Genomic DNA, 288,358 nt, shown 5'->3' with positions numbered 1-288,358 from the left:
AGACACACTACACACACAGAGACACACTACACACTACACACACACACTACACACGTAGACAGACACACTACACACACTACACACGTAGACAGACACACTACACACACAGACAGACTACACACACACACCAACACAGACACACACACAGACACACGCACATACACACACACACTACACACATAGAGAGACACACTACATGCACAGACACACTACACCCTATACACACACAGAGACACACAGACACATTACGCACACAGAGACACACTGCACACAAACAGACACACGCACTACACACATAGACAGACACACTACACACACAGAGACACACTACACACACACAGACACACTACACATGTAGACAGACACACTACACACACAGACACACACACTACACACATAGACAGACAGACTACACACACAGACTACACACGTAGACAGACACACTACATGCACAGACACACTACACGCACACAGACACAATCACACACACATACACACACACACACACTACACACGTAGACAGACACACTACACACTACACACACAGAGACACCCTACACACTACACACACAGACACAGACACACTACACACATAGACAGACACACTACACACTACACACACAGACACACTACACACACAGACACACACACTACACACATAGACAGACACACTACACACACAGACACACTACACACACAGACACAGACACACTACACACATAGGCACACACACACTACACACATAGACAGACACACTACACACAACACACACAGACACACTACACACTACACACACAGACACAGACACACTACACACATGGACAGACACACTACACACATACACACTACACACACTAGACACGTAGACAGACACACTACACACACAGAGACACACTACACACTACACAGACAGACACAGACACACTACACACATAGACAGACACACTGCACACTACACACACAGAGACACACTACACACACAGACACACACACTACACACATAGACCGACACACTACACACAGACACACTACACACTACACACACAGAGACACACAACACACACAGTCACACACTACACACATAGACAGACACACTACACACACACACTACACACGTAGACAGACACACAACACACACAGACACACTACACACACACAGAGACACAGACACACACACAGACACACGCACATACACACACACACTACACACGTAGAGAGACACACTACACACTACACACACAGACACACTAAACACTACACACATAGATAGACACACTACACACACAGAGACACACTACACACACTACACACATAGACAGACACACTACACACAGACACACTACACACTACACACACACTACACACATAGACAGACACACTACACACAGACACACTACACACTTCACACACACTACACACATAGACAGACACACTACATACAGACAGACTACACACACAGAGAAACACTACACACACAGACTCACACACTACACACATGGACAGACACACTACACACACAGGGACACTCTACACACTACACACACACACACACACACTACACACGTAAACAGGCACACTACACACACTCTACACACACTGAGACACAGACACACACACACGGACACACACACACAGACACACTACACCCTACTCACACACAGAGACACACTGCACACTACACACACACAGACACACACACTACACACATAGACAGACACCCTACACACACAGGAACACTACACACCACACACACACAGACACACTACACACTACACACATAGACAGACACACTACACACAGACACATTACACACACACAGACACACACACTACACACATAGACAGACACACTGCACACTACACACACAGAGACACACTACACACACAGACACACACACTACACACATAGACAGACAGACTACACACAGACACACTACACACTACACACACACACAGACACACACACTACACACATAGACAGACACACTACACACACAGACACACTACACACTACACACACAGACACACTACACATTACCCACATAGACAGACACACTACACACAGACACACTACACACTACACACACAGAGACACACAACACACACAGACACACACTACACACACACACACTACACACTTAGACAGACACACAACACACACAGACACACTACACACACACAGAGACACAGACACACACACAGACACACACACTACACACATAGACAGACACACTACACACAGACACACTACAGACTACACACACACTACACACATAGACAGACACACTACACACAGACACACTACACACTTCACACACACTACACGCATAGACAGACACACTACACACACAGACACACTACACACCACACACACACACAGACACACTACACACTACACACACAGACACACTACACACTACACACATAGACAGACACACTACACACAGACACACTACACACACAGAGACACACTACACACACAGACTCACACACTACACACATGGACAGACACACTACACACACAGGGACACTCTACACACTACACACACAGACACAGACACACACACACACACACACACTACACACGTAGACAGGCACACTACACACACACTACACACACTGAGACACAGACACACACACAGACACACACACAGACACACACACTACACAGATAGACAGACAGCCTACACACACAGGAACACTACACACCACACACACACAGACACACTACACACTACACACATAGACAGACACACTACACACGTAGAGAGACACACTACACACTACACACACACAGACACACTACACACTACACACATAGATAGACACACTACACACACAGAGACACACTACACACACAGACACACACACTACACACATAGACAGACACACTACACACAGACACTCTACAGACTACACACACACTACACACATAGACAGACACACTACACACAGACACACTACACACTTCACACACACTACACGCATAGACAGACACACTACAGACACAGACACACTACACACCACACACACACACAGACACACTACACACTACACACATAGACAGACACACTACACACAGACACACTACACACACAGAGACACACTACACACACAGACTCACACACTACACACATGGACAGACACACTACACACACAGGGACACTCTACACACTACACACACACACACACACACACTACACACGTAGACAGGCACACTACACACACACTACACACACTGAGACACAGACTCACACACAGACACACACACACAGACACACACACTACACAGATAGACAGACACCCTACACACACAGGAACACTACACACCACACACACACAGACACACTACACACTACACACATAGACAGACACACTACACACAGACACTTTACACACACACAGACACACACACTACACACATAGACAGACACACTACACACACAGACACACTACACACCACACACACACACAGACACACAACACACTACACACATAGACAGACATACTACACACAAACACACTACACACGCACAGACACACTACACACACAGAGACACACTACACACACAGACTCACACACTACACACATAGACAGACACACTACACACACAGGGACACTCTACACACTACACCCACAGACTACACACTTAGACAGACACACTACACACACACACAGACACAGACACACACACACATACACACACACACTACACACATAGACAGACACTACACGCACAGACACACTACACCCTACTCACACACAGAGACACACTACACACTACACACACACAGAAACACACACTACACACACCGACACACTAAACACCACACACACAGAGACACACTAAACACTACACACACAGACACACTACACACTACACACATAGACAGACACACTACACACAGACACACTACACACAAAGAGACACACTACACACACACAGACACACTACATACTACACACACACACTACACACGTAGACAGACACACTACACACACTACACACATAGACAGACACACTACACACACAGAGACACACTACACACTACACACACACACTACACACGTAGACAGACACACTACACACACTACACACGTAGACAGACACACTACACACACAGACAGACTACACACACACACCAACACAGACACACACACAGACACACGCACATACACACACACACTACACACATAGAGAGACACACTACATGCACAGACACACTACACCCTATACACACACAGAGACACACAGACACATTACGCACACAGAGACACACTGCACACAAACAGACACACGCACTACACACATAGACAGACACACTACACACACAGAGACACACTACACACACACAGACACACTACACATGTAGACAGACACACTACACACACAGACACACACACTACACACATAGACAGACAGACTACACACACAGACTACACACGTAGACAGACACACTACATGCACAGACACACTACACGCACACAGACACAATCACACACACATACACACACACACACACTACACACGTAGACAGACACACTACACACTACACACACAGAGACACCCTACACACTACACACACAGACACAGACACACTACACACATAGACAGACACACTACACACTACACACACAGACACACTACACACACAGACACACACACTACACACATAGACAGACACACTACACACACAGACACAGACACACTACACACATAGACAGACACACTACACACTACACACAGAGAGACACACTACACACACAGACACACACACTACACACATAGACAGACACACTACACACACAGACACAGACACACTACACACATAGACAGACACACTACACACAGACACACTACACACTACACACACAGACACACACACTACACACATAGACATACACACTACACACACAGACACACTACACACTACACACAGACAGACACACTACACACAGTCACACTACTGACTACACACCGAGACAGACTACACACACAGACACACACACTACACACATAGACAGACACACTACACACACACACTACAGACGTAGACAGACACACTACACGCACAGACACACTACATGCACACAGACACAGACACAGACACATACACACACACACTACACACGTAGACAGACACACTACACACTACACACAGAGACACACTACACACTACACACACAGACACAGACACACTACACACATAGACAGACACACTACACACTACACACACAGAGACACACTACACACACAGACACACACACTACACACATAGACAGACACACTACACACACAGACACAGACACACTACACACATAGACAGACACACTACACACAGACACACTACACACACACAGACACACACACTACACACATAGACAGACATACTATACACAGACACACTACACACACAGTCTCACACACTACACACATAGACAGACACACTACACACACAGAGACACTCTACACACACACACTACACATGTAGACAGACAGACTACACACACAGACACACTACACACTACACACATAGACAGACACACTACACACAGACACACTACAGACTACACACCGAGACACACTACACACACAGACACACACACTACACACATAGACAGACACACTACACACACACACTACACACGTAGACAGACACACTACATGCACAGACACACTAAACGCACACAGACACAGACACACACACATACACACACACACTACACATGTAGACAGACACACTACACACAGACACACTACACACTACACACACAGACACACACACTACACACATAGACAGACACACTACACACACAGACACACTACACACTACACACATAGACAGACACACTACACACAGACACACTACAGACTACACACCGAGACACACTACACACACAGACTCACACACTACACACATAGACAGACACATTAAACACACACACTACACACGTAGACAGACACACTACACACTACACACACAGAGACACACTACACACACAGACACAGACACACTACACTCATAGACAGACACACTACACACTACACACACAGAGACACACTACACACACAGACACACACACTACACACATAGACAGACACACTACACACACAGACACAGACACACTACACACATAGACAGACACACTACACACAGACACACTACACACACACACAGACACACACACTACACACATAGACAGACACACTATACACAGACACACTACACACACAGTCTCACACACTACACACATAGATAGACACACTACACACAGAGACACTCTACACACTACACACACACACTACACACATAGACAGACACACTACACACACAGACACACTACACCCTACACACACAGAGACACACTACTCACTACACACACAGACACAGACACACTACACACTACACACACAGAGACACACTACACACACAGAGACACTCTACACACACAGACACACTACACACACTGACACAGACAGACTACACATATAGACAGACACACTACATACAGACAGACTACACACACAGAGAAACACTACACACACAGACTCACACACTACACACATGGACAGACACACTACACACACAGGGACACTCTACACACTACACACACACACACACACACTACACACGTAAACAGGCACACTACACACACTCTACACACACTGAGACACAGACACACACACACGGACACACACACACAGACACACTACACCCTACTCACACACAGAGACACACTGCACACTACACACACACAGACACACACACTACACACATAGACAGACACCCTACACACACAGGAACACTACACACCACACACACACAGACACACTACACACTACACACATAGACAGACACACTACACACAGACACATTACACACACACAGACACACACACTACACACATAGACAGACACACTGCACACTACACACACAGAGACACACTACACACACAGACACACACACTACACACATAGACAGACAGACTACACACAGACACACTACACACTACACACACACACAGACACACACACTACACACATAGACAGACACACTACACACACAGACACACTACACACTACACACACAGACACACTACACATTACCCACATAGACAGACACACTACACACAGACACACTACACACTACACACACAGAGACACACAACACACACAGACACACACTACACACACACACACTACACACTTAGACAGACACACAACACACACAGACACACTACACACACACAGAGACACAGACACACACACAGACACACACACTACACACATAGACAGACACACTACACACAGACACACTACAGACTACACACACACTACACACATAGACAGACACACTACACACAGACACACTACACACTTCACACACACTACACGCATAGACAGACACACTACACACACAGACACACTACACACCACACACACACACAGACACACTACACACTACACACACAGACACACTACACACTACACACATAGACAGACACACTACACACAGACACACTACACACACAGAGACACACTACACACACAGACTCACACACTACACACATGGACAGACACACTACACACACAGGGACACTCTACACACTACACACACAGACACAGACACACACACACACACACACTACACACGTAGACAGGCACACTACACACACACTACACACACTGAGACACAGACACACACACAGACACACACACAGACACACACACTACACAGATAGACAGACAGCCTACACACACAGGAACACTACACACCACACACACACAGACACACTACACACTACACACATAGACAGACACACTACACACGTAGAGAGACACACTACACACTACACACACACAGACACACTACACACTACACACATAGATAGACACACTACACACACAGAGACACACTACACACACAGACACACACACTACACACATAGACAGACACACTACACACAGACACTCTACAGACTACACACACACTACACACATAGACAGACACACTACACACAGACACACTACACACTTCACACACACTACACGCATAGACAGACACACTACAGACACAGACACACTACACACCACACACACACACAGACACACTACACACTACACACATAGACAGACACACTACACACAGACACACTACACACACAGAGACACACTACACACACAGACTCACACACTACACACATGGACAGACACACTACACACACAGGGACACTCTACACACTACACACACACACACACACACACTACACACGTAGACAGGCACACTACACACACACTACACACACTGAGACACAGACTCACACACAGACACACACACACAGACACACACACTACACAGATAGACAGACACCCTACACACACAGGAACACTACACACCACACACACACAGACACACTACACACTACACACATAGACAGACACACTACACACAGACACTTTACACACACACAGACACACACACTACACACATAGACAGACACACTACACACACAGACACACTACACACCACACACACACACAGACACACAACACACTACACACATAGACAGACATACTACACACAAACACACTACACACGCACAGACACACTACACACACAGAGACACACTACACACACAGACTCACACACTACACACATAGACAGACACACTACACACACAGGGACACTCTACACACTACACCCACAGACTACACACTTAGACAGACACACTACACACACACACAGACACAGACACACACACACATACACACACACACTACACACATAGACAGACACTACACGCACAGACACACTACACCCTACTCACACACAGAGACACACTACACACTACACACACACAGAAACACACACTACACACACCGACACACTAAACACCACACACACAGAGACACACTAAACACTACACACACAGACACACTACACACTACACACATAGACAGACACACTACACACAGACACACTACACACAAAGAGACACACTACACACACACAGACACACTACATACTACACACACACACTACACACGTAGACAGACACACTACACACACTACACACATAGACAGACACACTACACACACAGAGACACACTACACACTACACACACACACTACACACGTAGACAGACACACTACACACACTACACACGTAGACAGACACACTACACACACAGACAGACTACACACACACACCAACACAGACACACACACAGACACACGCACATACACACACACACTACACACATAGAGAGACACACTACATGCACAGACACACTACACCCTATACACACACAGAGACACACAGACACATTACGCACACAGAGACACACTGCACACAAACAGACACACGCACTACACACATAGACAGACACACTACACACACAGAGACACACTACACACACACAGACACACTACACATGTAGACAGACACACTACACACACAGACACACACACTACACACATAGACAGACAGACTACACACACAGACTACACACGTAGACAGACACACTACATGCACAGACACACTACACGCACACAGACACAATCACACACACATACACACACACACACTACACACGTAGACAGACACACTACACACTACACACATAGACAGACACACTACACACTACACACACAGACACACTACACACACAGACACACACACTACACACATAGACAGACACACTACACACACAGACACAGACACACTACACACATAGACAGACACACTACACACTACACACAGAGAGACACACTACACACACAGACACACACACTACACACATAGACAGACACACTACACACACAGACACAGACACACTACACACATAGACAGACACACTACACACAGACACACTACACACTACACACACAGACACACACACTACACACATAGACATACACACTACACACACAGACACACTACACACTACACACAGACAGACACACTACACACAGTCACACTACTGACTACACACCGAGACAGACTACACACACAGACACACACACTACACACATAGACAGACACACTACACACACACACTACAGACGTAGACAGACACACTACACGCACAGACACACTACATGCACACAGACACAGACACAGACACATACACACACACACTACACACGTAGACAGACACACTACACACTACACACAGAGACACACTACACACTACACACACAGACACAGACACACTACACACATAGACAGACACACTACACACTACACACACAGAGACACACTACACACACAGACACACACACTACACACATAGACAGACACACTACACACACAGACACAGACACACTACACACATAGACAGACACACTACACACAGACACACTACACACACACAGACACACACACTACACACATAGACAGACATACTATACACAGACACACTACACACACAGTCTCACACACACACACATAGACAGACACACACTACACACAGAGAGAGACACACTACACACTACACACACAGACACAGACACACTATAAACACAGAGAGACACACTACACACACAGACATAGACACACTACACACATAGGCACACACACTACACACAGACACAGTACACACACAGAGACACACTACACACTACACACGACACACACAGACACAGACACACTACACACATAGACAGACACACTACACACTACACACACAGAGACACACTACACACACAGACACACACACTACACACATAGACAGACACACTACACACACAGACACAGACACAGACACACTACACACATAGACAGACACACTACACACTACACACACAGACACACAACACACCACACACACACACACACAGACACTCTACACACTACACACACAGACACACTACACACTACACACATAGACAGACACACTACACACAGACACACTACACACACACAGACACACACACTACACAGACACAGACACACACACACACACACTACACACAGACACACTACACACACAGAGACACAGACACACACAAACAGACACACACACTCCACACACAGAGACACACTACACACTACACACACAGACACAGACACACTACACAGAGAGAGAGACACACTACACACATAGACAGACACACTACACACTACACACACAGACACACTACACACTACACACACAGACACAGACATACTACACACATAGACAGACACACTACACACAGACACACTACACTCACAGAGACACACTACACACACATTACACACGTAGACAGACACACTACACACACAGACACAGACACACTACACACATAGACAGACAGACTACACACAGACACACTACACTCACAGAGACACACTACACAAGCACACACTACACACATAGACAGACACACTACACACTACACACACAGACACACTACACACTACACACACAGACACAGACACACTACACACACACAGACACTACACCCAGACACACTACACACACAGAGACACAGACACACACAAACAGACACACACACTCCACACACAGAGACACACTACACACTACACACACAGACACAGACATACTACACACATAGACAGACATACTACACACAGACACACAACACTCACAGAGACACACTACACACACATTACACACGTAGACAGACACACTACACACACAGACACAGACACACTATACACATAGACAGACAGACTACACACAGACACACTACACTCACAGAGACACACTACACAAGCACACACTACACACGTAGACAGACACTCTACACACTACACACACAGACACACTACACACTACACAGAGAGAGAGAGACACACTACACACTACACACACAGACACAGACACACTATAAACACAGAGAGACATACTACACACACAGACATAGACACACTACACACATAGGCACACACACTACACACAGACACTGTACACACACAGAGACACACTACACACTACACACGACACACACAGACACAGACACACTACACACATAGACAGACACACTACACACTACACACACAGAGACACAATACACACACAGACACACACTACACACATAGACAGACACACTACACAAACAGACACAGACACAGACACACTACACACATAGACAGACACACTACACACTACACACACACAGCCACACACACTACTCACAGACAGACACACTACACACACAGACACACTACACACCACACACACACACACACGCACACACTACACACACAGACACACTACACACTACACACACTACACACAAAGACACACTACACACACACACACACAGACACAAACAGACACACACACTACACACAGACACACTACACACACAGAGACACAGACACACACACACACAGACACACACACACTACACACACAGAGACACACTACACTCTACACACACAGACACAGACACACTACACACACAGAGACACACTACACACTACACACACAGACACAGACACACTACACACATAGGCACACACACTACACACACAGAGACACACTACACACACAATACACACTACACACACAGAAACACACTACACACTACACACACAGACAAAGACACACTACACACATAGACAGACACACTACACACTACACACACAGACACACACACTACACACATAGACAGACACACTACACACACAAACAAAGACACACTATACACTACACACAGACACACTACACACACACACAGACACAGACACACTATAAACACAGAGAGACACACTACACACACAGACATAGACACACTACACACATAGGCACACACACTACACACAGACACAGTACACACACAGAGACACACTACACACTACACACACAGACACAGACACACTATAAACACAGAGAGACACACTACACACAGAGACATAGACACACTACACACATAGGCACACACACTACACACAGACACAGTACACACACAGAGACACACTACACACTACACACGACACACACAGACACAGACACACTACACACATAGACAGACACACTACACACTATACACACAGAGACACACTACACACACAGACACACACACTACACACATAGACAGACACACTACACACACAGACACAGACACAGACACACTACACACTACACACACACAGACACACACACTACACACAGACAGACACACTACACACACAGACACACTACACACCACACACACACACACACACACAGACACACTAGACACTACACACACAGACACACTACACACTACACACACTACACACATAGACACACTACACACACACAAACAGACACAGACAGACACACACACTACACACATACACACTACACACACAGAGACACAGACACACACACACACTGACACACACATGCTACACACACAGAGACACACTACACTCTACACACACAGACACAGACACACTACACACACAGAGACACACTACACACTACACACACAGACACAGACACACAACACACATAGGCACACACACTACACACACAGAGACACACTACACACACAATACACACTACACACACAGAGACACACTACACACTACACACACAGACAAAGACACACTACACACATAGACAGACACACTACACACTACACACAGACACACACACTACACACATAGACAGACACACTACACACACAGACACAGACAAAGACACACTACACACATAGACAGACACACTACACACAGACACACTACACACACAGACACTCACACTACATAGACAAAGACAGACACACACACTACACACAGACACACTACACACACACACACAGACACAGACACACACACACTACACACAGAGAGAGACACACTACACACTACACACACAGACACAGGCACACTATAAACACAGAGAGACACACTACACACACAGACATAGACACACTACACACATAGGCACACACACTACACACAGACACAGTACACACACAGAGACACACTACACACTACACACGACACACACAGACACAGACACACTACACACATAGACAGACACACTACACACTACACACACAGAGACACACTACACACACAGACACACACACTACACACATAGACAGACACACTACACACACAGACACAGACACAAACACACTACACACATAGACAGACACACTACACACTACACACACAGACACACACACTACACACAGACAGACACACTACACACACAGACACACTACACACACACACACACACACACACACAATACACACTACACACACAGAGACACACTACACACTACACACACAGACAAAGACACACTACACACATAGACAGACACACTACACACTACACACACAGACACACACACTACACACATAGACAGACACACTACACACACAGACACAGACAAAGACACACTACACACATAGACAGACTAACTACACACAGCCACACTACACACACAGACACTCACACTACATAGACACAGACAGACACACACACTACACACAGACACACTACACACACACACTCAGACACAGACACACACACTACACACAGAGAGAGACACACTACACACTACACACACAGACACAGACACACTATAAACACAGAGAGACACACTACACACACAGACATAGACACACTACACACATAGGCACACACACTACACACAGACACAGTACACACACAGAGACACACTACACACTGCACACGACACACACAGACACAGACACTGCACACACACTCTCCCGTACAGGTCTCACTGTTATCGTTAGATACAACAGACAACATCAATCAATCAATCATATAAAGCTCTCCCTCTCACACACACACACGCTCCCTTATACACACTTCCTCAGCCTCACGCACGAATATATATTGACACGAGCACCAACACGGATCTGTGAACAGTAACAGTCACAGCTGAGACTCGTTCACAAAAGGATTCGCATATTCGGAGAGACACACTGAGCCAAATGCATCTACCTTTCGTCGCATACACAAATGAACGCAGAATGGATACAAACCTCCAGATATTCAGAGTACAAACACACACACCACAGAACCAGAGTCAGTCTCTCTCACACACATATATAACCCAAGACAGTCTCTCTCCATCAAGCGTGCACACACACACACACACAGACAGTCACACACACACACACGCACACACACTACACACTACACACACTACACACATAGACATACTACACACACACACACACAGACACAGACAGACACACACACTACACACAGACACACTACACACAAAGAGACACAGACACGCACACACACAGACACAGACACACACTACACACATAGACAGACAGACTAAACACAGACACACTACACACTACACACACAGAGACACACTACACACACAGACACACACACTACACACACAGACACACTACACACTACACACATAGACAGACACACTACACACCACACACACACACAGACACACTACACACTACACACACAGACACACTACACACTACACACATAGACAGACACACTACACACAGACACACTACACACACAGAGACACACTACACACACAGACTCACACACTACACACATAGACAGACACACTACACACACATACACACTACACACACATAGACAGACACACTACACACAGACACGCTACACACTACACACACAGACACAGACACACTACACACATAGACAGACACACTACACACTACACACACAGAGACACACTACACACACAGACACACACACTACACACATAGACAGACACACTACACACACAGACACAGACACACTACACACATAGACAGACAAACTACACACACAGACACACACCCTGCACACATAGACAGACACACTACACACACAGACACAGACACACTACACACATAGACAGAGAAACTACACACACACACACACACACACACACACACTGCACACACACTCTCCCGTACAGGTCTCACTGTTATCGTTAGATACAATGGACATCAATCAATCAATCATATAAAGCTCTCCCTCTCACACACACACACGCTCCCTTTACACACGCTTCCTCAGCCTCACGCACGAATATATATTGACACGAGCACCAACACAGATCTGCGAACAGTAACAGACACACCTGGGACTCGTTCTTGTTTAAGCACACAAAAGGATACGCATATTCGGAGAGGCACACTGAGCCAAATGCATCCACCTTTCGTCGCACACACAAATGCATGCAGAATGGATACAAACCTCCAGATATTCAGAGTACACACACACACACCACAGAACCAGAGTCAGTCTCTCTCACTCACATATATAACACAAGACAGTCTATCTCCATCAAGCGAGCAAACACACACACACACACACACACACACACACACACACACACACACACACACACACACACACACACACACACAGACACAGACACAGACACACACACACACACACACACACACACACACACACACTACACACACAGACACACTAAGACTACAAACACTACACACATAGACACACACAAACAGACAGACACACACACACACTACACACACAGACACACTACACACTACACACACTACACACATAGACACACTACACACACACACAGACACAGACAGACACACACACTACACACAGACACACTACACACACAGAGACACAGACACACACACACAGACACACTACACACACAGAGACACACTGCACACTACACACCACACACACACACAGACACACTACACACTACACACACAGACACACTACACACTACACACATAGACAGACACACTACACACAGACACACTACACACACAGTGACACACTACACACTACACACACACACTACACACGTAGACAGACACACTACACACATAGACAGACACACTACACACACTGAGACACACTACACACTACACACACAGACTACACACGTAGACAGACACACTACACACCGACACACACTTATACACACACAAACTACACACATAGACAGACACACTACACACACAGAGACACACTACACACTACACACACACACACTACACATGTAGACAGACACACTACACACAGACACACAAACATACACACACACAGTACACACATAGTCAGACACACTACACACTACTCACACAGACACAGACACACTACACACATAGACAGACACACTACACACTGCACACACGGAGACACACTACACACACAGACACACACACTACACACATAGACAGACACACTACACACACAGACACACTACACACCACACACACACACACACACACAGACACACTACACACTACACACACAGACACACTACACACCACACACATAGACAGACACACTACACGCAGACACACTACACACACAGACACACACACTACACAGACACAGACAGACAGACACACACACACACTACACACAGACACACTACACACACACAGAGACACAGACACACACAAACAGACACACACAGAGACACACTACACACTACACAAACAGACACACACACATACACACACACTACACACATAGACAGACACACTACACACATAGACAGACACACTACACAGACAGAGACACACTACACACTACACACACACACTACACACGTAGACAGACACGCTACACACAGACACACACACACATACACACACACACTACACACATAGACAGACACACTACACACATAGACAGACACACTACACACTACACAAACAGACACAGACAGACCACACACATAGACAGACACACTACACACACAGAGACACACCACACACTACACACACACACTACACACGTAGACAGACACACTACACACAGACACACACACATACACGCACACACTACACACATAGTTAGACACACTACATGCACAGACACACTACACCCTACACACACACAGACACACTACACACAGACACAGACAGACTACACACATAGACAGACACACTACACACACATACACGGACACACTACACACATAGGCACACACACTACACACATAGACAGACACACTACACACTACACACACAGACACACTAGACACTACTCACACAGACACAGACACACTACACTCATAGACAGACACACTACACACAGACACACTACACACGTAGACAGACACACTACACACACGCAGACACACTACACACATAGACAGTCACACTACACACTACACACACAGAGACACACTACACACACAGACACTCTCCCGTACAGGTTTCACTGTCATCGTTAGATACAACGGACAACATCAATCAATCAATCATATAAAGCTCTCCCTTTCACACACACACAGACGCTCCCTTATACACACTTCCTTAGCCTCACGCATGAATATATATTGACACGAGCACCAACACGGATCTGCGAACAGTAACAGACACACCATGGACTCGTTCTTGTTTAAGCACACAAAAGGATACGCATATTCGGAGAGACACACTGAGCCAAACGCATCGACCTTTCGTCGCACACACAAATGCACGCAGAATGGATACAAACCTCCAGATATTCAGAGTACACACACACACACACACACACCACAGAACCAGAGTCAGGCTCTCTCACACACATATATAACCCAAGACAGTCTCCATCAAGCGTGCCCACACACACACACACAAACACACTACACACAGACACACACACTACAAACATAGATACTCTACACACACACACACACTACACCCAGACAGACACACTACACACACAGACACACTACACACTAAACTCATAGACATACAACACACACACACACACTCACACACACAGAGACACAGACAGACACACACACTACACACACACACACTACACACACAGAGACACATGACACACTACACACACAGACACAGACACACTACACACACAGAGAGACAGACTACACACTACACACACAGACACAGACTCACACACAAAGGCACACACACTACACACATAGACATACACACTACACACTACACACAGACACACTACAGACTACACACACAGACACAGACACACTACACACATAGACAGACACACTACACACAGACACACTACACACTACACACACAGACACACACACTACACACATAGACAGACACACTACACACACAGACACACTACACACCACACACACACACACACACACACAGACACACTACACACTACACACACAGACACACTACACACCACACACATAGACAGACACACTACACACAGACACACTACACACACAGACACACACACTACACAGACACAGACAGACAGACACACACACACACACACACTACACACAGACACACTACACACACACACAGACACAGACACACACAATACACACACAGAGACACACTACACACACAGACACACACACATACACACACACTACACACATAGACAGACACACTACACACATAGACAGACACACTACACAGACAGAGACACACTACACACTCCACACACACACTACACACGTAGACAGACACGCTACACACAGACACACACACACATACACACACACACTACACACATAGACAGACACACTACACACTACACAAACAGACACAGACAGACCACACACATAGACAGACACACTACACACACAGAGACACACCACACACTACACACACACTACACACGTAGACAGACACACTACACACAGACACACACACATACACGCACACACTACACACATAGTTAGACACACTACATGCACAGACACACTACACCCTACACACACACAGACACACTACACACAGACACAGTCAGACTACACACATAGACAGACACACTACACACTACACACACATACACGGACACACTACACACATAGGCACACACACTACACACATAGACAGACACACTACACACTACACACAGACACACTACACACGGAGACAGACACACTACACACACACAGACACACCACACACTACACACACACTACACACGTAGACAGACACACTACACACAGACACACACACATACACGCACACACTACACACATAGTTAGACACACTACATGCACAGACACACTACACCCTACACACACACAGACACACTACACACAGACACAGACAGACTACACACATAGACAGACACACTACACACTACACACACATACACGGACACACTACACACATAGGCACACACACTACACACATAGACAGACACACTACACACTACACACAGACACACTACACACGGAGACAGACACACTACACACACACAGACACACTACACACATAGACAGACACACTACACACTACACACACAGAGACACACTACACACACAGACACTCTCCCGTACAGGTTTCACTGTCATCGTTAGATACAACGGACAACATCAATCAATCAATCATATAAAGCGCTCCCTCTCACACACACACAGACGCTCCCTTATACACACTTCCTCAGCCTCACGCACGAATACATATTGACACGAGCACCAACACCGATCTGCGAACAGTAACAGACACACCTGAGACTCGTTCTTGTTTAAGCACACAAAAGGATTTGCATATTCGGAGAGACACACTGAGCCAAACGCATCCACCTTACGTCACACACACAAATGCACGCAGAATGGATACAAACCTCCAGATATTCAGAGTATACACACACACACACACACACACACACACACACTCACACACACACACCACAGAACCAGAGTCAGGCTCTCTCACACACATATATAACCCAAGACAGTCTCCATCAAGCGTGCACACACACACACACACACTACACAAAGACAGACACACTACACACACAGACAATCTACACACTAAACACATAGACACACTACACACACACACACAGACACAGACAGACACAGACACTACACACAGACACACTACACACACACAGAGACACAGACACACACACACACAGACACACACGCACTACACACACAGAGACACACTACACACTACACACAGACACAGACACACTACACACATAGGCATACACTACACACATAGACATACACACTACACACTACACACACAGACACAATACACACTACACACACAGACACAGACACACTACACACATAGACAGACACACTACACACACAGAGACACACTACACACACACTACACACTACACACACAGACACACTACACACTACACACACAGACACAGACCCACTACACACATAGACAGACACACTACACACTGCACACACAGACACACTACGCACCACACACACACAGACACACTACACACTACACACACAGAAACACTACACACTACACACATAGACAGACACACTACACACAGACACACTACAGACACAGAGACACACTACACACTACACACACAGACTAAACACGTAGACAGACACACTACACACATAGACAGACACACTACACACACACAGACACACTACACACTAAACACACAGACTACACACGTAGACAGGCACATTACACACCACACACACTTATACACACACACACTACACACATAGACAGACACACTACACACACAGAGACACACTACACACTACACACACACTACACACGTAGACAGACACACTACACACAGACACACACACATACACACACACACTACACACATAGTCAGACACACTACATGCAGAAACACTACACCCTACACACACAGACACAATACACACATAGACAGACACACTACACACATAGACAGACACACTACACACTACACACACAGACACAGACACACTACACACATAGATAGACACACTACACACAGACACACTACACATACAGACACAGACACACTACACACATAGACAGACACACTACCGACTATACACACGGAGACACACTACACACACAGACACAGACACACTACACACATAGGCACACACTCTACACACATAGACAGACACACTACACACACAGACACACTACACACTACTCACACAGACACAGACACACTACACACATAGACAGACACACTACACACAGACACACTACACGCAGACACACTACACACATAGACAGACACACTACACACTACACACACAGAGACACACTATACACACAGACACTCTCCCGTACAGGTTTCACTGTCATCGTTAGATACAACAGACAACATCAATCAATCAATCATATAAAGCTCTCCCTCTCACACACACCCAGACGCTCCCTTATACACACTTCCTTAGCCTCACGCATGAATATATATTGACACGAGCACCAACACGGATCTGCGAACAGCAACAGACACACCTGGGACTCGTTCTTGTTTAAGCACACAAAAGGATACGCATATTCGGAGAGACATACTGAGCCAAACGCATCCACCTTTCGTCGCACACAAAAATGCACGCAGAATGGATACAAACCTCCAGATATTCAGAGTACACACACACACACACACACACACACACACACACACACCACACACTACACACAGACAGACACACTACACACACAGATACACTACACACACAGACACACTACACACTAAACACATAGACACACTACACACACACACACACACACACACACAGACACAGACAGACACACACAGTACACACAGACACACTACACACACACAGAGACACAGACACACACACACTACACACACAGAGACACACGACACACTACACACATAGACACAGACACACTACACCCACAGAGAGACACACTACACACACAGACACAGACACACTACACACATAGGCACACACACTACACACATAGACATACACACTACACACTACACACAGACACACTACACACTACACACACAGACACAGACACACTACACACATAGACAGACACACTACACACAGACACACTACACACTACACACACAGACACACACACTACACACATAGACAGACACACTACACACACAGACACACTACACACCACAGACACACACACACAGACACACTACACACTACACACACAGACACAATACACACTACACACATAGACAGACACACTACACACAGACACACTACACACACACACAGACACACACACTACACAGACACAGACAGACAGACACATACAATACACACACAGAGACACACTACACACTACACACACACACTACACACTACACACACAGACACAGACATACTACACACATAGACAGACACACTACACACCGACACACTACACACTACACACACAGACACAGACACACTACACACATAGACAGACACACTACACACAGACACACTACACTCACAGAGACACACTACACACACACACTACACACGTAGACAGACACACTACACACTACACACACAGACACACTACACACTACACACACAAACACTACACACTACACACATAGACAGACACACTACACACAGACACACTACACACACAGAGACACACTACACACACAGACTCACACACTACACACATAGACAGACACACTACACACAGGGACACTCTACACACTACACACACAGACTACACACGTAGACAGGCACACTACACACAGACACACTACACACACTGAGACAGAGACACACACACAGACACACACACTACACACATAGACAGACACTACACGCACAGACACACTACACCCTACTCACACACAGAGACACACTACACACTACACAGATACAGACACACACACTACACACACAGACAGACACACTACACACACAGGCACACTACACACCACACACACACACAGACACACTACACACTACACACATAGACAGACACACTACACACAGACACACTACACACACAGAGACACTCACTACACACATAGACAGACACACTACACACACAGACACACTACACACCACACACACACACACAGACACACTACACACTACACACATAGAAAGACATACTACACACAGACTCACTACACACACACAGACACACTACACACACAGTGACACACTACACACACAGACTCACACACTGCACACATAGACAGGCACACTACACACACAGGGACACTCTACACACTACACCCACAGACTACACACTTAGACAGACACACTACACACATAGACACACTACACACACACAGACAGCCACACATACACACACACACTACACACATAGACAGACACTACACGCACAGACACACTACACCCTACTCACACACAGAGACACACTACACACTACACACACACAGACACACGCACTACACACATAGACAGACACACTACACACATAGACAGACACACTACACACTACACACATAGACAGACACACTACACACACAGAGACACACTACACACTACACACACACTACACACGTAGACAGACACACTACAAACACACACCAACACAGACACACACACAGACACACGCACATGCACACACACTACACACATAGAGAGACACACTACATGCACAGACAAACTACACCCTACACACACACAGACACACTACACACACAGACACACTACACCGTATACACACACAGAGACTCACAGACACATTACGCACACAGAGACACACTGCGCACAAACAGACACACGCACTACACACATAGACAGACACACTGCACACACAGAGACACACTACACACACACAGACACACTACACATGTAGACAGACACACTACACACACAGACACACACACTACACACATAGACAGACACACTACACACACAGACACAGACACATACACACTACACACATAGACAGACACACTACACACAGACACACTACACACACAGACACACAGACTACACACATAGACAGACACACTACACACACAGACACACTACACACTACACACATAGACAGACACACTACACACACACTACACACATAGACAGACACACTACATGCACAGACACACTACACGCACAGACACACTACACACAGAGACACAGACCCTCTACACACATAGACAGACACACTACACACAGACACACTACACACAGTGGACACGTAGACAGACACACTACACACAAAGGGACACACTACACACTACACAGACAGACACAGACACACTACACACATAGACAGACACACTACACACTACACACACAGAGACACACTACACACACAGACACACACACTACACACATAGACAGACAAACTACACACAGACACACTACACACTACACACACAGACACTACACACATAGACAGACACACTGCACACACAGAGACACACTACACACACACAGACACACTACACATGTAGACAGACACACTACACACACAGACACACACACTACACACATAGACAGACACACTACACACACAGACACAGACACATACACACTACACACATAGACAGACACACTACACACAGACACACTACACACACAGACACACAGACTACACACATAGACAGACACACTACACACACAGACACACTACACACTACACACATAGACAGACACACTACACACACACTACACACATAGACAGACACACTACATGCACAGACACACTACACGCACAGACACACTACACACACAGACACAGACACTCTACACACATAGACAGACACACTACACACAGACACACTACACACAGTGGACACGTAGACAGACACACTACACACAAAGGGACACACTACACACTACACAGACAGACACAGACACACTACACACATAGACAGACACACTACACACTACACACACAGAGACACACTACACACACAGACACACACACTACACACATAGACAGACAAACTACACACAGACACACTACACACTACACACACAGACACTACACACATAGACAGACACACTACACACAGACACAATACACACACAGAGACACACTACACACACAGACTCACACACTACACACATAGACAGACACACTACACACAGGGACACTCTACACACTACACACACTGACTACACACGTAGACAGGCACACTACACACACAGACACACTAAACACACTGAGACAGAGACACACACACAGACACACACACTACACACATAGACAGACTCTACACGCACAGACACACTACACCCTACTCACACACAGAGACACACTACACACTACACAGACACAGACACACACACTACACACACAGACAGACACACTACACACACAGGCACACTACACACCACACACACACACAGACACACTACACACTACACACATAGACAGACACACTACACACAGACACACTACACACACACAGAGACACTCACTACACACATAGACAGACACACTACACACCACACACACACACACACAGACACACTACACACTACACACATAGAAAGACATACTACACACAGACACACTACACACACAGACACAGACACTCTACACACATAGACAGACACACTACACACAGACACACTACACACAGTGGACACGTAGACAGACACACTACACACAAAGGGACACACTACACACTACACAGACAGACACAGACACACTACACACATAGACAGACACACTACACACTACACACACAGAGACAAACTACACACAGACACACACACTACACACATAGACAGACACACTACACACACAGACACAGACACACTACACACATAGACAGACACACTACACACAGACACACTACACACTACACACACACAGACACACACACTACACAGACACAGACAGACAGACACACACACACACACTACACACTAGACACACACAGACACACACACTACACACATAGACAGACACACTACACACAGACACACTACACACACAGACACAGACACACTACACACATAGGCACACACACACTACACACATAGACAGACACACTACACACTACACACACAGACACACTACACACTACACACACAGACACAGACACACTACACACATGGACAGACACACTACACACATACACACTACACACACTAGACACGTAGACAGACACACTACACACACAGAGACACACTACACACTACACAGACAGACACAGACACACTACACACATAGACAGACACACTGCACACTACACACACAGAGACACACTACACACACAGACACACACACTACACACATAGACCGACACACTACACACAGACACACTACACACTACACACACAGAGACACACAACACACACAGTCACACACTACACACATAGACAGACACACTACACACACACACTACACACGTAGACAGACACACAACACACACAGACACACTACACACACACAGAGACACAGACACACACACAGACACACGCACATACACACACACACTACACACGTAGAGAGACACACTACACACTACACACACAGACACACTAAACACTACACACATAGATAGACACACTACACACACAGAGACACACTACACACACTACACACATAGACAGACACACTACACACAGACACAGTACACACTACACACACACTACACACATAGACAGACACACTACACACAGACACACTACACACTTCACACACACTACACACATAGACAGACACACTACATACAGACAGACTACACACACAGAGAAACACTACACACACAGACTCACACACTACACACATGGACAGACACACTACACACACAGGGACACTCTACACACTACACACACACACACACACACTACACACGTAAACAGGCACACTACACACACTCTACACACACTGAGACACAGACACACACACACGGACACACACACACAGACACACTACACCCTACTCACACACAGAGACACACTGCACACTACACACACACAGACACACACACTACACACATAGACAGACACCCTACACACACAGGAACACTACACACCACACACACACAGACACACTACACACTACACACATAGACAGACACACTACACACAGACACATTACACACACACAGACACACACACTACACACATAGACAGACACACTGCACACTACACACACAGAGACACACTACACACACAGACACACACACTACACACATAGACAGACAGACTACACACAGACACACTACACACTACACACACACACAGACACACACACTACACACATAGACAGACACACTACACACACAGACACACTACACACTACACACACAGACACACTACACATTACCCACATAGACAGACACACTACACACAGACACACTACACACTACACACACAGAGACACACAACACACACAGACACACACTACACACACACAGAGACACAGACACACACACAGACACACACACTACACACATAGACAGACACACTACACACAGACACACTACAGACTACACACACACTACACACATAGACAGACACACTACACACAGACACACTACACACTTCACACACACTACACGCATAGACAGACACACTACACACACAGACACACTACACACCACACACACACACAGACACACTACACACTACACACACAGACACACTACACACTACACACATAGACAGACACACTACACACAGACACACTACACACACAGAGACACACTACACACACAGACTCACACACTACACACATGGACAGACACACTACACACACAGGGACACTCTACACACTACACACACAGACACAGACACACACACACACACACACACTACACACGTAGACAGGCACACTACACACACACTACACACACTGAGACACAGACACACACACAGACACACACACAGACACACACACTACACAGATAGACAGACAGCCTACACACACAGGAACACTACACACCACACACACACAGACACACTACACACTACACACATAGACAGACACACTACACACGTAGAGAGACACACTACACACTACACACACACAGACACACTACACACTACACACATAGATAGACACACTACACACACAGAGACACACTACACACACAGACACACACACTACACACATAGACAGACACACTACACACAGACACTCTACAGACTACACACACACTACACACATAGACAGACACACTACACACAGACACACTACACACTTCACACACACTACACGCATAGACAGACACACTACAGACACAGACACACTACACACCACACACACACACAGACACACTACACACTACACACATAGACAGACACACTACACACAGACACACTACACACACAGAGACACACTACACACACAGACTCACACACTACACACATGGACAGACACACTACACACACAGGGACACTCTACACACTACACACACACACACACACACACTACACACGTAGACAGGCACACTACACACACACTACACACACTGAGACACAGACTCACACACAGACACACACACACAGACACACACACTACACAGATAGACAGACACCCTACACACACAGGAACACTACACACCACACACACACAGACACACTACACACTACACACATAGACAGACACACTACACACAGACACTTTACACACACACAGACACACACACTACACACATAGACAGACACACTACACACACAGACACACTACACACCACACACACACACAGACACACAACACACTACACACATAGACAGACATACTACACACAAACACACTACACACGCACAGACACACTACACACACAGAGACACACTACACACACAGACTCACACACTACACACATAGACAGACACACTACACACACAGGGACACTCTACACACTACACCCACAGACTACACACTTAGACAGACACACTACACACACACACAGACACAGACACACACACACATACACACACACACTACACACATAGACAGACACTACACGCACAGACACACTACACCCTACTCACACACAGAGACACACTACACACTACACACACACAGAAACACACACTACACACACCGACACACTAAACACCACACACACAGAGACACACTAAACACTACACACACAGACACACTACACACTACACACATAGACAGACACACTACACACAGACACACTACACACAAAGAGACACACTACACACACACAGACACACTACATACTACACACACACACTACACACGTAGACAGACACACTACACACACTACACACATAGACAGACACACTACACACACAGAGACACACTACACACTACACACACACACTACACACGTAGACAGACACACTACACACACTACACACGTAGACAGACACACTACACACACAGACAGACTACACACACACACCAACACAGACACACACACAGACACACGCACATACACACACACACTACACACATAGAGAGACACACTACATGCACAGACACACTACACCCTATACACACACAGAGACACACAGACACATTACGCACACAGAGACACACTGCACACAAACAGACACACGCACTACACACATAGACAGACACACTACACACACAGAGACACACTACACACACACAGACACACTACACATGTAGACAGACACACTACACACACAGACACACACACTACACACATAGACAGACAGACTACACACACAGACTACACACGTAGACAGACACACTACATGCACAGACACACTACACGCACACAGACACAATCACACACACATACACACACACACACACTACACACGTAGACAGACACACTACACACTACACACACAGAGACACCCTACACACTACACACACAGACACAGACACACTACACACATAGACAGACACACTACACACTACACACACAGACACACTACACACACAGACACACACACTACACACATAGACAGACACACTACACACACAGACACACTACACACACAGACACAGACACACTACACACATAGGCACACACACACTACACACATAGACAGACACACTACACACAACACACACAGACACACTACACACTACACACACAGACACAGACACACTACACACATGGACAGACACACTACACACATACACACTACACACACTAGACACGTAGACAGACACACTACACACACAGAGACACACTACACACTACACAGACAGACACAGACACACTACACACATAGACAGACACACTGCACACTACACACACAGAGACACACTACACACACAGACACACACACTACACACATAGACCGACACACTACACACAGACACACTACACACTACACACACAGAGACACACAACACACACAGTCACACACTACACACATAGACAGACACACTACACACACACACTACACACGTAGACAGACACACAACACACACAGACACACTACACACACACAGAGACACAGACACACACACAGACACACGCACATACACACACACACTACACACGTAGAGAGACACACTACACACTACACACACAGACACACTAAACACTACACACATAGATAGACACACTACACACACAGAGACACACTACACACACTACACACATAGACAGACACACTACACACAGACACACTACACACTACACACACACTACACACATAGACAGACACACTACACACAGACACACTACACACTTCACACACACTACACACATAGACAGACACACTACATACAGACAGACTACACACACAGAGAAACACTACACACACAGACTCACACACTACACACATGGACAGACACACTACACACACAGGGACACTCTACACACTACACACACACACACACACACTACACACGTAAACAGGCACACTACACACACTCTACACACACTGAGACACAGACACACACACACGGACACACACACACAGACACACTACACCCTACTCACACACAGAGACACACTGCACACTACACACACACAGACACACACACTACACACATAGACAGACACCCTACACACACAGGAACACTACACACCACACACACACAGACACACTACACACTACACACATAGACAGACACACTACACACAGACACATTACACACACACAGACACACACACTACACACATAGACAGACACACTGCACACTACACACACAGAGACACACTACACACACAGACACACACACTACACACATAGACAGACAGACTACACACAGACACACTACACACTACACACACACACAGACACACACACTACACACATAGACAGACACACTACACACACAGACACACTACACACTACACACACAGACACACTACACATTACCCACATAGACAGACACACTACACACAGACACACTACACACTACACACACAGAGACACACAACACACACAGACACACACTACACACACACACACTACACACTTAGACAGACACACAACACACACAGACACACTACACACACACAGAGACACAGACACACACACAGACACACACACTACACACATAGACAGACACACTACACACAGACACACTACAGACTACACACACACTACACACATAGACAGACACACTACACACAGACACACTACACACTTCACACACACTACACGCATAGACAGACACACTACACACACAGACACACTACACACCACACACACACACAGACACACTACACACTACACACACAGACACACTACACACTACACACATAGACAGACACACTACACACAGACACACTACACACACAGAGACACACTACACACACAGACTCACACACTACACACATGGACAGACACACTACACACACAGGGACACTCTACACACTACACACACAGACACAGACACACACACACACACACACACTACACACGTAGACAGGCACACTACACACACACTACACACACTGAGACACAGACACACACACAGACACACACACAGACACACACACTACACAGATAGACAGACAGCCTACACACACAGGAACACTACACACCACACACACACAGACACACTACACACTACACACATAGACAGACACACTACACACGTAGAGAGACACACTACACACTACACACACACAGACACACTACACACTACACACATAGATAGACACACTACACACACAGAGACACACTACACACACAGACACACACACTACACACATAGACAGACACACTACACACAGACACTCTACAGACTACACACACACTACACACATAGACAGACACACTACACACAGACACACTACACACTTCACACACACTACACGCATAGACAGACACACTACAGACACAGACACACTACACACCACACACACACACAGACACACTACACACTACACACATAGACAGACACACTACACACAGACACACTACACACACAGAGACACACTACACACACAGACTCACACACTACACACATGGACAGACACACTACACACACAGGGACACTCTACACACTACACACACACACACACACACACTACACACGTAGACAGGCACACTACACACACACTACACACACTGAGACACAGACTCACACACAGACACACACACACAGACACACACACTACACAGATAGACAGACACCCTACACACACAGGAACACTACACACCACACACACACAGACACACTACACACTACACACATAGACAGACACACTACACACAGACACTTTACACACACACAGACACACACACTACACACATAGACAGACACACTACACACACAGACACACTACACACCACACACACACACAGACACACAACACACTACACACATAGACAGACATACTACACACAAACACACTACACACGCACAGACACACTACACACACAGAGACACACTACACACACAGACTCACACACTACACACATAGACAGACACACTACACACACAGGGACACTCTACACACTACACCCACAGACTACACACTTAGACAGACACACTACACACACACACAGACACAGACACACACACACATACACACACACACTACACACATAGACAGACACTACACGCACAGACACACTACACCCTACTCACACACAGAGACACACTACACACTACACACACACAGAAACACACACTACACACACCGACACACTAAACACCACACACACAGAGACACACTAAACACTACACACACAGACACACTACACACTACACACATAGACAGACACACTACACACAGACACACTACACACAAAGAGACACACTACACACACACAGACACACTACATACTACACACACACACTACACACGTAGACAGACACACTACACACACTACACACATAGACAGACACACTACACACACAGAGACACACTACACACTACACACACACACTACACACGTAGACAGACACACTACACACACTACACACGTAGACAGACACACTACACACACAGACAGACTACACACACACACCAACACAGACACACACACAGACACACGCACATACACACACACACTACACACATAGAGAGACACACTACATGCACAGACACACTACACCCTATACACACACAGAGACACACAGACACATTACGCACACAGAGACACACTGCACACAAACAGACACACGCACTACACACATAGACAGACACACTACACACACAGAGACACACTACACACACACAGACACACTACACATGTAGACAGACACACTACACACACAGACACACACACTACACACATAGACAGACAGACTACACACACAGACTACACACGTAGACAGACACACTACATGCACAGACACACTACACGCACACAGACACAATCACACACACATACACACACACACACACTACACACGTAGACAGACACACTACACACTACACACACAGAGACACCCTACACACTACACACACAGACACAGACACACTACACACAGAGACACCCTACACACTACACACACAGACACAGACACACTACACACATAGACAGACACACTACACACTACACACACAGACACACTACACACACAGACACACACACTACACACATAGACAGACACACTACACACTACACACAGAGAGACACACTACACACACAGACACACACACTACACACATAGACAGACACACTACACACACAGACACAGACACACTACACACATAGACAGACACACTACACACAGACACACTACACACTACACACACAGACACACACACTACACACATAGACATACACACTACACACACAGACACACTACACACTACACACAGACAGACACACTACACACAGTCACACTACTGACTACACACCGAGACAGACTACACACACAGACACACACACTACACACATAGACAGACACACTACACACACACACTACAGACGTAGACAGACACACTACACGCACAGACACACTACATGCACACAGACACAGACACAGACACATACACACACACACTACACACGTAGACAGACACACTACACACTACACACAGAGACACACTACACACTACACACACAGACACAGACACACTACACACATAGACAGACACACTACACACTACACACACAGAGACACACTACACACACAGACACACACACTACACACATAGACAGACACACTACACACACAGACACAGACACACTACACACATAGACAGACACACTACACACAGACACACTACACACACACAGACACACACACTACACACATAGACAGACATACTATACACAGACACACTACACACAGTCTCACACACTACACACATAGACAGACACACTACACACACAGAGACACTCTACACACACACACTACACATGTAGACAGACAGACTACACACACAGACACACTACACACTACACACATAGACAGACACACTACACACAGACACACTACAGACTACACACCGAGACACACTACACACACAGACACACACACTACACACATAGACAGACACACTACACACACACACTACACACGTAGACAGACACACTACATGCACAGACACACTAAACGCACACAGACACAGACACACACACATACACACACACACTACACATGTAGACAGACACACTACACACAGACACACTACACACTACACACACAGACACACACACTACACACATAGACAGACACACTACACACACAGACACACTACACACTACACACATAGACAGACACACTACACACAGACACACTACAGACTACACACCGAGACACACTACACACACAGACTCACACACTACACACATAGACAGACACATTAAACACACACACTACACACGTAGACAGACACACTACACACTACACACACAGAGACACACTACACACACAGACACAGACACACTACACTCATAGACAGACACACTACACACTACACACACAGAGACACACTACACACACAGACACACACACTACACACATAGACAGACACACTACACACACAGACACAGACACACTACACACATAGACAGACACACTACACACAGACACACTACACACACACACAGACACACACACTACACACATAGACAGACACACTATACACAGACACACTACACACACAGTCTCACACACTACACACATAGATAGACACACTACACACAGAGACACTCTACACACTACACACACACACTACACACATAGACAGACACACTACACACACAGACACACTACACCCTACACACACAGAGACACACTACTCACTACACACACAGACACAGACACACTACACACTACACACACAGAGACACACTACACACACAGAGACACTCTACACACACAGACACACTACACACACTGACACAGACAGACTACACATATAGACAGACACACTACATACAGACAGACTACACACACAGAGAAACACTACACACACAGACTCACACACTACACACATGGACAGACACACTACACACACAGGGACACTCTACACACTACACACACACACACACACACTACACACGTAAACAGGCACACTACACACACTCTACACACACTGAGACACAGACACACACACACGGACACACACACACAGACACACTACACCCTACTCACACACAGAGACACACTGCACACTACACACACACAGACACACACACTACACACATAGACAGACACCCTACACACACAGGAACACTACACACCACACACACACAGACACACTACACACTACACACATAGACAGACACACTACACACAGACACATTACACACACACAGACACACACACTACACACATAGACAGACACACTGCACACTACACACACAGAGACACACTACACACACAGACACACACACTACACACATAGACAGACAGACTACACACAGACACACTACACACTACACACACACACAGACACACACACTACACACATAGACAGACACACTACACACACAGACACACTACACACTACACACACAGACACACTACACATTACCCACATAGACAGACACACTACACACAGACACACTACACACTACACACACAGAGACACACAACACACACAGACACACACTACACACACACACACTACACACTTAGACAGACACACAACACACACAGACACACTACACACACACAGAGACACAGACACACACACAGACACACACACTACACACATAGACAGACACACTACACACAGACACACTACAGACTACACACACACTACACACATAGACAGACACACTACACACAGACACACTACACACTTCACACACACTACACGCATAGACAGACACACTACACACACAGACACACTACACACCACACACACACACAGACACACTACACACTACACACACAGACACACTACACACTACACACATAGACAGACACACTACACACAGACACACTACACACACAGAGACACACTACACACACAGACTCACACACTACACACATGGACAGACACACTACACACACAGGGACACTCTACACACTACACACACAGACACAGACACACACACACACACACACTACACACGTAGACAGGCACACTACACACACACTACACACACTGAGACACAGACACACACACAGACACACACACAGACACACACACTACACAGATAGACAGACAGCCTACACACACAGGAACACTACACACCACACACACACAGACACACTACACACTACACACATAGACAGACACACTACACACGTAGAGAGACACACTACACACTACACACACACAGACACACTACACACTACACACATAGATAGACACACTACACACACAGAGACACACTACACACACAGACACACACACTACACACATAGACAGACACACTACACACAGACACTCTACAGACTACACACACACTACACACATAGACAGACACACTACACACAGACACACTACACACTTCACACACACTACACGCATAGACAGACACACTACAGACACAGACACACTACACACCACACACACACACAGACACACTACACACTACACACATAGACAGACACACTACACACAGACACACTACACACACAGAGACACACTACACACACAGACTCACACACTACACACATGGACAGACACACTACACACACAGGGACACTCTACACACTACACACACACACACACACACACTACACACGTAGACAGGCACACTACACACACACTACACACACTGAGACACAGACTCACACACAGACACACACACACAGACACACACACTACACAGATAGACAGACACCCTACACACACAGGAACACTACACACCACACACACACAGACACACTACACACTACACACATAGACAGACACACTACACACAGACACTTTACACACACACAGACACACACACTACACACATAGACAGACACACTACACACACAGACACACTACACACCACACACACACACAGACACACAACACACTACACACATAGACAGACATACTACACACAAACACACTACACACGCACAGACACACTACACACACAGAGACACACTACACACACAGACTCACACACTACACACATAGACAGACACACTACACACACAGGGACACTCTACACACTACACCCACAGACTACACACTTAGACAGACACACTACACACACACACAGACACAGACACACACACACATACACACACACACTACACACATAGACAGACACTACACGCACAGACACACTACACCCTACTCACACACAGAGACACACTACACACTACACACACACAGAAACACACACTACACACACCGACACACTAAACACCACACACACAGAGACACACTAAACACTACACACACAGACACACTACACACTACACACATAGACAGACACACTACACACAGACACACTACACACAAAGAGACACACTACACACACACAGACACACTACATACTACACACACACACTACACACGTAGACAGACACACTACACACACTACACACATAGACAGACACACTACACACACAGAGACACACTACACACTACACACACACACTACACACGTAGACAGACACACTACACACACTACACACGTAGACAGACACACTACACACACAGACAGACTACACACACACACCAACACAGACACACACACAGACACACGCACATACACACACACACTACACACATAGAGAGACACACTACATGCACAGACACACTACACCCTATACACACACAGAGACACACAGACACATTACGCACACAGAGACACACTGCACACAAACAGACACACGCACTACACACATAGACAGACACACTACACACACAGAGACACACTACACACACACAGACACACTACACATGTAGACAGACACACTACACACACAGACACACACACTACACACATAGACAGACAGACTACACACACAGACTACACACGTAGACAGACACACTACATGCACAGACACACTACACGCACACAGACACAATCACACACACATACACACACACACACTACACACGTAGACAGACACACTACACACTACACACACAGAGACACCCTACACACTACACACACAGACACAGACACACTACACACATAGACAGACACACTACACACTACACACACAGACACACTACACACACAGACACACACACTACACACATAGACAGACACACTACACACTACACACAGAGAGACACACTACACACACAGACACACACACTACACACATAGACAGACACACTACACACACAGACACAGACACACTACACACATAGACAGACACACTACACACAGACACACTACACACTACACACACAGACACACACACTACACACATAGACATACACACTACACACACAGACACACTACACACTACACACAGACAGACACACTACACACAGTCACACTACTGACTACACACCGAGACAGACTACACACACAGACACACACACTACACACATAGACAGACACACTACACACACACACTACAGACGTAGACAGACACACTACACGCACAGACACACTACATGCACACAGACACAGACACAGACACATACACACACACACTACACACGTAGACAGACACACTACACACTACACACAGAGACACACTACACACTACACACACAGACACAGACACACTACACACATAGACAGACACACTACACACTACACACACAGAGACACACTACACACACAGACACACACACTACACACATAGACAGACACACTACACACACAGACACAGACACACTACACACATAGACAGACACACTACACACAGACACACTACACACACACAGACACACACACTACACACATAGACAGACATACTATACACAGACACACTACACACAGTCTCACACACTACACACATAGACAGACACACTACACACACAGAGACACTCTACACACACACACTACACATGTAGACAGACAGACTACACACACAGACACACTACACACTACACACATAGACAGACACACTACACACAGACACACTACAGACTACACACCGAGACACACTACACACACAGACACACACACTACACACATAGACAGACACACTACACACACACACTACACACGTAGACAGACACACTACATGCACAGACACACTAAACGCACACAGACACAGACACACACACATACACACACACACTACACATGTAGACAGACACACTACACACAGACACACTACACACTACACACACAGACACACACACTACACACATAGACAGACACACTACACACACAGACACACTACACACTACACACATAGACAGACACACTACACACAGACACACTACAGACTACACACCGAGACACACTACACACACAGACTCACACACTACACACATAGACAGACACACTACACACACACACTACACACGTAGACAGACACACTACACACTACACACACAGAGACACACTACACACACAGACACAGACACACTACACTCATAGACAGACACACTACACACTACACACACAGAGACACACTACACACACAGACACACACACTACACACATAGACAGACACACTACACACACAGACACAGACACACTACACACATAGACAGACACACTACACACAGACACACTACACACACACACAGACACACACACTACACACATAGACAGACACACTATACACAGACACACTACACACACAGTCTCACACACTACACACATAGATAGACACACTACACACAGAGACACTCTACACACTACACACACACACTACACACATAGACAGACACACTACACACACAGACACACTACACCCTACACACACAGAGACACACTACTCACTACACACACAGACACAGACACACTACACACTACACACACAGAGACACACTACACACACAGAGACACTCTACACACACAGACACACTACACACACTGACACAGACAGACTACACATATAGACAGACACACTACATACAGACAGACTACACACACAGAGAAACACTACACACACAGACTCACACACTACACACATGGACAGACACACTACACACACAGGGACACTCTACACACTACACACACACACACACACACTACACACGTAAACAGGCACACTACACACACTCTACACACACTGAGACACAGACACACACACACGGACACACACACACAGACACACTACACCCTACTCACACACAGAGACACACTGCACACTACACACACACAGACACACACACTACACACATAGACAGACACCCTACACACACAGGAACACTACACACCACACACACACAGACACACTACACACTACACACATAGACAGACACACTACACACAGACACATTACACACACACAGACACACACACTACACACATAGACAGACACACTGCACACTACACACACAGAGACACACTACACACACAGACACACACACTACACACATAGACAGACAGACTACACACAGACACACTACACACTACACACACACACAGACACACACACTACACACATAGACAGACACACTACACACACAGACACACTACACACTACACACACAGACACACTACACATTACCCACATAGACAGACACACTACACACAGACACACTACACACTACACACACAGAGACACACAACACACACAGACACACACTACACACACACACACTACACACTTAGACAGACACACAACACACACAGACACACTACACACACACAGAGACACAGACACACACACAGACACACACACTACACACATAGACAGACACACTACACACAGACACACTACAGACTACACACACACTACACACATAGACAGACACACTACACACAGACACACTACACACTTCACACACACTACACGCATAGACAGACACACTACACACACAGACACACTACACACCACACACACACACAGACACACTACACACTACACACACAGACACACTACACACTACACACATAGACAGACACACTACACACAGACACACTACACACACAGAGACACACTACACACACAGACTCACACACTACACACATGGACAGACACACTACACACACAGGGACACTCTACACACTACACACACAGACACAGACACACACACACACACACACTACACACGTAGACAGGCACACTACACACACACTACACACACTGAGACACAGACACACACACAGACACACACACAGACACACACACTACACAGATAGACAGACAGCCTACACACACAGGAACACTACACACCACACACACACAGACACACTACACACTACACACATAGACAGACACACTACACACGTAGAGAGACACACTACACACTACACACACACAGACACACTACACACTACACACATAGATAGACACACTACACACACAGAGACACACTACACACACAGACACACACACTACACACATAGACAGACACACTACACACAGACACTCTACAGACTACACACACACTACACACATAGACAGACACACTACACACAGACACACTACACACTTCACACACACTACACGCATAGACAGACACACTACAGACACAGACACACTACACACCACACACACACACAGACACACTACACACTACACACATAGACAGACACACTACACACAGACACACTACACACACAGAGACACACTACACACATAGACAGACACACTACACACAGACACACTACACACACACAGACACACACACTACACACATAGACAGACATACTATACACAGACACACTACACACAGTCTCACACACTACACACATAGACAGACACACTACACACACAGAGACACTCTACACACACACACTACACATGTAGACAGACAGACTACACACACAGACACACTACACACTACACACATAGACAGACACACTACACACAGACACACTACAGACTACACACCGAGACACACTACACACACAGACACACACACTACACACATAGACAGACACACTACACACACACACTACACACGTAGACAGACACACTACATGCACAGACACACTAAACGCACACAGACACAGACACACACACATACACACACACACTACACATGTAGACAGACACACTACACACAGACACACTACACACTACACACACAGACACACACACTACACACATAGACAGACACACTACACACACAGACACACTACACACTACACACATAGACAGACACACTACACACAGACACACTACAGACTACACACCGAGACACACTACACACACAGACTCACACACTACACACATAGACAGACACACTACACACACACACTACACACGTAGACAGACACACTACACACTACACACACAGAGACACACTACACACACAGACACAGACACACTACACTCATAGACAGACACACTACACACTACACACACAGAGACACACTACACACACAGACACACACACTACACACATAGACAGACACACTACACACACAGACACAGACACACTACACACATAGACAGACACACTACACACAGACACACTACACACACACACAGACACACACACTACACACATAGACAGACACACTATACACAGACACACTACACACACAGTCTCACACACTACACACATAGATAGACACACTACACACAGAGACACTCTACACACTACACACACACACTACACACATAGACAGACACACTACACACACAGACACACTACACCCTACACACACAGAGACACACTACTCACTACACACACAGACACAGACACACTACACACTACACACACAGAGACACACTACACACACAGAGACACTCTACACACACAGACACACTACACACACTGACACAGACAGACTACACATATAGACAGACACACTACACACACAGAGACACACTACACACACACAGACACACACACACTACACACATAGACAGACACACTACACACACAGACAGACTACACTCACAGAGACACACTATACACACAGACACAGACACACTACACACATAGACAGACACACTACACACACAGACACACTACACACTACACACACAGAGACACACTACACACACACAGACACACACTACACACATAGACAGACACACTACACACACAGACACACACACATACACACTACACACATAGACAGACACACTACACACTACACACACAGAGACACGCTACACACACAAACAGACACAGACACACTGCACACACATACACACAACACACTAAACACACACAGACACACTACACACTAAACACATAGACACAGACACACTACACACACACACAGACACACTACACACATAGACAGACACACTACACACATATACACACAACACACTAAACACACACAGACATACTACACACTACACACACAGATACACCACACTCACGCACGTTCCACTGTATCAAACACAAAATGCTGGAGGAACTCGGCAGTACAAGCAGCATCTGTGAAGAGTTGACGTTTCAGGTCGAGAGCCCTCTGCAGAACGGGAAAAGAATGGAGAAGACGGCAGAATAAAAAGACGGGGGAGGGGGGAATAGATGGAAGGTGGTTGGTGAAGACAGGTGGGTGGGAAGGGTAAAGGGGCTGGAGAGGAAGGAGTCTGATGGGAGAAGGGAGTGGACCATGGGAGAAAAAAAAGGAGTTTAAACCTCCAGTTTAAATTCCATGTGGAATATTTTTGGGAACCAAGAACGAAGAACCAAGGATTTGAGGAAGTCACCCTGGGTACAAGTCAGCATTCGAATTTCAATACAGGATTGTAACACCACGCTTGTGCTCTTGAGGGAGACAGAGACCTTGTTTTAGTTTAGAGACGATCCAGTCTTGCAGTAAGCCGTATCACGAACCTTCTCACCTCGACTCGCCGATACTTGGCCGCAATGTTAATATTACAACCCCCCCCCCCACACAAAATGCAAGGTGGCAAAATAATATTCAGAACACTTATTGTTATTGTTATTCTTGCCTTGTGACTGTGTTGCTGGAGTGGTGTTCTGAAACACGGCTCCAATTTTCACCTAGTTGGGCAGTCTGATAAGATCGTTATTTCTAACCAGTTTAGGAAAATAAAATCAGAACGCGTTCCCGTAATGAAGAATGAATCAGATTTATGATATGAACTAATATTTCAATATAGATCTGTCACGTCCCCCGTTTCCTGCTGGTGATTGCACTCTTGCAATTTCCCCATGAATTTCCCCATGGGGATGAATAAAGTATCTATCTATCTATCTATCTATCTATCTATCTATCTATCTATCTATCTATCTATCTATCTATCTATCTATCTATCTATCTATCTATCTATCTATCTATCTATCTATCTATCTATCTATCTTGGCAACCGGCGAGTAATGTGGATGTGTTGTGTAGTTTAGTTCGGCCTAGGTTTAGTTTCAGAGATTTACTTCTGAGCCCGCGTGAAACTGCGAGGCGCCTCCCTCATAATATCCCTGACAGTACTGAGGCGGGGTGAGGAGCTAGCGAAGCGCGAGTGACAGCCCAACAGGACCCCGGTGTATTCAGAAAGGTATCACCTAATTAATTGATCCACTGTAGATAGGAAACGGGGAGGTGTAACAGCCGCTGTACTGTTACTGACCAGCCCGCAATATACACGCGGCAGAGAGAAACTGGCCACATTACTTGTAACCATCACAGTTGACAGAGGACTTCCACTTCGCTGTGACGGGACAATTGGAAATTGGTGGGCGAGAGGCGGAGGACGTGATATTTCGCGTTGGCCGTCCTTTCATACAAAAAAAAGATTTGAGATCTACATGGATAGAGTTTTCCAGAAGGTGAATCAGTCTGCCCAATCGGCTTTCCCAGGAGAGCGCAGGGGAGAACTACAGTAAGAAGGCAAGCGCATCAGATATGGACTGAGGTAGGTAATAGCTGCGAGGGGCGCTTGCTTTTAAGATGTTAGGGCCAAGACCCCTCCATGCGATCAGTGAGAATTGACTGTTCGGGGGACGGGTTGGGAATTATGACTATGGGTTGTGTGTGTCTCTGTTTGTGGGAGGAGGGGGAGAGAAATGCTGTTGTTCCTTAGTTTGTGTGCAGAAGCAAGGGAGACGAGAGAGAGAGAGAGAGAGAGAGAGAGAGAGAGAGAGAGAGAGAGAGAGAGAGAGAGAGAGATGAGAGAGAGAGAGAGAGAGAGAGAGAGAGAGAGAGAGAGAGAGAGAGAGAGAGAGAGAGAGAGAGAGAGAGAGAGAGAGAGAGTAAAATAGACGGCGCTGGATTTGGGAACCAGTTTGCACTGAGCTATCATCAGCGGAGCGGAGCAGATTTCGCCCTCTCTTTCCCTTCCAGAGTGCAGTGAGGAGCTGGGGTGCTTTAACGTAAAGGTGGATGATAGGTAACTCTCCAGGAAGGGGGAAGCTGCAGGTAGGTGAAAACAACGATGTTGTATTAAGAAGAGATTGTTGAGCCATTTTTTTTAAAAAAAACACTGCATTTTACAAAGGCGTCTAGAAAGCACGGATAGTTTCATGCAACGTAGCCGTAATCATCAAATTTAAAAAAAAAAGACATTGTGCTCACACTAAAGGAAAACTGTTTGGACGGAACGAACGGCAAAAAGGCAGGGCTGAAATCGACATTACATTCAGTCTTAAGGGATAACAAACAGAAAGCTGACGATGTGAGGCTCGCCGCCGTTCGATGTTTCCCTCTAATAGCTGGGAAATGTTTATTCAGATTCAATTTGCAACGGGATTTATCTTGTTTTTCTCTCTGGGTTAATTGGGATCTACCGTTTGTGGTTAACGAAATCCTCGGAGCCGGTAGCCAATGTCCCGTGTGAGGTGTGATATGTGAAAGTGTTTTTCCGTGCCTCTCTCGGTTCGAGATACGGAAGAAACTGCATCCGAAAATGTTTGCGGACGATTGCGTATTCTTTTGTGTCCATGGGAAAGTGCATAAATGTGTATTCGTGAAAGGTATACGTGTGTGTGTGTGTGTGCACGCTTGATGGAGAGAGACTGTCTTGGGTTATATATGTGTGTGAGAGAGACTGACTCTGGGTGTGTGTGTGTGTGTGTGTGTGTGTGTGTGTGTGTGTGTGTGTGTGTGTGTGTGTGTGTGTGTGTGTGTGTGTGTGTGTACTCTGAATATCTGGAGGTTTGTGTGTGTGTGTGTGTGTGTGTGTGTGTGTGTGTGTGTGTGTGTGTGTGTGTGTGTGTACTCTGAATATCTGGAGGTTTGTATCCATTCTGCTTGCATTTGTGTGTGCGACGAAAGGTGGATGCGTTTGGCTCAGTGTGTCTCTCCGAATATGCGAATCCTTTTGTGTGCTTAAACAAGAACGAGTCTCAGGTGTGTCTGTTACTGTTCGCAGATGCGTGTTGGTGCTCGTGTCAATATATATTCGTGCGTGAGGCTGAGGAAGTGTGTATAAGGGAGCGTGTGTGTGTGTGTGAGAGAGGGAGAGCTTTAAGTTTTTTTCACTCTTCAGAGCGTAGAGCCGCGTGTAAGAGTAGATTCAAACAGAAGATATATTTACTTTGAAGGCATCTTTTCGCCGTTTGGTAAGAGTGAACAGCTGCGTATTAAACCTCTCTGACCTCGCTCGCGTGCCACAATCACCTAAAACTCATGGGTCCTTCTGTATCTGGAAGGGGTGGATGATTTGGGAGAAAAATAGACACCAAGGACTGGGAAGTAATAAACCTTTGGGTAAAAATGCCGAGTTACCCGGGTTCCTCCTCAAACCAGGCTCGTGCTTATTCACCTGGTGCCTTACTTTATAGAACCTGCTTTTGAAAAAGGCAAAGTCCATTTGAACCGTAATGCTGGCACCAGATCGTCCAGAGGGTTGTTCAGTTAAATTGCTTCTACTCTAATTTCGGAGCATTTTTCATTAGATGTTCAATATGCTTGGGCTAAACCCGCGACTCCCACACGACCCCTATAATGAGGGTCCTCAGGCTTTATACTTCCAAGCGTCTTTCTTTATTTTAGACCAAGCAGTCCAGGGACGGAGGGCAGCTCTACGGGGAATGTTTCAGGGTGTGCGCTGGCTAACCAATTCTGACTCACCCGGTACATGAGCCTTCAGTTGAACACCGCTCTCCGCTCAATTACTTTTGCCCGTTTTGCTATTTATTCTCTGGGATCCAGCTTCAGATCCTCCCCACCTTTACCCCTTCTCAGAGTTATGTCCCCTCCCCACGACACTTTGAGAAAAATTGTGATAGGAAAATATGTGGAAATGTGAAGAACGTTTGCATCTTGTCTTCAGCTGGCGATATCCCGACGTTAGCACCTTCCCGTCGAATTGATCGAATTCCGACTGTTGCCTTTTGACTCAGAGATTGACTCTAACTTTCCTTCAAAGGTAATCAGGTTCAATTTGGGCTAATTTGCACCACCGATCTTCACACTCCTGTGCAAGAGGTTCTCTGTAGAGAGAGGGGGAGAGGAAGGGATAGAGAGTGAGTGTGTGTGTGTGTGTGAGAGAGAGAGAGATAGAGGGAGGGAAGGAATGAGTGAGAGAGAGAGAGAGAGAGAGCAGAGGAGCGAGATGGAGAGTGTGAGTGAGAGAGAGAGGGAAGGAATGAGTGAGAGAGAGAGCAGGGGAGCGAGATGGAGAGAGAGAGAGAGAGAGAGAGAAGTCAGAATAAATGTTGGCGGTCTAATTGAACAGTAGGTAGTCGGGGGTTTCTGCGAGGGATATGATTCCTTGTTTTGTGAGCATTCTGTTCCAGACGTTCCTTCTCACTAGACTGTCGCTTAGAAACAAACTTTAATTTACAACCAACTTTAGAATTAGCGGCGAAGTCTAATGAAATCGAAGCGAGTAAATATCTTTCGCTGTGCGGGATGGCTCACGTTTAATCTTTAAATCAGCGGGCAAACCAGTTCTCACTATTTAAATTTATATTTTTGTGTACTTCAGTTATGTGATTGAAGCGGACTAAAAGTGAAACATGACAGGTTAGAGAGCAATTTTGACACCTCGCTAAAATGGAATCGCTTTGAGGCGAGTATCTGTGACTTTATAAGGATAACTTTTAGCTTTGACTGCACAGCAACGCGCTGCGCTTCATTCATGAACATATATTTCTCCTTTCTGTAATTGGCGTGAGTTGTTGTTGTTGCGGGAAGATGCCGATTTCGACGCTGGCTGGCATTTCGAATGTGTGTTTGAAACCGCATTTGTCTCCATATTGAAGGATGCGGATAACCAGCGTCGTCTTTGCGGTTTTCCCCTCCTTAAATGTTAACGCTGACATTGGGGCACACCGAGTAATATAAGAAAATTCTTGTTGTTGTGCTGAACAGTTGGCTTTGAATACGGCAAGGTTCTGTGATCGCGTGAAAGATGCCAAGCAATGAAGTGGGTCCTTATCACCACGATAAACTCGTCTCCGCCCGGCGTCTTGTCACACCGAGCCCTTCCCCGACAGTAAGTCCCCTCGGATATGAATTGAGTCGTTCCAGTGCTCCGTTAGCGGGACCCTGCCACACCACCAGCCTTTTGTCCCAGCTGTAGACTCACGGCTTTCCAGCGAGCAAGATCGATGAAGCGGGCACGCGGTTGTTAAACGGACTATGCGGCACAGCCTTCAACAACTTCGGCAAAGATAAAATCGTTGGAACAAAATATTTATTAAAGGCGCACTGTGCCTTTATCATTAAAAGAGAAACACACATAAAAACTGGAGGAACTCAGCAGGTCAGGCAGCATCTCTGATGAGGAACGAACAGTCGGCATTCCCGACCGAGACCCTTCATCAGGACTCGGCCAGAAACGTCGACTGTTTTATTCCTCTCCGTAGATGCTGCCTGGCCAGCTGCGTTCCTCCAGCATTTTGTGCGTGTGTTACTCTGGATTTCCGGTATCTGTGACACGTTTATCTCCGCTCCCTTTAAAACCGACCCTAACGCACCTAATCGCCAATGAAGATGTCATAGGTAAGGCCAGTTCTCTGTAGCAGTGGGCCGCGTTTATTTCCGTAACTCTGCAACGTTCCTCTTTTTTTAACAGCTGCTCACATCAACCATTGCTCCGAGCAGGAAATTATTGCACAACCTGAAAACTGCACCGCACTTTAAATGTTTTTCTTTGTAACATGTGTATTTAGAATAAAAATTGAATAATCACATCCTTTTGATTTTGTTCATTAATTGGTGTGTAATGAAATCCAGTACAACAAAGAAAATCTACACTTGGTAAACTTGTTCTCGCTGCCTGGCATCAAAGGCTACGTGTGCGGGAGCATTTCAGTTACCTCGCGGCCGCGCACCTACACAGCTTCGAGGGAACAGTTTTTGTAAAATCCCAGCAATTGTGTTTACTTTACTACTACAATTATTGTTCTTCATGTTGGACATTTCAATCCCTCATTGGCCAGTTGGCGTGGTCTCTTGCTCCCCTGTTCCAGTACAGAGGTTGTTTATTTGACTGATTGGGTATTGATTGTTACCGACAGTGTATGGATCACTTCTGCGCTGTTCTGGCCGACAAGCTAAGCATTCTTGCGAGTAGATGCAGCGTACATAGTGGATGATTGGGTTAATTCAGTACAGAGATGCAGAAAGGTGCCAGAAAGAGGCCAACAATGTCATTGCGGATCCCAGCCAGCCTGCTTACGGACTGTGTGCCCGACTCCCGTCAGGGGAGAGGTGACGCAGCGTCCACAGAGACACCACAGTTACCCCCCTCCCTCCCCACGGAGCCATCAATCTGATTACACCTCCACCCAATAACCCACCCACCACCCCAGCATCCACATCAGCCACTCTTCTCCACGGCCCCTCAGCACACTGCATCCCCCTCATCCCTGTGCACTGTCACTTTACACTTACACTTCACACCTCACACCTACAGTCACCGTCCTATTGTGTTTCCATGTGTCCTGCTGCTACCCAGAAGAGTTCCTCTTGCCAAGAGTCACTTTGTCACTTTATCATTCCCTGTCAGAGTCACCTTCTGTTCAGACAGCCCTGCATCTTTATGTATATGCACTCATTATATATAAGCTAACTTTATGTATATGTAATCACACTCAGCAGTTACTTGTACACTATGTTTTATAGGATTGCTTTTATATTTTTATTTATTGTATTTTGATTTATGCAGCATAGAATTTGGACTAGCAATCATTTCCTTCTCATTTACACTCCTGTACTGAAGAGTGATAATAAACAATCTTGAATCTTGAATGATATTGGCTCATTCCTCAACACCAAACATCGAACAAAGAACAGTAACAGCACAGGACTTTCAACCTCATCACGCCTGCACCGAGCACAAAGTCAAATGAAACTAAATTCCTTCTACCTGAACATGATCCATATCTCCCCATTCCCAGCATATTGTCATGTCTAAACAGCTTCTTAAAGTCAAGGTTGAGTTTAATGTCATATGCATAAGTCCACGTATGCACAGGTGCACTCACTGTTCCCTCGAAGCTGCATGGGTGCACAGCCACACGGTAACTGAATGCTCCCACACACTGAGCCTTTGTTACTGCGCCACTGCAATAAAGACAGATGAGAAAAAGTTTACAAAACATGGAGGATTTTCTTTGTTGTACTGAATTTCATTATATCCTTCAATTAATAAATAAAATCAAAAGGATGTGATTTTAAAATATTCTTTCTAAATATACATAGTATGCATTTTGCAAAAAAACCATTTAAAGTGCCGTGCAGTTTTCAGGCCGTGTATGCAATTCCTGCTCAGGGAAATGGTTGGTTTGCTCAGCTGTAAAAAAAACTTACGAGGGAATGTTGAGAGCAACGAGAAACTTACGTGCAGTAGTATCACAGGCACGTAATATCATAAAAGCAACATTCACAAAAAAATAAACAAATTTGTAAATGAAAGCTCACAATTTAGAGCAAAAATAGTCCAGTTTAGTACAAAGTGATTCAAGTGGTCATGGGTTTGCTAGATTGTAATAGTTAGGGCTATGCTGGCTGGTTCAAGATGTCTCAAAAGATGCAGTTGTTCTTAAACCTGGTGGCATGGGACTTCAGGCTTCTGTACCTTCTGCCTGATGGTAGCTGTGAGAAGATGGCATGGCCCAGGTGATGATAAATGCCACTGTTGTATCTGCTTCCACTACTACACTTGGCAGCCCATCTCAGATTCCCAACACTCTCTGTGTATGAAAAAAAAATGCCTGACAAATCTCCTTTCACTTCTCAACCCAACCTTAAATGCATATTCACTAGTATTTGGCATTTCAGAATCAGAATCAAGCAGGTATCACCGACGTTCAGTACTTTGCAAAAATCTTCAGCGCATACAGTATATATAGCTGGGGTGCCTAAGACTTTTGCATAGTACTGCAGTAATTTTATGTATTGCACTGTACTGCTGCAAAAAAAAACAAATTTCATCACGTATGTGAGTGATGATAAACCTGAATCTGATATGGGTCTCTATTGTGGACTGTGAGTGGGAAAGGGATAGGGAGTGGAGAATCATGGTTGGGAAAAGGGGAAGGGAGCAGGAGGCATCAGAGAGATGCTCTGTAATGATCAATTAACTAATTGTTTGGAATGAAATTACCTTGCCTGGTGTTTCCAGGCTGAGTGTAACTGTGCCAACCGCTTCCCCTGGCTCTCCTTTGCCAGCCGTCCCACACCCCTTCCACATTGCTTCACCCTTGCGATTGACAATATCCTTTGCTCCCACCAGATTTATAAACATGTTCTCCACTCAGCGTTACTGTACAAAAGTCTTAGGCATCCTGTCTATGGTATATATATGTGCCTAAGTCTGAATCACAGTATTGAAGGTCATGAAATTTGTTGTTTTGTGGCAGCAGTACAATGCAATACATAGATGTAATATGAATTATACATCATACCTTTGGATAAAGATTCTGACTATCTACCTTCTGTAGGGCTCAAACACTTGCAGTTGAGAGTTTCCACCCGGCTGCCAGGCATCAGCCATTGTGAAGGTGAAGGTGATGTGAACACAGAGTCTGAGCTAAGTTGATGAGTAGGCAGGAAATGTGCCATCACTTTATTATTTCTCCCCTTAATCCTTCTTCCAAGCCTTGATATGCTCCTTCTGGCTGTTAGGTTGAAACCTTCTGAGTCTATGTCAAAAGGTTACTGCCAAACCTTGTGGTGGAGGCATTTTGTCTATACAGCCAAACCTGTATCAGAATCAGGTTTATTGTCACGTGGTGAAATTTGTTGTTTTGTGGAGGTAGTACAATGCACTACATAAAAATTACTTTAAATGACAATGAGAACTATGTGTAAAAATAAGGACATATGCAAAAAGAGTAAAAGAATGAGGTAGTGTTCATGATTTACCTGCTGGGAGAGAGTTCAGGCCTCTTACTCTGTGCGGCTGGAGGTGCAGTTAGGCTGCTGAGGAGAAAGTTCCACAAACAGAATTAGATCTCAACACCGCTCTCACCCCGGGCAGCTGCGTGTTTTTGTTAGTGTGGCCACGGCATCAGTATTGGAATCGGAATCAGGTCTATTATCACTGGCTTACATGACGCATACCTTGTTGTTTTAAAGAGGTAAAGATTAGCTTTATTGGTTACATGTGTATTGATACATCAAAACGTAGAATGAAATGTGTCATCTGCGCCAAGACCAACGCAGTCTGATGATTTTGCAAGTGTCGCTCTGTTCCGGCACCAACATAGCACGCTCACAACTCATTAACCCTCATCTTTGGAATGTGGGAGGAAAGCCACGGAGCCACGTACAGACAGCGGTGGGAATCGAATCTTGATCATCATCACTGGTGCTGTAAAGCACTGCGCTTACCATTTAGCAACCTGTCACCCACTTTGTACTGTACTGCTGTGGACATAAAGTTACCATAAATTATAAAAAATATTTGTGCGAAAAATTACAAAAATGCCAAACATTAGAAAAATTACAAACAATAAAAAAAACAACAATTAATACTTAGTGCAAAAAAGGCAATAATGAGGTACTGTTTGTAGGTTCATGGGCCATTCAGAAATCTGATAGCAGAGAGGAAGAATCTGTTCCCAAATCACTGAGTGTGGGTCTTCTAGTGTTAAACTAAATGGGTTGAGAATGTCTTCGCTTGGAATCTCACTCCATTTCACTGACAGACCATACGACCATTCACATAAGAACAGAGGTAGGCTATTCAGCCTATCGAGTCTGCTTCGCTATTCCATCATGACTGATTTACTTTCTCTCTCAGCCCCATTCTCCGGCAATTTTTCCTATAACCTTTGACACCCATACTAAACAAGAATCTATCAACTTTTGCTTTAAATATACCCAATGACTTGGCCTCCACAGTGGTCTGTGGCAATTAATTCCATAGATTCACCATGCTCTGTCGAAAGAAATTCCTCCTCATCTCTGTTCTAAAGGGACGTCCTATTTTGATGCTCTCCCACATCCTCTTCACAACATCACTATCTTGGCCATTTAATATTTGATAGCTTCCAATGAGTTCACTCCCCTGCCCCATTTTTCTAAACTTCAGTAATTACAGGCCCAGAGCCATCAAATGCTCTTCCTATGTTAACCCTTTCATTCCTCGGAACATTCTTGTGAACCTCCTCTGGACCTTCTCCAATGGCATCACATCCTTTCTTAGATAATGGGCCCAAAGCTGCTCACAATAATCCAAATTTGGTTTGATCAACACCTTATAGATTCTTAGCATTCCTTCCTTGCTTTTATATTCTAGTCCTCTCAAAATGAATGCTAACATTGCATTTGCTTCTCTTAACACTGAACCAACCTGCAAGTTAACCTTTAGGGAATTCTGCACCAGGACTCCCGAGTCCCCTTGCACATCTAACAGACTCCAAGTTAATGCTGCAACTTTAGTGTTGTTTGGCAGAGGAAATCACTTTACTCTGACACTAATGTGTAAGAATGTGCCAATTCTTCATTTAAAGTTGATATGCTGTGTGGGTGCACGGCCGCACTGTAACTGAAATGCTCCCGTGCACATAGCCTTTGTGCTATGCAGCTGGAATTTTCTTTTAGAGTTTTATTAAAGTGCCAAGCAGTTTTCAGGCCGTGTAAAAATTTCCTGCTCAGAACAATATAAAAAAATGAGGGGGTCTTTGCACAGGGCATCATTGAACCAATCGGGACTATGCCAGCTCTCAGGGTAACCCCATTAATCCCATTTCTCCGCTTCTTTCCAGTAACTTATTCTGCCTTGTATGTCCATCAATTCCCAACCTATTGCACTTCCAGCAGTACTCAAATAACCTAGGAGCTTGGCTTCGGGATATCGAAAGGAATTGCAACACCTAACATAAACTCAGGTGGTCACTGTGGGAATGTGAGGCCAGGATTAAATGTGTGTCACTGGGCAGTGAGTCAGCAGTATCACCTGCTGCACCACCCTACGGCTACAATTATAACCAGAAAAATACAATCAATCTTTGATATATAATTAACACTATCTTTAAATACAATCAGTAAAATGGTACAGTGGTTAAATTATATGAGATTAATAACTGGACGCTGGACAAGTATTCATATTAAATTCAGTAAAAGATCTGGAACTAGAAGGTAGTTTCAGCAAAGGTGACCATGAAGATCCCAGATAATTGTAAAAAAATCCTACATCCTTTAAGTGATTAAATCTGCTCTCCTTTCCTCTTCTGGGACATATGTGACTCCATCCTCTGAAAGGTAATTGGCGATAGTGACAGACACACGGGAGTCTGCAGATGCCGGAAATCTTGAGCAATGTGTACAAAATACTGGAGGAGCTTAGCAAGACCGGCGGCATTTATGGAGAGGGATAAACAGTTGAAGAGCAAGAGTCTCCGCCCAAAATATTTAAAGCTCAAAGTAAATTTATTATCGAAGTACATATATATATGCTACACTGAGAATCACTTTTTGCAGGCATTCACTGCAGATCAAAGAAAAACAATAGAATCAATGGAAAACTTACACAAGAAAAGACTGACAAACAACTGATGTGCGAAAGAAGACAAACTGTATGAATAATAAATAAGCAAACAAGCAAGAAAGCAAATAAGTAAATACAACTCAGAACATGAGTTGTAGAGTCCTTGAAACTCCACAGGTTGTGGAATCAGTTCAAAGTTATGGTGTGTGAAGTTCAGGAGCTTGATGGTTGAAGATTATTGATTGCTCCTGAACCTGCTGATGTGGGACCTAAGTCTCTTGTACCACCTTCCTGATGGTAGCAGCGAGAAGAGGGCAAGGCCTGGATAGTGCAGGTCCATGATGATGGATACTACTTTATTCTTACTGCACTCCTGATAGATGTGCTCAATAATGAGGAGGGCTTTGCCTACAGTATGTTGGACTGGGCTGCATTGAGCTATTGCTGATAATACTGGCTCTGCCAGTGGTACTCACATAATAGGGAAGAAATTTGAATTGTGAAAGCAGTCCTGGACTAAAAATAGCATCTGAGAGATGTTGGGGTTACTAGGTCATTGGTACCCAGAAACTGCTCAAGGGTGAAACTTACACCAGTTTACAGTGAGTCAGAGATTTTGTATTCTTGATATTTTTGTGAACCAGAGCAATAACTCTCCTAGATCATAAAACCCTTGTCTTTTAAAAAGTGTGTGCTGACAAAAATCAGTCTTAACTTTGGTGTGCACATCGATTTATTTTGTGGCAATTTGATGTTCATTGAAGGAATATAATGAATCATGACAATGTATTCAATCTCCAAGTGGTGCATAAGGCTTAAGAAATGCCAGTGGTGGATGACGATTTATTTAAATTTGAAATGCTTGGATGTCCTTCCTTTCAGTTAGTCCTGACGTCGACAGTGCTTCTTCTTATAGATGCTGCCTGGCCTGCTGCGTTCCACCAGCATTTTGTGTGTGTTGCTTGAATTTCCAGCATCTGCAGATTTCCTCGTGTGAGTTAAATGGTACGGTCTGAATTCAGACCCAACATAGCTATTCATTGTAAGTTGGGAGATGTTGCGAGACTTGGCCTTCAATGATTTTAAAGCTATGAACTCAGAGGGTAGTGCAGAAATGGAGAGGCTAGAAATATACTAACCATTTAAATTGTTTTATTGAAAGACGATAATGATTTGGGAAAGAAGAAGGCCAATGGGATGAATGGCCTTTCCTGCACTGGAAGCAATGTTTTTCTATATAATACAATAATACAGAATTACAATGCACAGGTCTATTCATTCAAAGACTTCCTCTGATGTTTATCTTTTGTAGATTTGTGAACGCTCCAAGTGTGTTATGTGGTGGTGTAATTGATACTCATCCGAATATGACGGTGTCTGATGCGCCAATGCCTGAAAAGCTGACATTAGTGTTGTACCAGCTGATTACAGACTTCTGCATATTTTGTGTAGACAATTGGAAATGAAACAATTAATCATGAGTTTCTTTAATTTAGAAGTTTATTTTGCATGCATACTGCAATGCTTCAAGTGAAATGGTAATGATAGGTGAGCGTCATTTCTGTCAAAATTAGACATAGGAGCAGTGTTAGGTCATTTGGTCCATTGAGTCTACTTTGCCATTCCATCACGGCTGATTTATTATCCCTCTCAACCCCATTCTCCTGCCTTCTCCCCGTAGCCTTTGACACGCTTACTAATCAAGAACGTATCAAACTCCACTTTAAATATACCCAAAGACTTGGCCTCCACAGCCATCTCTGTGACAAAGAATTCCATAGATTCAGTACAAATCTGGTTGGCAACCATTTATTAAATACTTGTTGTCATGTAATGTCACAAATGTGCAGTAGAAATTTTCAGGGGCAGATTCTCTTTTGAGCTTAGCTGTACATAATTGTGTGGGTGAGGTGGAGGAAAAGCATCTGGATTAGATTTTTTACTTGTATTGTCAGCTTTCATTTGCTAAGCAAACTTAGCATGTAAAGGTCCTTCGCAGGAGTGTTGTAAGAGAAAAGATGACAATTTTGTTCAAGTGATCAGAAACTTGGACAGATTCTGATGTAGACATGCCAATGTTTTTCTCTACTATGTACCTGGTTGCGGGGTGGGGTTTCACAGCTATGTTGTTGTCATGCTTTGTGGGCTGATCTGAATTAATTAGTTTGCTAACCTTGTATGTGAGTGCATGTGGGGGTGGAGTGGATGTAGAGGTAAAAGAGAGAGAGTTATTTGCATTCTAACCTACTCTATATAGTTACTAAATATAGTAACTACCTTGAGTGGTTATCATTTCAGAGGGGCAATTACAAAGAAAGCAGGGCAGTGCCTCTACTTCCAAAGTTCAAAGTCCTAAGTAAATTTATTATCAAAGTACATATATGTCACCATATACAACCCTGAGATTCAATTTCTTGCGGGCATTTTCAATAAATCCATAATAGAATAATAGCCATAGTAGAATCAATGAAAGACTGCACCAACTTGGGTGGTCTTACATTATAACTTCCTTAGAAGTTTGTGAAGATTAGGCATAACACCTAAAACTTTGACAACTTTCTATAGATGTGTGGCGGAGAGTACATTGACTGGTTGCATCACAGTCTGGTATAGAAACACCAGTGCCCTTGAATAGAAAATCCTACAAAAGGTAGTGGATATAGTCCAGTTCCTCATGGGTAAAGCCTTCCCCCTCATCGCGCACACCTACACGAGTGCTGTGGCTGAAAAGCATCATCCATCATCAGGGACCCCCACCATCCAGGACATGCTCTCTTCTGGCTGCTGTCATCAGGAAGAAAGTACAGGAGCTTCAGGCCTCACAGCACCAGGTTCAGGAACAGTTACTACCCCTCAACCAACAGGCCCTTGGAGATATCTTCACTTGCTCCGTTACTGAACAACCTATGGACTCACTTTCAAAGACTCTTCATCTCATGTTCTCAATGGTTATTGCTTATTTATTAATTATTATTATTACTTATTTTCTTTTGTATTTGCACAGTTTGCTGTTGATTGCACACTGGTTGTTTCTCCTGTTGGGTGTGGTCTTTAATTGATTCGATTGTGTTCTTACGTTTACTGCAAGAAAATTAATCTTAGGGTTGTATATATGTATTTTGATAATGAATTAACTTTGAACTTTGAACAGATTATGTGAACACCTAGCTGAAGAAGGATCATTAATTTTGAATGTTAACTCCGGTTCTGTTGCCTGACTTGCTGTGTATTTCAGCAAGTGCGTGTCATGGCCTTTAGACTCCAAATCCTGTTGATGTTATAATAGAGATTGCTGATTGCTGCGAGAATAGTGCTTGATACTTTCAATGTTGCACATATGAAACATTTATTCATTTTCATTTATCTAAATGTTCCCTTAACAATGCTGTTTTAATGCATGTTAATTGTGATGATGCGTTATAACATAAATAATACAGGGAATAAAATCAAAAAATGTTGCACTGTAACCAAACATTGAAATTTTATCTTTTTTTGAGAAAGGAATATGTAGTATTTCCCTTTAATTACCAGATACAGAAACACAAGAAAGTAGGAGCAGGAGTAAATATCATCAAAGTTCAAAGTAAATTTATTATCAACGCACGTACATATGTGACCAAATGCCACCCTGAGATTCATTTTCTTGCAGGCATTCTCAGTAGAACAAAGTAGTACAATAGAATTAATGAAAAACTACACACAAAAACAAACACATTGTGCTAAATGCTGGTGGAACTCAATACATCAGGCAGCATCTACGGAGGGAAATAAAGAGGTGATGTTTCAGGATGAGAGGTTAGCCCAATGAATCTCCTTTGGACTTCTTCCATTTTTCTAATATCTTTTTGAGTAAAGGCGATGAAAACTGTGTCCAATGCAGTACAAATATTCTTGAATTTTTTAAAAGATTTTTTATACTATGGAAAAAGAAGATAACTCTTTATTGAAAGTTGACACCAAGCAGCTAAGTAAGTATTTTAAACATGGTGACCTCACAATATTAGCATTTGATTTTTACCTCTCCCGACTAGGGAGCCTTAAACATGTATATTCATATTATATTTTTGGTGGCACATACATAAAAACTGAGAAGGAAGCCATTCAGCTCCTCTGCTTATTCTTTCTTTTCAAATCTTTTTATTATCAATCCAAAATTAACAAGAGTACGTCTAAGTAAACATCACTTACAATGCCTCAAAGAAAAAAAAGACATTCATATTAAGAGATTGAAAACTTTTTTGTGACAAAAGGAAAAAAAAAAGAAAAAACCGAACTAAAGGAAAAGAAAGTGAAAAAAAACCCGTTGGGTGTTCAACCCTGGCCCCATGCGTCATACAAAAAGCTTCTAAAAAAAAGACAAACATCAAACCACCAGCAAAAAAAAATACAAAAATTTACAATTAGATCATGAAGGAAATCTATCAATTAACTCAAATGATAATAGGAAGGAAATGAACCCCAACTTTTCTCAAAATCAAACAGCGGTTGAAAGGTTTGACTTCTAATTTTCTCCAAACTAAGATGACATAGCATCACTTGAGAGAACCACTGTGACAAAGTCGGAGCCGACACATCCTTCCACTTCAATAGAATGGCCCTCCTAGCTATCAATGTGATATGTTGGTCAGACAAACAGATACCACGGATATTTTGAGGAATTATTCCAAAAAGCACAGTTAATTTGTTAGGTTGTAAATTAATTTTTAGTGCTTTAGAAATTGTAGAAAAAAATTGACTTCCAGAACTGTTCCAATATAGAATAGGACCAAAACATGAGTGTCAGTGTAGCAGTCTCAGTTTTACATCAATGTTAGGAAATATTTTAGACAATCTCTCCTTCATCAAATAGAAACGGTGTACAATTTTGAATTGAATCAGTGAATGACTAGCACAGATCAAAGAAGAGTTAACCAACTTCAGAATCCGCGTCCAGTCCTCTGCCACAAAAATCAAATTAAGTTCCTTTTCCCAATTTTGTTTAATCTTAAATAAAGGATGCTTGTCTAATTGCAATAGTAAGTTATAAATTCTTCCAATGGAACACTTCATCAAAGGGTTCATACTCGTAATAATATCTAACAGGTCGGCATCCGATACGTAAGGAAAATTACTTAAATATTTTTGTAAGAAATGACTAACTTGAAGGCATTGTAAAAAGTGTGAGTATGAAAGAGAAATTTTATCAACTAATTGCTCAAAAGACATCAGTTTATCTTCTTTAAATAATCCAAAAAAAGAATTAATGCCTTTATTCTTCCAAAGTAAAAAAAATTGATCACTCAATGAAGCCTTAAAAAAGTAATTTCGATAAATTAAACTAAAAAGTTTAAAATTTTTAAGGTTAAAAAATTTATGAAACTGGAGCCAAATTTGTAAAGAATGCTTAATCACAGGATATAAACTTAAATTAGCAACTTTAGCTAATTGTACAGGTAAATCAGCTCCCAATAACGAGGTTAAATAAAACTGTTTCACAGCTTTCAGCTGCAAGTCTACCCAAATTGGCCGATCGTTCTTATCAACCTAGTGTAACCAAAGGGACATCTATCGCACATTAACAGCCCAAGAATACATTATTAAATTAGGCAAAGCAAGACCTTCATCCTTTTTTAATTTTTGTAAGTGATATTTACTAATTCATGGTCTTTTATTATTTCAAATAAAAGATGAAATAATAGAATCAATCCGATCAAAAAACTTCTTAGTCAAAAAAAAGGGATATTCTGAAATAAACATAAAAATTTTGGTAAAATCATCATTTTGACTGCATGGATGCGACCAGCAAGTGAAAATGTAAGTGGCTTCCACCTACTAAATAAATACTTCATAAAATCTACCAAGGGAACACAATCAGCTTTATAAAGATCTTTATATTTTTTTAGTAATTATAACACCTAAATATCTAAAGGAATCTGTGACTCTGAAAGGAATATTATCATATATAGAAAAGATTCATTTAAAGGGAACAGTTCACTTCTGTGAAAATTTAATTTGTATCCCAAAAAATCTCCAAATTCATTAAATAATTTTAGCAAGGCAGGGATAGATTCCTCGGGATTAGAAATATAGACCAGTAAGTCGTCAGTGTACAGAGTAATCTTATGAATGGTCTCATTCACAAGAATCCCATGAATATCTTCAGCTTCACGGAAAGCGATAGCAAGGGGTTCTAATACTAAGTTTAATAACAAAGGGCTCAATGGACAACCTTGTCTTGTCCCCCATGAAAGCTTAAAAAAAGGGGATCTACGGTATTTGATAATAACAGTAGCGATAGGAGTTTTATATATCATTCTAATCCAATTATTAAAATTAACACCAAAACCAAATTTCTCTAAAACATTAAATAAATATTTCCATTCAACCTGATCAAACACTTTTTCAGCATCCAAAGAAACAATGCATTGTGGAGTTTTAATAGAAGATGAATATATAACATTAAATAATCTCCAAACATTTGAGAAAGAATAATGACCTTTTATAAAGCCTGTTTTATCTTTTGAAAATAATTTTACCTAGATTATTTTCCAACTGATTGGCCATTATCTTTGATTGAACCTTAGCATCGACATTCAATACTGAAATAGGCCTATATGAGGCACAATCAGTAGGATCTTTATCCTTTTTAAGAATTAAAGAAATTGATGCCTCATAAAAGGTAGAGGGTAAATCACCTTTCACAAAAGAATCCTTAAACACTTCCAACACATACGGAGAGAGCAATTTTCTGAATTTTTTATAAGATTCTACAGGGTAACCATCAAGTCCAGGGGCCTTACCTTTAAAAAAATAGCTTTATGAATTTCAGCTTCAGTAATTGGGGCATCAAGAGTTTGTTGATCCTCAAAAGAAATTTGGGGAAAAGCAATCTTTCATAAAAAAACATTAATTTTGGAAGAATCTACTGGAAATTGAGATTTATAAAGTTCAGTATAAAAATCTTATTAATTTCCTCATATTCCCAAGCCAGGCTACCATCTTACATCCACACCCTTTTATTCTTTTTTTTGTTATTAGCTAACACTGACAGGGAGCTTAAACTGCCACCATTTAGGAGGGAACTGGAGTCTCTGGAGGCAACCTGTGTGGTTACAAAGAAAGCATATGGAGTCCACACAGATGGTATCTCTCACCAGAATTGAACCCAGGGTCAGGAGCACTAACAGCTTCTCCTCCATGCTTCCTTCATTATGCATTGTGAATTATTATACATAAATTACAAAATGTTTGCAGCAGGACATGCGAACCATATACAGGTATGTCAAACACAAGCTCATCATTGGCATTCTGTGCTGTGTCAAATAATGTTGACCATCATGCTTTCATGACCGTGATTGTTCTTGACAAATTTTTCTGCAGAAGTGGTTTGTCATTGCCTTCTTCTGGGTTAGTACTAGATGGCATGCATTTAAGGTAAGAGGGGACAAATTGAAAGGAGATTTACGGCACACATTTTTTACGCAGTAGTTCATGGGTGTCTGGAATGCACTGCCAGGGGTGGTGGGGGAGGCAGACGCAATAGAGGCATTCAAGAGGCTCTAAGATCAACAAATGAACGTGCGGAGAAGAGAAGGACATGGACCATGTGCAAACAGAAGAGATTAGTTGTCATTAGGTTAATTAGTTCAGTACAACCTTGTGGGCCAAAGGGCTGATTCCTGGGCTGTACTGTTCCATATTCTAAAGCAACTCAATATTGATCTACCGCAAATGAGGTTATTATGAACTTAATTGGAAAAGGTTTAATTAAGTCACATGATAACAATTATGGAATATGATGGGGGTAATCTCATGATGCATATGTCTAGTAGCAGGAAGACGACCATACTGCACATGAATCAATTGTCTTTTGTTGCCTATAGCTTAAGCCAAGTCAACACTGGCGTCTGACAAAGTTGCTGATTTATTTGGGAGAATCTGACTAGACTGTGCCCTTCCTCAGCAGGTCAAGATGTGGGTTAGTGGTGTGAGAATACATTGACCCCCAAGTGAAACATCTCATACAGTAGATGTGGCTGAGTAGCTGTGGACACACTGGATTATGAATGATATGATCCCTTCTTGTAATCTTTATTGGTCAAGGTAGTACATCTTGGGGGAGGGGAGGGTCATTGCTTTCCTGCTGCTTGTGTGTGGGAGGGGGAAGTTGGGGGGGCCTGTGGTTCTAATGTTCTCACTGTCACTCATTCTTTGGGGCACTCTTCTGTTTTCAAGGATGTCTGTGAAGAACAAGAATTTCAGGTTGTACATTGTACACATTCTCTGATATTAAATGGAACTATGGAACTACTGAACATCTCATGACAGCTAATGAAAATAATCTCCACACCAATCCTGAGAATTCATAGAGTATCACACACTACAGTACAGCTTTTCTAAGATCAATCTAACCCTTCCCTCTATTTTGCCCCGGTATCTAAGACAAGATATGGCAGCATTGCAGAAGTTTAGAGGAGGTTCATGAGAATGATTTGAGGAATGATAGGATTAACATTTCTGCTTGCTGAAGTTTAGAGGAATGAGTGAGGATCTCGCTAAAGCTTATCAAATATTGAAAGGCCTAGATAGAGTGGACATGGAGAGGATGTTTCCTATAGTGGGGAGTCTAGGACCAGAGGGCATAGCCTCAGAATAGTAGGACGTCCCTTTAGAACAGAGATGATGAGGAGGAATTTCTTTAGCTAGAGGGTGGTGAATCTGTGGAATTAATTGTCACAGGCGGCTGTGGAGGCCAGGTCTCTGGGTATACTTAAAGTGGCGGCTGATATGTTCTTGATTATTAAGGAAATCAGAAGTTACAGGGAGAAGGCAGGAGAATGGGGTTGAGAGGGATAATAAATCAGCCGTGATGGAATGAAGAGCAGACTTAATGGGCTGAACGGTTTAATTCTGCTCCTATGTATCATCCTCTTATGGCCTTAGGAGCCTTCCACATTGATTGAAGGAGTAAAAATGTGGAATAAAAATGGGATTGTGGCAATAATGTTCTTGATGGTCCCTTCAGAGACTAAAGGAGAGAATGGAGTTTCTGTAAGTTTCTTAGCAATCTCACTTGGAGCTTAGCCAGTGTTTGGCAAACAGCGGGAATTTATGTCCAGATGATCAATGGAATAGGATTCAAAATTGTGTCAGGTACTGAATTCAGATTTCCCTTCTTCAATATTTAATTCTTATATTTAAAAAAAGACTTTGAGTCTGAGATTCCATAGATTTGACATCATAAAACATTTCATTTAGTCTTTGTCAGTATTTGAGTTCCACATATGCCTGCTGAGTGATTCTTTCATTGATTCTATTGTGTTTCTTGTATTTACGGTGAATGCCCGCAAAAATGAATCTCATTGTTGTATATGGTGATGAATATATACTTTGATAATAAATTTATTTTGAACTTTGAACTTTTGCCCTTTAGCCACCCTTTGCCTGCGAGCCCCTCTCTTCCCTTCCCTAGAAAGTAGGTTCTGCTCCATGAGGGTACATCAGTATTATCAGCTGAAATCCAAATAAATTCCTCCTAAAATATTATATTTCTTTGGGGATTTATTGATTTATTATCTTTATGCCTTGTTCTCTCCTCATTCTGGACTCTACAAACAAGTGAAAATGTTCTCCAAAGCCACTCCATTGAAGTTCTCTGGGTCTTCTCTTATTCTTTCTCCACAGAGAAAATTCTTAGTAATTCAGTTGTAAATCATTTGCATGATTCCTAGTTTACCAATAATCTTTTCATAATATGTAAACCCAAAGCACTCATGGGATTCAAAATGTAGTGTGAAGATGTTTCTGCAAAAATTTAATTTTCCGCCCCTATGTTTGTTTTCTTTTCTTTTGTGGTTTTGTTATTTGGTTTCATTCCTTCTGCCCTCAGCAACTTGAATTTCCATTTTCTTGAATTTCAACATTCTTTGATCTCCATTTAGATTTTTTCCTTTAAAGAAACCAGTCGTCTCTTTATTTCCTTCTTTCAAAATTAACGCAGCACCTTATCATATTTCATTTGCTCTATTTGAAAGATTAAGTTCTCCTAATCACTTGTGATATTTACAATATTCTATATAGCCAAGTTCCCAGCATCTAGCAGGATTACCATTGGTATGCTATGCATTTTTGCCTGTTGTTCTTTTTCCTTCTCTGTTTGGTAATAAATTCTCCTTTGCAACTTCCTTCATACTGACATAAAATGTGAGCAAGGGGTGAGGAGTCTGAACCTTGCTTCATTACAGGAGTTGAAGTTACAGCAGGTGAAGAAAGTTACAGAAGGTGAAGAAAGTTACTGTACAGCAGGTGAAGTTACAGAGTTGTAGAAATTTACAACCAATGTGTGTTGAAAGATGGATTGATTTAAAAGATGATTATAAAACATCTTTGAGAGATGCTTGATTTGAGCCATGTATTAAATTTGAAGCTAAATGCTGAGAAATAATAAAGGAACCCTGTTACATTCTATGTTTTGTATTAGGTACCAAATAATGTGGCCACTCAGTGTATGTTCATGGCTTTCTGCTTCTGTAGTGAACCCAGTTCAAAGTTCAACGTGTTGTGCATTCAGATATGTGTAACATATAGTTAATTGAGTTCCTGTTACCCTCCTGTCAGCTGGAATCAATTTGGCCATTCTCCTCTGACCTCTGTCATTAACAAGGCCTTTTCACCCTCAGATCTTCTGTTCATTGGATGTTTTTTTTTTGTCTTTTGCAACATTCTCCATAAACTCTAGTGACTGCTATCTGTGAAAATCCCAGGAGATCAGCAGTTTCTGAGATACTCAAACCATCTTGTCAGGCACCAACAATTATTCCACAGTCAAAGTCGCATATATCACATTTCTCTCCCTTCTTTATGTTTGATGTGAACAATAACTGAACCTCTTGACCATGTCTGCATGCTTTTATGCATTGAGGTGCGGCCACGTGATTGGCTGTTTGGATATTTGCATCGACAAGCAGTTGTACCTAATGAAGTGGCCACTGACTGTATGTGAAGATTGGGCATGTTGTAATGTAAGAGGCTAGAGGTCCCCAAATGATAGTATATAAACACAAGAGATTCTGCAGATGATGGAAATTCAGAGCAACACACAAAAAGCTGGAGGAACGCTGCAGGTCAGGCATCTATGGATGGGGAATAAGCGGTCCATGTTTCCATTTGAGACCTTTCATCAATAATATGCTGAGTTCCTCTAGCAGTTTCAGTGTTGCCATGGTGCAGTTTATCCTAGAGGTATATGTGAGAAACTGAGAATGATTAGTGGAGCGGCTAATGAGGGTGTTGGAGAGGCTGGCTTTGGAGTAAAGGATCAGGGAAAATAGTCAGATAGATGAATGGGGGAGAGGCTGGGCAGCTGAATGGCAGATAGTTAAAGACTTTGCTGTGTAGTTAATTGTGGCTAGGTACGAGTTTATACGGTATTATTGAGGATGATCGGGGAGAGGACAGATATTTCGGGGTTGGGTAGATGATAGGGAACGATTTTGGTTAAATGATCAGAGGGCTTGTTGGCAAATGCTTAGAAGTGGGATTCAGGCAGATGCTTGGGTGGATTGAGGAAATGAAGTCAGAAAGTTGGAAGATTTGAATATCCACCCAACACCACTCCACCCAGTGGTAGGCATGAGGGCTCAGAAGGCATTTCAGGCCAATAGATGGAAAGTCTTGAAGATAATTCAGGCATCTAAGGGGTTAACATGTAAAACACTGGTTGGTGATGATATGCTGTTAACTGGTAATTGTGGTAGGAGGTCTACAAGAATGAAATGTTGTGATCTTTACAACAAGCATTCATCGTATCTTTATAGTGTGGCCACTTAAACTAACTCAGCATTGATCTGTACCTTGCTGGATTCCCTGGTAATATAATCAGTGGTTACGGATGAGGGGTAATCCTTCTGCTACTAGTCAGAGGATTAGATTTTCTAGCTAGAGTTTAACAGCGATTTGGCAAACTGGATTTGGCTGAGTGGTTCTTAAGAATGCGTTGGTTGCTACCAATTAAAAAAAAAGTCAATAAATTCTAAAATTGCTCGTTTCAATCTTTTTCTGTTATAGGCTTTCATGGTTGGTGGTCTCTTTCATCTGATGCTCAAAGCATCAATGATGATTTAAAAGAATAATTGCATCACTCATATCTAACATTGTAGATTTGTCCCAGCCATTGAAAGCTCAGTAACCTCTCCATTTCAGTTCGGCTGCCCATGAAACAGACCCCAAGCATAAAGCTCGGGTTTAAAGTAAATCCATCGAAACAGATTGTTATGATCAACGTCAATAGATTATCCATTTGGAACATATGTGGAGTTAAAAAAAAAAGATGCTTTAGATTTCACGTTTGCTATTGTGCCATCGATGCAGGACTCTGTGTTTCGTTGCTGCAGGAGAGATTCGGGAGTGTGCCGGAGACAGAGATCAGATTTGTGGGGTTATATGGAGGGGAACACTTCTGCTGATTTGCACTTGTAACATTCTAGGATGATTAGGATAGAAGGGCCCCAATGACTGACAGTTACTTGCTCTCTGTGACAAGACTGTCATGTGACAGTCCCAGACCATGTTAATCCATCACCCATCTTACGCCTAACCTTCATTGTTTCCTGCTCCAGCAATACCGCAGGTTTAAAGATCTTTCCCTTCCTCTTAAATCCCTTCAATAGTCTCACCTCTCTTGAACTTCCACACTCATAGATCTCTGATCTCTTTCACTTCTCGCTTCTTACGTGCCTCCACATGTCCACGATGGATAGGATCTCCCCTCTGGAATTGCTTCCTTAACTCTCTCTGCCACATTCCCCATAACCCATTCAATTTCACTCTCTTTTGAGAGTCTAGTTCATTGGTCAAATAGTTGATCTCCCCTTCAACATGGTCTAAATTGTGTTTGATAATGCTCCTGTGAAGTGCTTTAGGGCACTTTATTATGTTAAAAATGATGTGTAAATCACCTTTGTTATGTAGAGTTGTTAAGCATGATCTGATGCTGTACATACCATTGTAAATGGTTCCGTGATTAGGCTAGGGTTAAATTGGGGGCTGCTGGGCAGCATGGCTCGAAGGACCGGAAGGACTTGTTCTGTGCTGTATCTCAATAAAATAAAATATTTTGATGATTCATTTATACAAAAAAATTATCTCACTCTCATAGTCTCACGGTCTGAGTAAGTGAAAGTCAAGTAAATTGCAGAGACTGGAAATCTGGAATAAAACAAAGATCTGCAGAGTTCTTCTGTCATTTGCTGTTTTTATTACGGGGCTCTGAGATGGAATGGAAAAGCACATTAAGATCTAACAAATAGTGAGTGTTTTTCGGTGCTGCTGATCGAGGCAGAGGCTTTGAAAGAAAGATGTAGACTGGTGCCTTCCACACTTACAGAGAGCTGATTTAAAGATGAGGAAAAATTTTTGACAGTGTTACACTCCTGCGAGCAATGGTTAGAGGTTGTGTATTCATCTGTGAATATAGGATGTGCCAACACACTGGTAGCCGAATGAATCCCTCATCACAGCATCTTAACAACAAGCATAAACATTCACAGAAGCTCCCCAGGTTACTGGCTTGATACAAAAAATGTGTAAAGATTTTTGAATATTAATATATGCTTAATCTGCTTCAAAATATGTCACCCTATATGTTATAGGGAGCTAGATTAAATAGAAAATGCTAGAAATATGTATTAGGTCTGTTGGCATCCAAAGAGATGTGGCAGGTTGATGTTTCTGTCATTACATTTAAAATGTCAGGCAATGTTTTTTTTTCAATCATTTTAGGTGCTGGTCTATACTGCTTTTGCATACTTGGCTGTGTTAAATTTTGTTGGTGAAGCAGAGAGCGATGTTTTGCCGTGTTACAGGTGCTATATAAATGCAAATTATTGTTGTTGCTGCCACCACCTTTGGGGGCAATACATATCTTCACTACATTATGGAAATAAATCTGCCAAACACCACATATAATTCAGAAAACTGATGGTATGATGCAGCATATGATAGTTAATGTCCGATAAATGCTAATGCGAGATGATTATGGCAGTAGAGGGTGAACACCCTTTATCTGAAATTCCAAAATCCACAGGCCTCCAAAATCAGAAATTTCTTTGAGCACTGACTCAACGTCACAAATGGAAAATTCCCCGAGGTACCAGGCCATGTGCACTACAGACAGTTCTGAGGAGTGACCCGAGATAGGTAATGAAAATGAGGAAAGCACTGAAAAATGGAGATCTTGATCGTGTATTGAAAGAGTGGATTCATCAACATTGGAGTGAAGGTATGCCACTTAATGATACGTTGATCATGAAGCAAGTAAAGACTTATCACAATGAACTGAAAATTGAAGGTAATTATGAATATTCAGAAGGCTGGTTGCAGAAATTTAAGTAAAGGGATGGCATTAAATTTTTGAAGATTTGTGGTGATAAGCCGTCTGCTATTCATAAAGCAGCAGAGAAATTAATTGATGAGTTTGCCAAGATTGCCGCTGATGAAAATCTAACCGCTGAATGGTTGCATCAGTACATATGCACGATGAAACAAGTGTAAGACAAAGACCGTTTACTAGTCACAAATAAATTTGGAGTCGGGAATGATAATGATGCTAAACAGCCACTGACTGCCTGTGTGGGCAGCTGAGGTACTGAGGTAGCGATAGCTTACCTTTCTGATGGTTCGGAGTGCAGTACACATAATTGTTTTGTGCACAAAATTATTAGAAATATTACACAAAATACCTTCAGGGTATATGTAATGTAAATGGATTTTGTCTTTAGACTTGGGTCCCTTCCCCCTAGGTATCTCATTACATAGATGCAAATATTCCAAAATCCAAAACACCTCTGGCACCAAGCGTTTTGAGTAAGGGTGCTCACCCTGTGACACTGCTGAGAGGCAGGTGGAGCTGTATGACATCTTGTTTTAAATTGCAAGTCTGACTATTACTTGTAATGTAACCAAAATGCATGTTTAGAAGGTGACATCACTGAAGGTGTGACTGGAGTTAGAGGCACCATTCAGCTGAGGGTCAGACAAACAGTTTGCTGGAATGGTTAATGCAATTACGCTTTATCTACAAAGAATGAAAAGTCATGTAGTGATGTAGAGGGTGGGAATGGGAGAACAATCTGTGAAGCAAAGTCTTAGTTCAGGACATTGAGTGTAGAACAACAGAAACCTTTTGATGTGGAGAGGAAGCTTGCAGAAAGGGAAGATTAGTTGTCTTTTATTCACCCAGACTTGCATTTTCCTGTATGAAAAATTGGTCTTTTGATGTGATTCTGTATCATCGGTGTTCAAAGAGACAAGTCAGGGGTTGTCTGAGTGTGTCCCTGTGCACTTATTAATAGGTTATATTGACTGAAATAGTTTCAGGCTGTGATCCTCCTGCCTCATCAGAAACAACCTTGCCATTAATAATCTTTCTTGATGATCCAGTGCATCAGTTTCAGGTAAATTTGGACGTCTGTGCATACTTTGAATAGCGTATTAAACCGAGCCTCCTTATCTGTTTGAGTGGAAGCTAAGTTACACTTCAAATAGAACAAGCAATTCTCCCAGCGTCCTTTTCTGGTGTTTTAAGCAGTAGTCATGTAAGGGGGAATAGATTAAAGGGATGATCTTCACAATGTGCTCTTTGGTGGAAAGCTTCAATTATTCTCAGAGCAGACTGAAGATTCCCTGGAGACTTACCTCATAACTTTCTGCCAACGGAACACTGCAAACTGTGCTGTGATTTTATTCCATAAGCTCCCAGCTGCCGCAGTCCCTGTCTCAAGGATGGGTTTAGACACATTATATTCAGGCGTTCTCTTATCCCAATGCTGCTCGTGGAGACTCGCCGTGAGCAAACGCCGTTACCTGCGCCCACACAGGTGCAGTCATTAACTCAGAGGGTTCTGTGTGGCAGGGGTAAGGCAGGGTTCGAGTTTAAAAAGAAAGCGCTTTGCAGTGTCTAAATTGCCTAAGCATTTCTCCGGTGACCAGCAGAGGATGTGTGGAAATTTCCTTCGAGATAGGTCATCCCTTTGGTTCCCATCGCAACCTACTATAACGGGGAGACCCGGTAGTGTAGTGGTTAGCATCAAGCTTTACAGTGATCGGAAGATCAGGGTTCAATTCCCATCCCTGTCTGATAGGAGTTTGTACGTCCCCTCTCTCCCATGACCAGGTAGGGTTCTGCCCACATTACAAAGATGTGCAGGTTAGGGTCAGTGAGTTGTGGGCATGCTATGTTGGCATTGGGAGTGTGGCTGCCCCCTGCACATGCCCGGACCGTGCTGGTCATTGACGCAACATGACGCATTTCACTGTACGTTTTGATGTTTCCATGTACACGCGATGAATAAAAGCTAATCTACCACTGTCTCCATTCCTCTCCCAGGCAACCGTCGGATGATTCACAGCATCGATGATGTATTTGACTGTAATGTGCTGGCCACATATGTGTGCTATTCCTATATTCCGTCATCTGATTATGCTTCTGCCTCTGCTGTTGAGAGCCTCAGCCATTGCCCAGCCTTCACTGTTCTAACCAAGGGAAGGGAAAAGATGGTTCCTCATGGACCATTTTACAATAGGTTACAATCCTCTCCAGAAATGGTCACATGTGAACTCCTGCAAATAGCTCAAATTCCATCATGCTTCCGGCTGTTTTCCAATCTCCCTCCCTCATCCGAATCACTGTAACCTCTATCCTCACATTCACGTCCATTCCACGCTCCCACAGCCTTCATGTTCATTCATAGGATGTGCCTGTTGCCACATCAACATTTATTGTCCACCCCTGAATGAACTGAGCATCTAACAGGACATTTAAGAAGGCAAACCCTTCTGTCGGTAACTTCTTCCCTCCTCAGGGGACTCTGATCTCCCACAGTTAATGTTCTTTTACTTACTAACAGTGGTAATTACCTCATGTCTGGTGGCTAGACCTTCAGTTGCCAAGGTCCTATACTCTGGACTTCCCTCCATTAACCTCACTATCTTGTCACCCCTCCCTTCTTTAAGGCCCTGTGACCCAGGATTTGCCTTACAGTCTCCTTCTGTGACCTAGTGTCAAATTTTATTTGATGATGGTCCTGTGAAATAACTTGGTGTACACTCAGAGGTTAATTTATAGATACCTCCTGTACCTATTAAAGTGGCCACCGAGTGTATGTTTATGGTCTTCTGCTGCTGTAACCCAGCCACTTCAAGGTTCGACGTGTTGTGCATTCAGAGATGATCTTCTGCACATCACTGCTTTGATGTATGGTCAGCTGAGTTACGGTCACTTTCCTGTCAGCTTGAACCAGTCTGGCCCTTCTCCTTTGACCTCTCTTATTAACGAGGCCTTTTTGCCCATGGAACTGCCGCTTACTGGATTTTTTTTGTTTTTCACGCCATTCTCTATAAACTCTAGAGACTGTTGTGTGTGAAAATCCAGGAGATCATCAGTTTCTGAGATACTCAAACCGCCCCGCCCAGCACCAAAGGTCAAAGTCACTCTGATCACATTTCTTCCCCATTCTAATGTCTGGTCTGAACAACAACTGAACCTCTTGGCCACGTCTGCATGCTTTTATGCGCTGAGTTGTTGTGCTGCCACTGAGTGTAACTTTTGCTGTATGAAGGTGTGTTGAATTTTTACTGAGCAAGAGCCTGAGGCACATTTATATAGCTAGGGTGCCCAGACTTTTGCTCAGTCCTGCACTTGTCAACATGAAGAGGAGAGCATGTCTGTAAACCTGTCGGGAGCAAAGGATGTTGGGAATGGCGAGAGTGGAGTGCAGTGGGAGGGGTGGCAGAGAAGGAGTGTCAGGGACAGGAGGGGGGTGGTGTGGGTGCAGACACACCCAGCCCTGAGACATCAGGCAAAGTCATTTGATTCCAAACACTGATCATTACAGAAAGTCTCTTTCCGCTCCTTCCCCTCTCCCTACGCCCTTCCCACTCTCAGTCCTCAATAGAGACCCATATCAGAGTCAGGTTTATTATCACTCACTAAGTCATGATTTTTTTCTGCAGCAGCTGTACAATGCATCACATAAAATTACTGGCATACTGTGGGAGAAGTCTTAGGCACTCTAGCTATACATATGTGCCCCAAGACTTTTGCTCAGTACTATATGTAAATGCAGGTTGCTGCTATTGTGGGCAGGATTAGATAGTGAATCGAAGGAGGGGAAAACTGGGTCAGAACATTTTTCTCCCCTCAGAAGGAAAGAGAGAAACCATTATGAGCCATCAAGCCTGGGGCAAGATGAATTTCTGTGACTAAAGCCAAAACATGTTCCCATTTACCTTGTGGACAAATACAGAGTGCACTTTATCTCTGTATTGCAAACAGATTTTGCAATGGGCTTTGTTTCATGCATTCTATTAGAAGTCTTCTGGATATTTACTGTGGGGAGGACTTGCTCTCAGAATCAGGTTTATTGTCTACGTTGTGAAATTTGTTGCAATATTGCAAAACTGCAATACCTCATAGTCACAGCGAGTTATATCAAGAAGTATGTTAACCCATAATTAAATTGTGCAAAAAGAAAGCAAAATAGTGAGGTAATGTTCAAGGGCTCATGGACTGTTCAGAAATTTGACGGCAGAAGGGAAGAAGCCGTTCTTTAAACATTGAGTGTGTGCCTTCAGGCTCCTGAATCTCTTCCCTGATGGTAGAGAAAAGAAGAGGCATGTCCTAGGTAGTGAGGGTCCTTCAAAATCGATGCTGCCTTGCCTTTTGAAGATGTCCTCGATGGTGGGGAGGCTAATGCCCAGGATGGAGCTGGTTGAGTTTACAACCCTCTGGAAATGGCACGGATGTTTCATAATTTGCAGTTTTTAAAAGGAAGTGTGGAATGTGCACTTTGCGGCATTTATGAACAAGTTCATAAATTTTCCGTGTTTGCTGTGTTAGTGATCCGTCACGTCCATTTTGACTGTTCAATTTGTGCTTCTTTGACAAGTTACTTGTTGCAGTAACACTTGTGTAATGCATAGCAGTAGGAAGCACGAGAGATTTTGCAGAGGCTGGAAATCTTGAGCACCCCACACAGCATGCTGGAGGAACTCAGGTAGAGAATAAACAGCCAATGCTTCGGGCTGAGACCCTTCATCAGGACTGGGAAGGTTTCCATAGGTTTCAAAAGCTCCATTTAATGTCAGAGAAATGTATACAATATACATCCTGAAATTCTTTCTGTTCACAAACATCCACAAAAACAGAGGAGATTGAATGACAGCTACATGTTAGAATGCCAAACCCCACCCCAGCTCCCCCTCCCACCCACAAGCAGCAGCAAAACGACAATCCCCCACCAGCAAAAAAGCAACAGCACCCTCCACCGAGCACTCAAGTATGCAGGAAAGTGTCAATAAAGACACAGACACACACAGTACCCGGAGACTACTCATTCACCCGGTAATTCGACATACCACTGGCTCTCTCTCCTTAATAAGGGTAAAAAAGGTGCCCCTGTTTCACAGCGAGAAGGAAAGCATAACAAACAACTCACTGATTTACGATGTTAAAAGTCTGTTGTGTCACTTTTTCCGAGCCCTGTGCCCAAAGAACCCGGGTTTCTGGGCACACGGCCAGCAGCCAGCTCGCTGTTCTCGATCTTCTGCCTCGCACGATGCACCAGTTTTCTGCGGCAGCACCGACCTCGAATCCGCCTGCCTTCAGAGCCACGAAATCCTGGAAGCCTGAAGGCGTGCTAGTCTTCTAGGGCGTGTCCTTGGCCAGTCGGGAGAGCCCGAGAGCGGGTCCCGTTCCCGCAAAGAACCGTAGTCAGTGTGTAACGCCAGGTCAGGGTCTTCAAAAGAACCCTGAAAGGGAAAAATAGAGATATTAAAGATATAAATAGAGTTGTTTCTAGAGATGCAAGCAAAGGAGTCGCTGTTAGGCGCCATTGTCCTCCTAAGCTCCACCTTCTGAGGGGGTAGAAGCCAGAATAAGTAGCTGGGGGGAGGGGAGGTGTACAAGCTGGTGCCAGGTGATAGGTGAGACCAGCTGAGGGGGAAGGAGGAGGGGCACAAGGGGGAGGTGATAGGCAGGTGAGGAGAAGAGAAGGGGTGAGAGGGGAGTCTGAATGGGGAATGGAAAAGAAGAGAAGGGGGAGAGTGGAGAAATTACTGGAAGCAAGAGAAATCACTGTTCTTGCCATCAGATTGGAAGCTTTGCAGATGGACGATGCAGAAGCTGTTGTTTCTCCAACATGAGTATGGCCTCATCATGGCAGGAGAAGATGTTGAGGACAGACCTGTTGGAATGTGTCCCAGGTGACGGGGAGCAGTGTGGTGAGCAGTATACAATTCAATCTTTTGAGCCTCACGCCATTCAATAGAATCATGGCTGCTAATCCAAATTCAGGGTCCCAGCTCCCCCTCCCATGTGAAGGCCCATCTGCCCCACTCCTTGTGAAGATGGGGTCTGAACCTAGGGCTGACAGCTGACGCAGTGTCTGAGACGGAGACACAACAGACTGCGGATGCTGGAATCGGCAGAATAAAAAAGTCAAAGTGCTGGAGGAACTCAGCGGATCCGGCAGCCTCTGTAGAGGGAAATGGGCAATGGGCAGTTCATCAGGTTAAGAACTTCATCTGGACTCAGTCGGTCATGAACTGGAGCTCAGATACCATCACATTTGATTTTCCAACCAACCAACTAAAGCCCAGTGAAGACACACTATTGTACTGAGGAGATGTGTGGAAGAATTTTTGTAATGAAACAGGGTCAGATAGGATATAAATGAGGTCTATAGAGAGAAGTAAGTGTAGGTTAGTGTTTATGGTAGCTTACTTTAGTGTCTTAATTACTTATTAGAACTTCACAGAGATTTTTGATAAATTGTTTAAAGTGATTTGAATGGTTTTAAAGATCTCAGTTGGAGATCAAACCAGGGTAAGACCGACACTGTGAATGGTGCGTCTCTGAGGTGTGTGTTAGAACAGAGGGATCTAAGAATACAGTTTCATAATTCCTTGAAAGTAGCATCACAGGTAGATAGGATCATAAAGAAAGCTTTCGGCACATTGAGCTTCATAATCAGGGCACTGAGTACAGGAGTTGTGATGTTATGTTGGAGTTGTACAAGATGTTGGTGAAGCCAAATATGGAGTATTGTATGCAGTTGTGGTCACCTACCTATAGGAAAGATATTAATAAGCTTGAAAGAGTGCAGAGAAAATTTAGAAGGGTGTTGCAGGGATTTGAGGTCCTGAGTTATAGGGAAAGGTTGAATAGGTTAGGACTTTATTCCCTAGAGTACAGGAGAATGAGGGGAGATCATACAGAGTCATGCAAAATTATGAGAAGTGTAGGTAAGGGGAATGTATGCCAGATTTCCCCTGAGGCTGCATAAGATTATAACTAGAGGTTTAGGGTGAAAGGTAAAACAGTCAAGGGGAATCTGAGGGTCAGCATGGACTAGATGGGCTGAAGGACCTGTTTCTGTGCTATAGTACCGCAGAAATTGTTCAGAATGGACACACTGTCAAAGGCTGTCAGGGTGTTCTGGAGGTTCAGCACTTGAGGCCAACTCTCTTCTTGGACGTCACTCTACGTCACCCTGAGGTATGTGGTCTGTTCGTAAAGGGTCAATCCTTTACAAATGGAGAAAGCCTGTCCAGACAGGCAGGTAGTGTGATCAGGGCACCCCAGAGAGACACTCACGAATGGACAGAGAAGTTATAATGACTTGAACTGGCAATGGTAACATCCTTAGGCCTTAAGTTTTAAGTATTAGTGGAGCTCTGAAGAAATGAAGATATACTGATCAGACATTCGCCAATGCGTTTGAAGAACTAATTCAGCTGTTATCTGACTGACTGACAAAAGGAGCTCGAGAGGCTTGGAGAATTAGTGAGAATTAAACATAGAATGGAACCTTTTACATGCAGCTCAGGCTGTATCAGTGAACAGCTAATACTTAAAAACAAACTCTGCTAGATTCTAGTCTTTTTATCCTTTCAAGAAAACGTGTAAATGTTTGGTGATGCAAATTAATTTTGCTTCCACCATCATCATAACTGGCTGGTATCTGTTGAAGTCTCTTCAATTCACCTCCCACCAGCTGACAGGTGATCTAGTTCTGGCCATTTCTGTCAGTTTTTTGCAGACTGGGCTTCATTCCTACACGTTTTCAATGAGTCTTGTGGATTAAACTAGCATTAACTCTTTTGTCATGAGCTACCACTAAAGCTTCTCTTTTAACAGAACACAGATTTAAGGACCTGGGCGGAATTATACTTTCATTTGTGTGACAGTATGTTTACTGCTAGCTCTAAGTGCCTTGCGCTGTGTGACTGCTGACACAGTGTTTTGCACCTTGGCCCCAGAGGAACACTGTCTTGTTTGGCTGTATTAATGAAGGTTGAATGACAATTAAACTTGATCTTGAACTTGAAAACAGGATTGGTACCAGGAATTAGACCATAAGATATAGGAGTAGAATTAGACCACTATGCCCATCGAGTCTGCTCCACCATTCCACCATGGCAGGCTTATTTTTCCTCTCAACTCCATTCTCCTACCTTCTCCCTGTGTCCTTTGATGCCCTGTCTAACCAAGAGTCTATCAACCTCTGTTTTAAATATACTCAATGACTTGGCCTTCACAGCCATATGTGGCGATGAATTCCACAGATTCACCAACTTCTGGCTAAGTAAATTTCCTTTCGTCTCTATTCTAAATGGTTGTCCCTCTATTTTGAGGCTGTGTCTTCTGGTCCTAGACTCACCCACTTTGTGAAATGTCATCTCCACATCCACTCTATCTAGACTTTTCAATAGATTTCAGTCAGCCTCTCATTCTTCTAAACTCCAGTGACTACAGGCCTAGAACCTTTAAACACTTCTCATATGCTAACCGTTTCATTCCTCGAATAAGTCTTGTGAACCATCTCTAGACCCTCTCCAATGCCAGCACATCCATTCTTAGAAAAGGGGCTGAAAACTGCTCACAATACTCCAACTGTGGTCTGACCAACGCCTTGTAAAGCCTTAGCATTACATCCTTGCTTTTATGTTCTAGTCCTCTTGAAATGAATGCTAACATTGCATTTGCCTTCCTTACCAGTGAACCTTTAGGGAATCTTGTACAAGGACTCACAAGTCCTTTAGCACCTCTGATTTTTCCAATTTTCTTCCCGTTTAGAAATTAGTCAATGCCATTATTCCTTCTAACCAAAGTGCATGACCAGACATTCCTGACACTATATTTCATCTGCCAATTCTTTGCTCATTCTCCCAATCTGTCCAAGTCCTTCTGCAGACCTCCTGCTTCCTCATCTCTATAAGCCCTTCCACCTATCTTTGTATCGTCTGCAAATTTGTCCGCGAAGCTATCAAGCCAATCATCCAAATATTTGACATATAATGTGAAAAAAGTGGTTCCATTACCAACTCTTGTAGAACACTACTAGTCCCAGGTAGCCCACCAGAAGAGGCCCCCTTTATTCTGACTCTGCTTCCTGGCAATCAGCCAATATTCTATCCATGCTCATGTCTTTCCGGTAATACTACAGTCTCTTATTTGTTAAGCAACCTCATGTGCGGTACCTTGTCAAAGGCCTTCTGAAAATCCAAGTGAACCACATCCACTCACTCTCCTTTGCCTATCCTGCTTGTTATTTCCTCAACGAATTCCAACGTATTTGTCAGACACGATTTCCTCTTAAGGAAACCATGCTGACTTTGGCCTATTTTATCATGTTCTTCCAAGTACCCCAAAAACTCATCCTTGATAATAGATTCCAACATCTTTCCATCCACTGAGGTCAAGCTAACTAGCTTATAATTTCCTTTCTTCTGCCTCCCTCCCTTCTTGAAGGGTGAGTGATACTTGCAATTTTTCAGTCCTCCGGAACCATGCCAGAATCCACTGAATCTTGAAAAATTATTACTAATGCCTCAACAATCTCTTCATCTACCTCTTTCAGAACCCCCAGAGTGTACACCATCTGGTCTAGTGATTTATCTACCTTCAGACCTTTCAGCTTCCCAAGCACCTTTCCTTAGTAATAGCAGCAATACTCACTTCTGCCCCTTGACACCCTCCAATTTCTGGTGCATTGCCAGTGTCTTCCACAGTAAAGACTGACACAAGATACTTATTAAGTTCGTCCACCATTTCTACCTCTCCTCATTATTACCTCCCCAGTGTTATTCTCCAGTGGTCTAAGAAGGAATTAGGGACCAAGAAGGTGATAAAGCAGATGAGAAGCCAGGATAATACAGGAAAAGTAGTGGGAAAAGTTACTGGACAGAAACTAAGTTTAATGATTTAGTCTTGATGCCAGAAACATTGACTCTTTATACCTCTCTGTCGAAGCTGCCAGATCTGTTGAACTCCTCCATCATTTTGTGCCTGTTACTCTTAATGATCTAGTTAACTGCTTTTGCAATTAACTGAAAACAGTGGTTTTACAGTATTAATGGAAAAATAGATCATTTACATATTGAACAAAATAATCAATGACATCTCTGCATAAAGAACAAGTTGGCAATAGGACGAGAGTTCTGACTCACAACAAAGAACATATATAATAAATATAGTCAATGTGGAGAGGATGTTTCCTGTGGTGAGCGAGTCTAGGACCAGAGAGCCCAACCTCAGAATAGAGGGACATCCATATAGAACTGAGATGAGGCGGAATTTCTTAAGGCAAAGCTCAAAGGTCTAATTTAACGTTAGAGAAATGTATACAATATACATCCTGAAATGCTTTTTCTTCGCAACCATCCATGAAAACAGAGGAGTGTCCCAAAGAATGAACGACAGTTAAACATAAGAACCCCAAAGTACCCCCCCAGCTTCCCTCCCTCCTGCGCATAAGCGGTAGCAAGCTACAATCCCCCCTCCCTTCACCGGGAAAAAAACAAGCATCAGCACCCGCTACCGAGCTCTCAGTGTGAGCAAAGCAATAGCAAAGACACAGATTTGCAGTTACCCCAAAGACTTTGCGTTTCACCTGGCATTCGACATACCACAGGCTCTCTCTCTCTCTCTAATAAGGGAGAAAGATGTGCCTCCATTTCCCCAGTGAACGGAGAGACATACCAAACATTTCGCTGGTTTATGGTGTTAAAAGTCTGTTATGTCGCTTTTTCCGAGCTCTGTTCCCAAAGACCTCAAAGATCCCGGGTCTTTGAGCACACAGCAGTAGATTTTCTGACTACCCTTATGATACATGGGTCTCCTGCCGTGACACCGACCCTCGATCCGCCCTTGGGGTGAATCTGTCGAATTCATTGCCCTGGATGGCTGTGGAGGCCAAGTCATTGAGTATATTTAAAGTGGAGGTTGATATGTTCTTGATTAGTCAGGGTGTCAAAGGTTACAGGGAGAGGGCAGGAGAATGGGACTGAGAGGGATAGTATATCAGCCATGATGGAATGCTGGTGCAGACTCAATGGGCTGAATGGTCTAATTCTGTCCCTCTATCTTATTGTCTTATAGTCTAAATATTGCCAATTTACTCAAAAATGAAAGATTATTTAGAGATGAAGGAAATACAGACTGCAGCAACTTATCTCAGAGTAATTGATCTGAAAAAGTGCAGTGAGTGGAGCCTTTGACATTACATACAAATAAAGTGCATAAAACCAAACTCAATCACCAAGCATGATTGACAAGGAAATTGCCCAATCATCTCTGCATGAAGCCTATATTAACATACCTGCTTTATGAGATGGACAAACATATTTTCTGCCTCTCTTGTCTTTTTCATCTTTACGAATCTGAAAGTAGCATGATCTTGATTGGAAGAAATAAAAGCAGTAACTGTAGGGAGTACTCGTTGTGTTAGGCGATGACATTGACAGAGAAATGTTTCAGGCTAACTCTCTGTCTTCTGATGAAGGCTGGGCACCTGAAATATTCATTCTCTTTCTCTCTTCTCAGCCTTGCCTGCTCAGTATATTCAGCATTTCCTGTTTCTATTATTTTTTTCCCAAAGTCCAGAGACAGTCGGTACCTGCAGACTGTTTGATTAAAGATAGAGCAGAATTAGGCCATTCAGCCGATCGGATCTGCTCCACCATTTGGTCCTGGCTGATTTATTTTCTCCTGTCAGCTCCACTTTCCTGGCGTCTCCACGTAAACTTAGACTCCCTTAATCAAGAACCTGTCAACCTCGGGTTTAAATATACCCAATTACTTGGACTTCACAGCTGTCTGTAGCAATGAATTCCACAGATTCACCCTCCTTTGGCTAAAGAAATTCCTCCTTATCTCTGTCCTAAAGGGACATCCTTGTATTCTGAAGCTGTGCCCACAGGTCCTAGACTCCACAATATTGGAAACATTGTCTTCACATTTACTCTGTCTAGGCCTTTCAATATTTGATTCAGTACTCACTGGCTATCTTTACAATCGAGAGGATATACCTAATATTAGGTAGAGTAGGGTGTGCTGCAGAGGGTGGGGATGAAAGGGCAGTGGTTAATTCTCCTATTAACTCAGGTAAAATCATTTAACTCTAGACGGAATATACGTAACTTTCTTAGTCTTAAGATTTTAATATTAGCTTTATTTGCTACACGTACATCAAATCGTACAGTGAAATACATCGTTTCTGTCAACAACCATTACTGTCCAATGATGTGATGGAGGCAGACCACAAGTGTTGCTGTGCATTCAGTGCCACCATAACCTGTCCACAACTTACTAATCCTCACTTGCATGTCAATGGAATGTGGGAGGAAACCAGAGCACCCAGAGGAGACCCACTGGGAAAGGGGTTAAACATCCAGTGCAGCGCCCCCTGTGGCCATCCTCCTCAACAACAGGTTGGGAGGAAGTAGGAACTCATCACAGACAGGGGCAGGACTAGAACCCCAATTGCTGGCTTTGTAAATTACTATGCTGACTGCTATTCTGCTCTCTCATTCTGCAGATTGATTCATTTATCTGTGAGTTGCAGGATCACTGAATTGTCAAGGACAATGGAGTAAAGGAAGGAAAATGACTCCAAAGTGTGGCATGGACATGGGGAGGCTCAAGAGTCTGTACTGGCTCTGTACAGATGGCACTAGGACTATTTGTGACTCTACATATATGAGATGCCAGGCAGGATAGTGGAATACTCCTCTTGCTGGATGTTGGAAGGCAGGGAGACCTCCAGTGCCCCTGACCACGACAATGGCGACAAGTGCATCCAGCTGCAGCTTCCAACAATCCGTGTGAAGGAGTCGGAGCTGGAACTGGATAAACTCCAGATCATTCGGGAGGCTGAAGGGGTGATAGGGAAGACATGTAGGGAGGTAGTTACACCCAAGGAGCAGGAGGCAGGAAATTGGGTTGTGATCTTAGGATGGCTACCCGTGCCACATGCTCGTGAGGCCAGAAATAGGAAGATTATGCAGTTTAACTCATGGCTAAGGAGTTGGTGTAGGAGAGAGGGCATAAGATTTTTGGATAATTGGGTTCTCTTCCAGGGAAGGTAGCACTTATACAGGAGAGGTGGATTGCACCTGAACTGGGGGAACTAATATCCCAGCAAGAAGGTTAGTGCTTCCTGGGTGGGGGGGGGGGGGGGGTGGTGTTGTGTTTTAAACTGGAGTTTTGCATTTACAGGGGGATGGGAAGCAGAGTGCCGGGACAGATAGTGGGGAGGCTGTGGAGACAGATGTTGCTAAGACCTCAGACAAAGTCAGGAATCAAAAGTTTGAGCGTGGTGAGACTAGTGTCCTGAGCCGTGTATATTTCACTGCAAGGGTATCGTAGGAAAGGCAGGTGAGCTCAGGGCATGGATCAACACTTGGAATAATGATATTGTAGTAATTAGTGAGACTTGGTTGCAGGAGGGGCGGGACTGGCAGCTCGATATTCTGGGGTTCTGTTGTTTTAGACACAACAGACGGGGAGCAGGGGTGGTGTTACTAATCAGGGGAATTGTCATGGCAGTGCTCAGTAAAGTCAGACTGGAGAACTCGTTTAGTGAGGCGTAATGGGGTGTAACTGAGAAATAAGAAAGGCGTGACCATTTTAATGGGGCTAGGTGATTTTAACTGTCCACATATTGACTGGGACTCCTATCCTGCAAAAGGACTAGATGGGATAGAGTTTGTCAAATATGTTCAGGATATTCCTTAATCAGTACATAGAAGTCCCAAAGGGAGAGTGTGTGATACTGAATCTGCTATTCGGGAATGAGACAGGGCAGGTGACAGAAGTTTGTGTAGGGGAACACTGCATCTAGTGATCACAATGCCATTAGTTGCAAAGTAAAGATGCAAAAAGATAGGTCTGGTGCCTGGGTAGAGATTTTAAATTGGAGAAAGGTCAGCTTTGATGGTATTAGAAAGGATCTGGATTGAGACAGGCTGTTTTCTGGCAAAGGTGCTCTTGGTAGGTGGGAGGCCTTCAAAAGTGAAATCTTGAGAGTACCAAGCTGGTATGCGCCTGTCAGAGTAAAATGTGAAGATAACTGATTTAGGGAAGCTTGGTTTTCAAGAGATATTGAGGCCCTGGTTAAGGAAAAAAGGAGGTGCATGGCAGGTATAAGCAGGAAGGAACAAATGAGGTGCTTATGGAGTATAAGAAATGCAAGAGAACACTTAGGAAAAAAATCAGGAGGGCTAGCAGACAAGGTGAAGGAGAATCCTGCAGATATATTAAGAACAAAATGATTGTAAGAGACAAAATTAGTCCACTGTAAGATCAGAATGGTAATCTATGCATGGAGCCAAATGAGATGGGGGAGATTTTTTTCATCAGGAGATGGACACAGAGTTTATAGAAGTGAGGCAAAGCGATATCAACTTCATGGACATTACACAGATTACAGAGGAGGAAGTATTTACTGCCTTGAGGCATATTAGGGTGGATAAATTTCCAGGGCCTGATAAGCAAGTGAGGAGCCGGAGGACAGAATATTGTTCTGCTGTTTATAAAAGACTCTAAAAATAAACGGGAAATCATAGGCCGGTGAGCCTGACATCAGTGGGAAAGTCATTGGAAGGTATTCTAAGGGACCAGATATATGAGTATTTTGATAGACACGGATTGATCAGGGATAGTCAGCATAGCTTTGTGCATGGTAGGTCATGCCTAACCAATCTTAAAGGTTTTCGAGGAAATTGCTTAGAAAGTTGATTAAGGCAAGGCAGTGGATGTAGTCTACACGGACTTTAGTAAGGTCTCTGACAAGGTCCCACATGGGAGGCTGGTGAAGATGGTTCAGTCACTCAGCATTCAAGATGAGGCAGTAAATTGTATCCACCATTGGCTTTGTAGGAGAAGCCAGAGAGTGAGTAGTAGATGTTTACCTCTCTGACTGGAGGCCTGTGACTAGTGGTGAGACACAGGGATTGGTGCTGGGTCCATTGTTATTTGTCATTTATAATCAATGATCTGGATGATAATGTGGTTAATTGGATCAGCAAATATGCAGTGGACAGCAAGGAAGACTATCAGAGTTTGCAGTGGGATCTGGATCAGCTGGAGAAACGGCAGATGTAATTTAATACAGACAAGTGTGAGGATTTGCATTTTGATTGGGTAAACCAGGGTAGGTCTCATACAGTGAACGGCAGGGCACTGAGTTGTGTTAGAACAAAGGGATCTGGGATTACAGGTCCATAATTCATTTAAAAGTGGTGTCACAAGGGTCTTAAAGAAAGCTTTTAGCATATTAGCCTTCATAGATCAAAGTATTGAGTACAGGAGTTGGGATGATAGGTTGAAGTTGTATAAGACTTTGGTGAAGCCTAGTTTGAACACTATGTGCAGTTTTGGTCACCTACCTATAGGAAAGATGTAAGTAATGTTGAAAGAGTGCAGAGTTATAAAGAAAGATTGAATAGGTTAGGACTTTATTCCTTGGAACATAGAAGATTGAGGGGAGATTTGATAGAAATACAACATTATGTAGGGTGTAGTTAGGGTAAGTGCAAACAGACTTTTCCCACCGAGGTTGGGTGGGCCTACAACCAGAGGTCATGTGTTCAGAGTGAAAGGTGAAAATTTTAAGGGAAACATGAGGGGAAACTTCTTCACTCGGAGGGTCATGAGTGCGTGGAATGAGCTGCCAACACAAGTGGATGTGAGCTTGATTTAAATGTTTAAGAGGAGTTTGGATAGGGGCATGGAGGCTATGGTCTCAGTGCAGGTTGATGGGAGTAGGCATGTTAAATGGTTTGCCATGGACTGGATGGGCTGAGGGGCCTGTTTCTATTGGCAGAATCTCGTGTTCGGGAGTTGAACCCCAATTGCTGATTGCTGGCACTGTGATCGCATCACGCCAACTGCTAACTGCTATGCTACGAGACTGCACTGTTGTAAATATTAGAAGTATTAGATTGTACCTGTCACATACCTTTCTGGGTGTCCCCAAAGCACCTAATGATCTGTGTGAAATACAGTCACCTCAGAAATGTAGGAAATGTGGGTGCCAATTATTGTCAAGAGCTCTGTTAAAGTAATTTCTGTTAATAATAGCTTGATTAAAAACTAGGTCATCAGTTTTACTCATTTGTCTATAACTGTTGAATATTATCTCCATCCCCTCTGTGCAAAATAGTTTTATCTACCTAAATGCGTGGAATGGGATGTCGGCAATGGTGGTGGAGGTGGATATGATAGGGTCTTTTAAGAAACTTTTAGCTAAGTACATGGAGCTTAGAAAAATAGGGGGCTATGGGGAAGTCTAGTAATTTCTAAGGTAGGGACATGTTTGGCACAGCTTTGTGGGCCGAAGGGGCTGTATTGTGCTGTAAGTTTTCTATGTTTCTATGTAAATGTATTTATCCAATCCTTCACACCATTGATCTCTCCTGTCTATTTCTATATCTGTCTCTTCTCATCAATCTACTCGTTGAAACTATTCAAGCTCTTTGTCTCTGGTTACCTCTATTGAATTATCTTCTTTCCAATCTATATCACAATCTATCTATATTCCTATTTGTCTGTTTATTTCTACTGTATCTCCATGCATTCAGTCTGGTTAATTCTATCTCTATTTATATCCTCACCTAACTGTCTACATTTTCAATTCAAGCTTCCCTCTGCCTAATTCAGTTTATCCACATATATATATCTACAATAGATTGCTAGCTATCTGACGTTTGCTTTCATCATTCCATGCAGACAGAGGGAGAGAGAAATTCTAGTTGTTTTTTTGTAAATATCAGTGCACCAAAGGAACCTTCCTAATGTCCACCCTCATGTAATATAGATGAGTACACATAAAACCTGTTGTGGAGTTTTACAGTCCATAAATCCAGGCCATGAAAGAATGCCTTATTTATACTTTAAATTGCATTCTGTCTGAAGTAAAAATAAAATCTGAAATGAAATAGATGCATTGATGAAACATCAGCCCAGTCACAGGACATTTCAAACTGGAGGCGAAGGGTCTTGACCAGAAGTGTTGATTGTCCATTCCTCACCATAGGTGGTGAGATCCCTCAGTTGTTTTTTTTTGCTCTGCATCTGCAGTCTCTTGTGTTTCATCTCAAAGCTCTTTACAGTAGTTTTGAAAAGTAGACATTATTGTGGTGTGGGTTTCACTGCAGTCAGTGTTTGCTCCCAGAGACCAGATTATCTGCTTAAAGGATGTTGGGTGAGAGTTAATTAGTACCAAGGATGCTGAGGCTTTTTTTTAAACAAGGCCACTGGGTAGTTTGCATCCACTGGAAAGGTTGTCTGTCCTCTCAACTCCTCTGGCAGCTCACAGTCTCTCTCATGCCTAGAACAGAGGGAATGGGAATGTACAAACGTTTGTAGAAAAATGAGCAGAATTGCTCATTTGAATTAATTCAAATGGAATTACTTCTTCTTCAGTCCCATCATCCCTACCAGGGCATAGACAGCTGACAGCAGCTCACCAGGGTTAAGCCCCATCTCCCCTACCGGGGCACAGACCATCAATAGCAGCTCTCGAGAACCCTTGATCCTGGACCAGTCTTAAACGTTGTCTCCAGATAGCCTCTCTTGTTGGAGTATGCTTCCTCTCCCAGGGATGAGGTCTCTAGAGCTTCTGATGGCATTACTCCATGAAAACCCCTCTCCTTTCACAGCCGAGCTGGGCACCACCCATGGTGGAGTTTTATCCGTCCTACCGTTCTTAAATGGAATTTGCAGGACAAAAATTCCCTACTATTGAGGACATTTTCAAAATGTGATACCTTATGAAATCTGCACCTATCATTAAGGACCCTCAGCATCCAGGACATACCCTCTTCTCATTACCATCAGGGAGGAGGTAAAGGAGCCTGAAGACACACACTCAATATTTTAGCAACTGTTTCTCCCCCCCCATCATATAATGCCCTTCCAAAGCCACCAGTCTTCAAAAGCTACAGTTAAAATCAATGAGTCATGAGCAACCAGGCTGGGAAATTCTTTCTGAAGTTGGGAGCCCAGTGAAGTAAGAAGGTTATGATGTTGATTTGATTGTTCTTCTTGGAAGTATTACCATACATTAGATGAGATCATGAAGACGGCTTTATGTCTGCATCACTTCAGCCGTGCAGCTCAGCATTATAATTGGAGATGTTCATGGCCGCATGGACACTTCTTCACCGTTTTACTCTCTTTCTGCATTCCTCATTTATTTTCTTATACTCCATATTGTAAGTTACAGTATTTTTATGTACTGCTGCCACAAACAACAAATTTCACGATATGATTCTGACTCTGAAGGGCTGCCGTGTTCTCTATATTCCACATACAACTGAATTTCAGAAGGATCATTGACTGTAAAAGACTTTGAAACATCAGAAAGGGATGCCAAAGGTGCTATACTTTGCTGTCGGTTTTAGATGCAGTGTGTGCATCGAGGGAGATCTTTGTGATAATTTCTACAAATAGAGCATAATGCATGCAATGGCATGTTTGGATCTGTCCATCAATGTGTAACTCCAGAGGGTAGTGTCTGACAACCACCAACACTACAGAGACCAAAGTTTCTATACTGCCTAGTTAGAAAGGGATGCCGTGTAAAACCTGGCTTTTTGACCCACTAAGTCTCTGCCACTACCAATACGCCCCTCACACTTACCCTAATTCTGCAATAATCATACTTTTTATTCTCCCACATTCTCATTAATTACTCTCCTACAAAAAAAAAGGACAATTTACCTTCCGACTGGCTCTTAAAACCATACACCATGAGACATAGGAGCAGAATTAGGCCATTCAGCCCATTGAGTCTGCTGCACCACTTGATTCTATTCAATTTTCTATTGTTGTTCTAGGCTGTTCTATTTTCACGTTCAACCCCATTCTCCTGTCTTCTCCCCATAACCTTTGAGGTCCTTCCTAATCAAGAGCCTATCAACCTCTACTTTAAATATACCGGATGACTTGGCCTCCACAGCCGTCGGTAGCAATGAATTCTACCAGCTAAAGAACTTCTTGCTGTTCTAAAGGGTCGTCCTTCTATTCTGAGGCTGTGCCTCTGGTTCTCGACTCTCCCACCAGTGAATACCATGTCCTATCTATACAGACCTTTCAGTATTTGGCAGGTACAGATAAATAAGACAATGAAAAAACAATAAATATAAAATACACAAGATCGTTTATATACATAGATTGATTGTATGTCCATGATCCTGATGACTGTGTGATCTCTGTCTCAGAGGCCGAAGATAGCTGAGCACTATATGGCTACGAATGTGTTTGATGAAGAGGTGCTAGAGAAGTTTCCAGTAAGTAACCCTGAGATGCAGCTACAACTGGAGCAATTGAATGTAACCCCCTGGGTCGCCTCAGGCTCGCTCAGCTCGTTCTCGTCTAGGGGGAGCAGCCTTCGGCCCCGCCAAACTGGGGTAATCAGCTGGTGTGGATGCTGTGTGATGTCCCCGCCTCGCCCAAAAACAGACAGTACACCATATGTGATTAAATGAGTACAATTTATAAAGGTTACTATAACTAAGTGATTAATAACGATACAGAATATATAAAAAAAAAGAAAAGGCGCCAAACTTATCAAAGTCCAAACCACTTCATGCACAACCGTTGGAGCTCAATTACTGAAGCCTTCTGGCCACCATTCGATCCCCTCCGAACTCCTCGACTCGCAGCTTAGGACCATCCGAAGTGGTCAACCAAGCACATCTAGTTTCATCTCCTCTCCTCGGAGTACTTCCTGGCCTTGGACCCCCGCTTGGGGTCCGTTCCTCGCCCAGCTTACAGCATCGCGTCCTCTCTCTCTCAACCCCTCGCGCTGATCTCCCCAAAAGCCCGCCAACATAGCTTACAGACTCAGAAGAAAGAAAAACATTAATCCCAATTGGTTTACAAAGGAATACAATTCTCATTATCAGTAAATTTTAACCCAAACAAGCTTCCAGCACTCTCTCGCAACAAAGAAGCATTCCTACTTTTAACAAAACAAAGAAGCCATTTTGATTACATACACAGTAACAAAGAAAAAGAAGAAATCCCCTTACATGAAGTTGGAGAAATTTAAAATAGAGGTGGCGGAAAGAGAAGCAGATAAAAAGAGGGAATTAGAGCTAGCGATAGCAATGTTAAGGGCCGAGAATCAGGCTTCTAGTTCTAGGAAACCATTTGTCGCTAGTCAGGAAGTTAAATTGGTTCCTCCATTTAATGAGGCAGAAGTTGACAAGTATGTCCAACATTTTGAGAAAGTTGCTCAGAGTTCAACAGCTGGGGCGGTACATGATGTACTGGGAATCTGTGTGTTATGTACCCCAGTATCAATTCTTGGGATAGTACGTGATGTACTGGAAATCTGTGACTTTGCTTCTTATAGTGTCACGTGATGACCTACCCCAACAGTACAAAAGCAGACATACTTTGGTGGAAAGTCATTGTGTTTGGACAGCAGAGTCGTTAGTGAGAGTGAAGAGTGCAAGTTTCGATCGAACCCAAAAGGGAGTGGGTAGTCGATAACGCTGTGCATTTTGGAGGTGACTGACATTTCATAATCCAAACGTGGATTTTTGGCACCCACTTTGGTAAACCCCTGCAAAGTCTCGGGTGTGTGGTGACCAGTCCTGGAAAAGGGACTTCTCCTGTCAGTTACGTGGTGAAATTCTCACTTCTTGTGGACTCTTCGTAGACTCTTCGAAATAAACCGCATCGTGAACTTGCTTCCACTGTAAAGGTACGGTGGCGCTTTGTGAGATCAGCGTTCGAGAGGTACTGTGTGTCTGCCAAATCGCCTTCGGAAAGGTACGGTGGCTGTTCTAGCGTATCTCTGCGAGACTCGCTTCTTCACTGTATTTTGAATCTCCATCTTCAAGATTGTTACTTCGCTGCACTTCGAAACTAAAAGTTTCTCCTATCAATTCCTATCTCCTATCTCCTATCTGTCTATTAGGAGGAATAGACAGAGTGGATAGCCAGTGCCTCTTCCCCAGGGCACCACTGCTCAGTACAAGAGGACATGGCTTTAAGGTAAGGGGAGGGAAGTTCAAGAGGGATATTAGAGGAAGGTTTTTCACTCAGAGAGTGGTTGGTGCATGGAATGCACTGCCTGAGTCAGTGGTGGAGGCAGATACACTAGTGAAGTTTAAGAGACTACTAGACAGGTATATGGAGGAATTTAAGGTGGGGGGTATATGGGAGGCAGGGTTTGAGGGTTGGCACAACATTGTGGGCCGAAGGGCCTGTAATGTGCTGTACTATTCTATGTTCTATGTTCTAAATCCCTCGTGAATCCCTTGAAACTTTCTGAACTGATGTTCTGAGCCTGTCCTCCAGTAAGACTCTGTTAAGAATTGTTTCTAAGTTTAACCGTTTGGGAGCTAAAGACGCATAGTGCTGTTAACTTTGTATTAAGTTAGTCAGTTGTTTAATTTTTTATGTTGCTGTTTGAGTGTTGATAAACTTAGTTGTTTTGCAATAATTCCCTGACTCCATTCCACATCTATTATTGCTGGTTCCGCATAACACTTTAAAGAGAGTGAATGCTTGCAAGTTCCCGATGGAGTACCTGGTAAGGCTCTGAAAACCGGTGCTACCAACTAGCGAGAGTATTCAAGGACATTTTCAACCTCTCACTGCTATGGGTAGAAGTCCCCACTTGCTTCAAAAAGGCAACAATTATATCAATGCCTAAGAAGAATAACGTGGGCTGCCTTAATGACTATCGTACAGTAGCATTCACATTGACAGTAATGAAAAACTTTGAGAGGTTGGTCATGACTAGACTGAACTCCTACTTCAGCAAGGATCTGGATCCATTGCAATCTGCCTATTGCTACAATAGATCAACAGCAGACGCAATCTCAATGGCTCTCCACATGGCTTTAGATCAGCTAGACAACACAAACACCTACATCAGGATGCTGTTCTTCGACTATAACTCAGAATTTAATACCTTCATTTCCACAATCCTGATTGAGAAGTTGCAGAACCTGGGCCTCTGTACCTCCCTCTGCAATTGGATCCTCAACATCCTAACCGGAAGACCACAGTCTGTGTGGATTGGTGATAATATCTCCTCCTCGCTGACGATCAACTCTGGTGCATCTCAGGGGTGTGTGCTTAGCCCGCTGCTCTATTCCCTGTATACAGGGTAAGACAAAGGAGCACATACCAATCCTTATAGAGGGATCAGAAGTGGAGAGAGTGAGCAACTTCAAGTTCCTTAGTGTCAAGATCTCTGAGGATCTAACCTGGTCCAAACATATCGATGCAGTTATAAAGAAGGCAAGACAGCGGCTATACTTTATTAGGAGTTTGAAGAGATTTGGCATGTCAACAAATACACTCAAAAACTTCTATAGCTGTACCGTGGAGAGCATTCTGACAGGCTGCATCACTGTCTGGTATGGAGGGGCTACTGCACAGGACCGAAAGAAGCTGCAGCAGGTTGTAAATCTAGTCAGTTCCATCTTGGGCACTGTGTGGTGTGTGGCCAAGTGGTTAGGGTGTTCGACAGCCGAAGGTTGTGAGTCCCAGCCGAGGCAGCGTGTTGTGTCCTTGAGCAAGGCACATGACCACACAATGTCTACTCAGCTGAAAATGAAAACTGGCGTCCTATCCGGGGCGGGGGGAGTCTCGTACTCTCAGTCACTTCATGCCACAGAAACTGGCATAAGCACTGGCCTGATGAGCCTATAAGGCTCAGGGACAGACTTTGACATCTTGGGCACTAGCCTACAAAGTACACAGGGCATTTTTAGGGAGTGGTGTCTCAGAAAGGCAGCTTCCATTATTAAGGATCTCCAGCAACCAGGGAATGCCCTTTTCTCACTGTTACCATCAGGAAGGCGCACACTCAGTGATTCAGGAACAGCTTCTTCCCCTCTGCCATCCGATTCCTAAATGGACATTGAAGCTTTGGACACTACCTCACTTTTTAAATATACAGTATTTGCACATTTTTAAAAATCTATTCAACATACATAATTGATTTACTTGTTTATTTATTATTATGTTTTTATTTTATTTATTATTTTTTCCTCTGTCTGCTAGATTATGTATTGCATCGAACTGCTGCTGCTAAGTTAACAAATTTCACGTCATATGCCGATGATAATAAACCTGAATCTGACTGCTTACGGTGATGCTAAGCACAGGAGTGTCTGTACATAAGGTGACTCTGATAGGACATTATCAGGTGGTAGTGGTGGGGGAATGTGTGGAGGGGGAGGGGTTGCATTGGATGGAAGCATTGATCAGCTTTACTGCTTGGGTAAAGTAACTGTTTTCGAGTCTGGCAGTTCTGGCGTGGATGCTATGTAGCCTCTTCTCTGACAGGAGTGGGCCAAACAGTCCGTGAGCAGGGTGGGTGAGATCCTTCATGATGTTACTGGCCCTTTACCGGCACCTTTCTGTATATATGTCCTTGATGGCGGGTAGGTTGGTGCCAGTGATGCGTTGGCCGGTTTTGACTACCTGTGATAGAGCCTTCCTGTCAGCCACGGTGCAGTTTCTGTACCAGGCGGTGATGCAGCCTGTTAGGATGCTCTCTGCTACACATCTGTAGAATGACGTGAGTCCAGCTCGCCTCAGCCTCCTCAGAAAGTAAAGGCATTGCTGAGCTTTCCTGACTCTGTAGGATGGGTCTGGGACCGTGAGAGGTAGTGCACGATGTGTGATGTGAGCAAAGTCCTGAATACACTGTACCTTTGCAAAGTAGATCATTTTTGTAGGTGTAATTTAAATAATTTGCAGCTGGTTATCTTTCAGCAGTCTGTTTTCGCAGATCTGAATCTTGTTACCAAGATTTCACACCACACAATATTTTGGTTTCTCACCTCTCTAATACTTCACAATAATTCCTCAGCAAAGATTTAAAACTGAGGCTTTATAAGACATTGGTCAGACTGCATTTGGAGTATTGAGAGCAGTTTTTGGACCCTTATCTACAAAAAGATGTGCTGGCATTGGAGAAGATCCAGAGGAGGTCCTGAGACCGATTTGGGGAATGAAAGGATTAATGAATGAGGAACATTTGATGGCTCTAGCCTGTGCTTGCTGCAGTTTAGAAGAATAAAGGGGGGGGGGGGGGGTTCTCATGGAAACCTATTGAATATTGAAAGGCCTAGATAGAGTGGATGTTGACAGTGTGTTTCCTGTAGTGGGGAAGTCCAGGACCAGAGGACACAGCCTCAGGCTAGACAGATGTCCCTTTAGAACAGAGAAGAGGAGAAATTTCTTTAGCCAGAGGGTGGTGAATCTGTGGAATTCATTGCCGCAGGCAGCTGTGGAGGCCAAGTCATGGGTATATTTAAAGTGGAGGTTGATCTTGGAGACTGAGGGAGGAGCAGTGCCCCAATCGCCTTTATACAGGGGTCTGTGGGAGGAGCCACAGGAGCAGTCAGCGGCAGGGGCGGGGCATGTCCAGACAGGTATACATAGTTTACCACATTCACCCCTCCTTTGTTTTAAAAGAGAGTCCCCACGGGGCGAAGTTTCTTACAAGTATATTTACAGGTCAAGTCTATCATGCGGTCGAGTCTGTCGCTGCGATCTATGTAGCACCGGCTGTGATTGCACCGGAGACGGTGGTTGTGCTGGCTCCGGCCTGACTTGAGGTGCCAGCCCGGTAGGCATCAGTAACCCCTCATACCTGTGCGAGGCGCCTGGTATGGGAGTGTCGTGAGGAGTCTGTGTAGGGCTTGGCTTGCGCGGTGTTTCATGGGTATATACATCGGTGGGTACGGGGTTCATAGTCACCATGGAGTGTTCGGGGTAGGGGTCTGGTGCTCCTGTGGGCACCAGGTAGCGGATGGAGACCGTGTCCTCCCGCCCATCAGGTTAGACCATGTAGGCATACTGGGGGTTCGCATGAAGTAGGTGAACCCTCTCGACCATCGGGGAGTATTTATTGCTCCTCGCATGTTTCCGGAGCAGCACTGGCCCTGGGGACGTCAGTCAAACCGGTAGGGTGGTCCCAGTGGCAGACTTCCTGGGAAAAGAAAAGAGTCGCTCATGAGGGGTGGCATTGGTGGACGTGCATAACAGGGAGCGGATGGAGTGGAGTGCCTCGGGGAGGACCTCCTGCCATCGAGAGACCGGCAATCCCTTTGACCTAAGGGCTAAGAGTGTGGCCTTCCATGACGGACGTAGCAGTGGTGTCAGGGCAGGGGATGGCAAAGGGGAACCGCGAGCACTCGTCGATTATGTTGAGAAAGTACACATTGCGGTCGGTGGAGGGAAGGGGGCCCTTAAAGTCGACACTCAGTCGCTCAAAGGGGCAGGTGGCCTTGATTAGTTGTGCCTTTTCAGGACGGTAGAAGTGCGGTTTGCACTCAGCGCAGACTTGGCAATCCCTGGTCATCGTCCTGATTTCCTCAAGGGAGTAAGGCAGGTTCCGGGCTTTCACGAAATGGTAAAGCCGGGTGATCCCAGGTGGCAAAGATCTGCATGGAGGGCATATAGCCGGTCGAGCTGCACGCTGGCACATGTTCCCCGGGATAGGGCATCAGGGGGCTCATTGAGCCTTCCAGGCCGGTACAGGATGTCATAGTTGTAGGTGGAGAGTTCTATTCTCCACCGCAAAATTTTATCATTTTTGATTTTGCCCCGCTGTTGGTTGCCAAACATGAACGCAACTGAGCACTGGTCAGTCAGCAAGGTGAACCTTTTGCCGGCGAGGTAGTGCCTCCACTGCCTAATAGCTTCCACTATGGCCTGGGCTTCTTTCTCCACCGCGGAGTGCCGAATTTAAGGGCCCTGAAGGGTATGAGAGAAGAATGCTACCGGCCTTCCTGCCTGATTGAGGGTAGCAGCCAGTGCGAAGTTGGAGGCGTCACTCTCTACTTGGAAGGGAATGGTCTCGTCCACCGCATGCATCGTTGCTTTGGCAAAGTCCCCTTTAATGCGGCTGAAGGCCGCGCGGGCCTCGGCAGAGAGGGGAAATGTGGTGGACTTGACCGGGGGCGGGCCTTGTCTGCGTACTGAGGGACCCATTGGGCGTAATAGGAAAAGAAGCCCAGGCACCGTCTGAGGGCTCTGAGGGTGGTGGGAAGAGGGAGTTCCAACAGGTGGTGCATACGGTTGGGGTCATGGCCAATGACCCCATTCTCCACGACATACCCAAGGATAGCAAGTCAGGTGGTTCCGAACACACACTTGTCCCTGTTATAGGTAAGGTTAAGAGCTTTGGCCGCTTGGAAAAATCGTTGGAGGTTGGTGTCGTGATCCTACCAGTCGTGACCGCAGATGGTGATTTTATCCAGATATGGGAACGTGGCTTTCAGTTGGCACTGGTCCACCATCCGGTCCATTTCCCTCTGGAAGACCGAGACACCATTCGTGACACCGAAGGGGATGCGCAGGAAGTGATAGTGCCTGCCGCCCGCCTCGAAGGCGGTGTAGGGGCGGTCCTCCAGGCGGATGGGGAGCTGGTGGTAAGCGGATTTTAGGTCTATGGTTGAGTACACCTTGTACTGAGCTACCTGATTGACCATATCTGCGATGCAGGGTAGGGGGTACGCGTCAAGCTACGTAAACCTATTGATGGTCTGGCTATAGTCCACGACCATCCTATTTTTCTCCCTGGTCTGGACAACGACCACCTGGGCCCTCCAAGGACTTGTGCTTGGCTCAATGATCCCCTCCCTGAGCAGCCGCTGCACCTCTGACTGAAAGAAGGCCCTGTCCCCCGTGCTGTACCTCCTGCTTTTAGTTGCCACAGGTTTACAGTTGGGGGTCAGGTTGGCGAACAGCGGTGGGGGAGGGATCTTGAGGGTGGAGAGACTGCAAGTGGTGTCAGTAGCGCGGCTGTCGGCATGGTGCTGGGTGGGATGTACGGGTCGGTGTGTGTGTGTGGTCAGTAGCGGGGTATATGACGAAGTCCCACAAGACTGAGGATTTCTGACAGTGACTGGTGGGAGGGGCCCGTCATACTCCTTTGTCACACTTTTCAGGTGGCTCTGGAAGTCGAGCCCCAATAGCACAGGGGCACACAGTTGAGGCATGACCAGTAATGTAAAGTCCCGACATTCTGTGTCCTGCACCACTAGTGTCACTACACAACCACCCCCGGATGTCTGTGGAATGCGACCCAGAAACCATGTTGACCCTCTGGCTTACCAGCTGTGTCACGAGTTCGCAGCGTTGCACCGTGTCCGGGTGAATAAAACTCTCAGTGCTGCCCGTGTCAAACAGGCAGGTCGTCCTGTGCCCCTCCACCAGGATGTCCATCATTGACCTAGTGAGCTGGTGTGGGGTGCTTTGGTCGACGGTCATGGAGGCCAGAGTTGCATCGCCGTCTTGGTGCCCGGTAAGCACCCGCTCGAACCCGCTTGCGGTTTGGACCTATAGGCCTTGGCGAAGTGGCCCTTCTTCCCGCAGCTGGAGCAGGTAGCTTCTCGGGCCGGGCAGCGTTTTCGGGGGTGCTTTTCGAGTCCGCAGAAGTAACACTGCGTAGACTGGCGACTGGCAGCAGCCATGGTCGATTCGCCGGCGGGTTGCGAGGTCTGTAGTGTCCACGGGGCTGGCGGGTGATCGCATGCCTGGAAAGCATCAGCGTTGTGCAGTGTGGCCTCCAGCGTGTCGGCCAGCTCGATCGCCGAATGTAAGGTAAGATCGGCGTGTTCCAGCAGCCGCTGGCGCATGTACACTGACCTGATCCCCGTAACAAAGGCGTCTCTTACTAGGAGCTCCACATGCTGTTCCGTCATCAGTCCCCTGCAGTCGCAGGCCCGCACGAGTGTCTGTAGGGCCTGGACAAACTCAGCACTCGACTCTCCGGCCCGCTGCCGCCGCGTCGCTAAGCAATGTTTTGCGTAGACGGTGTTCACCGTCCGCAGTTATTGTCTTTTGAGGGCGTCCATCGTGCTCTGGTAGTCCGTTTGGTCCGTGATCATGGAGTAGACCTTTGGACTGACTCTGGAGGGGAGAACCCTGCGCATCGTGGCAGGCTTGGTCACATGAATCTCCTCCAGGTACGATTCGAAGCATGCTAGCCAGAGTTCGAAAGCGTCGCCGGCTTCCTGGGATTGAGGGTTGAGATCCAATCTGTCTGGTTGTAAAATGCTCTCCATGTTTTAAAATTGCTGCTAATAAAATTGATGCACCATCAATAACTCTCGGAGACTGGAAGTGAACGATAGGCTTTTATTAACAGCAAAAGGGAGCACGACATCTCGGAGACTGAGGGAGGAGCAGTGCCCCAATCGCCTTTATACAGAGGACTGTGGGAGGAGCCACAGGAGCAGTCAGCAGAGGGGCGTGTCCAGACAGGTATACATAGTTTACCACACTGTCAAAGGTTACAGGGAGAGGGCAGAAAAGGTGGGGTTGAGAGGGACAATTAATCGGCTATGATGGAGTGGTGGAGCAGACGCAATGGGCCAAATGGCCTACATCTGCTCTTATCTCTTGTGGCCTTATGGTCAGCTGCTGCCACAGTGATCACAAAATTAAGTGGTGAATGAATGTAAATGTCTTTTGAAAGTCTGGAAGTGACTAAGGGCGTTCTGGTTTAGGGCTAGTGATGGTTTATGCTGACTAGGTTAAGAAAGGTATTTTCAATTTTTCAAGATGCAGCCTTTGGTGATAATGCCAGGACTGATCCCATATCTCTACTTGTCCCAGAGCTGAGTGACTTGCTAGGCCTTTGTGCTCTTGGTACAGCCTCCTCTACATCAATAGGGACCTGGTATAGTCTAGGGGAATGCTTCAACGAGCACCTTCTCTTCGCCCACCACAAAAGGTTGAATTTCCTGGTGGCCACCCATTTTAATTCTACTTCCCATTCCCATGGCCTCCTTTAGTGCCACAAAGGGACCTCAGGTTGGAGGAATAACACCTCTTATTCTGTCTGGATAGCTTCCAAGCTGATTGTATGAACATCGATTTCTCTGACTTCTGATAATTTCTCCCCCCTCACTCTTTTCCTGCCCATCACCTCCCACTGGTGCTCCTCCTTCTCTTTCTCCTATGATCCATTCTCCTCTGCTATCATATTCCTAATTCTTCAGCCCTTTACCACTTCACCTATCATCTTCTCACTTCATCCCCCCCTCCCCACTAATCTACCTTCCTCTTCATCTGGTCTCACCTATCATCTGCCAGTTTGTAGTCCTTCTGTCCCCCCCATTTCGTATTCTAGCCTCTTTCCCCTTCCTTTCCAGTCTTGAAATGTCTCAGCGTATCCCCCTCCATAGACGCTGCCAGACCTGCTGAGTTCCTCCGTGTGTGTGTGTGTGTGTGTGTGTGTGTGTGTGTGTGTGTGTGCGTGTGTGTTTGAGTGTGTGTGTGTGTGTGTGTTGCTTGAGTGTGTGTGTGTGTGTGTGTGTGTTTGAGTGTGTGTGTGTGTGTGTGTGTGTGTGTGTGCGTGTGTGTTTGAGTGTGTGTGTGTGTGTGTGTTGCTTGAATGTGTGTGTGTGTGTGTGTGTGTGTGTGTTTGAGTGTGTGTGTGTGTGTGTGTGTTGCTCTAGATTTCCAGCATCTGTAGATTCACTTGTGTTTATGATATTGCTTGGCTTTTTTAAGTCAATCTCATTGCTATGGGTCAGCAGGCACATACAGATGAGGTTTCCACCAAAAAAGGGAATTGCAGAACTAGGTGGGGGTTTGTACCTACATAGTAAGTTTATGGTCAACACTGTATGGAGGGCTATGATCCAGGTGTGGGTCGATGGGACTAGGCAGGATAATAGTTTGGCATGGTCTGAGGGGTCAAGGGGCTTGTTTCTGTGCTGTAGTGCTCTATGACTTTATGACCAGATATGTGATTTGAATTGAGAGGCTGCAGCCAATGTGTGCTGTGAACTCAGATCGTAAATCACTTTTCATTCCCACTGTACCCACTAGGATATTGCAGACATAGCACAATTAATGCTGTATCTAATTTTCTGAATCTAATCCTCTCAATATCTCAGTTATAACCTTTTAGCCACTAAATTCCAACATGTGTTTTATTCTTTCTGTTGCTTAATTCAAGTGACTGGGTGGTTGAAAGAAAAGCACTCAAAAAGCTGAAATAAGTTATAAGTTAAAGGTTGGTACTGCTTTAAGAATTGTAACGTGATGTACCTGCTGTTTGTGTTGTTGGTACTTTGTTTTAATGAAGAGTATGACTGAAGCTACCACACTGCAGATCTGGGTTTCTGTATGTTCTTTAGTTAATGAAGTTCTTTATTAGCTTAATTTACAGACTATCTTCTGTTATCTAAGCAAGCGAATGAGAGAAGAATACTAACACGATATCTGGATGACCGGTTGATGAAACTATAAAAAATTATACTCTGTGCTTAAATCAGAACACCAAATGTCAGGGTGTGTTCCAACCGAATCGAGCTAAGACTTGGAGATAGGCTGGAAAACGATGAACTCTGGGTTAAGTTGAGATAATGTATAATGAAATATCTGTGTTGTTGGATTTCCAAGCATAAAGGATGGAGGCAAAAGGGAGATGAATTCATATTCTATACTTACAGTTTATTATGAAAGATAAACCAGAATAGATTAAAGTAAGATGCTTTTGTATCTCATTAGTCACACACGGAGGGAATTTTACCATACCATAAATCCTCTATTGAGGTCTTGGAGAATGTGTTAAATGTATTTCAAATGCACTTTATCCTGTCTTGAAATAAAATACTCCGGATTCCAGTTAATCTGGACCAGTACATTTTGGCCCAATTAAGCAGCTGCCCCAATTAGCTGAAGGTTAATGGGAACAGTTAAAAAGGTATAAAAAAGACAAGCTACCATTGAACTGAGTAACAAATTATGTATTTAAATGAAATACAGAACAAAGTAGAACAATACCAAAACTACTACACTTCTGTAAAACTGTGTATTAGTTCCCAGTAGTTATCATCAGTGGAATTCATCCAGTGTAGGCTGCCATGTTGTTTGATTGACTGTAAATGAACAAAATCAGCGCGGACACCTAGTGTAGACAATGGACTGCCTTCAAACTATGCTGTCGATGACTGCATCCTCCAAATCTTCATTTCCATTGTAACATTCAAGACAATTGTGGATACCTTCAAGTTCTTCATAGGTCCTAACTTGAAGTGGTGAAATTGTTTTGTATGGTGAATTGTCTAATAGGCAAGTGACATGCACACAGTTGATACTAGTTAGAAACCATTTGGCAACAATCTCCTGTCCCAATTAAGTGGCATAGTGTCCCAAATAAATGTAGGAGAATCCCGGCTATTTCTCGATTTGTTTTTGTTCGTTAAGAATTGTGGCTGCCTCGGTTAACCAATGGCCCAATTATCTGGAATCCACAGTATTTCACTGCAGCTTGTTCTTCATACACAAACAGGAAGATGGCGGTTCTTCACAAACTATTGAATCAGTATCAGGTTTATCACTGCTGACGTATGTCATGAAATGTGTTGTTTTGTGGCAGCAATACAGTGCAGTGCATCAAAGCACTATGACTTACAATCAGAAATACACAAAAATGAGTGTAAGTAGAAAGCAAAATAGTGAGATAGTGTTGATGAGTTCAAGGACCACTCAAAAGTCCAATGGCAGAGGGGAAGAAGCTGTTCCTAAAACACTGAGTGTGTGTTTTCAGGCTCCTGTACCTCCTCCCTGATGAGCAGAGGACATGTCCTGGATGGTAAGGGTCCTTAATGATGGATGTTGCCTTCCTGAGGCACCACCTCTTGAATATGTCCTCAATGGAGGGAAGGCTACAGCCTATGATGGAGCTGGTCAAGTTTACAATTCTTTGTAGTTTTTTCCAATCCCATGCAGTGACCTCCCCAAACCAGGTGGTGATCTAGCCAGTCAGATTGCTTTCCAAAGTACATCTGTAGAAATTTGCTAGAGTGTTTGGCGACTTAACAAATCGCCACAAAATCCTAATTGAATGTTATTCTCATCAATACTCTCACACACTTTGAATCCTCATTTTATTTAGATGCAGACTGTGCAACTTAACAGTGAATGTGATAAGCTTAAAAGAAGTGTGCGAAACTAGGTCCTATTAAGTGGCAAGGGAACTGGGAATACAGAAGCAAAAGCATTTTAAGGGAGTGCATAACCAGGGTTCTGACGTGTTTGAGGGGAACTTGGGAATTAGGGGACAAGTTAAAAGGAGTATTAGGAACCTGGGCCTCAGCAGTAAAAGGGAATGCAGGAACTGGGACCTCAATGTGCTGAGACCAGCACCTGATGCGTTTATGCTGAACTGTTGGGATTTCCAATTTGTCAAAATGTGAATTGTCAGAGTTTATTGCAATTGAATTTTGCCAGACTTGAAGGGCTTGCTGGTCAGAGATCAGACAGGGACTCTTTGAAAATGAGTTAATTCTTGAGAAAAACATACCAACAGGCATACTTGCAAAACTACTCAAAAAGATACGCTGATGTCAAAAAGGAGGATGTTTATACAGAACAGCACACACAAATGTTGGAGTAACTTAGCAGGTCAGGCAGCAACTACGCAGGGGAATAAAAAGTTAACTTTTGAAGAAGTCCTGGAAGGGTCTCAGCCTGAAATGTTCATGTTTTATCCCCCTACATAGATACTGCCTGACAATACAAGGTATAACCAACGTGGATTAAATGATTCCAGTATTTTGGACAATAAATGGCTGAGGAAGAAATAGTATGTTTTTGGGGAGAAAATAAAAGATGTGTGCAAAGTGGATTGAAAAATCATTTTGCAAATTAGTGTGACATGAAGAGGTCATTCATTGTTGACGGGTTGAGCAGTAAGAGGGTCAGATTTAGAGAATCAGTTGAATGCAATGCACTTGGTGGTAAATGAGATCAGTTCTGTGGGGGAGTGGGGTTAATATTCACATGATGAACTCATGACAGGACGTACCACACTCAAAATGCTGGAGAGGAACTTAGCAGATTAGGCAGCATTTATGGAAAGGAATGATTCTGGGCCAAAACCATTCATCAGGACTCACCCAAAATGTCGACTCTTTATTCCTTACCATAGATGCTGCCTACCTGCTGAGTTCCTCCAGCAATTTGTTTGTGTTGCTCTGGATTTCCAGCATCTGCAGAATCTCTTGTGCGCATGACAGAGTGATGGTGCAAGAGAAACCAAAGGAATGATAATGATTCAGGAGCACCATATAATGCCCTTCCAAAGCCACCGATCTCATGAACAACAAGGCTGGGTGTTTCTCTCTAAAGTGGTGAATCCAATGAAGTCATAGTGTCGTAGAACCATAGAAAACTACAGCACATTTATTCTGTGTTGAATCATTTAAACTGCCTTGTCCCATCAACCTGCACCCAGCACTCAGCCCTCCATACCCCTCCCATCCACGTACCCATCCAAACTTCTCTTAAATGTTGAAATCAAACCAGTATCCACCACTTGTGCTGGCAGCTTGTTCCACACTCTGTGAAGAAGTTCCCCCTCATGACCCCCTTAAACCTTTCACCTTTCACCCTTAAGTGAGAAAAGCCATGATGTTCTTGTTCAGAAAGAGATGCATTCACTCTAGAAAATATTCCCAAACGGTGGATGAAATGAATGACTGTGCAGCACGATGGCTTCATGCCTACATCACGTCAGCTGTACAGCTCAGCATTGTAACTGGAGATGTCTGTGGAAGAGGGAAATCAAATGTGTAAAGAGCATAGAAAGGCAAATTCACCCAAAAAAACCCCCAGTTAGACCACTAATACAGCGGTGCCAGTGGCCGGCCATCTCTAAGGGCTGGAGACACAGTGAAGATGAAGATTATTTCAGGAGGCTGTGGTGACGAAGCATGCACCCGTGACCCAGATGATATGAGGGCATAATGGAGGAGATTGCCTCAAATCTGAGAAGCAGACCTAGGGCTGGACCTGAAGTGTCTGGAGGAATTTGTGTTAAAGGAAAAACACAGGCACTGGATGTGCTGGATCATCCACTTTCTTAACTGAAGGAGAAATGCAATGCAATGATGTTTGTCTAACTTTAGGTACATGACTAATTCTGTCCATCTAATTATCTATCATCTATCTGTCACAGTATCAACCCCCTCTGGCCCAAGTGCCCTCACCACCTAGTTACACCCTTGTGACTAATGAACCTACTAACTAGTACGTCTTTGGATTGTGGGAGGAAACTGGAGCACCTGGAGGAAACCCACGTGGTCACAAGGAGAATGTATAAAATCCTTACAGATTAAATCTGTGGTTGCTAGGCAGTGAGGCTCGATAGGCCAGAAGGCCTATTCCATGTTGTTTCTCAATCAATAAATAAATCACCAGAAATGACTGTGAGTGAAAATGAAATGATTTGACTATTTTACTGAGTTAGGAACTATGAAGAATTTGAAGGTTTTGACAATCATCTTGAATGTTACAATGAAAATGAAGATTTGGAAGATGCAGTCATCAAAAAGCATTGTCTGAAGGCAGTCCACTATCTGAATTGATTTAGTTCATTTACAGTCAATCAAAAGCACATGGCAGGGTACACACAGGATGAATTCTGCCGTTAATAACTTTTAGGAACTACAGTTGATAGTACTGTAATAGTATTGTTAGTGTGCTAATCTGTTCTGATTTTATTTAACTACAAAATTTGTTTCTCAGTTAAACAGTAGCTTGTCTTTTGAATTGAATTGAATTGGATTGACTTTATTACTTACATCCTTCATATACATGAGTAAAAATCGTTATATTATGTCTCTGTCTAAATGTGCAATGTGCAATTTATAGTGCTTTATAATAAATAATATGTACAACAGGACAGTCAATATAACATAGAAATACATTCATATCAGCATGAATTAATCAGTCTGATGGCCTGGTGGAAGAAGCTGTCCTGGAGTCTGCTGGTTCTGGCTTTTATGCTGTGGTACTGTTTTCTGGTTGGTAGCAGCTGGAACAGTTTGTGGTTGGGGTGACTCAGGTCCCCAATAATCCTTTGGGCCCTTTTTACACACCTGTTTTTGTAAATGTCCTGAATAGTGGGAAGCTTGTATTGGGCTGTCCGTACCACTCTCTGCAGAGTCCTGCAATTGAGGGAAGTATGGTTCCTATACCAGGCAGTGATGCAGCCAGTCAGGAAGCTCTCAATTGTGCCCCTGTAGAAAGTTATTATACATTTTTAACCACTCCCTTGAAACTTCAGCTGATTAGGACAGCCACTTAATTGGGCCAAAATCTGCTGGTTGCAATGTGTCCCAATGAACAAGAATCCACTGTGTATTTATAACATTTTTTTATGTACCGCACAATACTGCTGCCACAAAGCAGCTAATTTCACAATACTTCAGTGATAATAAAACTTGATTCTGGTTCTGAATCTCTAGCAGTGACCTCAACATGAGATAAAACCAAACTGCCTGCTTGAAAATCAACAGGAGCCAATTATTTCTGTTAGGTATATTGTGTGTTCTGAGGAAAAAATCTCTGGACCTTGTTTAATACTGTATCTGGGTCAGAGTGACCTGTCTAATGATGTGGCATATATTCCCTGTTCTTCCTTCGTTTTTTATTCAAAGATTCGGCACAGAACGAGCCCTTCTGGCCTGCTGAGCTGAGCAATCCAATGATTTAACCCTAGCCTAATCACAGGACAATTTACAATGATCAATTCGTCTATTAACTGGTATGTCTTTGGACTGTGGGAGGAAACCCACCCACGCACACATGGGAAGAACATACAGACTTTCTTACTGAGGACACCGGAACTGAACCCCGAGCTCTGAAGCATCGAGCTGTAATCATGTCACGCTAACCGCTTTGCGACTGCAGCAAGTCTTTTATGCTGTTAATTATAAATCAGCATATGCTGACAATAAGGACGGGAAGTGCAGGGAACACTAAACAAAAGCCCTCCCCACCACTGAGCATATCCACATGAAACGTTGTCGCAGGAAAGCAACATCCATTTTCAGGGACACCCACCACCCAGGTCATGCTCTATTCTCGTTGCTGCAGTCAGATAGAAGATGCAGAAGCCTCAGGACTCACACCACCAGGCTCAGGAACAGTTACTACCCCTCAACCATCAGGCTCTTGAACCAGAGGGGATCATTTCACTCAACTTCATTTGTCCCATCACTGAACTGTTCCCACAGCCTATGGACTCACTTTCAAGGACTTTTCATCTCATATTTATTGTTTATTTATTTATTTTTAATGATGGTCTTTTTATTCTTCTGTATTTGCACAGTTTGATGTGTTCCGCAGATTGGTTGCTTGTCCGTCCTGACTCTATTATGGCTCTTGGATTTACTGAGTATGCCTGCAAGAAAATGAATCTCAGGGTTCTATATGGTGACATACTTTGATAATAATTTACTTTAAACTTTGAATTAATGTCCTGTTTAGGTATGGAAAAAATAACTTCTTGGGCTTAAGCTGTGATTGGAACGGCTGAGGTCGTTGAGTTTTAATTTTATACCCATGTTGACTTTTACTCTATAAGTAACAAATTCCACATTTCAACTAGCCTCTATTTCCTTAATCCCCTGTTGCATTTATTTGTGCCTATTTGAATTTACCAGAGTACTTATTGCCTAAGGCACGTCATCCACTAAACTGCAAAAACGATGGTTATTACAAATAATTCACTGAATAACAAGCAGTGGCAATTTGAGATTAGCTTAATTTGTCACATGTACACCGAAACACATTGAAACGTACAATGAAATGCATCATTTGTGTCAATGAGCAATGCAGTCCTGGGGGCATTGGGGCCGTGCTGGGGGCAGCCCGCAAGAGTTGCCATGCTTCTGGTGCCAACATAGCATGGCCACAACTTACTGACCTTAACTTGTACGTCTGGAATGGAAATTGGAGCACCCCCAGGAAACCCACGTTGTCATACAAACTCCTTCCAGTGCGAATTGAACCCCGATTTCTGATTACTGGGCTATAAAGTGCTGTGTTAACTATTCTCTCGCTGGCTATCCATCCCATAGGATGATGATGGTTCCTTTCAGTCAGTTAGTGGGGTGACCCCACTCCTCAGAAAGGAACAGCGTGTGCGTGAATGGATTTTAGGTGAGTAGGGGGTTGCACAGGTGCAGACCCACCCTCTCGACATCCCCTCCCGGATCCAGTGGCACGGTGGGGTCCCAGACGGCTGGGGGAAGTTCAGTTGCAGTGAACGGCCAGACCAAGCTTCGATGCGAGGGATGCCCTTTCCGCGCTTCACGGCACGTGTTTGCTGGATGGCCGTTAACCCTACGAGAGGGTTCATCCGCCCTTTGACAGGTCTTGTTTTTCGTCCTGCAGGGTGTCTAGCCACCCTCCTCTCCAGGCAAGCCTGGGGGTGGGGAGCTGGATTGGTCACCGACCACCCAACCATGCGACAGGTAGTACTGGGTTACATGGGACCAGTAGCACTCAGACCAGTGACCAGACCAGTTAACTATTATGCTACTGAGCTCAGTTAAAGAGTGGAGGAAAGAACCTGCCACAAACTCTTCCAGTGCACAGAAGCATACACAATTACAGCAGAATGATATAGCCTTTTTAAAGGACCATGAAAGGACTCACCCAAACGGCAAGAATATGAATACCTATAATTATTGTGTCTCTGTGCACAGGACTAGTAACACATTTTTAACTAGGCATGAGGGATTCTGCAGATGCTGGAAGTCCAGAGAGACACACACAAACTGCTGGAGGAACTCGGTGGGTCAGGCAGCATGTGTGAAGGGGAATAAACAGTCGATATTCCAGCTGACATGTTGACTGTTTATTCCTCTCCATAGGCGCTCAGTTCTTCTAGTGTCTTGTGTGTGTTGCTCACAAATTTTCACCTAGTCTTTAATGTTTTCATGAAGCCTTTAGCATGATATTAGATTAAGTAAGATGCACACTGGGTAATCTTTAGCAGAAAATAGCAATGAATTAAAGGTAGCAGTGTATAAAATTGATTTTTTTATTGACAGAGTGTGGTAATCAAATTTGATTGACAAGGGGATTATCCAATCACCTCTGATCTGGCTGATCTCCCTCTCTCCCCCACCCACTTGCCTTCACCTATCACCTTCAGCCTTGTACTCTGTCCCCTCCCCCACCTTATTCTTCTGGTTACGTCCCCCTTTCTTTCTAGTCATGATGAAGGGTTTCAGCCTGAAACAATTCCTGTATCTTCCTCTTCCATAAATGCTGCCTGAACTGCCGAGTTCCTCCAGCATTTTGTGTGTATTGGATTTCCAGAATCTGCAGAATCTCTTGTGCTTGCTGGGTGCTGACTGGACTAGAGGGTATGAGGTATAAGGAGCGTTGGGCAGCTTTGCTTGTTTTTTCTGGGGCAGTGGAGGCTGTGAGGAGATCTGATAGAGGTTTACAAGATCTTTTCCCAGGGTTGAGACATCTAGTAATAGAAGTCATGTATTTAAGGCGTGAAGGGGTAAGTTGAAAGGAAATGTACAGGGCAAATTTTTCACACAGAGTGGTGGGTGCTGGGAGCACATTGCCGGGGTAGTGGTAGAGGCAAATGTAATCGAGGTGCTGGATAGGCACACAAATATGTCAAGAATGGAGAGATGGAGATTGTGTAGGCAGAACAGATTAGCTTAGATGGCATTTAATTCCAAGTTTAATTGGTTCTGCACAATAGAATGAAATCTGTTCTTGTGCTGTTACGCTCTATCCATAAAAACATGCCGACATGGTCAAGAGTTCAGTTGTTGCTCAGACCAAATATCAGAATGGGGAAGAAATGTGATCTAAGTGACTTCAAAGGTACAGTTAATGTCAGAGAAATGATTACAATATACATCCTGAAATGCTTGTTCTTTGCAATCATCCGCGGAAACAGAGGAGTGCCCCAAAGAATGAGAGACAGTTAAATGTTAGAACTCCAATGTCCCCCCCCCCAGCTCCCCTCCCTCCTGTGCGTAAGCGGCTGCAAGCAATGATCCCCTCTCCCGCCACCAGCAAAAAAACGCATCAGCACCCGCCACCGATCACTCAAGTGTGAGCAAAGCAACAGCAAAGAGACAGACTTGCAGTACTCCAAAGACTGCTCATTCACCCGGTAATTCGACATACCACAGGCTCTCTCTCTCCCTAATAAGGGAGAAAGAGGTGTCTCTGTTTCACAGTGCGAGAGGTGACATAACAAACAGCTCACTGGCTTACGATGTTAAAAGTTCGTTGCATTGCTTTTTCCAAACTCTATGCCCAAAGATCTCAGGTCTCTGGGCACTTTGACCATGGAATGATTGTAGGTGCCAGATGGGGAGGTTTACGTATCTCAGGAACCACTGATCTGTTGGGATTTTCATGCACAACATTCTCTGGAGTTTACAGAGGATGATACCAAAAAACAAAAAAAAACATACAGTGAGCAGCTGTTCTGTGGACAAAAATGCCTGAGGTCAGAGGAGAATGGCCAGACTGGTTGAAACTGACAGGAAGGCAGCAGTAATTCAAATAAACACACATTCCAACAATGGTGTGTAGAAGAGCATTTCTGAATGCACAACATATTAAACCTTGAAGTGGATAGGCTACAGCAGCAGAAGATCATAAACATACACTGAGTGCATGTAGCAACTTTCAGAATGCCACAAATTTGACAGCAAAAAGGATACAGGAGGTACCTAATAAAGTGGCCATTGAGCATAATAGAGATGTTTAAAAGACTCTTAGATAAGCACACAACTGGGCAGAGAATGGAGAGGTGAATATTTGTGTAGGCAGAATGAACTTGTTCGGCAATTAATTACTAGTTTAATTAGTTTAGGACAATATCATGGGCTGAAGAGCCTGTTCTGTAAGTGTCTATGTTTTTGTCTCCTTCATATAGTCTCCCATTAAATACAGTACTGCTCTTTACATGACACCTCGAGCCTCCTGTATTTTTCAAATTCTCTGAATTACATAAGAAAAGTGAAGTAATCTAGAATAGAACACTCTCTAAATTTATTTCTATTTTTCCCCTAGATGCATCATGCTGCCTCTTTCTTCTGTCTGATAGAGAATTCTGTGGAGAGTGGCTAATGAATGTAAGAATCCTGCATTCTGAAAAAAGGTATCGTAAATTATATTTTTTTGTGCTACACAACTTTCAAACCTGTGTCAAGGAACTGCAGAAGTTAGAATCATTGGTACAACACCCACAAAATGCTGAAGGAACTCAGCAGGTCAGGCAGCATCTGTGGAAATAAATGAACAGTTGGTGTTTCAACTTTTTATTCCCGTCCGTAGATGCTGCCTGACCTGCTGAGTTCCTTCAGCACGCTGTGTGTGTGCTCTGGATTTTGAGTATCTGCAGAATTTCTTGTGTACAGACTCATTGGTTTTGGTAGGCTTTTACAAATGCTGACTGGCAATTATTGTCGAATTGGTTTGTATTCTTCGAGTAGAATCACTTTAGAACTGAGAAATAACTCATGAGCTAATGCAGTCTTATCCAAGAATTTTGGTGCATTTTTGCCTAAAAATGATTCTTTTTATTTCTGCTCTGTTGAAGCAAATTATCAGCTTGGAAGAAGCCAACAGTTTTTATGTCTTTCTGCAGGAAAATAGTGCTGGTGTGTTAGTTGTTAAATGCTGAGTGGTTCTGACAGGGCAAGTATTTGGGACAACGGATTGGTATATTGTTGTATTAAATTTGGCAGTATGAATTAAGATGGTATTAAAGCATGTGTATTAAAATCAAAACAATATGCATGACAGCATCAGCACGATAGTGGTGAGTGTAACAGTACTAATAGGGGAGTATTACAAGCAGTGGTAATTTTAAGAATATATTAATCAGAACAGTGTTAAAACCAGCAATATCAAACACAACAGAACAAAAATGCACTATTGAAAGAAGCATAATGAATACTATTATTTTTAATATGAAAATACTATAATATTATATTAATGTTGGTATTACAGGACTGTGTCAAAGTCTTAGGCACATACAAGTACTAGGGTGTCTAAGACATTTGCAGAGTACTGTAGTAACTTTATGTATTGCACTGTACTGTTGCTGCAAAAAAAACCATTTCATTTCATATGTGATGATTCTGATCTGGGTCTCTATTGTGGGCTGAGAGTGGGAAGGGGACAGGGAGAGGGGAATCATGGTTGGGAAAAGGGGAAGAGAGACGAGAGGGAGTGGGAAGCATCAGAGAGACATTCTGTAATGATCAATAAACCAACTCTTTGGAATCGAATGACATTGCATAGTGTCTTAGAGCTGGGTGTGTCTGCACCCGGCACCAAACCCCATCCCTGGCATGCCTTCTCTGCCACCTGTCCCACACCCTTCCCATGGCGCTCTCTCCTCACTGCTCCAGCCAGATTTACAAACTTGCTCTCCGCTCCACGTTGCCAAATACAGTACTGTGCTAAATTCTTAGACATCCTCGCTGTATATATATATATGCACCAAGACTTTTGCACAGTATTGCATATCATTACAATTTTACTATGTAATAAGAATTTGATTATTATTATTATTATGTGCTAGTTTAAATAATTCAGTCTGCTATAGTACTTGAATAATAGAGTAGGTATGGCTGTATTAAGTATAAGAGCATTAATTGTACAGAATAGATATTACATGAGGCAGTGTTGAATAAACAGTGCTAAATAAGGTACAGTAAATGTACAGTATTAAAGGTAGCCCTATCTAGTAAATGTGGTAGCAAAATAAATGTAGCAATATTAAATGCCTTTGATTGCTTTTATAATAACATTAATTTTGATTTTACAATATTGTGTAAAATCTTGAAAAACAACTGCAATCTGTTCACCTAAAAAAGTTTAAACAGAGGTGTTACACTAGGCTAAGTAATGAATATTTAATAAGGCAACATTCCAGAAGTGTATTCATATCATGGCCCAGAACTGTTGCTGAAGGCTGCTGTGAAATTGACACCTGGAAAGTAGATGGATCCCTCCATTGGATGTGTCATTATGGAAATTCAGAGTTGACAATTTTTTTCAAGCACTCTCCTTAACGCAAGTGGATTGTGTTCATAGGAATTCCTGAGCACTCCACATTTTCCCTTGGTAGGCCTGCATAGAAGCCTTACAATCTGATGAGTGTTCTTCAGAAGATCCAGAAGTGACTGTGAAAAATCATTTCCAAACACAACTGACCTGGCTTTTACTGGTTTCTGACTACAGTTAGGTCAGGCTTTTCTCTCCGACCTTGGCTGAATGTCAGAACAATGTACGATGGGTTTCTGCTTTATAGGCGGTCAACACCAAAATGCCATCACTGACTCTGGCTACCCTTTTGGAACAGGGAGATAATGTCTTCAGTGGTGGAGTCTGGTTTGACACATAAAGTGGACGTAAAAATTCAACATAAGATTGAGGAAGATCTGAGGTGCTCCATGATGCCCTGCCTCAATCCAAAACCTGATATATGGTCTTCATCATCGTTTAGTATCATGACTAGCATTAGAATCGGAATCGGAATCATGTTTATTAGCACTGATGTAGGTCAGGAAATTTGTTATTTTGTGAGCAGTACAGTACAAGGTATAAGAATTACTGTAAGTTACAAAAAGTAAACAAATTAACTAATAAATAAATAATGCAAAAGAGTTCATGGACCATTCAGAAATTTGATGGCAGAGGAGAAGAAACTGTTCTTAACTCGTTGAGTGTGGGTCTTCAGGCTCCTACACCTCCTCTCCAATTGGGCAAATTATCTGCCTCACTAATTGAATCACAACTGTGACTCTACTTCAGAATTACATCATTTGCTCTGAAACACATTTGTAGCATTCTGAAAGTTGCTATACACGCTCAGTGGCCACTGAGTGTATGTTCGTGGTCTTCTGCCGCACTTCAAGGTTTGCAAACACGAGGAAATCTGCAGATGCTGGAAATTCAAGCAACACACACAAAATGCTGGTGGAACGCAGCAGGCCAGGCAGCATCTGTAGGAAGAAGTACAGTCGACGTTTCGGGCCGAGACCCTTCGTAAGGATCTGTCAATTGTACTTCTCCCTATAGATGCTGCCTGGCCTGCTGTGTTCCACCAGCATTTTGTGTGTGTCACCTCAAGGTTTGATGTGTTGTGTGTTTAGAGATGCTCTTCGGTACACCACTGCTGTAACGCATGATTATCTGAGTTTCTGGCACCTTCCTGTCAGCTTCAACCAGTCTAGCCGTTCTCCTCTGACTTCTGTCGTTAACAAGGCCCACAGAACTGCTGCTCAGTGGATGTTTTCCGTTTTTCGCACCACTCTCTATAAACTCTAGAGACTTGTGTGTGAAAATCCCAGGAGATCAACAGATACTGAAACCCCATCTGGCACCTACAGTAATTTCATGGTCAAAGTCACTTAGATCACATTTTCCTCTGTCTGAATAACAACTTGACCATGCCTGCCTGCTTTTATGCATTGAGTTGCTGCCACACGATTGGCTGATTCGATATTTGCAATAACGAGCAGGTGTACAGGTGTGCCTAATAAAGTGGCCACTGAGTTTAGGTATATTTTTATGAAACAAGTTAATGAATTCTTTTGTTTTTGTCTTATAGCCTGTGAAATATTAATTTCAATTAAACCAGCCCATCCAGTTCCTCCTGCCATCGTACTGGAAGGGGCATGGAATAGTTCACAAAAATAGTACGGGGCATGGAGAGGCTGAGTAGGCTTGAACTTTTTACTCTGGAGTGATGGGTGACCAATGTAAAATCAGGAAAGGTATGGATAATATGGATAATCACACTTTTTTCAATGATGTGGGAGTTTGAAACTGAAAAGTGACGGGAGGGGAAACTTTTTTACGAAGAGGGTGATGTGTATGTGGAATGAGCTGTGGAAGCAGGAGCAATAACGATGTTTAAAAGACATTAGTCATATACTTGGACAGGAAAGGATTGGAGGGTTACAGACCAAAATGCAGGCAAACGGGATTAGTCTGAATAGACATCATCGTTGACATGGATAAATTGGGATGCAACGCCTGCTTCCAGGTTGTGTAACTCAATGGTGCCTTCATGGTAGGAATGCTGATGAGTTTTGTAGGAAGTCATGATTACCAGTCAGAGTGCTGAGAGTTGGGGGAGTCGAGAACAGAGGGGGACACTGTCCAAAGATTAGAGACAGACCTTCTAGCAGTGTTTTGGACATGCAACTATACATAAACCTGATCAGCTTTGGTACTGGTCTCCAATTTGAGTCTGGTAGATTTCTGTCAGATAAAGATATCATGAGATGTTGGATGAATCTGGGTTTGTGGAATTAGGTTACAGATTAGCTGAGGTCGTACTGAAAGGCAGAACATGCTGGGTTTATTTAAGGATTGCTTCTAGTGCTATGTCCCAGGTACCTTAAAATTTACCCATCGAAACAAGACTTCTGAAGTTATGGAGAGGGTGAAAACTGTGATGATTTCCCAGAATATGTTTTGCTGACAGAACATTACTAATGATCAAGCAAGACACAAATTCAGCACGTAGACCAAGCCTATCCAACGTCTGAGAACCTTGACTTTGTAGTGATATGGCAATATCTTTTACGTAAATCAAAAATGATGGAGCTCAGAAACATAAACAGGAAATTCTAGAAACACCAGACAGGAGGTGTGTGAGTAGAGAGCGAAGTAGCTATAATTTTAGGTAAATTATCCCAAGGATGGATGGGGGAATACTGTTTGGTCTAATGCCATTCCAGCAGCTGAGATCTAGATCCAATTCCACCAATGTCTGTAGTACAATCTCCCTGTGATTGGTTACATGGGTGGTACAAGCTCATTAGGCTGGAAGAGCCTGTTCATGTGCTGTATCTTGAAATAATTAAGTACATCTTAGGTCTACTATTCTTCAACTGAACTAAAGACGAATCCCGAACTTTACACAATATCTCTCTGCTGATCTTCCCTTACACTAAAATCAACAAGAGATCGATTTGATGATTGCTGGCTCACTATTGTTGTGCATTTAATATTGCAGTAATGTTGTAAATATGTTTGATTAAGCATCCTTTGTTGTTCACCTAATTCACTACAGGCTACATGTAAAAGTACGTTAATGGCATATGTCATTATGTCATCACATCATATGTGCGCACCTCACTGAAGTAAAAACGAGGAGTAAACATTATCCCCAGCTCCGTGTTTTCCTTTTGATAAATTTATGAAGTTTCAAATCATAACAATTATCTGCCATATTGGGTGGTCACACAAAATTAAAATGAAAACTTTATGTAGGACATTGGAAAGCATTCATACCAGTTGATAACCCGTGAGTTATCTTCTATACTTGGTGGCCTATGAACTCCTTTGAAAATCAAAATGCTGCAGACATTGGAAGTCTGAAATAAAAACAGAAAATACTGGAAAATCTCAGCAGGCTAGCCAGTATCAGTGGAAATTAATGTTTCAGATCTAGGATGCTTCTTCAAAAGATTCTGACCATTCTGATAAAATTTCACCAGCTTCTGATCATTTCTCTACGTGAGTAGCAGTGAGAAGCAGAATGCATTACAACATTAAGTAGATCAGCAAATAATGCAGATTACTTGTGCCAACCAACTGTCAGGAATGCCCAAGGACATCTTCTATCTCTCACTGCTATAGTCGGAGGTTCCCATCTGCTTTAAAAGGGCGACAGTGCCCAAGAGGAACAGGGTGAGCTGCCTCAATGGCTATCACCCAGTGGCACTCACATCTACTGCAAAGTGCTTTGGCAGGTTGGTCATGGCCAGAATCAAATCCTTTCTAAGCAAAGACCTGGACCCACCGCAATTTGCCTATCGTCACAATTGGTCTACTGCAGATGCAATCTCACTGTCTCTACACTTGGCTTTCGATCTCCTGGACAATAGCAATACCCATGTCAGGCTGCTGTTTATTGATTACAGCTCAGTGTTCAACACAATCATACCCTGTTCTAATCACAAAGCTCCAAAACCAGGACTTCTGAATCTCCCTCTGCAACTGGATCCTTCACTTCCTCACCGGGAGACCAGACTGTACAGATCAAAAATAAAATCTCCTCCTCACTGACAATCTTCACTAGCCCACTGATCTACTCTCTCTACACTCATGATCGTGTGATGAGGCACAGCTCAAATGGCATCTATAAATTTGCCAACAACACAGCTAGTGTTGGCAGAATTTCAGATGGTGACAAGGAGGTGTACTGGAGTGAAATCGATCAGCTGGTTGAGTGGTGTCACAGCAATAACCTTGCTCTCAATGTCAGTAATGTGGAGGGATTGTTTGTGGATTTCAGGAATGGTAAGTTGAGGGAACACACACCAGTCCTCATTGTGGGGTCAGAAGTGGAGGTGGAGAGGCTGAGCAGTTTCAAGTGCTTGGGTGTCAACATCTCTAAGAATCTATCCTGGGCTGAACATATTGGTGCAATTACAAGGAAGGTACGACAGCAGCTATGTTTCATTAGGAGATTGAGAAGAATTGGTATCTCACCAAAGACACTCATAGATTTCTACAGAAGTACAGAGGAGAGCATTCTAACTGGATAACTGGTTGCATCACTGCCTGGAATGGAGGGGCCACTACACAAGATTGGAAAAAGATGCAGAAAGCTGTAAACTCAGCCAGCTCCATCATAGAAGCTAGCCTCCCCAGCATCAAGGACACCTTCAAAAGGCACATCCATCATTAAGAACCCCCTTCACCCAGGACACGCCCTCCTTTCATTGCTACCATTAGGGAGGAGGTACGGGAGACTGAAGGTACACTCTCAGTGTTTCAGGAACAGCTATTTCCTCTCTGCCACCAGATTTCTGAATGGACAATGAACCCCCTAAACACTACCTCAGTATTTTACCCCTCTTTTTACACTACTTATTTAATTTTTATATGTGTGTGTGTGCGTGCATGCGTGCGTGCGTGTGTGTGTGTGTGTGTGTGTGTGTGTGTGTGTGTGTATTTATAACTTATAGTGCTTATTACTATTTATTGCTATGAGCTGCTCTACAATAAATTTCATGACAGTTCTCATTTCAAATTTCAAGTGAAGGATAATATACCTGATTCTGATTCTGAGAATCTTTGATGGGTCAGTGGAATAGAAGGTGAGGGTAATAGGTTTGGATGAGAAGAAATGGGAAGAGTCTTAAAGAGGGAATAAATGATAGCAAGGTCAAATGGCCTGTTGTTGTACCCTGTATAACGGGATATAATTTCTCTATTTTGGTAAAGTTGGTCGCCCTCTCACACCTTCTGGTTTCCTCACCTGCCCTCAACCTTCCCTTCCCTCTGTGGTTCTTTTCATCCTTCCCTTTCTCCAATGATTCACCATCCTCTCCAATCAGATTCCTTCTTCTTTAGCCCTTTGTCTCTTCTACCTATCCCCTCTTGGCTTTTTACTTCATCCTCTCCCCCACCCACCAAACTGCCCCCTCACCTGCTTTCACCTGTCACCTGCCAGTTTGTACCCCTTCCCCTCCACCCACTTTCTTCCTTCCATCTTCTGCTCCCTTCTTCCCCAGTCCTGATGAAGGGTCTCAGCCTGAAACATCGGCATCTGCAGAATCTCCTGTGCTTATGCTTTGCCAGTTCCACTCACTTTCCACCTCCCTGTCAATCGTTCCCACCACCCTGTCCATCCCAACCCACCCCTCACTCCCAGAACCATCAACGTTCGAAATGGAGAATATTTGAGAGCTTGGACTGCTATGGCCCATTCCCGCATCCTGTAGAACCAGATATAACTTTTCTATTTTACCAAAGTTGTTGAGACGATTGCAGTTCTAACACCTTTTCCTTAATTTCTCCTGAGCTTGTTGACTGCTATCTTATATACTCCTCCTCCCTTATGGAGATTCCTCACATGTCTCCTACTCAAAACTGTTGTGTGCTCTTGCTTCCCAAGTTCTCTCTATTCCCTCTGGTTTCCTGCACTTTGGCTTTTACACAGATTACAAAGTTAGTCTGTGAGTGAATGGGAGGTCTCAATTGATGATATTAGATTCATCTTCCACCCTGACAGTTACCAGAAATAAACCAGGCATTGAAAAGCTTACATCAGTGATTGTAACAAAACAGCTGTGCATTGTTGTTCAATCCTTCTCGTTCCCAGTGGTCCTTTAAATGAAGGAAATATTCTGGACTTGACCTTTATGTGACTCCAGACGTAGGGTATGTTGTTGTCACTCTTAACTAGAACTGCTGAGTAACCATCTCAGTTCAAGGGCAGCCAGTGCTGGCCTTGGCAATGATGCCACATCCCATGAATGAATTAAAAATACAACAACTTGGCATCCTCTCCTGTGCTGACCCCAGCTTGCCCTTTAATCTTCTCCCTCTCTGCAATGTTCTGCACTGTTGCCCGTAGCCACTGACACTGTAATTTTTTTAAATAAGGAAAGGTCCCCTTTAATATTCTGAATTAACAGTCCTTATGATGCCTCTATGCGCTGAGCAATTTGTCTGCATAAGGAATTAGAGTTTATGAATAATTTAAATCCCAGTCACCAAGTGGGCCTAATAATCATGTGTCCCATCGAGCTTCCAAAGCATTCTGTTACATGTATTGTTGGAGAAGACTGCTAGTTCCTCAGTGGTAACTCCGTTATTACGGCATGAATTGTGGTTTTAATTTGCCATCATATTTGAAAGAACATCCAATTACATTTAACAAAAAGCTTTTTAAATTATACTCTTTAAATCCTTATTTGAAGAACATTTCAGCGTTGGCGCGGCTGATTAAATATATTGTTATTCCGTGCACTTGGCTCCTTCGCTCCCAACCTGGACGCAGATTTCCATATTTTAAAATGAACGGCTGGTCGGCCTCCGCTGCAAGTTGCGGCTCCACTCTAACACCCGATGGTCTCCGGATTAAGACGGACAAGCAGAATGTGACCTTCATCAAGCCATTTATCCAAGCAATTTACCCGAATCTATCAAGTGCTACAGTTATCGGCAGTGTGTCTTGGTAGATGTACTGCGGAACTAAGCTCGGAATGTAGTATTTATTTTAGCCATTGAGCTAGACATAAATAAAGGAGACAGGGATGGAATCATGCCGGACTAATGTTCCAGTTGGGTATTTACCACCTCTGTTACTAACTGTGCCTCATTGACTCCATTGATCTTTGCAACACCTTATATTTTTAACACAAACATTTTTAATATGGGCCTAGAAAAGGTAGGCAGTGAACATAGTAGAAAACTTTCAGCACCAGAGATTCTACAGCAGATGGAAATGCAGAGCAGCACAGATAAGTAGGAAACTTATCACCGCAGAGGAGTCTAAAACCAGAGAGCCGAGGCTGAGAGTAAGCAATAAGCCAGGGTGACTTTTTCATGCAGAGGGTGGTTGGAATCTGGAGCACTCTGCCTGAAGGGAACACGATGTCCAAGAATAGAAAATCCTACAGCCCATCACAGGAAAAGCACTCCCCACCACTGACCACATCTACAAGGAGCTCTGTCACAGGAAAGCGGCATCCATCATCAAGGAACCCCTCCACCTAGGCCATGCTTTCTTCTCACTACAGCCATCAGAAAAAATGGATATCCTGGTGGCCACCACTTCAATTCTACTGCCCATTCCCATTCTGACATGTCAATCCATGGCCTCCTCTACTGCTGTGATGATGCCACACTCAGGTTGGAGGAGGAGCACCTTATACTCTGTCAACTTGAATGCATGAACATCGATTTCTCGAACTTCTAGTAATTCCCGCCCCCCCTTCACCATTCCCATTTTCCTCTCGCACCTCATCTCCTTACATGCCCATCACCTCCCTGTGGTGCTCCTCCCCACTCTCTTTCTTCCATGATCATCTACCCTTTCCTATCCCTTCTCCAGCCCTTTATCTCTTTCACCAGCTTTTATCAGCTTCCCAGCTCTGTACCTCACCCCCCAAAGTTTTAACTTTTCAAATTTTTTCCCAGTTCTATTGAAGGACGAAACACTAACTGTTTACTCTTTTCCATAAATGCTGCCTGACCTGCTGAGTTCCTCCAGCATTTTGTGTGTGATTTCACAACCTACAGACTCACTTTCAAGGACTCTACAACTCATGTTCTCAGTATTACTCTTTTATTTATTATTACTAATATCTGTTTTGTTTTGTATTTGCACTATTTGTCTTCTTTTGCACATTAGTTGTCAGTCTTTGTCTGTAGATTTTAACTGATTCTGTTGAATTTCTCTGTCCTACTGTGCATGTCCACAAGAAATTGAATCTCAGAGCTGTATATGGTGACATATACATAATTTGATAATAGATTTACTTCAAACTTTCAACTTTGGGTGAATGCTAGGTACTCTTATACCATTTAAGTACTGGCTGGAAGAATGCATACATGGCTGTGGAGCAAGGGCTGTTAGATTGAGTTAGTACAGATGGTCACGTAGACCGGGTGTGTTGAGAGTTCCTGTTTCTGTGCTGTTTGGCTCTTGATGATGCCAACTTGTGAGAAGTGAAAGAGGTAGTTTAATGTTGCATTGGGATCTTGGGGGGAGGAGATTTGTCAGCACTGCGCCTCTTTTCTGGGCAAGCATATCCCGATCTGTTGTGGAGGTGAGCCAGCTGCCAGGAACAGAGCTGGAGCAGGTGTTAGGTACACAGTTGCAAATCAGAGTCCTGGTGCCAGTTTCACCGTGAAACCTCTCTCTTGGATTATACCGGAGACCTTCCATTTTGTTATTGGAATGGATGTGGTCCCTTGCTGTGCTGTGTGTGGCAGGGACCCACAGCCCCGATTTTAACAAGATTCAATATTGTTTACTGACATTTTCCGGTTTATAGGAGCAGTCCTATAGAACACATTGTACTCGTAACTCTCTGAGTGGGGCTGTATGAGAACATAAGCACATCAGAAATAGCAGCAGGCCACGGACTCATCTCCACTTACCTGCCTTTTCCCCATAACTCCTAATTCCCCTACTATGCAAAAATCTATCCAACACATAAGTATGTGTGTATATACATCAGATTAGTATTATATATACATATATATATCTGAAGTGACTGTAGATGCAGGGCTGTCTGAACAGAAGGTGACTCTGACAGGGAATGATAAAGTGACAAAGTGACTCTTGGCAAGAGGAACTCTTCTGGGTAGCAGCAGGACACATGGAAACACAATAGGACGGTGACTGTAGGTGTGAGGTGTGAAGTGTAAGTGTAAAGTGACAGTGCACAGGGATGGGAGGGGACGGAGTGTGCTAAGGGGCCGTGGAGAAGAGTGGCTGATGTGGATGTAGAGGTTGTGGGGTGTTGATCAGCTTGATGGCTTGGGGTAAGTAACTAGTGGTCCAGCTGTGTATGTGTGTAGCTTCTGGGCATGGGACAAACAATCCATTAGCAGGTTCCTGTGATGATGATGGACCGGGCTTGTTTTGCTGTTGTGTTCTGTGCTGTTCTGCCGAGCACCGTGAGCATGTTACATTGACGCCAGCATGTGTGGTAACACTTGTGAGGCTGCCCCCATCACACAACAAGGCTGTGTTGGTTGTTAACATAAATGCACACTTCACTGTTTGTTGCAATGTACTTGTGATCAATAAATCTGATCAATAAATCCACGGGTCACACGGCATACCTATACTCAATGAACACGCTTTCTACTGGGAAACTCCTTTAAGTTGCAACTCATGGTCATTTCTGGCAGACTCCTGCTGCATACCAGAGTGGTAACTACACTTTCACTGTGTCCATATGTCCATTCTGTTGCAGAATCTCCTGAGGTTCACTGACCTCCATGAGTGCAGAACAGTGGGCAACAACAACGTTCAGGGGTCAGGGTTTCTGCTCTTGACCCATGTTCGAAGTACTCAGGACAGTGTTGGATCAGAGCAGGCTAGGCTCGGGTTCTGCTGCCTTCGTACCTGCTTCCTGCCTGTTATGCCTCTGGCATTTAGGGCAGCAATGAAGGTCCTCCATCTCTGTCTGTCCCCTTGGTCTTGGCAGAGTTCAGATCTAGTAGCTTCCTGTCAGATTTCACGACTGTCAGTCATGCAAGTCCTGGGTGGAGACTCAGGAATACCGTCACACTCAGATGTAAGAGGATTCTTCATCACTCTTTATATATCAACTTTGTTTGGCCAGTCAGGGTTGTTAGCTCTGAGCTGAGCCCCTGAACCTGGAGGACTGGTGGCCACTCTTAGTCTGGCCTCTACCCTTTGACCTGTTTGGCATGGGTGACTCTACCAAGAGCCAAAGTATAAAATCCTGACTGCAGCCAGCATAGCTCTTTGGGCCATTGAGGCGTTTACCCTCCAAACCATGACAAGGTTGTGGACCTCTTGGAAATGCTGACCTCTAACAACAGGATAACCTCAGAACCCTTAAAGGTCATGGCTCAAACGTGACGAATTGGCACCTGAATGATATCCCAGGTCTGTGCGACAAATCACAATAAATGAACAGAGAGGAGGGAAGGTGAGGAGTAAGTTGGGGAGAATAGATAAGGTATAAACCTCTTGTCTTGGTGGCACACAGAGTGGTGGTCAGCAGAAACCTATAACAGTGCTAGTGACCTGGGTCTAATTCCCGCTGCTGCCTGTGTTTGTACGTTCTCCTCGTGACTGCGTGGGTTTCCTCTGGGTGCCCTGGATTCCTCCCCATTCCTGAGAAGTACAGGTAGCAGATTAATTGGTTACACGGGTGTAATTGGGTGACGCGGGCCCGTGTGCTGGAAGGGCCCGTTACTGTGCTGTATCTCCAAATAATATTAATAAAGACAAGAAATCAAGTCTCGGATTTCCACATCTTTCACAGTTTCAGAGTACTCCAAAGTGCTTTAAAACCAATGAAGGGTTTGATCTTGCAAGTCTTCACTAGCCACAAAAGTCTACAACTGCTGGAATGTGGAGCCACACACAAAGAAGTCAGAAAAGCTCAGCAGGTCAGGCAGCATCTGTGAAGAAAAAGGCACAGTCGCCATTTGTCCAGGTGAAGGTTCTTGATGTGAAACATCGACTGTCCATTCCCCGCCACAAGTGCGGCCTGACCAGCCATCTTGAGTTTGCTGCTCTCTCATGTGTTGTTTCGCTGGTGTCATGTTTACTCATTTAGACTCAAATGCCTGGAACGGGGGTCATCATCATCATTATGGGCCATGTTGTATGATGTGAGCGATCACGGTTTTTATCACCTGATTGTTCTTGGCAAATTTTTCTACAGAAGTGGTTTGTCATTGTCAATACTCTTCAGAGATTGTCTGCCTGGAGTAGTCACGTAACCATTACTTGTGATATGCATCAGCTGTTCATCCTGACCATTTACCACCTGCTCCCATGGCTTTATGTGACCCTGATCAGGGTGGAGGAGGAAGTAGGTGCTACACCTTGCCCAAGGGTGACTTTCAGGCTAATGGAGGGAAGGAGTATCTTACACCTCCTTTGGTAGAGACATATCTCCACCCCACCACGCCTCCACTGAGTGTGTGCTCAAATTGGCAATAACCTTCTAAAAAAATTCTCCCGCACGCCATCATAACTTTGAGCAGAGATTATCGAATAATGAATCGGTAACCACAATTATTGACAATTTTTTAAGAAAAAAGGGACGTCCTGTTGCTTATTTACATGTATTAATTGCTTTAATATTAATAAAAATATAGCAGAGGCATTCAAATAGTTTTAGATGATCAAAAATTATTAATATTAATCTTTTAAAAAGTCAATGAACATAATTTCTAAGGCAGAGCAGGATGGGCCCATACTCTTTGTATCTTGAAAGAATGAGAGGCAATCTTAGAATATAGAAAGTTACAGAACAATAGAGGCCCTTTGGTCCACGATATGCCGACCTTTCAACTTATTAAGGGTCAATCTAACCCTTCCCTCCTACTTAATCCTCAGTTTTTCCATCATTCTAAGAGTTCTTAGATGTTCCTACCACCAGCCCCAGTAAGGCATTCCATACACCTCCACTCTCTGCATAAAGAATTTACTGTACTTCTGACATCCCCTTATACTTTCCTCCAAGTACCTAAAAATTTATGCCCCCCCTTGTATTAGACAATTCCCCTTGGGGGAAAAAGTCTCTGGCTGTCCACTCGATCTATGCCTCTTATCATCTTGTACATATCTATCAAGTTACCTCTCATCTTCCTTCGCTCCAAAGACAAAAAGTCTAAACTTGCTCAATTTGTATTCATCAGACATGCTTTCTAGTCTAGGTAAATCTCCTCTACACCCCCTCTAAATCTCCCACATCCTTCCTAAAATGCAGTGACCAGAACTGAACACAATACTCCAAGTGTGGTCTAGGGTTTCACAGAGCTGCAACATCACCTTTCAGAAGTTTATAAGATTCTGAGAGAACTTGACAGGGTGGATGTTGAGAGGATGTCCCTCCTTCTGAGGAAATCTATAAATTGGAGGCATTTTCTCAGAATAAGGGTTTGCCTGCTTAAGATGGTGATGAGGAAGAATTTCTTCTGTCAGAGGGAGGTGAATCTTTGGAATTCATTATCCCAGAGACCTGTGTAGACTGAGTCAATGAATACACTTAAAGCTGAGAAAGATAGATTTTTGATCAATAGAGGAGTCAAAGGTTTTGCAGAACAGGCGGGAAAATGTAGTTGAAACTAAGATCAGATCTTTTTGAATGGTGATGTAAACTCCTTTTTCTATTCCTTATATACTTATGAATGGCTTTGACCTGTACTGACATTGACTAAGCTGGGAAGTGGGATCCGGATTTTTTGGCCGGCAAAAACATTAACAAAATTGGATTCTGTGCCATAAATTTCTAAGATTCTAAATGCAAGAAATCACCATTTTCACTGGCTTCCCTTAACCCTGTGGGCGTTATTAACCCTTGCAATGGAAAAAACTGCAAATATCCAAAATACTCTGCAAAATAATGGCCAAATGTTGTTAATCATGTCATCTCCATGGAAACACACAATAACATCATACTTGGAGTATGTAAAAACACTCAAGTGAATACTTCATTAAGAAAATTAGAAAGCTCTTTTTTATTGTAAATTAACTCTCATTTGGTATAATGACTCTCTAAAAGTTGAATTATGAATGAATAGATCACATTAAATAAAGGTTATTTAAAGCACAGACGGTGAAAAAGGCAAGGATAAATAATATTTGGGATAATTAAAACCTTCAAACCTTGTGCTAAATAAATATAGAACACATGTTTCCAGGATTCAATTACAATTTAATACTTATTACAAACGTTTATCAGCTTTATAATGTACCCTGAAGTATCAATAAAATTAAAACATTGCTAATATATTTGCAAAGATTTGAGATGTTAATATATGTGAGAATTAAACAGGATTTTACATCTCAAGCATGGGATATATTACCTCCGTTACTGTACATCAGCTTCCAACCCTCTTTCACTCGGGAAGCCAAAAAAACCCAATGATGTACACTGCACGCACTCAATAGCCACTTTTGGAGGTAGTTAATGTGAATATCTAATCAGCCACTCGTGTGACAACAACTCAATGCATGCAAGCATGCAGCCATGGTCAAGAGGTTCAGTTGCAGTTCTGACTAAACACCAGAATGGGGAAGAAATGTGATCTAAGTTACTTTGATCGTTAAATGATTGTTGTTGCCATACAGGGTGGTTTGAATATCTCAAGAACTGCTGATCTCCCGGTATTTTCATGCACAACCATCTAGAATTTACAGAGAATGGAGCAAAACTCAAGAAGTACCCACCGAGCGGCAGTCCTGTGGGCAAAAATGGCTCGTTAATGAGAGAGGACAGAGGAGAATGGCCAGACTGGTTCAAGCTGGCGGGAAGGTGACAGTAACTCAAATAACATCTTACAATAGTGGAATGCAGAGGAGGATCTCTGAATGTACAACATGTTGAATATTGAAGTGGGTAGGCTACAGCAGCAGAAGACCACGAACATAAACTAGGTGGTCAACCTGTTAGGTACGGGAAGTACCTAGTAAAGTGGTCACTGAGTTTATGTGTGCTGCTTCTCAAAATGAGACATTCCAAAGTGATTTACAACCAGGGAATCACTCTTGGGTTGTGAAGTCTGTTGTCCCTTTGCAGAAAAGACAGAAAAAATAAGGTCCCAGAATTAACAAGTCAATGTGATCAGGTTAACTTCTAGTTAATAATGTTGAATAAAATTAACCAGGGGATTACACTTTATTCCTACCACAGGGCTGTTCTTCATATTAAAGCTGAAGACTACGTTGGAGTATTGTGAACAGACTTGGGCCCCATAATCTAAGAAGGGAAATGTTGGCATTGAAGAGGCTCCAGAGGAGATTTACGAGATTGATAATGGGAATGAAATGGTTAATGTATGGGGAGCATTTGATGGCTCTGGGCCTGTACCCTGGTTAACCTTATTCAAAAGAATGAGAGAGGATTTCATTGAAACCTATCGAATATTGAAAGGCCTAGATATCTTGGATGTGGAGAGGATGTTTCCTACAATGGGGGGCCAGAGGGCACAGATTCAGTATAGAAAGACGTCCTTTTAGAACAGTGATGAGGAGGTGGAGGCAGAGTGTGGTGAATCTGTGGAATTTATTGCCACAGACAGCTGTGGGGGCCAAGTGACTGGGTATATTTAACTCAGTTGATAGGTTCCTGATTAGTAATAGTGTCCACAAGCAGAAGGCAGCAGAATGGGGTTAGGAGGAAAAATAAATCAGTCATGATGAAATGGCAGAGCAGACTCGATGGAATGAGTGGCCTATTTCTGCTCCTTTGTGGGACGGTTTTTTGTTCAATGTCATGAGATCTTTTATATCGACCTGTCAGAGTAGATGGGGCACCACTTTAAACTCTTCAATGTGTCCCTGCTATACCTTGTTGCCCGATACTGGTCTTTACTTTGCTACTGTATTTTTTTCTCAAAAGACTTTAACCATTTCAAACTCCCGTGGGTGACTGAGTAACTATTTTTTGCTCCGTATCTCTCACTTCAGTCTCTGGCGTTATTTTAGAATAGTGATGCCCAGTCAGTGATTGGCAAACCAGAGAGAATAGTTTATCCCTGCTCTCCCACTCAAAATCCTAGTCTTTCAAGCATTAAATAAATTTCCTGGCACCAAGCCTGGCTCCAGGTACTGATTCCAGTTTTCCAAGTTTTCTTTTTCCACCAGGTCTGACCAGGATGCCATGTTACTGTGGTATGAACATTGGTTGGACTGTTCAGGAAATATAGTGTGCACTGACTATAGGAAGAATGTTAATAATCTGGAGAGGGTGCTGAATACTCTCAAGAGGAACTTGTCCTGGATTGAGGTGTGGGGTGACATAATTGGGAGAAATGTACGTAATTCACAACCGCCAACACTGAATTGGGGTTTCACTTTAAGAGGCTGGTCTGATGTTTTTACGTAAGGATTTTTCACACACCTTTTTGTGTAGGTTTTGGAGTTCATTAAACATAAAACACTTCACTTTGTTTTATTTGCACTAACCTACAGTTATCAGGAGAGATTGGATAGACTAGGGCAGATTTGCCTGGAGTGCAGGAGGGTGAGGGGTGCCTTGATAGAGGTATATAAAATTATGTAATGCATTGATCGGTAGAAAGCCAGACCCTGTTTCCCATAGAGGGGCTGTCTAAAACTAGGGGATGTAGATCTAAAGTGAGACGGAGGAGGTTCAAAGGGGGATCTGAAGCAGTAAATATTTCACCCAAGGTGTAGTTGGTATTGGGAATGAGGAGGCAGGAATGGTAACAACAGTTAGGAGGTATCTGGACCAGTACTTGAATGAGCAGCACTTAATGGGATATGTAAAATTTCTTTAGATAGACCTGATGATAAGCATAGATGGGTTGAAGGGCCTGTTTCTATACTGTACAACTCTGTGAGTTTATTGGTTAATAAGATTAAACCTCTGGCATGGAGAAGAGGAAGAGGCCGTGAGACACTACTTAATGGGTTATTGGGATGGGTAAAGTCTATGTGTTACCTAGTCAGCACCCAACCAGCAACCACATGAGGAACAGTTCAGTGAAACTTCAAAATTAAATTAAAATTTATTATCAAAGTATGTACCTATTACTACACTGAGATTCATTTTCTTGCAGCCATTTACAGGAAAATAAGGAAATACAATAGAATTTTAAAAAGGATCTAGTGCTTTCCCAGCATATATGATATAAAGAAATGACCAATGTGTAAAAGAAGACAAATTAAGTAAGTAACAAAAATAGTCTGAGAACGTGAGTTGGATAGTCCTTGAATGTGAGCCTGTAGGTCGGTTCAGTTCAGAGTTGTGGTGAGTGAAGTTATCCTCACTGGTTTTGGACCTTGATAGTTTAGAGCAGGGGTTCCCAACCTTTTTTATGCCATGGACCAATATCATTAAGCAAGAGGTCCGTAGACCTCAGGTTGAGAACCCCTGGTTAAGGGTAATAACTGTTCCTGAACCTGGTAGCGTGGGACTTAAGGTATTTGTACCCTCTGGCCGATGGTAGGAGTGAGAAGAGAGCAAGGCCTGAATGGAGGGAATCCTTGATGATGGATGCTGTTTTCTTGGAGCAGCGCTCCATGTAGATGTGCTCAATAGTGGGGAGGGCTTTGTCTGTGACAGACTGGGCTGTAGATTTTTCCATTCCTGGGCACTGGTGTTTCCACACCAGGCTGTGGAGTCTATGAGTGAGGAAATCGCGGATCTTGTTACATAGAAACTTTGTGAGAGTTAGGACATTCAGCAAATTATTGCTTGGCATTCAGTTTATGGAGAGGATATCAATAGGTACTGCCCATGGGTGTTTTGGTGCAAACACTCCTGTCTATATCAATGGTGGTGAAGTTGGGACCTTCACATTCTGAGGTGTGAACACCACCAATAATCTATCCTGGCCCAACCACGTTGATGTAATAGCCAAGAAAGCTCACTTATACCACTACTTCCTCAGGAGGCTAAAGAGATATAGCAAGTCCCTGTCAACTCTTAATAATTTTTATTGATGCGCCATAGAAAGTTGGACACATAACAGTCTACCTTTTTACCAGCTTGGTGTGGCAGTTGCTCTGAATGTGACTGCAGGAAACTGCAGAGGGGTAGACTCAGTTCAGCACATCACTGGAACCAGTCCTCCCTCCATGGACTCTGTCTACACTTCTCTCTGCCTCAGTAAAGCAGCCTGCATCATCAAAGAATCTACCCACCCCAGACATTCCTTCTTCTCCCCTCATCCATCGGGCAAAAGATACAAAAGCCTGAAATCACGTACCACTAGGCTCAAGGACAGCTTCCATCCCACTGTTATTGGACTTTTGAATGGACCACTTGTATGTTAAGATAGACTCTTGGCCTCACAGTCTACCTCATTGTAATCTTGTGCTGTACCGTTACCCTGCACTGCACCTTTTCAGCAGCTTTTACACTTTATTCTGCCTTGTTATTGTTTTACCTTGTTCTAGCTCAATGCACTGTGTAATAATCTGATCTGACAAGCTTTTCAATGTTGTGACAATAATAAGCCAATATCAATACTAATAACTTGGATAGATTAATATTTGATAACGTGGTTTTGAGGGTCTAAATATGGACACAAAGTCAGATTGTTTACTCTATAATTACATAGCATTACAATTCAAATGTTGACATATAAAAATGAAGTTGCTCCTTCAGGCATCTTCCTGATTCATTGTTACACAATATGTTGGTTCTAGATAAATATAATCCCTCACTTGTGGATTTAATTTATTAAGCATAATAAATATTTTGGTGTAAGGTTATCATAGACAGGGGTGGTAGAGGGGGATGAGCTCCCACTGTCTATTAAATGCTCCCAATGGTGTGTGTCTCAAATAGCCTCTGACAACCAAGTCCAGCTCCTTGGCCACAAAGACTGGTGGAACTATTTCTACTGACAGGAGAAAAGGCACATGCAGATTACTGGTGCTTTAAAACCAATTGCTTTGAGCAGATGGGACTTGTCAGCTGTGGTTGGCAGCTCATCTAGGAGAATCTCAAACCTCTGCTGCCTTGCGGCTATACCCACTCATAGGGAAGTAAATCTGGAGCTAGATTCCCTAAGGCAGTCCTACATTGAGTTCAACGCTGACTGGCAACTCCTGTGACGCCGCTGGTGCCAAACTGTATCGGTCTTTGCCGTTCCTTTCGATTCAGCAGCTGCATGGGGTGGGGGAGCCTGCTACATGGGGAACAGCTTGCTCTCCACATTGTACTAGCTTGGCATGATGGAGGTTCTCAAGAGTAAGTAAAAGGCATGCCTTCCTTATATTCTAAACACATTTCAATTTACGTAAATAACATTATCAGTGAGCTGCTTGCATGTCAGTTACATCACTCAAGTTTACACTCACTTCAGTTCCTCCATTGTTCAAACTCTCATCTCTGCTTTTGATTCCATGAGACTTGACAGCTTCAATACGCTCCAGAACAATATCTCCCAGTTTCCCCTCCATAAATTGAGGACATACAACACTTTGCTGAGTGTATTCTTTTACTGGCACGTCATCCTCTGCCTGCTTTTTGGATGCTGGAGCAGCAACACCTAGAGTTTAAAATTCTCATCTTTAATTTTAGACTTCTGTACTGTCTCACCACTCCCCTGCCATCATCTATTATAGTAGCTTGCCCAAGAATCAATCTTATCACCCCGTGTTGAGATTGAATTAGGATAAGTCTGTTAATTCAATTCCTGTGATTTTTTTCTGCATTAATGTGCAGTATGTTAAATAATAACGTTTACGGAACTTGGTTAATGCGTCTTAAACTCTACTCACCCCAGTGATCAACTGAACTAGGTCTTCATGGATTTGGGCAATAGGCTCTGTCTGTGGTCCTTTGGCAGTGGTAAACTCATCCCTTAAACAAGCTGCATGTCCACTCCTAAATACATGTCCTACAATTCTCCTTGAAACCCTCTCCCTCTCACCTTAGATGTATGTCCTCTAGTGATCAAGGTTGACCATGCATGATGCATCCTAGCTGTCTACACAAGCTTGGGCAGTATGATGTGGAGAGCAAGCTGTTGCTCATGTCTCAGGCTCCCCCCCACCCCACGCAGCTGATGAACCCAAAGGAACAGCAGAGATCGATACAGTTTGGCACCAGCAGCATCGCAGGAGTTCCCAGTCAGTACTGAACTCAACGTAGGACTGCCTTAGGGAATCCAGCTCTGGGTTTTTCCTTGGGGTTTAATCCATAAGTCTTCTCCATGAGTGGATATAGCCATAAGGTAGCCAAGGTTTGAGATCAGAGTTTTCCATCTCCTGGGTGAGCTGCCAACCACAGCTGACAAGCCCCATCTGCCCGAAGCAACTCGCTGTAAGGCGTCATTAACCTTACTTTGCCTTTTCTCCTGTTAGTAGAATTGGTTACGCTGGGCTTAGTAGCTAAGGGTAGGAGGGCAGGAGGGTAGGAGCTGGACTTGGTTGTCAGAGGCTATTTGAGATGCATGCACTTAATAGGTAGTGGGAGCATATCCCCACTACCACCCCCTGGCGATAACAACCTTAAGGAAGCCTTCTAGCATTAGTGGTATCAGTATTAGTGTTGGTTTTGATTGCCATGTGTACAGTGTGTTACGAATGAGGAGCAACTCTGATGGGAAGAAGGGTACAGAATCGCCAATGCCCACCCCCCCCCCCCTTTTTGAGAATCGCAAAATCGCTATTATTTCGGGTCTGATACCCAGGAAATGAGAGAGATACACAGCATGTCAGTAATGAGAGAGAGACAACGCAGGGATACACAAAGGTGGAATGTCTCCTATTGACAAAGAGAGAGATTACTGCTATTGTCTCTTGGAGAAGGAATTGTGTATTGAGTACTGTTCTATTCATTGAAACCCCTCAGGGGGCAACCAGAGTGGTCTGGTTGAGGGATTGCATCATCCCAACCTGATTGACACCTGAGACCCTGTGAGTGGGGATAAAAGTAGGGTCTGGGGAAACACCCCTCAGACGCACCAGGAGAGACGCTACGAGACCGGTGGGGGCTTGTGTGTGTGTCCACCCTTGCCTGGGTGATGAGTCCTCCACGGAACGGTCTAGCTAAAGGATGGAGACGGATCAAGATCGTAAAAGGAAAGTCGGCAAGTTAATAGCTGTTAGTTTCTCTCTCTTTCTCTCTCTCCAACAATTGCAACACCACGAACAACAACTACTGCAGCCTGCATGAACTGAACTGAACATTATATTTCCATCGGACAATTCATTATCCCCTAGACAACGATAGAGCTTATTTCTTATTGATTATTATTATACCCGCACTTTTAGGTTTAGTATTGATGACGTATATTATCTGTATATTTGCATTGATATTATTTTTGTGTATTTTTACTAATACATACTGTTAAAAATAGTATCATCAGACTTCAATGGATACTCCTATCTTTGCTGGTAAGATACCCAGTTACGGGGTTCGTAACAAGTGTAAAACTTGTCTTGCATACAGTCCATACAGATCAGATAGTTTACACAGTGCATTGAGGTAGAAGGTGGTAGAATAATATTAAGATAAAATTCTGGCAGAACTCAGCAGTCATGCAGAATCCATTGAGGGGAATAAACAATTGATGTTTTGGGCCAAAACCCTTCACCAGGATGGGAAAGGAAGGGAGCGGAGGTCAGAAACATTAACAATGCAGAATAAAGTTTAACAACTGCAGAGTAAACAATAAAGTGCAAGATCATAACATGGTAGATTGTAAGGTTGTATCGTACTGAGGAACCATTCAATGCCAGTTGTGTAGAAGCTGTCCTGGAGCCTGGTGGTGCATCCTTTCAGGTGCTTGTATATTCTGTTCCATGGGAGAGGGGAGAAGAGAGAACAGCCAGTATGAATGGGGTCTTTGGTCATGCTGGTTGCTTTACTGGCACAGCAAGAAATATAGACAGAATCCACAGAGGGGAAGCTGGCTTCTGTGATGTTTATATTACACATTTTGACCCTGGGGAAAAGATTCTGAGAATCTAACTTATTTATGCCTCTCAGAATTTTACAGACGTCATCAAACCTTCCCTCAGCCTGTAACCCTCCAGAAAAAAGCACACAAAAGCGCGTCCAACCTCTTCTTCTAACTCATACACTCTAATCCAGGTACCATCCTGGTAAACCTCTTTGGCACCCTTTCCAAAGTGTCCACATCCATCCAGTAATGGGTGATCAGAAGTGAACACAGGACTCTAAGTGTGGCCAGACCACAATTTTATATGACTGTATCATGACTTCCTTACTCTTATACTCGTGCCCTGACTAACGAAGGCAAGCCTGCCATTATGCCTTCATTACCACCCATGGAGAGGAGTGAAGAGTCGACATTTCAGGCCCAGACTCCTCAACAGGAATGGTGAGCCCTGAGCATTGGCCCTTCATCAAAATGAATCCTGATGGAGGGGTAACTGTTTCTTTCCCTTCCATATATGCTGAGTTTTTCCAGCATTTTGTGTGTGTCTCTGACCTGCAGCCAGAATAACACTCTTGTGCTATTACCCTTTGTCAATGGATGGACAGATGAACATTTCCCTGGATCTTCACACAATGATTCACAACTGCTGAGCTTCTGAATGGTTATAGAGTCATATGACACTACAGCACAAAAAACAGGCCCTTCAGTCCATTTAATCCATGCTGGACTATTACTCAGCCTAGTCCCATCCTTTCATTCTCCTTGGTCGATATTTTATGATCCCTATTGATGCCTGGGTTTCCATATTGCATGTCCTTTCGAGGTTCAGGTTGCTGTGTGAAGTTGCTCTGTCCTTCGTTCAGGCAAGGACCTCTGAGGTGTATCTGCTGTGTTTCATCCATAAGGACAGACGAGGGGTAAAAATAAAACATGTTTCCTGTAGCAGGAATGTAAATATCGTGCAGGAATGCTCGTGTAACTCGGCTTTACAAAGCATTTTGTTTAACTTACAGAAAACTGATTTTACTGGCTCTACAATCTTACGTTTCCACGGTTTCAGAGTCTTGGGCTTGCAGCTAATTAAGTCACAGCTGGCTAACAGTGAGGGTTTCAATCACAGCAGCTTTCCACTGATGTGAGATGTGTTTCTCACCTCTGGTTTAGTGATGGTCTGAAATCTGTCCTGAAACTGTAAGCCTCTGAAACATTTACACTCCTTCAATGCTGCTTTTTAATTACATGTATCCCAAACTTAATCCCACCCCTGCTCCTCTTCACTTTATTCTATTCTTATTTGGAGGTACAGCACGGTAACAGGCGCAACGAGCCTATGCTGCTCAATTGCACCCGTATAATTACACCAATTAACCTACTAATCTGTACGTGGACTGTGGGAGGAAACCAGATCACCTGGAGAAATCCCATGCGGTTACAGGGAGAACATATAAACTCCTGTCAGAGAGTGGTGGGAATTGAACCTAGTCACTGGTGCTGTAATAGTGTTATGCTAACCGCTACGATACCATGTTGCCAACTGGTACCCCTGCTACCATCTATCAAGATTCACCATATACAGTTACATGTATTGCTGTGGTGTCTTGGTCAGGATGTGACATGCAGCAAAAAATGGTATTCAACAATTATAAAGAATCAAAAATTATACAAAAAAAGAGAATTTTATATATGAGAAAGTCAATAAAGTTAGTGGTTAAAGAACAGATATAGAATAAAAGGTCCATAACTAAATAAATAGCAGCAATGCAGATGGATTTATAAAAAGTGGCTACAGCGCAATGTAGTGACAGGGTTAATATCATGTCCTTCATCTCTGGAACTCTGTCCTTCTGTCTGCAATTCTGTAGCTTCAAAACATTAAGTGAATTCAGAGGAAAAAGTGAGAGCCGAGAGATGCAAGCCTTGGTTTGTATTTACTTTAAACGAGCTGCGCATTGTCGATACCATGATGCCATATGCAATTTACTGATTTATTCATATAACAATAAGTTATTTAAATGAACAAGAATGCTAAATCAACCAATATATTTACAAGAATACTCAAATATTACTGAAATATTAAATACAGAACAACACACAGCAGGTCAAGAAGCATCTGCGAAGAGGGAAACAAAATTGCCATTTAACGTCGACTGTTTTAGCTTGACTCAATGTTGACTCAATTTTCCTCTCCACAGATGCAGCCAGACCTGCGAGGTATTCAAGCACTTTCTGTTTTTATTTGTCTGACCAATCCTCAGGCCGTCTGCCTCTATATTTCCATCTAAGAGATGAGCTTTATTTGTCAGCTGTATGTCAAAACATTAAAACATGCATTGAGATGTGTTGTTTGTGCCAATGACCAACACAGTCCGAGGCTGTGCTGGGGGCAGCCTGCAAGTGTTGCCCTGCTTCTGATGCCAGCATAGCTGGCTGGCAACTTACTGACCCGAACCTGTACACGTCTGGGCTGTGTGACGAAACCCACACATGCACCCGTCAGCCACTTGTGACTTCATTAGCTGCAGCGTGAGACGCCGAAAGCCACACGGTCATGAGGAGAATATACAAACTCCTTACAGACAGTGGCAGGAACTGAACTCCTATTGCTAGTGCTGTAAAGCATTAAGCTAACCGCTGCAATACTGTGCCATCTTGAGAGCCAAAGTCTGGCTCAATGTCAAACTTCATTGGATAAGACTTCAGTGATTCACCTTGTGGCTTCTGTCATGTTAAAGCTACAATATAAATACAAGATGATGTTAAATATAGGTTTGTCTTGTAGAAAGTAACAGATGCAAGATGTGCTACATTTTGTTTCTGTGTAATTAACATCTGTACCAAGTGCCAATGACATTTTCCAGATTCAGTATTGAGAAGCGCATTCTCCTCGGCTAACAGGGTAGAGTTCCATTGCTGAACCAAGACTACAGCTTGTATAGAGAGAGAAAACCCTGCCTGCCATGTTAGTGTAGTGGTTAGTACAACGCTATTACAACTTGGGGCATTGGAGTCTGGCGTTCAGTTTTGGCAATCTCTGTAAGCAAATTTGTTTCCTCCTTCTTGCGCTCATGTGGGTACGCCGGTTTCCTCCCGCAGTCTAAACGCATACCGGTTCGCAGACAAATTGGTCATTGTCGATTGTCAAGCACCTCTGCTCCACCCACCAAAAGTAGAACTTTCCGGTAACCAGATATTTTAATTCAGGTTCCCATTCCCATTCTCACATGTTGGGCCATGGCCTCCGCTTGTGCCAAGGTGATGCCACCTTCAGGGTGGAGGAGCAACACCTTATATTCCATCCTTGTAGCTTCCAACCTGATGGCATGAATATTGATTTCTCCTCCTGGTAAAAAAAAATTCCTTTCCCTTCCTCTCTTCATTGTTCACTCTGGCCCCTTGCCTCTTTCCATCTATCACCTCCCCCTACCCCATTCTCCTTCTTCCCTTTGTCCCGTGGTCCACTCTCCTCTCCTATCAGATTAATTCCTCTCTACTCCTTTACCTTTCCTGCCCACCTGGCTTCACCTGTCACCTTCTAGCTATTCTTCCCCTCCCTCCACCTTATTGTCCCATCCCGATGAAAGGTCTCAGCCTGAAACGCCAACTGTTCATTTATTTCCATGGATACTGCCTGACCTGCTGAGCTCCTCCAGCATTTTGTTTGTGTTGCTTTGTCAATTGCCCTGTGATTAGGCTAGTGTTAAAATCGGTAGGTTACTGGGTAGGCAGCTCAGGGTCCAGAATGGCCTATTCCATGTTGATCTCTAAATCAGTAAGTAACTGAAACCTTGTCAACTGCAGTACATTCAGAGTCACAGAGCCACGCGGTCCAGGTGTTGGTCCAGTGCCCCACCATGACTGCACCACTCACCGAGTGTCCATTTGCACCAATCCACACGGTCCCATTTTCCTTCCCCACACTCTCCTGTCAACTCTTTCAAGATTCTCCTTCTTACCTGCTCACTGAGTGCAGTTTGCTGTGGCCGATTAACTTAGCAGCCCTCACGTCTCTGGGATGTGGGTAGAAACTAGTGCACCTGGAGGTAACCTGCGATCTCCACCCAGAGAGCCGGTCAGGACTGAAAGTGACTGCAAGGCAGCTGCTCCAGTAACTCTGACACAATGCAACACCCCAAACTGATAAAGCCAGAAGAAAGGAATGTTTACTGTTAGAAAGCCAAAGAGGCATAGAGCACTGCAGCACAGAAACAGGCCTTTTGGCCCATCTACTCCCTGCTGGCCTGGTCCCTTGACCTAGTCCCATCTACCCACACTTGGACCATAGCCCCTCATACTTGAATTACCTAATGTACCTATCCAAATGCCTCTTAAATGTTACAATTGAACCTGTATCCACGACTTCCGTTGGCAGCTGGTTCCACACTCTCACCACTCTCTGAGTGAAGTAGCCCCCCCTCAAATATTTCACCTTTCACCTTAAACCTATGACCTTTAGTTCTAATCTGACCCAACCCATGAGGAGAAAGGCTGCAAGCGTTCATCTTGTCACTACTGCTCATATAAATAGAGGTATTCTGTTGTAAGCCAATGAAGTAATTATGTACAGTATACTTTCATCTTATTCTGTGGTGCCAGCACCTCTGGCATGATAATGGAACACAGAATGTTAGAGCAATCCCCGACAAACCTGATTAACCCTAACCTAATAGGGTATCATTTACAATGACCAATTATCCTACTCAGTACATCTTTGGACTGTGGGGGGAAACCGAAGGACTCTGAGGAAACACTTACTTTCCACAGGAGCATGAACAGCGACTCCTTACAGAAGGGTGCCAGAATTGAATCCGGACTCAGGAACACTCTGAGCCATAATGGCATCCTGCTACTGGTGACGCTACCGTGGTGTGGTCTGAGGTGATCTTACCTGAGACATCCATACTCAGTGAGTAGATAAATAGAGAGCACGTTCTTTCATGTTCCCAGTCTTACGTTGTCAGGTGATGTCTCTATGAAATGCTTTGGGATGTCTGTAAATGTTCTACATACAGGAGGTACCTTTTAAAGAGGCCACTGAGTGTATGTTCATGGTCTTCTGCTGCTGTAGCCCATCCATCTCAATGTTCAATGTATTGTGCTTTCAGAGATGCTCCTCTGCACACCACTGGTGTAACATGTGGTTATTTGGGTTATTGTCACCTTCCTCTCAGCTTGAACTGGTCTGGCCATTCTCCTCTGACCTCACTCATTAACAAGGCATTTTTGCCCATAGAACAAACACTCACTGGATTTTTTTTGGTTTATCGCACCATTCTCTGTAAACTCTAGACTCTGTTGTGCATGAAAATCCCAGGAGGTCAGCAGGTTCTGAGATACTCAAACCACCCTGTCTGGCACCAACATCATTCCATGGTAAAAGACACTTGGATCACATTTTTTCCCCATTCTGATGTTTGGCTTGAACAACAACTGAACCTCTTGACCATGTCTACATGTTTTAATGCATTGAGTTGCTGCCACATGATCGGCTGTTGAGATACTTGCATAAACAAACAGGGGTACAGGTGTACCTAATAAAGTGACCACTAAGTGCAAATGCATGTTATCCCTCTAGCAAGGAAATAATTGGACAGCTCTTTCAGGGAACTCCTATTCTCATAAAGACTCAGATATATGAATTTACAAACCTTAGATCAAATACTTAATTGTTGATACAGAACATAATCAGTATGATGTATACTTGTTATCAAAGCTTGAAAGCATCTGTGCAAAATTTGGAACAAATGATCACTGGAATCAGTGACAATGACTATTCTGCATGTTTTATGCTGCTTATTAGACATTATTATGTTATCAATTGTGTTTAAGTTGCTGATTTGATAGGATGCTGCATGTAGTAGTATAAAGTGAAGATAAACCAATGCTTATCAGATTATAGCTTGCCTGTTTTATAGAAAGACACTCAGTGGCCTCTTAATTAGGGACACGTACACCAGCTCGTTAATGCAAATATCCAATCAGCCAATCACATAGCAGCAACTCAATACGTAAAATCAATTACAAAGAAAGAATGGCAGTGCCTCTACTTCCTTAGGAATTTGCTAAGAACGGGAATGACTTGTCTATTGACTGGCTGTTTCACAGCCTGGTATGGAAACACCAATGCCCTCGACCAGAAACTCCTACCAAAAGTAATGGATATGGCTCAGAAAATCACAATAAAACTCTCTCCATCACTGAGTACATATATAAGGAACATTGCCACAGGAAAGAAGCATCCATCATTAGGGACCCCCATCACCCAGGTCATGTTCTCTTCTCAATTCTACCATCAGGAAGAAGTACAGGAGCCTCAAGACTCACTCCACCAGGTTCAGGAACTCATTACCCCTCAACCATCAGGCTTCTGAATGCAGAGGGGATGACGTCACTATTTATTATTATTATTATTCTTTTAAAAAATTCATTCTCAGATCAAGCTGGTAAAACCTGAGGTACAGGCATAGCCAAGCACACCCATTTCTCAATTGCTAGAAACTTTCAGACTATTCTAGTGGTGTTTAGTATTGTGACTGTCTGAATATTTACATAGATATTACAGAGTAGCCCTAATTGTTTAATGCTGTTGTGTAGTAACTTTGGGATTAACACCAGTTGTAGATATTACTATTGGGACAATGTATACCTTGTTCATGTTCCAAAGTCTTTCAATTTCCTCTTTAAATTCAGCATATTTCTGGTGTTTTTCACTTACTGATTTCTGTATGTTATGAGTGTTTGGAATGGTGATATCTATTAAATAAGTTCTTCTTGCTTGTTTATCCTGTTTTATTATATCTGGATGGTTATTATGAATTGTCCTATCTGTAATAACTGATCAGTCATAAAATAATTTGTGGTTTTCTGACTCCAAAACTGGATCAGGCTTGTATTTATAGTAAGATGCAAATTCATTTATGAGTTTGTATTTTAAAGGCAAGATTTTGGTGAGTGATGTTTGCCACTTGATTGTGTCTGTGTGAGTAATCAGATTAAGTTAAACTGCTATAGGATCCTATAATATGTTGGATTGTGTCTGGTTTCTCTCAGCATTTTCTACATTCATTGTCTTGAATTTGTTGGTGTTTTATTAAGTATTTTTGATATTTTTGTGTTAAATTATTATTATTTATTGGTGTTATTGAGTACACCCTCAAGAAAATGAATCTTAGGGTTGTATATGGTGATATATATGTACATTGATAATAAATTTACTTTGAACTTTATATGTTCTTTGTGCTGTGTATGACTATTGGTACTGTGTATTTCACCTTGGTCCCAGAGGAATGCTGCTTCATTTGTCTGTATTCATGGATATTCATGTATGGTTGAATGACAATTAAATTTAAACATATACTGCTCTAAACTCTGTGGCCGCTTTATTAGGTATACCTGCTCATCAATGGAAATATATAATCAGCTTATCATGTGGCAACAACTCATTGCAGAAAAGCATGCAGATATGGTCATGAGCTTCAGTTGCTTTTCAGACCAAATATCAGAAAGGGGAAGAGATGTGATCTAACTGAGTTTGACCATGAATGATTGTTGGTGCTAGACAGGGTGGTTTGAGTATCTCAGAAACTGCTGATATCTTGGGACTTTCACATTCAACAGTCTCTAGAGTTTCCAGTGAATGGTATGAAAAACAAAACACATCCAGTGAGCAGGAGTTCAGTGGGCAAAAACAACTTGTTAACAAGAGAGGTCAGGGGAGACTGGCTAGACTGGTTTAAGCTTACAGAAAGGTGACAGTAATTCAAATAACCACATGTTACAACAGTGGTGTGCAGAAGAGCATCTCTGAATGTACTGCACATGAAACCTCAAAATAGATGGACTACAGCTGCAGAAGACCACAAACATACACTGAATGGCCACTGTATTAGGTACAGAGGTAGCTAATGAAGTGGCCACTAAGTGTTTGTTCTGTGTTCTCTAATGATTGATCCAAGCAGATTTTTAGGTGTTAACATCAAGGAAACAAGAAATAGAGATATATAGAAAAGAAATTCTTGGGCATATGGTGTTCGTAGCAAATGGCTTGAAAATATTTCTGGACATACCCCTCCCCCCCACCCTCGGAAGTTTTCATGTTTTATTGTTTTACATCATTGAGTCACAGTGGATTTAATTTGACTTTTTTGACACTGACCAACAGAGAAAGATTCTTTTGTGTCAAAGTGAAAACAGATTTCTACAAAGTGATCTGAATTAATTGCAAATATAAAACACAAAATAATTGATTGTATAAGTAATCACCCCTTTTTAGTATGACACACCAAATCACTGGTGCAGCCAATTGGTTTTAGAGGTTAAATGGAGATCTGTTTTTGGAGACCTCTGTGCAGTCAAGGTGGTTCAAATTATTGTAGTAAAAATACACCTGTATCTGGAAGGTCCAACTGCTGGTGAGCCAATATCCTGGCAAAAACTACACAATGAAGACAAGAGAACACTCCAGGCAACTCTGAAATGGTTATTGAAAAGCACAAGTCAGGAAATGGATACAAGGAAATTTCCAAGTCACTGAATATCCCTTGGAGTACAGATAAGTCAATCATCAAGAAGTGGAAAGAATATGACACAGCTGTAAATCTGCCTAAAGCAGGCTGTCCTCAAAAACTGAGTGACTGTGCAAAAAGGGGACTAGTGAGAGAGGCCACTAAGAGACCGATGACAACTTTGGAGAACTTACACACTTCAGTGGCTGAGATGGGAGGGTCTGCGCATACAACTGTTGCCCGGGGGCTTCACCAGTCACAGCTTTATGGGAGAGTGGCAAAGAGAAACCCTCTGAAAATAATTCATATGAAATCTTGGCTAGAGTTTGCCAGAAGGCATGTAGGAGACTCTGAAGTCAGCTGGAATAAGGTTACATGGTCTGATGAAACCAAAATAGAGCTTTTTGGCCATCAGACTAAACGTTATGTTTGGTGTAAGCCAAACAATGTACATCATCAAAAACACACCATCCCTACCATGAAACATGGTGGTGGCTGCATCATGCTGTGGGGATGCTTCACTGCAGCAGGCCCTGGAAGGCTTGTGAGGGTAGAGGGTAAAATGAATGCAGCAAAATACAGGGAAATCCTGGAGAAAAACCTGATGCAGTCCGCAAGAGAACTGAGATTTCAGAGAAGATTTTTTTCCCAGCAAGACAATGACCCAAGCATAATGCCAAAACTGCACAGAAATGGCTTAAAAACAACAAAGTTAATGTCCTGGAATGGCCAAGTCAGAGTCCAGACCTCCATCCGATTGACAATTTGTGGCTGGACTTGAAAAGGGCTGTTCACTCACGATCCCCATGCAATTTGATAGAGTTTGAGCAGTTTTGCAAAGAGGAATGGGGAAAAATTGCAGAGTCCAGATGTGCAAAGCTGATAGAGACCTGCCCACACAGACTCAAGGCTGTAATTACTGCCAAAGGTGCATCTACTAAATATTGACTTGAAGGGGGTGAATGCTTATGCAATCAATTATTTTGTGTTTTGTATTTGTAATTAATTTACATTGTAGAGATCTGTTTTCACTTTGACATGAAAGACTCTTTTTCTGTTGATCAGTCTCAAAAAAGCCAAATTAAATCCACTGTGATTCAATGCCATAAAACAAAAAAACACAAAAACTTCCGAGGGTGGGGGAGAATACTTTTTATAGGGACTGTATTTAAAAAGTTACTTCCAGTAATTAAAATGGGTCAACGTAGAATTCCCAGTTAATAATGAATAAAAGTTTTGATATAAACTAATTTTCACGAGTTTTAGCTAAACCGCAGGAAAGTCTCTGTTATAGATTTATGGAAATACACATAAAAAGAAAATCCTTAATTAACTTTAAAATTATTGTATTGGTCAAAGCTATTTGCAATTGGCAATATGCTGATACGTTTGAGCAGAAGCCAATTAAAAAAAAGCTTTCAAATTTCTAGCAATTTTGCCTGGAGTAGAAAGACAATCATGAAATATCAGAGCTGGCCCTAAAATCAAAATGTCAGCACTCTGCACACAAAAATCACAAAAATTAAACTGCAGATGCTAGAAATTTGAAACAAAAGGTAGGAAATGCCGGATAAACTCATCAATGGTGGGAAGATAAACAATTAATGTCTTAGGTCTGTGGCCATTGTCGGAACTGGAAGAGCGGTTTAAATTGTTTTATACTAGGAGAGAAGGTGTGCAGAACAAAGAGGATGTCTGTGATAAAATGAGATGAAATCTCATCTAAAATGAAAGTTCTTATTGAATATTGAACAGCCTAGATAGTGTACATAGAAAGGATGTATCCTATAGTGGCAGAGTCTGAGACCAGAGGGCACAGCCTCAGAATACAAGGATATCCCTCAAGAATAGAGATGAGGAGGGATTTCTTAAGCCAGAGGGTGGTGAATCTGTGGAATTCATTACCACAGATGGCTGTGGAGACCAAGTTATTGGGTATATTTAAAGCGAAGGTTGATAGGTTTTTGATTAGTGAGGGCATAAAAGATGTTGGGGGACAAGGCAAGGGGATGGGGGTGAGAGGAATAATAAATCAGTCATGACTGAATGGCAGGGCAGACTCGATAGGCCAAATGGCCAATTCCTGCTCCGATGTCATCTGCTGAACTCTTGTGTAAATTAATTTTTCCAATATTTTCTATTTTGTTACTGGATAAACAGTTGCATTAACTGAGTCAAGACCTTTTATTTGTGAAATAGCCAAGGAGTTTTTGAAAATTCACAAGAAAATGAAATTTTTGCATTAGATCAGAGTTGGATCTATTGGGAATCTAAGAGTGTTAATGGATTAGTTCAATTTGTCCTTGCATCTTCCAGCTTAAAGTTGCCGGTAAAGGCAGAGTGAGGGAATCAGAGGACTATACATTGTGACCAGGACAATCTTGAAGGTATCCCCTTGACCTAGCAGAATTCGGGAATAAACATGGAGGTTCTGAGAATACGAGTGAATTAAAGGTTATATATTCACTTTCAAATTGGATACAGAAGGCAAAATAAAGGGAAGAGAAGAAGGATTGAAGTAATAGAGAGAAATGAACAATATTAAAAAGAACATTTGCTGAAACAATTGGGTTAGAATAATGGAAGTTTGAAAGGATTCATGTTGTTGCCAATTAATGGGACCCTGAAAACTCACACTTGCTCCTTAATCTCACTTTACTTACTTGTGCACAAGGACAATGGCCTGGCCCCTGTCACCACATTGCTCTGGAGCTTGAACAAAGAAATACCATTTTCATACAGAAGTTAACAGTTGGTTGAATGAACTCGGCCTTTTCTCCTTGGAGTGACGGAGGATGAGAGGTGACCTGATAGAGATGTATAAGATGATGAGATAGTCAGAAGCTTTTTCCCAGGGCTGAAATGGCTAGCATGATAGGACACAGGTTTAAGGTGCTGGGGAGTAGGTACAGAGGAGATGTCAGGGGTAAGTTTTTTACTCAGAGAGTGGTGAGTGCGTGGAATGAGCTGCCAGCGACGGTGGTGAAGGCAGATACAATAGGGTCTTTTAAGAGACTCATGAATAGGTGCATGGAGTTTTGAAAAGTAGAGGGCTATAGGTAAGCCTAGTAATTTCTAAAGTAAGTACATATTCGGCACAGCATTGGGGGTCGAAGGGCTTGTATTGTGCTGTAGGTTTTCTATGTTTACAAACATTGACCCAATAGGAACATTGTGTACTGCTGGGTCAGTGGAGGTTCTCACTCATCCAGATCATTGTATCTCAAGGCAACTGGACTTGCTGTGTAGTCTAGAAGAGGTTTTGCCACTCATCCGAGAGGCTTCTTCAGTTCTGATCCATGTCGGGTAGTTTCCAGCTCAGCAATCACATGAGGGTTGTTCTGAGTCATAGAGGTAATGGGAGGGTCACTGGTTTTATCTTTGCATGAGTGGAGGTGTAAACTGTGGAGACACTGGGGTACAGGTTTTGGGACTACATTGTAACTAGCTGATAGGTGGTGTTGTACCCCAGTCCTGTATATCGGTGAGACAAAACAACCACTTTACAAACGGATGGCCCAACATAAGAGGTCTAACACCTCAGGTCAAGAATCGACGGTATATCTACACCTTTGATGATAACAATGTGCACATTTTGGACAGAGAGGACAGGTGGTTTGAAAGAAGGGTTAAAGAAGCCATCTTTGTCAAATTGGAAAACCCATCCCTGAACAGATGGGGTGGGGTATGAATCCACTTATCAGCTACTTACAAAGCAGTCCTAACATCTCTACCCCGGCATTTTCACAACAGTTCACACCTCCATTCATGCAAAGATAAGACTAATGACCCTCTCATTACCTCCATGACTCTGAACAATCCTCATGTGATCGCTACACATTTAAACAGCTCAATGTTTATAAGCTGGAAAACCACCCAACATGGATCAGAATTGAAGAAGCCTCTCGTATGAGTGGCAAAATGTCTTCTGGGCTACACAGCAAGTCCAGTTGCCTTGATGTACTACTGCTTGATATGTCTACTTCTGAATCTCATCATTTGCATATTTAAATATCAATCATAATGCATATTTCAGGTGTTAATTAGCAATTAAATCTGCAAGTTAAAGGCCAATGATACTTGAGAATTTGTAAAATAAATGTTGTCCAAGAATGCTTTGTTTGTATCTTGATCTTGTCTTGGTTTGCTCGATGACCTTGGTTCCTGGGCTTGAACAGAAAGGCTGTACAAGAGTCAGGCTTGCAAGGGCCTGAGTGACTGCACTACATCTGCACACTGTCTCTGTCAACTTATCTTCTTGACTGTTGCCTCAGTGAGCTATCACACAGAGAAAGTCTGTACAAAATGTCAGCACTCTGTTCTGTTAGCACACCATTTTAACCCTTACTTCCTGACTTACTTAACCCATCACCCTACTGGGCCATAGGAGTTCACTAGAGTTCCCCTGTCCTGGGCCAGCCCTTCAAGCTGTCCTCAGGATGCCCGGTTTCCTTCCACAGCCCAAAGGTAGGCAGGTAGATCATTTGTCTATAACAAGTTATACTGCAACGTAGGGGAGGAAGGTGGATGGGCATGTGAGAAAAATAGGTACGGGGGTCTGGGGAAATGGGATTGCTCTGAGAACCAGCATAGACTTAGTGGGTCGAATACCTTCCTTCTATGACAAAGGAATGGAAATACTTCATCTTATCAACTCCTCTTCTTCTTAAGCCAATCACACCTACTTGGCACGGGCTGTCAACAGCAGCTTGCCAGAGTCCTCCGTCCTGGGCCAGTCTTTCAAATTGTCTCCAGGCGGAGCCCATCTTCCTCTCCCAGGGATGACACTTTTGGAGTTTCTGTCTGTGTTTCTGTAGCTCCGGGTTTTTACAGGATGGGGTTACTAGCCCCATGCCCAACCCTTCTTCTTTTGCAGCCAGGTTTGGGACTGTCCACGCAGTTATGTTAACCCTTGTTTTGCTGAGATTTCATATTAGAGAACAAAAGCCATTTGACCAATCATGTCTGTTTCAATACCTTGAATGAGCTTACTCCTCTAACACCATTTTCCCAAACTTTGACAAGGTTTTCCCCTCTGAAGAATTTCTATCAAAATCTGAAGTAATAAGACTCCATATGTAATAGTTAATTTTGGATGCCAGGGAGGATGGTTGACAGTTGTTATCACTCATCAGATTGTTAAAAAGGTACTTGCATATCAAGGACAAGACCTAACCTTCTGTGCCATGGTTAAGAGCCAGTTAGTGGACATTAAAGTCAAGCAACAAAGAGAGAGCTGCCACATAATAATGCAGCTTTTGGATACTCACATTAATATAAGTACCCTCTGTGTGCCTTTAACTCATCTATAAAAAAGTGTATCATTAGCTTGTTGATATGTTGTTGTAAAGGTGCCATGGTAGCGTAGCAGTTAGCACAACGCTATTACAGTTCAGAGTGTCAGAGTTCAGGGTTCAATACCAGCGTCCTCTGTAAGGAGTCTCTGTACATCCTCCCCCTGGAATGCCTGGGTTTACTCCAGGTGCTCCAGTTTCCTCCCACAGTCCAAAGATGTACCAAAGGTTGGTGAATTGGTCATTGTAAATTGCCCCGGGAATTGGTTAGGGTTAATCAGGTTCATTGAGGGTTGCCAGGCAGTGTGGTTTGAAGGGCTGGAAGGGCCTACTCTGCTCTGTATCCCCGCATAAATAAATAAATTAATTAAATAAATGCTACTTGAAAGAAGATTCTAAAACGGACAGGTTAATGATGAATTTCAGGTAGATAGGGTTCATCAGCGGAGTTTGGCAGCTCATCTAGGGGAAGGGAAACTTTGACTGAAAACCTCAGCTGCCTTGAGGCTATATCCACTCATAGGGAAGGTGTCGGGGTAAACCCGGAGCTAACGACCCTAAGGCAGTCCTACGTTGAGTTCAACGCTGAAAGTCAACTCCTGTGGATACCACTGGTGCCAAACTGTATCGGTCTCCACCGTTCCTTTGTATTCATCAGCTGCGTGGAGAGGGGAGCCTGCTTCATGGGCAACAGCTTGCTGTCCAGATCGCACTGTCCTGGCTTGTATACCAGCTTGCGCATCCTGTAAACAATTGGGACATGACATCATTGGTTGATCCCAATGAATGGAGGACTCACAATGATGAATTGATCCAGTCAATATTCCAGATTAACTATCAACAAGACCACTACAGATTGCTAGTAGACCAGAGACCTTAGAAAAACATCTTCCATTACCAAATGGATTCAGGCTGTTTGGAGCATTTTACATTTTGCTTTTGTATCTTTTAGTACATATTTATTGCTTCTTTAAGCTCCTTTGAATCATTGTGTTATTATGCAAAGTAAATTTATATATTTATGGTAATACACACAAAATGCTGGAGGAACTCAGCAGGTCAGGCAGCATCTATGGAAATGAACAAACAGTGAACATTCTGGGCCAAGACCCTCCTTTAAGACTAGAAAGGAAAGGGGAAGACGCCTGTATAAAACAGTGGGGGGAGGGTAAAGAGGACCAACAGAAGCTGGAGGGTGAAGCCAGGTTGGTGGGAAAGATGGACTATATTTGTGAATCTTTTGACATGTGGCATTCAGGGTAATATAGTGTTTGGCATAACAGTATTACAGACCCACCACCCTGGTTCAATTCCCTCCGCTGTCTGTGAAGAGTTCGTACGTTTTACCTGTGACCGTGTGGGTTTCCTCTGGGTGCACGTGTTTCCTCCCACTTTCCAAAGACGTTGGTTAATTGGTCACATAGGTGCAATTAGGTTCATTGGGCCAGAAGGGCCTGTTACTGTGCTGTCTCTCTAAATAATAAACTGTAATTATTTTTGTCTGTAGTCCATCGATACATTATTTTTTTTAGCATACAAAATGGTAACGTAATTGGGTCAGAATGCTTAGAAACTAATACCAAGGTGCTGCCTAGTGGTCAGATCCTGACTGTTGACATAGAAAAATTGATTACCCAACACAGACCTGATAATTTACCAAAGCAGTTATTGTGATGAAGAGGAGTGGGGAGAATTCCTTTTCTGATAGCACTTGATAAAAGATCAATTGCTCCTTTTACATTTGACACTTATAGATTTTTGCCAACAAAGGTATTAAGACTGGTATATGGAGATATTTCACAGATGAGCCATGATGTTATTGAGAGGCACCGCAGGCTCCTGAGGCAGAATGATCTCCGATTTGTTCATTCCCCTGACAACAGGCTGCGATGAAGATATGTGACATAATGCCTACAATTCGCAGATATCTAATCATTGTCCTTTCTATAGATGATATTATAAATATAACTCATTGTTAATTTTGTCAGAGTTATTAGTTTTATACAGAGCTTAGAGCAGTGGAGCACCAGGCAGGCCATTTAGCCTGCACTGTTGTGCTGACCTCGATGCCAATTTATATTATTTAGAGTCTTGGAATCCTAGAACACGAAAGCACAGTAAAAGGCCCTTCAGCCCACATTGAAGGTTCAACTTTAAAGTAAATTTATTATCACCATGTACCGAGATTAATTTTCTTGTGGCCATTCACAGTAGAACAAAGAAACACAATAGAATCAATGAAAACCCACACACAAAGACTGACAAACAACCAAATGTGAAAAAGGAAACAAATACAAAACCTCACAAATAATAATAAATAAATGATATTGAGGACATGGGTTGTAGAGTCTTTGAAAGGTTGTGGAATCAGTTTAGTGTTGAGGTGAGTGAAGTTATCCACGCTGGTTCAGGGTAATAACTGTTCCTGAACATGTTTGTGTCATACCTCCTTCCCGATGACAGCAGTGGGAAGAGAGCAAGGCCTGGCGGAGGGTCCTTGATGATGGTTCATTTGTGAAATATACTCTGTGCTGAACTATTATTCTGCCTAACCTTATTGAGCTGCACCTGGACCATAGTCTTCCATACCGCTTCCATCCTTGTGTTTATCCAAACTTCTCTTCGAAGTTGCAATCAAACTTGGATCTACCACTTCTGCTGGCAGGTCGTACCATGCATGCACCAGTGAAAGAGTTCTCCCTCAGTTTCCCCTTAAATATTTCACCTTTCACCCTTAACTTATGACCTCCAGTTCTTGTCTCACCCATCCTCAGTGGAAAAAGCCTGCTTGCATTTAATTTATTTATACCCTTTACAATTTTGTACACCTCTACCAAATCTCCCCTCATTTTCTTACTCTCCAATAATTGTATACTAAATGTTTACTAAACTTGCTTACTTAAGACACCTCTGGTACAGTACTGTGCCAAAGTCTTAGGCCCATACAGTATATTCAGCTAGGGTGCACAGTACTGTATTTGGGGAGAGTGAGTTTGTAAATCTGGAGGGATAAAGGATGTTGGGAACGGCGAGGGTGGAGTGCTGCGGGAGGGTTGTGGGACAGGTGTCAGAGAGGGGGTGCCAGGGGAGGGGGTGGTGCAGGTGGAGATACACCCAGTCCTGAGACACCTGACAAGGTCATTGAATTCCTAACAATTGGTTTTATTGATCATTACAGAAAGCTTCCCTGGTGCTTCCTGCTCCCTCCCCTCTCTATTCCCTTTTTCCCAACTGTGATTCCCCTCTCCTTGCCCTCTTCCCACACTCAGTCCACAATAAAGACCCATATCAGAACCGGGTTTATCATCACTCACATATATATGCCATGAAATTAGGTTGTTTTTTGCGGCAGCAGTATGGCGCAATACATAAAATAACTACAGTACTGTGCAAAAGTCTTAGTTATATATATGTGCCCAAGACTTCTGCACAGTTCTGTATTTCAGAGTGTAGACATTATGTATTCGAACCAGATGTCGGGCCTGAATGAAATTTCCCTGCTCTAAAGATTCTGATGGATAACAATTTATCTTTGGAAAACAGTTTTCTTCTTTTATAGGGTTAACTCACATAAATGTGTCTTAGCATGGGAGCAAAGTTTCCAAGTACTGTAATGGTAAAAATAGCAAAAGATCTATTACTATTTTGCTCACTCCTGCATTATTGATTATTTCCATCTGCTTCATACAAATGGAAACATTTGGCCTTTGATTGGGAACCTTGCTTCTTGGCTTAAACAATGTACAGATATTCCCAAATCCCGCAGAATATGGTAGACTGCAAGATTAGGAAAGAGAAGATACGATAGTACAGACAAAATTATCACCAAACTTGTGTTTCTAATTCTATGTTTACACTTTACTCAACAAGAGCATAACATTTTGACAATAATGTTATATCATTAAATGAAATTAAAACCAGCTCTGTAGTATAACAGAACTAATTTGATGCTGACCTCTTAAAGGGTAAGGACTCAGTGAATCATTAACAAAGCACTAATGAGGCCGATACTTGAACTTTTTGCTTTTATTGAAATATAAACCATGACTCTGCAAGACTCCGGCAAAGTCATATAGAGGAGGAAACTTCATCTTGTATAAGGTCTTGAAGAACAAATTAGGAAGCTGCAGCAATGAAAGAGATACATTTCTTTCTAGCATGGTTGAATTTCAAATATAGTGTTGGCCTCTTTCTTGTCAGTAAACTGTATTAGAATCAAATTGGTTTAGTATCATTGACATATATCGTGAAATTTGTTGTTCTGCAGCAGCAGTACAGTGCAATGCATAAAGAAAATATTAATTACAATAAGAAATATACCTGTATAAGAAACTTAAATAAGTAGGGCAGAAAGAGAATGAAAATAGTGAGGTAGTGTTCGTGAATTGGTTTAATGTCCATTCAGAAATACGATGGTGGACGGGTGATGTTGAGTGTGTGCCTTCAGGCTCCTGGATCTCTTCTCTAGTAATAAGAAGAGGGCATGTCTTAGATGATGGGAGTCCTTAATGATGAACACTGCCTTTTGAGGCATCTCCTTTTGAAGATGTGCTGCATGATGGGGAGGCCAAGTGTCCATGATGGAGCTGACTGAGTTTGCAACTTCCTGCAGCTTTTCCTAATCCTGTGCAGTGGCCCCTCTGTACCAGATGGTGTAACCAGCTTTTTCTGATTTTCTTTCAGGAATGGTCTGTGACAATTTGTACTCTTGAGAGAGGCAAATAAATCATTAAAGTAGGCAGTGTTGGGGAGAAAGTATAGAGACGTGCATTGAATGCTGTCTTTCATATCTTCTTCGTTATTTTCCGAAGTTCTTTATAGACAATGAGTTTCATCTGATGAGTTGTCACTTCTGTAGTGTGTGAAATCAGGCGGCCAATTTGCACACAACTAACCCCTACATTCAGCAATGTGATACAGACCAATTAAAACTGAGCTAAGGGAAAATATGAACTGAACTTCAGGGAAGGGCCAGAGATGCCTTCAAGAGGTATACACATTATTGAATGAAGAGTAATAATTGTAAGTTATTAATTTTTCATGTTGAAAGGGAGTATTTATAGAAATACAGGCTATAAAAAGAAGGTAGTTGGTAAGAAGTATTTTGTAAAGAATTCAGGAGATTCTGTGAATCTTTATATCCATTAAGGAGCTCTTCATAGCATAGAAATTGCTCCTTTGGTCCAAATTGTCCAAGCTGACCAAGATGCCCCAATTGGCCCATAAGCCTTTAAACATCTCCTGTCCAGGTACAAGTGTCTTTTAAGGATGACATTGTACCAACATTAACCACTTCCTTTGGCAGCTTGTTACATATATACTTCACCTTCAGTGTGAGAAGCAGCTGATTAGCTTTCAAAGCAAATTAAACAACTTAAGACCATCAGCGAAGCTTTGCATTTAATTTCCTGTACTGGTGGAAAACTCTTCCCTTGGCATTGCCTGCTGTATTCAGGCTTCTGCCATTAGAAATGAGGTCCAGGAGCCTCAGGACTCACACCTCCAGCCCCAGGAACACTTATTACCCTTCTACCATCAGGCTCCTGAACCAGTGGGGATAACTTCACTCACCACATCGCTGAACTGGACACACAACCAATGGACTCTCTTTCAAGGACTCCTCATCTCATTTTCTCGATATTTTATTCTTATTTATTTAACCATAGAACCATAGAACACTACGGCACAGTACAGGCCCTTCAGCCCTCCGTGTTGTGCCAACCCATATAATCCTTAAAAAAAAGTACTAAACCCACACTACCCCATAACCCTCCATTTTTCTTTCATCCATGTGCCTGTCCAACAGGCTCTTAAATACCCCTAATGTTTTAGCCTCCACCACCATCCCTGGCAAGTCATTCCAGGCACTCACAACCCTCTGTGTAAAAAACTTACCCCTGATGTCTCCCCTAAACTTCCCTCCCTTAATTTTGTACATATGCCCTCTGGTGTTTGCTATTGGTGCCCTGGGAAACAGGTACTGACTATCCACCCTATCTATGCCTTTCATAATCTTGTAGACCTCTATCAAGTCCCCTCTTATTCTTCTACGCTCCAAAGAGAAAAGTCCCAGCTCTGCTAACCTTGCTTCATATGACTTGTTCTTCAATCCAAGCAGCATCCTGGTAAATCTCCTCTGTACCCTCTCCATAGCTTCCACATCCTTCCTATAATGAGGTGACCAGAATTGAACACAATACTCTAAGTGCGGTCTCACCAGAGATTTGTAGAGTTGCTACATGACGTCTCTACTCTTGAACTCAATCCCCCTGTTAATGAAGCCTAACAACCCATAGGCCTTCTTAACTACCCTATCAACCTGTGCAGCGACCTTGAGGGATGTATGGATTTGAACCCCAAGGTCCCTTTGTTCATCCACACTCTTAAGTAACTGACCAATAATCCTGTACTCAGTCTTCTGGTTTGTCCTTCTAAAATGCATCACCTCACACTTGTCCGGATTGAACTCCATCTGCCATTTTTCTGCCCAACTCTGCAGCCTGTCTATATCCTCTTGTAACCTTCGACAACCTACAGTTCCATCCACAACTCCTCCAATCTCTGTGTCATCCGCAAACTTACTCACCCATCCTTCCGCCTCTACATCCAAGTCATTTATAAAAATCACAAATAGCAGGGGTCCCAGGACAGATCCCTGCGGCACTCCACTAGTTACTGACCTCCAGGCAGAATACTTTCCTTCCATAACTACCCTCTGCTTTCTTCCTTTATTTATTATTTATTTATTTATCTATCTATCTATTTATTAATTATTAATTCTTCTTGTATTTGCACAGTTCGTTCCTTTTGCACATTGGTTGTTTGTCTGTCCTGTTGGGTGTGGTCTTTCACTGACTTCATTATGTTTTTTGTATTTACTATGAATGTGTGCAAGAAAATGAATCTCAGGGTTGTATATGGTGACGTACATACATTTTGATAATAAATTTACTTTGAACTCTGAATTCGAAGTACTGGCGAAAGAGCTGCTCAACTCGGACAAAACCAGTTAAACTTTCATGTCTCAGAGGCCTTCACCACCTTGACTTTCAGATCATTTTCCCTTCTCTGCAGATATCACCTGGACTGCTAAGTATTTTTCAGCATCTTACTTCAGTTTCCCAACATTTGCAGTATCTTCTGTTTTTTTTTGTTGACAGCAGTCAGCCAGCCAGCACAAATCTTTCCAGCCCTTATGCTTTTATTGCTAACAAATCTGTGAGGTCACTGTTTCGGGTTGAGACCCTTCACCAGTACGGGGATGGAAGGAGGAAGAAGGTGTGGGGGTGAGGGGAATGAGTCCAAGATGGTAAGTGATAGATGAAAGCAGGTGAGGGGGGGTGGAGAGAGGGTGAAGTGAGAATCTAGGAGGGGCTGCCTGCAACATTCCCTCTGTATTTTTTACAGGTTCGCAGACCAACCATCGTTCTGAGCAGGAAATTTTTACATGGCCTGAAAACTGCACGGCCCTTAAATTTTTTTTTGTAATATGCATACTATGAATATTTAGAATGAAAAATGAAAACCGCATTCTTTTGATTTTACTTATTAAAAGGTATAATGAAATACAGTACAACAAAGAAAAGCTTCCTCAGTTTATAAACTTTTTCTAACTGTGTCCCATTCCAGCTACGTGGCAACAAAGGCTACGTGCTTTTCAGCTACTGTGTGGATTAGAGGGACTGTTGGCTGCCTGACCTGCCTGCTGAGTTCCTCCAGCTTTTTCTGTGTGTTACCCTGAATTTCCACCACCTGCACGATCTCTTGTGTTTAAAATTTATCAGGTACTTACCATATACTCATAGGCAGTGTAGTTGTCTCCAATATTATGGCCAATAACCATCTAGCATAACAAAAATATTCTGGTGATGATCATTTTGTTGGTCTTGGGAACTTGCTGTGCACAAACTGACCTCCATGTTTTTCACACTACAAATGTTTTCTGACCTGATGCTCTGAAAGCAACCATGCAAATGCAAGTCTTTCTTTGGAGACACCAGAGACTGGAATCTGGCAATGAAGGGTTTTGACCTAAAACATCAGCTGTTCAATTTCCTCTCCAGATGTGCCTGCCCTGCCAAATTCCTTCAGCAGCTGGATCTGGGTCTAATCTTGCATTTCTTTTAGTTTCATTTTGTAAACAGTATCTGAATGTATAAAAATGAAATGGGCTCTGTAGATAACCGCACTCTGCCTTTACTGAAACCATAGACAGGACTATTTTCCATTTGCCAGTGCAATATCCTAACTTGATTCTAATTAAGTTCTAAATGAGAGAAAGCAAATAACTGCCAAAGGAAAAATAACTAAATGATTTAACTCAGAATGACTGGAGCTATTATGAAGGCAAAATGAATCAGAAAATTATGGCACAAATTGAGAGCATCCAGCAGATTGTGACCATACTGGCTGATCAAGGATAATTCACCCGAAGGCTGCTCTCTGTCTCTTGGTCCATAGTTCTGTAGGAAACAGCACATCGAGTGCACAAGGACCTTATAAACCTGGCAAGAGTTTCTCCCTTTTGATTGCTGTTACCAATTGACTAAGGCAATGTTATCCTACTCATTCAGTAAATTTATTGATATTGGTTTATTATTTGTCCAATGAAAGGCTTGTCTTGCATTCTGTTCATACAGATCAAATCATTACACTGTGCATTGAAGTAGAAAAAGGTAAAACAATAACAATATAGAATAAAGTGTTGTGTGTGCATGTGTGTGTCTGTGTGTGTGTGCATATGTGTATGATGTGTATGATGTGTGTTATATGTTATGTGTGATGTGTGTTATGTGTTGTGTGTGATGTGTGTATGTGTTGTGTGTGTGAGGTGTGTATGTGTATGATGTGTATGTGTTGTGTGTGATGTGTGTATGTGTTGTGTGTGTGAGGTGTGTATGTGTATGATGTGTATGTGTTGTGTGTGATGTGGGTATGTGTTTGTGTGTGTGTGGTGTGTGTATGTGTGTATGTGTTGTGTGTGATGTATGTGTATTGTTCGTTGGTTGTGCATGTGTGGAGTGCAAGTAAACAATAAAGTGCAAGTTTATAATGAGGTACATTGTGAGGTTAAGAGCCCATTTATCATAGAAGATGTCCATTCAAGATCTAAGAACAATGGGATAGAAGCTTTCCTTGAGCCGGGTGCACTGTGATGTCTACCAGTTTTTGAATTTCCTGATGGCAGGGTGGTATTTATTGATGGCAGAGTGGTATTTCCTGATGGTAAGGTGGTATTTTCTGATGGCAAGGTGGTATTTCCTGATGGTAAGGTGGTATTTCCTGATGGTAAGGTGGTATTTCCTGATGGCAAGGTGGTATTTCCAGCAGATCTGTTGCCTCACCATTCCGGAGACCTCGGTGCTGTTTGTGTGGAGTTTGCAAAGATTTCCCTGTGACTGTGTGAATTCCCTTCAGGATTCCCAGTTTCCTTCCGCATCCCCAAGATAGGCGGGTAGATCATTTGTCTACAGCAAGTTATACCTCAATGTAGGTGAGTGTCAGGTGAGTGAAGCCTAGGGGAGGGGACGAGGTGAGAAAAATAGGTACAGGGATGTCTGGAGAAATGGGATTGCCCTGAGAACCAGCATGGACTTAATGGATCAAATAGCCTCCTTCTATAGCAAAAGAAATATAAAACTCTGTCCTTAGTTACAGAGCTCTCTGATAATGGAAATATTTCATTTCATCCACTCTTCTTCTTTTTCTTCAGCCCATCACCCCTAGTGGTGCACAGGTGGCCGTCAGCAGCTCACCAGAGGCTCTGTCCTGGGCCAGTCTTTCAAATTGTCTCCGGGTGTAATCCATCTTCGAAAATCCTTCCACTCCCAGGGATGAGGTCTTCGGAGGTTTTGATGTGTTTCTGTACTCTGGGATTTTATGGGATGGGGTTGCTAACCTCGTGCCTAGAACCTCCTCCTGCTTTTGCAGCTGGGCTTGGGCCTGTCTGTGGCAGATTTTTACCACTCCCATCGTCATTATCATTCTGAGCCATGTCATCTGACGTGGGCGATCCTGGTCTTTCCATCACCATGATTGTTCTTGGCAAGTTTTTCTACAGAAGTGCTTTGTCATTGCCTTCTTCTGGGCAGTGGCTATACAAGACGGGTGACCCCAGCCATTATTGATACTCTTCAGAGACTGTCTGCATGGTGTCAGTGGTTGCATAGCCAGGACTTGTGAGATGCACCAGCTGCTCATACGACATTCGCCACCTGCTCCCATAGCTTTCCTTGACCCTGATAGGGGCTAAGCAAGTGCTCCACCTTGCCCAAGCATGACCTGGCAGCTAGCAGAAGGAAGGATTGTCCTTTGGTAAAGACGTCTCTCCAGCCTGCCACCCCATCACTCTTTATTCACCCTACCTTTCTTAATTTTACACTTCACAATTAATTTTTGGCTTAAAGGCGACTAATGTAGTAAAATGAATGTGTCAGAAGATGAGAACATGGCCAAAGCAGAACCTGGTGTTGTGGATCCACAAACTCTTTTCATTTGCAGGACTGAAGGAGGCTATAACAATTGTGATTAATGGTCATGTAGAATGGTTGGCCATTCTGTGCAGGATTCAAAGTTCAAAGTAAAATTTATTATGAGTACATTCATGTCACCACATTCAACCCTGAGATTCTTTTTCTGCAGGCATATCTATAGAAGAGTAACTGTAAATTGTAAACATCGGGAACTGTAAACAAACTGTGCAAACTCAGATATAAGTAAATAGCAATAAATAATGAACATGAAATTACAAGAGTCCTTAAGTGAGTGTAGCTATCTCCTTTTGTTCCTGATGGTTGAGGGGTAGTAACTGTTCCTGAACCTGGTGGGGTGAGTCCTAAGACCCCTGTACCTTCCTGATGGCAGCAGTGAGAAAAGAGCATGGCCTGGGTGGTGAGGATATTTGATGATGGATGCTGCTTTTCTATGGCAACATTTCATGTAGATGCGATCAATGGTTGGAAGGGCTTTACCCGTGATGTACTGGGCCGAGTCCACTACTTTTTGTAAGATTTTCTGCTCAAAGGCATTGGTGTTCCCGTACCAGACGGTAATGCAGCCAGTCATCACAGTCTCACCTCACATCTGTAGAAGTTTGTCAAGATTTTCGATGACATGCCAAACCTCCGCAGACTCCTGAGGAAGTAAAGGCACTGTCATGCTTTCTTCACAATTATATTTATATGATGGGTCCAGAACAGGACTTCTGAGATAGTGTCACCCAGGAATTTAAAGCGACTGACCCTCTCCACCTCTGATTCCTTGATGATTACTGGCTCATGGACTTCTGGTTTCCCTCTGAAGTTTACAATGAGTTTCTTGGTCTTATTGACATTGAGTGAGAGGTTGTTGTTATGATACCACTGAGCCAAGTTTTCAATCTTCCTTCCTGTATGCTGATTCATCACCACCTTTGATACAGCCCACAACAGTGGTGTCATCAGCAAACTTGTATGTGGTGTTGGAGCTGTACTTAGCCACACAGTCACAGGTGTAAAGTGAGTAGAGCAGGGGGCTAAGATCACATTCCTGCAGTGCTCCTGTGCTGATGGAGATCGTGGAGGAGATGTTTTTGCCAATCCGAACAAACTAGGGTCTACAAGTAAGGAAATCCAGGATCCAATTGCTCATGGGGGTATTGAGTCCCTGGTCTTGGAGTTTACTGATTAGCTTCAGGGGATGTTGGTGTTAAATGCTGTGCTGTAATCGATAAAGAGCATCCTGATGTATGCACCTTTGCTGACCAGATGTTCCAGGGTTGAGTGAAGACCCAACGAGATGGTGTCTGCTGTAGACCTATTGCTTCAGTAGGTAAATTGGAGTGGATCCAAGTCACCACTCAGACAGGAGCTGGTAAGCTTCAACACCAGTCTCTCAAAACATTTCATCACTGTGGATAGTTGTTGAGACAGGTTACCACACTCTTCTTGGACATCAGTACGATTGAAGCCTGCTTGAAGCAGGTGGGTACTGTCAGAGTGAGAGGTTGAAGATATCCATCAATACACCAGCTAGCTGGCCGGCACAGTTTTCAGTATTTGGCCAGGTACTCTGCCTGGAATCGATGCTTTCCTTGGATTCACTCTCTTGAAGGCATTCTGCATGTCATCTTCAGATACTGAGACCAAAAGATCATCAGGAGACATGGAGGTGCGTGATGGTTCCTCCCTGTTTTGGCAGTGAAAGCAAGCATAGAAAGCATTGAGTTCATCTGGAAGTGAAGCTCCATTGTCTCCATGGTGCTAGGTTTAGCTTTGTAGGAGTTTATGGCATTTAAATCCTACCACAGCTGTCGAACATCCCATCGTTGATTCCAGTCGAGTCTGGAATCTCCACTTCGCCCAAGAGATGGCTTTCTGGAGATCATACCTACAGCTCTTGTAGTATTCTTGGTCTCCAGACTTGAATGCCATTGATCTCAGCAGGTTCCAGATTTCATTGTTCATCCAGGGCTTCTGACTGGGGAAAATCCTGAACGATTTTGTGGGGAAACATTCATCCACAGACTTTTAATAAAGTCTGTAACGACCCTGGTGTAAGTCATTCAGGTCCTCAGATGAGTTCTTGAACACAGCCCAGTCCACTGACTCAAGACAATCCTGGAACCGTTCCTCAGCCTCCCGCGACCACCTCTTGGTTGTCTTGATCTCTGGAGCCTTGCTCTTTAGGCTCTGTCTGAATGCAGGAAGTAGGAGTACAGACAAATGATCCAACTTGCCAAAATGTGGTCTCGGGAAGGAACGGTAGGTGTTCCTTATCATTGTCTGGCAGTGGTCTAGTGTGCTGGAAACTGGTGCAACAGGTTACGTGCTGGTGATAATTGGGCAGGGTTTCCTTCAAACAGGCCTGGTTAAAGTCACCGAATATAATTTGAAATATGTTGGGATGGCCCTTTTCATGTTTACCGATGACACTGTGCAGTTTCACAAGTGCTTGCTTATAATTGGTCACTGGTGGTATATAAACTGCGGTCAGGTTTATGAATGAGAACTCCTGAGGCAAGTAGAATGGTCTACATTTAATCGTTAGTTGTTCTAAGTCAGCGGAACAAGAAGTTGACGTAACCCAAACGTTTGTGCACCAACGAGAATTGATGGGAAAGCATATACTGTACCGCCGCCTCTTTCCTTAGCAGAACTCGAGGTTCGATCCATTCTGAAAATCGTAAAACCTTCAAGTCAGATAACTGCATCTGGCGTGCTTGCTCTCGGTGTAACAGACGATTGAGATCTGCCTCTGATTCAGCAGCCTTGCCCTGAGATTGTCAATCTAATTTTCAATTGAATGCAGATTCACCAACAAGATGGAAGGGTCATCCCTCTACGCTTCAGCCTGGTTTGAATTCCATCTCTCCTGACAGGTTTTCGGCCTTGGTCTTGACCCTTAAGTACGCTGCGCGTAACTGCTTCGCATTTAACTGTCAAACGCGAGATCTGAAGATCATTGGTGTAATTTCGTAGTCCGTTGTTAAGAGGAAATTCCAATGCCGCAAATTGCAGTGAAAGCAGTTCAAAAGGAGTCCATTTAAGGGGAAAACTGGTACAATTTCCTACAGCCCGCAGAGTGTCACCAATGTATGTTGGCACCATCTTGGATTCTAGTATGGCTTTAGAATATGAAACTCTAATTGACAACTTTAAGGCAATGATGCATTTCTCTCCAGGCATTCATAAAAGATTTAAAAATCTTTGTTGTGAGATGTTTAAGAGTGGTTATTTCCAGGACTCTGATTTGATGTACAGTACTAGGACCCTGAACAGGAGAATACTTTTATTCATTCGATGAGCAATACAGAGCGAAGTAGGCCCTTCTGTCCCTTTGATCTGTACTGGCCCAGTAACCCCCAGCAACCCCAATTTTACCCTAATGGACTTACAATGACCAATCAACCTACCTTCAGACTGTGGGAGGGAACTGGAGCAGCCTGGGAAAACCCACACGTTCCACGAGGAGGAGGTACACACACCTTACAGATGATACTGAATTTGAACTCCGAGCTCCGGCGCTCCGAGTCGTAATAACGATGAACTAACTGCTACACAACCATGGTGGTCGGATATGGGGGCACTAGAATGAAGACATTTCTCCTCAGCGTGATCACCCTGTCTCATTGTGTTCAGTTCTGATTGCCTCATTATAGCAAAGATATGGAAACTTTGAGAGGATGCAGAGGAGATTTATTATTGTTGCCTTTCACTTCCCTCTTCTTCTATTCCCCACTCTGGCCTCTTCCCTTTCCTCACCTGTCTATCACCTCCCCCTGGGCCCCCTCCTTCTTCCCTTTCTCCTGTGATCCTCTCTCCTCTCCTATCAGATTCCTTCCTCTCCAGCCCTTTATCTTTCCCACCCACATGGTATCACCCATCACCTTCTAGCTTGCCCTCCTTCCCCTCCCCCTTTCTATTCTGGCATCTTCCCCCTTACTTTCCAGTCCTAAAGAAGGGTCTTGGCCTGAAATGTCGACTGTTTATTCATTTCCGTAGATGCTGCCTGACCTGCTGAATTCTTCCAGCATTTTGTGCATCGAGAGGAGACTTGATAGAAGTGTATTAGATGATAGTATGAGAGGGTATAATGTCAAGGTGATTGGGGGAAAGTCAGAGGTTGGTTTCTTTACACAGAGATTGTTGAAGTGTGTGGAATGCACTGCTAGGAGTGGCCATAGAGGCATTAGGGACATTTAAGAGGCTCATACATAGTCCAGCTTCTGGCTATCACGTGCAACTTAGCTACTAAGCCCAGAGGAACCGTTTCTATTGACAGGAGAAGGGACAAAGGTTACTGCTGCCTTAAAACCATCACTTCAGGCAGATGGGGATTGTCAACCATGGTTGGCAGTTCACCTAGGAGAAGGAAAACTCTGATCTCAAACTTACGCTGCCTTGCGGCTATACCCACTCATGGGGAAGGCTTCGAGAGTAAACCTCGAGGGAAAATTTGGAGCTGGAGTCTCTAAGGCAGCTCTATGTTGAGTTCAACGTTGACTGGTAACTCCTGCGACGCCGCTGGTGCAAAAACTGCATCAGTTTCTGCCATTCATCAGCTATGTGGAGATGGGGTCTTCTACGTGGGCAACAGCTTGTTCTCATGTTGTACAGCCCAGGCTTACGTATCACACATACAGCTAGGACGCAAAATCCATGTTCAACCCCAACCAATGGAGGGCCTGACATGGATAAAAGGAAATTGGAGAGCTATGTGGGAAGGAGGGATTAGATTGATCTTGGAGTTGGTTAAAAGGTCAGCACAGCATTGTCCTGTACCGTGCTGTACTGACTTGTGTTCTTTGTTCAAGGTGACACCTTGCAGAAGCAGCAAATGTATTCTCCCACTGACTCCCACTGGCTCCACAAAACATCCATTTGATTGGATGCTCTTAAAAGAACTTGAATGAAAAGAGAATTGTTTGTTTTTTTTTGTACTGTCAGTGGCTACTTTATTAGATACACCTGTACACCTGCTCGTTACAGCACATCAATATGAAGATGATGGGCTACAGCAGCAGAAAACTATGAACATACACTCAGTGGCCCCTTTATTAGATGCAGCAGGTACTTATTAGAGTAGCCACTGAGGGATCAGTGTATTTAAACAAGCTGTTTCCCACTTTTACCTTTTTGCTCTTTTAAATGGCATCTACTGGTGATAAAACAGTAGCGTTAAATCATCAATCATTGATGAGGGCCCCAGACTCAAAAACAAACACAGTAAATGCTGTGAGACCCATGAGAAATTACCAGGTGACTGGATATATTAGGGTGCACAGATCATTGTGGAAGGTATTCCTTGGTCTAGTCTCTCTTGAGGAATGTGTGTAGTGCAGACCTTAACCTTGAATAACTTTGATTTCAAATTCAACAGAAATAAAACTTGTGATCAATAGAAAATAGATTGCTGATTAGTTGTCTCCCATGAATTTTCAAATAACATAAAAATCTGTTACATTATCAGAGCAAGTTAGGATCTGCCTCAGGACCTAAGAGCTTGTAGGATGTTCAGACAAATTGGAATGTGTTCTCAAATCCTTCAGAAGATGGATGAAGTTTCCATTAATATGACTAAGGGGTCTGTTAGTATAGGAATTTGGCAATGGGAAAAGGAGATGAACGTTGAATTATTGAACTTCACTCACCCCATCACTGACCTGTTCCCACAACTTATGAAAGACTCTTCATCTCATTTCTCGATACTTATTGCTTATTTATTATTATTACTTATTTCCACTTTCTTTTTATATTTGCAGTTTGCTGTCCTTTGCACATTGGTTGTCCTTTTGGGTGTAGTCTTTTACTGGTTCTGTTGTGTTTCTTGTATTTACTGTGAATGCCCACAAGAAAATGAGAGTTGAGTGTCAGGGTAGTACTTCGAACTTTGATTAGAAGTCTCTGAGAAGGACATAAATTTTATGTCCATGTTATCCAGAGGATTTGTGCTAATTTCAATTTCCACTGGGTATTAGCTGAAAACTTTCCACATAAGGCTTTCAAATGACCTGCTTAGTTTAGATGTTGGGATTGAAATGGCTTTGGGAAATAGAAAGTTGATGCTAAATAGGAGAAGCAGTGAAGAGGGAAGTTCCAAGGGGATTTGTTCCTTGTACTTTACGTTTACACAAGTGCGGAATAGTATGTAAATGGAGTCATTCATTAATGATGGTGCAAGTAGATTTGTGTGTTAATGTGTCCAAAAGCAGTCTTTTTGTGACTGGAAGGGGATATTCTACGTTCTTTTGCAGAATATGTAAGCATTTTGTAATCTTGCATTACTACCTTGATGTACTTATGTTGGGAATGATTGTCTGGATGGCATGCAAGCAAGAGCTTGTCGCTGTATCTCGGTATACGTGGCAATAATAAACCAATTCCAATTCCAAGATGCTGCAAAACACACTCTTCATGCTCTTGATTTCACAGGGAAATATTATAAATCTTCCTCTCAATGACACACCAAATTGAACAGGTTCCTAGTTTATCTCTTTTTTTATATAACAGGAAGTGCAAGACTATTTCCAAATTTTTGCAAGAGCTTTTTACTTGAATGCTGCATGCCTCTCTTGCTTTGACTGTTAAGATTATGAGTAGTTACTCATTTGGCCAGTAGATGGTGCTGATGTCAGAACCAATATAGACCATTGTTATTCCTGCACAGCAACATTCATGTTGTAGATGAAGTGGGGAATATTAGCATGCAGATAAAAAAGGCAAATAGAATTTTGCTTTAATTGGAAGGGAAGAGAATAAAAATAGGGAAGTCTTGTTGCTGCTGACTGCAGCTAGAACAATGCATGCAGTTTATTTAAGAAGAGTTATACTTGTGTTAGAAACAGCTCAGAGAAGTCTCACGGGGTCGAAAGGATTACTTTATAAAGAAAGATTGAGCAAGATTGTGTTACAAAAAGAAGACTGAAACATAAGTTTCTAAGGGAGCTTGAAAGGGAATATGCTAAGAGAATGTTTCCCCTTGTGAGATAATCTACAACTTAGGCAAATCCTTTCAGAGTAAGTGACTAAGATGGGGAAGATTTGATCTCTCTGGGTTTTGTGACTTTTTGGAATTCTATATTGCAGAGAACTGTCAAGGGTGATTCAATGCAAAAATGTAATGTTGAGGCCTTGCATTACATTGGTGATAAGACACAGGAGCAGAATTAGGCCATGTGGCCCATTCTGGTCTGCTCCAAAACCACAGAGTATTTCAAGCAGTTATGAGCCCCATAGCTAGAAAGGATGTGCTGGCATCGAAGCTCAAGAGCAGGTTTATAAGAATAAGCCAGGGAATTAACGGTTAATGTACGAGGAACTTTTGATGGCTCTAGGCCTATAAGTGTCAGAGTTTAGAAGAATGAGTTGGGATCTTATTGAAATTTACCAAACATTGAAAGACCTAGATAGAGGTTGTCTCCATCAGTGGCAGAATCTAGGATCAGAGGGGATAGCCTCAAAATACAAGGGCCTCCCTTTAGAACAGAGATGAGGAGGAATTTCTTCAGCCACAGAGTGGTGAATCTGTGGAATTCATTGCCACAGATGTCTGTGGAGACAGGTCATTGGGTATATTTAAAGTGGAGGTTAATAGGTTCTTGCTTAGTAAGGGTGTCAAAGGTTACGGGGACAAGGCATGCGAATGGGTTTGAGAGGGAAAATAAATCAGCCATGATTGAATGGCAGAGTAGATTTGTTGAGCTGAACAGCCTAATTGTGTTCTTATATCTTATGGTCAGCAATGACTTTACTGAGCGTTGGAAGGGGATCGAAGGGCAATTGGCATTCTCCTGCTCCTTTTCCTTCTGTTCCTATGTTTAATAGTGGACCAAGCTTTCAGAGGCTTCAGCTTGTCAAGCCATCCTTGCTATTTTGAGTGTGTTTTTCAGTAAACCATTGCATTTTTAAAGTTAAGCTTGGCTGATTCAAATCCCCTAGCCTGGCAGGGTTTTGACCTTGAATGAAATATGGAAGGAACAAAGATAAGATGTACAGTATATTCAAACAACTGAAACACTCTGGCTCCGTTGGCTGCGTAAGTCCAGGGAAGACAACCTCCAGTCCCGTCAAACATGCGAGCTCACCCAAAACCCTTTGTTTGTGTGGATGCTGCGGGATTTGTTACCTCGTTTCATTACCCTATTACAAATGAGTGCCATGAAATAACAGACAGTACACCACATACAATTAAAATATTTAGCTTTATAATTCTTAATTTGACTGAAGGGTTAATAAAGAAAGAAGAAAAAAAGAAAAAGGCCCATTTTAATGAAACAGTCTAATCTGCACAAACTGGAGCTCACGGTTTCCCCTCGCTGATCCTCCATCGATCTCCCCGAGTTTCGACCTCTTCTCTCTTCTCTCCTTAACAAAGACCCCAAGCCCAACCTTAGTGTCCCTCACCAACGAATCCTCCCCTTAATTGGCCATCCTAATCGGGTGGCACACAATTCTCCCATCTCTTATCTTCAACAGTAACCCAAACAAGCAGCTTGCAGAGAACAGCACAAAAATCAAATTCAGACAGCATAACAGTAAAGAATATGGACCAGGGCATTACACAACATTTTCACTTCTAGGATTTCCCAATATGTTTTAAGGCCATTAATAAACTTTGAGCTATATTTGCTGGGAGGGAGATGTTGGATAGGTTAGGACTTTATTCCCTGGAGCAGAGGAGAATGAGGGAAGACTTAACAGAGGTACTCAAAATTATGATGTAGAGAGGGTAAATGCAAGCAGGCGTTTTCCACTGCGGTGGATGAGACACCAATTAGAGGTCATGCGTTGAATGTAAAAGGAGAAATACTTGCTGCTTCACTCGGTGGGTGGTGAGAGTGCGGAGCGAGCTGCCAGCAGAAGTGGTGGATGCAAGTTTGCTTGCAATGATTAAGAGAATTTTGTATAAGTACATAGCTGGGAGGGGTATGGAGGGCAGTTGAAAGGAATAGGCTAAATACTAGTCTGACATGTGTAACTCTCAGGTTCGGCTGGTGGCGTTAGTCTAGGGAAGACAGTCTCTGGCCCTGTCAAGCGTGTGAATTCTGAGGTGCAAAACCTCTTGTTTGTGAGGATGCTGTGTGATCGGGTGGCTTGTTACAAATCAGTACCACAGAATAACAGAAAGTACGCTATGTACAATTAAATGATTTAGCTCTTTAATTCTTATTTTGACTAAAGGGTTAGTAAAGAAAAACAAAAAGAAAAGGGCCCATTTTAATGGAACAGTCACACAGTTTTCCATCCATTGATCCTCCATCGATTTCCATGGGCTTCATCAACTCCCAGCCTCACTCCAACTCCACTCTGTCCTGCTGTCTATGACCTCTCCTTTCTGGCGTCTTCTCTCCCCATCTTCCGCTGAACAAGAGACCCAGATCACCTCAGTCTCAGGCACACAACAAGAAAAAACACTCCCTTCATTGGACAGTGCACATTTCACAGCCCCCGTTATCTCTAGCTGTGACCCAAACACTGCTGCTACAGAGAAACCATTACATCAGCAGTGAAACCTTTCCCAGTGTGTTACATGTGTATTAGATGGCCCAAAGGGCCTGCTTCTGTGCTGTAGTGCTCTATGACTTAACGTATTTCATGATGATGTGGAAGGAAGCTAATTCAGCACATCAGGTCTACACTGTAATTCAGAGTAACCCTATTTGCCTGTGACCTATTCTCCTCACATTCTGCCACCCTCCCCCACACCAGGATCAGTTTGCAATAGTCAGGTAACCTACTGACCTGCACGCCTTTGTGATTTGGGAGGGAACAGGAGCGCCTGTGAAGTCACAGAGAGAACATGCAAAATCCACATGGCTGGCACTGAAGAACGTGGATCACCAGCTGAGAGACGCTTCCATGCCCACACGAGGGTTAATGCCCAGCTCTTGATGGTGTTGCAATGCACACATGCACACACACACAATGCTGGAGGGACCCAGCAAACTAGTCAGCATCTATGGAGAGGAGTAGACAGTTGAAATTTCAGGCTGAGGCCCTTTATCAGGACCAGAAAGGAAGGGGACAGATGCCAGAATGAGAAGGGGGGAGGAGTGCAAGCTGGCAGGTGATAGGTGAGAGGGAAGGTAGGTAGTTGGGAGAGAGGGGATGAAGTTAGAAGCTGGCAGGTGATAGGTAGAAAGGGCTGAAGAAGGAGAAATCCGATAGGAGAGAACAGTGGACCATGGAAGAAAGGGAAGGAGGAGGGATCGGGGGGCAGTTGATGGGCAGGTGGAGATGAGAGGAAGGAATATACGGGAACCAAACTTCAAAGTGTATTTATTATCAAAGTAGGTATACATTATGCAACTTTGAGATTTGTCTCCTAAAAGGCAGCCATGAAACAAAGAAACCCAAAAAGACCCAATAAAAAAGAGACCAACAAACATCCAATGGGCCGAGATTAAAAAAACAAATTATGCAAACAGTAAATGCAGGCAAATAGCGTTCTGTACTGAAATCCACATAGAGAGTCTGCCCAGAGGCTGTGCAGAGTGGAGCAGTGGGCTGAACCAGCCCAACTCTCAGCTCGGGCCCTGACACCTGGACCTTTTCAATCTGGCCCAGTGCTTAAATCTTTACCCAAACATCGGATGCAGTTGATTCGATATGCTTTGGGGCCTGGACCCTACTGTCTTGATTTGATCTTTCCGATTCAGCCATGTGTTAAATTGATCGAACCAGAATGCGGAATGGAGAAAGAGAGAAGAGGGAGGGAGCAGTTAATACTGAGAGTTAGAGAAATCGATCTTCACGCCGTCAGGGTGGAGACTACCCAAAATGCAATATGAGGTATTGCGCCTCCAACCTGAGAGTGGCCTCATCATGGCAGTAGAAAAGGTCATGGACCGACATCTCAGTGTGGAAATGGGAAGGCTTCCTTTCTGCTCTCCGAGCAACACCTGAACATTTTTGTGTTATTTCCAAACAGAGTTAGAACCACCAATGAGCTGGAAGTTTGGATGTAGCAATACACATCTGTTATATCCATTACACATTCAGTTCCATGAGCTAATCAAATGGGAACTTCGATTGAACAATTTGTGACAGATGATCAGAAAAAGGATGGAATTCCAGGAAGGCTAAGTAGTACTTATCTTCTTCTCTGGAATTAAAAGCAGTTTTGATTATTTAAAAAGGAAAAAAAAGTTCCATTCATGCTAGAGCTGGTCATTGACTTCAATAAGTGAGGTGCAGTGTGCGCCCCTGTGTATTAGTGGTGCTGGCATGGAGATGGCTGGGAGCTTCAAGTTCCCAGGCGTAGGTCTCAACAACAGTTCGTGCTGGTCCAGCCATCCGGACACTGACCAAGAAAGCACAGCAAAGAAGGCAAAGGAAATTCGGCATATTCCCAATGACTCCTTACAGCTCTGACAGATGCACTGTAGAAAGCATCTATCAAGAAGTTATGCAGCTCGGTGTGGCAACTGCTCCTCCCAAGATCACAGAGAGCAGTCCAGTCCATCACTCAAACCACTGGCTCACTTCCTGTTTCCCCAGGGAAGCAGCCTACATTTTCAGGGATCCCTCCCAACCCCGGGATTCTCACATATCCCCACTTCTGTTGGGAAGAAGATATAAAAATCTGAGAGCACTAACTATCAGACTATGGACAGCTACTATCTCACTGTTATCAGACTCTTGAACAGATCTCTCTTATGTTAAACGATCTCTTGATCTCCCAATCTACCACATCATAGCCCTTTACTTACTTTACTTTACTTGTCTACCTTCCCTTTCTCTGTAACTGCAACTATGCTCCATGGCCACTTTATTAGGTACACCATACACCTGCTCATTAATGCAAACAGTTGATCATGTAGCAGTAGCTCAATACATCAAAGCATGCAGACATGGTGAAGAGGTTCAGTTGGTGTTTAGAGCAAACATCAGAATGTGGAGGAAATGTGATCTAAATGACTTTGACTGTGAAATGATTGTTGGTGCCAGATGGGGTTATTTGAGTATCTGAGAAACTGCTGATCTCCTGGGATTTTCATGCACAGCAGTCTCTCAAGTTTACAGATAATGGTGCGAAAAACAAAAGACATCCAGTGAGCGGCTGTTCTGTGGGCAAAAATGCCTTGTTAATGAGAGGTATTAGAGGAGAATCTGAATGTTGGCCTTCATTGATAGAGGGATTGAATTTAAGAGCAGGGAGGTTATACTGCCACTGTACAAGGTACTGGTGAGGCTGCACCTGGAGTACTGCATGCAGTTCTGGTCTCCTTACTTGAGGAAGGATATACTGGCTTTGGAGGCAGTGCAGAGGAGGTTCACCAGGTTGATTTCAGAGATGAGGGGGTTAGACTATGAGGAGAGATTAAGTCGCCTGGGACTGTTCTTGCTGGAATCCAGAAGAATGAGAGGAGTTCTTATAGAAACATATAAAATTATGAAAGGGATAGATAAGATAGAGGCAGGAAAGTTGTTTCCACTGGTAAACGAGACTAGAACTAGAGGACCTAGCCTCAAGATTTGTGGAGTAGATTTAGGATGGAGATGAGGAGGAACTGCTTTTCCCAGAGAGTAGTGAATCTGTGGAATTCTCTGTCCAGTGAAGTAGTGGAGGCTACCTCAGTACAAATATTTAAGACAGAGTTGGATATATTTTTGCATAGTAGGGGAATTAAGGGTTATGGGGAAAAGGCAGGTAAATGGAGATGAGTCCATGTCCAGATCAACCATGACCTTATTGAATGGCGGAGCAGGTTCGACGGGCCAGATGGCCGACTCCTGCTCCTGTTTCTTATGAGAATGGCCAGACTGGTTCAAGCTGACAGGAAGGCGATAATAACTCAAATAACCAAGTGTTACAACAGTGGTGTACAGAAGAGCGTCTCTGAATTTACAGCACTGCAAACTTTGAAGTGGATGGGCTGCAGCAGCAGAAGACCATGAACATGCACTCAGTGGCCACTTTATCAGGTACAGGAGGAATGCAATAAAGTGTCCAAAGTGCATATTCTGCATTCTCATACACACAAGACGTTCTGCAAATTCTGGAAACCTTGAGCAACACACAAGAAATGCTGGTGGAACTCAGCAAGTCAGGCAGCAGCTGTGGAGGGAACCAAATGGTGGAGATTCTTCCCCTCCATAGATGCTGCCTGACTTGCTGTTCCTTCAGCATTTTGGGTGTGTTGCTCAAGATTTGAAGTATCTGCAAAATCTCTTGTGTTCAAGGATCAAACTTCAAAGTACATTTATTATCAAAGAATCTATACTTTATACAACCTTGAGATTCGCCTCCTTGCAGGCAGCCACGAAACAAAGGAACTCAAGAGAACCAATAGAAAAGACCATCAAACTCACAACGTGCAGAAAAAGACCAAATTGTGCAAGCAATAAAAGTAAGTATATAACATTCAGAACTGAAGTTCACAAAAGTGAGTCCACAGCCTCGAACCCCGTCATCACTTCAGCCAATTCAGGAGCCCGTTCGTTGCAGGTCACAGCCTCAGTTCAACGCAGAGGGAAGTCAACCTCACAAACTGGCCCATCCCTTGCCATCCTTTCCAATCTGGCTTGGTGCTTAACCCATTCAAACCTTGGGTCATTTCTTGCTCTCAGACCTAGGCCCTGCCGTTTTGATACACTCTCAGGCCTGGGCCCTGCACCTTGATTCAGCCTGTAGCCGACCTTTCCAATTCAGCCTGGCGATTAAATTGATCAAACCTCTGTTCTTTTCTCACTTTCAGGCCTAGGTACGGGCCCTGCCACCTCAAATCTGCCTCACCTTGGCTCTGCCACATCAAATCATCTCCAAGTCCGCTCCAGCAATGGCAAAACATTGGCTCATTCCCCGCTGTCAGGCCTGGGCCCCACCACCTCAATTTGGCCTGTATGTGCCGAGTTGTAACTATCCTGTACTCTCAGGACTTGAGCTCACACCACAAAAATGGCAGGCCATATAGGCAGTTCACAAACTCAACTCTGAAAGGGAAATTGCACGTTATTGATTGCAGTGATCGTATCTGACAAAAGGTGTGCTTAATACAATAACTTATAGTTTTGTTTGTTTTATTTGCTACCAGAAATTCAGCACTGTGCTTCACCAGCACCACTTTATACTGAAAGATGAGTCCTGAGAAGGGTCTCGGCCCTCCATAGATGCTGCCTGAGTTGCTGAGGTTTACGAGTATTTTGTGTGTGATATTCTGCATTCTGATTTCTTCCTTCCTCAGTGTAATTATCTGTGGAGTGATCTGTCTAGATGACATGCAAAATAAAAGCTTTTCACTGTATCTCGGTAAATGTGACAGTAATAGACCAACACCGGTATCAGTCCAAGGCACATAACTATCTTTAAATGCATAATCACACAGTTTTACACACTGGTAACACCTTGGGTCAGCAATCTGATAATTGCTTGATCATCTCTTTTAGGAGTGTTGATTGAGTGGTAAATATTGTCCATAGCACAAGGTAAATTAGTTTATTATTGTCAGATGTACCGAGGTACAGTGAAAGATTTTGTCTTGCATACAGATCATTTTATTTCATCCTGCTCATGGACTGTTCATCCCATCAGGGATGAGGTTATGTAGATTCTATGCTAGGACCACCAGATTCAAATCAGATACTTTCCCAACCAGTGAGGCTGATCAACACCTCCACCAAATAACCCACCCTCCACCACTTTATCATTTCCTATCAGTCACCTTATGTACAGACACTCCTATGGCCAGTGCCACGTTAAGGGCATACAATCAATCTGTGTATATTTGTAACTTTATTAATCAAGAGCTTATCAACGTTCACCTTGCATATACCCAATGACTTGGCCCCTATAGCTATCTGTCAATTAATTTCCACAGATTCACCACCTCTCTGGCTAAAGAAATTCCTCCTCATCTCTGTTCTAAAGAGACGTCCTTGTACTATGAGGTTGTCCCCTGAGGTTCTGGACTTTCCCACTGCTGGAAACATCCTCTCTAAGTTCACTCTATCTAGGCCTTTCAGTGAGGTAGATTGTGAAGTCAAAAGTTCAAAGTAAATTTATTATTAAAGTACATATACATCAGCATATACAACCCTGGGATTCATTTTCTTGCAGATAAACTCAATAACCATAATAGAATCAATGAAAGACCATACCAGTCTGGGTATTCAGCCAGTGTTCAAATACAAGAAGAAAGAAGCTACAATGATAATGAATAAGTATTGAGACATGAGATGAAGAGTCCTTGAAAGCAAGTCCATGGGTTGTGCGAACATTTCAGTATAGGGCAAGTGAAGTTATCCATTTTGATTCAAGAGCCTGATGGTTCTGGGTTAATAACTGTTCCTGAACCTGGTGGTGAGAGTCCTGAGGATCCTGTGCCTTCTCCCTGATGGCAGCCGTGAGAAGAGAGCATGACTGAGGTGGTGGGGGTCCCTGATGATGATGTTTTCCTGTGACAATGTGCCGTGTAGATGTGCTCAATAGTGGGGAGAGCTTTACTCATGATGAAGAGTCCTTCTGGTCAAGATGGCATCTGTGTACAATGCTTCCACAGTCGACATCTTCTGGATAGACCGTGAAACCATATATCTCACTCCTTCTATGCCTTTTACGTTTGTTTTTCATCTTGAATGTGAGTCTGGAAGTGTTGGAGCCTGTGATTTGTAGTTTGGAGATTGTTTGGGTGTTTTAGCGCTCTGCAGTCTCCGAGAGGATTCCAAGAGGCAAAGGTGGAGGCAATGTGCGTGGAGCTCGTGGTGAGCCAATGTTCGACTCCCTTTCACTTCCATTGTTCCTTGACTAAAGTGATGAGGGAGATTGAAATATCAAGGTGGATGTAGAGGTGAGCTTCAGCTGTCTGCCTTTTGTTCTGTTCTCTGGGGGATCACTCTCCTGCCGGAAAGGGGAGACTGCCTTTTGATCACTGGTGGGATCGCTCTGCTGTCAGAGATGAGAGACTGCCTTTTGATCACTGGTGGGATCGCTCTGCTGTCAGAGATGAGAGACTGCCTTTTGATCACTGGTGGGATCGCTCTGCTGTCAGAGATGAGAGACTGCCTTTTGATCACTGGTGGGATCGCTCTGCTGTCAGAGATGAGAGACTGCCTTTTGATCACTGGTGGGATCGCTCTGCTGTCAGAGATGAGAGACTGCCTTTTGATCACTGGTGGGATCGCTCTGCTGTCAGAGATGAGAGACTGCCTTTTGATCACTGGTGGGATCGCTCTGCTGTCAGAGATGAGAGACTGCCTTTTGATCACTGGTGGGATCGCTCTGCTGTCAGAGATGAGAGACTGCCTTTTGATCACTGGTGGGATCGCTCTGCTGTCAGAGATGAGAGACTGCCTTTTGATCACTGGTGGGATCGCTCTGCTGTCAGAGATGAGAGACTGCCTTTTGATCACTGGTGGGATCGCTCTGCTGTCAGAGATGAGAGACTGCCTTTTGATATCCGGTGCGATAGCTCTGCTATTGGAGATGAGAAATTGCCTTTTGACATCCGGTGGGATGGCTGTGCTGTCGGAAAAGGGAGAGCCTGCCTCCGTGCCCAGAGTACGGTACACAGGTTTTCTGCATTTTGGATGTGGACTTGGACTGTGGACTTTTTTCAGTCTTATAGTTTTTTTATATTCTGTGTTTCTTTGCCCAATCTTTCTCATTTTTTGTGTGGGGAGGGGGATTTGGGGGTCAATGTGCCTGTTCCACTTTTGTTTTTTTGTGCAGGGAGGAGGGATTTGGGGGCCAATGATTGTGCTACCGTTCTTTTCTTCCTTGTTTTCGTGACTATCTGGAGAAGAAAAAATTCAGAGTTGTATACTTTGATAATAAGTGAAACTTTGATGGACTGGGCTGTAATCACTACTTTTTGCAGGATTTTCCATTCAAGGCCATTGGTGTTTGCATACCAGATTGTGAAGCAGCCAGTCAATATACTCTTCGCCACACATCTATAGACGTTTGTCAAAGGTTTAGATGTCATAGCCAATCTTTGCAAACTCCTAAGGAAATAAAGTCACTGCCGTGCTTTTTTTGTAATTGTGCTTGCGTGCTGGGCCCAGGACAGATCCTCTGAAACAATAGTACCGATCTTATTATCTTCATCTTACCATACATGACGTCTGTTCAATTGTCTAATGACCAGCTTTCAGGAATTCGTAACTACTTCCTGATGAGAGGGGTGGGAAGAGCGAATATGTGGGGTGGGTGGGTGGGTGGGGCTTTGATTATGTTGACTGTTTTACCAAGGCAGTGAGAAGCATAGACAGAACCATGGAGGGGAGGCTGGTTTCCAGGAGCTGTGAAGGTAAGCAACCTTTTGCAGTTTCTTGTGGTCTTGAGCAGAGCAGGTTTAATCAGAAACCTAAATAGAAGGAAGCTATAAGATCATAAGACGTAGGAGAAAAGTTAGGCCATTCAGCCCATTGAGTCTATCACAGGCAAAGCCCTTCTCACCATTGAGTGCATTTACACGGAGCACTGCTACATGAAAGCAACACCCATCATCGAGGATCCCCATCACCCAGACCATGCTCTCTTCTTGCTACATCAGGTAGGAGGTACCGGAGCCTTGGGTCCCACACCACCTCTCTATCTAGGCTTTTCAATAAAGGAGGTTGGAAGTGCAAAGCAGGTCAAATATCATCACTGTTGAGAGAAACAGACTTGATAGTTCAGGACCATAAATATCAGTGACGTCCTCTCCCCACGGATGCTGCCTGACATGCTGTGCTTTTACAACCTTCTCTGTTTCTCTTCTGGATTTCAAATTTTGTAGATTCTTGTCTGAAGAGGCAATGAATGGCCTTACTCTGAAATGGTGTCCAAGGATGGTTTGCATCTCCTTGACTAAGCAGGCAGGTCTTCGCTTGAAATAGCAGCCCAGCGGCGGCGTAGGACTCCCTCAGATCCTCGCGCCCGCCTGACGTCTCTGGAAAAGTGTTCCAAAGCGAACAACAGTTGGCCTGTAAGCAAAAGGAAGTTTCTTGAATTACCGAGCCATGGTGACGCAATGAATGTGGACTTGGAGAAGAACATTGTCAGTTTCCAATACACATAACAAATAAAATGAATATTTAATTGCAAGGAAAGAAATATGAGTCTTCACATCTGCAGGTCTTATGCATTCTGCATAAGTTAACTTGCTTCATGATGAAAGTGCAGGAATGCAATTATTTTATGTCCCACGGCTAAAAGTTATGCAAACCATGAATATTTCCCTCTTTTTCATACTGACACATTTTGTATTGAGCTCTTGCTGCATATAATACATTAGTATGAGTTTCCAGTTGACATGTACAATTTATAAAGGAATTGTGTGCTTATGTTTGGGAATGGATTTTGCAATACTGCACAATGGATTGCTCAGCCATGTCAGAATGGCGTTAGGATAGCAATTTCAGGCTAACTGCTAGAAGTCAGTCTTTTTAATAGACAAGCAGCCTGCTTGCTGGGGTTGGAGAGAAGGAGGTCTTGTAAGGGAGCGTAACGAATTCCTCAGGTGTAAAGCCAAGAGCAGTGGCAGTCTGCCACAGTGCATATAAATGCAGTATGAGTTTGATATGCTGTGCAGGAAGGTTAAGCAAATGGTGTGTTGCTTCTACAATGGCAAAACGGGTGCTCGTGGTTCAATCATGGCATTAGCTCACCCACCCTCAGCAACACCTTGTATACACACACACACCGCAAACGCACGTACACACAACGCAAACCCACACACATGTATGCCGCAAATGCACACGCGTGTGCACGCAGACACACAAACACCATATATAGATGAAAACACACATACTACTCACATGTGTGTGCTCAAAAATATACACACACACACACACACACACACACACACACACACACACACACACACACACACACACACACACACACACGTGCTCACATTCACACACACACACATACACACACTCTCATTCCCACACGTAGACACAGCAGGACAAAGCAGTTGGCTTGACTGGTACTTCATTTCAGCCGCCGATGCATGCACTCTCTCTATCTCCCTGGCTCCAGTGTGAACTATTTTAAGAAACATCTCCTTTACCAGTGATACCATCTACAAAGGTAACATGGGAATGCTGTTGCCTCCAGTGGCTTGAACAAGTCGCAGGCCAATCTGACACGTTAATATGTGACTGTTCCATCGTCAAGTTCGGGTGAAAATCCCACCGTCATTCTGCATTGTAGGTGCCTCGTTCACATAGTTGACTGTAGAGGTTCTGGAAGAAGAATAAACTTCACTTTCTCAAGGGCAATGAAGGGTTGAAATAAATGCTTGATTTTATTTCAGAGATACACTCTGGAACAGTTGCACTGCCAACAACCTACCTATTTAACCCTAGTTTAATCACAGGACAATTTACAATGACCAATCAATCTACTCACTGGCACATATGTGGGAGGAAACCAGAGCACCCAGAGGAAACCCCCACAATTCACAGGGAGAACGTACAAACTCGTTCCAGATGGTGCTGGAACTCTGAACTCCGGAAAGCCTGAACTGTGATAGTGTTGTGCTAACCGTGGTCAGGGTCGCTCATGTCCCGATGTGGAACCAGGACATTGACTGGCCAAATGGTTCTGGCAAATGTTTATGAGTGAGGCCTCACAGGCTCACATGAACCACAGCAGTCCAGGACGAGGCCATTTAGCTCCTTGAGACCAAACTACCCCATTATTCTCACTTCCCCATTTCTTCTCTCCAGCCTATATACCTCAAGTGGACAGATAACTTCCATTTAAAAGTGATAAGTGATTCTGTCTCCTTGCGGTAAGCTATCAGTAAATCCCAAATAATAGCTACTCCTTGCAATAAGAAAAACACTTTTCCACACATTTCACACAGATCTTTTGCTCCTCTCCTTAAGCTTAATCCTCGCAGCATCCACTATCTGATCTAAACCATCATGATCTTTTATGTTATCAAATTTGTTTAGTGCAAGGAGTCTGGTTTCTCTTTCTAACTGTGTAGGTGAAATCACTTGATCCTTTGGCTATTTCAGTAATCTTTTTCTGCAGCCTTTCTGGACCTTTTCCAAAAGCACAGAGACCAGAAATGGACTCAGTACTTCACTCTGTCCTTCAGCACTGTGTTCAACACAAACATGCCTCCAACTTGAGCTGAATTCAGGGCTCAGGCCTTTGATAATCAGCAACACAGGCCGCATCTATGAATTTCCTTAGCACTGAACCTTTAGCTACAGCTAAACTATGGTGAAATATAAATCCTCCTTGAGGTTTACAATACTGTGATAACCAGCTTCAGCACCGATGTTGTTTCCACAGTGATATAATTCTGTTTGTTACACGGAATTGACAAGATGCTAAACATTCTGGTTAGATTGCAACTGACTGAAAAATGATTACTGGAAGAAAAAAAACATTAATCTCTACCTTGTCCTTCACTCAACCTTTCCCTCACATTTTAAAAATCAACATCTAACAAATAATTTCTTTAGTCATCATAAAAAGATGTTTTACAAAATATTAGCGAATGTAAAGAGGGAATATAAAATATTTTTTAAAAAGTTAATTTTAAATGAAGGTTTTATAAGCGGTAAGTATTTTATACATGTACAAACAAGCTGGAGGAACTCAGCTGGTTGGGCAGCATCCGTTGAAACGAGCAGTCAATGTTTCGGGCTGAGACCCTTCGTCAGTACTGCTCGTTTCAATAGATGCTGCCCGACCTGCTGAGTTCCTCCAGTTTGTTTGTACATGTTGATTTGACCACAGCATCTGCAGTATACTTTGTGTTAAGTATTTTATAAGTAATAATTTGTTTTGCAAGTAAAATAAAGCAAGTTTTGTTTAACATAATTGATGAAAAATTGTGTCATTAACTGTTCAGAAACATAAAAATGCACCAGAAAGTTTAGATAAGGGAATAATAGATAAGGCTTCATGCAAAATAGAATAAGCTTATGTTAAAACAATGGAACATTTTGTTATCACACAAACAGAAGCTCAAATAATTAGATTCCTCTTTGTGTTGCTCTGTTCAGGAAAGGGTGTGATAGCTGGGTGTTGCAGTCAGATGCTTTGCTTGTGGGAGTCAGATTCATTTATTTACCACACGTACATCGAAACGTACAGTGAAAAGTCTTAACCACCATCATAGCCCCACTGCAAAACAAGATCCTTTTCTCTCTCCCACCCACACACACAGACAGGTCTCCAATCCCAGAAAACGCTGCCTCCAGGCCTCCAACTACTAGCCCCTGGCTTAGACTCGGGCATTCATCTTCCAGACCCATTGACTCCCCAGGCTCACACCAGTTTTGGACTTTGACCTTTAGATCGTCAGTGTTGACCCCAGGTCATCCAAGCCCAGATCCTTGGACTCGCAGACACATTCCCACTGGAACATGCTCTCAAGTCCTGAGCTACATCTGAAGGAATGTTGCCCATGTTTAGAATCAAAGTTGTTACCTGTGAACAGAGCTGAGATTTGTGTGGTCAGCAGCCATAAACTTGATTGGGTTGGCAATGGAGAGAAGGCTGAGTGGTATTTGGGGAGTCCGTTTTGTGCGTCGGAATTGCTGGATTGGAGGTTATGGTATGGGTCAAGGATTTGGGAGAGTGAGAGAGAGTTGGTAGGTGGGAGGATACGGTATGGGTCTGAGGACCTAAAATGGATGCAACATATTGATGCAGCTATAAAGAAGGCAAGATAGTGGCTTCATTTCATTAGGAGTTTGAGGAGATTTGGTTTATCAACTAAAACACTCAAAAACTTCTACAAACGTAGCATAGAGAGCATTCTGACTGACTGCATAACTGTCTGGTATGTGAGGGCTACTGCACAAGATCAAAGTATAGTATGTTGCAGAAACTTGTAAAATTACTCAGCTCCATCATGGCTACTAGCCTCCGTAGTATCCAAGACATCTTCAAGGAGCGGTGCCTGAGGAAGGTGGTGTCCATGATTAAGGATCCCCACCACCCAGGACATGTCATCTTACCATCGGGAAGGAGGTACAGAAGCCTGATGGCACACACTCAGTGATTTAGAAACAGCTTCTTCCTCTCTGTCATCCGATTCCTAAATGGACATTGAAACCTTGAACACTACCTTGCTACTTTTTTTAAACCTATAGTTTATTTGCATTACTTATTTTAATTTAACTATTTAATAGATATACAGAATATACACTACTATAATTCATTTTTTTCACTGAATTTGTTTATCATGTATGTCATTGTACTGCTGCTGTAGAGTTAACAAATTTTATGACATACGTTAGTGATGTTAAACCTGATTCCGATTCTGACGAAGACGGGAGGAAGACAGAACAAAGGAAATAAGAGGCCAGTTAGTCTGACCTCAGTGGTTGGGAAGATGTTGGAGTTGATTGTTAACGATATGGTTGAAGGCTCAGGATAACATAGGCCAAAGTCAGTATAGATTTCTTAAGGGAAAATCTTGCCTGACAACCCTGTTAGAATTCTTTGAGGAAATAACAAGCAGGACAGACAAAGGATAATCGGTGGATGTTGTGCATTTTCAGAAGATCTTTAACAAAGTGCCTCACATGAGGCTGCTTGACAAGTTGGTATAATAGGAAAAGTACTAGCATGGATAGCCAATGAGCTGATTGGTAGGAGGCAAAGAGTGGGAATAAAGGGAGCCTTTTCTGATTGGCTGCCGGTGATTAGTGGTGTTCTGCAGGGGTCGGTGTTGGAGCCACTCCTTTTTACGCTGTATGTCAGCGTTTTGGATGATGGAATTGATGGCCTTGTGGCCAAGTTATCAGGCAATACATAGATAGGTGGAGGCCCAGGTAGTGTTTTGGAAACAAAGAGTCTGCAGATTGACTTGGACAGATTAGGAGAATGGGCAAAGAAATGGCAGGAATGTCAGGAAGTGTGTGGTCATGCACTTTGGTAGAAGGAATAAAAGCATAGACTATTTCCTAAATGGGGCAAAAATTCAAAAATCAGAGGTGCAAGGGGACTTGGCAGTCCTTGTGCAGGATTCCCTAAAGGTTAATTTGCAGGTTGAGTCTGTGGTGAGGAAGGCAAATGCGATGTTGGCATTAATTTCAAGAAGACTAGAATATAAAAGCAAGGACGTAATGCTGATGCTCTATAAAGCACTGGTGAGGCGTCACTTGGAGTATTGTGACCAGTTTTGGGCCCCTTATTTAAGAAAGGATGTGCTGACATTGGAGAAGGTTCAGAGGAGATTCAGGAGAATGATTCTGGGAATGAAAGGCATATCGAATAAGGAGCAGTTGATGTCTGGGCCTACACTCACTGGAGTTTAGAAAAATGAGGGAGGCATCTATCGAATGTTGTAAGAGTGGATATGGGGCAGTCTAGGATCAGACAACACAGTCTCAGAACAGAGGGAGCCCATTTAGAACAGACATGAGGAGGAATTTCTTTAGCCAGAGTGTGGTGAATCTGTGGAATTCGTTGCCACAGGTATCTGTGGCGGCCAAGTCATTGGATGTATTTAAGGTGAAGGTTGACGGGTTTTTGATTAGTTAATGTATGAAAGGTTACAGAGAGTAGGTAGGTAGGTATGGAGAGGGGAAATAAATCAGCCACGATGGAATGGCGGAGCAGTCTCGATGGGCCGAATGGCCTAATCCTGCTACTATGCCATATGATCATATGGTCTTTTAACGTAATTGGAGATCTATCCGCTATTTGCATGCCACAGCTCCTGCAACAGAGTCAACTGAAAGTAGGATAGACAAAGGATAATCGGTGAATGCTGTGCATTTGGATTTTCAGAAGGCCTTTGACAAGGTGCTGCTCATGAGTGTGCTTAACAAGATAAGAGCCCTTGGTATTCCAGGAAAGATACTAGCATGGATAGAACAGTGGCTGAATGGCAGGAGGCAAAGAGTGGGAATAAAGGAGCATTTTTTGATTGGCTGCCAGTGACTATTGAAATGTCCAACTGAAACTGAAATTCACTTTCAGTTGACTCTATTGCAGGGGATGTGGCATGCAAATGGCAGATAGACCTCCAAACCAGTTATAAAGGTACTAGATGATGCCAGAGCAGTGTTCAAGGATGGCGTAGAAAAACTCAAACTTATCAACAGTAAAATACTGTTAAATGTAAATGCCACACCCAAATTTTCCACAGCCCATCGGTTCCTTAGAGCATCCGTGATGAAGTAGCCAGTGAACTAGATCACATGGAGGCTGAAGAAATTCTTTCCAAGGTTGAGTGGTTCCCATGGGCAACTCCAGTGGTCCCAGTAGCCAAGAAGAATGTGTCTGTCAGGATCTGTGGTGATTTTAAGATCGCCATTAACACAGTACTGAAAGTAGATGAATACCTTCTGCCCAATATCTTCGCAAACCTTTCTGGAGGATAACACTTCAGCAAAGTGGATTTAGCTGAGGTTTACCTATAGATGGAACAGAAGAGTCCAAAGTGTTTCTCACCATGAACACTCACAAAGGGCCTTTTCACTTATAACAGATTATTTTTAGAGCAGCATCTGTACCTGCACTCTGGCAGAAAGTTAAGGAAGAAATAGCAATGGACAAAGCAGTGAAGTAGGCTTTCCAAAAGACAAAGGAATTGGTGACATCAGACACTGTACTCACACATTGTGATCCTGTGAAGCCTCACCTTATGGTATAGGTGCAGTCACTGTCACATCTTCTGAACACCCCATAGCCTTTGCATCATATTCCCTCACCACTGTAGAAAATAATTACAGACAGATTGGCAGAGAGAACCTGGGGCGTAAAACGTTTCTCAGGTACTTGTATGTGTGCGGATCATCAACCACTAGCGTCTGTTTTCAATCCACAGAAGGGTGTTCCACTAACAGCAGCATAAGTACAGAGATGGGCTCTGTTTCTTGGAGGACACAATTACAAGATTGAATTCAAGAAGATGAGCAATCATGGAAATGTTGATGGATTGTCCAGTTTACCCTTGGAAAAGGAAATACTTGAAAAATTTACAAAAGGGGACACGTCTCTTGATGTATTCTCTCAATGTAAATTGAAAATCTCTCTATTATGGCAGGAATGATCCGAAGGGAAACCAGAAAATACCCCACAGACTGTCAGGTCTACATGGTGGCCCAAAATGGCTGTAATGTGCAGCAGAAATTCCAGTTTCCCCATTTTTACCAGAGCCAGCATGAACTTGCCCTTGATGGGGTTGCCTTATGTGGGGATTGAGAGTTGTTGTACCATCCAAGCTGAAAGCTAATGTGTTGGAGGAGCTACAATGCTAGTGAACTAGACGTAGTCAAAAAGAATGCATTGGCTTGAAGCTTTGTCTGGTGGCCTGAGATAGATCAACAGATCGAACAGCTTGTTACGCACTGTTCAGGATACCAACATGTCCAGAAGAAAGCTGTCCAGAGCTGTCAAAATCACTTCCTGCAGTCCCAGAGCCAACTCCTACAAGTACCATGGAGAAGGCCCCAGAACTCCAGAGTCTGAAATTGTTACATAACCACATGCCTCACAGATTGACCCCTCCTTGTCAGAAAAGACTGTATCCTCCAGTGCTTAAATCTTTAGTCAAAATGAATTTAAAATTTACTATGCTGTAGATTTGTACATAGTTGTTGTACAGTATAGTGTGTGTGTGTGTATATATATATATGTATGTATATATATATATATATATATATATATATATATATATATATATAGAAAGAGAGAGTTGGCTCAAGTGCAATATGTTATATATTTGATTTACATTCTATATCAAGTTGGGAGTTTATGGCTAAGCAGGGAGGAGTATTGTGTATAATATTTCAGTAATATTTGAGTAATTTTGTAAATATATTGTTTGATTAAGCATTCTTTGTTGTTTACATATTGCATTGTGTGTTATATGTAAGAGTATGTGAATGGCATACATTATCACGCCACCATACCGTATAGGAGTGCCTCGTTAAGGTTAAAAATGAAGCACATGTTTATCTCAGTCTCCCTTTGTTTTTCTTTTGATTAATTTACAGAGTTTCAAAACACAACACTTTCAATTACAACTGTGCAAGTGTTTACCCAGGCACAATTTAAGTATGATGAAGACTTCTGTTTCCACCATCCTTTTGGGAAGTGAAGTTTTGTTTTCCACCATTCTTTGGTTATTTTTTCACACTAACTCTCCCTTTTTCTCTTTGAATACTACAGTATAGAAGCAGGCCTTTCAGCCCATTTAGTCTGTGCTGAACCATTGATCTGCCTAGTATCATCAACCTGTACTCGGGCCATAGTCTCCATACCCCTCCTATCTATGTATCTCTCTTAAATGTTGAAATCAAACCTACTTCCACTGGCAACTTGTTCCACCCTCTCACCACCCTCTGAGTGAGAAAGTTCCCTCTCAGGTTCCACCTAAACATTTCACTCTTTACCTTTAACCCATGACCTCTAGCTCTTGTCTCATCCAACCTCAGTGGAAAAAACCTGCTTGTGTTTACCCTATAGCTCTCATAATTTTGTATACCTTTATTTAATCTCCCCTCATTCATCTACACTCCAGGGAATAAAGTCCTAACCTATTCAACCTTTCGCTATAACTGAGGATCTCCTGTCCTGGCAACATCTCTGCACTCTTTCAGTCTGTAGATAGAGACCAGCACTGCTCATAATCCTTCAAATCTTCAATCAATGATTTTAAATACATGTTTCCTGGTTATTGGCCTCTTTGTGAAGGGACACAAATCTCCACAGAGGTCTGTCATTATTTTATACAAGTACCTGGTTTTATAGAAAATAAATTCAGCTAAATTAATTTTTCTCAATCCATCCTCTGATATAAAACACAAGGTGTTTCAGTCTCCAGCAGTAGTAGGCAGCCATCGATCCCAGGGGATTAAGGGTTTGCGCCTCTGGTGGAGAGTCTCCTCTCCAAGAAGCAAGCCAGAGAGGGAAGATTTGAAGAACTGGCTGTTGCCCATGCAGCGAGCTCCCCCTCTCCACGTCCCTGATGTAGTCCGAGGGAAGGGCAAGCGTTGATACAGCTTGGCACCAGTGTCGTCGCAGAGGTTGCCAGAGTGAAGTTGTAAACAACATCAAAATGCCCTAGGGACCCCAGCTCCGGATTTCTTCCTCGGGGTTTACTCCCGAAGCCTTTCTCAGGGGTGGGAATGGCCACAAGGCAGCGGAGGTTTAAAATCAGAGTTTTCCTTCTCTTAGGCGAGTGGCTGTCCAAGGCTGATGAGCCCCACCTAACCAAAGCAATGTCCTTGTAAATTTTCTATCACGTGCTTCCTAGTCACCTCAATCCTCATGTTTCTGTGCCTTTAGACACTCCAATTTATCCCCTTGATCCTCTAGTTTTTAATATCCTGTTTCTTTTCTGATTTCCTTTGTCCTGTTTCTCCCTCAAATGCATAATCTCAGATTTAATGGAGGTTTGTGTACAGAGATTGATCAACAGAACAGGCTGATAGGGTTCCTGTTCTGTCATGTCTTCTTAGAGTTCTTCTCATGTCAGTGACTGTGTGCTGAATGGAGGGAGAGAGAGAGAGAGAGAGAAAGAAAACAACCTCATGCTTTCTGCGTATTGCTGGAAAATTGCTGCAATGCTGTTATGTTGGCCAAAATGCTGCACGTTTTTCTGGCTTTATGGTTTTAAAATTCTGATCCAGTGTTGTTCACCTGTGGGCTTTATCCAGCAAGCACGAGTGCCTGAAAGGAACTCAATTCAAAAGATAATAAATTACATTAAAAGGGGATATTGACATAGCAGGGCACTAGAACCATCCTTTCATTGGCTGTTGGAACAGCAGCAGGAGATAAATTTTGACATCAAAGAAGAACAAAGACAGAAGTGGGCATGCAGAGAGAAGGAAGGAACAGGAAGAAATCGAGCTACAAGTGCTCCACAGTAGCATAGTGGTTAGCTCAGGATGTCGGAGTTCAGGGTTCAATTCAATCCCGGTATCCTCCGTAAGGAGTCTCAGTACGTCCTCCCTTGTGGAATGCCTGGGTTTCCCCCGACTGCTCCAGTTTCCTCCCACAGTCCAATGATGTACTGGGTAGGTTAATTGGTCGTCGTAAATTTTCCCATGATTAGGTTAGGGTTAAATTGGGGTTGTCGGGGATTGCGGGGCCTCCAAGCTTTATTGATAAATAAATAAATGGAGAGAAAGAGCATAAAATGGCTCAAAGAGGAATCTTGCTTGCTTTGTCTCGGAATAATGGGATGTGACTTTGAACGCATGATTTCCCAGGGGTAGCTTTCTGAGCCCAGCCACAGTTCCAGCACAGAAGCTGACAACAGAAGCCAGTTCATTCCCCACGGGGAAAAGGGCAAGGTGAGTCACCTCAAACATACCCACTCAGCTCTCAGCACGAGCCTTAATCAAGCAGATGAGGCGATCACCCTTCAGTATGTGAACGCATGGTGGCTGGTGATCTGCAGCAGAATGCATTGCCTATCAAACGCGTCTAAGGCTAATCGGGCTGACTGTGATCTTCAAACAAGCAGAGCGTGGTGTCAAATGACAGACAGCTTCTGTGGTGTTCGGGCTTCTCAGCAACAGATTGCAAGGCTCATTGGGGACCTGCAGACCCATCAAGTACTTGGATGAGGAATGATCAGTCACTTTTCAGCAAGAACTCAAGCCTGAGGTTTGATTTTCCTTGAAGTGTACGCCGGGTGATGCTTGTCTTGATCATACGTGAGAACAACAAAAACAGCATTCATTCAGCTTTCGGGTAACTACAGCTGATTGAATTCAGATGGTCAGACCTGTGACTGTATTCCACCATGTATTTGAATGAACAAGAATAATCTCAATCAAAGAGAAATAACACATACTCTTCTCTCCTGGGTGTTGTGTCCCACTCTGGAAACCTCTGCTCATTTGAAAGAGAATGGTGAAACACCATGGATGCCAGAAATCTAAAAGCCACAGAAATTGTTGGAGATGCGTATTGGATAAAACAACATCTGTGGGGAGAAAAGCAATATGCTACATATCAATGTCTTTTCATTAGAACTTTTCATCAACCTGAAAAACTTCCATTTCCCTCCTGATCTGACAAACATTTCCTATCTTCCTTAGATTTCACGACTAAGAATCTTTTTTATGTGCCTGTCCTGTCTTTTTTGAGGATATCTTGCACACATTTCTGGCTGCCTCATTATAGGAAAGATGTGAAGACAATGAAGAGGTTTTCCAGGGTGTTGCCTGGATTAGAGGACACACGTTACAGGAGAAGTTCAATGAAGAGTGGCTGTATTCTCTGGTTCAGTCGAGGCTGACAGAAGTTTATAACATTAGGCGAGATAGACCTTGTATTTTTATATTTTATTGATTTATTTATTCTGGAGCTACAGCACAGAACATGCCCTTCTGCCCTACAAACCGCACTGCTCAGCAGCCCCCGAACTAATTTTAGCCTATTCACGGGACAGTTTACAATGACTAATTAATTCCCCAACCTTTATGTCTGTGGACTGTGAGAAGAAACCAGAGCACCTGGAGGAAACCACACGGTCACGGAGAGGACATACAATCAGCAGCAAGAGTTGAACCCAGGTCGCTGGAACTGTAAAGCCTTGTGCTAACCACTATGCTACTGTGCCACCTCCAGGGTTGACATGTCTGATACCAGAGGGGTGCACTTAAGCTGAGAGGGGATGTACGGGTCAAGATTTTTACTTGCACGAGTGCTGCCAGGAGTGGAGGCAGAGGTGGATACCTTCGAGATGTTGAAGAGGCTCGGAGGTAGGCACATGAATATGATGAGAAATGAGGGGTATGGACCATGTGCAGGCAGAAGGGATTATGTGTAATTTCTCTAATTAGTTTGGCACAATAATTCCATCAGGAAGAAGGTACAAGAGCCTCAGGACCCACAGTTATTACCCCTCAACAAACAGACTCTTGAACCAAAGGGGATAACTTTACTCAACTTCACTCACCCCATCACTGAACTGTTGACTCACTTTCAAGGACTCTTCATCTCAGGTTCTTGATATTTTTATTAACTTTATTTATTATTATTACCATTTTTTCTTTTCTACTTGTAGACTTTGTTGTCTTGTACACATTGGTTGTTTGTCCATCCTGTTGTGTGCAGCCTTTCATTGATTCTATTGTGATTCTTGGACTTACTGAATATGCCTGCAAGAAAACAAATCTCAGGGATGTACCTAGTGATATATATGTGTCTTGATAATAAATTTACTTTGAACTATTCATCTAGTTCATAGAACTTACAACAAGAAACAGATGAGCACAGGATGAGGCCATTTGACCTATTCAGTTTGCACCTATCAGCAAGCCAATTTAAGCTAACGCCTCCTGAGTCTGTCTGTGCCTCTGAAATGCTGAAAGGTCTGAACAAAGTGGATGTCCAGAGGAAGTTTCCTATAGTGGGGAAAAAGGCTTAGGTTGGTAGGTTCTTGATTAATCAGGGCATCATAGGCGACAGGGAGAATGCAGGGGAATGGGGTTGAGAGGGGTAATAAATCAGCCATGATGGAATAGCAGAGAAGACTCAATGGGGGTGAAGAGATGAATTCTGCTTCTATGTCTTATGGTTTAATGGTCTTAAATGTTGCTAACATGTCTACTTCCACCATCTCACCTAGCAGTGTTTCCCAGGCAGTGTTTTGCACAGTGCAAAAAATATATATTTCCTTTAACCTTACCCCTCCACTTTAAAATATGCCCTCTAACATTTGTTATTTCCACCCCAGGATGAAGATCGATTATCAACCCTGTCTATGCCGCTCATTATTTTATTTACTTCCAAAGTCTCCCCTCGGCCTCTGATGCTCAGTGAAAACAATTCGAGTTTGTACATCTCCGGTTTAGGTTACTTCCTGGTGAACCTCTTCTGCACCTTCTCCAAAGTCCGCACATACTTCCTGTCATGAGGTAACCAGAACTGCACCCCAAATATTGAATATTGTTTGCAGTTCCAGTCATCACATGATGGTAGCATACTGGTTAGCCTGACACTATTACAGCTCGGGGCGTTCCAGAGTTTGGGGTTCAATTCTGGCGCCATTCTGAGTCTCTGTAGGTCTTCCCTGTGAAATGCATGGATTTTCTGCAGATTCTCTAGTTTCCTCCCACAGTTCAAAGATGTAACAAGTAGGTTAATTGGTCTTTGTAAGTTGTCCCGTGATTATGTAGGGCTAATTGGATTTATCAGGGGTTGCTGGGGTGGAGTGTCTCGAAAGGCTGGAAGGACCTACTCCGCACTGTATTGCCAACTATACAGAACAAATATGGCCATTCCAGAGGTTTATACACCCCAACTTAAACACTCAACATCCCAACCAATGAAGGCAAACTCTCTGGTTAAGAAGGCATACGGTGTATTGGCCTTGAGTTTAGGAGCCGAGAGATAATGTTGCAGCTATATAGGACCCTGGTCAGACCCCACTTGAAGTACTGTGCTCAGTTCTGGTCACCTCACTACAGGAAGGATGTGAAAACCATAGAACGGGTACAGAGGAGATTTACAAGGATGGTCCCTGGATTGAGGAGCATGCTTTATTTGAATAGGTTGAGTGAACTTGGCCTTTTTTTCTTGGAGCGATGGAGGATGAGAGGTGACCTGATAGAAGTGTATAAGAAGGGAGAGGGGAGAAGAGAGAATGTCTGGGATGGGTGGGATCTTTGATGATGCTGGGTGCTTCACTGAGGCAGTGAGAAGTGTAGACAGATTCTATGGAGGGGAGGCTGGTTTCCTTGATGGACTGAGCATGTCCACAACTTCCTGCAGTTCCTTGCAGCCACTGATTCCTTCCAAATCAGCCACAACAGCGTGGGCTATTTAAATACTGAGCTCCTCCTTTCAAGGTCTGCAACTTTATTTCTGATTCATTCTCACACAGAGTTTTAGTTGCTGAAAGTCACAGAACAGAAATGGCACTAGGCCCAATGTGTCAATACCAACCTGTTTACCATCTCAGTTGTCCACATGAGGACCATACCCCTCTATGCTTTGCCTACTTAAGTGCCTGTCTGAACGTCTCCTAATGTACTGATTGTATCTGATTCCTACCCATATTCTGGCAGCGTGTTCTAGATATCAATATTCCCTGTGTAATAAAAACCTACCCCTCAGATTTTCTTTAAAAATGCCCTCTTCTTGTTTTTGATGGCCCTGCCAATGGGAAAAAGACATTGACTATTTAAAAACCTATATACCTTATAATATTAAACATTTCTTTGAGATCACCCCTCAGCCCCTTCAGTACAGGGGACATGAGCCCAGCCTATCCAATCTCTCCTCATAACTCCAACTCTCCAGTCCAAGAAACATCATGGTTCAGTCAGAAGAGCGAGTAGATGTTTGAATCTGGAACAAAAACTCAGCGGGTCAGGCAAATAGATAGTTAACCTCCCGGGTCCATCTGGACATCTCAGCTTGAAATGTCGACTTGTTGTTACCCTTCAAAGATGCTCCCTGATCCGTCGAGTTCTCCCAGTATTCTGTTGTTTCTTTTAAGATCATCATGGATCAAGTTCAAGTTCAAGTTCATTGTCATTCAACCCCACATATCTGCACCGCTAAATGAAACAACATTCCTACTGAGCAAAGTGCACAACACAGTACACATAACTCACACACAACACATAAAGTAATATTACCCCAACTAAAGGAACAATTTGGGGAAGCTCGGTAGTGTAGTGGTTAGCACAGTGCTTTACAGTACCAGCAACCCGGGTTCAATTCCCACTGCTTTCTGTAAGGAGTTTGTACTTTCTCCCCATGACCACATCTGTTTCCTCCAGGAACTCTAGCTTGCTCCCACAGTCCAAATACGTACTGGTTGGTAGGTTAATTGGTCATTGTAAGTTGACCCATGATTAGGCTAGGGCTAAATTGGTAGAATGCTGGGTGGCTTGGCCTATTCCAAGTTGTAGCTCAATAAATAAATAATAAAATATTTTCCAGAAGATTGACATTTCACCGGCAAGATTGATTCTCCTCTGACTCTCTACCACAATCATCATTTTCTCATAGTTTGTGACCACAAGTGCACCAATACTTGAAAGTGTGGCTTAACAAGTACTTTGTCAAGTTGCAAAACCACACTGTAATTCTTATATTCTGTACCTCAACCTACAAAGGCAGGCAAGCCATATGAATCTTTCACCACCCTAGTGACCTGTTTTAGCACATTCAGAGAACTATGGACTTGGGCACCAAATTTCATCAATGTTTCTCATTACTCTATCATTTGCTGTATAACTCACCCCACTACTTTATCCTTTCCTATCAGAGTCTTCATATGTACAGACACTCCTATAACTGACATCACTTTATGTATATATCTATATCTATATATATATAAAACTAATCTTTATACTTATCGTCTTTTCATTGTGTTCTTCATACTTATTGAAGTTCTGATATGATCATCTGATCCAGGGTAACAATCATTTTGTTTTTCTATTACTTGAATATTGAAAAATGACAATAAACTATCTTGAATCATTAATCTTGAGTATGTCCTATTCCTATTTGATTTTCCAAAATCTATCAATCATCTCATACTTTTCTGGATTAAATCCCATCTACCAATAATCTGCCCAAGCTCTCCTCTGAAGGAAAGCATCCATGGGTTGGAGGGAATGGCAATTCAAACTTTAGGGAATGCTCCTCACCCACTGCAAGAAGGGATCCAATGAGAGACTAGGTCTAACCTACCAGGTGGGAAGCAGAGGAGTCTGAGGTGACAGAGGTGCAATCTTTCCTTGTCACATCTGCAGGAACATTCGTACAGTTTCTGTCCTCACTGAGGAACATTCTAAATGAGTGCTGGGTGCTTGGCAGGTCTTTACCTTTCCATATGCTTAGCAGACTATTAACACTTCATCTGCTTCCTGAATGAGTGACAGGGTTTCAACTAGGACATGGTAATGACATGGCGAGATCCATCATGGACACTAACCTTCCCAGCATCCAGGACATCTTCAGGGAGCAAATGCCTCAAAAAGGCAGCATCTGTCATTAAAGACCCCCATCACCCAGGACATGTCCTCTTCTCATTGCTACCATCAGGGAGGAGGTACAAGAGCCTGAAGACACACACTCAACATTCAGGAACAGCTCCTTCCCCTCTGTCATCAGATTTCTGAATGGACATTGAACCCATTAACACCACATCTCTACTATTTTTCTCTTTTTGCACTAATTTAATTTAACTATTTTAATATATACACTAACCGTATTTACTGTTTTATTATTATGTATTGCATGTACTCCTGCTGCCTAACAACAAATTTCACAGGATCCTGATTCTGATCTGCTGACTTGAGTCGTTGCCCAGTTCCTAGCATCGTGCTGGTGACATTCAGCTGTAAATAAATCCTCTTGATTTTAACCTTCACCCTGCCCACCAAGCTGTGGGCATTCTAAAGGAAGAACATTGACTGCATATTTTCTTTCAGCTTGGATATATGGAGGTTAATGTTACCATCCTTGCTGGTGCCTTCCTAACTAAAATCAAGTAGTAGAAATTCATCCAGAGTTCTTCCTGGTCCCTCGTGGCCCATTATTCTGCTCTATGGCTCATTTTTCTATTCCAAACATCTTTTCCTCTCAATATTACACATCATCTTCGAAACAGTACAATTTTGGTGCCAGTTTTTGGAATCATAAACACTCCACTTTGCACAGTGAGATGCTATTTAGCTAATTTATTCCAACAATCATCTCTTTTGAATGATTAATTGCCCACTATTCCCAGGACCAGTTATTCATGGATCTGTAGGGAGGTAGTGGGGAATGAGGGAATTTATCCCACATACTGAACATATAGCAAATTTAAAAAAAATTTCAGACACAAATGGCAGTTGTAGACTTGCACAATTATCCTGCACAAAAGAAAGATTTTCAGCCTAACAGTCCAGTGTCAACTGTTTGGAAGAACCACTACAACACACTTAAAAAGCAGGAGGAACTCAACAGGCCTGGCAGCCTCTATGGAAAAGAGTATACTGTCAACATTTCAGGCCAAGACCTTCATCAGGACCTGATAAAGGGTCTTGGCCCAAAACATCAACTGTTTACTCTTTTCCATAGATGCTGCCTGGCCCGCTGAGTTCGTTCAGCTTTTTGTGTGTGTTGCTTGGATTTCCAGCATCTCTGATTTTCTTTTGTTTGTTATTGGAGGATCCACTAGGCAGGCCAGTGGCTATATTTCATTGGGAGTTTAAGAAGATTTTGTACATCACCAAAGACTCTGGTAAATTTCTACCCATGTACTGTGGAGAACGTTCTGACTGGTTGCATCATCATCTGGTGTGAAGTTGCCGATGCCCAGAGTCGGGAAAAGCTGCAGAGTGTTGTAAACTCAGTCCAGTCTATCATGGCACCAGCCACCCCCCCCCCCCCCCACCGCCTCAGCATCAAGGACATCTTCAAAAGGCAATGCCTCAAGGAGGTGGCTTCTGTTATGGAGGGCCCTCAGCACCCAGGACGTGGCCTCTCCTCACTGCTACCATCAGGGAGGAGATACAGGAGCCTGAGGACACACACTCAAAGTTTTAGGAACAGCTTCTTCCCCTCCCCCATCAGATTTCTCAATGGACCACAAACCCATGGACACTCTCTCAATATTTTACTCTCCTTTTACCCTAATTGTTTAATTGTTTAAAATATTTCTTATTGTAACTTATAGTAGTTTTTATGTACAGTATTCCATTGTACTGCTGTTGCAAAATAACCAATTTCACAGATTATATCAGGGTTAATAAAAATGACTCTGATTTGATTTAAGCAAAACATGCTGGAATAAAAACAAACTGTTGGAGGAACTCAGCTGGTCATCTGTGAAGAGGAAATGGACAGTTGACATTTCAGGTTGAGATCCTTCATTTGAACTGGATATCCAAATGTCCAAACGAAATGTTGGGAATACTCAGCAGGTTTGACAATATCTATTACGGAGGAAGTAGGGATAATCTGTTTTCCACAGCTCCTTTGTCCTGTTGGGTGTCACGATCTGGCAATATCAGAACCCAAGTGCAGAGGAAAGACAGACACTGATGTAGAGACAACGACAGGAGTTTGTTCATAATAATTCTAAAAGAACTTTGGTGGCTCAGCTGAGTAACACCATGAGATGTAGCATTCTCAAAACTAGGACCTTACAATTAGTACTTATCAGGCATCCGCTTAAATAATACAATATGGAATCCCCAAGCCAATCAAAATAAACTTAACAAACTTTAGCAGAAAGCACCAGGAGACGACTTCACAAAGAATGAGTTGCTCGAGAAAAACACAAGGAAGTCTAAGAGATTAATGGTTCATAATAATTAACTATTTTAGGTGCTCTAAAAACCTTGGAGACCAACACCCTCAGGCACAAGCCTGGAGCACTCATTACAGTCTGGCATCTTATAGTGTATCAAAGCCTGGTATGGAAAGTGCTGAACTCAAGACCACATGAAACCACAATCCACCCCTGAAAGGCCTACACTGAGTGAATGTGCAGATATGTTTCCAAAAATGGGAGCGTCTAGGACCAGAGGGTGCAGCCATAGAATACAAGTTAAAAGTAAAGCAAGTTTTTGAATGCAGATAAAGGGGAGTGGAAATCCAGTGTATCTCTCTCTCTCTCTCTCTCTCTCACACACACACACACACACACACACACACACACACACACACACACACACACACACACACACACACACACACACACACACACACACACACACACACACACACACACACACACACACACACACACACACACACACCTACCTACCTACCTGGAGGAACTCAGCACGTCAGGCAGCATCTATCCAGAGCAATAATCAGGTTCAGATCCTACATCAGGATGGGTTCAGATGAGGGGTTTCGGGCCAAAACGTTAATTATTTTATTCATTTCCACTGATGCTGCCTGACCTGCTGAGTTCCTCCAGCATTTTGTCTGTGTGGGTATGGGGCTGGGGGTGTGGGGGGGGGGGTGTTAGGGGCTTTGGTGAAGAGAATATAGAGAACAGTCTGTACGCAGAGTGAAAGGCAGAAGAGATTCCATGACAAAAGGGATAGTGAAAGTGGGCGAACAGATCTAGATCTATGGAAAGTGTAAATAGCAGATTGAAACGACAGGGAGGAAAATAAAGTGAGTGTTGGGAACATCAGATATAAAAGCTGAGTATAGAAGGCTGTAGCATGCCAGTCCCTGCTATAAAACCCTTTTCAAATTGCAATGCATTTCTCCTTTGAGAGTTATTACTGAAACCATTTGCTCCATCCCTTTCTGGTATTCCAGTCCATAACAGCAAGGAAGCTCAACGATACACTTGGGGAGTCAGCCATCATGTATTTCAATCACCTCTCGTCAAGTGGTAATGTGTTTGTGCTAAGAATCACGGATGCTGGAGGCTGTTAAAACAGGTTTGAAACTTCAGCAGTAATGCAGTGTGGCCCAAGAGTTGTGCGACAATAGAATATTTCTTTCACCGTAGGTAGTTTAGAATTCCATTGGCAACCTTCAGGATGAAGCTTCTATTAAAGGTTCTGTGGAGGTAAGTAATGGGTACAATTTATTTTAATGATGGAAAATGTTCCTTCTATTGAATGTTCCCAAGGAGTGAAGATGAACTGGTTGATGGACAACTTGTAAAAGAAATTATAGCTCATTATCTGAGATGGTACGACATTTAGGATTTTCTTCCAATGAGTCTTTGATAATGCATATCACACTTTAAATAAAATGAAGATTATAGATATGACATTTCAAAGTAAGTACACTGTACTAAAACAGAAAATGCTGAAAATATTCATCAGATCAGGGAGCATACTAGAGAGGGAAATAATTTAATGATTTAGCTCAATGAGTTTTCATTGTTTCTCCTATATTAGGTGCTGGCTGACCTATTGAGTGTTCCCAGCATTTTCTGTTTTATTTCAGATTTACAGTAGCTGCTGTAAATTGATGTGAGAAAACAGAATTCAAGATTCAAGATGGTTTATTGTCATCTATCAGTGCACGTGTAATGGAGAACAAAATGATTGTCATTCTGGATCCGATGTGGCAAAAAATCCCCACAATAAACATCAAGAACACAATAGAAAAAAAATCAACTGCATAGACTAATAATATAGATTGATTGTACGCAAGGTACAGGGGAGGCTGTACATGCGGTGACTCTGACGGGATGATGAAGTAGTGGTGGTGGGGTGAGTTAGCAGGTCGAGGTGTTCATCAGTCTGACAGCTTGGGCGAAGTAACCGTTGTTGAGTCTGGTTGTCCTGGCATGGATGCTGTGTAGTTTCTTCACCGATGGGGTTATATGTTTTGATATACATATGAGAAATAACTCTAATCTTTAAATGGGTCTTCATCCACACTGAAAGGTAGAGGGGAGATAGTCAGTACGTAAAGGTGAAGGAAAGAGGTGGATCGAGGTCAGCAAACCCCTCCAGAATCTTGCACATTCCTCCAGATTCCAGCATCCTCAGTCCCTTGTGTCTTAGTGATGAGAATGGGGATGAACAAGCAGTTCCACTTCCCTGAAAATGTACTGCAAACCAAATAGTTTTTCATTACAGTCTTGTGGTTTCATGCTCACCACTGCTGAGAATAACTTTTCATTCTAGATTACATGAATCTAAATTTCCCAGCTGCTGAGGTGGAAGTCAAACCAATGTGTTCAGATCAATAATTCAATGTTCAAAGTAAATTTATTTTCAAAGTACATATATCTCATTATTTACAACCCTGAGATACTTTTTCTTGTGGGCATACTCAATAAATCCATAATAGAATCTTTGAAAGACTGCACCAACTTGTGTGCTCAAGCAGTGTGAAAAAGACAACAAACTGTAAATACAAAAAAAAGTAGTAATAAATAAATAATAAATATCAACAACATCAGATGAAGAGTCCTTGAAGGTGAGTCTGTAAATTGTGGGAGCCTTTCAATGAATGGATAAGTGAAGTTGAGTGCAATTATCCCCTTTGGTTCAAGAGCCTAATGGTTGAGGGGTAATGACTGTTCCTGAACCCGGTGGTGTGAGTCCTGAGGCTCCTATATTTCTTCCTGATGGCAGCAGTGAGAAGAGAGCATGGCCTGGGTAGTGGGGTTTCAATAATATAGCTTTTTTTTTTAAGATCAATCCAGTCATTTCTATAACTACATCTCCCAACTCATCTGTTCTTTCCTTCAATAACCTCCCAATAATCTTACAATCTTAAAGTATGGTCTTCCTGACAGATCCTACCCATGCTGCTCATGGACTGTTACATGTTAAACAGAAGACAACTGAGATAAGGTGAAATCTGTTCTTTGAAGGTCCAGAGTCATCACCTGTTCATAAAAGGTGGAAATAGAATCTCTGAATATTTTTAAGGCAGGTGTGGGTAAATTCTTCATAAGAGAAAGGATGTTAGGTTACCATGAGGAGATGAGGCTGCACAAACAAGGTTACAATTAGATGAGCCATAATATCATTAAATAACAGTACAGACTTGATGGGCTGAGCAGCCTACTTTTACTCTTAATTCGTATGCTCTAATGTGATCATATCCTGTGAATGAATACATCAATGCAAGTCCAGAATTTAGTCTTTTGTTGTGGGGCTTGGAAGTGAGTTAAACTGTTTCTCATAAAATGGGAGCCAAATGTTTTATTGTGTATTGATGTGACAGGTGTTTTGTGTAGAAGTGTTGCAAATGATAATTGGGTGGTTAAAGAATGACCTAATGCTAATTAGTTGAAATCAGGGACAGGTGGAGGAATTTAAAGTTTGCTGCTTTTGGAGGGTCTTAGGCATGTTAAACATATTAATCCATTTGTAACGTGCACATGAGTGAATTTGTAGAAATGAGCAGCAGTTCACTCACCATTTCAATAAATTACCCACGTGTGGTGGAAGCTCCAGCATAAATGCATCCTTGTCTTCTCTGATAATTGTCATCAGGAGAGGTTGAGGTGTGCCTGAATCATTAGACAATCTGGCAAAGAGCAGTGTCTTTATATGCAAATGACCAGCCACCACAGATGACTTACTTGACCTCCTACTTGCCTATCTTGCTGCAGTGTATAAATGGCCAGCTGGTGCCCAAAGCAGTCACCCTATTGTGGACTACAATGGCCAACATGCCCTCTTCTTTACAGCGGCTTAAAGGTGAAGTGGGTCAGAAACTTTAAATTCCTTGGTGTTACAGTATCAGAGGATTTGTCCTGGGAACCGCACATAAGTTCCATCAGAAAGAAGTCCTGACAGCACTTCTAATTTCTTAGAAGTTTGCATCGATTCAGTAGCTCACCTAAAACTTTGACAAACTTCTATAGATGCACCGTGGAGAGTATCCTAACTGGTTGCATCAATGGTACGAAATCACCAAGTACCCAGCACTGAACTGGCATGGATAACTTCCTTCACCCAATTCTGAACTGATTCACAACTTACAGACTCACCTTCAAGGACTCTACTACTCAGGTTCTCAGTGTTATTTTTTTTTATGTGCACTATTTGTCTTCTTTTGCACATTGGTTATTGCCAGTCTTTGTTTATGTATAATTTTTTGTAATTTTTTAAATTTCCCTTTAAATGCCTGCAAGAAAACGAATCTCAAGGTAGTATATGGTAACATGTACGTACTATGTAATGAATTTATTATGACTTTGAATAAATACTGTTTCTCTCCACAACCCCAGTCTTCCACCTCCCTGTACGTAAACTCCTGCTTGTTTAGTCCAGGATCCTGGAAGACTCCTCAAATACCAATATGAAATCTATAACGACCACCAAAATAGGAAAAACGTGACCCCAATTCCACGTGAGAGGGTGTCTCTGATAGTGCAGCTCTCCCTTGCTATTTAATGGAAATGAAATCCAATTCCAATGTTCAGACAATTCAGTAGAGAGAAATATTAAGTTAAAAGAGAACAAACTTGTCACTGTATAACATGGACAGTCCTTGGAAGTGAATTCTTTTGTGTGTGCAGTCTGAGCTACAAACTGAACATGGACACTAACAGAGCTTTGCAGAGTATGTCCTCATGAAGCAGTCTGTTTATTGCGTGATTGTGTAGCAGGAACTGAATTTAGTTCAGCCATTTCATTGTTATTGGGCCTTGTTGCCAAGTGATTAGATAACTGGCACAGTAGCTGTCCAACTGTAGCTTTCCCAGCCACTGGAAATATTAGTCTTAACCTGCAGAACATTCTCTTGTATTCCTACATAAATCAAACAATTCAATAAGTGGAGAAAATCCTTGTTAGTTGGATTGGTGTTTCCTCTAGGGAGATATTTGGAATCAAGCCTTTGTGCTCTTGCTAACATCTCTATCTCATTAAAGAAGTCATAGGCAGTAGGCAATTTGACAAAAAATGGCTGACTTGCACCTAATTCATTGCAATAGTGTAACATTTAAAAAAAAATGGAGCAAAATCAGCACAAATTTTTGCAAGAAAATTATGCTTGGCTTTTGTACCAGACTTGTTTGAGAATCAAAGAGATAAAGGAAAACCAGTCAGATTGGTGGATTTGGATTTTCAGAAGGCTTTGAGTAAAAGGTTGGTGAGCAAAGTAAGACAATTTTGGAATAATGCATGGGCAGGGGTTAAAAATAAGTTACAGGACTGGAAGTAGTGAGTAGGAATGAATGCATTTCACTCACATTGGCACCTTCTGATTAATAGGACATTACAGGGATTGGTAATTGTGCTGCAGCTGTTCGCAATCCTTATTAATAGTTTGGTTGAGGTGAACAATGGTTTTACTTTCAGGTTTTTTGATGATATAGCTGCAGGTGGGAATGTGAGTAGCAAGAAGGGGTAAAGAGGATAGACGGTCAGACAGAGAACCTGGGGAAAGAACATGCAGATGGAATTTCATGTGAGAAAAGCTGTGAAGTAAAGTGGCCTGGTTTGGCAGTGTAGTGGTTAGCACAAAGCTTTACAGTAACAGCGACCTGGTTCAATTCTTACCACTGCCTCTATCTAAGGAGTTTGCACGTTCTCTCCGTGACTGCCTGGCTCTTCCAGTTTCTTCCCACAGTCCAAAAACGCACTGATTGTGGGTTAATTGTAAATTGTCCTGAGATTAGGCTCTGATTAAATTGGGGATTGCTGGTCAGTACATAGGGCTAGTATAGGGTTGATAAATAATTAAAGTTATCATTTTTAAAAAAATGATAGTTGGTATTCAAAGAAAGCAAGGTGTTCTTATACATTGGTGGCTGAACTGAAGACCAATATGCAGCCACAGTAAGAGAACTGCAGTAACAGGTGACAAGCTGGCAGAACCTAGCAGGTCAGGCAACATCCATGGGGCGTAATGCACAGTCCTGTTTCAGGTCAAGACCCATTATTTGGATCCAAATGGTGGATCTTGACCCGAAATTTTGACTGTTCCTCTCCATAGATGCTGCCTGATCTACTGAGTTCCTCTAGCTCTCTGTGAATAAATGGGATTCTGGACTTTATCACAAGAGGATTTGTGTACAAGAATAAAGTAAAATTACAAATTTGAGATCTGGGTGAGTATAGACCCTGGAATATTGATAACAGTTTTGTGTTTCTTACATGAAGTAATATCTATTTGCCATAGAATATTCACTTGACTGCCCTCAGATTTGCAACATGAGGTATTGAATACTGGGGCCTTTGTTTTCCCGAGTTCTGTAGGGCAAGAGGAAATGTGAAAGGAAACCTTCTTGCAAAGCTTGACAGACGGATGCTGGGAAGATGGGTCCTCTGCCTGGGGAATCTCAAACCGGTGGTGGCAATTTTAGTGTAAAAGGTAGCCTTTTTAAGATTGAAATGAGGAGAAAATTCTTTGTGCAGCGGATGATGACTCTCTGGAATTTTCTACCTGGAAGGCTGTAGAGGCTTGGCCAATGAGTTCATGAAAAGCTGGCGTTGGTAGATTTACAGATTTTGAGGGAATCAAGGGAGATGAGGATAGTATGGGAAATGGTGACGAGATTAGACATGATCTTGCTGAAATCTGAAACAGGCTTGAGGGGACAAAATGCTTACACGTCTCCTAGTTCTTATGCTCTTCGTAATTAACAGAAGAACCGAACGTAACAAAGAAAATCTTATTTTTTCAGCAAGAGGTTAGGGTCTGAAATAGGTTAAGGTCAGTGGAGTCAGATTCAAATCTAACAACCCAAAGAGAGCTGGATAGGTATCTGAAAGGGAAGAATTTGCAAAGCTCTGTAGAGTGGGTTGGGTAGTGGTTGTAGCTGGATTGCCCACAGGTGATGCTGGTCCAGAAGATGGGCTGAATGGACTCCTTTCCTGCTGTAGCTGTTTTGTGATTCTGTGAAAATGCAGATGGAACTGAACCTGGGAAGCTGAGGAGAATGTACATCCAAGACCACACGGAACATATAATAATAGTGTCAGAGGAGAACGATGAACTCCACGGTATTGGCTTTGTCCCAATGACTGACATGCAAACCACATCTCCAGCAGCCCTCTCCTGCAGACGAGCAAGATTCCGTGGCTATACTTTGAAGACTACACAGCACAGTAGTGTAGGAGTTAGCCAGCAACCTGGTTTTAATTCTGCCACACTGTCATTGAGCAGTTTGTCCATTCTCCCTGTGACTGTGTGGGTTTCTTCTGGGTGCTCTGGTTTGCTCCCACATTCCAAAATGTACAGGTTAGTACGTTAATTGGTCACACGGGTGTAATTGGGCAGCGTGGGCTCATTGTATTGGGAGGGTCTGCACTATTTCTAAATATAATAAGTACACTCACTGGTGTTTAGGGACTCTTGTTGTGCAGAAATAAGCTGCTCTTTATCCTATCATACTTTATAGATAAAAGTTGGAGAGTCACCTGGACTGGTAAAAGGTTATATATCAATGTGTATTTCCTTTTTTACAAAGACAGGATTGTTTGAATATGCCATGGCAATGTCATTTTGTTTTATTTTGGAATTCCAGCATAGTTGAAAGTAAATCTAACTACACACACATCAAACCGTACATCAGTGATTCATTACTGTTTCATTCTCAGTGTCTCAGCTTTACATTGTTCCTGCAGACATCCAAAATAACAACCCAGAATTACTTTGAGGGCTTTCTTTGCCAACTATCACAAGGAGATAGTGTTGTAATCTACATCTGCAGTTCTCTCAGCATCTTCTCTCATTCATGTTCTAAGATACTGGAGGACAGCTGGTTATTTGAACTAACACGCAAAGGGAATTTATTTATAAAAGTGAACACACACAAAATGCGGGAGGAACTCAGCAAGTCAGGGTGCATCTCTGGTGGAGAACAAACATCCTGATGAAGTTTCTCTGCTTGCTGAATTACTCCTGCATTTTGTGTGTATTGCCCAGCTCCAATGCCATATTTAAGTTTTCCACCAACACCACTGTTGTTGGCCAAGTCATAGGTGGTGACAATTCAGAATAGAGAGGGAGATTGAAAGTTTGGGTGAGCGGTGCCACAACAGCCTCTCACTCAAGGAGCTGATTCTTGAGGAACAAGAGGTCCGTGAGCCAGGCCTTGTGGGGGGATCAGAGGTGGAGAGGGTGAGCAACTTTAAATTCCTCGGTGTTATCATTTTGGAGGATCTGTCCTGGGTCCAGCATGTAACTGCTATTATGAAGAAAGCAGGCAGCACTTCTATTTTCTTAGAAGTTTGCAAAGATTCAGCATATCATCTAAAACTTTGACAAACCTCTGTAGATGTGGGGAGGAGAGTACATTGACTGGTATAGTGACTGGAAACACCAATGCCCTTGTATGGAGAATCCTACAAAATGTAATGGATATGGCCCAGTCCATCACGGGTAAAACCCTCCCTACCATTGAGCACATCTACATGGAGCATTGTTGCAGGAAAGCAGCATCCATCATCAGGGACCCCACCACCCAGGTCATGCTCTCTTCTTGCTGCTGCCATCAGGAGAGCCTCAAGACCTGCTCCACCAGGTTCAGGGACAGTTATTTCTCCTCATCCATCAGGCTCTTCAGCCTCACTCATGCTCACTTGCTGCATCACTGATTTGTTCGCACAACCTATGGACTCGCTTTCAAGGACTCTTCATCTTACACTTTCAATATTTATTGTTTATTTATTATTATTATTATTTTTTCTTTTTTTGTATTTGCACAGTTTATTGCCTTTTACACATTGTTTATTTGTCCGTCCTATTGGGTGTAGTATTTAATTGATTCTATTGTGTTTCTTGTATTTACCTAGGAAAATATTCTGATGGTGCAATGTCTTAATCATTTTTAAAAACTTCTCCCCTCAGCCTTTGACACTAACAAATTATTATAAAAAGCCAAATGGATTATGTATAAACTTGCTCTCCATGCGAGTCCTGCTTCACCAGTGTGGTTAAATGCCCTCTGATCTGCCCGTGCAAACTATTCTGTAGAAACATGGGAATAACTCACAACTTACCTCACTATGATCTTGCACCTTATTGCCCAGCTGCACCTCACTTTCTGGGTACTTTATTCAGTACTCTGTTATTGTTTTGCCTTGCTCTATCTCACTGCACTGAGTAATAGATGGATTTGAAAAATATGCAAGATAAGCTTTTCATTATACATGTGGCAATAATAAACCAATTCCAATTCAAGTCAGAGGTCAATGATGGCCTCACCAATATCCCTGGAAGAAATAGAGAAAAACAGTCGCAATTTTTCCCAAGCAAGTGGGCCAGATTGTGGAACAACCTCCAACACTCATTCTTTACTGAGGAAAAGTGATGGTACAGTTAATAATAACTAGTCATCAAGTCTGGGCACTTTTGAAGTCAATAATTTTATGATTACAAACAAATGGCGATCTCATTTGCTTGCTAATGTTTTAACTGATCTGAGCTGAGGAAGCATTCCCCAGAAACACATGTTGTGGGATGGCACTGTACTACCCAATAGAGGGACTCGGCATCCCTCCACTACCAACCCTACTTTGTGTACTGAGGGAGTTATTTTAAGATGAAAGCTTTAGAGAGGTGAACAAGAGATTTACCAGGATGCTGCTTGGATTAGCGAGCATGTTTTATGAGGGGTTCTCTCTCTGGAAAGAAGGTGTGAGATGACTTGATATCTAAAGATGAAAAGAGGAATAGATAGAGTGGACAGCAAGCACCTTTTCCCCAGGGCAGAAGTGGCTACTATGTGAGATCAGAAGTAAGTATAGGAGTCAAAGATAGTTTGTTTTTACATGGGGTGTGGTGGAATCATGGAACATACTGCAAGAAGTTTTGGTAGAGACAGATACATTACAGATGTTTAAGAGACTCTTCGATGGGCACACGAATAAAAGAAAACTGGGGGGCTACGTGGGAGGGAAGGGTTAGAGTAATCTTAGGTTGGCCTAGAGCAACATCATGGGCCTATGAGCCTATACTATGGGTCACCAAGGAGTTTAACTGAGAAGTTGGCCTACACTGGGTCTGGTGGGAGAAAGGCCCCCAACTCATATCTTGATGTGAGATCCTAGCTATGTTAAATCCTGACTTATTTAAATAATATGGAGAGATCTCAATCTTGGCTCCAGTAGTCAGTTTTGCTAATAGGCAATAGTGGAAATTATTATGGGATCAGTGATCTGTGACACAACATGAGTATTTGGTAGGAACAAGGGGTCAGGAGTACAGGGAAAGAGGGTGGAGTGTTTGTTGTTATCTTAATCTAGAAGAATTTTTTGTTATATGCATCTCCTTGATGAAGGTTCTTGTTCCAAAACATCAACTGTTCATTTCCCTCTGCTCATTGCTAAACCTGCTGAGTTTCTCCAGTGCTTTGCATGCACTTTTCAAGATTTCCAGCATCTGCAGAGTCTTTTATGGTATCTCCTATGGTTTTGAGATGAATTTTACATCAGCGAGATCCTGTCCTAACTTTTCATTAAGATCTCATCATTATGTTAATGATTTTATTGGACTATGACCTTTGAACCTATGGCAGGCCTACCAACTAATGATATACGTAGTGCAGCTTAGACAGTGAAACAGTGGTGGATGGGAATGTATTTTGTAGGCTGGGGAAAAATACACACGCAGGACAACAAATACTTCATCGGCTCTTAAATTCCTTTATCTGCTTTAGATGTTTTATTGCAGTAAGAGGGTATCAAAATAAATTTTACAAGTTCCCGCTATTACAATCTCAGTGTAACTTCAGACCACACCCTTGTTACATACACAGCATGAAAATACCTAAAATAAAATTTCCAAAACCAATATGGTAGCGGCAATTCTAAAAAAAACAATACAAACAACGTTAGAATCCCACCAACCTTGTACCTTATACACAACATTGAAAATATGAATAAATACACGTCATCTTAACTAAAGGATATACTCACATTTGACACATGCGTGCTTAACTTCCCAACACATTTAGGCTAGAGCCTGAAATGGGTTCTCCTCGCTCACACTACGTGAACAGAGATTAACACATTCACATTACTCTGTTACACTCACATTCAGTCATGAAACAAAAAAGAAAGACAAGCTTTTACAATATATTGCCTTGTAGTTGACTTACTAAAAATACTAACCTAATAGGCCAATTAAGGAACTTCTCAATCATGCTATCCAGTGCTGATTAATTTACTCGTGAAAATCTAAAGCATCCATATGTAAAACACGTCAAATTACTGATATCCTAGATTTACAAACAAGTGTAAATGAATTTATGTGGATATTATCAAATATTATTCACCATTCCTCACCAAACCTGGGAAAAGCATTTGAACATTGTCCTTTCTAGAACACAGCAGCTCTTGTTCTACTCACCCATGTAAAATGACATCACTGCTTTCTCTTAAAGGCACAGGCAGGTATTTTAGCATCACTAAGGTGAATATATGTGTGCACTTTAACAATAAAAATGATATTCAAGGGCCACCTGGTTACATTCTCCCCCATATACCAGTAAGTGTCCTCGATTACTCACTCACTGCTGCAGGAGTTATGGAGGCCACATCTAAAACTGACCTTGGTTCGTGATATGGATTGGAGTGCTGCCCAGCAATTACTCTTTTACTCCTGCGGGGTGCTACAACAGGAAGACTACTGACAGCTGACCCTGTATCACCTGTCACAGGCACTATGGTCTCAGTTCCAGAGGCTTTGCTGCCAAGGCTTGGGTCAAGATTCTGTACGCCCTGTTCTGACACATCTCCCAATATCACACCATTCGCCGAATCCTCAGAATTTGATTCATGACTCGGGGAAGGACTACCCTGAATTACAGGAGTTTGCAGTCTCCTTTAAGGAACTGGGGTGGGAACATTCTCACAAGGCCTGATATCTACCCTGTTTGAGATGAAGGGTTTGAGAAAATGCTCAGTAGGTCAAGCAGCGTCTGTGGAACAGGAAGTAAAGTTTCAAGTTGAAGACCTTCTATTGGAAATTCAGTTTTACATTCACAGATGTTGGCACCTGATGAGTACTTTTTGCTTTTATTTCAGATTTCCAGTATCTGCAGTTTTTATGATTTTCGTAATCAAAAAATTAGATTGATGTTTGGAAACATGTCAACACTGAAATCATGGTAAAGCTTGGAACATTCCTTCACAGGCAACGTTCCCTCTAATTTTTTTTTTTTTACAGCCACACAGACCAACCATTGCTCTGAGCAGGAGATCTTTACACGGCCTAAAAATTGTGCAAAACCTCAAATGTTTTTATTGGCAATATGCATGCTATGAATATTTAGGGCAATAATTGAAAAATACCATTCTTTCAAGTACTTATCAAAAAAGTCAGAATATAGAATTTTTCACATCAAACCACAACTCACAGCACAAATAAGCAATGTCAGACAATCAAAATACCCGACAGGCATAATAGCAAAAGTGGACCAGCAATTCTCAACCATTTTTATGCCATGGATGCTACCATTACTCGAGGGGTCTGTGGACACCAGGTTGGGAAGTTCTGGACTAGGCTGCAATAGTGATCAGTGGACTGGTGATTTATTAGCAATGAACTACTGACTTCCATTCTGTGTTTATTGTTACAATTTGTAATAGTGTTGTAACTTGAAACACTGACAATGTAAATATGTTGAAGCTCTAAAATCTTTCAAAGTAAAGGTTGTGGTGTGTTTATTATGTAGAAAATTTATGGATTATATTCATGAACACATAATTTATTATAAGGCATTTCACAATTAGACTTAACAGATTTCAAAATTATATTAGCATTATATGAAAGGAAATTCCACCTGTGTGGTAACAAAGGCTATGTGCACGGGAACATTTCAGTTACTGTGCGGCCGTACACCTGCACAGCTTAGAGGTTCAGTGTTCGCAAGCAGCCATTAATGTGTGGTAAATTATTGCTTTTTGACTAAGGGATATATAAAGATTCAAGTTTTTTGATTCAGGACCTTGATCCAAACTGCCAACAGTTCCTTTCCTCCCACAGATGGTGCATGATGCATCGAGTTTCTCCAGCAGACAGCAGATATGAAACAAAGGTGAAGTTCAGTCACATTTCAACCATGATGACTGAAAGTGTTAATGGCCTGAGGGGTTAAGTGATTTTCTTGATGCAACTACAGAGAAGGCATGCCAGTAATTATATTTCATTAGGAGTTTGAGGAAATGTAATATGTCACCAATGACTCTAACAAATTTCTACAGGTGTGCTATGAAGGGCATTCTAACTGGTTGCTTCACAGTCAGGTATGGAGGTACCAATACACAGGGTTGGAAAAAGTTGCTGAGCATTGAAAACTCAACCTCAGGGGCATCAGCCTTCCCATCATTGAGGACATCTTCAAAAAGGGATGGCTCAAAATGGTGCTCTCTGTCATTAAGGACCCTCAGCACCCAGGACATGTTTTCTTCTCATTGCTGCCATTGAGGTGGAGATTCGGGAGCCTGAAGACACACACTCAGTGTATTAGGAATAGCTTCTTCCCCTCCAGCATCAGATTTCTGAACAGATAATGAACTCATGAACACTACCTCACTACTTTTGCTCTTTCGTACTCCCTATTTAACTTTATATATATATATATATATATATATATATATATTTCTTGTTGCATTTGTATATGTTCGTATATTTTATAAATTGCACTGTACCATTGCTGCAAAACAACAAATTTCATGACATATGTCAATGATAATAACTTAATTCAGATTCTGATTTACTGTCCAATCTAACGGATGAGGTTCTAGGGATGAGTGATTTCAAAGAGAAATTTGGAATGAGGAAGCTGTCTCAGTTCTTGGTGCAAAGAAGGTTGAGGGGGTGATTCGGGAGAACTGTGCTGGTTTATGTAAGGTAAATAGCAGATATTCTTCCATTAATGAAAATTTCAAGTGTGACACATCTAAAATTTGCAATAGAAGATACAAAGGAGATGTATTGAGAGCAGTTTTGGGCACCATATCTGAGAGAAGATGTGCTGGCATTGGAGAGAGTCCAGAGGCAGTTCACAAGAATGATTTCAGGAATGAAAGGGTTACAGTATGAGGAGTGTTGTATGGCTCTTGGCCTGTACTTGCTGGAGTTTAGAAGAATGAGGGGGGCTCTAATTGAAGCCTATCAAATATTGAAAGGTTTAGATAAAGTGGACGTGGAGCTGATGTTTCCTATGAGTCCAGGACCAAAGGGCACAGCCTCAGAATAGAAGAATGTCCATTCAGAACAGAGATGAGGAGAAGATGGCGACTGCGAAATTCATTGCCACAGGTAACTCTGGAGGGCAAACATTGAGTATATTTAAAGCAGAGGTTGACAGATTCTTGATTAGTCAGGGCTTCAAAGGTTATGGAGAGAAGATTGGAGATTGGGGTTGAGAAGGATAATAGATCAGCCATGATGGAATGGCGGAGGGGTCTTAATGGGCCGAATGGCCTAAATCTGCTCCTATATCATGTGGTTTTATAAGGATAAACTTGGTTTTCTGTAGGTAGTACTGGTAATTTGGAATTCATTGCCACCAGGAATGGTGGAAGCAGATTCAATTGGGAATTGGATAGGACTCGAGTGAAGATGATTTTCAGAACTATATGAAAAAAACCACAGAAAGGAATTGTCTGGATAGCACAATTAGGAACTAGGATATCCTAAAGTGCTGGAATAAATTCCACCCTGCTCCACCGATTTGAAGACTTTGCCATTCTATCGATCATGACGCAGGAGCGTAAGAGGCTGCAGAGAGTAATGACTCAGCTTGGTACGTTACTGCTACATCTCCCCCTACCACTGGAAGTTTCTACATAAAGTGCTGTCGCAAGAAGGCTGTATCCATCATCAGAAATGCCCTCCATCTGAGACCTGCCACCTCTAGCATCTCCCATCGGACAGGAGGTACAGAAGCCTGAAGTCCCACACCACCACACAGAGCAGCAGCTTCCCTTCAACCATTTGTTCATGAATGAACCTGAACACCCTTCATTACTAACACAACTTAGCAACATTTTGACTACGTTGCACTACAATGAACTCTTTAGTTCTAATGTGCTCTTTCTCGTATTCTTTAATCTGTGTTTCTCTTGTGAATGCAGTGCATTTGACGGTATCTGCCTGTAATGCTGCCGTAAGTAAATTTTTCATTGCACCTGTGCGTACATGTACTTCTGACAATGTGACAATAAACTGTACATTGACTTTGATATAGGCAAAGTGAAAGTAGGCTTGTATTCACCATAAGACCTTAAGATATAGGAGCAGAATTAGGCCATTAAGCCCATCGAGTCCCCTCTGCCATTTCATTATGGCTGATCCATTTTCCTCTCTGCCCCAATCTCACACCTTCTACCTATAACCCTTCATGCTCTGACTAATCAAGAATCTATTAACCTCTGTCTTAAATATACCCAGTGACCTGGCCTCCACAGCCATCTGTGGCAACAAATTCTACAGATTCACCATTCACTGGCTAAAGAAATTCCTCCTCATCTCCATTCTAAATGGACGTCCCTCTATTCTGAGGCTGTGCCGTCCGATCCCAGACTTCCCCAACACAGGTAACATCCTCTCCACATCCACTCTATCTCAGTCTTTCAACATTCAGTAGTTTTCAATGAGATCCCCTCTCATACTTCTGAATTCCAGTGAGTACAGGCACAGAGCCATCAAAAGCTCCTCATACGAGAAGCCTTTCAATCCTGGAGTCATTCTCATGAACCTCCTCTAAACCCTCTTCAATGCCAGCACATCCTCTATTAGATGCTAAAACTGCTCACATTACTCCAAGTGAAACCTCACCAGTGCCTTATAAAGCCTCAACATTACATCCCTGCTTTTATATTCTAGTCCTCTTGAAATGAATGCTAACAAATGTATTTGCCTTCCTCACCACTGACTCTACCTGCAAATGAACCTTTAGGGAATCCTGCACAAGGACTCCCAAGTCTAAATGAAGCCACATTTCATAACCTCACGCTGATCTAAAAGCCAACATAATCACTTTTGCAACATTGCATTCAGCTGGTATACAATTAGGTCCAACAATTTGAAATGATTTACATAGCCATTTAATTTAAACTTTATTAGTGACATGGTTAATGTATTAATGTTGCCACGGAAACCGTGAGAGATCTCCTGCTCTTCTTTCATGACACCTATTTTGCCCAGCTGAGAGAACAGAGGAAGATCTTGATATTATGCCTCACTTGAAGCCCATTGAAGGACTCCCTCAATACCATTACACAATCCATTCTCTCTGGGGCACTAAGGAAAGAAAGCTGTTGACAGCGTACATTATTTAAATTTTCCTGTGAAGTAATGCAATGCTGGAAGGAAATTAAGCATTCAATGATTTAAATGTATGAAGTTTCTGTCATCAGAGAACAAATTTTAATTGATGTCTTTGCCATGATATTGGCTTAGGAATATGATACATTTTCATTTGTAAGATCTTTTAACATGGGAGATCTGGCCACAGAGCCGTTATTTTGTATATAATTAATTTGAGTAGAAAAAGTGACTGGAGTTCCATTTTGGATAACAAAGGACTGATTAATATGTTCCTCCGGCGCTCTAGGTGTTATGTGTTTGGGGAAGATTGAAATCACTTGTGTTAGGTTTCTTAGCTTAAAGATGCCAGCTTATTCCTCAGCCACAAACAAGACTTGATTAATGAAAAATGCTGTTTTTTCCCTTGAGTTTCTTTCCCATTAAATTCCGGGTTTCAATTCTCACCTGCAGCTGTATGTGCTAGATGGTGTGTTGTTCAAAGGAAGAGGGTAGAAATGTTATTTAATTTTATGTAGCGATAGAGGATGGAGCAGGCCTGTCTGGCCTAACAACCCACCTATTCAACACCAGCTAACCTACTCACCTGTACGTTTTTGGACTGTGGAAGGAAACCGGAGCACCCGGAGGGAACCCACATGCTCAGAGCAAGGACATACAAATATCTTACAGAGTTAAAGAAAACTTATCACTGTCATAAGTGATAAACAGATCCTGAATTGTGTCAATCTGATCGTTTTAAATGAATGAATCAATTGTTACTTTAGTATTACTTTATTTCACAAGTTGCTGACTGACTTTGTGGTATTATCATCGAATAGAGGTTGTACAATACTATTGCAATGTAGAAAGTAAATTTAAATAGTGCCTTTAATACATTAAACTACACCAGGATACTTCACAGCAAACAGTATCAAACTAAATTTGACAGCAAACAACATCGAGGAGATTAAAACTGGGAATACTCATTATATCAGGCAGCATCTGTGGAGAGAGAATCAATCAACATTTCAACCCTGAAATCCTTTGTTAGAACAGGAAAAGGGAAATATGAAAGTAATTTAAATTTACAAACTAGCATGGGTGCCACGGTAGCATAGCAGCAAGCACGATACTTTAACAGCTTGGGGTGTCAGAGCTTGGAGTTCAGTTCTGGCGCTGTCTGTATGGAGTTTGCACATTCTTCCCCTGGCTGCGTGGATTTCCTCCTGCAGTATCAATACTATTAATATGTATTGATAATTAACTGTTAAATGACCAGTTAGTAGGTCAATTGGTCATTACAAATTGCCCTGTGATGAGGCTAGGGTTGAATAGGTGGGTTGCTGGGCAGGGTGGCTCACCGGGCTGGAAGGGCCAGTTATACACTGTATCCCTAAAGGAAAATAGTGGAGAAAATAGGACAAAAGGGGAATATCTGTGATAGGGTATCACCTGTCAAATGGATTAATGGGCAGTTTGAGGTAAAATATACCTGCTAGTCTACGTTGTGTATTGTTAGTAGTAGGACTGGGGGATGTGCCCAGCAAGCCAGTTTATGCTTAATGGAGGAAGTGAAACTAAAAAAGATGGATACAATAGGCAGTAAAAAGAATCTGAAAGGAGGAAGGATGGCAGAGGATGACGAGGCTGAGAGCAAAACTTCAGCATTTTGGGCTTTTGCGGTAATGATCATCAACAATATGCAACTAGAAATGGGAATGTGCCAAGGTCCAGAATTGGAAAAGTAGAGATATCTTCGAAGCTAAATCAAAATCTGAGAGATGGGAAAGGATCGACATTGAGGGATTTCAGAAGTTAAGAAATAGCAGGAGTAGTCCATCTGGCCAATCAAGCCTACCATTCAGTAAGATCAAGGCTGATCTGGCCATGGACTCAGCTTCACCTACCTGCCTTTCCCCCATGACTCTTAATTCCTCTGTCACGCCAATATTTATCTAACTCTGTCATAAATATATTTACTGAGGTAACCTCTACTACTTCCCTGGACAGAGAATTCCACAGATTTACTACTCTCTGGGAAAAGCAGTTCCTCCTAATCCTCATCCTAAATCTATTCCCCAGATCTTGAGTCTATATCCCCTAGTTCCTGCCTTCATCTTGTCTATCCTTTTCAAAATTTTTTTGTTTCTGTAAGATTCCCTCTTATTCTTTAGAATCCAAGGTGACTCAATCTCTCTTCATAGGCTAACTCCTTCATCTTGCATCAGCCTGGTGAACCTTCACTGCAATGCCTCCAAAGCCAGCATATATTTCATCAAGTAAGAACAGAACTGCCCTAGGGACGACCCTGTACACTTGCAACATAACTTCACTGTTGTTAAATTAGATCCCGTTATCAATGAAAGCCAACTTTGCCTTTTTGGTGATTCCCCCTTCTTGCTTTTCAAGGGACATAGAGTCATGGAACACCACAGCACAGAAACAGGCCATTCAGCCCATCTAGTCTGTGCCAAACCATTAATCTGCTTGTCCCATAGATCTGCACCTGGACCATAACCCTCCATACCCCCCCATCCATGTACCCAACCAAATTTCTCTTAAATATTGCAATCAAACTCACATCTACCACTTCCACTAGCGCTCCTTCCACACTCTCACCTCCTGTCGATGGAAGTATGCAGTTTTAATTGTTTCGGCATGGACTAAATGGGCCGAAGGATCTGTTTCTGTGTGTACTTCTTTATGACTCTGTGCCTTCTGAGTGAAAAAGATCCCTCTCATGTTCCCCTTAAACATTTCACCTTTCACCCTGAACCTATGATCTACGTTCACTTCAGCTACCCATTTCCTTTTCATATAATTATAAAAACTTTTACAACCAGTTTTTATTTGGTACACAAACAGAAGAAATCCAGCAGATGCTGGAAATTTCAAGCAACACACACGAAATGTTGAAGGAACTCAGCAGGCCAGACAGCATCTATGGAAAAGAGTACAGTCGATGTTTCAGGAATCACGGTGGAGAATCTTGGCCTGAAACGTCGATTGTTTACTCTTTTCCATAGCTGCTGCCCGGCCTGCTGAGTTCCTCCAGCACTGTGTGTGTGTGTGGCTTTTAAATGTTGTGCCAGTTTACTTTCATGGTTAATCTTCGCTTTCCTTATTGCTTGCTAGAGGGTCTTATTTACATTTTAAAGTTTTTCCATCTTTAGTTTACCACTGCTCTTGGAGACTTTTTACGTATGAGCTTTAAGTCTGATGTTTGCTGTTTATCCATGGATGAGAATTTTAAAATTAAGAAGTTGAATATGCATTGATTGTTATTAATGAATAATTTATTAATAATCAATTTTTACAGGAGATAAAACAGACTGTAAATAATAATCTCTCTCTTTTTTTTCCAAGGATGGTTAAAGGGACACTGATATTTGTCATATGTGTGATAACCCTTTCGGGAAAATTGATATCAGCTGCAAACCCTCATAAAGGTATGGAATATTTCACATTGTCAACTTTCATTGATTTTGATTAGTTTTGCCTTCTTTTGCTGGCACTCTCTATATGAAAATACTGAGGTTACAAACCGATAAGTTACCCAGCTATTTGAAAAAAGGTTCAATTTGCTTTTGACAAGATTGAAGTATGTTAGGCCTTTAATATCTATTGAAGCCCAAATATAATCTTGATTATATTGATCAGAATGTAATCATCTTAGCCATATGAATTAACTTCTTTCCCTCTATAATCTTCAGCCTGGTTGCTGAGAGTATGGAAAGAGAAGAAACATGACTATAAATGATCGGCACAGCTCTACATGTTGTATTGAAAGATTTTAAGTTACTTTTCTTTTTGCTATATCACAAATATGCTTTATAGGCAAATAATACAAAGAAAAACAGGCAATTTATTTTGCCAGGTATTTGTTTTGAAGGATCAGACAACAGGAATCAGGAAATGTGAGCTTTCTACATTCTAATACTGAGCACAATCTAATAAGGATGATGACATTGAACATAGCACATTAACCCTTACAGCATAGTATGGGCTCTTCAGCCCACAGAGTTGTACTAATCCTTTAGCCTACTCCAGGTTCAACCTAACACTTCATTCCCACATCACCTTCCATTTTCCTTTCATCCACGAGTCTCTTAAATGTCTCTAATGAATCTGCTTGACCATCTCCCTTCACAGAGTTTTCCACAAACTCATTCCTCTCTGTGTAAGGATCTTCCACCTGACATCCCTACTCTATTTCCCTCCAATCAATAAAATTATTTCTCCTTGTACTAGCCATTTTCACCCTGGGAAAACAGATTTTGACTATTCACTCCATCTATGACTCTAATCATCTTGCAGAACTCTATCAAGCGAGAGAAGGAAAGTTTAAAGGAAACTCGGGAGGCAAGGTTTTTCCTTAACTTGGGTCCTGGAGCATAATGCCATGGGATGCAGATGGAACAATGAGGTCTAAGAGGCATTTGGAAGAATATAGACGATGTGCAGACATGTGGGATTAGTTAGGTTACCACCATTGTTGGCAGACATGGTGACCCAAAAGGCCATTTCCGTGTTGTGCTCTTCTATGCTCTTTATGTATATTTCTGTGTCTTCATGAGTTTTTGTTCAATTTCCTCAGACCCCCCCGCCCCCCCAAGAATGTACAAGTTGGAGGGTTAATTGTAAAATGGCCACTGTGATGGCAGAATCTCTGGGGAGCCCAGGAACAGGGAATATTTATGGGGAATGCAGTTGCTCTGGGTACTGATACAATGACAGCACATATACAATGGGTGGCATTGACCACCTTTCATAGAATCAAAGGGATATAGAGCACAAAAACAAGCCCTTCAGTATGCCCTGGATGGTCTCTCCTTCCTGGTGGAAGAGGACAGGTATCATAGGATACACAGGATCAATACAATTTGTCCTCTCTTACACATGCTAGCAGAAGATTTTTTTTTGTTTAATTCCATTTCCCATGTGTTGGTCTTTAGATCTACAAGGATCTTCAAGTCATGAAATGCACTGTGGACATCTGTCTCTGCCGTTGTTTCATGCTGTAAGGTCCTAACTCCAATCGATTGTTAATGGATTCTTTACAAACTCCCACTCATCTTTCTACTGATTAACTTAAATCAGTGATGGAGTCTGCTAGGAAAGGAAAGGTGGAGGATGGAATAGGGGTGGGTGAGAGGGCAGAAAGGAGTTGTGGGATTCTGTTCTCTTCAGCCGCTGTCATTTCCACCTATCTGTTCTTCTCCCCTATTTTCCTCTTTCTTTCTCTCTTTATTTGCCTTCCTTTATTATTCACCCATCACTGTCTCCCAACTCCACCTCAACACCCACTCCCCTATCTGGCACAGCTTGCCTGTTATCTTACACCCCTCCTCAGCCCACCAATTACCTCAGACTCCTTTCTCACCGCTGCCCTTCCCATCTCAATCTCGCCATCTCCGCTCTCCAGTCTCCATCTTGTTGCAGGGGTTTGACCCGCAGCCCTTTCCAGCTGGATAGTATGTTATGAATGTCTGTAGCCTCTTGTGCCTGTATTCTGTGGTTGCACCTTCTCATGGGATGTTGGTGTCATTGGGAAGGCCAGACGTTAACCATCATCAATGAACTGGTGGCATGTTCCCAAATGTGACAGCTGATAAATCTGTCCGTAACTGCTAATCCTGACCCAGGAGTTCTTTAGGGGCTGTTGTTGAAGAAGTCTTTGCACAAAACAGTGCTGTTGATGGGAAATTAGTTACAGTGTTGGATAATGTGCCAATCAGTCAGGCTACTTTTCCAGGAAGATATTGCTATCGGATAATTATTGTCACATGTACTAAGATACAATGAAAAGCTGGTCTTGCATACCTTTCATGCAGATCAAATTGTTACATAGTGCATTAAGCTAGAATAAGTCAAGTCAAGTCAAGTCACTTTTATTGTCATTTCGACCGTAACCGCAGGTACAGTACAGAGTAAAAATGAGACAATGTTTTTTCAGGACCATGGTGTTACATGACACAGTACAAAAACTAGACTGACTATGTAAAAACAACACAGAAAAAAAAACTACACCAGACTACAGACCTACCCGGGACTGCATAAAGTGCACAAAACAGTGCAGACATTACAATAAATAATAAACAAGACAATAGGGCAGTAAGGTGTCAGTCCAAGCTCTGGGTATTGAGGAGTCTGATAGCTTGAGGAAGAAACTGTTACATAGTCTGGTCGTGAGAGCCCGAATGCTTCGGTGTCTTTTAGACGGCAGGAGGGAGAAGAGTTTGTATGAGGGGTGTGTGGGGTCACAATCAAACAATAACAGAATATAATGCAAAAGTTACAGAGAAAGTGTAGTGCAGATAAACAATTAAGTGCAAGATCACAGCGAGGTAGATTGTGAGGTCAGGAGTCCATGTTATTATACGAGGTCCATTCAAGATCCAATAATAATGGGATAGAAGCTGTCCTTGAGCCTGGTGGTATGTGCTTTTAGGCTTTTGTATCTTCTGCCTGATAGGACTGGGAGAAGAAAGAATGTCTTTGATTATGCTGGGTGCCTCACTAAGGCAGACAAAAGTGTTGGCCGAGTCCATGGAGGGAAGGCTGGTCTGTGATGTGCTGAGCTGTTGATGGAGCTCCATTCAGCCAGACATGTGGAAAATATTCCATCAACTTGAGCCTTCAAGGAAATCTGTATTATTTGCTGTGTGGTACCTAACACCTTACCTGATCACGTTGGCACAGAATGGATTGCGACCGATCTAATTAAACCTGGATTATAACGAAAACCATTCACCCTGTCCACTACCCCAATCTCAATCCCATCCTCCAAACTCCCTGGAATGTTAATTGCAGGAGATAACAACGGTATTAAATGTCAAGAAAGGTGATTAGAGTCCCTGTTTTGTGTCGAATGACTGTGTTGATGTTAGTAACGATGATGAAAAGTGACAACATCGTATATAATTTCACAATAATATTGTTATTCCATCACCTGGAATTGGTGACAGGATCTCTGGAAGGCAATTTTGTTTGAAGGGAAAGGGCCTGACAAGCTTGAAGCTTAATATTACACTTAGTGATCAGAGAAATGTGAGAAAAGTGTCAAGTAAATTAGCAGAATATTCTTTGGACCCACTAGTTATAAATGACAGAGTAGATAGTTGGCTTCTGATGAGGCAGAGCAAGTCACAGTCCGTGTAATGCAATCAGAAAAGGAACTGAAGAAGGATAAAAGCAGATTTCCTTTTATTGGGTGTCCAGGCAAGTTATATCAGCTCATGCAAGCTAGATTAATTCTAATTTCCGCATTTGGATAAACTTCCAGATAATGACGTATGCTACAGTACGGAAAGGCTGTTTAAGCAAGTTTCCAAATGAAATCAGAGCAAAAGTGACAGCTGTGACCAACTAGAAAGCAGAAAAGAATGACTGTAGAAGCATTTACTAATTTAATGTTTGAGAAGGAAGTGTCTTCCAGGCTTCAGTTTTGACATTCTAACAGCTTTGCTTCACTTCCTTAAGTCTTAAGGTTGGATCTCCACAGAGACAGAGGGGAATGAAGGCAGTGCAGAGTTCAGCTTATGCAAGTGCTGCGTTCATGTTATGCTGGCACAGCAGGGCAGCTGGTAATGCCGCTGCCACACAGTGTCGGGCACCCGGGTCTCCAGTACTGTCTGTGTGGGCTTTGTATGCTCTCCCTGTGGTTTTGTGGGTTTCATCCAGATGTTCTGGTGCCCTTCCATATCCAAAAGAGTCTCAGTGTAGTACTTGGTGTCATATACTGTATGTCCTTTGATAATAAAATGACTTTGAACTTTTCTCTTTGAAGACGTGCAGGTGGGTAGATTAATTGACTGCTGTTAACTGACCTCTTGCGGCAGTGAGAGGAAGAATCTGGTGTTAATTGACCTCTCGCGGTAGTGGGAGAATCTGGTGTTAATTGACCTCTCGCGGTAGTGGGAGAATCTGGTGTTAATTGACTTCTCGCGGTAGTGGGAGAATCTGGTGTTAATTGACCTCTCGCGGTAGTGGGAGAATCTGGTGTTAATTGACCTCTCGCGGTAGTGGGAGAATCTGGTGTTAATTGACTTCTCGCGGTAGTGGGAGAATCTGGTGTTAATTGACCTCTTGTGGTAAAATCCAGGCAGCAGGATTGAGTGCTGTCAGTCAGGGTAACTCTGTAAAGTCGTAGAATCACACATCAGGGAACAAGCCCTTCAGCCCAGCTGTGTTGTCCAGCAAGCTAGTCCCATCTGCCTGAGTTTGGACCGAAGTCTTCTAAACCCATTCCACCCATGTACTTACTTTTAAATGTGGTTACTGTGCCTGCCTCAGCCACTATTTCTGGCAGCTCGATCCAAAACCACAGCATCTTTTGTCTGAAGAAGCTGCTCTGATGCCTCTTTCAAATTCACTTGCCCCATCACGGAGCTATTCCCACAACCCACGGGCTCTTCATCTCATACTCTCAATATTCATTGCTTATTTATTTATTATTATTGTTATTTCTTTTCTTTTGTATTTGTACAGTTTGTTGTCTTTTGCACACTGTTTGTCAGCCCTGTTGCTGCAGTCTTTCATTGATTCTATTATGGTTATTGGATTTACTGAGTATACCCACAAGAAAATGAATCTCAGGGTTGTACATGGTGACATATATGTACTTTGATAATAAATTTACTATGAGCTTTGAAATCTCTTGCTTCTCAACTTTATGCCTTTTTGTTTTTAGTATCCTCTCTTTTGAAAAGCAGTCTACGTCCTTTCACCCAGTCTATGCCCCTTGCAATTTTATAGACCACTATCACCCCTCACCTCCTAGTCTTTGTCTACACATCTGAGGCGATGCCATTTTTATTTGCTTTTGTTTCTTGTTTTGTCCTGCTGAATATAGTGGGTATGCTGTGTTGGTGTGTGGGGACTCCTGCATATCCTAGGTTGTATTGGTCATTAACGCAAACAGCAGATATCCCCCTATGTTTTAATGTATATGTGATAAATGTATAAATATAAATCTGAATTTGAAGTGGTTCTAGAGGTGGCAATGAAATATTGAACACGTGCTGTACCTGTGCAGAAGTTTTAGATATGTAAGAAAAATTCTGTAAAGTGAAGGTGCTCTCAAAAATAATGAATCAGAAGTTTCTAAAGATCGCAAGAATTACTATAAAGAGCAGTAAAAACATAAATCAAATCAATATTTGTGTGACCACCCTTTGCCTTTAAAACTTCAATTCTCTCTGTTACGCTGTCGTGCAGTTTTATAAGAAAATCAGCTTGTAGGTTGTTCCAAGCATCTCAGGGAACCTGCCACAATTCTTCAGCAGACTCTGGCTGTCCCGCTTGCTTCTGTCTCTCCAGATAGTCCCACACAGCCTCGAAGATGTAGAGACCAGGGCTCTGTGGAGGCCACACCATCTGAAACCATATAAAAAATCTAGGGTGCATGAGACTTTTGCACAGTACTGTGATACTGCTCCTTTAAAGCTGCTTGTACTACTTCAATTTAAATCTTCCAGTTTGAGGTTTTCTTTTTGATTTATAGCTTGGAAAAATACCTGTTTTTGAAATAAAATCTATAAAGCAAATGCATCAAATTTGCTTTCACTAATTAATTGGAATGAACTGGTGATGACAATAAATATTATGCTCCACATTTAATATCATTGCTACCTACATTTTAATTAATCCAGATTCTCCCCTCTGCTCTGATTACTCTGTCCCAGCACTAATTAATGTATTCCTTTACCTATATGACCACTACCAAAACCGTCTGGACACTAAACCACACCCTTACAGCAAACTACACAGCTAATCTCAGCTAATCTGTTTTTACTACAGAGTTTCATCACTGTACAAATGAAAAGGACTATCTTTAATGTTTCCCGTGTGTGGTATTCTTTGGCTGTTATTGGTCAAATATGAACATTTTAAATTCATCATAAATTATTTTTTATTTTAATGAATTTTGATTGAGGAGAGCATACTAATCCACAGAATGTGACTAAGTATTCAGTTTATAAATAAGGGAGTTAAAATACAAGACTTGTTCAATTATTCCATTTAATCAGAGGATGTACACAGTATGCCTGAACTTCTTAGTCTACACAGGCATCCATGAAACAGAAGAAAAACTCCGAAGAATGAATATCAGGAAAATGTTAGAACCCCAAAGCCCCCTCCCCCCTCCAAAGCACCAGCAGCAGCAAAGCCTTAATGCTCCCTGTTGTGTTCTTTATACATACCGTGGGTTACTAAGAACAAACCATGTTCTGGAAGAATTAAAACTAGAGCTTTTATTTACAACAGCAAACAGCAACCACGTTTTACACTGCCATGCTTCTAGATCATTCTGTCATTTCTGCACATGCTCCGAACTCTGTCCAATCACGTTCTTACACGTGATAAGTGATATCACCACACTTCCCCCTCACCTCATTTGTTCCAACAGAAATAATCAAGCCCCCCCAGCACCCACCATGCAAGCAATAGCAGAACCCCCAAAGAGTTAATCAAACACCACTGTTCATCCCAATTCTTCAACATCCCACAGGCTCTCTCTCTCACTAATGAGAGTAAGTCTATTGAATGGACCTCCAATATGATAAAGTGAATCTCAAGATGTATTTTTATAGTCTGCCTGCTCTGCACTTTCTCTTTAACTGTAACACTTCATTCTGCATTCTGTTACTGCTTCTCCCTTGTACCACCTCAATGCACTGACGTAATGAAATGATCTGTATGGATGGTAGGCAAAATGAAGTTTTTCACTGTACCTCGGTACAGTTATTGGTAAACTATTTACCAATAATGGCAATCAATGATTTCAGATATGAACAATGCTATTCCAGTGGAAATTATGCCCTGACTTTTATACGTTGTTTAATGCTGAGGCTCGGCTGAGTTTCCTTCTCGCATGCAACATTAAAAAGCTTCAATCTCCTTCATAAATAATGCGTCACTAGCAAAATTGCATTCTCACAAGTGCATAGTTTATAACTGCTTATTTCTACAATCTCAGCAGCAGATCATTAATTACAAGGAGAAATGAAGCAATCTCTTACTTTCATTAAAAGTTACATTTCAGCCCAACGATCAGTTCTTGTGCTGGTGGCAATTCAACATGCGAAGCGACATTTAACTCAGTCTACATGGTTGAACTGTAGGGATGTTCACACTGGCACTGCAGCTGTGACTCGCAGATGACAAGTGGGAAGCCATCAAGAAGATCTGAGCCCAGTGTGTAATAGATTTCAATAATTTTCATTCACAAACATCACTGACATCATGAAGTGCTCTTAAAACTATTATGTGCTCCAAGGCCAGCATAATGCTTCTAAAAGTAGGCTATACTAATAGGAAAGTATTCGGCAATTCTGTGAATTTACAGATCCTTCTGAAAGTTACATCTATTTGAGTAAGTTTTTTAGAAGAAACCTTTTTCATGGTAATTAATGCTTTTTTTCCACAAGCATCTTTTCCGATTTTTGTTTTCTGTTGGGATTAATTCAACACCTGTGGGGATTTTCGAACTGTAGGCCAACGATTGACTTATCGGTAAGGAATCTCCCCTTGTTTCATAATCTGAAGATATGTTGATTATGACTCTTTCTTGCATAAGCTGTCTCTTGCTTCTGTTTTTACAGATATCTGTGAATTTATTTTTAAAGTTCAAAGTTCAATGTAAATTTATTATCAAAATACGTGTATGTCCCCATATACGACGGTGGGATTTGTTTTCCTTGCAGGGATTCACAGCTGAACAAAGAAATACAATAGAGTCAATGAAAAGCTACTTAGACTGCCGCACAACCAATGTACAAGAGAAGACAAACTCTGTAAACAGTAATAATAATACTAATAACAATAATAACTTACACAGGCACAATCAAGAGGCAAACATCATTCAAAATCTTGCTTTAAAATGCAAACTCCAAAAAGAAATCACACCTTACTATAAATACAAGCCTGATCCAGTTTTAGAGTCTGAGTCCTACAAATTACATTATGATCTGTTATTGCAGATTGGACAATCCATAATAACCATCTGGGGGATATTACAGGATTAGCAAGCAAGAACAACTTATTTAATAGGTATCGCCATTCCAAACACACACACAACCAGTAAGTGAAAAATACCAGAAATATGCTGAATTAAAAGAGGAAATTGAAAGACTTTGGAACATGAACTGGGTATACATTGTCCCAATAGTAATATCTACAACTGGTGTCAATCCCAAAGGCACAACACAATAACATTAAACATTTAGGGCTACACAGTAATATCTATGTACATCTTCAGGTACCACAATGCTAAACACCACTGGAATAATCAGAAAGTTCCCAGCAATTGAGAAATGAGCGTGCTTGTCTATGCCCATACCTAAGGTTTTACCAGCTTGAGTTGAGAAACAATAAAAATGCAACAATAATAATAAACAAACATACAAATGAATAATACAGAAAATATAACTTGTCGAGTGGAATCAGCTCAGAGTTGAGTTGAGTGAAGTTATCCACGCTGGTTCAGGAGCCTGATGGTTGAAGGATAATAACTGTTCCTGAACCCGGTGGTGTGGGACCTGAGGTCCTGTACCTCCTTCCCGATGGCAACGGTAAGTAGGGAGCACGGCCTGGATGGTGGGGGCTTGATGATGGATGCTACTTTCTTGTTTCAGCTATCCTTCCAGTTGTGTTTAATAGTGGGGAAGGCTCTTCCTGTGATGGACTGGGCTATGTCCACTAATTTTTGTAGGTTTTTTCATTCCTGGCCAATGGTGTTTCCATGCTAGGCTGTGATGTAACCCGATTTTGTCTACAAGTTAGAGAATACACAAAGATCACTCAATATGTTAATGACATCTCAATTGGTTTTTAATGGATGGCATTGAAAGCTCATAAGGCTGATAAGAAAGGACAATGATTAAAAGTCGAGGAAGAGAGAAAACTTGTTCTGCTGTTTGCAGGATGTACATTGGACTTCTGTGTTTAATAGTATTTAGGGAGTTTGTATGTGGAGACATCCATTAGTTACGCTTTCATATCCTGAAGACAGCTTGTATGTTTGTATTTGCTATTTTTATTAATGATTATAATGATTATTCATTAATTATTATTAACCATGATTAATAGTTAATTGAAATACTCATTATTATTACTAAGCAATAATAGTATTATTACTAACTATTGAAAATAATAATAATAATTAGTTAATAACAACTATTATTACTTAGGAATAAATACTAGCTGATTACTTTGGAGCAAAGAGGATAATGGATGAAATATTTGACTTTAACATGATAGGTATATAAAACCCAAAATTTTGTAAACACACACCCAATTAGGCTGCACCTGTGGAAAGAGAAACTCAGTTACTGATTTGGGTCGAAAACCCTTTACTTAGAATCAAACCTTCAAACAGTCCAGAAACAGTTATAACCCTGCAACCATCAGGCTAACTTTGCCATGAACTCCAAGCCTGACTGCAAAAGGAAAAGGGCTGAGTGTGAGACTAGAAACCCCATCCTGTAAAACTGCAGAGCGACAGAAGTGCCAAAAGCGGATCCAAAGACCTCATCTCTGAATCTTCGCCTAGAAGACGTGTGTGGTGAAAGTGAATGCCACAGGGCCGATCAACTTTCGGCTCAGGAGAGAGGAATTAAAAGAGGAAATTGAAAGACTTTGGAACATGAACCGGGTATACATTAACCCAATAGTAATATCTACAACTGGTGTCATCCCAAAGGCACTACACAATAGCATTAAACTGTGACGGGGTTCAGAAATGACCCTAGTTTGTGACGGGGTCCAGAATTGCCCCTATGAACTGTGCTCTTAACAAGAAAGAGAGAGAGGGAAGTGTACAACGCAGAGACTTTATTATTAAGAGAGAGAGAGGAGAAGAATGCTCAGAAGATTGATGTTATGATTTCTCGGCAGTTTGTTGACATTTCTACAAGGACACTGCCTGCCTGTAAGTTCTTACAGAGAGAGGAGGGTGGAGCAGGTTGATGGACAGATGGGGTTCAACATGTGGGGATAAATACCAGGTCCATTGATACACACACAGACACGTGGTTTTGGACACTGGACGAGCTTTGTTGTACCCACAGGGAGGTGGGGTTTTTGCAGGTTCGATATGGGGAAATCGATCAGTGGCTCTCGCAGTGTGAAAAGGTGTGACTGGTGGGGAATTATTTGTGTGTCCACCCTTGCCTGGGTGATAATTCCATCACTGAAGAATGGTTGTATGTGTTATGGTCACAGTCGGTGACTTCAACAGGATTTCAGAAGACAACGGGAAGATCGACGGCATCAGCTCACCTCTCACCTCTCCCTCTCCAACTCAACTCAACTAAATACCACAAACTGAACTGCACTCTCTTCATCATTGTAAGACTATATCCATCCACCCCTAGGTTTGAAAGAGCCTAGTCTTGTTCCTATTTCCACACATATATATATACAAATGTTTGTGTGTGTATATATATATATATATATATATATATATAAAATTGCTAACCTGTTTAATATATCTGCATTTATAATACTGTATTGAGTAGTTACTAATAAACACTATTAGTTCACAGCAGTACCAGACTCCTAAGTGTTTTCCATTTCTGCTAGTTCTTTAACTTGTCACGGGGTATGTGACAAAACAGTTAGAGCTACACAGTAATATCTATGTAAATATTCAGAAATCACAATACTAAATACCACTAGAATATGCCTCCCTCTGCTTTCCTCCAATCACCTTAAAATTGCCCAGATGGAAGATGAGGAGTTGTTCCTCAGGCCCCATTATAACAATGTACAGAATTACAGGCAGATAGGTCTGAGTGTGAGTCAGATAAACATAAGAAACAGGAGCAGGAGTAGGACATCTGGCCTATCAAGCTTGCTCATCCATTCAATAAGATCATGGCTGATCATCTCTACCTACCTACCTTTTCCCCATTACCTTTAATTGCTCTACTATGCAAAAATCTATCCAACTTTGTCTTAAATATATTTACTGATGTAGCCTCCACTGCTTCATTGGGCAGAGAATTCCACAGATTCACCACTCTCTGGGAAAAGCAGTTCCTCCTCATCTCCATCCTAAATCTACTCCACAAATCTTGAGGCTGTGTCCCCTAGTTCTAGACTCACCTCGCAGTGGAAACAACTTTCCTCCCTCTATCTTATCTATCCCGTTCATAATTTTAAATGTTTCTATAAGATCTCCTCTCATTCTTCTGAATTCCAGTGAGTACTGTTCCAGGTGATTCAATCTCTCCTCATAGTCTAATCCCCTCATCTCTGGAATCAACCTGGTGAACCTCCTCTGCACTGCCTCCAAAGCCAGTATATTCTTCCTCAAGTAAGAAGACCAGAACTGCACGCAGTACTCCAGGTGCGGCCTCACCAATACTCAGTACAGTTACAGCATAACCTCCCTGCTCATAAATTCAATTCCTCCAGCAATGAAGGCCAACAGTCCATTTGCTTTCTAGACAACCTGCTGCACCTGCAAGTGTTAAAAATGGCAGGCAAGACAACAGTTGCCCCAGTGGACTGAAACAGATGCTCCACCAAGCAGCCACCCAATCTGTGTTTATTTTTGCAATAAAAGGATATCACACTGTGAACACCAGATGCAATGCACCAATTCCAGTCCTTATAGAGCTCCTGTGTTCTTCAGGGGTGACTCTAAGATTCCTGTTACCTGTTTCTTTAATTATTCATCCCACTCATACTACAACTTATCTGCCTGTGTTTTGTTCGATGTTATATCAAGGTCTGATATAGGATTGAGGAACCACAGTTCATTTTCCTTCTGGGTATATTGTAGTCTTCCGGTCTGCACATTGAAATTTACAACTTCAAGTGGCTCACACCCTCTGCCTGCAACGGGCTTGACCAGGTCACCCCTAACTGCCCACTTTCACTGACCATCATTTTCACGCCATCTTAAAAGTTTCTACCCCCCCCCAGGCAGTTAATCTGATCATCCGTTATAGTTAGACCCCACCCCCTCTATCTATTACTCTACCCCCTCTATCTATTACCCCACCCGCTCTATCTATTACTGCTGAGCCAGAAAAAGCGGGATCTCCCAGTAGCCACCCACTTCAATTCCACGTCCAATTTCCATACTAACATGTCCGTCCATGGCCTCCTCTACTGCGGCGATGAGGCCACACTCAGGTTGAAGGAGCAATGCCACATATTCCACCTGGGTAGCCTCCAACCTGATGACATGAACATCAATTGCTCGAACTTCTGTAATGCCTCCCTTCACCATTCCAGTTCCTGTTACCCTCTCTCACCTCATTCCTTACCTGCCCATCACCTCCCTCTGGTGCTCCTCCCTCTTCTCTTTCTTACATGGTCTTCCACCCTCTCCATCAGACACCCCCTTCTCCAGTCCGTGATCTCTTTCACCTATCAACTTCCCAGCTCTTTACTTGAGCCCCTCCCATTCTGCAGGCTTCACCAATCACCGACCACTTTGAACTTTTCCTCCCCCACCCCACACTTTCTTACACTGACTTCTCATTCTTCTTTCCAGTTCTGATGAAAGGTCTCATCCTGAAATGTCGACTGTTCCATCTTTTCCATAGACGTTGCCTGGCCTGTTGATTTCCTCCAGCATTTTGTGTGTGTTGCTCGGATTTCCAGTACCTGCAGATTTTCTTGTGTTTGGGATTTACTACATTAACTGTTTTTATTTCAGATTGCAAGGTGGCATAGTGGTTAGCACAACACTTTACAGTGCCAGCGACCTGGGTTCAATTCCTACCACTGCCTCTAAAGAGTTGGTATCTTCTCCCTGTGATGAAGTGTGTTTCCTCCGGGTGCTCGGGTTTCCTCCCACAGTCCAAAGACGTACCGGTTGGTACGTTAATAGGTCATTGTAAATTGTCCTGTGATCAGGCCAGGGTTATATCAGGGGGTTGCCCGGTGGTGAGGCTTGAAGGGCTGGAAGGGTCACTGTAGCTTAATTAAATCAAATAAAGTTCTTTGATTTTTTTTGCCTTATATTGAAACTGGGAGACCAAAATTCATTAATTAAGAAAATGGAATGTGATTTCAATGACAGAAGTATATTTTGAAACTGAAGCAACATAATTTGTATAATACAAGACTCATATTTGAAGAACAAGAAGCACCCTTAACTCCTGGTGGAGTCCTCAGAGCGCAGTCATGACAAGCATTTTGCACCAATCTTTTTGGTGATTGCTCATCTTGGGCATCTGAAACCTGGTGGAACCCATCCCTCTCCAGGTTTTTGGAGCCGGCTGGATTCGAACTCGGGAGCCTTCGCTCCGAAGTCCAGTGCTGATGCCACTACGCCACCAGCCAGTGTCATCAGAAAATATTTATACCTTATTCATTTTGGCACAGATAAACTAGACTTTCTTGTGTGCTTGGAAGATGCTTTAAATTTTCAAGGCTGCACTGGTTATCATTTAGATATGAAGCCATAAGACATCAGAGCAGAATTGGGCCATTCAGTCCATCAACTCTATTCCTCCATTCCATCTTGGCTGATTTACTTTCCCTCTCAACCCATCCTCTCCATAATCTTTGACATCCTTATTAATCAAGAACCTTTCAACCTCCACTTAAATATACCCAGTGACTCGGCCTGAGTAGTCGTCCGTGGCAATGAATTCCCCAGATTCACCACCCTCTGGCTGAAGAAATTCCTCCTCATCTCTGTTCATGTAAATAGAAGCCTCGTTGATTGAAGATTTACTAAATGTTCCAATTAGTTGCAGCACAGGAGGGCCTTTTTATTTGGAAAGGTCAGTAATTGGTGTGGACAGGGACAGTTCATTAGCTGCAATTTTCCAGTGTGAAAAAATAATTTCCCACTAATGGACACGTGTGAACTTGAAGGTGCTTAAAATAAACCGCAAGAGGAAAAAAACCAGAAAAATTGATTCCTTCTGCAAACAGATTTCCATCTGAAAACAAGGACATCCATTTCTCAGCATTACCAAGGAAATAGTGATGTGTGATTAAGTTGTTTCTGGGGCAGTAAATTAGTTTGAGGCCCTCTGTTGGTCAGGGTCGACCATGGGTGTTGTGTCACAGCTGACTGTCTACATGACGTGCAAGCCAGGGCAGTACAACATGGAGAGCAAGCAGTTGCCCACGCAGAAGGCTCCCCCTCTCCACGCAGCTGATAAATCCAAATGAATGGCAGAGAGTGATACAGTTTGGCACCAGCAGTGTTTCAGGAGTTGCCAGTCAGCATTGAACTCAACGTAGGACTGCCTTAGGGACTCCAGCTCCAGAGCTTTCCTCGGGGTTTACTCCCGAAGCCTTCCCCATGAGTGAGTATAACTGCAAGGCAGCAGAGGTTTGAGATTAGAGTTCTCCTTCTCCTAGATGAGCCCCATCTGCTCAAAGTGACTGTGACCCACCTTTGCCCGCTCTCCTGGCAGTAGAAACGATTCCACTGGGTTTAGTAGCTAAGTTGCATGTGAAGGCCAGGAGCTGGACTTGCTTGTCAGAGGCTACTTGAGATGCACATCATTGGGAGCATTTAATAGGGAGTGGGAGTTTATCCCCATGACCACCCCCTGCTATAACAACATTAAGGAACCAGTAATTCATTACTTAGTGGCAAGTGCAGAGTAATCAACACCATTTCACAAAACCGTGCACAGATAATCAAGATGGCAACACCTTACCAAAGGCAGATGATGTTCCAAGGTCCATTCTCCTTGAATTACCACAGAGTGACATCTCAAGCTTAACTGAGAGACAATGATTTGAACGTTTCCTTTAGGGATAGATCCTAGGACTATAGGTGCGTTCTTAACTACCCTCTGAAATGGCATAACATTTCAAAGGCTTTTGGGAATTGGCAATAAATGATTGCTTAGCCAATGACTCTCACATCCCTTGGAAGAACTAATAAAATACACCAGGACATAAGACTCTTTTATTTCAATAGGTTTCGAAGGTGCATTTAATGACAGGGAAATGTATACGATATACATCTGGAAATTCTTTCTTTTCGTAAACATCCACGAAAACAGAGGAGTGCCCCAAAGAATGAACAACAGTTAAATGTTAGAACCCCAAAGCCCCCCCAGCTCCCCTCCCTCCCGCACACAAGCAGCTTCAAGGCAACAATCCTCCCTCCCCCACCAGCAAAACAAAAGCATCGGCACCCTCCACTGAGCACTCAAGCGTGCAGCGAAGCATCAATAAAGACACAGATTTGCAGAACCCCAAAGACTACTCGTTCACCCGGTCATTCAACATACCTCAGGCTCTCTCTCTCTCTCTCTCCCTCTCCCTTATAAGGGAAAAAGAGGTATCCTGTTTCCCAGTGAGAGGGGAGACATAACAAAACAACTTACTGATTTATAATGTTAAACGTCTGTTGCATCGCTTTTTCCAAGCTCTGCGCCCAGAGGGCTCAGGTCCCTGGACACACAGCTAGCAGCTCCCAATGTTCCGTGTTCTCCCATGATGCCTCATTCAGCGGCACTGGCCTCGAATCAGCCCATCCCCACAGCCACGAAACTCCAGTACCCTGAAGGCGTGCTCACCTTCCAGGCTGCGTCCTTGGCATATCAAAAAGCGGCCGGCCGTGAAGCCCCGAAAGCGGGTCCCATTTCTGCAGGGTACCAAAGTCGGAGTGTAACTCCAGGGCAGGGTCTTTAGAAGAACCTGAAAGGGAAAGGAGATATCAAAGATAGAAATAGAGCTGTTTCTGAAGATGCAAGAAAAGGAGTCGCCGTTTAGCACCATCTTGACTTTACTCTGCCCTCCTTAAAACTATGTTCCCTTCTTAATTAAGGAATTATGTAAATAAGCCCTCAGTATTAAGCGGTCAAACTGTAAAAGAAAGGGCACTCAAGAAGCAACTCCTAGCAATGGAAAGGAGTCAGCTGTAGCCAGACCAACTCTTCCTTGTGGGCATAAGGGGAGGATTTGTCTTTCAGAATGAAGGTGCCTTTATTGGGCCAAGGATGTTTATGTTCAATCTGTTCACTATGAGGTTTCTTAAAGCAACCTGTTTATTCACTGATATTTTCTATTACAATAACATTTTAAAATGTGTTACTATATACTGGACAGTAATTAATCACTTGCTCTGTCCTAAGCCAGGTGTTAAAGGGAATGAATAACTTGATGTATAACAGGTTAATTGTTAACATTTGATTAAGCCCCGAAAGGGAAAGAAATGACAAGAATTTTTGGAGTCATTTGAGAATTGAAACCATGCTTTCTGTTGTCAGAATGAACTCTCTCATTGACAGCTTAATGCAATTGATGGCACAAATACTCTAACACAAAAGGTTATGACCTCTTGTGGAGACTAGTGTCTAGAAATTGGCACTACTGATCTGCAGACAAGTTCAAAGGTTTCAAAGTTACATGTAATATCAGGGAAATGTATACAATAAACATCCTGAAATGCTTTTTCTTTGCAACCATCCATGAAAACAGCGGAGTGCCCCAAAGAATGAGTGACAGTTAAATGTTAGAACCCCAAAGCCCCCCCAGCTCCTCTCCCATCCTCGCATAAGTGGCAGCGAGCAATAATTTCCCTCACCCCACCGACAAAAAAAAACCTCATCTTGCAGCTGGAGAATTTGAAGCCATGTTAATAGAGAGCCATCACCAATAATGGATATCTTGGAAGAGCTGAATTGTTGAAAAGATACATCTGATTTTCTAATCTTTTGAACAGTTGAATTGCAACATTGGAATTACAGCTTAAGGTTCATTAGAAATTTAATGCACTTGGAGGTTATCCTTGTTAAAGCTACAATGGTTGTATGCAGGTGGCTGTGGGTTATATTGCGTCTACTGATGTCCTTTTGGGAAGGAAAGCTGTCATCCTTACCCATTGACCACCATACCTCAGCAAGGGGTATGTACACACAGTGGACAGTTTATTAGGTACACCTCCACATCTGCTTGTTAATGCAAATATTTAATCAGCCAATCATGTGCAACAGCTCAATACATAAGAGCTTTCAGACATGGCTGCTAGATATGGGGAGTACTGTAGGCGATACATGATGTCAGTCCCTGATGTCATGACATCATTCACTGAATTGTGATGTCATCACTGACGTCATGGTGTCAACCACTGGTTGTGCTGCTAATGCTAATTATTACTCCTCTCTCGGACCTGAATATTCCAACGTCTCTGAAAGTCTCACAGCAGCATGAGTTCACTAGCTCAGGTACAGTCGATGGACGTACTGTGGGTGGAAGGCAGGATCTGAGTTACCAGCTTCTCCAAGGACCTTGTCATGGTGGGGAGGCTTCTGAGTTCCTGAGATCCAGGAAGCAGGACTGTCTGGAGATTAGCTCCTGATAGGGTTACCCGTGGTGGTAAGGTCAAGGAGGAGGTTCCAGACAAAGAGTGATCCAAAGCAACACACACAAAATGCTGGAGGAACTCATCAGGTCTGGCAGCATCTATGGAGAGGAATAAACAGTTGACTGTGTTTTTCAGAACTGGAAAGGAAGGAGGAAGCAGTCAGACTAAAAAGGTGCGGGGGGAGGGGGGGTGAGGAAGGAAAAATATTTTACCGGAAGGAGAAATACATGTTCATGCTGTCAGGTTGGAATGTAAGGTGTTGCTTCTTGAGAGTGGCCTCTTCACGGCACAAGAGGAGGCCATGGACCAACATGTTGGAATGAGAATGGGAGTCAGAATTAAAATGTTTGGCCACCGGGAAATTCTGCTTTTGCCGATGGAGCAGAGGTGCTTGACCCAAGCAAGACCTCAATGGCAGAGCTGGTGGAAGACGATGGCACATCACAACGGTAGTGAAGGAGACGGAAAGCTGCAGCAGTGAAGGGTCCCAGCCATCTTGCATTCCATGCCACTGGACCCTGGCCCTGATCTTTCAAGGACAGGGCAGTGGCTGCCTGTGTATCAGCCTCCCCACGTTAAACAAAGTCATACATGTGTGCTGTCCATTAAGTGAATCCACCCGAGACAACCCCTTAGGAAAATATCATGTTCAACTTGCATGATCGCACTGCTACTGAGTTACCAGGCAAGAAGACTGGCACCAGGGAAGAAGACACAAGAGGTTCTGCAGATGCTGGAAATCCAAAGCTACACACACAAAATGCTGGAGGAACTCAGCAAGTCAGGCTGCATCAATGGAAATGAATAAGCAGTTGATGTTTCTGACCGAGACCCTTCTTCAGGAGTGGAAAGGAAGGAGAAAGATACCAGAATAAGAAGGTGTGGGGAGGGGAAGGAGGATAGCTAGAAGATGATAGGTGAAGCCAGGTGGGTGGGAAAAATAAAAAGCTGGAGAGGAAGGAGTCTGATAGGAGAGGGGAGTGGACCATAAGAGAAAGGGAAGGAGGAGAGGACCTGGGGGAGGTGTTAGACAGGTGAGAAGAGGTAAGAGGCCAAAGTAGAGAATAGAAGAAGAGGCTATGGGAAGGGAAGTTTTTTTAACCATAAGAGAAATCGATGTTCATGCCATCAGGTTGGAGGCTACCCAGATGGAATACAAGGTGTTGCTCCTCCACCCTGAGGGTGGCCACATCATGGCACAAGAGGAGATCATGGACTGATGTCAGAACTGGAATGGGAATTGGAATTAAAATGTTTGGTCACGGGGAAGTTCCACTTTTGGCAGATGGAGCAGAGGTGTTCGATAAAGCATTTCCCCAATTTACAACGGGTCTCACCAATGTAGAGTAGGCACCTAATGAGGCATTAGATTTCTAAACAGACCATGAACACTACCGCATTAGTCATTCTTTGCACTACTTGTGTCGGTAATTTGATTTAAAAAAAATATATTGCACTGTACTGTCACCACAAACAGCAAAGTTCACGGCAAATGTCAGTGATAATAAACCTGATTCTGATTCTGATATTCAATAGAACAGGCAGCACCTGCAGAGAGAGAAAAATAATGTGCCTAGTAGGAAGATGAGACGCTGTTCCTTGATATTACTTCAGCCTTTGTTGGTCTACCTTCCCACTCCACTCTGACCTATCTATCTTTGGCATTTTACCATGTTCTGATAAAGTTACTTTGCATTATAGAGCATGGCAGCATAGAAACAAGCCTTTTGGCCCAGTTGGTCCATGTTGGTCTGGTCCAGCCTACCTGCACCTGGACCATACCCCTCTGAACCTTTTCAATCTTCTCTTCAATATTGCAATTGAACTTGTATCCTCCACTTCCACTGGCAACTTGTTCCCCACTCTGAGTGAAAAAGATCCCCCTCCAAATCCCCTTGAATATTTCATCTTTCACTCCAAACCTATGACCTCTAGATCTAGCTTCACCCAACCTGAAGGGGAAAAAGCCTACATTCATTACCCTGTGTAAACCTCTCAAAATTTTATAGATGGGTGTTCTGACGATTGGAGTTGCACTTCAGTGCTATTCTCAAGGATCCCTGTGGAACGTATGGGGATTTCCCCAGCTCTTCAGGTTTCCTCTCATCGTTCAAAGACATGTTGGGCAGGTTGTAAATTGTCCTGTGATTAAATTAGTGTTAATTTGGTTGTTGGGGGTTGCTGGGGTGACATGGCGCAAAGACCAGATGGGCTAATTCCATGCTGTGTCTCTAAATAAATAAATAAAGATCTCGCCTCGTTCTCCTATGCTCCAGGATTCTAGCAATTTCCGTAAAATTGCTAGGTTATTAAGGTGTGCCAGTGAATGGGCTACTTCCTGAGATTATGGCTGTGAGAAGAGCTATTAATATGGAAATTTTGACTCTCATTGGCCGCTACCCCTGAGGCAGGGTAATGTTACATGTGGGAATCGATTAGCACTATTTTGGCATGGCCACTAATGAAGTTTGCATTTTTGGAGCTTTCTGAAACAGCAGAAGTGAATTGCTGAATCCATTTTAACATCACAAAAATGCTGCTTTGTATTCCTAGGCTATGGGCCCTGTGTAAGCAAATAGGAGATAATATCTTCCCTGTGAACTTTGAGATGATTGTATTTATAGATTTAACTCAACAACAAGCCCAGACCGAAGAACATTTAGTGATTCAGAGGTTGTGTGAATAACTGCACTGAATTCTTGAATAATTGCCCATGGAAGTATTGTTCTGTACTTTGATATGTGGCAGGGATTTAAAAAGAACATTGTTTTATGATGTTCTGTCACTGAGCAATGGATCTGAGATGCCAGGGGCAATGTTCACTCTGGAACACTGCGTTTTTGGCTTTTCCCCAATAGATGTGATTCTCATTTCAGCTATTGTACTGAGATTGGGACATTCTTTATTCAGGAGTTCTTTTCTTTTTCAATACAGTGTGACTTTTTGTACCATGCTGCTCAGCAAACTCCGATTTCATTCTAGTTTAATCAAAGGACAATTTACAATGACCAATTAACCTACCAATGGGTACATCTTTGGACTGTGGGAGGAAACCGGAGCACCCGGAGGAAACCGACATTGTCACTGAGAGAATGTCCAAGCTCCTAACAGGCAGCGGGTGGGAGCTGAGTCTGGGTCACTGGTACTGTAAAGTGTTGTGCTAACCACTACTCTACTGGATCCTCCTCCTATACCCCAATCTGGTTCCAACTCCTATTCACCTCTCTCACTCTCACCTCACTGCATTCCTGATCATCTCCTATCTCCGCACTCCAACCCATGCCCCCACTTACCCCGCACTTCTCACTTCTCCCCCGACCCAAGATCCACAAACCTGACTGTCTGGGTAGCCCCATTATTTCTGCCTGCTCCTGCCCCACTGGACACATGTCCACATACCTCAACTCCATTTTGCCCCTATTGGTTTAGACCCTTGCTACCTACATCCATGGCACTTCACACATCCTTGATCACTTCCATTACTTAAAGTTCCCTGGCCCTGTTCACCTCATTTTTACCAGCGATGTCTAGTCCCTATACATCTCTATTCCCCATTGTGAAGGCCTAGAAGTTCTCTGCTTCTTTTTTTTAAAGAGTCTGGATGATTGGTTTTGGCCCAAAACCTCAGCTGTCTACTCCTCTCCATACATCCTTCTGAGTTGCTCCAGCACTTTGTGCAAGTTACTCTGGATTTCCAGCATCTGCGGAATTTGCTGTGTTTATGATTTTCTTCCTCCACCCACACCCCCACCACCTTGTCCTCTCTTAGTCTACTTTCATCAGTCATTGATCTGCCACTGACATTCAACTCCACCCCTGCTCACCTCCTGGCACTACCTAACTGCTTTCTCAAAACACTCCTCAGTCTACACCACCAATCCTGAAATCCTTCCTTACCACTGCCCTTTACACTGATGATCTTGCCTCTCCACTCTTACACTTGATCCAAAATGTCAACAGTTCTTTTCCTGTCCCAGATGCTGTTTGACTGGCTGAGTTCTACCAGCAAATTGTTTGTTGATCCAGTTCCAGTATCTGTGGTCTTTTTTGTCTTTGTAGTGGAGTTTAACTTTGAGAGAGCATTTATTGGCAGTATTCTCATATCGCTTATTGAGAGGAGAGCTGAACTCAAAGGAAAATGGATATATTAGTTTCTTCAGCATATTGGTTTTGTAAGTGAATCGAAAGGAGGAAGTTAATAACCTCTTTTATTTTGTTCTCTGTGCTTATAAATGTCACAAACTTCAATTCTTCAAAAGTATCTTTTAAATTACTGTTTATCAATTTTCAAGTGCAGCTAAACCCAGAATTCTAATACCATGGAGCACTATTAATAATTAGCATTTCTCCTTCTGTAACTTCTAACAAAGTTAATCCAAAATAAATAAGCTTCATTAACAAAAACACTTGGATGTTTCATACCAGTTATCCATGAGTTGTGCTAACACATTCACTGTAGTTTCTCTGAAGTCTCCTCTAACTCAAAAACTTGCCACCTATTGTATAATTAATTTCTCAGGTATCCAATTCTTTTGGGTGAAAATAGATTAGTGAAAGTTATTTTATAAATGACCTCATTTTATGCTGGAACAAAGCATACTTTGATTGCAAATCTCCTTGTTAGAAATATGTCCCATAAATAGGCTCTGTGGGAATCTTGGTTGGCAAGGGCCATTTAGGCTAAGAGGCCTGTTCCATACTGCATGACTCTATGACACTATGTCCCGCTATATTTAGTAACTCATTTGTGCTTGAAAAAAAAGATTCATCAGAGATTCTATTGAAATCTGCACCTTTGATTATTTAAGCAGGAAGTCTACATTCCAGCCACAGAGAGATTTCTTCTTCACTTTCCTTTCTTTCCGTTGTCATTTTGTTCTGTAAATGTGTGTTGCATCAAATCCTTTGGTTGAATTACTTCCAAACGTAGCTGGACTGGGATTTTTTTGCTGATGATGTCCCGGTAGACCAGGCCAGTGACTGACAGCTTGTAGCTTTTCTTCTGAATAGGATGATAATGTGACAGCAAATTTCAAAGAAAAATCTGACTGATGAAGGCCTTCAGTGATTCTGTTTTCCTGTTGACATTTGGTTAAATCGGGACATTGGTGCAACTTGTGTTCTTCTGCTCTGATTCCGACACTCATTTATACATTCAACATTTTGATGGGAGGTAAATTCCACAAAGTGAATGACAACAAAAATATAAGCACTATGTTCATCAAGGCTTTGTTTTCCTGCGGTAATATCATTTCACCATAAATCTACCAAAATGACAGATTCAATGTTACATTTCTTTCCCCAAGCATGGAGAAGAAATGAATCCATTCTATGTTAAGAATAGGAATGGTTGTTTTCCTAATTATCTCTGTCGTTGACTTGTAACTATTACCTGAGCTTGGCAGTGGCTGCCTTTTTTCCATGTCCCACTTATAATGGCACAACATGAGGCCACAACCAAACAGTTTGGCTGAGGCTCACCTTTTGCCCTTCTCAATTTTTCCACTCCTGTTCTGGCTGCCCTTTCACCCCTTCTCTTCTCTTCATCTCTTCATCATCTCCCTTTGGTTCCTCTCCTTTCCTTTATTCCAAGCTCCACTGTCCTCTCCTATCAGATTCCTTCTTCTTCAGCCCTTTATCCCCTCGACCTTTTGCCTCCCAGCCTCTCACATCCTCCCCACCCACCCATCTTCCCCCTTGCCTGATTTCACCTATCACCTGTCAGTTACTATTCCACCCTCCCCCACTTCCTTATTCGAGTTTCTGCCCCTTCCCTTTCCAGCCCTGATGAATAATTTAGGCCCGGAACATCAACTGCTTATTCCCCTCCATAATTACTGCCTGACCTATAAACAGCAGCCCAGGCACTTGGGAGCTGTTGCATTCTTCCAGTGTTTGTACGTTTTTGTTCAATACTCAGGGCTAGCTGAACTGTTAGAAGTTCACTCTGCCAGATATTAAACCAGTGTAAGATACAAGACAAGTAGCAGAGCAAAGAGTGCTCTGTTCATTCACCCCTCAACCAACATCAACTGAAACTTGATGGAGGCACCTTGCCCTCCACATTCATTCTCCAGGTTAGATCCTTCGTGGTTTGTATTCGAAAGTCTGGTTTTTCTGGCCAGAGGTGTTCAGAACTTATTCAGTGAGACCCTGATCAGTGGCATTATAATTAGGCCTTGAAAGTGGACCACATCAAGTAACGTCTACAACAGGGGTGTCAAACTGATTTTAGGTCACGGGCTGGATTGAGCAAAATGCAGCTTTATGCGGGCCGGATCAGTCGGATGCGTGCAAACGCAGCTTTCGTTGCCTCCGTTTTTTCAGCCTGCTCTCATGTGTCTCAGTCTCTGCTATAACTACAAAGTGTTTCACTTTACAAATTCCGTTTCTTATGAAGAAGACTGCCGAGTAAGACTGCCGAATAAACACTAAAAACCCTGAAAACCTGGTACCTGAATAAACTCAGCATTAGCCATATCATACGCCATAGGCGCTTCGATTACTGGGGCCAGCTTTAATAGTAATTAGATATTATCTCGCGGGCCAAAGATAATTCCACCGCGGGCCGGATTTGGCCCGCGGGCCTTGAGTTTGACATATATGGTCTACAACATCTATGAAAAAGATACTCTTAGCTCTGCCATCTGTCAGAAGATTTCTCAATTGCTCTAATATTTGAAAGCAATTACAATCAAATAAATGTCAAAAATAATTAAGATTTTTAAAAAAAGCCACCAAAACACTAAAGACATTTTCTACAGTTGAAAACATTAAAATAACCCCAAATAATTGAACAGGATATAATTTACATTCTTAATTTTCCTTCTCAAATCTATAAAATCTCAATTCAAATAAATGAGCTTCAGGATGCTAAGGTAATCTAACCGACTGCAGGTTCTGTGAACTGATTTTACATCATACTGTGACTGTAACAGAAGGTAAATAAAGAAAAATGCTTTCCTAACTCTCTCACCAGTTGTCAATGCAATCCATAGTGAAACCTCTGAATGTTTCATTTACTGCCTAGATGCTGGTGAGAACTTAAAAGCAATTTTATGCAGGCAGTGTTCTGTCTCTTGACATAGCCTTGGGACTGTTTGATTTGTCTATTATGCTCTCTTTTAAAAGTGAAAAAAAAAGCAAAATTCTGTAAAAATGAGAAAAACATGAGAAATGCATTAAATAAATGATATCACAACAGTTAGGAAATCTCTTACATTTTCGAGAGGAGAGAGGACTATTTCCTTTAGTTGGAGAGTCTAGAACAAAGATGAGTTGTCTAGGGACTCAGTAGACTGGGATGTAGAGACTTTTTTTTGCAAAGACGTATGCAGTACAGTGAAACAGTCTACAGCAAAAACAGAAAATGGTGGAAATATTTAGCAAGTCTGGCCTTGTCTATAGGAAGAGAAACAGAGTCAACATTTCAGGTTGCAGGTCCTTCATCAGAAATCCCCTATCTTGAAGTGTCGTGACTGCTCAGTTCTGAATCTGAAGCTAATAATGAAAAATCAAAGGGCTTACAGATCAGGCAGGAAAATAGATGTAAGGTATAGGATCAGCCAGGGTAGAGGTGGCCAACTTCTGCATCTAGTTCTTTGTGGTCATGTAGTGGTTAGCCTAATACTTTACAGTTCCAGTGATTGGAAGACTGAGGTTCTATTCCCATAGATGTCCGTAAGGAGTTTGTCATTTTTCCCCATGTTTCCCTTGGGTTCTCTGCATTTCCTCCCACAGTCTAAAGACATACATGTTAGGGTTAGTAAGTTGTTGGCATGCTCTGTTGGTGCCAGAAGTATGGTGACGCTTGTGGGCTGCCCCCAGCACATACTTAGACTGCGTTGGCTGTTGACACAATCAATGCATTCCACTGTATGTTTCGGTGTAGAGGTGACAATTAAAGCTCATCTTCTTGATTAGGAAAGTAAGACAAAACAAAACCAGAAAGAAAATTCTGGTCTTAATATCTTAGAAAAGGAACTACAATAATTAAAATATTCGGGAAAAATGTTGTTTCTTTTTTCTCCTTGTGTCGCATCCTGCGGCACTTTTTCCATTTCTGTAGCATTTGACTTTTTTTATGAAGCCGAGTTGCTAGCTTGATACTCAGCCCAGCATGGCCAGCAGGTGCTGGCTGGATTCAAACCTGGGCCGTTCACTACACCACCGGCTGGCGGCAGGAAAAATGTATTAAATGAAAATGAAAAATAAAGTAAAGGAATGTTTAGAGTTTGTATAGGAAAAGAAAAGCAATGAAAGTACAAAGGACAAAAAAGATAAAATAAGTCACATGGTTCAAGCAGCTCAGTTATAAGTCAAGTCACCTGCAGGATGACTCACTTTGTTCTCTCAGTACCATACTAACTGAGAAGTGCTTTGGGAACTCCTGATGAAATGATGAGGTACTACCTCAGTGCAATTTCTCCTTGCTTTTGTGATACACATTACACTTCACTGATCTTTCTTTCAACCTATTCCACAGCCCATTACCCTTTCCATGAAAAGGTTTCAGTTGAATTACCTTCTTATTGCTAACTTCTTAATTTTTAAAAAAAATTTGAAACCCTCAGTGAGTAATTTACCTGGATGAGTTTTGTGAATTCCCTATACAGTTTTAGAAAAAGTCAATTAAAACACTCTGCAGTCTCGTCCTTCGCCCAAGTTGCTCCATATTAATGTCAGATATGTTTAAATGCAAACTGATTTGTCTTGCATAACAATGAGCAATATAAGACAGATAAATATATTGAGAAAAATCATTAATAGAACTAATTCTGCTGCCCAATGAGAAAGGAAGACATGCACGTGAGAAGGAACTGCTTGTGTGTTTGTGACTCTATGCTATACTTCTCAGACTAGGGATTTTAAATCAGCTGGTGTTTGGAGGGTTATATGCATTATTCTGCAAAGTAATTTGATGAAATCCCCTCACTGGGGCTCGTATACAAACTTGGCTCATTAGCTAGATCTGCTGAAAGCCATGTGACTCAGTGGTGAGGAGGCCACCTTTCAGAAAAAATATATGTCTAGGGTTGGTATAAATTGGGAAAATTGGGATGTTCCGATTAAGGAATATTGATTGTAGCAAATGCTGTGTAAATACTCCCCGCTCACAATTTTTGGTTGCCGAGAAATTACGTCAGCTTAAAATGATAAAGAAAGCATACTTATCAAGTTTTCAACTTTATCAAACAGTTAACAGGAAAAGAAAGGGAAGATAAAAGGGCCAATTACATTTAAACCAGTATAAATGTGCACATAAACTTTGGAGCTCATTTCTATAGTAGCTGGGTGTATCACTTTACTCATCATCAACCACAGGTAGAATTTCCCTTCTTGGAATCTTTTGTCTCACAAAGCACTCCTTGCGTTAGGGTCTCCCCTTCAGATGGGACCCTGCAGGTATCTTCTCTGGTGCTCTTTTCTTCACAGCTCCTGCAGAGAGACCCCAAACCAGACTACTGTGCTTCAGAAAACTCTTCCCACCCAGCTCTCTTGCATCCCACTGGGCAGAAAGATACAACACTAATCCAGACAACCATCATCGATTGACACAACATTCCTAAATTGGGCAACATGGCTCTTCATCTTTAGCCTAAGCCAAAACATTCTTACTAGCAGGACACACTGCTTTACAGGAAACAGCTAAAATAAAATACTGTAGCAGTAGAAATCTTACCCAGGGCATTACATTTTCTAATGTGCAGCCATTATCTCAACAGATTATTATGATATGTAAGGGGTAGCTGAGACTTGTTTCGACTCAAGTTCTGGCTACCAATGAATGATTGTGTAGTGCAGTGCATATACCTACACTCAATGGCCACTTCATTAGGTACACCTGTACACCTTCATGTCAAACAGGGTGGTTTGAGTATTTCAGAAACTGCTAATCTTCCTGGGATTTTCACACACAACAGTCCTGGAGTTTACAGGGAATGGTGTGAATATCAAAATGCACCCAGTGAGCATCAGTTCTGTAGGTGAAAGCACATTGTTAATGAGAGAGTTCAGAGGAGACAGGAAGATGACAGTAACACAAGTAACCAAGCAGAACAGTGGTGTGCAGAACAGCGTTTCTGAATGCACAACATTTCAAAACTTGAAGTGGATGGGCTACAGCAGCAGAAGACCATGGGTAAACACTCAGTGGCCACTTCATTAGGTACAAGGCGTATCTAATAAAGTGGAATCATAGGATGGTAACAGAATAGAATGAGGCCATTCAGTCCTTTGAGTCCATTCTGACTCTGAGTTTGATGCATCTGATCCCATTTCACTGCCGTTCCCTTGTAGCCCTGAAATTGTCTTTTCTTCAACCTTCAAGATCTGGTTCAGTTATCTTTTGAAAAGCATGATTAATTCATTGATTCTGCCTCCACATTCCAAAGCTCAAAGTTCAAAGTAAATTTATTATCAAAGTACACATATGTTACTATATACAACCCTGAGATTCATTTTCCTGTGGGCATACTCAATAAATCCATAATAGAATAATAACCATAATAGAATCAATTAAAAACCACACTAACTTGCTGTTCAACCAGCGTGCATGGAAAGAACCTGCAAATAAAAAAGAGAGAAATGATAATAAATAAATAAGCAATAAATATGAAGAATATGAGATGAAGAGTCCTTGAAAGTGAAACTATTAGTTGTGGGAATATTTCAGGGATGGGGCAAGTGAAGTTATCCTCTTTGGTTCAAGAGCCTGACGGTTGAGGGTTAATAACCATTCGTGTTGTCATTTAAATTTAATTTTCCTATCATCTTCTGGTTCCTAGTCCTTCACACAATGGGAGCAGGTTTGCTAAACCTAGACTCCCTAGTACTTTACACCAAAATAAACAGAAAAGAGGCATCCATACGAAAAAAATAAATGAAGATAGGGAAAAGGAAAAGAAAAGAGAAAGTAGTTGACTGCAGTTTCTCTGTAGCTGTTACACAACGTTCCCTCTACTTTTTTTTTTAACAGCTGCGCCGACCAACCATTACTCCAAGCAGAAAATTTTTACATGGCCTGAAAACTGCACGGAACTTTACCAACTTCCACTCTGTGTTGATTGTTACAATTTGGAACAGTGTTGTAACTTGAAATACTGACAATGTAAATACATTGACATTCTAGATTGTTTTAAAGGTTGTGGTATGTTTATTATTTCACAATTATATTTGTAAATTTCAAAACTATATTAGCATAAATTCAAGTTATATTAACATTTTATAAAAGAACATTCCAGCTGAGTGACAACAAAGGCACGGAAGCATTTCAGTTATTGCGTGGCCGTGCATCTCTGCAGCTGAGGGGGAACAGAGCTGTTGCACTTTATTCTATATTGTCATGAACAGTGCAAAAAAAACCTTTCCCTGTATCTCAGTAAATGTGGCAATGATAAATCAAATCCAATTCCAAACCCAGTATATTCACAAGGTTTAAAAGAGAAGTAGAAGACAGGTTTGAGGGATATTGGCCAAATATGGGCAAGAGGATAAACACACTCAATGTTTCAGGAACAACTTCGTCCCCTCCACCATCAGATTTCTGAATGGGCAATGAACCCGTGATCACTACCTCACTATTTTTGCACTACTTACTTAATTTTTCAAATATTTCTTATTGTAATTTATGTATTTCACTGTGTGCTGCTGCAAAACAGCAAATTTCATGACTGATGTCGGTGATTATAAGCCTGATTCTGATTCTGCTAGGTGGTCAGTATGGATGGGTAATGCTGAAGCGCCTGTTTCCATACAGAATTGCTCTATAAAAAGAAACAGCAAGCTAATATAAAGGGGAATAATTGAAAAGTCACAAGGAGCCGGGAAGAATATCATAATATCATTTCCTTTAATACCTCTGCCCGCACCTTCAACTCCAATACATAGCAGTAAATAGGTGGCATAGGAGAAGCAACATATTTTTACTCCATATTGCATGGACCCAGTGGATTGAGTTCTGAAGGTAGTTTACAACCCTGGAACTATTAGAGAAAAATATTACTGCTATTAACTTGGCAACTATCATTTCAAATAAGAGTTTTATCATACCTTAGGTTGGTGGCTTTAATATGACTCCTGAATTGACCTCTTGTATGATAAAGATGAACTCTTGACCTCTCAGTCTACACAATCCTCATAATCTATCTTGTAATTACCTTGCACCTTATTGTCTACCTGCATTGCACTTTCTTTATGGCTGAAACACTTTATTCTGCATTCTGTATTGTTTTACCTTGCACTGTTTTAGTGAATTGATCTGTATGAATGGAAAGTGAGACCTCAGTACAGGCGACAAATCTAAACCCATTTGCTCATTTTACCTTGTAATGACCCTTTCTCTTTAACTGTTACATTGCTGCATCTTCTATATTCTTTTGCTTTTGTTCTACCTCGATGTAGTTAGGTAGGGAGTGATCCGTCCAGACGGCACACGGACAATGCTTCTCACTGACACTTGGTACATATGAAAATAGTAAATCAGTCACCAATTCCAACTATAATGTCAGATCACTCAGGATCTTCTATTCACCATCACCAAGTTCAGTGTGCATTGTATGAATGGTTATAGCAAAATCTGTATAAATCATAGGGGGAAATACCTATTGTATAAAAACACCAGGTGTCATGAGAGCTCTAAGAAATGCCAGTGTTTTTTTGTTCAGATACTTGTGTATCCTGATGATGCATGGTGATATCATTGCAGTGACCTTTTCAAAGGACAGAATTAAAAATCTTAAGCAGCACATGCCGAATGCTGAAGAAACTCGGCAGGTCAGGGAGCCTCTATGGAAATTAATAAATAGGTGATGGTTCAGACTGAAACCCTTCATCAGGACAGGAAAGTAAGGCGGAAGATGCCAGAATAAATAGGTGGAAGGAGGATAGATAGAAGGTGATAGGCGAAGCCAATCGAGTGGGAAAGGTAAAGGGCTGGAGAGGAAGGAATCTGATAGGAGAGAAGAGTGGACCATAGGAGAAAGGGAAGGAGGAGGGGTCCCAGGTGGAAGTGATAGGCAGGTGAGAAGAGGTAAGAGGCCAGAGTGAAGAACAGAAGAGGGGAGGGGGAGGGAAATTTTGTTTTAGTGGAAGGAGAAATTGAAATCTTTCCCAGTTTGATTGATAGGGAGGTTATATTCCAATAAATGACACTTGTCTTAGTTCATTAGTTCAGTGAAATCCTGACCTTAGTTGCAAATGTTTCTGAGGGTGTTCAGACAAGGAACCAATGTTAATTGTCCGAGACTATGAGTAGCGAATACAAAATCCACTATTGCATTTAAAAATTTTCAAAGTGAGCTGCTCAAATACAGGTTAAAACATTTATGTAAATGTTAAAAGGCTTATCTATATATTCAGCACTTGTAGGATAGATGAAACACTTACAAGGTCAAGCAAACCACAGTTTTAAAATTAAGAATGACAAATATACTCTCATGCTTTTAAGAATTTCCATTATGATAGTGTTGAGGAAATGTCATTTCTAGGTGTGTATTTTTCTTGTGCCAAATTTTCATTGAGCTTGTTCATGTCAAGTGCCATCTTGAACAGGTTGCTATGTTACTGATGGTAATACATAATGAGCCAGTTAATATTGCCTCTGGAATTTTAGCAGCTTCCTTTGCAGTACAATTTTGCGAAATCTTTCTCTGCAAAGTATTAATGCTGTTTGATTTCTGTCATCCAATTTCTAACATAACAGCAGAAATAGCTAGCAATAGGAAGAAAATTCATATAAAGAAGAATGACAGGAAAGAGAAACAGATGTAAATTTGTATACTGTGCAATAGCCTGTCCTGGTCCACACACAACCAAGAAAACTCACCAGTGTCTCTATTTCCTCCAGAAATTTGGCATGTCACCTTTGACCCTCACCAATTTTTATCAATGCACCTTAGAATGTATTCTATCCTGATGCATCATGGCTCGTTATGACATTTGCTCCGCCCAAGACTGCAAGAAACTAGAGAGGTGGGGACACAGCTCAGCACACCACAGAAACCAGCCTTCCCTCTGTCTGTACTTCTTGCTGCCTCAGTAACCAATAATCACACCTATCCTGGACATTCTCTCTTTATCCCTTTTCCATCAGACAGAGGGTTCAAAAGCCTGCAGCACAAACCACCAGGCTCAAGGACAGCCTCTATCTCTGCTTTAGACCATAAGACCATAACAATTAGGAGCAGAATTAGGCCATTCAGACCATCGAGTCTGCTCTGCCATTTCATCATGGCTAATCCCTCTCAACTCCATTCTCCTGCCTTCTCCTCATAACCTTTCACACCCTGACTAATCATGAACCTATCAACCTCCACCCAATGACCTGGCCTCCACAGCTGCCTGTGGTAGTGAGTTTCACAGATTCACCACCCCATGGCTAAAGAAATTCCTCCCTATCTCTGTTCTAAGAATATTGAATGGTTCCCTTTTACAATAAGATGGACTCTTGACTTCATAATCTATCTTGTTGTGCCTTATTGTCTATCTGCACTGCCCTTTCTCTGTACTGTAACACTTCATTCTGTACTCTGTTACTGTTTTCCTGTGTGCTACATCAAAGCACTGTTGTAATGAATTAATCTGTATGGACAAGATTTTCACTGGACCTCAGTATGTGCAAGAATCATAAACCAATTCACCAATGAACTAATTTATCAAATTACAATTCATTTTATGCATTGCACCTCTTATGTAGGGATATCAGAGATGTTTGCCACTTAGTAAGATTCCATATAAGGTAATGAAAAGGTTAAAAAGCTTTTTTTGTTGTATTGATCAAAAGAGTAAAATTTTCTGCGAGAGTGAACAAATTTCTGATTAAAAAAAAACTATTTTGAGGTACTAAATATCCTCCTGGGCAGATTATTTGTTGTTGGTTTTAAATTGTACCTGAAGGAATGTAGATCAGCTCTCCAAAACATATCATTGGAAAATCTTGGTACTGCGAATGATTGACCACGTCCCTTTTACATAGTACAAATTTTGAACATCAGGGAAAGAATTATGTGGCTTTCAAGTTAATGAAGTAATTTTTAAAATGGTGTTAGTAACACCAATTGTTTTACTGGTGAGGATTAGATGGCCATGTATTATAGGAAGAGGTTCTTAAAGATTAGCTTAATTTCACTTGACACATAAGTATCAAAACATCGAAACATACAGTGAAATACGTCAAAGACCGACACAGCCAGAAAATGTACAGGGGGCAGCATGCAACTGTCACCATACTTCAGACGCCAACATTGCATGCCCACAACTTAATTTATAATGTTGGAGGAAATGGAGCACCTGGAGGAGGCTCACACAGTGACGGGAAAATGTAAAAACTCCTGCAGCAGGACGCGAACCTGGGTCGCTGGCGTTTTTTTTGACAGTGGAGTGATGGAGGCTGAGGGGGAACCTGACAGCAGGTTTTGAATTTTTTTAACTGATGGAGTAGACAGTTGACACCCTTTTCTAGGGTTGAATCCAATATGAGAGGACATACATTTAAGGTGAGAGTTTAAAGGAGATGTGCTTTCTTCTGTAATAGAATGATGGTTGTCCATCATGTCATATGATGACAGGAAACCCTGCAGGAGAGTTTTTAAAGTGGAAAAGCTGTTTCGCTGGAGCAGTTCCGTTCTCTCGACCACAGAAGTCCAGGTCTTGTGATATGAACAAGTGTCACAAACTGGGATCTTCCTGGGTTGCAGTGGGTGACCGTGACGTCTTCTGTGCCATATCATGCTCTTCTCTCTCTATGGGGTGTTGCAGAACCACCTACCTGGCTGTTGGATCTCACTGTAGATCTCATCAGCCCAGTCCGCCGAGGTTGACTTTGCATGCTCCCTATCTCACCGAGATATGAGGCTGCCAGCTACTCTCACCTGGTTTAGCCTGCCTGTCGAAGCGGTGTACCGGGGTATGGCCGCTGTTGCACAGTAAACCAGGACCCACAGGTGGGAGCTGAGTGTCCGGTGGGGACCAAAGGTGAGTGAGCTGCCCCAGAATGGACACAACAAGCCCCTTTACCAGAGAGGCTACCCCTCTCTGGACACTCCATACACCCTGGTCACAGTGTTACAAATATGCAATTGCATTATTTTGATATTTATATTGTGTGGGCAGATCATGATGATCATTATATGGTGGGTCAATAGAGAACTACTAGCTAACACTGTTAGGCCAGCAGGGCAGAGAACATAGAACTTTACAGGAACAGTTCCTTCAGTCCACAGTGTTGACCATGATGTCAGACTGAACTAGGTCAACCCATATCCCTCCATTCCCTGCCTGTTCCTGTGTCTGTCTGATTCACATTCACTTATTGATTATGTGTTTGAAGTGTACAGGGAAATGTGTCACTTGTGTTAACAACCAACACAACATAAGGATGTGCTTGGAGCAGCCCTTAAGTGTGGCCACTTGTTCCGGCACCAATGTAGTGTGCCCATGATGCTCAGCAGAACAACACAAACAGCAACAGCAACAGAACAATAGCACCAAAGCCACAGCAGCAAAACTCACCCCCACCCACCCATTCACCTACCAACCCACCAACCCGTCTACCCATGCACACACACAGACCCACACACTCCAGCCCCAGGCATCACCTCTTCTGCCCTTTCCAAAGTCTCCACGTCCTGCATATAAAAGAACAACTACAACTGCACATGATATTGGCCGAACCAAAGTTGTACACAGTAATATAGGTATTTTACCACTCTATCTACTTGTGTTATCACTTTCAGAGATCTGTGGACCAAGCCCCACAATATTGGGAACTGTATGGTGCTGAAGTATGGAGTTTCCTGGTGGTTAAATCTGGCACATCTGGCCCCTTGTTAAGTCCCATTACTCATTGGCAGTTCTATTACATACTGCGCATTGGTACAGGATCACTGGCAGCATGAGTGAGATAAATGTCTTTTTTTAGTTTAATTGATACTAATGTTTTAAATTAATTTATTAAAGTTGTGTTTTTTTTTAAAAACCTAATAGTTTCACAACAATTTCTAAATTTCTCAGATTAATTGTGTGAAAAGGCCTTCTGATAACATGAATTGCCAAATGACCTGTTGCTGGGCTTGTGGGCTGGAGTTATAGCAAAAGATTTGATAAGTTAGGACTTTATTCCCTGGAGTATAAATAAATGAAAGAAGATTTAATAGAGATATAGAAAATTCTGAGGGGTATAGATAGGGTAAATGCAAGCAAGCTTTTTCCACTGAGATTGGGTGGGACTAGAACTAGGTCATGGGCTAGGAGTGAAAGGTGAAATGTTTAAGGGGAACATGAGGGCAAAACTTCTTCACTCAGTGTGAAATGAACTGTTACCCGAAGTGGTGGATGTGGGTTCAATTTCAACATTTAAAAGAAATTTGGATTAGTAAACAACAGTGAGTCTGGCAGGAGACTGGATGCCAGATCATTGCAGATTCACTCTGTCTGTGGACATCTTGCACAAGATGAACATGGGCAGTTGAATGTGATTCACACAATGGATGACACAGCTCTCATCTTCCCAAAGGGTTACCCAGCTAATGGGTGGATGTCGTTAAGCTGGGACGGGCGTGGAGAAGATTCACAACAATGCTGTCAGGACTGGAGAGCTTGAGTTATAAGGAGAGGTTTAGTAGGCTGGAACTCTCACTCCCTGGACTGTCAGAGGTTGAGGGAGTAATTTTACAGAGGTATTTAAAATCATGAGGTGCATAGATAGGATGGATGGTCAGAAGGATGGGGTGCCTAAAACTATGGGGCATGGGTTTCAGGTGAGAGAGGGTGCTACAGTGATGTAATGGTTAACACAACACTATTACAGCTCGGGGTGTTCTGGAGTTCAGAGTTCAATTCTAGCACCATTCCCAAAGTCCTCCCTGTGGAATGCATGGATTTTCTCTGGGTCCTCTGGGTTTCTCCCTCAGTGCAAAAACGTACTGGGTAGGTTAGTTGGTCATTGTAAATGGTCCCGCAGTTAGGTTAGGGTTAATCAGTTAGGGGTTGTGTGGCTCGAAGGGCCAAATGGCCTACTCTGCACTGTGTCATTAAATAAATCGAATAAGTTTAAAAGGAACTTGAGAGGATGTTTTCTCACACGGAGGCTGGTGGCTATATGGAATAAGCCATGAGACTAACTTGGATGGACACTTTGGTTGCTATGGAAAGCCTATCCCCAGTAGTATAAGTCAATGACTCTAAGAAACTAGCTGGTTATTAAAATACTTCAATTACCGAATGAGAATCAGGTTTATTATCACTGACATTTGCCATGAAATTTATTGCTTTGCAGCAGGAGTACAGTGCCAGAGATAAAACTTACTCTAAGTTGCAGTAATAAATAAGTACTGCAAAAGACAAAAATCGAGGTAGTGTTCATGGGTTCATGGAATGATGGGGAGGGGAAGAACCTGTTTGTAAAGCCTTGAGTTGGGTCTTCAGACTCCTGTACCTCCTCCCTCATGGTAGTAATGAGAAGAGGTCACGTCCTGGATGGTGAGTGTTTTTAATGATGGATGTTCTCTCCTTGAGGCGCTGCCCCTTGAAGATTTCATCAATGGTGGGGAGAGCCAAATCCTCAGCCACTTTTTGCAATGATGTGCCTTGGAGGCTCCGTAACAGATTGTTATACAACCGGTCAGAATGCTCTTCACTCTACATCAGTCCAATTTTGCTGGAGTCTTTGGTGACATGCCAGATCTCCTCAAACTCGCAATGAAATATAGCCGCTACCATGCCTTATTTGTGCTTGCATCAGTGTGTTGGGTCCGGTAGATCCTCTTGTGATTTTGATGCCCAGAAACGTGCAGCTCCTCACTCTTTCCACTGCTGGCCCCTTAATAAGGGCTAGTGTGTGCTCACAGACTAACTTTGAAAGTGAAGTCAAATGTGTCTTGGGAATATCCATAAAACATGAAAAAATATTACTATTGTTGCTATTTTTGTGAGCCCCTGGAGGATGAGTTAGATTTGTCATTTTCTTCTGCTGAAGCAGTTTGTTGGAACTGAGGAAAACTTGCTTTCCTTCTGGTTTTGTGGGTCCTGAAGTGATTGAGGAAACAAATGTGGGAACTTCAGACTCTTCCACAGACAGGGGAGTAGGTAGTTGAGAGAGCAGGTGGATACGTATTGAGAAATGTTGGTCTGGCACATTGAAGGTTGTAGTAGAATTTTATTATTGCTGAAAGGTAGCACCTGAGATTTAGGAAATGGGGTCTATCACAGTCAATTAAGCTGACTGGTAGTGTAGTGGCATGTGCTCCAGATTTCAAGGCGAGTGGTCCTGGGTTCAAATCCGGCCGGCTTCTTGAACGCTTTCCATCCATGGTGGGTTGAGCGTTCCAGCTAGCAACTCTTAAAAGAAATGGCAATTGGTGCCTGATGTGCCACGAGGTGTGGAGAGGAACAACAACAGTCAATGCTACTTGTTGTCGGTCAGTGTGTTGGTGACGGGCCTTTGACTTGTGGAGGTTGGGTGTCCTCCTTAATAAATCCACTGCTGTGATATAAAAGTCGAGTTTATTGTCATCTGCACGAATGTACAGGTGCAATGTAAAACTTGCAGCAGCATCACAGGTACGTAGCATCATATAAGCAGCATTTACAAACGTAAATTCAATGTTCCCTCTAATTTTTATTACAGCTATGCAGACCAGCCATTGCTCCGAGCAGGAAATTTTTGCATGGCCTGAAATGCACAGCATTTTAAATACTTTTTTTGTATTATGTATACTGTACTATGAATGCTTTGAATGAAAATTGACAATCACATACATTTAATTTTATTTATTAATTGAAAGGCATAATGAAATACAGTAAAACCAAGAAAATCTTCCACATTTTATAAACTTTATCTAGCTGTGTCTGATTCCAGCTGTACTGCAACAAAAGCTATGTGTGCAAGAGCATTTCAGTTATTGCTTGGCCGTGCACATGCACAGCTTAGAGGGAATGGTGCATAAATTAAACATAAATTATGCACCATTTTTTACAAGAAAAAATACAATTTGAAAGAGAAAAGCAAAATCCATTTTAGTGCCCAGTGGTCAAAGTGGTCATAAATACACCCAGTGATTTGCTATACTGAGGTAGAAATTAGGGTTGCCCTGGTTTTTTCAAGAACTGAATGGCTGAAGGAAGTAGCTACTCTTGAAGCTGGTGGTGTGGGACATCAAGGTTATTTATCTCTGCCCCGTAGTAGCTGTGACAAGATGCCATGGCCTGGATGGCAGGGAGCTTTGATCATGGAAGTTACCTTCTTGACGCAGCGCCTCCTGTAGGTACTACCAATGAATTAGGCTGAGTGCTCTACTCATATGTTCCTGTGCATTCAAATTGCCCTACCAGACCATGATACAACAAGACATGTCAACAATACATCAATAGAAGTTCATTAGAGTTTTCAGTGACAAGGTAAACCTCTTAACTTATTAAGAAAGTAAAAACACTGGTGCATCTCCCTTGTCATTGTTCCTGGTTTTTTGATGATGTACCCATCCACCAAGGTTCGATGTGCTGTGCTCTTTGGCATACTGCTGTTGTAACCTGGTGTTGTCTGAGTTACTGTCAGCTTCCTCTCAGCTTGAACACTCTGGCCATTCTCCTCTAACAAGGTGCTTTTGCCCACAGAAGTACTGCTCACTGGATGTTTTGTTTTGCTTTTCACACCATTCTCTGTAAACTCTAGAGACTGTTGTGTGTGAAAATCCCAAGAGTTCAGCAGTTTCTGAGATACTCAAACTACCCCATCTGGCACCAGTTCCACAGTCAAATTCACTTAGGCCTCATTTCTTCCCCATTCTGATGTTTAATCTGAACATCGACTGAACCTCTTGACTTTTATGCATTGAATTGCTGGCACATGATTGGCTGATATTTTAATTAATGAGCAGGGATACAGGTGTACCTAATAAAGTAACTACTGAATGAATAAAGCAAATGGATATTTGAATCTGCATCAACTAATTTTGCTGGAATAAAACTTATCCAAAGGAAGAACCCCATGTAAAATGATTGAAGTATCCTCCGGTACACTGATCAACGGCTTCGAGCCCAGCCCCACATATGCAAATACTAGCATTATCTACAAGATAGCTGAGGAGGTTTGGGTAGCCTTGGTTCTGTATCTGCAAATTAAATTAAGTTAAAAATCTTTGCCAGATTCAACATTGATTGTCTGGAATTGATGGGCTGAAGCAGTCCTGTTCATTTGTATTGACAGTTGTTAAGAAGCTAAGTGAAGTTAAGTGATTTGTCTCTTATTCCTTATAGTAATCAATATGCCCCATTAAATTATTATACACTTCAAATGCATATTTAAATAAATCTATTTCAGAGAAGGTTTAACTTTTAAAATTATTTATTATGTTTTAAATAATTAATTGTTTAAATATTTTTCGATTGTTTATATATACCACTGATTATCAGAGACATTTAGAGAGGGATAGAAGGCCAACAGGACACTCTTGAGGTATGGCCAACTACCTAAGTCCAGGTGTCCACTTACAAACTGGTTTGGGCTGTCTGTGGCTGAGGAAAATCCATCTTCCACCCCCCATCCTCATCACATTCTACAGGGGTTGTATTGAGAGCATCCTGAGCAGCTGCATCACTGCCTGGTTCGGAAATTGCACCATCTCGGATCACAAGACCCTGCAGCGGATAGTGAGGTCAGCTGAGAAGATCATCGGGGGTCTCTCTTCCCACCATTACGGACATCTACACCACATGTTGCATCCGCAAGGAAAACAGCATTATGAAGGACCCCACACACCCCTCATATGAACTCTTCTCCCTCCTGCCATCTGGGAAAAGGCACCGGAGCATTCAGGATCTCACGACTAGACAATGCAGCAGTTTCTTCCCCCAAGCTATCAGACTCCTCAATACCCAGAGCCTGGACTGACACCAACTTACTGCCCTCTACTGTGCCTAATGTCTTGTCTATTATTTATTGTAATGCCTGCATTGTTTTGTGCACTTTATGCAGTCTTGGGTAGGTCTGTAGTCTAGCGTAGTTTTTTTTTCTGTGTTGTTTTCATGTAGTTCAGTGTAGTTTTTGTACTGTTTCATGTAGCATCATGGTCCTGAGAAACATTGTCTCGTTTTTACTATGTACTGTACCAGCAGTTATGGTCGAAATGACAATAAAAAGTGACTTGACTTGACTTGACTTGACTTGACTTGACCAGTTCCTTCAGGATATTGGGATGGATTGGACCTGGAGGGAATGCTTCCTTTGGCAGGAGAGTCTAGGATCTAAGGGCATGGCTTTGGAATAAAGGGATACCCTTTTAAATCTGAGGTGAGGGGGCATTTCTTCAGCCAGAGGGTGGTGAATCTCTCAAATTTGTTGCCACAGAGGGCAGTGGAGGCAAAATCATTGAGTGTATTTAAGACAGAGATTGATACGGTCTTGATTAGTAATGGAGTTAAGGGTTATGAACAAATGGTGTTGAAAGAATATAAGTCACAAGTAACTGGCTGAATGGCCTAGTTCTTCTCATATATCTTATGACAGTAAATATATATTATTCAAATATTATTGAAATATCATATACACAACACTCATCCTTGCTTAGGTATAAAGTTTAACTTAATAGAGAAAGCATCTCAATTATATAAATAGTATACTATATAATACAACTACTATACAGAAATCCACAGCATGGTAATGAAAAGAAAGTCCCATTCAGGCCTAAAGATTTAATTACTGTGGAGGATTTTTTTCTCTAATGGGATAACATCTTTTCTGACAAGGGGGATTCACTCTGCTTGTCAGGTGAGACTTGTGGCTGTGAAACTATCTCAGGTTCTGGAGCCTCCTCTCTGGTGGTTCTAGGAGTTGACTCCGAGTGTTCAGCATAGCTATGGAAAGGGATAAAATCAGACAAAATGGTAAAGTGCTTAACTGAGGAAGGGCTAACTTTGAAGGGATGAGGCAGGAACTAGTGAGAATAAATTGGAAACAGATGTTCAAAGGGGAAAGCACAGAAGTAATGTGGGAGAAATTTAGAGACCACTTGAGCTGGGTTCAGGATAGGTTTGTCCCACTGAGGCAAGGAAAAAATGGTAGGAAAAGGGAACCGTGGCTGACAAAACACGTGAGGCAACTCATCAAGAGGAAAAAGGAAGCATATGTTAGATATAAGAAGCAGGAAGAAGGAGGGGCTTATGAGCAATATAGGGTAGCCAGGAAGGAGCTAAAGAAAGGACTTAGGAGAGCTCGAAGGGGGCATGAGAAGGCCTTGGCATGTAGGATTAAGGAGAACCCCAAGGCGTTCTATGCGTATGTGAAGAATAGGAGGATGACGAGAATGAAGGTGGGACCGCTAAAGGATAAAGAGGGCAACATGTGCCTGGAGGCGCAGGAGGTTGGGGTGGTCCTAAATGAATACTTTGCTTCAGTATTCAGAAGTGAAAAGGATCTTGATGAGGTCAAAGTAGAGTGGGCCTGTGTGCTGGACAATGTGGAGATTAAGGAAGAAGAAGTGCTGGATCTTCTTAAAAACATTAAGATTGATAAATCCCCAGGGCCGGATATGATACACCCCAGGTTGTTGTGGGAATTGACAGAAGAGATCGCAGGAGCATTAGCTATGATCTTTGAATCCTCTTTGGCTGCAGGGGAAGTGGCCAGAGGACTGGAGAATGGCAAATGTAGTTCCCTTGTTTAAAAAAGGTAATAGGGAGAAACCTGGGAACTATAGACCGATGAGCCTTATGTCGGTGGTATGCAAACTACTGGAAAGGATTCTTAAGGATAGGATCTACGAGCATTTGGAGAAGTACAGTCTACTCATGGATAGTCAACATGGCACTGTGAAGGGAAGATCATGCCTCACGAGCCTGATTGAGTTTTTTGAAGAGGTAACAAAAGAAATTGATGAGGGTAGGGCAGTGGATGTGGTCTACATGGACTTTAGCAAAGCATTTGACAAGGTCCCTCATGAGAGACTCATCCAGAAAGTCATGAGGCATGGGATAAGTGGAACCTTGGCTGTTTGGATAAAAACATTGGCTTAAAGGAAGAAAGCAGAGTGTAGTTGTGGAAGGAAAGTATTCTGCCTGGAGGTCGGTGACTAGTGGAGTGCCGCAGGGATCTGTCCTGGGACCCCTGCTATTTGTGATTTTTATAAATGACCTGGATGTAGGTGCAGAAGGATGGGTGAGTAAGTTTGCGGATGACACTAAGATTGGAGGAGTTGTGGATGGAGCTGTAGGTTGTCGAAGGTTACAAGAGGATATAGACAGGCTGCAGAGTTGGGCAGAAAAATGGCAGATGGAGTTCAATCCCGACAAGTGTGAGGTGATGCATTTTGGAAGGACAAACCAGAAGACTGAGTACAGGATTAATGGTCAGTTACTTAAGAGTGTGGATGAACAAAGGGACCTTGGGGTTCAAATCCATACATCCCTCAAGGTTGCTGCACAAGTTGATAGGGTAGTTAATTAGGTCTATGGGATGCTAGGCTTCATTAACAGGTGTATTGAGTGCAAGAGTAGAGAGGTCATGTTGCAACTCTACAAATCTCTGGTGAGACCGTACTTAGAGTATTGTGTTCAATTCTGGTCAACTCATTATAGGAAGGATGTGGAAGCTATGGAGAGGGTGCAGAGGAGATTTACCAGGATGTTGCCTGGTTTGGAGAGAGTGCAGAGGAGATTTACCAGGATGTTGCCTGGTTTGGAGAACAAGTCATATGAAGCAAGGTTAACAGAGCTGGGACTTTTCTCTTTGGAGCGTAGAAGAATGAGAGGGGACTTGATAGAGGTCTACAAGATAATGAGAGGCATAGATAGGGTGGATAGTCAGTACCTGTTTCCCAGGGCACCAACAGCAAACACCAGAGGGCATATGTACAAAATTAAGGGGGGGAAGTTTAGGGGAGACATCAGGGGTAAGTTTTTTACACAGAGGGTTGTGAGTGCCTGGAATGACTTGCCAGGGATGGTGGTGGAGGCTAAAACATTAGGGGTATTTAAGAGTCTCTTGGACAGGCACATGGATGAAAGAAAAATGGAGGGTTATGGGGTAATGTGGGTTTAGTACTTTTTTTTAAGGATTATATGGGTCGGTACAACATGGAGGGCTGAAGGGCCTGTACTGTGCTGTAGCGTTCTATGGTTCTATGGTTTTGACAGCTCTGGTCATCATTATTTTCCTTTTCTCTCTCTGGATCTGCTTTGATCCCTTTCTTTTTCTTTCTCACATTCCTTCTCTCTTTCACACTAACTATTCTTTCTCATTCACATTCTTTCCCTCCATCCCTTCCCTATTTTCTTCTTCTAGAATGTGCATCTTGATCTTGGGAAGGTCAATTAGTTCACTGGACTTTCCTCTTATTAATCGTTCTATTGCTCCCTTTATGATGTGATCTCTCCTCTTGGTTTCCTCATCCACAACATCATCTGATGAATCATCTCATTTCATATCACTATTGACACCTTTCTTTTTGGCTTTCCATTCATCCAGCTGGACTTTGACCTTTGCATCTACTTTTACAAGCAGCTCTTTGTCTCCCACTTGAAGTTCATGCAATATCCTTAATGCACACAGAGTAGGTTCTGGTTCTTTATAATCACACAAACTGAAAGCTTGCAACTTTCCTGAAACTCCGTGAGCGCTCTTCCAGCTTAAAACAAAGCCACATTTTGCAAGTAACTACTTGGTTAACATATCAGAAGCTTTCTAAAATATGTTGCCTAAAAACTGTTGTAGTTGGACCATTGTTTTCATCACCTTCATGATTCCTCTAAGCAACGTGGTTTTTCCGTGGTCCAATATGCTTTCCAATCAGAGGCACAGAGGTTGGCACCAGCACCTGTTTGTCCTTTGTTGGGCAATAAATGGTTCATGGTGTTCAGCATGGTGGCAGTTGTAGCATCAGCCAGTATTTTTCTTAATTCAATTTCATATGGCTCCATTGCAGGGGATGTGGCAAGCATATTGTGGATGGATCTCCAATCAACCTGTAGTTATCTCAGTCAGTCTCATCTCCACTATGCTGGTCCTTCTGTTTTTACCACATACAAACTCAATGTGGCTTGGTGGTTGTTGTATTTCACTGTTACAAATGTCATCCCTGCAGCAGTTACAGTGTTTATAAAAAGCATTCACCCCCCTTGGAAATTTTCATGTTTTATTGTTTTACAAAATTGAATCACAGTGGATTTAATTTGTCTTTTTTTTACTCTGGTCAACAGAGAACAGACCTTTTTGTGTCAAAGTGAAAACAGATCTCCACAAAGTGATCTAAATTAATTACAAATATAAAACACAGAACAATTGATTGCATAAGTATTCACCCTCTTCAAGTCAGTTTTTAGTAGATGCACCTTTGGCAGCAATTACAACCTTGAATCTGTGTGGATAGGACTCTATCTGCTTTGCACATCTAGACACTGCAATTTTCCCCATTCTTCTTTACAGAACTGCTCAAAACTCTATCAGATTGTATGGGGATTGTGAGTGAACAGCCCTTTTCAAGACCAGCCACTAATTCTCAATTGGGGTGTGGTCTGGACACTGACGACCACTCCATGACACAGTCACTTTGTTGTTTTTAAACTATTCCCGTGTAGCTTCAGCTTTATGCTTGGGGTCATTGTCTTGCTGGGAAACAAATCTTCTCCAAAGTCACAGTTCTCTTGCAGACTGCATCAGGTTTTCCTCCAGGATTTCCCTGTATTTTGTTTCATTCATTTAACCCTCAACCTTCACAAGCCTTCCAGGGCCTGCGCAGTGAAGCATCCCCACAGCATGATGCAGCCACCACCATGTTTCATGGTAGGGATGGTGTGTTTTTGATGATGTGCATTGTTTGGCTTACACCAAACATAACGTTTAGTCTGATGGCCAAATGTTCAATTTTTGTTTCATCAGGCCATAGAACCTTCTTACAACTGTCTTCAGGGTCTCCCACATACCTTCTGGAAAACTCTACCTAAGATTTCTTGTGAGATTTTTTTCAAAAGAGGCTTTCTCTTTGCTACTCTCCATAAAGCTGTGACTGGTGAAGCACCCGGGTAACAGTTGTGTGTGCAGTCTCTCCCAGCTCAGCCACCGAAGCTTGTAACTCCTCCAGAGTTGTCATAGGTCTCTTGGTGGCCTCCCTCACTAGTCCCCTTCTTGCACGGTCACTCAGTTTTTGAGCATGGCCTGCTCTAGGCAGATTTGCAGCTGTGCCATATTCTTTCCATTTCTTGATGATTGACTTAACTATACACCAAGGGATATTCAGTGACTTGGAAATTTTCTTAACATAGAAACATAGAAAACCTATAGCACAATACAGGCCCTTTGGCCCACAAAGTTGTGCCGAACATGTCCCTACCTTAGAAATTACTAGGCTTACCCATTGCCCTTGATTTTTCTAAGCTCGATGTACCTATCTAAAAGTCTCTTAGAAGACCCTCTCATATCTGCCTCCACCACTGTTGTCGGCAGCCCATTCCACGCACTCACCACTCTCTGCGTAAAAAACTTACCCCTGGTATCTCCTCTGTACCTACTCCCCAGCACCTTAAACCTGTGTCCGCTTGTGGCAGCCATTTCAGCCCTGGGAAAAAGCCTCCACACGATCAACGCCTCTCATCATCCTTGTATCCATCTCCTGACTTGTGCTTTTCAATAATCTTTACACGGAGTGGCTTGGAGCATTCTTTTGCCTTCATGTGGGGATTTTGCCAGGATATTGACTTACCTGCAGTTGGACCTTCCAGATACAGGTGTATTTTTACTACAATCATTTAAAACACCTTGACTACACATGGTGGTCTCCATTTAACTAATTTTGTGACTTCTAAGACCAGTTGGCTGCACCAGTGATGATCTGGTGTGTCATATTAAAGGGAGGGATGAATTATTTATTTTACACAATCAATTATATTTTAATATGTGGAATTATTTTAGATCACTTTGTAGAGATCTGTTTTCACTTTAATTCGAAAGATTCTTTTTCTGTTAATCAGTGTCAAAAAGCCAAATTAAATCCATTGTGATTAATGTTGCAAAACAATAAAACATGAAAACTTCCGGGGGAGGGATGGTGAATACTTTTTATAGGCACTGTACCGTTTCTACAATACAAGTTCTTAGTTGGATACCTGTAGGCTTTAGTTTGGTATCTTTGAAATGTCGTTCAAACTCATTTTGAGGAATAACTGAAACAACTGAACAGCAATGTCTAATTGCATTTTAATTAATTTGCCATTTTCTTCTGGTGTAAGCCATATTGCTTGTCTATTGCTAATTTTCACACTGTAAATCTTAAGGCTACAAAATCCTGCATCCCTCTGATCATTATCAGATTTTTCATCAACAACATGCAGATCAGTGCTATTTTGAAACTGCAACTTGACTTTTTATCTTTTTCTCTTCCCTGCGCCGTCCATTTATTTTTGTCTGTCCGGTATGCTCTTTGCATGTGTCCTACTTTGTTGCATTTCCTACAAGTTTCATCTTTAAATCTGTATTTGTTAGGTGAGCCCCTACCACAACGGTAACAAAATTTGTTTGGCCAGGCCGGTTTCTTATTTGACATTGTAATTTTGTTCACGCTCACTTTCATTCCTGACTGCAACTCACTTGTGTCTGTCTGCAGTTTCCATTGAAACAGCGATTTCCAATACTCATTTGTGCTTCTGGTAGGAGCCATATTTGAATGCTCTCTTTTAAGATTCCACAGACTAAATGATCTCTTAGTGTATCTCTTAGTGTTTCACTATATCTGGCTGCATGTGACAATGATAAATCAATACCAGTACAAGAGGGGAGAGTGTTACCCACCGAGTCACAAAGTGCATCGTCTACGCAAGCTTTGTTCACCAATCCAGTGTTTATTTCTTGAGTGGAACTGATATAAAGAGGAGCACAGAACAGGCAAGGGCCATATTGCCAGATGAATTGTAATTAGGCTTTAACCAAAAATTGCTTGAGTTTAGAATCAGAATCAGAATCATTGGCACGTGACGTGAAATTTGTTAACAACAGCAGCAGTTCAATGCAATGCATAATATAGCAGATAGAGGAAAAAATAATAAATAAAATAAAACATAATAATAAATAAACAAGTAAATCAATTACATATACTGAATAGATTACTAAAAATGTGCAAAAACAGAAATACTGTATATTAAAAAAAAGTGGTGTAGTGTCCAAAGCTTCAAAGTCCATTTAAGAATCGGATGGCAGAGGGGAAGAAGCTGTTCCTGAATCACTGAGTGTGTGCCTTCAGGCTTCTGTATCTCCTCCCTGATGGTAACAGTGAGAAATATATATATAACATAATTAATGTTATAAGGGGTAAATGCAAGCAGGCTTTTCCCACTGAGGTTAGGTGAGTCTAGAAGTCGTGGGTTAAGGGAGAAAGGTGAAATGTTTAAGGGGAACATGAGGGAGAACTTCCTCACTCAGAGGGTGGTGAGAGTGTGGAACGAGCTGGCAGTGGAAGTGGTGGATTTGGATTTGATTTCAACACTTACGAGAAATTTGTATGGGTACATGGATGTGGGGGAAGGGTCTATGGGATGAGGCAAAGCAATAGTTTGTCATGGACTAGATGGGCCAAAGGATCAGTTTCTGTGCTGTAGTGTTCTATGACTGTGTGACTCCATTATCAGTTATTTCTCATAGGCTTCATCATTAATTGTTCTGTGGCAATCAGGAGCTTGCCAGCATTTTGATGGCAAGTTATGCTTCCTTCTTTATCAACAACTACAATGTTTCTGAGGCCAGGTTTTGAAAATAACTTGTTTTTTAATGGTCTGAAGGTAAACTGACTATGATATATCACCAATTAGCCTTGTAATTTTGCCATAAACTGTAATATTGGAAAAATGTAACCTGGGTCACCTAACCCTTGGTATTGGACGTTGTCTGAACCAATCATTCTCCTCCATAACTATACCATGATTTATATTTTACATAGGGTTCTTCCTTTTGCTCTGTTTGATCCCAGCAGTGTCTCTCAAAGCAGATACAAGTATTCACACAAAATGCTGGATGAACTCAGCAGGGCAGGTAGCATCAATGGAGAGGAATAAATATTTGATGTTCTGGGCCAAGACCCCTCATCAGGGCTTGAGTCGACTGTTTATTCCTCTCAGGGGTTCCCAAACTGGGGTTCACAGACCCCTTGCTTAATGGTATTGGTCCATGGCATAACAAAGGTCGGGAACCCTTGGATCTACATGAACGCTGCCTGACCTGCTGAGTTCCTCCAGCTTTTTGTATGTGTTCCTCTAGATTCCCAGCCTCTGCAGAATCTCTTGTGTTTCAGATTCAAGTATCTGTATGCTTTATTGAAGTCTGTGATACAATCACTGTGGATTTAGTAGGAAAGGGGCAATTGTTCTTGCTGGTTGTGGTTAGCACTTTGAGCGGATAGCTCAAAGTTTACTCAATCTGATGGAATTAAATCCCAGATTTCCGTGGTCCTGCTGTAAGTCCAGGACTGAACCATTGCTTCTGCCACTTGGACTCCTTTGCAAGGAGCCCATTTGGTCCGTCCAATTCATGCTGGTTCCCCTCATTTGCCACTGGTCTTTGATTATGGTTCATTTTTTGCGCTCGTGTCTTAAATATTTAAAGATTAGTTTTATTTGTCATATGTACATAAAAATATACAGTGAAATGTGTTGTTTTGTGTCAACAACCAAAGCAGTCTGAGGATGTGCTGGGGGCAGCCCACAAGTGCCGCCATGCTTTCAGTGCAAAAGAGCATGCCCACCACTTAATACCCCAAATGGAATGTGGGAGGAAGATGGAGCACCCGTAGGAAACCCACACTGTCACGGGGAGTACATGCAAGCTCCTTATAGACTTGGCATGAATTGAATCCCGACTGCAGGGGCTGCAATTTGCTACCGTGCCGACCTTGTTCTGCACAATCTTTTTCTTCCCTTTCTTGAATAATTTATGTGCTGTGTGTTAGAACATGTGAAACACCCCGGTTTCCTTGGCTGCGTAGGTCTAGGGAAGTCAACCTCTGGCACTGCCAATCTCGTGAGACTGAGGTGAGCTCGATCCTACCCCAAACCCTGGTCTGTGTGGATGCTGTGTCAATTGCTACCCTGTAACAAATTAATGCCGCAAAATAACAGACAGTACACTGCATACGATGAAAGGAAATATATTTATGAATCTTAACTAAAGGGTTAGTAAAGAATAACAAAAAGAAAAGGGCCCATTCTAGTTAAGTAGTGAAATGTGCAAAAGTTGGAGCTCATCTTGAACTTCCCTGTCACTTGCGTGCTGGACCCTCGGTCAACGTGAAAGCTCACACCACCTTCCGAATGTCGCTCGCAATCCATCCCAAACGAATGGTCTCCCGCTGGATCGTACCCTATCACCGGTTCTCCCCACTGTCTTCTCTCTTCATCTCCACTTGAACAGAAGCCCCAAGCCCAACCTTAGTGAGCCTCACCAGAGAAACCTCCCCTTCAATCCGACCATCCTAGTTGGATGGCAGAAATTTCTCTTATCTTCAACAATAACCCAAACATAAGCTGAAAACAGGCAGCTCGCACAGAACACCACAAAGTGAAATACAGAACAGCATAGCAGTAAAATATCTGAACCAGGGCATTATACATGGGACAGATAACATTATAGCACTGTACAGGCCATTTGGCCCATGATGTAGTGCTGATCTTTGAACCTAATCGAACCCTTCCCTCCTACTAAGCCCTATCATCCACATGCCTATCTAAATCAACATGGCTGTGATGCTGTTGCAAGTAGATTTTTGATATAACTCACTGTACCTGTGTAGATAGCAACAAACTCCTACTTGATTACTGCCTTGGATCCTGTGTTATTCTGACTCACGTGTCCCTTTGGTTCAGTTGACACATTCTGCACTAATGGTAATTAAACCTGCATTTGGGGGTGGTTTGTATAATGCTCTTACAGTTCAGGGTGTCAGAGTTCGGAGTTCAATTTCAACGTCATCTCTAAAGAGTCTGTACGGCCTCCACATGGAACGTTTGGTTTTTCTCTAGTTTCCTTCCGCAGTGTGAAGACGTACGGGTTGGTAAGTGAATTGATTGTTGTAAATTGTCCCGTGATTAGGCTCGGTTTAATCGGGGATTGCTGGGGTGGCACAGCTCGAAGGGCTGAAGGGCCTATGCTGGTCTGTATCTCAATAAATAAATAGCTTACACCAGCCAATTAATCAGCCAACATGCCTTTGGAATTCGGAGTGTTCGGTATAGACCAACAAACAGACAGAGAAGATACAAACCGAGTTCAATCCAGATCACTGGAGGTAACAGTGCAACTTGCTGTATGACTGCGCCAGTCACCCTCACTCACCTCCCCACCTCCTCCTATAAAACCCTTTGACTTACAGGAATCCACTGGTGGAATCTGGTCTTGTTCTAGGTAAGGGCTCTCCAGTTCCATGCTTGGTCAGAAACTTACTGACATCCAAATCATATTCACTTCAAAGCGGTTTAGGTGATTTACTTTAAGGTAGTTTTTTCCAGTTTATCATTTTTAAGGACTTCTATTTTTTAAAGGCTAGAAAAGATTAATAACAAAATAAAAATAAAGAAAGATTGGCTTTTTTTGTAATCAAAAGTTACAGTGAAATATATCATTTTTACATCAAAACAAATCAGTGAGGATTGTGCAGGTTTTGCTATGCTTCCAGCACCAACAAAGTATGCCCATAACTCACTCACCCTAACTGCATGGTTTTGGAATGTGGGAGGAAACCAGGGCAATTGGAGGAAACCCACATGGTCATCGGGAGGACATACAAACTCTGATTGTTGATTGCTGGCCCTGATACTGAAAGACCATTGTGCTAATTGCGACACTACTGTGTCACCCCAAATAAAGTTATATGTTATGCAATTTAATGATTTTTATATCTCTCCCATTATCAGAAACATTTCAAAATGGGTCTAAAGCATCAGTGGCATTGAAAGAGGGGAAAGCTTCGTCTGTCAACCCCAGCAAAGCCAGTTGGGGATGGGTGCTCAGGGCAACTGCAATCTGTCTCCTAAAGGCTGTTGGTTCCTTGTGCTTAACATTAGGGTACGGAGGGCCAGCGAGATCGGCCTTCTCACATCTGGCCCAGGCAACATAGGGCAGTAGCTGGGTCTAGCGAAACTCAGCCACCGCCCATTGCAATTCCTCTAACATTCTCCACTTTGGAGTTTTCTTCCTCCCAATTGCTATGTGAAGCTATTGCATTGGGAAAAATTATTTTGCAGTGATTGCATCGGGTGAAATAGAAAGGATAAATGAAGAGGAAATTGTAATTTCATGGTGGCAATTTCTATTACCTTTAATTTCTTCCATTTTAGACTTTATAATAGTCCATTTTGGTGATTAATAGTACCACGCTGTTTTTCATCCACTATTTTATTAATGTTTTAATGACTTCAATTTAACTAGATGATTGATAGTAAATCCTTTTTTACTTTCTTAATTTGTGCAACTTTGAAGATTTCAATTCTGGGTTTATAAAGCTCGATTTAATGACATGGTAACTTTGCATTTTGGAACATGTGTTAAATAAGGAAAGAGGAGATCATTAAATGGTAAAGCACAGTGGGTGCTGACACCACTCAGCTGGAAGTTCGCAGCAGGTCAGGCAGCAGTCGTGGAGAAAGGAGGAGAGTTAATGGTTTGGATGATGTCTCTTCATCCTCAAGAGGATTGGCTACCAGTTCGCTTCACTCACTATTAAGTTAGATTTTAACACCAGAAGTCGTAGGACCAGAATTAGCCTATTAGGCCCATCAAGTCTACTCTGGTATTCAATCATGGCTGATTTGTTATCCCTCTCAATCCCATTCTCCTCCCTTCTCCCGTTATCTTTGACACCCTTACAAATCAAGAACCTATCATCATCAGCTTTAAATATACCAACTGACTTGGCCTCCATAGCCATCTGTGGCAATGAAGTCCATAGATCTACCACCGCCTGACTAAAGAGGGTCCTCCTCATCTCTGTTGTAAATTCCATTGATGACAACCTCCTTGGGCTGTGGGGGGTGGGGAGCTGGACAGTTTACATTTATTTCCTTGGAGCACTAGAGGCTGAGGGGAGACCTAATGGAGGTGTACAGAATTATGTGAGGGAGAGACAGTAAGAAGTGATTCCACATCGCAAAGTTGTGTAAGAGCAGAAACACGGGCTGGCTTTAGAAGAAGAACTTTTAATAAGCTCTGAGGAGGACTTTTCTGCAGAGGGATCAGAACCTGGAATGCATTGCCTGAGGGGATGATGGAGGCAGAAACATTTAAGGACTTGGATGACTAGTTGAATCACCCAGGTAGAGAAAGGTGTGGATTAATTATTGTACAATGAAATTTATGTAGATGGGTTTCTATTGGCTAACATTGACTTGATGGGCCAAAGGACCCATTGCTATGCTGAATATTGCTGTATCTATTGAGGACTTTCATTAGTCGGGGTCAACCATGGATGTGGTGTCCCAGCTGTCTACATGATATGCAAGCCAGAGCAGTACGATGTGGAGAGCAAGCTGTTCTCCCCACCTACCTTTCTCCCCATGCAGCTGATGAATCTAAAGAAACGGCAGAGACTGATACAGTTCAGCACCAGCATCGCAGGAGTTGCCAATCAGTGCTGAAGTTAACGTAGGAGCCTTAGTGACTCCAGTTCCGGATTTTTCCTCGGGGTTTACTCCCAAAGCCTTCCCCATGAGTAAGTAGAAGCACAAAGCAGCAGAGGTTTAAGATCAGAGTTTTACCTCTCCTGATAAGCCCTATGGCTCTAAAAGGCAGGCAGATGAATACAGATGTAGTTGAAATTTTTACAACTCTTTAATACTCCTGATCAAAGACCTTTTGGCCATTTTATGCACTGCTACTGATTAGCTTCTTGACTGACCCAGTTGATAATCTTTGTCCATAAATTTCCAAACTGCTTTTTGATTTGGACAAGATAGACACATTACTATGGTCTTTGCAAGAAACTTAGAGGGGAAGCTGGTGTAACTCTTAGGCTCTATCGGCTGTGTAGGTCTAGGGAAGACAATCTCTCGCCTCGCCAAACATGTGAGATTGAGGTGTAAACTCACCTGAAACCCCCTGTTTGTGTGGATGCTGTGTGATTTGTTACCCTTTTACAAATCAGTACCACAAAATAATAGACAATACACCATTTATAATTAAACAATTTAGCTTTATAATTCTTAATTTGACTAAGAAAAAGGCCCATTTTGACGAAACAGCCTAACGTGCACAAGCTGGAGCTCACGGTTTCCCCTTTGCCGATCCTCCTCCGATCTCCCCGGGCTTCGTCAGATCGTGGCCCCACTCCAAGTCCACTCCTACGACCTCTCCTCCCCAACGTCTTCTCTCTCTATCTCCCACTGAACAAAAGACCCAGATCTCCTCGGTGTCAGGCACACGGCACGGAAACACACTCCCTTCATTCCAAAGCCCCCATTATCTCTCACCATAACCCAAACACTGCTTCTACAGAAAGACCATTATGTTAGCAGTGAAACCTTTCCCAGGGTGTTACACTCCCCCCCCCCCCCAACCAAATTTAGTCCTGTCTTCATGACATTGAGATAATTTGCTAACCCTTCATACAAAGCACAAGGTCCAACCCAGGTGCAAAAGGCAGTGACATAACTCCACACAGCGATAGGTGCCACTCTGTTCCCCAGGTGCTACATTGGCCAACCTATCCGGTGGTCTCCTGATTCTTTGAGACCTCCGTACCCCCTCATCTACTTCTTCATGTTCCGACACTACTGGGGAGACTTCTGGTCTACCTGGCGAAGCCTCCCTCAGTCTATCACTCGTGCCCTCCTCTAACTTGGACCCCTTCCCTCTGTCCCTTGGTTGAAACACTGCTTCATCCCTTGCAAGACCCCGCTGAAACCCAGACTGTCCACAGATAGCCCCCCCTCCCTGATTTCACCTGACTGGTAACTGGCTTGTCTTCTGAGCAGTCAGGTTACAGTAAACTTATGGAATGGTGCCATCAGAAACCCCCAGTTGAACTACTGCTCGATCCTGCCCCTATCTTCCCTCTGCCTTCACTGTGATGGAAAACTGACACATGGCTCGCGCCCCCGGGGCAGGAACACTCTCCCACTCCTCGTCCCTGACCAGCCCTTCAGACGCACATCGGGACAAAGCATCCGCATCAATGTTCCGGCTCCCCGGCCGGTACTTCAGGCTGAAATCATAGGCAGGCAACGCCGCCAATGACCGATGACTTGTGGCATTCAATTTTGCTGAGGTCAGGATATAAATTAGGGGGTTGTTGTCTGTCCTTACCTCAAACTTGGCACCATAGAGGTAGTCACTCAGCTTATCCATCACAGCCCATTTCAATGCCAGGAACTCCAACTTGTGTGTGGGATAGTTTCTCTCAGAGGGCAACAAACTCCGGCTGACAAACGCCACAAGTCTCAACCTGGTGCCCCAATCCTGATACAGGACACCCCTTAAGCCCTCCCGGCTGGCATCCGTATGCAGTACAAATGGCAATTGTGGGTCTACAAAAGCTTGCACAGGTTTGTTGACTTCAGGAGGGCACGGAGTGACCACACCCCGCTGAACATCAATAGCTCCTCGGTAGAGATCGTAAAGAGCACCAAATTTCTTGGTGTTAACCTAATGGAGAATCTCACCTGGTCCCTTAACACCAGCTCCAGAGCAAAGAAAGCCCAGCAGCGTCCCTACTTTCTGCGAAGGCTGAGGAAAGTCCATCTCCCACCCCCCATCCTCATCACATTCTACAGGGGTTGTATTGAGAGCATCCTGAGCAGTTGCATCACTGCCTGGTCCGGAAATTGCACCGTCTCGGATCGCAAGACCCTGCAGCGGATAGTGAGGTCAGCTGAGAAGATCATCGGGTTCTCTCTTCCTGCCATTACAGACATTTACACTACACTCTGCATCCGCAAAGCAAACAGCATTATGAAGGACCCCACGCACCTCTCATACAATCTCTTCTCCCTCCTGCCGTCTGGGAAAAGGCACCGAAGCATTCAGGCTCTCATGAACAGACTATGTAAAGTTTCTTCCCCCAAGCTATCAGACTCCTCAATACCCAGAGTCTAGACTGACACCTTACTGCCCTATTGTCTTGTCTTGTTTATTAATGATTGTAATGCCTGCACTGTTTTGTGCACTTTACGCAGTCCTGGGTAGGTCTGTAGTCTAGTGTAGTTGTTGTGTGTTGTTTTTTACGTAGTTCAGTCTAGTTTTTGTATTGTGTCATGTAACACCATGGTCCTGAAAAACATTGTCTCATTTTTACTAGGCACTGTACCAGCAGTTATGGTCGAAATGACAATAGAAGTGACTTGACTTGACTTGACTTGAGGTGCCTGTGTCAGCAGCTCCTTCAGCGACTGAAAGGTCTCTTCACATATTGCATTCCACCTCGTTCCAAAAGACTCTGAAGGGCTAAGATACCCTTTACCCTCCTCTCCTTTTGTCCTCCTCCTTTTCTTCCCCAAGGGAGGGTAACTACACAGAAGCTGATTTAAAGGGTAAGCCACTTTTATGTAGCCCTTCACGGACCCTTCATGAATTTAAGAGCTGAGAGGTAATTTTGCAGCTATATAGGACCCTGGTCAGACCCCACTTGGAGTATTGTGCTCAGTTCTGGTTGCCTCACTACAGGAAGGATGTGGAAGCCATAGAAAGAGTGCAGAGGAGATTTACAAGGATGTTGCCTGGATTGGGGAGCATGCCTTATGAGAATAGGTTGATTGAACTCAGCCTTTTCTCCTTGGAGCGACGGAGGATGAGAGGTGACCTGATAGAGGTGTATAAGATGATGAGAGGCATTGATCGTGTGGATAGTCAGAGGCTTTTTCCCAGAGCTGAAATAGTTGCCACAAGAGGACACAGGTTTAAGGTGCTGGGGAGTAGGTACAGAGGAGATGTCAGGGGTAAGTTTTTTACTCAGAGAGTGGTGAGTGCGTGGAATGGACTGCCAGCAAAGTTGGTGGAGGCAGATATGATAGGGTCTTTTAAGAGTCTTTTAGATAGGTACATGGAGCTTAGTAAAATAAAGGGCTATAGGTAAACCTAGTAATTTCTGAGGTAGGGACATGTTCGGCACAACTTTGTGGGCCGAAGGGCCTGTATTGTGCTGTAGGTTTTCTATGTTTCTATGTTAACCTCTGATAGTAACCTCAGAACCCAAGGAACGAGCATAAAGTGCTCACAGTCTGGGACCTTGGCCATGTGGTCACCGCCTCTATCTTAGCCAGATCTGTAGCTACTTCATCCCGTGAGACTATGTGCCCAATTTAGCTGACAGATGTCTTGCAGAACTGGTACTTGTCCGGATAAAGCTTTAACCCTTCGGCTTTCAGGTGGCCCAGCACCTTCAGCAGCCTCGCTTCATGTTCCTCCAAGTTGGACCCAAACACTATGAGGTTATTCAGATACACCAACACCTCAAACAAGTGTATATCCCCCACCATCTTCTCCATGACCCGCTGGAAGGTTGCAGGGGCTTCTGATATGCCCTGGGGCATCCTTTCAAACTGGAAGAATCCCAGTAGACATATGAATACCATCTTCTCTTTGTCAGCCTCACTCATGGGGATCTGGTAATATCCACTCCTCAAGTCCAGCACACTGAACCACTTCACACCACTCAGACCCTCGGGACTGTATACTGGTCAGGGATGGTGCATCTGTTCAGAGTTCTATAGTCTACACACATCTGTACGTTCCCATTCTTCTTCCTTGCCACTACTATTGGGGATGCATAGGGGCTTCTGGACTCAGTGACGATCCCAGCTTTCTTCAACTTTCACAAATCCTGCTGTACATCTTCCACCTCTGCAGGGGCCAGTTGCTGCAACCTCTCTCTGAACAGGCTGTCCTCATTTGCCCGGATAGTGTGACGAGTGCTCTTGGAAGAACCCATATTAAACTCGTCATTGGAAAAGACATCTTCCAGCTTCAACATCTTCTCTACCAACCTCCTCTTCCAACCCACAGGAACCGGGGAGTCCCCAGAGTTCAATGACTCAGCAGTCAACATTCCCCATTTCGCAGATAGTTTCTCACAGGGACGCTAGACATTACCGACACTGGGAAGAGATGCACCGGGGCATCCCCTGCTTGAAAGTGACCTCTCTCTTCGTAGTGTTCCTGACAATCACTGCCATCCTGTTTGCCTGTACAACCGAGGGCTTCTGCAGTTCAGGCCTCACCAGTACCCCAGCAGGAAATCCAAACTCCCCTTCGTGGTCTTCCAGAGCATCCACCAAGAGGGCCTCGGCCTCAGGTATTCCAAGAAACTTGTGGTTTCCCATCACTCTTGCTACTTCCCTGGGCTGTAACACGTTTGGCTTTGACTGGGTGAACCACACAGTCCCTCGTCTAAGGTCGTTATCTGGCCCATTGCAGCCACACACTTCCTCAAAAGCAGCTCGAAACACCGGGTGAACAGACAATGTTCTCAGGAAGCTCTCTCCATCTCTCTCCAGCTTTCTCCTTGCAGCCCCCATGAGCCCCCTCACAAGAGGGGTGTTGGTCCCCACAAGTATTGAAATGCCACCCTTCTCAACGGGACAAACTTGTACTAATGTATCACGGGCCTCAGCCGCTCTCACATTGGCCTCCAAAAACTCCAGGTTCACTGACAGATAACCATCATACGAATAATCACCTGCACTAAATCCCCAGATCTCTAGTGCACTGAGTGGCATCAATGGTAAATGGGTTTCCCATCATTCACAATCCCGCCTGAAGTGTCCCTCTTCACCACAGTTATAACAGACAATACTGGCCGCTCCCCTTCTCACGGGACCCCAGCCACTAGCAGCCCTCTGTGTAGTCTGCCTAATCCCATCCCTCACTGGTATTACCAAGCAGATGTTTACCCTAGAGCCAGTTCCAAATTCCAGCCACTCTCTGAGTAAAAAGATTTCTCCAGAATGTTTTATTGGATTTAATATCAACAGTCTTATGTTGATAGGTTTGTGTTTGGACTTCCAGCTTTGTGTGGAATAAAAGACAGACTCTGATGTAGACGCAGCGATAGGAGTTTATTCATAATAATTCCATAAGCACATCAGTGGCTCAGCTGAGTGATTAAAAGTGATGTAACAGTCTCAAAACTGGGACTCTGTAATTATCACTAATCGAGTGTCTGCATACGTAATACAAGTAACACAGAATCCTCAAGCCTATCAAAATATCAAGCTTAACTTTATCTTGGGTGCAGAAGAGATTTACAAGGATATTTAAAAATGCAAACACGAGGAAATCTGCAGATGCTGGAAATTCAAGCAACACACACAAAATGCTGGTGGAACACAGCAGGCCAGGCAGCATCCATAGGAAGAAGTACAGTCGACGTTTTGGGCCGAGACCCTTCATCAGGACTAACTGAAAGGAAAGATAGTAAGAGATTTGAAAGTGGGAGGGGGAGGGGGAGATCCGAAATGATAGGAGAGGACGGGAAGGGGTGGGATGAAGATAAGAGCTGGAAAATTGATTGGCAAAAGGGATACAGAGCTGGAGAAGGGGGAGGATCATGGGATGGGAGGCCTAGGGAGAAAGAAACAGGGGCCGGGGGAGCACCAGAGGGAGATGGAGAGCAGGCAAGAAGCGATTGTGAGAGGGGCAGAGAGAGAAAAAAAAGACAGAAAAGAGAAAAAGGGAAAAAATAATAAATAAATAAGTAGATAGATAGATAAATAAGGGATGGGGTAAGAAGGGGAGGGGGGCATTAACAGAAGTTAGAGAAATCAATGTTCATGCCATCAGGTTGGAGGCTACCCAGACGGAACATAAGGAGTTGTTCCTCCAACCTGAGTGTGGCTTCATTTTGACAGCAGAGGAGGCCATGGATAGACATACCAGAATGGGAATGGGATGCGGAATTAAAATGTGTGGCCACTGGGAGATCCTGCTTCCTCTGGCAGACAGAGCGTAGGTGTTCAGCGAAACGGTCTCCCAGTCTGCGTCGGGTCTCACCAATATGTAAAAGGCCACACCGGGAGCACCGGACACAGTATACCACACCAGCTGACTCACAGGTGAAGTGTCACCTCACCTGGAAGGACTGTCTGGGGCCCTGAATGGTGGTGAGGGAGGAAGTGTGAGGGCAGGTGTAGCACTTGTTCCGCTTACAAGGATAAGTGCCAGGAGGGAGATCGGTGTGAAGGGATGGGGGAGGGAAACGAGTGGAAAAGTGAGTCGCATTAGGGAGTGATCCTTTCAGAAAGCAGAAAGAGGGGAGGAGGAAAAGATGTGCTTGGTAGTGGGATCCCGTTAGAGGTGGCCGAAGTTACAGGGAATTATATGTTGGACCCGGAGGCTGGTGGGGTGATAGGTGAGGACTAAAGGAACCCTATCCTGAGTGGAGTGGCAGGCGGATGGGGTGACGGCAGATGTGCGGGAAATGGGAGAGATGCGTTTGAGAGCAGAGTTGATGGTGGAGGAAGGGAAGCCCCTTTGTTTAAAAAAGGAAGACATCTCCTTCGTCCTGGAGTGAAAAGCCTCCTCCTGAGAGCAGATGAGTTGGAGACGGAGGAATTGTGAGAAGGGGATAGCATTTTTGCAAGAGACAGGGTGGGAAGAGGAATAGTCCAGATACCTGTGAGAGTCTGTAGGCTTATAGTAGATATCAGTAGATAAGCCGTCTCCAGAGATAGAGACAGAAAGATCAAGAAAGGGGAGGGAGGTGTCAGAAATGGACCATGTAAATGTGAGTGTAGCCCCCTGGTAAGCCTCAGGCTCGCTCAGCTCACTTCCATCTGGGGGAGCAGCCTTCAGCCCCGCCAAACTGGGTAATCAGCTTGTGTGGATGCTGTGTGATGTCCCACCTTGCCAAATAACAGACAGTACACCATATGTGATTAAATGATTACACTTTATAGATCTTACTGGAACTACGTACGCAATAGAGATACAATATAAAAAGAAAAGTAAAAGGCGCCAACTTATCAAAGCACTTCATGCACAACCGTTGGAGCTCAGTTAACAAAGTCTTCTTGCCACCATTCGATCCCCTCCAACCTCCTCGACCCACCGCCTGGGATCAACAACAGTGGTCGACCAGATGCTCCACACGAATCTGTCCTCGTCTCCTCTCCTCACCGAAAACTCAGAGCTTCGGACCCCTGCTCAGGGCTGTTCCATCGCCCAGTTTACAACATCGTGTCTTCTCCCTCTAACCCCCTCGCGCCGTCTCCCCAAAGGCCTGTGAAACCACAGCTCACAGACCCACAAGAATGAATAACATCTATCCCAATTGGTTAAGAATACAATTCCCATTATCTCTAATGAGTTAGCATAACAAAGAAGCCATTTTGATTAACACGCGCAGTAACATAAAGAAAGAAGAAACCCCCTTACATGAGGGCAGGGTGAAAGTTGGAGGCAAAGTTAATGAAGTCAACGAGCTCAGCATGCGTGCAGGAGGCAGTGCCAATGTAGTCGTCGATGTAGCAAAGGAAAAGTGGGAGATGGATACCCGTATAGGCTTGGAACATGGACTGTTCCACAAAGCCAACAAAAAGGCAGGCATAACTGGGACTCATATGGGTGCCCATGGCTACACATTTGGTTTGGAAGAAGTGGGAGGAGCCAAAGGAGAAATTATTAAGAGTAAGGACTAATTCCGCTAGACGGAGGAGAGTGGTGGTAGAGGGGAATTGGTTAGGTCTGGAATCCAAAAAGAAGCAGGGAGCTTTGAGACCTTCCTGGTGAGGGATGGAGGTACATAGGGACTGGCCCTTACACTTCCTCCCTCACCACCATTCAGGGCCCCAGACAGTCCTTCCAGGTGAGGCGACACTTCACCTGTCAGTCGGCTGGTGTGGTATACTGTGTCCGGTGCTCTCGGTACGGCCTTTCATATATTGGTGAGACCCGTCACAGACTGGGAAACCATTTCACTGACCACCTACACTCTGTCCGCCAGAGAAATTACGATCTCCCAGTGGCCATACATTTTAATTCCAGGTCCCATTCCCATTCTCATATGTCTATCCATGGCCTCCTCTACTGTCAAGATGAAGCCACACTCAGGTTGGAGGAACAACACCTTATATTCCGTCTGGGTAGCCTCCAACCTGATGGCATGTACATTGATTTCTCTAACTTCTGTTAATGCCCCCCTCCACTTCTTACCCCATAATTCATTCATTCATCCATCCATCCATCCATCCATCCATTTATTTATTTATTTATCTTTTTTTTCTTTTCTCTTTTTTCTCTCTCTGCCCCTCTCACAAACACTACTTGCCTGCTCTCCATCTCCCTCTGGAGCTCCCCTCCCCCTTTCTTTCTCCCTGGGCCTCCCGTCCCACGATCCTTTCCCTTCTCCAGCTCTGTATCACTTTTGCTGTATCACTGTATCAGCTCTTAGCTTCATCTCTCTCCCTCCTGTCTTCTCCTATCATTTCAGATCTCCCCCTCCCCTCCCCCTCCCATTTTCAAATCTCTTACTATCTTTTCTTTCAGTTAGTCCTGACGTAGGGTCTCGGCCTGAAATGCCGACTGTACTTTTTCCTATAGATGCTGCCTGGCCTACTGTGTTCCATCAGCATTTTGTGTGTGTTACAAGGATGTTTCCTGGATTGGGGAGCATTCCTTATGAGAATAGGTTGAGTGAACTCAGCCTTTTCTCCTTGGAGTGACAGAGGATGAGAGGTGACCTGACAGAGGTGTACAAGATAATGAGAGGCTTTGATCATGTGGATAGTCAGAGGTTTTTTTCCCAGGGTGAAATGGCTAATATGAAGGGGAACAGTTTTAAGGTGCTTAGAAGTAGGTACAGAGGAGATGTCAGGGGTTAAGTTTTTTTACGCAGAGTGGTGAGTGCAACAGTGATGGAGGCGGATATGATAGGGTCTTTTAAGAGACTCCTGGACAGGCACATTGAGCTTAAAAAATAGAGGACTATGGGTAGCCTTAGGTAATTTCTAAGGTAGGGACATGTTCGGCACAGCTTTGTGGGCCGAAGGGCCTGCATTGTGCTGTGGGTTTTTGATGTTTCTATATTAAACAGAAAGCACTAGGAAACAGCATTACAAAGAAAGAGTCGCTCAAGGAGCTCTAAACAATTAATGACTATCATTGAACAACAATGAGCCAATTCAGTTGCTATAAAAAACTCAGAGCCAACACTCCCCAGACAGGTGCGAAGAGCTCATAACGGAGGACCTTACTTAATCAGACAATAATTTAGCAGTGTCCAGGTTACACAGCATAGAAAATGGGAGCAGGGGAAAAGTATATGGTCTGTTAAGGCTGCTGTTTCATTCATTGACTCATCATCCACTGCCTGATGATGACAATCCTCGCATTGATGGTTGAAATGTGATTGAATGTGATGAAAAGTAGCTTTCTGGTTTAAGATAAAAATAAAGATAAAGATTACCTTTATTTATCACATGTACGTCGAAACATGCAGTGAAATGTGTCATTTGCTTCAAATCACATCAGCGAGGATTGTACAAGTGTCACCATGCTTCCAGTGCCAACATAGCACGGCCACGATTCACCTGATAGAACACGTGGAGTAAATCCATGTGGTCACTGGGAGAACGTATAAACTCCTTACAGACAGCAGTGGGAATTGAACCCCGATCTTACTGTTGGTGCTGTCAAGTGTTGTGTTACCCGCTCTACCATGCCACCCCTACTCTACAGTGCTGTTGTCCTTATCAACAGAGCAGCATTATCTCCCTTTTACACTTCCCATTCCCCTTCCATATTTCAGTGCTCCTTTGGGATCAATTGGCACTTGCACTTAGACGTTGTCACTTCACAGCCGTTCATTTACATTTTATACAGCCTGTTACCGAGATGGATGCTCGGTGGGCTCTTAGGGTAATAATTTTAGGGAAAGATCTTGCAATTAATTGAAGAATAGTGAGAGTTGAGAGGCCTTTAAAAGTGCAGAATAGATTGTCTGAAGTAATAGAGAAATTATTTCCTTAAGCTGGAAGTCCAAACTCAAATCTATCAACGTAAGATGGTTCTTATTAAATCCAGTAAAACATTCTGGAGAAATCTTTTTACTGAGAGAGTGGTTGGAATTTGGAACTGGCTCTTGGCAAGGTATGTGGGGTGGGATTTGAAAGATAACTTGAAAGGGTGAAGAGGACAGAGAAGAATTGTTCACACCAAAAAAACTGGTATAGACCGATGTTGAGCTAATGACATGTTTTTGTGCATAAAATACTGTGCAATAATACATGAGTGTTACAAAGAATTGACCGACACTCAATGGCCACTTTATTAGATAAAGCTGTACACCAGCTTGTTAATGTAAGTGTCTAATGAGCCAATCATGTGGCAGCAGATCACTGCATAATAGTATGGAGACATGGTCAAGAGATTCACTTGTTGTTCTGACCGCAGCACCAGGACCAGGAACAGTTATTACCCCTCAACCATCAGGCTCTTGAACCGGAAGGGATAACTTCTCTCAACTTCACTTACCCCATCACAGAACTAGTCCCACAACCTATGGATTCACTTTCAAGAACTGTTCATCTTATGTTCTTGATATCTATTGTTTATTATTATTATTTATTTTTCTTTTGTACACACAGCTTGATGGTTGTTTGTCCATCTGTTGGGTACAGTCTTTCATTGGTTCTGTTGTGTTTCATGGATTTACTGAGAATACTCATAAGAAAATGAATCTCAGGGTTGTATATGGTGAGATACATGTATTCTGATAATCACTTCACCTCAAACTTTGAAACATATGAATGGGGAAGAAATGTGATCTAAGTGATGGACTGTGGAATGTTAGTTGGTGCCAAACGGGGTGGTTTGAGTACCTCAGAAACTGCTGATCTCCTGGGATTTACATGCACAACCATCTCTAGAGTTTATAGAGAATGGTGCAAAACAAAAAGAAAACATCAGTAAGCAGCAGCTCCGTGGGCAAAAACACCTCATTAATGAGAGAGGTCAGAGGAGAACGGTCAGACTGGTTCAAGCTGTCATGAAGGTGACAGTCATTCAAATAAACACACACCACAACAGTGGTGTGCAGAAGAGCATCTCTGAATGCACAATGTGTTGAACCTTAGGTTGTGAGTCCATAGGTTGTGGGAACAGTTCAGTGATGGAGCAAGTGAAATTGAGTGATGTTATCCCCTTCAGATTCAAGAGCATGATGGTGAAGGGGTAATAACTGTCCCTGACCCTGGTGGTGTGAGTCCTTCTTACTGTTGGCAACAATGAGAGAAGAGCTTGTTCTGGATGGAGTGGACCCTGTTGCTGTGACAGCACGTCATGTAGATGTGCTCAGTGGTGTAGCTTGTCAATGTTTACTTATTGTCAGCATGTGCTCAAGGCACCTTGACACCTGAAAGGTATAAGGGGTCATTTGTAATGAGCCTTAGACATCCTGTGCTGCTGAGATGTTGTATCTTATGATACTTGCTTTCTTAAATTGCACTTCTCAGCAATTAATGCGCTCAGGCATTTTATGAACATCTCATGCTATAGATTGATCAGCTATTCAAGGACGTTTACAAGGCGAGAATAAAGAACAAGTAGGAAAAATGGCTGGTGTAACACCCCTCCTGCAGCTCTCCACCATCGCCATTCCCAAGATCTTTAGCTCCTGCCAGATTTACAAACTCACTCTCCACACCACGTTGACAAATACAGTCCTGTGCAAAAATATGAATGTGCCTAAGACTTCTGCACAGTGCTGTACATAAACACAAGGAAAATGAAGACATGTTCAGTGCTGTCTGCCTGTGTTTGAGCAATCTCCCTCTACTGATCACTAAGCCCATCGTGTGGGAGGTGCAGGAGTCTCGGGACTCACAACACCAGGTCAGGGGCATTTGTTGCCCTGCAGCCATGGGCAGTTGGACCAGCTTCACTCCCCTCAGCCCTGATCTGACCCTGCAGCCTGTGGATTCTCCTTCAAGGGCTCAGCAGCTCACTCTTTTTTTACTATTTGCATGATTTGTCCTCTTTCGCACATCGGATATTTGTCGGTCTATGTTGTGTGTGATTTTTTATGGATTCTATTGTGTTTCTTTGTTTTATGCGACCTGCAAGAAGATGAATCTCAAAGTTGTATATGGTACGTGTACTTTGATAATGCATTTGAACTTTGCACTTTGAACTTAGACGTACACCTGAGCAATACCTCTGGTTACATGTGGCTTCAGTGACATTGTGATGAAGTTAAAGTTCAAAGTAAATTTATTATCAAAATACATGTATATCACCATATAGAACCCTGGGATTCATTTTCTTGTGGGCATTCACAATAAATCCAAAATATGATAATAGACCACACCAATTTGGCTGTTCGAACAATGTGTAAAAGAAAATGAGCTGTACAAATACAGAAAGAAAGAAAGAAAGAATAATAATAAATAAATAAACAATAAATATTGAGTCCTTGAAATTGAGTTCACTGGTTGTGGAAACATTTGAATAATGGGGCAAATGAAGTTGACTGAAGTTATCGCGTATGACTGAAGCTTGCAAAGAGATTTAGGCCGGTTAGAAGAGTGGGCTGAAAGATGGCAGATGGAGTTTAATGCTGATAAGTGTGAGGTGCTACATTTTGGTAGGACTAATCAAAATAGGACATACATGGTAAATAGTAGGGCATTGAAGAATGCAGTAGAACAGAGCGATCTAGGAATAATGGTGCATAGTTCTCTGAAGGTGGAATCTCATGTGGATAGGATAGTGAAGAAAGCTTTTGGTATGCTGGCCTTTATAAATCAGAGCATTGAATATAGGAGTTGGGATGTTATGTTAAAATTGTACAAGGCATTGGTAAGGCCAAATTTGGAGTATTGTGTACAGTTCTGGTCACCAAATTATAGGAAAGATGTCAACAAAATAGAGAGAGTACAGAGGAGATTTACTAGAATGTTACCTGGGTTTCAACACCTAAGTTACAGGGAAAGGTTGAACAAGTTAGGTCTTTATTCTTTGGAGTGTAGAAGGCTGAGGAGGGACTTGATAGAGGTATTTAAAATTATGAGTGGTATAGATAGGGTTGAAGTGGATAGGCTTTTTCCATGGAGAGTAGGGGAGATTCAAACAAGAGGACATGAGTTGAGAGTTAGGGGCAAAAGTTTAGGGGTAACACGAGGGGGAATTTCTTTACTTAGAGAGTGGTAGCTGTGTGGAATGAGCTTCCAGTAGAAGTGGTAGAGGCAGGTTCGATATTGTCATTTAAAAAAAAAATTGGATAGGTATATGGACAGGAAAGGAATGGAAGGTTATGGGCTGAGTGCAGGTCAGTAGTACTAGGTGAGAGTAAGCGTTCGGCACAGACTAGACGGGCTGAGATGGCCTGTTTCCGTGCTGTAATTGTTATATGGTTATATGGTTTGGTTCAAGGGCCTGATAGTTGAGGGGTAATAGCTGTTCTTGGGTCTGGTGGTTTGAGTCCTGAGGCTCCTGTACCGCCTTCCTGATGGCAGCAGCGAGAAAAGAGTAAGGCCTGGGTGGTGGGAGTTAGCGGACATACCTGGCAGCCTGGTCTATTGGGTTATGGGCATGAGTTTGAATCCTATTAAAAGAGATGGGAATTTATTTTCACATAATGAAACAAATCAAGAACAGTAGAAGTAAAATCCCTTCTTTGCAGTAAAATCAAGGGCTTTTTCCTTAAAAATGAATATGTTCAGGGACTTGCTGTAGCATTTCCTTTAAAAGCTAGCAACTCTAATCGTACAAAACTCTCTCAGTACTGTGTACTCTCATCGTACAGCACTCTTTCAGTACTGCGTACTCTGATTGTACAATACTCTCAGTACAGTGTACTCTGATTGTACAACACTCTCAGTACTGTGTACTCTGATCATACAACACTCTGAGTACTGCGTTCTCTGATCGTACAACACTCTCAGTACTGCGTACTCTCATCATACAGCACTCTCTCAGTACTGCGTACTCTGATCATACAACACACTCTCAGTACTGTGTACTCTGATCAAACAACTCTCTCAGTACTGTGTATTCTAATCATACAACACTCTCAGTACTGCGTACTCTGATTGTACAATACTCTCAGTACAGTGTACTCTGATTGTACAACACTCTCAGTACTGTGTACTCTGATCATACAACACTCTGAGTACTGCGTTCTCTGATCGTACAACACTCTCAGTACTGCGTACTCTCATCATACAGCACTCTCTCAGTACTGCGTACTCTGATCATACAACACACTCTCAGTACTGTGTACTCTGATCAAACAACTCTCTCAGTACTGTGTATTCTAATCATACAACACTCTCAGTACTGCGTACTCTGATTGTACAACACTCTCAGTACTGCGTACTCTGATTGTACAACACTCTCAGTACTGCGTACTCTGATTGTACAACACTCTCAGTACTGCGTACTCTGATCGTACAGCACTCTCAGTACTGTACTGACTCACGTGGAGTTTGTACCCATTCCCTTTTGGTTTAGAGTGGCATGTGTTATCACTGAGCCAAGCTGAGGTAGTTTAATCCAAAGACTATCTTGAAAAAAAATCATGATGTAGTAGTTCCCGCCACTGAAAGTAAAATATCAATTGCATATTTAACATTTTCAAACTCATAAAAGTGGCACTCTTTCTAGCAATCTGCGGGAGACACAAAAATCTTACTGGGAGTTATTTATATTATTTCAGTGTAATATCACCTGCATGACGGGGTGTATATCTTTAATGAAGAGTGTTTGGCTTGTGTGTTGCCTTTAAATGTTGTTTGAATCTTTAATGAGATACTTAAATGTCTTATGGTGATATTGCAAAACCCCACGAAGTGTGATTGCTTTGTTGGAACTGAATTGAAATGTGTGGTGAACATTGTATAACTCTGAAAATAAACATTTTTGAAATAAAAATAAAATATATCCACAGAATGAAGACAGGAAATCTCAGTCATCTCTTGTTACCTTTGTTATCTAAGACATGTTTTATTTCTTCTTGACATGGAAAGAAGCCGTTTGGCACATTACAACCTCTGAAGGCAATCCCACTTTCATTCCCTCCACCTAATGTTTCCAGTAAACTATCATCTTCTTCGTCTCGTCAGCTCTCCCCTTCACCACAACTGGAGCCATGACAGCATTTCAGTCCTCAGATCTATGAAAAGCTGTGCTGGCATTGGACAGGGCCCAGAGGGAGTTTACGAGAATAATCCCAGGGATGAAAGGATTAAAATACGTGGAGTGTTTGATGACTCCAGGCCTGTACTTACTGGAGTTTAGAAGAATGCGGGTGGGGGCGGAATCTCATTGAAACCTATCGAATATTGAAAAGCCCAGATAGAGTGGATGTTTCCTATAGTGAGTGAGTCTAGGACCAATGGGCAGTCTCAGAATAGAGGGGTGTCCCTTTTGCTCAGAGATGAGAAGGAATTTCTTTAGCCAGAACGTGGTGAATCTGTGGAATTCATTGCCACTGACAGCTGTGGAGGCCAAGTCAAGGGGTCTATTTAAAGTGGAGGTTGATAGGGCATCAAAGGTTACAGGGGTACAGGGCAGAAAGATGGTGTTCAGAGTGAACATAATTCAGCCATGATTGAATGGTGGAGCAGATTCAATGAGCTGAATGGCCTAATTCTGCATCCGTGTCTTATGGTTTTATAGTCACCCCAATTCTAACAGTAACCTACTCACTAGATACAACTTACAGTGTTCAATTAATGTACTGCAATGCACATCTTTGGCATGTGGGAGGCAAACCATGGCATCTCCACTCAGCATTGGAGGTCAGGGTTGTACTGGTTCACTGCTGTGTAGAAGCAATAGCTCTACTTGTCACACTTCTGTGCTGCAATGTGTTTCTACAGCAAGTCCTGAGCAAAGCAAACTATGTGGCACTGGGTCAGCTAGACTACATTAAAAAATTATTTTAGGTTATGAAGATAATTGTAAAGGATAACTTCGTGCTTCTAAGGAATTTGTATCCCAGTGACCTATAAATTTCTTCCAGATGTTGTGGGATAAACAATCTACAATTATAAATATCCTGGATATTGGAGATAGATATTTCACACATAGTTTTAATGGGCCAGTCAGTAGCTGTTCCAGTGACAGGTTGAATGGAAATGGTGGGTGTGGCTGAAAAAAATCAATAAAGTATTTACCATAAGACAAAGGAGCAGAATTAGGTCATTCAGCACATTGAGTCTGCTACATCAATTGATCATGGCTGATTTATTATCCCTCTCATCTCCATTCTCCTGCCTTCTCCTCATAACTTTCGACACCCTTACTAATCAAGATAGTCAGAGGCTTTTCCCCAGGGCTGAAATGGCTAGCACAAGAGGGCACAGTTTAAAGGTGCTTGGAAGTAGGTACAGAGGAGATGTCAGGGGTAAGTTTTTTATGCAGAGTGTGGTGTGTTTGTGGAATGGGCTGTTGGCGGTGGTGGTCGAGGCAGAAACGATGGGGTCTTTTAAGAGACTCCTGGACAGGTACATGGAACTTAGAAACATAGAAGGCTATGGGTAAGCCTAGGCAGTTCCAAGGTAAGGACATGTTCAGCACAGCTTTGTGGGCCGAAGGGCCTGTATTGTGCTGTAGGTTTTCTATGTTTCTATGTAATCAAGAACCTATTGATTTCCACATTATTGTACCTAATACCTTTTCCCCCACAGCCACAGATTCATCACCCTCTGGCTAAAGAGCTTCCTCCTCATCTCTGTTCTGAAGCGATGTCCTTTACTAATGTAAAATAGAGCGGTGTGTCTTGAAAACAATATAAGATACTTTGGTGGGTATAACTTAGTTCCTTGGAGTAGATGAGGATGTAACTGAACCACAAGAGATTGCAGATGCTGGAATACGGAACAGTAAACAATCTCTTGAGGGAGGGATTCGGAGAGTTGAACAGCATCTATGGGAGGAGAGGAATTGCAAACATTTTGGATCAAAGCCCTGTGTCAGGACTCTGACCATTGACAGCGCCTTCCCCACCACAGATGCTGCATGACCCACTGAGTTCTTCCAGCAGGTTGCGAGAATAGATTCAAATGATATCAGGATATGTTAGCATTGATATTTGCCCAGCTGAGCAATGATGACAGTATAAATTATCAATTAAGCCGAAGAGAATGAAACTACTGCAGTAAATGGTCAAGGAGCTAAAAACCCCACAAAACCATCTGGGTATAAACAAAAAAACTCTAATACCACCTTTTGAAAAGAAAATACAGTATTGTACAGAAGTGTTAGGGTCATATATATAAAACTGAGGCTGAGAGTGGACCAAGAGTGGGAAAGGGGCAGGGAGAGGGGAATCATGCTTGAGAAAGGGAGAAGGGAGAGGGGAGGGAGCAGGAAGCACCAGAAACACATTCTGTAATGATCAATAAACCAGCATTTGGAATCAAATGACCGTGCCTCGTGTCTCAGGGCTGGGTGTGTCTGCACTCCTGGCATCCCCTGACCCTGGCTCTTCTTCTCTGACATGTGTCCCACACCCCTCCCATGGTGCTCCACCCTCACCATTCCCAACACTGTTTGCTCCTGCCAGAGTTACAGACTTGCTTTCTGCTACACGTTGACAAACACAGTACTGTGCAAAAGTCTTAGGCACCCTAGCTATATATACTGTATGTGCGTAAGGCTTTTGGACAGTACTGTGCATCCTATACCATCACAATAGCGAAGCAGTTAGTGCAACACTATTACAACTTGGGGTGACGGTGTTTGGAGCTCAATCCTCGCATCCTCCATAAGGAGTCTATACGTCCTCCCAGTAGAACACGTTGATTTTCTCCAGGTGCTCTGGTTTCCTCCCACATTCCGAGGATGTAAGTTTTAGGGTTAATATGTTGTGGGCTAGTATGTTGCTGCCAGAGGAATGGCGACACTTGCAGTCTGCCCCCAGCGCGTCCTCACACGGTGTGTTGGTCTTCTGTTTGACCTAACTCCTAATATCCCTTGTCATCCAACTTCTCAGCCCTGCTCTTGTCTCTGACATGATCCTAACATCCAGTTTCACTTTTAAAAGCCTCCTACCAGCCAGACTGGAGCTCTGGAGATGGTAGATAAGCAACTGGGAGTGAGGAGGTGAGTTACTTACCATAGTAACCACCCACTGTGCTCGAGTAGCCACACCATGTAAGTGGTCGCTCAAGTTCAGATGGTAAACCCCAGGATTTTGATAGTGGGGGATTCAGTATTACCTCTGAATGACTGGATTTTCTCTTGCTGGATATCATCATTGCAAGACTGGTTCTCTTCTTCTTCCGGCTGCTATCTGCAGGGACTCTGTACGTTCTCACCATGACGGTGTGGGTTTCAAAGATGTACAGGTTAGGGCTAGCAAATTGTGGGCATGTTACCTTGGTACTGAAAACCTGGTGACGCTGGCATGCCGATCCCCCGGCACATCTATAACTGTCCCGCCCGTTAACGCAAAGCGACGCTGGCATGCCGATCCCCCGGCACATCTATAACTGTCCCGCCCGTTAACGCAAAGCGACGCTGGCATGCCGATCCCCCGGCACATCTATAACTGTCCCGCCCGTTAACGCAAAGCGACGCTGGCATGCCGATCCCCCGGCACATCTATAACTGTCCCGCCCGTTAACGCAAAGCGACGCTGGCATGCCGATCCCCCGGCACATCTATAACTGTCCCGCCCGTTAACGCAAAGCGACGCTGGCATGCCGATCCCCCGGCACATCTATAACTGTCCCGCCCGTTCACGCAAAGTGATGCCTTTCAATATTTCAATATACATGTGACAAATAAAGCTAACTATTTCTTCTTTTTAATCTTCAAATTGATACTCTGTTTGAAGTACAGAATGGAGTGATGATCACCACCACTGATGCTTGTGAAGGTCTGTAGCTTGAGAAGAGAGGGATTATATTGTATAATTTTAAAGTGGATGTAGGCATGAGCTAGAATCTGCAGAAGAGTGACTTCCTTGCTGTTACCAACCATTCGCTGGCTGTTTATTTGCGATGAGATTGCGTTGCAGTCTGAAGCATATCTGGGTTGTTTATTATGTAATGACATCAGTGGAAGAGCATGGCAGTGAAGCTGAGGCAACTGGGCTTATTGATGGATGAGTTTGCAGTTCCAGCTCATCAATCAGGCTACCTGTCCTCAGTAACAACTTGGTGAAAGTATTCATGCAACTTCAGCATGCTCTAGTTTTTAAGGAAGATTCAAATATATTCTGTTAAATCAATAAGAGCATATCTTGCTTTGATATTTGGGGGAATGTCATTTATTTTACTTTGATTTAGAGATAAAGCACAAAAGAGGCCCTTTCGGCCTTTTGAGCTGTGCTGCCCAGCGACCTACCTATTTAACATCAGCCTAATCACAATAGCCAATTAACCTACTAACCGGTACCTCTGTGGATTGTGGGAGGAAACCGGAGCACCCTGAGGAAACCCACACAGTTACGGGGAGAATATAGAAACTCCTTACAGACGGTGCTTGAATTGAACTCTGAACTCCAGAACACTACAACTCTGGAATTGTAATTGTGTCATGATAACTGCTACACTACTGAGGTTCTGGGGAAGAAGGGATATCGAGAAGACAGAAGTATAAGGGAGGGGCTATCTCTGCTAAAGAAACTCCCTTTTGGGTTTTTAACAGACTGAGAGCATTAATATATTTATCAATCTGCTCTGCTGTTTTCAACACCCACATATCTTCAATGTCACAATGCCCTCAGTTAGCTGTGGGGATTTCAAACGATGCATCTGTGCTTGTAAAAAACATGTCTGAATGGTGCAGTTAAACATTTCAGATTTGTTGCATCCTCTCAGCTGTGAATAGTTCTCACAATGATCCTCTACTTATCCATGACATCTCCATGAAGAAACTGCTCTGATTAATAAATAGAACCTTGACATGGAGGTTTATTGTATTTGTGAGGCCATTAACATTGTAAATTGTCAAACAGTTTTAAATGTTTTTTGAAGCCTTTCTCTCTCCAGTCTCATCTTTCATGAGGAGACACAGTCTCGCTCAGGATAAGAATAAAGTCCCGTTTTGGCCACTGGAAATGGGCTACCAGCTCAGAACCTTGACTCACTATCCCTTTAGAATATCAATATACAATCATCCATCTGACCTGCTTACACAATGTGATTTATTTTGAATTAGCTCTTGCCATTCTGGAGCTCAATTGAATTTGCTAGATGAATTATACGGTGTATCGCGCAGTTCACTGGATGGAAGCCTGGAGACTGGAGAACTACGTTGGAAGGCTAATGGTTTGTGATTAATGTGTCAGACATTCTTGTTATTCTGAAGCCGAGGAATAAAGTGCTGGAAAAACTCAACTCAACTGAAGTGATTGTTTAGATACTTCGAGATGTATGTTGTAGAACAGTCCCACTTGTCTTTGCTTTGTGTGTGATGAAGGCAAGGTAGTGGATGTTGTCTATTTGGACAAAGCATTTGACAAGATTCCACGTGGGAAAGTTGGTCAAGAAGGTTCAATCAGCATTCAAGTTGAGATAGTAAATTGAAATGAGGTAGTAAATTAAAAATAAAATACAAAAGTAAGCTATGTAGCGATGTATTACATACAGAGCTAGAGTCGACTAGTCGTTTCGAGACTAGTTTATTCAAACTTCGCGGCACTGGCATTTAATCCCTAGCGCCCACCCTCTCTGGGTGGAAATGACATCAGAGGTGCATTACCAAAGTCTCCCCCCGCGCGCTGGCTATTTGTGAGCTGGTTCGCCTGCGCAGAAAGTGGGTCACCACAGCTAGCTAATATTATTAAAAAGGGTACCAAAAGTCTCTTCAGATACATAAAGTGTAAAAGAGAGGGGAGAGTGGATAATGGATCCTGCCAAATGATGCTGGAGAGGTAGTAATGGGGGACAAGCAAATGGTGGATGAACCAAATAAGTATTTTGCATCAGTCTTCACTGTGGAAGACACCAGCAGTATGCTGGTCAGAAGTGTGTGAACTTCAAGGTTCTGAAAGAGGTGAAGAAACTGTGGAGGCATTAGTAATGATCTTTCAAGAATAACTAGATTCTACAGTGTTTCCAGTAGACTGAAAAATTACAAATGTCACTTCACTCTTTGAGAAGAGAGAGAGGCAGAAGAAAGGAAATTATAGTGATTGAGATGTTGGAGTCAATTGTTAAGGATGTGCTTTCAGGGTACTTGGAGGCCCATGATAATCTTATCTGATGAATTCTTTGAAGAAATAACAAACAAGATCAACAGAGGAAAATTGGTTGATATGAGTGAATCTGCAGATGCTGCAAATAAATAAAAAACACAAAATGCTGGCAGAACTCAGCAGGCCAGACAGCATCTATGGGAGGAGGTAATAACGACGTTTCGGGCCTAAACCCTTCATCAGGAGGGTTGATTGGTTGATGTTATGCACTTAGATTTTCTGAAGACCTTTGTCAAGGTGCCACACATGAGGCTGCTTAGCAAGTTAAGAGCCCATGGTATTACAAGGAAGATTCTAGCATGGATAAAGCAGAGACTGATTGGCAGGAGGCAAAGAGTGGGAATAAAGGGATCCTTTTCTGGTTGGCTGCAGGTGACTATTGGTGTTCCACAGGGGTCTGTGTGCGGATTGCTTCTTTTTACGTTATATGTCAATGAGTTAGATGATAGAATCAATAGCTTTGGAACAAAGTTTGTGGATGACATGAAGATAGGTGGAGGGGCAGATAGTTTTGAAGAAGTAAAGAGACTACAGAAGGACAGATTAGGAGAATGAGCAAAGAAAGGGTAGATGGAATACAGTGTTGGGAAGTGTATGGCCATACACTTTGGTAGAAAAAAATAAAAGTATAGATTATTTTCTAAATGGAGAGAAAATTCAAAAAACTGAGGCATAAAGGAATTTGGGAGTCCTTGTGCAATATTCCCCAAACATTAATTTTCAGGTTGAGTCAATGGTGAGGAAAGCAAATGCAATGTTAGGATTCATTTCAAGGGGATTAGAATATAAAAGCTGCCTCACTTGGAGTATTGTGAGAAGTTTTGGGCCTCTTATCTTAGAAAGGATGTACTGACACTGGAGGGGTTTCAAAGGAGGTTCACAAAAATAATTCCAGAAGTGAATGGCTTGTCTTATGAAGAGCGCTTGATGGCTCTGGGATGATATTAACTAGAGTTC

General features: G+C 43.0%; 1 long non-coding RNA gene across 1 annotated transcript; it reads left to right on the top strand.

Moving 5' to 3' along the window:
- The first annotated feature begins 46,613 nt into the window (after positions 1-46,613).
- LOC140734103 (uncharacterized) lies at positions 46,614-213,444 on the top strand. Its single transcript, XR_012100473.1, has 3 exons — positions 46,614-46,729; positions 110,377-110,464; positions 213,362-213,444. It is a non-coding gene; the product is annotated as an uncharacterized lncRNA (long non-coding RNA).
- The last annotated feature ends 74,914 nt before the right edge of the window (positions 213,445-288,358 follow it).

The sequence above is a fragment of the Hemitrygon akajei genome, chromosome 10 (genome assembly GCF_048418815.1).
Source record: "Hemitrygon akajei chromosome 10, sHemAka1.3, whole genome shotgun sequence".
In the NCBI taxonomy this organism is placed as follows: Eukaryota; Metazoa; Chordata; class Chondrichthyes; order Myliobatiformes; family Dasyatidae; genus Hemitrygon; species Hemitrygon akajei.
Note: the sequence above shows the minus strand (reverse complement) of the source record. Positions and strands in the feature narration are given on the sequence as shown.